The sequence below is a fragment of the Monodelphis domestica genome, chromosome 2, assembly GCF_027887165.1.
Source record: "Monodelphis domestica isolate mMonDom1 chromosome 2, mMonDom1.pri, whole genome shotgun sequence".
Taxonomy (NCBI): Eukaryota; Metazoa; Chordata; class Mammalia; order Didelphimorphia; family Didelphidae; genus Monodelphis; species Monodelphis domestica.
The window spans coordinates 512,373,366-512,578,908 of NC_077228.1; the positions used below are offsets into that span (position 1 = coordinate 512,373,366).

Genomic DNA, 205,543 nt, shown 5'->3' on the forward strand with positions numbered 1-205,543 from the left:
CCTGGTGGTACCGGAGCAACCACACCCACCTCTTGTTCCCATTCTCTCTCTCTCTCTCTCTCTCTCTCTCTGTCTCTCTCTCTCTCTCTCTCTGTCTCTCTCTCTCTCTGTCTCTCTGTCTCTCTCCATCTCTCTCTCTCTCTGTCTCTCTCCCTCTCTCTCTCTCTCTCTCTCTCTCTCTCTCTCTGTCTCTCTGTCTCTCTCCATCTCTCTCTCTCTCTGTCTCTCTCCCTCTCTCTCTCTCTCTCTCTCTCTCTCTCTCTCTCTCTCTCTCTCTCTCTCTCTCTCTCTCTCTCTCTCTCTCTCTCTCTCTCCATCTGTCTCTCTATGTCTGTCTCTGTCTCCCTCCCTCTCTCTCTCTCTTTCTCTCTCTCTCTCTCTCCTATCTCTCTCTCTCTCTCTCTCTCTCTCTCCCTCCATCTGTCTCTCTATGTCTGTCTCTGTCTCCCTCCCTCTCTCTCTCTCTCTCTCTCTCTCTCTCTGTCTCTCTCTCTTTCTCTCTCTCCTCCTCTCTCTGTCTCTGTCTCTGTCTCTCTGTCTGTCTGTCTGTCTCTGTCTCTCTGTCTCTGTCTCTGTCTGTCTGTCTGTCTCTCTCCTTGTTTCTGACTCTCCACTCATTACAGGTCTCAGTCACTGCTCGAGAAGACGTCCCACTCTTCGGTCCACCCCTGCCCAGCCCCCCAGTGTTCCAAAAGGTAATGCATCCTTCCTGCCTGCCTGCCTTCCATCTTTGCCTGTGGGCTCTGGGACCTTCAGGGTCCCTGGCAACAGTTGTCTAGAGCCTCATCCACCACCAAAGCCCAGTTTCGGGTGGCCCTTCCATGTGGGGAGCCTTTCCCTCAACACTCCATGTGTCCTGATTTTTATGAATAAAGCCCAGTAAAAGGTGATTGTTTGTGTGTTTGACCCCCACAATCCTTATGCCAAAAGAACTGGGACTACATAAATGCATGTACACATGTGCATATATACACATCTATGCATGGATCTAGGAGTTCATTATATAAAATATTTATCCTATGTAGCTATACATGGATGTATTTCTATACAGATATATAGGCATGTGTGTAAATAATTAGAACCACATATCATGCCTTCATATATGTGTGTATATAAATATATGTATTGTAGCAATATATAATACACATTTTACATAATAAATGTATATATTATATAAAATAAAGGTGTTCTATTGCATGTATGTATGTGTATATATATATATATATATAACGTATCTACATGTGTTGTCCCAGTTCTTTATACAGAATATTCCAAAAGTCTCGGGGAAGTTGAAGGGTTGGATGGCATGATCCTTGCGACCCCTTCTGGCTCTAGAGCTAGGATCCCCAGAAAGACAGCCTGGCACAGTGACTAACTAGAGAGAGCTGGCCTCAGAATCAGGAAAAACTAAGTTCAGTCCCACCTCTGACACCTTCTGGCTGTGTGACCTTAGACCAGTCCCTTAACGTCTAAAATGCTCTAGGTCAGTGGTGTCAGAGTCAAATGGAAACGGATTCCTGGGAGTCATATTGACTTAGAAAATCACAAGTTAGCATTATCTACGTTATATTGTATTTTTATTTTGTTAAATATTTCCCAATTACATTTGGACCTGGTTCCAGCTGCGATCAGGACTTTTGGGGTCAGGAGTTTGATCCCTTTCCTTCTAAGTAAATCTCTAAAACCAAAAAGTGCAGAGATGATATCAACCTGCCCTGACAGAGGGAGGTTAGTCCTGGAGCACTCTCTAAACTGAAGAATCAAGGGTGCAAATACACAGAGACAGACACATATATGTGACACTCTTACTTGGCCCAGTGGCCCAATTCTGCTTAGAAAATGGAAATATGTGAGTCCCAATTGGGCCAACAAAACCTAAGGATCAGGGCACCCAGATGGTTCCATGGATAGAGGGCCAGACCTAGAAATGGAAGTCCTGGGTTCAAATCTGATCTCAGACACTTCCCAGCTGGGTGACCCTGGGCAAGTCACTTGACCCCCATTGCCTAGCCATGACCACTCTTCTGCCTTGGAGCCAATACACAGTATTGATTCTAAGACAGGAGACAAAAATCTAGGGACCGCGGGTGGGAGACTCTGTGGCCAGCACTACTGGGCTCGGTACTGAGTGATCTTGCCTCTGGACTGAAGAACAGACCTTCGTGGAGTTTTTCAGTAGGTTGTATGGATGCAAGAACCATTGTTTGGGGGAGGACCCCGACCATCCCAGGGGCTTCCAGCGACTCATTCAGCTCATGAAAACGTCAGGCGGGTCCGAGGGTCTGACGAGTTTTTACGTCTCTTCCAGAGCCCCGAGTTCCGGGAATTTTTGCTGACCAAGCTCACCAATGCCGAGAATGCCTGCTGCAAGTCGGACAAGTTCGCCAAGCTGGAGGTAAGCGCTCGCCAATGGCGTGACCCTGGGCGATCCCTTAATGCCTCTGAGCGTTTTTAATGGATAAAAGGAGGATGATAATGCACAAGGTACCTCCTTCACAGGGCCATTTTGAGGCTTAAGGGGAGAATAGAAATTAACGTTTATAGTAATACATTTGTAAATTAATCATAATAAACCATAGCAAATAAAATAATAGACAAGTGTATTAAAAATAATTAATAAAATGAATAACTATAAAAGCACCATACAAATGACTAGAGAGCCAACCTCAGAGTCCAACAGGCCTGAGTTTGAATCTCGCCTCCAATATATTCTGGCCCCGTGATCCCAGGCAGCTCTTTGAACCCATAAAGTGCAGAGCGCTTGCTAACCTGCATTGGTAAAGGGGGTTTCCTCCCTCCAAAGTTCCATATACCAATAAAGCCCCAATTCCAAGCCCTCGTTGGTGGTGTTCCGTTGCATCCAGCTCTTCATGACCCCATTTGGGTTTTTCTTGGCAAAGATACTGGAACAGCTTGCCGTTTCCTTCCCCAGCTCATTTGACAGATGAGGAAACTGAGGCAGAGTTAAGTGACTTGCCCAGGGTCACACGGCTAGTAATGGTCTGAGACCAGATTTGGCCTCAGCAAGATGTTTTCCTGTTCCCTCTAGCTGCCCATCCAGTCCCTCTCCCCACAGAAATGATGGATTGTTATTGTCCTCGCCTGTCCCCTGTGCATCGACCTACCTCTCCAAGAAGCCCAGAAAGTCTGCTCTCTAGGACAATCTAGAGCTTGGCGTTGGTCCCTGCTTCCAGGGCTCCAGCACTGAGCCAGCTTGGCTGGAGGAACTTCTTTCTCTTCCTCTTTGCTCAGCTTTTGACCCGTTGGCACTTCACGTTTTGCCCTCCCCTCCCCTAGACTCATTCATGTTCTCAGTTCCTACCGGAAATCCTGGCCTGAGACGCCTTTTACATTTTCCTTCTTCTTTTGTTTCTGATCTATTGGAGTCAGCACTTGCCTGCAGCCTCTGCGACCCGGGAGGTCCAAGTGCTCACTGGGGCAGGAGTGTGGTCACCGTGAGTCCTAGCATTCCCCCAACCCCTCATTGGAAGAAGACTGGGTCCCCAGTCTGTGGGCTCAGGGGAGGCTCGAGTACTGTTTTCAAGTCTCGTAGAAGAGGGATTCACTTGTTGCCTGACTAGAGGGCAGAACTGGGAACTTTGGGTAGAAAGGACAGAGGCAGATGTAGGCTCGAGGTCAAAGCTAAATTTCTTGACATGGAGTTCTCTGAATTGAATGATGGACAGAGACGTCCAGAAGACCCAAATTCAAATCCTGCCTTAGATACGTACTAGCTCTGTGATTCTGAAATATTTCATCTCTCTCAATCTCAGTTTCTTCATCTGTAAAATAAGAATAATAAATAGTATCTACTTCACAGGGTTGTTTTGAACTAATATGTGTAAAATATCTTATGAGCATTTAAGTATTATAAAATATATCATATTATTTACATAATATTATAATATATTTTATAAATAAATAATTTTATATTTATAGAATGTATTTATATTATATTATATATTCCTTTAAAATAGTAAATAATATTTCTGCATTTATGAATATTTATAAGTATATTTTATGTTGTGTATTTCTATTATAGTATATATTTTATAAATAAATATTAAATAAAATTTTAGTAAATATTAGAATATTAATATTATATAATTATATGGTACATATATAAATAGAATTACATTATATTCTATAATATGTTATATAAGTATATGATATTATATGTAAATATAATATAGACTAGTGTTAGCTATTACTAACCACTAAAAGTGGCCTAATATGGAATGGAGGCGTTTGGCTCCCGCTCACTCGTGGTCCTCCGATAAAGCCTGGATGGCCGGCCCCTGGTCCATTCTAGTGTGTGAGGAGGTGAGGGGGACTCTGACAGATCTTCATTGGACTAGATGATCTTCTAATTCTGGGATTCTGGGATTCTGGGAAAGGGAGCAGTGAGGAAATGAGGACACCGGGGCTTATGTAACTTGTCATTGCTCCTTTAATGAGCCCCAAAGAGAAGAGAAAAGGGATGAGCTCTGGGGAAGAGAAGGCTTAGGTTTGGCCCGATACCTGCCATCAAACTTTGGGAAGCTGTACGGGAATGAGTGTTATTCCGCATGACTCCAAAGAGTAGAAGTAGATGCTGGTAGGGGAAGTCCCAAAGAGGAAGGATTCGGCCTGATGTCCTTGTTAACAGCTGGAGTCGCCTCCAGGTGGAATGGGGGACAGGGGGGAGGTGATGATGAGCCAAACGACCTCTGGTCCAGCCAGTGTTGGCGGGGATCCTGCTCCGGTTTGGGTTGGCTTCGATGACTTCTAAAATCTGAGATTCTGTGATGATGGCATGTAGGTAGCCCAAGACGAGTGGGAGAGATGGATGACCTCATTCTACCCCTTTCTCTTTCAGGACCGGACCCGGGCCGCCCTGCTGGACAACCTCCATGATGATCTCCATATCCACACACAGGCTATGCTGGGGCTAGGACCTGAAGAGGACAAATTTGAGAATGGGGGCCATGGGGGATTCCTGGAGTCTTTCAAGGTAAAAGAACACTCAAGCAGCCTTTTCCAGGGAGGGATGAAGGGAGAGAGAGGAGTGACCAAGCGGCCCCATTGAAGATGGCCAGTCTCCTCCAAACCCAATCCCTGGATCACGGCCAGGGCTTACAATGATCAGCAGGATGGCAAGTATGTTAGTATCAGGCAATAGGCAGGAGATCTGGGATGAGGGGGAATAGGTGGAGCAGAATAATATCCATTGGATGCTTCCTGAATCCGTTCTTCTTTCCCTTACTGACCCCCTGAGCCCTGGAATTAAAATTCAGGAGGCATCTAGCAAGTTCTTTTTGTGTGTAGAGTATTGCATTAGGCACTGGGGACACAAAGATTTAAAATATTTCACACAGAGGGAAGCAAAGAAAGGAGCATAGATTCCAGAAGTATATATAGGTAGAAATGACAGTGCTTGGCAACTCCCTGGATAAGGGAGTGGGGAGAGAGAGAGAGAGAGAGAAGAGTCAAGGATGGCTGGAGTTTTGGACCTGGGTGGCAAAGAGGATGGTGATACTACCTACCATCTCTCTTCCTGGCTCAGGGATCAGGGCTGGCAGACACGAATCCGTATTTAGCCTTAGGAGCAGAGGTCAGAAAGAGGGAGTCAGCAAGACTGAACAACCCAAGATTGCTTTGTTGGTCATCAAGCAAGCTTTTATTAAGAGGCACTGTCTTAAATATTAAGCGACAAGAGAAGAGCACAGTAGTCCTGGCTCTCAAGGAGCTCGCATGCTAATGGATGAGATCACTAGATGCCAGCCTCCCTCTCTGGCTGGAGAAGGACCGTGGAAAGATGAGCTCTGGAAAGTTTATCAACAGCCAGTGCGGTGGGATTTCTATTCTTCTATGGATTCCTCCTTGGAGAGTATGCCAAGCTAGGCAAGGGGAAGAACTGGGATGTCAGCCCTGAATTAGAAGACCCAGAGGGGAAGTTCTCCCACCCCATGGATCCTTGGCTAGCAGAGAGTGTTGTTTCTTTAGTCCCTGGTCAGGGCACGTGGCCCAGATTTACTCCCCCAACGGAAGTGTGAGCAACACATTGCGAAGCCTGGTGGGAGGACCCTCAGGGGTCTTCCTGAATTCTGATGGAAAGCTATTTGGCTGATTGAAAGGATGAATGATGGAGAGAAGGCAGAGTCTGGTTGGAAAGGTCAGAAGAAGAAGAGCAGGAGCTAGGGCAAGACTCAAATCAAGGAGAGATAAGTAAAGTAGTTTAGATGAGAACATGGTCTCTGATTCTAGGAAAGAGAGAGAAATAGAAACTGGAAGCCTAAAGGATGGCTGGCCTCCCAGAGCATGCGATGGTCATCTCCCCCCCCTTTCCTCTTCAGAAGGTGAAGCCCGTGAATTGTGCCTTCAGATGGGACATTTAGTCCATTCCTAAAGAGATCCAGCAAAAGAGCTTTCTTGTTCACCTGCTTTAGTGTCTGGTCCCCAAAAGCCTGGAACGTCTACTCTGCCCTAAATCCCTCCCCTCCAGTCTGAGATCACTTCTTGGCTAGCCGTTCCCTTCCTTGTTTTTTGTGCCCATCTCTATGGTGATGCCAACGACATCTGGCTGGCTGTCGTACTCCGCCAGATCCTCGTCTTCTCCCAGAACCCAGACGCTTTGCTTGCCCCATGGGGTCGGGCCTGGTCCCGGAGCCACCTCTCTGGTCCTGCTCCCATTGCTCTAAGCTACAGGCACAGATCTGGAGACGAGACAAGGCCGGAGGATTAAGAATCAAGATGGGACAAGAAGATTCTCTATTCCGTGCCTGGCAAAGCCAGTTGGAAGGTGGAGAATTGTTGGGAACGCTTGGGGCTGACAAGGGACTTTAGAGCGATGGGTGGTTACAATGAGCGTCTTCCCAGCTGCCTCTGAGCCGTGTGGCTGGCCCAGTTGTTGCTCCCGTTCTTGCCATGAACCTCTTTTAGGGATGTGAGGGGCCCCGGGTATTATAGGACTTAGACCTAGCGGGATTGTACAGACCGTGTAGTCCAGTGCCTTCATTTTACAGAGGAGGAAACTGAGGCCAGAGGGGGGAAGTGGCGTGCCCGAGGATGAATGGAGTCACTGGGGGGGGCAAAAAAGGACCTTAGAGGTAGCTCACTAGAGTAGCCCCCATCATTTCAGGATTTAGGAGAGGGAAAGGGACTGAGCCAAGGTCATGCAGAGCTGGTATCAGGGCTGAGATGAGGACGGGGTCGTTCAAGATTAGTGACACCCCGACACCCGCTGGCTGAAAACAAGAGCCAGTCTGCGTCGGCCCTCTGTGTGGCTCCACCAGCAAGGGCACAAGCAGGACAGGCGCGGCACCGCGCCGGCCCCTCTCCTTGTGCCCTCTTCTTCCCCTCCATCCTCGTGGAAATAGCAAGTGACAAGGTTAGGATGGGGGTCATCGGCCGCCATTTCTGGAGCCACTCCTACAGGGGAGCCACTGTGAAGGGCAGTGGGGGGGGGGGGGGCAAAGACCAGACCCAAAGGAATGGGCCCTGCCTTCGGGGTGATTACATTTTGCCAGGGAAAGGGACGCTTCCGCTAAGAGATTGTAGTAGGCAGAGGTGCGTCCTGGGCAAGGGGACAGTGTGTGCAAAGGCACAGAGATGGGAGATGGGAGAAAGTGATGGGTGAGCCATAGCCAGTATGGCAGCCAGTGTGGCTGGACGGGGTGCGAAGGACGGCAGTGGGCTGTCAGGGAGCCAGGCTTGAGCCAGGCTGCGAAGAGCTTTAAATGCCAAGCAGACGGGTGCTTGCTCTGTCCTACAGGCATGGAATGCGTGGGCCAGGAGGGAGACTTTCATTAGAGTTGTTGTCTTGTGCAGGTGAGAAGCACTCAGGGCCTGACCTAGGGCAGCGGTGTGTGAGTGAGGAGAACGTCGGGCTGAAGAGGTGGCGGCTGCGCGTCCCTGGGTGGGGAGAGGAGCCGGGAAGGAGCCGGAATGGCCAAGGATGGGCCGGAGGGGCCCTTTGAAGGACCGGGAAAAGCAGGGCTGGGTTTGGAGGAAAAGGGAGTGAATTCTGTGGTGGACGTGAGCTTTGGGGTCCAGGACAGGCAGGCGTCATTCATCACGGGGGACGGAGGTCACTAGAGAGATGAGGCTGAGCACCCGGATCCGAAGTGGCGAGTAAATGCTTTTTAAATGTGTTCATCCGCACTGAGAGAATGATCGAATGCGTGAGAATTAGTATTGTCATTGTTCAGTCACTTGTCAGTAGTTTCTGACTCTTCATGACCCCGGTTTTCTTGGCAAACATACTGGAGGGGTTGGCCATCTCCTCCTCCAGCTCATTCGACAGATGAGGAAACTGAGGCAAATTGTGACGTGATTTGCCCAAGGTCACTTAGCTAGTGTCTGAGACCTGAGACAGAGAGAGAGGGAGAGAGATAGAGACAGAGACAGAGAGAGACAGAAAGAGTCAGAGACAGAGAAAGAGACAGACAGACAGAGACAGACAGAGCCAGAGAGACAGAGGGTGACAGAGACAGACAGAGACAGAGGGAGAGAGACAAAGAGACAGACAGACAGAGACAGACAGAGCAAGAGAGACAGAGGGTGACAGAGACAGACAGAGACAGAGGGAGAGAGACAGAAAGACAGAAAGAGTCAGAGACAGAGAAAGAGACAGACAGACAGAGACAGACAGAGCCAGAGAGACAGAGGGTGACAGAGACAGACAGAGACAGAGGGAGAGAGACAGAGAAAGAGACAGACAGAGCAAGAGAGACAGAGACAGAGAAAGACAGAAAGAGTCAGAGACAGAGAAAGAGATAGACAGACAGAGACAGAGAGGGAGAGAGACAGAGAAAGAGACAGATAGACAGAGACAGACAGAGCCAGAGAGACAGAGGGTGACAGAGACAGACAGAGACAGAGGGAGAGAGACAGAGAAAGAGACAGACAGAGCGAGAGAGACAGAGACAGAGAAAGACAGTCAGAGACGGAGAAAGAGACAGAGCAAGAGACAGACAGACAGAGACAGACAGAGCAAGAGAGACAGAGGGTGACAGAGACAGACAGACCCAGAGGGAGAGAGACAGAGAAAGAGACAGACAGACAGACAGATAGAGACAGAGACAGAGCCAGAGAGACAGAGGATGACAGAGACAGAGAGAGAGAGACAGAGAAAGAGAGCGGGGACACGGGGGCCCAGAACAAACTTTAGGATATACTCACAGTTAGGGTACAGGACACGACTGATGATCCAACAAGGGGCCTGAAGGAATGAAAAGACAGGCAGAAGAACCAGGAGAAACAGTATCTAGAAAACCCAGAGAAGAGAGACTATGTAGGATGACTATGTAGACTAGGAAAGGATGCTCACCAACATCAGCTGCTGTAGAGAGACCAAGAAAGCTAAGAGCTGAGAGAAATCCATTGGAATTAAGAGATCGTTGGTGATTTTGGAGAGGGCAACATAGTTAAGTGGTGTTAGAACAACATTTTCTCAAGGAGTTGAAAAAAGAGAAGAGAGGAGAGGAAGGAGAGACCTTGCAAATAGACAGCTTTTTTCCCAGGGGCTTGACTATGAAAGGGAAGAGAAATATGATAGCTTGAGGGTACAGTCAAGTAAAAAATATTTAAGGTTGAGGGAGATCTAGTTCTCTTTCTAGAGAGGAGGGACCGAAGATGAGAGAGATAAAGGGGATTGCAGGGGTGAGCTCCCAGAGGAGACAGGAGAGGATGGGGTCAAAGGGGTAAGTAGAGAGGCTGGCCTTGGCAAAAAGAAGGGTCACTTCGGCCTCAGGGGCTGGTAGAAAGGAGGAAAGAATAGGGGATGGATTTGCTCAGTAGGTTGAATCGTAGGGTCAAGGAGGCTAAAACTGGGTTTGATTCCCAGTTAGTAACATGTACAGAAAAAGTCGCCGGGCTGCTCCTCATCCCCAGCAGATTAGGTTTGCAAATGAATGCTGTGGGTCATAAGGGAGACCAGACAGTCAGGTATTTGTCACCTCCAATATTACGTGAACTTCTTTGCTACAGTGGTGACCCATAACTCTGCAGTGTCCTAGAAACAGGATTCTGACTTTACACTTTTGTTTGGTGGCTCCAGAAACCCTAATAAAAGAAACACAGGCTGACAGTGAGAAGGAAGTATCAGATATCTCTGTCTCCCAGCCTCTTTTTATCCCGTTTCTCCTTTCCTTCCTCTCTTACTTTTTCTGTCCATCGTCCTCAGTTTCCCTTGTGTCTCAGGCTCCCTAGGAAAACTTGGGAGTTATTGGCAGTCTATACTGCATAGAAATATCTTGTTAAGAACAGAAAAATTCAAGCAAAATCACACCATTAGTCAACAAATGTAGGTTAAGTCTACAATTTTTTTTTTTTTTTACAAATGTGCATTATGCGCAAATAGCACTGAGGAGAAAGAACCAACCTTGGAGTCTGGAAGTCCTGGGTTCAAGTTCTGCCTGTCACTGAGCAAATCACTTCATCTCAGTGTTTCCGGCAGATTTCTAAGACTACAATTTTCAAAGCAGATGCAGGTTCCAAACCAGGAATTCCCTTCATGGATGAAATCACAAATGTGGTCCAATGTGCCAAACATTATGCTAGATGCTGGGGACACAAGGTCAAAAATGAAATGGTCAAGAGCAGCTGAGTGGCTCAGTGAATTGAGAGCCAGGCCTAGAGATGATCTGGATCTGGCCTCAGACATTTCCTAGCTGTGTGACCCTGGGCAAGTCACTTAACCCCCATTGCCTAACCCTTACCACAGTACCCAATACACTGTATTGATTCTAAGACAGAAGGTAAGGGTTGCTTTTTTTTTTTAATGAAATTATTCTTGCCCTCAAGGAAATTATATTATATCAGAGGACACAATACAATATAATGCAAGCAAATATAAATATGCATAGTATGCCTCAGCTCTTTATTAATTTTATTGCCTTGGACAAGTCATTTAACCTCTGTGTCTTATTTTTTTCATCTGTAAAACAAAGGAATTGGCTCTGGGGGGGGGGGAGAGAAGAAAAAGGGAGACAACATGAATCATATAACTTTGGAAAACTTATGTGGAAATTTGTTATTAAAATAAAAGAAAGAAAAAAACAAGGGGGTGGACTCAGTGATTTTTCAGATCCCTTCAGCTATAAATCTGATTCTTTGAGGTGACATTAAGGAATGTTGGGGCAACTAGTTGGCGGGCTTGGAATCAGGAAGTCTCATCTTCAGGAGTTCAAATCTGGCCTCAGACACTTCCTAGCTGTGTGACCCTGGGCAAGTCCCTTAATCATGATTGCTTCAGTTTCTTTATCTATGAAATAAGCTGGAGAGGAAATGGCAAACTGCTTCAGGATCTTTGCCATGAAAACCCCCAAATGGGGTCTTGAAAAATGACTGAACACAGGCCCAGAGAAGGTTGCTTCTGGGTTCAAATCTGGCCTCAGACACGACCTTGGGTGAGTCATTTAACTGCCTAGCCCTTATCACTCTTCTGCCTTAGAACCAATACACAATATTGATTGTAAGATAGAAGGTAAGGGTTTTTTTGGGTTTTTTTTAAGACTCAACAACAAAAACAACAAAGGGATATTCAATAGAAGGGCAAGATTAACCTCCCTGGCATCAACAGCCATGCCCCAAAATATTCTAAATTAATTAATTAAATAAAATTTTTGCCATTAAAAAAAAACAGCCATGCCCCCCCCCAAGCACTTTAAATTTCTCCTAATAACCCATCCAGAAATGTTTATAAACTTTGATGACGACTCTTATTGTTTTCAGCCTGGAGCACCTATTTAGGCTATGAACTCTTTCAGTTAAGGCAGCAGTGGGATGGGGTGGAAAGAGTACTGTATTTAGGATCAGAAGTCCTGTGTTCAAGTCTTTTTTTCTGCCACTGACTCCTTTGTGACCTTACACCTCTGTGCCTCAGTTTCCTCATCTGTAAAATGAGAGAGGTAGAATTAAATGATCTAGAAGGCTCGTCCCAGCCGTCACCCTATGATGTCTTTTAGCCTCTTCCCAGCATCAGAAGACATCCACCGGCTTGATTTGGGCATCTCCGTTTCAGCTTCTTCCTCTGCCCTCCCCCCATATCTCTTCTCAGTTTTGCAAAGTGTATGGCTTTTGTCATCCTTTGGTGAGGCGGCCAATAGAACGTGGTCATTTTCATGACATTTCAGGGGACTGTTGCTAGGAGACCTGGTTCTGCTGGCTGGAGGGGGAATATGAGTCTTCTGGTGAATATCCAGTGTGGCATCCCAGAGAAGGCTGGAGGGCCAGGGGAGGATGTCCGTTCTCTCTGTTCCGCCTAGAGGAAAACTTGACTGCAGAGGCTAAGTGCTCCGGGAACCATTAATCTGCTTAATTGGCTGAAGCCAGAAGACTAGACAAGATCCTTCTCTAGGATGGCTTTCTAGAAAGGGGCATTTCTGAGCCCTGAAAGACTCTCAGAGAAGGTGGAGTGGGTCATACCCCTGGTCAAGAAGCTCCTGTGGCTCCCTATTGCCTCCAGAATCAAATATTGGTCTGGTATTGAAGCCTTTAGTGACCTGACTCCATCGATGGGGTAGGAGGCCAGTGGTCAGCACTCTAGGCTGTGAGCTGTGATGCCTGCTCTCCATGTGGCAGACAATCAACATATATGTTCATGTCCAAGGGAACCTAACTCGAGAACTCCCTGGGACACTATCTGGTCCAACCCTCCTATTATATAGATAAAGAAACTGAGGTTAAAGGACTTTCCTAAGGTCACCCAGGTAGTAAGTGGCACACCCATCTCTACCCATATGCATACTCATGTGGACACATGTGAACAAGACAATAATAATAATAATGTTCAGTCATCTCTGACTCATTTTGACCCTATTTGGCATTTTCTTGGTAGATACCAGAATTGTTTGCCATTTCCTTATCCAGCTGATTTTACACTTGGGGAAACTGAGGCAAGCAGGATTCAGTGATTTGCCCAGGGTCACTTGTCTGAGGTCTAATGAGTTGTCTTGATTCCAGGCTTGGTGCTCTACCCACCCAGCTGCCCTCAGTAATAATAGCATGCTTTTATAGAACACATTAAGGGTTGGACAATACCTAAATGAGTTGCCTCTTTTGATTCTCCTAACAACCCTATGATGTAGATACTATTATTATCTCCGTTTTACAGATGAAGAAACTGACACCCATCGAGGTTAAATGGCTTGCCCAGGGTCACACTGCTAGTAAGTCTGAGGTAGGATTTGAACTCAAGTGGAAAACTGAGAGGAAGTTTGTATGAGTCAGTACAGCCACTGTTCAACAATTTAAATACGGTCTTGGAGAATCACCTAGATCATTAAGGGGTTAAGAGACTTCCTCAGGGTCACCCAGCCAGGACTTGAACCCAGATCTTCCTGACTTTAAGTACAGTCTCCATCTACTTCATCAGGCTACATCTTAAGCCAGGATTATTATTATTCCTATATTGTGGATGGAGAAACTCAGGGAAAGTGATTATTTGCCCATGGTCACATTCCTAATGTGCATTTGAGGTTGGGATCCCAACCCAGGTCTCCTGACTCCCTGTCCATCAGTCTATCCATACAGTAGCTTCCTTTTTTTTAGCTTTTACCTTCCATCTTAGAATCTATATCAGCATGTATTGGTTCCAGCAGAAGAGCAGTGAGGGCTAGGCAGTAGGGGCTAAGTGACTTGCCCAGGGTCACACAACTAGGAAATATCTGAGGCAACATTTGAACTCAGGTCTTCCCATCTCTAGGCTTGACGCTCTATCCACTGAGCCACCCAACTGCCCCCATAGTAGATTTAATTGAAGAATTTTAAAGTCAGAGAATCACAAGGGCCCCTCATAAGGCAGTCCCTGTCTATTGTCAGCTCCGATTATTAGAAATTGTTCCTTATATTTGGCTGATCACAGGTGAGGTTCATAAGCTCCTCACTCTACCTCAGGAAGGGACCTTACAGGTCACCTAGGTCAGGCCCCTCATTTTACAGATAAAGAACCAAAGACCTATAAAGGTTCAATGATTTATTCTGAGTAACAGTTTAGGAAATGACCTGGTTGGGATTGGATCTCGGCTCTTCTGGCTTCAAATCTATCTTTATTCTGTGACAGTCTTGCTTCCCTGTAACTTCCACTCTTTGGCTAGAAATTCTCCTTATTTCTCAGGACAAAAATAAAGTAAACCTATTCCTTCTTCCACAAGACAGCCCTTTGGACATTTAGAGACAATTCTCACATTGCCCACCAGATTTCTTCCCTGGTTTCTTCAGGCAGTCTATAACACTGGTCTAAGTCCTTTCAACATCACATAATTATACAGAAGGGACCTTAGAGATCATCATTTTACAGTTAAGGAAACTTAGAGCCTAGAGAGTAGTTTGCCCAAGAACACACAGATAAAAAGCAACAGAGCCAGAATTTGAACTCAAAGCTTGTGACCCCAGATCCAGGGCTCTTACAAATCAACAATTCAGTAGATACCAGGCTACATGCTGAGAATCTAGTGTCATAAATGAAACAATATCATCTTCAAGGAGCTCATAGTCTTGGAGAAAAACAACAGAGAAGCAAACTCTATACAGTCTTCTTCCTTGCTTCCTTCTTTCTTTCCTTCCTTACTTTCTTTTTCTTTTCCTTCCTTCCTTCTTTTATTTTTTCTTTCTTTCTTTTTCTTTCTATCTCTTCCTTCTTTTCTTCCTTTCTTTCTTTCTTCTTTTCTTTCTTTCTCCCTTCCTTCCTTATTTTCTTTCTTCCTTTCATTTCCTTCTTTCTTTCTTTCTCTTTTCTTCCTTCTTCCTTTCTTTTTTCTTCCTTCCTTCCTTCCTCCCTCCCTTCCTTGCTTCCTTCCTTGCTTCCTTCCTTCCTTCCTTGTTTCCTTCCTTCCTTCCTTCCTTCCTTCCTTCCTTCCTTCCTTCCTTCCTTCCTTCCTTCCTTCCTTCCTTCCTTCCTTCCTTTGTTGTTTCTTTCTTTTTCTTTCTGTTTTAGTAGCAACTCCAAGACAGAAGGGCAAGGGATAAACAAATGGGGTTAAGTGATTTGCCCATAGTCACTGTGGTAGAGACTTGAAGAGAGAGAGGTTTTGCAGGACAAGCCAAGATGCAAGAACCAAGGCTGGGGACCTGGCTGTCAATCAAGAAGAAGCTTCCAAACAGAATGTTCCCAGGAGTTGGCAGTTGAGGCTGGCTGAAGGACTCTTGTGGGGCTGCCTTGGTTTTGGGGCTCTCTGACCAAGGGAGAAACCTCTGCTCTCTCTGAGATTTGACTGACCAACAGTTGGAGGAAAGCCAGGCTGAAGGAGAGACTTTTCTTGGTGGCTGGCTGAAGGAGAGAAGCCTTGAACTAATTTGTTAGTTCTGTCCCAGGCTGAAAGACCCTTGGGGGGGGGGGCATCTGAAAATAGGCTGGGAGACCTTGATGACTTTGTGAAGAAGAAAGAAGATTTTCACTGTTGTCCTCCATCTCTGACTGTCCCTCTGTCACAGTTGTGACTTCCCAAGCCCTCATAATCTTCATTTTAGATTAGGGACACCCTCATCCCTCTTACCTCAGTTTCCCATCCTGTTTCCCAATAAACCCCCTGACTTGAAAAGGAAAAGAGTATCTTTATAGTTCACTCAGGGGGGAGGGAAGAAGCCAAAGGCTTCAAGAAGAACTGGGAGGTGAGGGAGACAGGGAGGAGAGGGTGAAGGAGGGAGGGAGAGAGGGTAGGAGGAGATTAGGAGAAATATTGATCCACTAGTCATCAGTAGGGCTCAGTAGGCAAACCCCAGAGCATTCCCCAGTATCTATCTAGAGCATTTCCCTTTAGCAGTATCCCCTGTACCAGCATCTCCGTAGCAAGTGTTCCATACTTAGTAGCAGCTCTCTCTAGTCATAAGTAATTGTGTCACACAGATTTACATTTCTATTTCAACTGGCACCTCTAGTTTGACTCGAACCCCATCCTTTTAAGGCAGGAAAGAAAGAAAGTAACTATGTTCAGACAAGTTGTTTTGGGGATTGTGATTATGGCAGCAATTGCCTGCTTTGGGGTTTACCACATTGTATACAGTAGGATAACCCATATGGTAGTGGAAACTGTGGATTATGTTGGTAACGTCACACTGACTGTTTGCAGTTGCCATTTCAACATGAACTGGTTCTCTGGCAAGTCCTGGAACAAGTATATGTACTCTTTATGGCTGTATTGCAGACTCTAACCCAAGTGAAGAAAGTATTCAGATTCATGGTACCCCTTAAGGCAGAGAAGATTATGGCCATTGACAACAACTTAGACAAGATGATTAAGGCTGTGTTTGAACAACTGATCAAGGAAAAAGGACTAGATCTAGTTATGGGCAAGGACAATGGGCAAACTGAGGATGTACCTCAGGAAAATCAAGATGGCGATGAAAATGAAAACCAGGCTGCTAATGACCCTGAGAAAATCTGTCCTTTGAAGGAAGTCACCAAGCTAACTGCTAATGCTGATGTGATTCACTCAAAAGCCCATAAACAATTCTCCACACAAGAACTTGAGTCAATAAAGTGCCATTTCCCAAAATTTGTGGACGATCCTTTTAAATCCCCAAAGGAGCTTAAGCGAGTGTTCAGGATCTTTGATCTGGACTTCGAAGATGTCGAATTTCTATTATCAGAATTGTTCAGCCCCCATGAAAAAAGGCAATTTTTGGAGAAAACTAGATCTGATGGCAATTTGACTAGCTGGCCAACTGTAGAACAAAGAGGGGATATGGACTTTGCAAATCCAACTAGCATGTCCTACCTTAGAAGGTGCAGGGAGGATTTGCTGCAGGCCATTAAGCTATGCTGTTCTAAACCAAATGCATAGGCCAAGTTTGACAAGATCAGGCAGGATAAAGGGGAACATCCTGCCACATACATAGACTGTCTGTCAGAGACGGCAGAGTCAATCTTAGGTTTAGAAGCCGACGGTGAAGAGACAGCTGGCCATATTCATAGACAATTTCTTAGGGGATTCACACCTAATTTAAGAATATTCTTCAAAAACTATTTCCCTAAATATGACTCAGTTTCCCTAATTGAATTGAGAGAAGCTGCAGGTTACCTATTTGAAAACAATTCAGAATAGAGTAAGGAAGTTCAAGACCTGAAAGATAAGTTAGAGAGGACTGAAAAGGATTTTAAACAAAAGGAAATTGAAGAAATTAAAAAATTTGAACACAGTTAGGACTTTCAAAACATCTAGTCCCCAGAAACCTCATTACCAGGCAAGACCAGTGCAAAAAAGAGACTAGGGAGTGTTTCTTTTGTCACTGGAAAGGGCATTTGATTAGAAATTGCTTTTTGAAGAAGAAACAGGAAAGTACTAACAGAGACAAACATAATACACAAACTAGGTACAAAAAGTCCACTTGTTGTTCACATTGCAAGTTAAAGTCCTCACAACAGCCTCCGGACTTGAATAACATGCAAAAGGCCATAGAAACTGGAGCTAAGCCAAAATATTCTGATGTGATCAGAAGAGAGTTATGATGCCAGGCTCATAAGTTATTTAGTGTGACAAATAGAAGACATAGTGAGGAAGAGGCTGCAGTTGAAAATAATAGAAAAAACTTGGGAAATAGTGTAAAATTGGTGCAAGAAAGTGATTCTGTGAATGATAGCCATTGCAATTCAGTAATAGAAAGGCTGAGATAGATTAAAGAAAATGAGGCAGAAATTAATGAAATAACATCTCAAATTGCAAATGAGATGAGAGACTTTAATAAGACCTGTATAGTAATCACACAGGAAGTCTGTAAAGGAAATCAGAAATAGAAATGTAAATCTGTGTGACACTATTACTTATGACTAGAGAGAGCTGCTACTAAGTATGGGACACTTGCTACAGAGATGCTGTTACAGGGGAATGCTGCCACAGATGCTGGTACAGGGGATACTGCTAAAGGGAAATGCTCTAGATAGATACTGGGGAATGCTCTGGGGTTTGCCTACTGAGCCCTACTGATGACTAGTGGATCAATATTTCTCCTAATCTCCTCCTACCCTCTCTCCCTCCCTCCTTCACCCTCTCCTCCCTGTCTCCCTCACCTCCCAGTTCTTCTTGAAGCCTTTGGCTTCTTCCCTCCCCCCTGAGTGAACTATAAAGATACTCTTTTCTTTTCCTTTTCAAGTCAGGGGGTTTATTGGGAAACAGGATGGGAAACTGAGGTAAGAGGGATGAGGGTGTCCCTAATCTAAAATGAAGATTATGAGGGCTTGGGAAGTCACAACTGTGACAGAGGGACAGTCAGAGATGGAGACAACAGTGAAAATCTTCTTTCTTCTTCACAAAGTCATCAAGGTCTCCCAGCCTATTTTCAGATGCCCCCCCCCCAAGGGTCTTTCAGCCTGGGACAGAACTAACAAATTAGTTCAAGGCTTCTCTCCTTCAGCCAGCCACCAAGAAAAGTCTCTCCTTCAGCCTGGCTTTCCTCCAACTGTTGGTCAGTCAAATCTCAGAGAGAGCAGAGGTTTCTCCCTTGGTCAGAGAGCCCCAAAACCAAGGCAGCCCCTCAAGGGTCCTTCAGCCAGCTTCAACTGCCTCCTCCTCCTGGGAACATTCCATTTGGAACCTTCTTCTTGACTGACAGCCAGGTCCCCAGCCTTGGTTCTTGCATCTTGGCTTGTCCTGCAAAACCTCTCTCTCTTCAAGTCTCTACCACATCACACAGTTAGGAAGTCTGAAGTCAGATTTGAATCCATGTCCTCGTGATCCAGGCCTGGTGCTCTAACCACTGAGTCTTCTAGCTGTGTGGCTTATACAAAGAATAAGGGGTAGGTGCAGATCTAATATGAAAGGCAATTAGTGGGTGATTATGACACAGGCATGAGGATACGATGGAAGAAGGATGGAGCCTGAAGACCCAGCTTCAACTCTTACTGTGTGGCATTGGGCAGCTCACAGTGACTGTGGGCCTCAGTTTTCTCGCCTGTAGAATGAATGACAGTGTTGGACTAGATGGCCTGGAGGGTCCCTCCCAGCCCTGGCTCTGGGACTCTAAGAGAGAGATCAGGACTCGAAAGGGATGCGGATGGCCTGGATGGTTGTGGCCGGGGAAAAGTGGTGGGTAGCTTGAGTTTAGGCAGTGGGTGTCTCACGATCCCAGGAATGTCTGGTGGAGCCATTGGGCAGCCCTTTCTCTTGCCATCATTTTGCTTCACCCTCCGCCCCAAACAATCAATAACCAAAAGCATTTTTTAAGTACTCATTCCTGGCTTCAGGCACTCAGTTCAGGATACAAAGCCAAGAGTTTCCATGAGCAAATATCACCTTTGGTTTATGTGTATGCCTCCAAGGTGCCGGATCATTGCATGTCCAGGCATGTTTTATGTGTGTTTGCATACACACATATGTATGTGCACACGTGTCCAGCATGGATGCGGTGGAATCCAGATGAAGGGTATTCTAGCGCTGTCCCTTGGCTCCCCCTGGTGGTCACACTCTTCTTTACAGAGAGCCATCCGGGTACGGAGCCACTCCATGGAGACCATGGTGGGGAGTCAGAAGAAGCATCACAGCGGAGGGATCCCAGGCAGCCTCAGCGGGGGCATCACACATAACAGTGTGGAAGTGACTAAGACCACCTTCTCGGTGAGTGCAGGACTCTGGGAGGGAGGGAAGGAAGGAGAGAAAGAGGGAGAGAGGGAGGAAGGAAGGAAGGAAGGAAGGAAGGAAGGAAGGAAGGAAGGAAGGAAGGAAGGAAGGAAGGAAGGAAGGAAGGAAGGAAGGAAGGAAGGAAGGAAGGAAGGAAGGAAGGAAGGAAGGAAACAAGGAAACAAGGAAACAAGGAAGGAAGGAAAGAAGGAAGGAAGGGAGGGAGGAAGGGAGGAAGGAAGGAGGAAGGAGGAAGAAAGGGAGGGCGGAACAGAGGAAGGAAGGAGGAAGAAAGGGAGGAAGAAAGGGAGGGAGGAACGAAGGAGGAAGGAAGGAAGAAGGAAGGAAGGAAGGAAGGAAGGAAAGAAGGAAGGAAGGAGGAAGAAAGGGAGGGCGGAACGAAGGAGGAAGGAAGGAGGAAAAAAGGGAGGAAGAAAGGGAGGGAGGAACGAAGGAGGAAGGAAGGAAGGAAGGAAAGAAGGAAGGAAGGAAGGAAGGAAGGAAGGAAGGGAGGAAGGAAGGAAGGAAGGAAGGAAGGGAGGAAGGAAGGGAGGGAGGGAGGAAGGGAGCAAGGGAGGGAGGAAGGAAGGGAGGGAGGGAGGAAGGGAGCAAGGGAGGGAGGAAGGAAGGGAGGGAGGGAGGAAGGGAGCAAGGGAGGGAGGAAGGAAGGAAGGGAGGAAGGAAGGAAGGAAGGAGGAAGAAAGGGAGGGCAGAACGAAGGAGGAAGGAAGGAGGAAGAAAGGGAAGGAGGAAGGAAGAGAGGAAGAGAGGGAGGAGGAAGAAAGGGAGGGAGGAAGGAAGTATAGGAGAGAGGAAGGAAGGAAGGAAGAAAGGAAGGTGGAAGGGAGGGAGGGAGGGAAAGGAAAGGAAAGGAGAGAAGGAGAAGGGTGGAAGCAAGAACCTTTAGCTAATGAATATATATCTGAGGCAGGAAAGTTTTTGGAGGGAGTTGCAAGTTTAGCTGCTGAGGGGAAAGGATTAGTCCTGCTTTGAAGACAGCACCCAGGCCCTCTCCCCAGAGGATGTATGGCATGTAAGGTTTTCACTTTGGTATTTTGGTTGGCAGCCTCCAGTGGCAGCAGCAACAGCAAAGAACCAATCCAGGAGTCCCATCAAGCGGAGGTCAGGATTGTTCCCCCGCCTGCACACAGGCTCTGAAGGCCAGGCTGATAGCCGGACACGATGGTAAATCCTGGGGTTCATTCCTGCTCTTCTTTGGCCATCCCATCCCTGAAAGTGCTTAAGCAGAGGTGGGATGGCTTCCTGCAGGGGATTCTTGATCTGGGTGGAAGTTGTACTGGGAAGGCTGTAAGGCATTTGGGAAATTACCAGATCTGCATTCAAAGAGCTTCAGGTGTTTACAACCTGTATGACCTTGGGCAAGTCACTTAACTCACCTGGGTGTCTCTCTAGTGTCTTCTGAGGTCCCTTCTGTATTGTGATCCAAATCTTGAGTCCCTTAGAACCTCTTCAAGGGCCACAGAGTCCTTTTGATTCCAGAACCCCTTGCAGAGTCTGATGAAGAAGACCGTTTAAATGCATAAAATAAAATATATAGAGGACTGCCAAGAAAGCCAGGTCCAGCGAACTAGAGTTACCAACTATAAAACATACACCCAGCTTTCCAGACTCTGGGTTAAGAACCCCAGGCCCATCCAGTTAAATGGGCTTTTGGAGCCCAGAGATGGAGCAAACTCCCTGTCCAAGCCACATCCCCAGTCATGGTCTCCAGCCCTCCTTACCCAAAAGTGGATTTTTTTTAGTTGTAGAGGGGAAAGCCATGGCAACCTACATACAAAACAATCAGAACAGGCACGTTGTCTCAGTTTAAAAATCAAACACCACCAGACAGGGAACTCAGAAGTCCTGGATTCTAATCCTAGCTCTACCATCAACTGTATAACCTTGACCGAAGGTCTTCACCTGTATAATGGGTATAATATTGTTTGACTTCTCAGTGGTAGGGTTATTAAAAGTAATAATAAGCAATCATGGCTGAGTCACTCCCAAAGATCATGTGCTAATAGTCCGGATCATTCACTTTTCCAAGGTCCTTTAAAGTGGTTCCCATGCCTCCTCCTGCTGGACCAACCTGTCCAGTAAGTTCTGTGGGTACTTATTGTCCACATTTGAAGGTTCAAGAAACTGACTCGGAAGGGTTCAGTGGCACAGAATTGAGCAGAAGCTGGAAATTTTGCAGTGGGGAGCTTTCCTGGGTATGGATTGGCCTAGACATTGGCTGAAATCTTTCCAACTCTAAAATCTGTGATTGATTCTGATCCCAGATCTAGTGCCATGTGGGGCCTTTGAGGCCATCCGGGTCAACCCCCTCATTTTAGAGATGAAGAAACTGAGGCATGACCCAGGGGCAAGAGCACATCTCTGGAGTCAGAGGGTCCAGGGTCAGTCTTGGCTCCTGCTTATTATTCCATTAGATTGTAATCTCCCTGAGGACAAGGGCTGTTTTTGTTTGGGGTTTAGTTTGGTTTTGTATATCTCAGGTTCTTCGAAGAGTGCCTGGCATATAGTAGTGTAGGCACTGAGCAAAGGCTTGTTGACTCTAAATATGACTTTGGGCAAATGATTTAATCTCCCTGGACCTCCGTTTCCTCATCTGTAAAATGGGGGAAGGGGTGGAGGGAAGATTGGACCAGACAGCCTTTGAGATCTCTTCAGCTTTAAATCTAATTCAGGTCTATGAGGTTAAATGGCTTAACCACAGTCATACCATATTATTAGAAGTATTAGGGGTAGAATTTCAACCCAAAGCTTCCTGACTCCAAAGCTCTATCCATTATGCTACATGGTCTCTCAACTACTGACTTCAAATCCCACTGCTGACACACCTTCTAGCCATATGACCCTGGAAAAGAGGGGTAGCAGAGCAGAGAGGCTGAAGTTCTGGACTTATTATAGTCAGGAATGCCTGGGTTCAGAGGCCTCTTTTGACATTTAATTCTGGGCGAGTCACTTGCCCTTTCTTTTTTTTTTCTTTTTTTCATTTTTTGGGAAATTTTTATTTAATTAATTGATTTAGAATATTTTTCCATGGTTACAAGATTCATGTTCTTTCCCTTCCCTCTCCCCACCCTCCTCCTGTAGCTGATGCACAATTCCACTGGGTTTTACATGAGTCATTGATCAAGACCTATTTCCATATTATTGATATTTGCACCAGAGTGATTGTTTAGAGTCTGCATCCCCAATCAGATCCCCATCGAACCATGTGATCAAGCAGCTGTTTTTCTTCTGTGTTTCTGCTCCCACAGTTCTCTCTCTGGGTGTGGATAACATCCCTTCTCTTAAGTCCCTCAGAATTGTCCTGGATCATTGCATTGCTGCTACTAGAGAAGTCTATTACATTTGATTGTGCAACAATGTATCCGTCTCTGTGTACAATATTTTCCTGGTTCTGCTCCTTTCACTCTCCATCACTTCCTGGAGGTTCCAGTTCACATGGAATCCCTCCAGTTCTTTATTCCTTTGAGCACAATATATTCCATCACCAACATATACCACAGTTTGTTCAGCCATTCCCCAATCGAAGGGCATACCCTCATTTTCCAGTTTTTTGCCACCACAAAGAGAGCATCACTTGTCCTTTCTGAACCTCAGATTCCCCATCTTCAAAATAGGAATAATCATCCTGATAGCACCTACTTCACAGAGATGCGGAGAGGCCCAAATGACATGTCTGTAAAGCCCTTTACAAACCCAAATGGCAGTTAATATTACAGTGTACAGTGTAGGGAGCTAGGAACCTGCTATCCTTTCCTCATTAGCACTGGAAGCCTTAAACAACTATAGAGAGTATGGTATGTGTAGAGCTCCCAAAAGGGTGTGAAAGTAGGGGGTAAAGGCAGGTTTCCATGTACTCTACTCTAAAACTTCCTCAGGTCCTTATGAAAGAGGAAGGTGGCTCTGACCCAAGAGTGGGGTCAGAGCCTTATTCTGAAGGCAGAACTTGGTGACTCTTCTTCCTCCTTCCCTTAACCCCCACCATCACAAGTGGAAAAAAAAAACATATTTATGAATCATTAGCCCTTGAGTGCTAAGTCCCTCAGAATTGTGTGCTGTGGGAGCTAAATGGTATGCCTGACTTGGGGTCAGGAAGATCTGAATTCAGATTTACTATAGACATTCCCTCTATGGGTGACCTTGGGCAAGTCACTTAGCCTGCCTTGGTTTCCCCATCTACAAAATGGGGAGAGTGATAATAATAGTGTGAGGATCAAAAACATGTCATTTGCCAACCTTGAAGTCCTATGTAGAAATGTTTTTATTTACTGTTATTTTCTCTTCCGTCCTTCCTGTCTCCTCAGTGACAGTGTGTCTAGCACTCCCAAGACTCCAGACGGTGGACATTCCTCTCAGGAAGTGAAATCAGAAACCTCATCCAACCCCAGCTCTCCAGAAATATGTCCAAATAAAGAGAAGTAAGGGGGGAAGCCCTTCTCTAGAGGAAGTGGGCAGTGGGCGGCCCAAGAGGGGAGAACGAGCGGGGCCAGAGCCACATGCCAGACTGGCGGAGATGCCCCTGGCACTCTGGCCACCCAGTGGCTGCTGGTGGGCCGTGTGTGTCTTAGGGGTCAGTTTTCACTCCATCTGCCCGTCTCCCCTAGGCCTTTTGTGAAGCTGAAGGAAAATGGCCGATCCAGCATCTCCCGGTCCTCATCTAGCACCAGCAGCTTCAGCAGCACCGCCGGGGAGAGTGAGGCCATGGAGGAATATGACATTGGGGTAGGCGCAGCCCCTGCCCAGAGAGAAGCCAGACTCGCACTCCTGGACAGCAGAGCCCCAGAGCTGGGACACTGCCGACTCTAATAGACATACATTTATTAGATACCTACTGTGGGTCAAGCATAGGACTCACTTCTAGAGCACAGTGACAAAAGTCTCTGCCTGCAAGGAACTTGTGTTCTATATAGGGAGATGACCAATCAGCAAGCACTTTTCTTTTAAACCCTCACCTTCAACCTTAGAATCAATCCTGTGTATCAGTTCCAAGGCAGAAGAGCAGTAAGGGCTAGGCGTTGGGGGTTATGTGACTTGCCCAGGGTCACCCAGCTAGGAAGTATCTGAGGACAGATTTGAACCATCTTAAAATCAATAGTGTTTGAATCATGTAGCCGTGGAAAAATTCTAAATTATTGGAAATGGAAATATATTCTAAATTATTTAAATAAATTTTAAATAATATTAAATTAAATTAAAATTTTAATTAAATTAATTAAATAAAATTTTTCAATTAAAAAATGGATAGTGTATAGTTTCAAGACAGAAGAGCAGTAAGGGCTAGGCATTGGGGGTTAAGTGACTTGTCCAGGGTTACCCAGCTAGGAAGTATCTGAGGACAGATCTGAGGATAGCCATAGCTACTTAGCTGCCCCAGCTAGCACATATTAAACACCAACTATGTCCCAGGCATCATACTAGAAAGAATACAAAGACAAGAATGAGACATTTCCTGCCCTCAAGGAACTTTCATTCTAGATAGGGAAATGGTGAATGGACAAGTATTGATTAAGCACCTACTGTGTGCTACCATGACCAAAGTCCCTGTCCCCAAGGAGCTTCTGTTCTCTTAAGTGGATAGAGCATGTTCACAGACAAGTAAGCACAGGATGTAGACCCCCAAAATACAGTGATGGTGCCCCAGAGCACTGACAGTGAGAGGAATCAGGAAAGATGTCTTGAAGGAGGAAGCCCTTGAGCTGCCCCTTGGAGGGGGCTAGAGGTTCTCAGAGGTGGAACTGAGAAAGGAGAGCATTCCAGGCAAAGGAAGAAAGATGGAATTCCCTGTATAAGGAACAATCAGTAGGCTAGTTTAATTGGTATGAAATTGGTCTGTGAAGATAGGCTAGAGGGACCTCTAGGTAGCACAGTGGGTAGAGCACCAGGTCTGGAGTTCAAACTTGACTTCAGCCACTTCCTAGCTGTGTGACCCTGGGCAAGTCACTTAACCCATTGCCCAGCCCTTAGCACTCTTCTTCCTTAGAACCAATACACGGTCTTGATTTGAAGACAGAAGGCAAGGGCCAAATGGAGTAGTCTGACTTGAAGGCAATGGCGGCCCACCAGAGAACAGAGGAACATGGCGAGACCTCTGCTTTCAAAATATCACCAGTGAATTGGGGAAGGGAGAGCCTGACTGCAGGGAGCCCAGTGAGAAGAGACGATGGAGGCAGTTGGGTGTGATGGGAAAGGAGGAGATGGGTGTAGGAGATGCTAAGGAGGTCTAAGCCATAAGAAGCGGCAATCAATCAGGAAAAGGATTAGAGGAAAGAGGAAAGTGGTGAGCCAGGGGGAAGACCCCAGCCAGGCCACGTTAAGGGTCTGCTCCCCTGGGATCTGGCTCTGTTTTGTTGGTGGGTTTCCAGGGAGGGGACTGGCCAGGATAAGCTAGGAAGGCCCACCTGTACAGGAAGCTTCATCAAGACCAAGCTGGGGAGGGACGGGAGGAGGTGGAGAGTTACAGGGCTTGGGAGTGGAATGCAGAAAGCTGCCAAGCTGCCGGGCCTCTTACCCCATCTCCCTCCCCACCAGAGCAGCCAGCCCTCCACAGCTTCGCCCTTCAAGCAGGAAGTCTTTGTCTACAGCCCGTCCCCGAGCAGCGAGAGCCCCAGCCTAGTAGCAGCAGCGACCCCAGTTATCATGAGCCGGAGTCCGACAGGTCAGTGATGTTTTGGCCGGGGGGCCCTTGGGTAGCCACTGGAGAAAGCCTGTGAGGCGGAGCTGATGGCATCTGCTCTTATTCTCCAGATGGTGCTTTGGAAGAATGGGAGGAGAACTGAGCTTGGGTTCGAGCCTCAACTCTGAGACTGTTAGACTCTAGGCAAACCACTTAACCTCTTGAGAGCCCTCTGGCTGTGGGGTGTAGCAGTGGGTACCACTGCTTCCCTGGGTCCTCACTGCCATCCTGATGGGCATTCCTAGGGAATCTCTGGTGGAGAAGAAGGGCCAGGGACCCGGGAGGCATAGGAAAAACCTGGATGCCATAGCCCTAAAGTCAAGTGGAGGTACATGGTACAGTGGGGAGGAGAGGACTTGGCTTGCCTCCCTGAACAACTTTGGTTGAGTCCACTAACTCCTCTGGAGCTTGGTCTTCTCCTCTGTAAAAGGAGGAGGTTGGATGGCTCCCCTGAGGTCACTTCCAGCTCTAGAGCCCACTCAAGGAAGCATGGGGAAATCACTTTCTTCCTCTGGGCCTCAGTTTACATTTCAGTAAAATAAGGGAATTGGCCCAGCATGGTATCGAGACCTGTAATCCCGATACTAGGCAGACTGAAGCTTCTGGGACCACTTGAGCTCAAGAGTCCTGAGCTCTACTAGGGCTAATGCCAATTGGGTGTCTGGGCCAAGACTGGCCATGGGGAGCAAAGGACCACCAAATGACCTAAGAAGGGGCAAACCTGCCCAGATGGAGCAGGGACCGCTTCCATGCCGATGGATGGTGGACCCAAGAGTGATCACGGCACGTCCAGCCTGGGTGAGACAGGAAAAAACCAACCCACCAGCCAAGATGGGGTTAGCCTCAGTGGCCTCTAAGATCGTCCATCTCTAGGTCTACCGACCCAAGTATTGCCTGGCTGCCTTCCTCTCTGACCCTCTCTTCCAACTCAGACGGACCTCTTATGGCCATCTGAGACGGCAAATGTGTGCGAATGTGCCAGGAAGCAGCCCCACGGCTCCTCCTCTGACTCTTTGTGGTCGCCTGCTATCAGGGCTGCTCAGTTTAGTTGGTGGAACCGCAGGACCCGAGTGGTAGAGGTCGCCGGCGGGATTCCCGTGCGGATCACTCATCTTTGTCTTGTTTCCCGGCCACAGCTAGCCTCCTGCTTGACGCAAGCCTCCTATCCCAAAGAGGCAGAGGAATGTCCAGAGCACCAGGCAGCCAGCCTGTTGCTGGGGAAACAGTGAAAACAGACCACTGTCTGATTGGCCGGGGGGTTGAGTCTTTTCAAACAGAGAGCATACCATTCATTGTTCCAGAGGCCAATCAGCAAGTTTAATTGGCTTTAATTCCACGAGGGGTTATGTCCCAGGCACTGAGGATACAAAGACAAAAACGGCAAACTAGGTCCTGCATGGGCCAGCTGGATAGAGAGCCAGGCCTGGAGACAGGAAGTCCTGGGTTCAAATCTAGCCTCAAATACTCCCTGGGCCAGTCACTTAACCCCAACTGCCAAGCCCTTACCCTTCTGGCTTAGAGTTATTACTACAACCAAGAGTAAAGGGTTTTAAAAAATCAGCCCTGCCCTCAAGAACTATCCATTCTAAGGGCTTCTTGCACCGTGGTTCAAGACACGTGGCCCACAGCACGCGTCCTCGGAGGAGTATTCCCCAAGAGATCATAGCTATACTGTGACGATGGCAACGCTCCTAGAGCCGAAAGAGACCTCAGCGCCCTCAGGTCCACCCACGGACTGTGACTATGAATCCTCATGACGCGTGTCTAGCAACAGGGCGTCCATCCTTTGTTGAAAGACCTCCAGTGAGGGGGGACCCCCCTCACAGCAAGCAGTCACGCAGTGTCCGGCGTGTGCCCAGGCTGGTAGTAGGCACTCCATGTAAAAGATGCCCAAAAGACACAGCTTCTGCCATCCGTGAGCTCCCAGGCCAGCCAGGAAAATGTAGGGAACAGTAGACAGTAATAGTATATGATGGGGGACAGCCGGGTGACTCAGTGGATCATCAAGCCTAGAGTCGGGAAGTCCTGGGTTCAAATCTGGCCTCAGACACTTCCTAGCTGGGTGACCCTGGGCAAGTCACTTGACCCCCATTGCCTAACCCTTACCACTCTTCTGCCTTGGAGCCAATACACAGTGGTAAGGGTTTAAAGGTAAGGGTTTAATTTTTAAATATATATATATAAATATATATAGTATATAATGGAGCGAGAGGGGAGAAATGTTGGGTGCTTTGCCCATCAGAGGAGCTTCTGACCGCGGGTGACCAGGAAATTTCAGGCGCCAAAGGGACGCGCCGTTTCCCTTCCTGTCATTCCCTCCTCCCCCACCCCAGACTCTGTTCTGCTTTTTCTGGTCGCCCGCAGAAACCATCTTTAACGCTGGCTTTCTGACACTTTGCGATCCAGATTCTCCCCCTCCTTCCTCTCCCCCAAGGCAGCAAGCAACACGGTAGAGGTCGTGCGTGCGCCATCGTCGCTACATGTTTCCCAACATGCCGTGCTGTGGAAGAAGACTCGCGTCGCCCGTACAGGAGCATCCCGAGCCCCCCTTTGCCAGCCTGCTCGGCCGCTCCCAGGCCGGCGCGTCTTCCCTTCCGTGGTGGACGTGCCGGGCTTTGAGAACAGCTCGCTCAGGCTACCAGTTAGCGGAGACTCAGAAGCAGCCAGAGAGAGGAGCCACAGAGGGGCTCTACTGTCCCGCGACAGCCTCGGCTTCCCTGGCAACTCGCTTGGAGGACCCGGTCCTAAGCCCGCGGGCGGAGGCCTGCTCTGGGTTGGCACTTATCCTTCCTAGGCGCGGGCAAGCCGGAACAAAACCCAAATCACCCAAACGGGCCCTGGATGGATCCAGACGGAGGGACGAAAAGGGAGCATTGAGATAGCCCTGCTGGGCTGGAGCAAAGGGCACAGAGACCTGGGTCAGGAAGACTTGTCGTCCCGAGTTCAAATCTGATTTCAAACTTTCTGGCTGTGTGACTGTGGACAAGTCATTTAACCCTGTTCACCTCCTTACCTGTCACATGAGCTGGAGAAGGAAATGACAAATCGGTCCAGTATCTTTGCCAAGAAAACCCCAAACGGGGTCGCCAAGAGCCAGACACAAATGAACAACAACGTAGTACCAGCAGGGCTAAGCGCTTTGCTATTTTATTTCATCTCTACAACATTGCAACATCGAAGTTAGTATTTTTTTTTACATTTTATAGTTGAGGAAACTGAGGCAAGCAGAGATTAAGTAATTTACCCACGTTTCCACAGCTAGTAAGTACCTGAGGCAGGATTTGAACGCAGGTCTTCCTGCCTCCGTTAATTTTTTATTTTTCATTTTTTCCAGGATTCCAAGATTCCTGTTTTCTCCCTCCCCTCAGCCCTCCCCACTCCCAGAGTTGACAAGCAATTCCTCTGGGTCATATATAGATATATTCTTCCTGACTCCAGATCCAACTCCAAGCCAGTGTCTAATAGGTCACTTAGCTACCTGCATGCAAAAACACAAGAGAAACAAACCAGGATCGAGGCTCCCTGAGAATATGAATGGATATCTTGTTTGGAGACAAAAAACACAGTAAAAATGGATGATGGTCGGCAAGAACAATATGGAAATCTATTTTGGAAGCCCTGGCGTGACTTCTATCAGTCTACACAAGGACGGGAAAGAGGGAGGGAAAGCATCTAATCGTAAAACACTAGAAAATAATTGTCAAAAATTGTTTCTACATGGAGACAGCTGGGTGGCTCAGTGGATTAAGAGCCAGGTCTGGAGCTAGGAAGTCCTGGGTTCAAATCTGACATCAGAAACTTCCTAGCCTGTGTGCCCCTGGGCACTTAGTCACTTAAGCCCTGTTGCCTAGCTCTTGCCACTCTTCTGCCTTGGAACCGATACCCAATATTGATTCTAAGGCAGCAGGGAAGGGGTTTTTGAAAATTGTTTCTGTGTGTCATTTTTTAAGTAAAAAATTAAATTAAAAAATGATGATCACAAAGCAACAGATTCCTTCTGCCCCTCTGCCTCTTGGAACACTAAGTCCTCCAAGAGCGTCAAGGCTCAGCTCAAGGGCCACCTCCTACGAGAAGCCTTCCTCAATTCCCCGACTTGTTATTATCCCACCTGTTAGCCCATCACACTTTATTTTTTTATCTGTATCCCGTATTTACTCATCTCTGAACCCTAGTGGAATGCACACTCCCTAAAGGCAGACATTGTCTCACTTTTCTCGTAGGACCCCCAGAGCCTCGTAGAGCATCCGGCACTTCGTAAGGGCTAATACATGGTGGCCGATTGGTCGATCGAATGCCTTCCCTTCCTAACCTTTCCTGGTTTGTTTGTTTCTAGACTTGAAGAACAGGAACTCGCCGAGGTCCAACCTGAAGTTCCGCTTTGATAAGCTCAGCCATGCCAGTTCCAGCTCGGTAAGGAAGGGGGGCTCTGGAGTGGGGGGGCCTGGGAGGAGGGGGTTCCGAGGGGAGCCTGGGCCATCGAAGGAGTGTTCTCCATCGGATTTGAGGGGACCCAGAATGCCTGGAACTCTACCAGTCAGGGTTCATTCCTGTGGCTTTGAAGGCATCAGGAGCCCCCTCTGAGAGCTCCCTGGGCGATATTGGCCGTCGCTGGACCAGCGATCGATTCTCCGCCATTACTAGGGCCCTGGGAGGCTGAGCACATTCTGTGTGATGGGAGACGGGGAGGATTCATGTCGAGAGATGAGGGAGACGTGGAAAAGAGCAAGAGCGCAAAGGCAAATCTGACCGTTCTCCCCAATTTGGATATCTGTCCCCCGATCCCTGGTGGGGGCAGAAAGGTGCAACGCAGGGGTTTGGGAAACTGGCATCAGAGCAGGCAAGAAGTGGGCTTGGAAGGCTGGGAGAAGGGAGGCCTCTGCTGTCCAACTGTAGGTCCTACAGCCCTGTCTGCTGTGTCAAGGCCTCCTGGTAAGACTTCCTTTTTTTCTTCATCCTTAGCTTCTTTCTTGGTATCATTTCTAAGACGGAAGAGCGGTAAGGGCCAGACAGTTGGGGTTAAGTGACTTTCCCAGGGTCACGAAACGAGGATGGGTCTGAGATCGGATTTGAACCCAGTCCTGGCTCTCTAGCCACTGAACCAGCTAGCTGCCTGGACTACTTATTTGGAGAACTGAGTCCCCAGTGTGTTAGACGGTCTCATATTCACAAATGAAATCCACCAGCCCTTGGGTCGAATACAAGACCCTCTTGCCTCAGCACCTTATTATCTTCTGGGACAAAGGTTCTAACCTCTTCTGTCTCGTTGACTCCCTGGCAGTCTGGTGAAGCCCATGGACATTTTTAATGCAAGATAACATTTTTAAATGCCTAAATAAAAGGCAGAAAAAGTCAATCACCCTGAAATAGCCATCAAAAAATTGTTAATAGGATTCCTAGACTCCAGCTTGAAAACCTAGACGTTGGCTATCCCTTGATCTACTTTGGGCCAAACTTCACTTTCAAGTCATTTGCTTTTGCTAGGTAGCACTTGGGTGGCATAACGGGTAGAGGGATGGACGTGGCATTTTTAAGACCCGAATTCAAGTCCTGCCTCAAATACTTACTACTAAATTGTTTCTTTATATAATTTTTAAGTAAAAAAATTAAAATTAAAAAATGAAAGTTACAAAGCAACAATCTTCTCCACTTCTGCCTCTTGGAACATGAAGTGCCGTGTGAAGCTTGGCAAGTCACTAAGTCTCTCTGTGGCTCCTCATCTGTAAAACGTAAGGTGGCACAGTGAAGAGTGCCGGAGCTGAAGTCAGGCAGACTCATCTTTGTGGATTCAAATCTGGCCTCAGACTGGGCAAGTCACTTAACCCTGTTTGCCTCAGTTTCCTCAACTAGGAAATGAGCTGGAGCAGGAAACGCAAACCACTGTAGTCTTTTTACCAAGAAAACCCCAAATGGGATCACAAAGGGACTGGTATGACTGAACAACAGTAACCAAAAAAAACCCGTAAGGTTGTTGTGACTTATAAAGGCTATTCCCAGAGAGCCGCCCCCCGCTCAGAGCTGTCACCCTGGGAAACTGGAAAGCAGGGAGACACGGGCCAGGGTTCAAATCCTCTCTTCCCTGAGGACTCCGAGGCTGGAGCCAGGAGAGGAAAGTCGACTGACTGCCCGAGAGGAGGGCAGTGACAGCCCACCAGGCGCCCCTCGAAGGCAGGGTCATTTAGCCTCTGGAGGGCACGTAGCAGAGGTTGAATCTATGGGAAGGGAAATGGAAGGGAACAGGCATTTATTAAGCACCTACTGTGTGCCAGGCGGTCTCTGCCCCAAGAGCTTAGACGGGGATCGAGTTCTCTGGGCAGGAGAGGGGGAGGACGACTGTTTTATCTGGGCAGGAGAGGGGGAGGACGACTGTTTTATCTGGGCAGGAGAGGGGGAGGACGACTGTTTTATCTGGGCAGGAGAGGGGAGGACGACTGTTTTATGTGGGCAGGAGAGGGGAGGACGACTGTTTTATCTGGGCAGGAGAGGGGAGGACGACTGTTTTATGTGGGCAGGAGAGGGGAGGACGACTGTTTTATCTGGGCAGGAGAGGGGGAGGACGACTGTTTTATCTGGGCAGGAGAGGGGGAGGACGACTGTTTTATCTGGGCAGGAGAGGGGGAGGACGACTGTTTTATCTGGGCAGGAGAGGGGAGGACGACTGTTTTATCTGGGCAGGAGAGGGGGAGGACGACTGTTTTATCTGGGCAGGAGAGGGAGAGGACAACTGTTTTATCTGGGCAGGAGAGGGGAGGACGACTGTTTTATCTGGGCAGGAGAGGGGAGGACGACTGTTTTATCTGGGCAGGAGAGGGGAGGACGACTGTTTTATCTGGGCAGGAGAGGGGAGGACGGCTGTTTTATCTGGGCAGGAGAGGGGAGGACGACTGTTTTATGTGGGCAGGAGAGGGGAGGACGACTGTTTTATCTGGGCAGGAGAGGGGAGGACGACTGTTTTATCTGGGCAGGAGAGGGGGAGGACGACTGTTTTATCTGGGCAGGAGAGGGGAGGACGGCTGTTTTATCTGGGCAGGAGAGGGGAGGACGACTGTTTTATGTGGGCAGGAGAGGGGAGGACGACTGTTTTATGTGGGCAGGAGAGGGGAGGACGACTGTTTTATGTGGGCAGGAGAGGGGAGGACGACTGTTTTATCTGGGCAGGAGAGGGGAGGACGACTGTTTTATCTGGGCAGGAGAGGGGAGGACGACTGTTTTATCTGGGCAGGAGAGGGGAGGACGACTGTTTTATCTGGGCAGGAGAGGGGGAGGATGACTGTTTTATGTGGGCAGGAGAGGGGAGGACGACTGTTTTATGTGGGCAGGAGAGGGGAGGACGACTGTTTTATGTGGGCAGGAGAGGGGAGGACGACTGTTTTATCTGGGCAGGAGAGGGGGAGGATGACTGTTTTATGTGGGCAGGAGAGGGGAGGACGACTGTTTTATGTGGGCAGGAGAGGGGAGGACGACTGTTTTATGTGGGCAGGAGAGGGGAGGACGACTGTTTTATGTGGGCAGGAGAGGGGAGGACGACTGTTTTATCTGGGCAGGAGAGGGGAGGACGACTGTTTTATCTGGGCAGGAGAGGGGAGGACGACTGTTTTATCTGGGCAGGAGAGGGGAGGACGACTGTTTTATCTGGGCAGGAGAGGGGAGGACGACTGTTTTATCTGGGCAGGAGAGGGGGAGGACGACTGTTTTATCTGGGCAGGAGAGGGGAGGACAACTGTTTTATGTGGGCAGGAGAGGGGAGGACGACTGTTTTATCTGGGCAGGAGAGGGGAGGACGACTGTTTTATCTGGGCAGGAGAGGGGGAGGATGACTGTTTTATCTGGGCAGGAGAGGGGAGGACGACTGTTTTATCTGGGCAGGAGAGGGGAGGACGACTGTTTTATCTGGGCAGGAGAGGGGAGGACGACTGTTTTATGTGGGCAGGAGAGGGGAGGACGACTGTTTTATCTGGGCAGGAGAGGGGAGGACGACTGTTTTAAAAGGCCTGACGAGCCCCTTTTCTGGACGGACTCCATCACGTAGCTGTCCCGCTAACGTCCTCCCTCTTCTGCCCTTGTGCCCCGCAGAGCAGCCCCGCCTCAGCCCAGGGAGACGGCTCCTCTTCGACCAAGACCCTGGGAACCTCCGTCCACTACACTAATCCCTGAAGCTGCTCCCGAGCCGACTTCAAGCGCGCTGCCGCGCCCTCGGCGCCCTCCGTCACCCTAACGTCCCGTCCTTCTGGCGGCCTGCCCGGAGGACGCCCCGGAGGCCTCCTGTACCATGTAGCATCCACTGGACATGCTGCAGCCCTGCCCCCGGGCCATGCCCAGGTCTCTGCCCATCTACCTTGTGAGCTGCCGGCCCCATGCTGGCCCCTGCAGGGGAGCCCGGACAGAGGCTCCCCTGCTCTAAGCTTCCTCCCCTGCCGTCTGGCCCCGCAGGGCCCCGCCACAAAAGTCTCGTCTTGCTTTGGTTCGGTCCCTCCCGCGCAGGGTCCCCAGCCTGGCCGGTCCTGGAGGGAGCTACCCCTTCCGTCCCCAGGCAGGCTCTCCTTCCCCTCCTCTGTCCAGATCCCCAGGCCGGCATGGGCAGAGTCAGGGGGCAGCCTCCGGAGGGCCGAAGGACTGGGCCGGCTGCCCCTTTGGGGATGAGCGAGAGAAAGGGGGAGAGGGAGGCTGAGGCTGGAGGCCAACCTTTTGGCCCCCCGGCAAGCCCGGGGATAGGGATGCGTTGAAGATCGGTGGCGAGTTCGAGGCGCTTGTGAGTGATATCCTTGGGTCTCAAACGAAGCTGCCCCGGACATCCCCTGCGCCCGAGGAGGGTGCCTCTAGCTAGTGGCCGCCGTCTTCACCCCAGAAACCAAGTTCAGGCAAAAGCCATCAGGGCCAGCCAGCCGTTGTTCCCCCATCCCAGGCGGCTCCCCAAGCGCTCATTCGTTAAGCACTGGCCGGGGGGACACCGGCTCCTGCTCCCCTCGGCTGCTTCACCTTCCCGGCAGCCTCCTCAGCAGAAAGCGCTCCTGAGTGTGGGCTGCCCAACGCCCGGTGTCTCTGCAGCCCCCTCTTTCGCTCGCTTCCCTGGATCTGTGGCCAGTTCCCGGGCAGGGCATGAGAGGTGGAGGGCAGGAACGAGGAGGGACTAACGGAGACTGCGGAGGGAGTCCTTAGTGGGCGCTCCCAGGAGGAAGACGGACGGGTGCCAAGGCCGTGCCACCCGGCCCAGCTTCTGCTTCATTTGGAGCCCGCCACGGAGACAAGGTGGCATGCTAGTGCCCTCGCCTCCCCTGCCCAACCCCCGAGACGGAGAGCCGGCAATCGCCAGATGGGACGTAGCGCACGCTGTCGTAGATCCAAAGCCGGAGGGAACCTTGGAGACGAGCTAGTCTAAACCTTTCATGTCACAGATGAGGAAGTGGAGGCCCGTGGAGGCCAAGTGGTTCATTCAAGGTGGTCACAGTAGTGAGCCTTGCAGGTAAGATTTGAACCCGTGTCCTAACTCCAGAATCTGACTTTCCACTATGCCACGGCCAAATAGATGCTTTTGCTTCTTAGATATCTGGACCAAGAGGAACAAACCGAGAAGAATGGCCAGGAGGCAAGCTTAAGGCTCCCCCGTCAACTGCCTCTGACTTTCCAAACTGTCAAGGGCAAAAATCAGCCCCCTGTGCCCGATTCCATAGGAAGTACCCAGGTGTGCCATCAAGCTCACGGCAGACTTGTTCCCCGGGCCTTCGCCCGGGATGCCCCCCTTTTTCTGTCCTATCCTTCCCCCCCAACCCGACCTGCTCTTTGGGGTACCCCTGGATACATCTCTGAGATTTGTCTCCAGGGGCTTTTGCTAACTCCAAGGGAGGGACCGGGCCTGGGCAGAATGGCCACGTCATTTGCCTGGTTTGGTCTCTGTCGTCCCAGGGCTCCCCCTCTGGCCACACTCCATCCCTCCTCTCAATCAGAAAATGGAAGAGATTTGGATCTTGAGCTTTGAAACAGAAGTTGGCTGTAGCACCAGGCAGGCCCTTCGTCTTGTCCCCCAATACCGTCCCACACAGCCTCGGTGCAGAGGGAAGCTGAATGTGTCCCCAGATGTCAGTTCCGACCCCTGTGAAGAAGTGCAGCGTTATTACTCTCAAGGACACCCACTGATCCAAAGTCGGGGCCCCTGTGGCTTTCCAGTGAGTCTCAGGGCCAAAATGCAGACAATTCAATGGGGCAGAGAGGCTCCTGGGGCTGGGGGTCCAGGGCTCTCCCAAGGAGAAGCCTCATCCAAACAGCTTTAATGAATCGATCACTCCAAAAGAGGCACACGCAACCTATGTCCAGCCCTGTTTCCCTCATGCACGTCGGGGTACCTACACGGCTTTCCTTTTTCCTGAGCAACAGTATAATTCCCTGCCGATTAGCAAAGCATTCGAAGCAAGGAGCCCATTGATTAGGAATCGGTAATGATGCAAGAGTAGGCTGGGGTCCTCTTCTATTTTGTTAGAAGGTGAGGACGGGGAGGGAGCGTCCAAGGGACTTCCTGTAAGCCCTTCTTGCTTACAGATGAGGAAACGGAAGGTTTTGCTCAAGACCGTTTGAGCAATTTGCAGAAGTCATTTGCTCAGTCACTTTAGCCGCAGGGCTGGGGCTAGGATCTGGGGCTCCAACCCCCCACGCCCAGCCAGGTCTTCTTTCTCAAGCTGCCCATCTGAAGTCGCCCTTTACACACTACCTATAAAGAGAGGAGTTTGTTTGAATCAATTATTAGTTGAGGTAACATTACTCATACTATAAAGAACTTCTCTCCAAAGTTGGCCTACGTGGGTGCTCTTCAAAATGTCTTCGGCAGCACCCATTTGTACATAAACGGTGTGATTATTACATGTGATTCTTATATTTTCCTTAAAGCAGGTCAGGTAGGACTTGGCCACACTTTTCATTGTGTCTGTACGTCCTTGAAAGTCATAAACGATGATTAGTTACAAAATATTCTGTATTTCTTTTCACTTGTCACTAATTCAGCTTGAACCCTCTTCCCTCAGTCCTTGTCCCTTCTATCTAGGATAGACAAATAAGGAAGTTTTGACTGGAGCTTGGAAGCAGCAGTGCCTTTAATCATGGTTTGAGGGGCAGCTAGGTAGATCAATGGATAGAACTCCAGGAGGTCTTGGGTTCAAATCTGACACCGGATACTTCCTAGCTGTGTGACCCTGGGCAAGTCACTTAACTCTAATTGCCTCTTGCTGCTTTTTTGTCTTAGAACTGATACTAAGACAGAAGGTAAGGGTTGTTTTTTTAAATCATGGTTTGGGGTGATTGTGTCTTTAGGTTGTAATATGTCTCCCCAACTGTGGAACATCAGGATCCACCTCTCATGATACCTTGGCTGGCTCTAACCACCTCACCTCACCTCCAGGCAGGTAGTTGTAGTTGTCCATCCTCTCTGCTGTTCCCAAGAGAAGGAAGTTGGCGGGAGTAGAAGAGCAGCCTTGGATTCCCATTTCCTTATATGTTGACATAAGTGGCTTCTGAAATGAGCCGCCGTTTGGGTTTGGCGCTGAGCCCCAACATCCTGTAAATACTTTCCCAGTTGGCTTAAAAAGTGAACCCTATCAGTCCATCTGTGTCCCTACTGCCCAGGGGAAGGAAGAAAACAAGGCTAGGAATAAGGTTCTTTCTTGTGCCTCTGGATCTCAAATTAATTTAGAGCCAACAATCCAAACTTGGCTTTTGAACCACCTAAAAGATTTGGTGATGCAGAATCTCCTAGTAAGGAAGACCTCGGAGCCAACGTGCCAGGGGCCTCTGAGAGCTGCTCTTCCAATTGCTCTTTAGCATTGTCAGATGCTTCTCTACTGTTGGCCTCCAGAGCGGCTTGTTGGCCTCAAATGTGAAGAGTAACCTGCTGGTTGTCTCTGCTCAGCTTCATTCATCCAGATGGTACTCGTTAGGGATTGAAGAGATCCACCTTTGCATTATCCAAGAAGAAAATGTTTGCCCAAGAGACTTTGAGCCAGTGGGGAGATCACGAAATAGATCATCGAGCTGAGGAAATAAAAGTGTTTTTAGGCATTTAGTGGCACCTGATGGCTTACAGTTGATGCTTCCCAATAATGGCAGCCTGATTCCTCGATGCTCATTAAAGCAGCTCCAGGAGGACCTTTCCTCTAAACATTAGGTCAGCTAGAGATGCTGTGTATGTTTGCAAAGTAAAAAGATCTTCCTCAGTAGCCTCACATTTGTCACTAACCTAGGCAGACTTCCACACCCCAGAACTGGTAGAAGCTTTGGAGACCATCTAATTCAACTCCTTCACCTTACAAAAAGGGTAAACTGAGGCCCAGAGATGTGAATTGATTTGCCCAGGGTCACATTACCATTGAGCTGGGCCTAGACACCAGTTCTCAGCCCCCAGGCACGTGCTCTGCTCTTTCCACAATACTAAGCTCCCCACCACCCTCATCCCATCCCCACCCAATTAGGCTGCCGAATAATATGAACTGAAGCCCCTGGATCCTGCCCAAGTGGCTAGGTTGGTTCGGCTATCAATGTCAGTGCCTGAATCGAGGATGTGGAAGTCTGGCTTTCCTAGGTGGTGTGAGCCTTGGCCTCAGATATGTATAGTGTTAAGTTTAATCAATGTTGAATTGAATGGGATGGAATTGAAGGAAAGAGAATGTTGGATTTCTCTAGCAAAGCCTCCTGGGACTTTGAGCCCATCCAGAAAATGAAAACAAGTCCAGAAGTCGGTTTATCACTGAAGTTTATCACCCACGCCAAGTCTCTCCTAAGTGCTGGGTCTGGGGTCAAACAAAGTAAAGTTTAAACCAATCCCAGGTCCTTCTTAGCAAACAGCAAAGAAGCAGCATTTAAAGATGACTCTTCTAGCCCATGCTCGCTTACCACTCCCTCCCCTCTAATAAGCAGAACGGGAGGCTAGATTTCATGATGGACCAAGGATGATTGCATTCCTACCAGGTGATTTAGAATATGCTGCAGAGACAATGCCAAAGTAAACATCTATTTAATCCATTCCTACATCCAAAAGGGTCAGGCCCAGGAACTGCTAGGCCTGGAGACAGGAGCTCCTGAGTTCAAATCTGGCCTCAGATACTTCCTAGCCGTGTGACCCTGGACAAGTCAATTAATCCCTGTTGCCTAGCCATTACTGCTCTTCTGCCTTGGAACCCAAACTTAGTCCTTAATTCTAAGACAGAAGGTAAGGGTTTTAAAAAAATAAAAGATCAAGCCTGGAGAACGATAGGATTGTTTGGGGTGCAGGAGGGGAAGGGGATATCTGAATAGCAAGGGTCACAGAAGTAGCCTTTTAAAGATGTTGACCAAAGGAATGGCCACCCTCCAATTGCCCGGGGTGGTGGTGAGTTAGCACTTGCCAAGGGCAGGGATTCCCAGGAATTTCTCCAAAGTAAGGAAAGTTTTAAACATTTCTGTGAAAAAGTAAGACTGAGTACTCGGGGCCAATTCTGGAGAGATTTTGTTTGGCCGAGCTTTAGTTCCATTCTCTCCTCCCCCAAATCCTGAGGATGGTGAACCATGCCAGTGAGGCTAGTCTTATAAACTTACGTGTATGTCACTGGCATACCCATCACCTGGGAGGAGAGATGGGCCAGGCTACCCAAGTGAGGACCAACGATATAGCAGATGAGGGCAAAGGGCCAGGAGTGACAAGATGGCCCTAGAAGAAGGGCATTTGACTTCCTGCTTTGTATGTACCCTGGACAGCTCCAGTGGGGTGGTGGTGTGCTGGAGAGAAGATTAATTCTCATCCATCCCTTTCTTTTGTGATGTCCCACTTTCTTGGACTTTGTTTTCTGCTTGAATGAAGAAGTCTGTCCTTTTCCATTCCTCTCGCCGATCTCCTAGCATGGTTGAAGACCCTCCTTTTTCTTTGTCGTGAATGTAGTTGTGTGCCGCCCCCTTGAGAGCAGCAACAATGTTCACCTGTGAAGAGTTCCTAAGTGTGATGAAATCTCAGAGCCTAGCTCAGCTCTGCCAGTGGTGGTGAATATTCATGTTTCTTTCTTCCTTTTTAGAATGGAGAGGTGCTTAGTAGAGTCTGATTGCCTACGCCCTGTAAATAGTGTACATTTAATTTATTGCTACGGTAACACGGTGTATTGGTTAATGTATAAAACAAATTCTAAAAGGTTCACAAATGTATATTTTGTTGCTTAAATGTGTCTTTGCAGAAATTCACAATAAATAACATATTTTGTGTCCATCAGTGTATGAGATTCTCTGGGTGGGGCCACAGTCTGGGATCTCCTAATCCATCCAGTCTGGAATTCTCTCTCCTCTTCCATTTCTTCTTTTTTAAAAATCCTTACTTCCATCCTACAAGAGCAGAAAGGGCTAGGCAGTTGGGGTTAAGTGACTGGCCCAGGGTCACGCAACTAGGACATGTCTAAGGTCAGAATAGAACCGAGGACCTTTGGTGTCCAGGCCCTGCTTTCTACCACTGAGACACCTCACTGCCCTTTCCCCTATTTCTTTGAAAATTCCAGAGACTCACCACACAACAGGCAGCCGTCCTGATTGAAATCCATCCCATTTGCATTCTTTTTCAAGCCACATTTCCTGAGCTCTGCTCTAGGATTTGGATCCAGGCAGACCCTCAGATGCTGGCTAGCTGGTGCTCTCTATCAGTGCTAAACAATCGGCAAAAATCATGTTCCAGGAAGCAGTAACACCTTACGATAATAATAGTAATAATGTCTCCCCAATAGAGCAGAAACTCCTTGAGAGCAGTAACTGTTTCATTTTTTTAAATCCTTACCTTTGATCTTAGAACCAATATTGGTTCCAGGGCAGAAGAGTGGTAAGGGCTAGGCAATGGGAGTCAAGTAACTTGCCCAGGGTCACCCAGCTAAGAAGTGTCTCAGGTCAAATTTGAACTCGGGACCTCCTGCCTATAAGCTTGGCTCTCAATCTGCTGAACCACTTACCTGCCCCTAAACTGTTTCATTTTTGTCTTTGTCTCCCTCCCCTCCCCATCACCTAGCATGGTGCTTGACACATACTAAATCCTTGAGAAATATTTATTGACTAATAATTATAACAACAACAATAATAATAGGTAACACTTCTTAGTAGGCACCAGGCACTGGGCTAGTCATTTTACAATTATCAGCTCATTTGAGCTTCAAAGGAACCCTGGGAAATAAGTGGAATTATTATCCTTATTTTACACATGGGGAAAATAGGCAAACAAAAGTTAAATGACTTGTCCAAGGTCATACAACTAGGATTCACATATGTAGAGTGAAACAGCCAAAGATCAGATTTGAACTCAAGTCATCATGACTAAAGGCTCTGTGTTCTTTCCACAACAAAATATTATCATTCCCATTGTCCTACTAACTACTGGAGTTGTCCCAAAGATACTTTATGGACTATGCTCTCATATCCCAATACTTTTACTCAGTTATAAAAAGCAGCCATTTTATCCAGCTGTACACTGACCCCCCCAAGAACATTAACTATAATAGAATAAGAACAGAATAGTGACGTGTCCCAAGCCTATTTCTATCTGAACTCCATCAAAATATTCATGATCTCATTTGAACCTCCTGACAGCACTGTAAGAGAGAGATTAAAGATATTATACCCATTTCACAGACTACCCATTTTATGGGTAAAATGGCATACCACCAAGTCCAACCTCTTCAATTTATATCTGAGGAAACTGAGGTACAGAGATTTATCATTTATAGACATCTATAGCTGGAAGGGATATTAGAGGCACCCTCGTTCAACCCCTCTTTTTATAGAAAAGGAAACTAAGGAAGTGTGACTCACCCAGGGTCACACAGGGAGCCAATGGGAAAGCTGGGATTTGAACCAGGTCCTAAGAGTCCAAGTTTAGTGCCAATTCCACTAGATATGAAGTATTCATGAGGCACAGTATTGTGGGCTAAGCCTAAATCTGGTATTAATCCAGGTAGAATCGGGCAACTAGGTGGCACCATAGTTCACAGAGAACTGGGCCTGGAGTCAGGAAGACTTGAGTTCAGACACTTAGTGTGACCCTGGGAATGTCACTTAACCCCTTCTGCCTCAGTTTCCTCATCTGTAAAGTGAGCTGGAGAAGGAAATGTCAAACCACTCCAGTATCTTTGCCAAGAAAACTCCAAATGGGGTCATGAAGGAAAATGCCTGAACAATAACCAGATGGGATAACTACAAGAGGCACCATGAACAATGCAATTAAAACTACTTTAATAATTGAAGCTTAAAAGCTTGTGGGGCCAGAATATAAAAGGAAGTAGACTATAGCTTCACTTCCTCAGTCTCTAAATCAGGAACTGAAGAAAGGGTGGGACCTGCGGGAAGCTGGAGCTTAGAACAACTTTGCCTGAAGCCAATTACTCTAAGATCTAGCTTCCAGGCGGGGCTGAACAGGGCTGGGAACTGCCCCTGGCTGATCCCCTTCCTCCTACACAAGTTCCCATCCACCTGATCTCCACTACTCTCCTCTGCACCAATGGCTTCTCTAAATAAATGGTAGATGCCTGGAACTGGACCCAACAACCCAAGACTCAGAGCCTCACTAGACTAGAGAATTAGGAAATCATGCTGTTAGAAGACACTCCCAAGTCCTCGTCATCTCTCTATTAGGGAAGGAAATCGGTAATATCTTTGGGCCTCAGTTTCCCTATCTGTAAAATAAGAGAGTTGGACCCAGACTCTTAGTTTAGACCCCCAACTCTTAGTTTAAAAAAAAGTTAAGTACTCTATGGTTATTGGCCACTAGGAGGGACCGTAGTATGGAGTGCTGGTCCTAGGTTAGGAAAACCTGAGTTCTAATCCTCAGCCACTAACTGGTTGACCAGTTAGCCTCTGTTGGCCTCAGTTTCTTCATCTGTAAAATGAGGCTCATAAAAGCACCTCCCTCCCAAAGTTGTTGTGAGGACCAAATGATATAATCTCTCTGTAAAGTGTTCTGACTATTATTAAAATATGCTCATTGGTGATGATCCTATGATTTAATTCAGCCCACAGGGAATTCCCTCTACAATGGTACCAATAAGGGATCATCCCAGTTTTCCCCTCCCTGTGACCTGACATCAGTTGGGGCTACTCTAAGATGCATGGAACCAGGGCCACTAAAACACATCTACCTAATAATAATAATGACAAAAGTCATCATAATAGTGGGGCATTTCACTATATAGAGTGCCCTGCCTGGAGTCAGGAAGACCTGAGTTCAAATCCAGCCTCAGATACTTTATACCTGTGTGACGTTGGGCAAGCCACTTTACCCTGTCTGCCTCTGTGAGCTAGAGAAGAAAATGGCCAACCACTCCAGTGTCTTTGCCAAGAAACCCCAAAATGGGAGACAGCTAGGTGGCTCAGTGGATTGAGAGCCAGGCCTAGAGACAAGTGGTCCAAGGTTCAAATCTGGCCTCAGACACCTATGTGACCCTGGGCAAGTCACTTAACTCCCATTGCCTAGCCCTTCCCATTCTTCTGCCTTGAAACCAATATACAATACTGATTCTAAGACAGAAGGTAAGAGTTTAAAAGAAGAAAAAGAAAAGAAAACCCAAATGGGGTCATGAAGAGTCAGACATGGTTGAACAACAACAAATTATAAAATAGCATTTATCTAACACCTTCACATCTGCAAAGATCTTTACAAATATTCTCATTTGATCCTCACAACCACCTTGGGAGGCAGATTCAATTATTATCCCCGTTTTACAGATGGGTAAACTGAGGGATTTACCCAGAGTTACTGAGATTTGAGCTCCAATCCCAGCACTTTATCCATTCCCAGAGTCCTAGACTGTCAGGGAAGGACCTCTGAGTTCAAATCCTGCCTCAGACACATATAAGTTGTATAATGCTTCTCCAGGAAGTCTTTCCACCAATCAAGAGTCATATCTCCCTCCAGCTACGTGGGGCACATGGGGCTGTGATGTCAATTCAGGAGGACAGTCCAAGCCCATTTGAGCAGGAATGCCACAGACTCCTTCCTAAATGTTTTCAAATGTAGCAGCTGAGAGATGGAAAAGCAGCCTAGAGCAGGGGCCACCCCTGGAATAACGAAGGAATAGAACCTGATTCAAAATTATCTCCAGCTTCACTCTATCCCCTGAGCCACCCCTTCGTCTCTTTTCTCTGGAACAGGGAGAGGCTGGTCCACTTCCTCCCTAGATGCTACACTGCACGCCCTAGAAGGGGAGAGAGGAGCAGGCATGTATTAGTACCTGCAGTGTGTCAGGGACTGGGCAAAGCATTTGACAAATGTGATCTCATTTCATCCTCACAATGACCCTGGGAAATAGGAACTATCATGATGCCCATTTTACAATTATAGAAACTCGAGAAGCAGGCAGAGGTGAAATGACTTAGCCAGAGTCACAGCTAATAAGAGTCTACACTCCTTTTTAAATTCCTAACTCCAGGCCCCAGGGTCTTTGCTCCTATAGGGGCGAGCCAGAGCAAACCTTTCAGGTTCTGCAGCCTCTGGTTCTTGTAGAAGACCAGGAATGTGGCTAGGTGAGTCAGAAGGATAAAGTCCTTGCCCCCCCCCCCCCCCCCCCCCCCCCCCGGCCTCAGCTTTGTCTTTGTAACCTCCCCCACTCATTTAAACTACCTGGGAGAGGGGGTAGCTTTTGGAGTCCAGAGTCCAGATAGATAACATTTATATAGTGAGAACTGTGAGTAAATGTTTTTCAGTTCTCTCAATTGATTCTCACAACCACTCTAGGAGGTGGGGGCTATTATTATCATCTCCATTTTACAGATGAGGAAATGAAGGCAAATAGAGGTCAAGTGATTTGCCCAGAATCCCACAGCTAGGAATTTGTTTGAGGCTAGATTTGAACTCAGGTCTTCCTGATTCTAGACCCAGTGTCTTTGGCAGTATTGGGTGAGAATCCTGAACCTGAATGATGACCAGGAGTAATCCAGTCTTCAAAGATAAAAGTCAGGAGGCATGAGGGATACTCACCATAAGGAAAAAGGGAAGCTCAGTTCCCAGGAAAAGTTTGAACTTATAATCAATCACAAGAGGTTTTGTTAGAAGCATTTCTGCTCTTTGTTTTTGGTTCCGGGGACAAATCTGCTAGACTGAAAAGCTTTGTAGCTGAGGGAACAAATCAAGGTGGCTTTGGTCTTTATTTCTTGCAAGAGAGGGAGTATTAGGGGCAGCTAGTTAACAGTGGATAGAGCATAAGGCCTAGAGTTGGAAGGATCTGGGTTCAAATGTGACCTGAGACATTTTCTAGCTATGTGACCCTGGATAAGTCACTTAATCTCAATTGCTTAGCCTTGGCCCCTCTTCTGTCTTAGAACTGATACTAAGAGAGAAGATAAAAGTTTTCTTTTTTTAAAAAATCCTATATTGGGGACAGCTTTGTAGCTCAGTGGGTCTAGAGATGAAAAGTCCTGGGTTCAAATCTAGACTTAGCTACTTCTTAGCTATGTGATCCTGGACAAGTTACTTAATGTCCACTGCCTAGCCTTTACTGCTCTTCTACCTTGGAACCAAAACACAATATGGGAGTTAAAGAGTTTTGAGAGAGAAAGAAAGAGAGGGAGGGGAGAGAGAGAGAAAGAGAGAGAGAGAGAGAGAGAGAGAGGAGAGAGAGAGAGAGAGAGAGAGAGAGAGAGAAGAGAAAGAGGAGAGGAGAGGAGAGGAGAGGAGAGGAGAGGAGAGGAGGAGGAGAGGAGAGGAGAGGAGAGGAGAGGAGAGGAGAGGAGAGGAGAGGAGAGGAGAGGAGAGGAGAGGAGAGGAGAGGAGAGGAGAGGGAGGGAATGAATATTATTGTTAAGGCTAAAGAAAAGGCTTGATTTTCTTAGAAGAGTTCACTAAGGTAGCACTAATTCTTTTCATGAGAAAGCTGATCCTCTAGCCAAAGGCTTCAGCAGAAGCTAACAGAAGCTCACCAGCCATGTGCCCAGGGGAGCTGTGCCTAGCAGCCAGGAGGGAGTAGTGGGTAGAAATGATACATTCAGCACCACGCTCCAATCTGTCTCCTTCTGTACTGACGGGGCTCTCCTCTCTCTGACCTCCCCCTGATGTGTAGACACCCATTACAGAGAAATTATATGATCAGCTACATTGCTTTCCATTTTAAGCAAGCTGCAGAAATTCACCTCTTATTGGGATGAATATATAGATAGAAAGACTATTGGGGAGTAGGCCTGTGGGTCAAGAATGCCCTTGTAGCACAGATTTCCCTGCATGTGCATCTGTCATCCATACTCCCTGACTAGACATTACCTATGTATCTATTCACCCTCATAATAATGGGTTTCTGGGAGAATGTGTCCTAGGTTAGTGGGGGAAATCATTAACTATTACTTCTAAAAACATTTTACTATGACTATTTGCTTTTCTTATTATACTATTTCTTTAAATACCTTTGTTCTAAATCAATTGTGTCTTCTGGCTGAGCATTAAAGGCTACCACATCAGTGGAGGCCCATGAGCAAGAATTGACACTCACAGAGTATCTTGACCTTCCTTTGGGCAGCCCCTCCCAGAAGGGCAACATGTAACCTCTGGGATATGTGGGAGGACTTGACTGGGCAGTGATGTATACGTGAGCCTCAGGCCTCTATTCTGACCATCTTCTTCTCTCCCATGACCTAGTTCTGCTCTCAGGAGAGAGGAGAGAAGCCATATAGGTCTTCCATTATCCATGTCTCATTCTTCCAGTACAACATGAGCTTGTCTTTATAGCCTCAGTTCCTAACACCCAGGCTAGAAAGTGAGATAAGTAGGAGGCAATAATTGTCTGTTAAACTGAGATCCTGCCTAGACTGGCCACGACTGGGATGCCCAGGGAGGATACAGACTTCATGCCCTTACCCTCTGTCCACTAAAGGAGCCCCAAATTTGTGAAAGTATCCACAGAAAAGACCACTTTCTCCTAGTTCTAACCCCAGAGGACCTCGCTCTCCCCAGAAGTTGGTCTTATCCACCCATAAAGTAATCCTTGGGCCAGTGATAGGGCTGTGGCTCCTGATAGAGGCTTGGATATCTTACCCCAGCTAGAAGAATTGCAGCTCTCTCTACTACTCCCAGTCAAGCAATAAACATTTATTAAGCATTTACCATGTATCAAACATTGTGCTAAGTGCAGGGGATACAAAAAGATGCCTTTGTTTTTGCCCTGAGCATTCTCCTTCCCCAGGTCCTTCAAATGGGAGTTTGGAAAGGGAGAAGGTGCATCCTGCCTGTAGGCAGATACTAGTATATTTTCCAGCCCAGATGCATACTTGACTGTCCCAAACCTTATCCCCAGGGCAGTGGAACCAATAGGTAACTCTCCTTGATCTATGGGAGCTGCTGGGGTGGGAAAGGAAGCTGGGATAGAACCTGGGTAGTACTGCTATAAGAGACATCTATATAGAGTTTTCAAAGAATTTTATTTGATTTGATTCTCATGATAAACCCTATGAGGTAGGTATTACAATTACCAGTGTTTAATACATTGTTGGTGGAGTTGTGAATTGATCCAACCATTCTGGAAGGCAATTTAGAATTATGCCCAAAGGGCTTTAAAAAAATGTGTGTCCTTTGATCCAGCCATACCACTGCTAGGTTTATACCCCAAAGAGATAATAAGGGAAAAGACTTGTACAAGAATATTCATAGCCGCGCTCTTTGTGGTGGCAAAAAATTAGAAAATGAGGGGATGCCCTTCAATTGGGGAATGGCTGAGCAAATTGTGGTATCTGTTGGTGATGGAATCCTATTGTGCTGAAAGGAATAATGAACTGGAGGAATTCCATGGGAACTGGAAAGACCTCCAGGAGTGGAAGGAGCAGAATCAGGAGAATATTGTACACAGAGACTAATACACTATAGTATGATCAACGTAACTGACTTTGCTGCTAGCAGCAATGCAATGATCCAGGACAACTCTGAGGGATTTATGAGAAAGATGCTATCCACATCCAGAGAAAGAACTGGGGGAGCGGAAATGCAGGAAAACATGACTGATCACATGGGTTGATGGGGATATGATTGAGGGTGTTGACTTTAAATGATCACTTTATTGCAAATATTAATAACATGGAAATAGGTCTTGATCAGTGATACATGTAAAAATCAATGGAATTGCTCGTTGGCTCTGGGAGAGGGAAGGGAAGAGGGGAGAGAAAGAACATAAATCATATAACCATGGGAAATTATTCTAAATTAATTAATTAAATAAAAATGGACAAAATGGGGGGAAAAAACAATTACCAGTGTTATTCCCATTTTACAGGTGAAGAAACCAAGTCTCAGAGAAATCCAGTGACTTGCTCAGGATCAGACAGTAACCAAGGTGGAATTTGAAGCTAAGTCCTCCAACTGCCCCTGCAGGGTTCTCTTCACTGAGGGAAAGTGACAGACCTGTAGGAGGCTCTGGTGGGGAAGGAGGTGGGTTTGGGACGTGAGTGGATTCTCTATGGATTTAGGCCCTTAATACAGCATGCCTTCCTTAATCCTCGGTTACTGAGTTAAAAGGGAGTACCCATAGGAGTACAAGGATTCCCATAGAAGATCTCTAGGAAAACAACCATGTTATGTGATGCAACCTTACAAGGCACACTTGATACCATAGAAACAATGTTTTAAATGGAAGCTTTGATCATTGTTGGCATGGACTGTGGAGTGGGCTGAGAAACTAGAGGATGGAGGAAGGCAGATTCCTGGGCCAAGCTCAGCAAAGTGGGCAGGGAGCACTGACTGAGCTCCAGGTAGGATTCGGAGGTGATGTGCATATCAAGGTTTCAAGAAATGAATACGAAATTCTTTTGGCCATATGTATGGGCTGGAGTGAATTTGTTCACAAGGCCAATCTGTACATTAAGAAGGAATGGAGGGGGCAGCTGGGTAGCTCCGTGGATTGAGAACTAGGCCTAGAGATGGGAGATCCTGGGTTCAAATTTGGTCTCAGACACTTCCTAACTGTGTGACCCTGGACAAGTCACTTGATCCCTATTGCCTAGCCCTTACCACTCTTCCACCTTGGAGCCAATACACAGCATTGACTCCAAGTTGGAAGGTAAGAGTTTAAAAAAAAAAAAAAGAATGAATGGAGTCAACAAGTTGACTCAGTGGATAGAGAGCCAGACCTAGATAGGAGGTTCTGGGTTCAAATCTGGCCTCAGACACTTTTTAACTGGGTGGCCCTAGGTAAGTCACTTAACTCCCATTGCCTAGCCCTTACCACTCTTCTGCCATGGAGCCAATACACAGTATTGATTCTAAGATGGAAGGTAAAGGTTTAAAGAAAAAGAATAAATGAATGAATGAAAAAGAATTTGTTAAACACTTACTATGTGCCCAAGCACCACATCAAGTGCTGAGGATGTAAATAGAAAGACTGAATGGAAAGGCCTGGGATCCTCAGACCACAGGAGGGCAAGGGTCTTTAATGAATAGGCCAGAGGACACTGTTATGGGTCCAGAGGGCAGAGAAGCAGTAGCAGAGCAGATACGGTCTGAAACTGGTCCGAGGGGAGTTCAATTGCAGGATGGAGAAGGGAGTTCTAATAGGCTAATAATGAAAGGTTTGCCAAATGAATGAATGTTAACTTGGATGCCCTTACCAACAGCGATCCTCATTAGTGGTTTGCACTATATGTAATGCTTTACACACCTCATTACCTCATTAGTTCTTCACAACATTCCTGAAAGATAGTTGTACCATTAGTCTTGAGGAAACAAGCTCACAAATTTCCAGTGACTTGCCTATAGTCACGCAATACCAGGGACAGGCCTGGCTGCCACGTATCTTCAGGGCTTTTCTACAGCATTGCTCAAGTTCTAAGACATGTAGTTCTATTGCAGTGGGAGGTTCTCTCCGCCACACTGGCCTCCAAAGGTCTCTCTCCTTTTTTTCTCAACATCTGCTTTAAATTCCTAGTAAGGCTTTGTCTGCAACAGGATAGACAAAAGGTCATGAGAGCCCAGCATCATCCCCCATCCTCTCATTAAGAAGATAAGAATTTAGATGCAGCCCTTACCTTGTTCATACTTTTTACTAGAAGGAAAAGAGAGAGAAAAGAAAAGAGTTAGATTAACTGGATATTCCTTGGAGGCTGGGATTGTTTCTTTCTTGTCTTTGTATTCATGTTCTGCCCCCAATACATAGGTGTTCAGTCTTGAGCCCTTCCCTATTCTTTCTCTACACCTCTTTAACTGAAATCAGCAGTTCCCATGGATTCAACCATCATCTCTGTGCAGCTGGTTTTCAGTTCTAGATATTTAGTCGCCATCTCTCTGCCGAACTCCAGGTCAGGATCTCCACCTGGATGTTCCAAAGGCACCTCACTCTCAACATGTCCAAACAGAATTCATTATCTTTTTCCCTAAACACATCCCTCCCCTGAATGGTGCCATCATCTTTCTAGACACCCAGGTTTTCAGTACATGAATCATTCTTAAAAACAAAACAAAAACAAACAAACCAAAAAAAAAAAACCTTCCCTTCCCTCTTAGAATCAATACTAAGTATTGGTTCCAAAACAGATGAGCAGTAAGGGTTAGGCAATTGGGGTCAAGTGACTTACCCAGAGTCACTCATCTAGGAAGTATCTGAGGCCAGATTTTAACCCAGACCTCCCATTTCCAGGACTGGCTTTCAATCCACTGAGCCACCTAGCTGCCTCCAAAGAATCATTCTTGACTTTTCTTTCTTGGTCACTCATCATATCCAATCAAGTCCCATATCTTTTAGATTCCATTTTCTCAATATCTCTTTCCTGTGTCCCCTTGGTTCTATTATCCCCCAACCATATAAATCCAAGCTCTCATTACCTCCCACCTGGACTACTGTGTTGTTCTCCCAATCTGTATCTCCCCTATCTATTTCATCCTTGGAATGTTCTCCCTCCTCATTCTGCCTCCTGAAACCCTCTACTCTCCTCAAGGCTCAGATCAAGGGCTACTTCTCCCAAAAGACTTTCCCCTATTCCTCAAATTGTTAACATTCCCCTTCCCAATCGTCATTCACTTCTCTTGGATCTATCCTTTCTTTGTACATGTAAACCCCAAGTAGAATGTAACCTCAAGGATGGGCTTTGTTTCCTTTTTGTGTTTGGATCACCAGTGCCTGCCATGGTACTTAGCATAGTGGGGGCAATTAGAAACTATTTGTTGATTGACTGATTGATGGATTGACCAGGGATCAAGGTTTTCTTGGAATCTAGACTACTACTTTGTGACAACTTTTCCCAAAAGTCCCCATGGAAGGCTCTTGGCCCAAGGGTAGGACAAGGGTGGCACATGGGCCCTCCAATAGGTCATGCCATTCTGCATGGAACTGATTTGAAGAGCAACACCCCCCTGCCAGGGAGGGGGCAGTTATTCTGGTGATTCCCCTTCCCCTCCCCAGAGCAGCCCCACAAATGACCTCTGGTCTCTACCTTGGTGCAGGTACCTCAGAAGAACAAAAATCACAACCATCAGGATTATAAGGATGATTAGAAGCCCCCATGAAGATCCAGACTTTTCTGCAAAGAGAAAAAAACAGTCCTATTAAGAGCTGGCCTGGAGACTGAGCAAGAAAAGTACCCCATACCCATGCCACATTCAGGGAGCCCCTCTCATGTTAACAAGGGCTGACTGGAGCAGCTAAGTGGCTCTGTGGATTGAGAGCCAGGCTTAGAGATGAGAGGTCCTAGGTTCAAATCTGGCCTTAGACACTTCCTATCGATGTGACCCTGGGCAAGTCCCTTAACTCCCATTGCCTAGCCCTTACCATTCTTCTGTCTTGGAACCAATACACAATATTGGTTCTAAGATGGAAGTTGAGGGTTAAAAAAAAGAAGAAGAGAAAGAAAGAAAAACCAAAGCAAAGCAAAGCAAAAAAAATCAATAAAAATCAAATGAAAATTTAAAAAAAGATATAAGTAAAAAAATTAAAGACTTAAGAAAACCATTTAACAATGGAAGAGAGAGTCTGTCCTTTTAGGCAATGAGTTCTCTATTACTCGAAGTATTCAAGCAAAGGCTGAATGACCAGCTATAAAGAATATCTCATACAGGAGATTCATGACCTAGATGGAAAGTTAGACTACTAAGAGGCAGCATTGTGTAGTGGATAGGCCATGAAGCTTGAAGTCAGAAAGACAACCCAAGGTGTTAGATTCAAATCCTACCTACTTGCTTGGGCAAGTCAGACCTCTATATGCCTTGGTTTCCTCATCTGCAAAATAGAAGCTTGTACTTGCTAGCCTCTAAGATCCTTTGCAGCTCTAATTTCAGGAACCTTTGGGGTTCATTCTGAGTGGAGAGCAAAGAAAGGGAACCTTCATCATAGAGGGCTCCAGGAATCATTTGAGGAAAACTCATGCTTTGTAAGGCCTCATTCTCTCCATCTGTTCCCCTTTGCCAGCCTTCACAAGACCTGGAACATTTTTGCCTCATCGCTTTATTCTAAGCTTTGCCTAGAATCTAGAATGAAAAGGAACCTATTTCAAAGGCCATCTGCTCCAACCTCTTCATTTTATTAATAAGGAAACTGAGGTCTAGAGAGATTAAGTCCCTTGACTGCCATGGCACAGTTGATGGGAAGGGCTGATGGAGTTGGGGCAGGTAGAAAGGGAATTAGTCAAAGATAGCAGTGATCTTTGAGCCCTTCTCACCTAAGGCTTTCCTTTCTATTTCCTCTTCCTGGGATCCTTCTCTGACTGATTTCCCACTCCTCTCTGATCATTCCTATACCCAACGCATTCAACATCAAGATGAGACTGAACCCAGTCCATCTGATGCCAAATTGGACGGTGGAATACTTTGTGGAAGAGGTGGCTGAAATGAGATTCCCTTCTCTCTCTTCCCAGACAGATATCCCTGGAGAGATGGGAAGGGGGAAATGGGGTTGATGGGGATCTCAGGGCTGGGCTGACGGTACCTGTCACTCTGATGATGATGCTTTTTCTAATGGGGAACCGTAGACCCTCGTGTTCCACTAGGCAGGTATAGCGGAAGCCATCATCCTGGAGTGAGGCCTTCAGTAGATAGTAGCTGGAGAAACTGAAGGTCTCATCCCCATTCTTGCGGTGGCTGCTAAAGAGGACATTCTTTACTCCCTCTGGCATCATCCGGCCTTCCAACCGCTCTCGGAGCCAAAACACGTGGGCCTCCAGTGGGAAGTAGTGGCGGACATCACACACCAGCTTCTCCTCCTCTCCTTCCTCCAAGGTCAGAATTGGAGTCTGGGGACTAAACCTCACTTTGGGAGCCTCTGGAGGAAGAGTAAAAATAGGATTGTGGGTGCTGGGGAATGGGAGCAGGAAACTGGAGAGTGGCACCATGGACAGCGGAAAGGGCTAGAACTGGCCTCAGAGTAAGGGAGATCTGACATTGACCAGCTGTGGGACGCTGGACAAGGCACTTAACAGGGCACAACTCTCTCAAACTAAGCTGGCCATCTCCCTTGGGAGAGGAAGTTCCCAACCAAGACTAAAGCCAACCTTCCTCCCCCCAAAATCCCATATAAAAATAACTATTCCTGGTCCTCGGTTCAAATCTGGCCTCAGACACTTCCCAGCTGTGTGACCCTGGGCAAGTCACTTGACCTCCATTGCCTAGCCCTTACCACTCTTCTGCCTTGGAGCCAATACACAGTATTGACTCCAAGACGGAAGGTAAGGGTTTAAATAAAAAAAAATAACTATTCCTTCCCCTATTCAAATGTAAGCTCCTTGAGGTCCAGCCTGGTTTCACTATTGTTATTATCTTCCTGGGTCCTACTGCTTCCTACTGGGTGCTCCTGGAGGGCAGGTGCTGTTTGTTTTCTAGTACCTGGCACATAATAGGTGTTTAATAAGTGGTAGTGTAATAATTAGCATCTTCAGCAGCAGTACAGAGCTATTTCTGGGCTCTCCTGCCAAATTTTGGAATGATGGCAATAATAGACTGTTCGAAATATCTCAGCTGAGGACTCAAGACACAGCACAAGGCATCTCCAAACTACTAAAGCCATCTCTTACCTACAGGAAGAGATTGATTCTTTAGCAAAAACAGTTCTACAAAATTGGCTGGCCCTGGGGGGCAGCTGGGTAGCTCAGTGGATTAAGAGCCAGTCCTAGAGACGGGAGGTCCTAGGTTCAAATCCGGCCTCAGCCACTTCCTAGCTGTGTGACCCTGGGCAAGTCACTTGACCCCCATGGCCTAGCCCTTACCACTCTTCTGCCTTGGAGCCAATACACAGTATTGACTCCAAGACGGAAGGTAAGGGTTTAAAAAAAATAGAAAAGAGAAGAAAGCATCTGATCACATGGTTTGACAGGGATATGATTAAATGATGACCCCAGTGCAAATATTAATAATATGAAAATAGGTCTTGATCAACGACACATGTAAAATCCAGTGGAATTGCTCATTGGCTATGGGAGGGGGGATGGAAGGAGGGCAGGGAAAAGAACATGATTCATGTCACCATGGAAAAATATTCCAAATTAATTAATTAAATAAAAATACTTTTAAAAAAAGAAAGAAAACAAAGCCTCTAAGAACCGTATAAAACTAGGATGTCAGGTGAGAGCCACACGTCTTCATTATAGGACTTATATGATCTTGGGCAACTCATTTGCTGCTTCTAAAACTCAGTGACGTCATCTGTAAAATGGGGGTAACAATGCCTTGTCTGACAGATTTGTGGGGACGCCACAAGGATATAAACATCATAAAGGTCATAAGGCGGCTCCCTCCATCACCCCCTCCTAGGAATTTGGGAGAGAGAAGAACAGAGAAAAAGTTACCCACAACAGCCACCTCGATGCCGAGCTCCCAGTAGAGCCCCGCAGTGCTCACGGAGCAGAAATAGTCGCCCTGATCGTTGACAGCCACGTTGTTGAGCCGAATGGAGGCGTCCCCGCCAGGGATCTCGCTGGGGAAGGCCTCGACCTGCTCGTGGAGGTGCGTCACCTGGCGCTGCTTCCCATCATACTTCAGTATCTCACGCTGCTTCCCTCCTTTCTGCCGAAGAGCCCAACGCACATCCAAGGCCTCCGGGGCGTGGTCCATGACGAAGCTACAGGCCAGCAGGACGGTCCCATAAAGCTCCACCTGCACTCGAGAGGCCTTGGTGTAGAGGGAGAACACTCCTGGGGGAGAGACAAAGGTGTCCACCCGGGAAGGAAGGATGGGGGCGTTCTTTGCAGTGGGAGAGGGACAGGGAGGGCAGAGTCCTGGGAGAGAGTCACGGATGAGACCAGCATCCCTACCACCACAGGGTGGAGCCTAGGGGTCATCAGGGCAACTTGGAACCAGAATCTCCTCGAGAAGCTGCTACAGTGGCTGAATTGTTGGCCCTGGAGTCAAGAAAACTTGAGTTCAAATCCAGACTCAGAAACTAGCTGTGTGACCCTGGGCAAGGCCCTTAACCCCCATTGCCTAGCCCTTAGCAGGTAAAATTTAATTATTATCTCTAATAATAAAAATATGGTATTTTATGAGGTTTATGAAGGATTATTAGAAATCAAGGATACAAAATTAAAACCACGTGCCCATGGCTGATTAGCCCATTCAAAATCCCCGCGCTTAGCTTATCACTAAACTTACTACATCATTGCAATGGAAAAGAAGAGCACGAGGGAGGCGTTACTGCCAGTTTAATCCCAATTGTGATCTCGCCAACATGGAGTCTCAGGTGAGATTATAGGGAATTCTGGGAAATACCAAGGACTTCTGGGAATTGAAGTCTAAGGTTCAAAGTCTCCCTTTTTACAACCACTCTTCTGCTTTGGAACCAGTACATAGTATTGGTTCCAAGATGGAAGGTAAGGATTTTTTTTAAAAAGAAAAAGGAAAAGAAAGAAAATGAGAGGGAACTTGCAACACCCCCCCCCCTACTTTTGTCTCTATCTAATTGTTGGCATCAATAGTCATTAAGGAGATTGGTCTGTAGTTTTCTTTCTCCGTTTTTGGCCTTCCTGGCTTTAGGTATCAGCACCATATTTGTGTCCTAAAAAGAATTTGGGAAGATTCCTCCTTTGCCTATTTCCCCAAATAGTCTGTATAGTGTTGGGATTTATTGTTCTTTCCATGTTGGATAGAATTCCCTTGTGAATCCATCTGGCCCTGGAGGTTTTTTCTTGGGGAGTTCATTGATGACTTTAAATCTAATTGTTAGGAAATTTTTCCTTGCTCAGAGTCGTCCTCTCTGCTGCTCCTTTCCCCCCACATTGTGGCTGGTTTTACCCTCAGAAGCCAAACAGAAAACCCTTGTTTTGCAGGACAGATAAACTGAAAAAAAAAAAAAAACTAGCTTCTGCCTTAGAATCAATATTAATTATTGGTTCCAAAGAAGAAGAATAAGGTTTAGGCAATTAGGGTTAAGTGACTTGCCCAGGATCACACAGCCAGGAGAAGTGTCTGAGGCCAGACTTGAACCCAGGATCTCTTGCCTCTAAGCCTAGCTCTCAATCCACTGGGCCACCCAGCTATCCCCAGATAGCCTTTTTCTTTCTTTCTTTCTTTCTTTCTTTCTTTCTTTCTTTCTTTCTTTCTTTCTTTCTTTCTAACCCTTACCTTCTGTCTTAGAATTAATACTGTATATTGGTTCCAAGGCAGAAGAGCAAGAAGAGCTAGATAATGGGGCTTAAGTGAGTTGTCCAGGGTCCAACACTCTAGATAGCCTTTTGAACATCCAGTTCTCATGTCTCTTGCAGGCCAAACCTTGCTTCCTCAATTTACCATCATATGGCACTGGAAGCTCCTTGAGGGCAGGAGCTATCTTTTGTCCTTTTTTGTAATCCCAGTACTTAGCACAGTGCCTGGCACATAGTAGGCTCTTGTTGTTGCTGTTCAGTCGTTTCAGTCCTGTCTGAGTTCTCATGACCCTATTTGGGGTTTCCTTGGCAAAGATGCTAAAGTGGTTTGCCATTTCCTCCTCCAGCTCATTTTATAGATGAGGAAACTGAGGCAAACAGGGTTAAGTGACTTGCCCAGGGTCACATAAGCTTATCTGAGGCTGGATTTGAATTCAGGAAAATGTCTTCCTGATTCACAGCCCAGTGTTCTGTGCACTATGGAGGCACCGAGCTACCCTGCAGCTTAACAAATATTAATTGACTGATGGTCTCCTGTTCTCTCATCCTGGCTCCCTCCCCTGGGCTAGCTCTAGCTTGCCTACTTCTTTCCCAAATCACGGCATCCATGACTAAAGGGAATCCTCCAGAGGCAGTTTGACCAGTGTGTGAAGCCCAGAACCCTTGACAGAACAGAACATTATAAAATCAGGAAACGAGATGGGACTCAGAAGTCACCGAATCCAAGCTGCGAAGGTCAGGCATCCCTTCTCCAGTATCAAGGACAAAGTTTGGTCCATCGTAATTTCCCCAGAGCAGTTTTCCCCTAACCTTGTCCTGACCTAAACTGGTCCAGAGAGTGCCCAATTGCAGCTAGGGGTACGTCTAGGGGAGCCCTAAGGCATTCCAGGAAGACAGTATCCCTCCATGGCCCTTGCTGAACTATGAGGTGAGCTCCTTGGGGTAGACAGGGCACTAGGCTTGGAGTCAGGGAGACCTGAATTCGAATCACACTTAACTTGCTAGGCAACCTTGCAGTCCTTCTCGTCCAAATGAGGGAGAAGGACTCCTGCCCTGTCTGCAAACACATGTGAGGGGTCAGAGAAGGGAAGAACCTGGGTGGGTTCTGAGTAGTGAAGGAATCTCAGACATCACCTCAGGGCTCCCTCTCTAATTCCATGTAATTCCATGAGCCTGTCTGGGACTCTGTTTTCTCCCAGGTAAAGTAGATACCCTTGAAGGCACCTTATGGCTGGTGTCCTCGTACCATTTTGGCACCCTCCCCTGGCCAGTTCTTGCCAGTCTACTTCCTTCCCAAAGCGTGGCATCCAAGAATACCCAGAATCCTCCAGGACTACCCAGAATCCTCCAGAGGTGGTTTCTGGGGCTCATGGACAGTGATCAGGATGAGGTTGGGGTTGGGGGGGGCTAACCTGAAAAGATTGCTGGCCCCGTGCCCTGGGCAGACTCTGCAGACTGGAAACAGAAGGTGGAGGCCTTGAACTGGGCGTCTGTGTGGGAGATTGTCACAAGGTGCCAGGTAGGGAGCTGAGCTTGGCGTGGAGGGAGGCCGGGCCATAGGATCTGTGTGTTGGCGGTGAAGTAGCGACTCACTTTGCATTCGAGTTTATCCACATCCTCGTCCATGTGAGGGAGAAGGACCCCTGCCCGGTCTGCAAACACACGTGAGGGGTCAGAGAAGGGAGGAGACTCTCAGCCATGAAGAACACTCAGGTCTCACCTCGACACTCGCTTCCTCTAATTCCATTTCATTCCATTTCAGATATTTATTAATGGCCCGCTATGGGCAGAGGCAGGGTGGCATCCTGAATACAGAGCTGGGCTCAGAGCCAGGATGACCTGAATTCAAATCCTGATTCTGCTATATATAGCCTGGCCTCATTCCCCTGAAAAAATCCCTAATTGCTCCAGACAACGCTCTCAGACTGCTTTTCCAAGGGGTTGTGGGTCTTCACGGGGGTTAGAAATGAGGCCCAGAGAACTCTGTCTGTCTTGACTAAAAAAATGAAGTGTGAATGGAAACTCACACTCAGTCAACAAATACTTATTGGGGGGAAACATTGACAGGCCTGGATGAACCTCCTGGATGAGAACAATGCCCATCTTCCCCCTTCTCTACAACTCAGCAGTGGAGACAGAGAGCTGTCTGGAGCACACAGTCAGGATGGATCAGAGGCAGAACTGGAACCCAGAGCCTCCCTGCTTCCTAGTAGATGCTGCTGCTGCCTCTCTCCCAGTGCAGGGATATAAAGACCAAAATAGTAAACAGAGCCTGCCCTTAAGGAACTTATATTCTTTTTTTAAACTTTCGTTTTTTTTTATTATATGTAGAAATAATTTTTTCTTAAACCCTTACCTTCTGTCTTAGAATCAATACTGTGTATTAGTTCCAAGTCACAAAAATAATAAGGGCTAGGCAATGGAGAGTTAAGTGACTTGCCCAGGAAGTGTCAGAGGACAGATTTGAACCCAGGACCTCCCATCTCTAGGCCTGGCTCTCAATCCACTGAGTCACCTAGCTGCTCCTAGAAGCAATTTTTGACAGTCATTTTCTGGCCTTCTATGATTCAGATTCTCTCTCTCCCTTCCTCCCCAGGTGGTAAATAGTCTCATATAAGTTATACCAGTGCTTTCATGCAATATATATTTCCATATTCCCCATGAGGTGACTGAAAACACATCACACATACAACAAAAAACTCACAAAGGAAATAAAGTGAAAGATGGCTTGCTTTGGTCTGCAATAAGGAACTTGTATTCCAATCTAGACATTAGCATTACTACATTCACTCTCTCACACATTCATACCCACAAAAGTGCCCATACGTGCACATGCACACACACACACACACACACACACACACACACTCACTCACTCACTCTACTCCAGTTCCTACTCTGTCATGGTAGAAAATTTCCATTTGAAGCCTTTCTCCTTTCCTCTCCCCACAGTGGGCAAAGGACTCTTACCCTGCAACAGAAAGGTGGCACTGTTGCCCTGGTGGGACAAAGACTGGCTCTCAGAACCACTCAGCACCAGCTGGATGTGCTGCCACTTGCGCTCTCCATTGAGGGTTTCAGAGGGATCTAGAGCAACCTCCAAGAGGCAGGGCAGCTGGCCTGCCTTGCCCAGCGTCATGCCACTCTCTACCATGTGCCAGCCCAGGATCCATAGCAGCCCTTGGATAATGAGAGAGGAAAGGTTAGAGTGACCATCTGCCCAGGTCTTTCAATCCATTAGGAATTGGAATGAATGGATCCTTCCAACCCAGAGATTCTGTTATAGACCGAAGAAATGCCCAGTTCTACTGCTGCCGAGGTCACCTCCTCCAGTGGGCTCAGGGGCCTAGGGTCAGCCCCATCTCAATCATTCAGTAGTGTCTATTAAGCACTGACTACAAGTCAGACTGGGTTAGGGTTAAGGTTACTAAGATAGAAGAGAATTGGTACCTCCCCTCAAGGAGCTTACATTCTCCTAGGGGAAAGCATAGACCTATGATGGCAAACCTATGGCACACATGCCAAAGACGGCACATTGAGACCTCTCTGTGGGCACACGTTCTGTCACCCACCAGAGTTAGTTAGTTACCAATGGAAGCACCTGAGCCACTCCCTCTCTTTCTCTAACACCCAGTGACTAAAAGGCTTGTCATCACTGGCACAGACCCATTCAAGCATATGCCAGATCTGTCCTTTCATGGGTGTGGTGAACTCCCTTAGGAAGAAATTCCCTCCACTTCAATGCACATCCATGACCTCCAGCCTGTGAATTACTTAGAGCACTGATTCATTTGTGATTGCCCTGGGGCCACACAGTCAGTACTCCTGAAAAAGCAAGCTCATACCTAGCCCTTCCCAATGCTAAAGCCAGATCTCTATCTGCAATATCCCATTGCCTCTCATGTAGAACCCACAGGAAATGATATTTTGTAACCCATGTACAATTTAATTTAAAAAAATAATATGGAGAAGGCACTAGGGACTAGAGGGCGGTCAGGAAAAGTCTGGTCAAGGTAAGTGATTGGGTTTGAGCAGAGCTTTGAAGGATGCTGGGAGATCTAAGAGGCAGCGGTGGGTAGAGAGGGCATCACAGGTGTGGGGAACATCTTGGACAAAGGCATGAGGAGGGGAAATGGAATACTTTGGGGGAGGAACATCAAGAAAGCAGTTTGGCTGGTTTGGAGATGGTGGGAATGGCTCTCAGCTCTCCCTTCTCTCCCTTCTTACTACTGCCTTCTAGAAAAAGGAAGTGAGAGGATATCAAAGTCCTGAGGTCCTTGGGAGTCTGTCTGAAACCAGGTGACCAGGAAGTCCCACCCAGGAGGACCCCCAGCAAAACCCAGCAAAAGTCAAAAGCGCCCAGCTCCTCCCCCTCAGAAGCTTCCCAATCCTCTCGTGAGGGCTGGGGCCAGGACCGGAGAACCCTGGGCATTCCCCTCACCAAGCCCTTTCCCTGTTCCCTGGGGATTGTGGGGCACCAGGGGAATGAGGGAGACACAGGCCAGGAGCCCCGAACGTATCCGCAGGGCAACGTGAGCCTGGCAGGTGACTCGGGTAGGGGGGCGAGAAGGGTCTGAACTCACCTGGGCTGAGCAGGCGCAGAGCCAGCATTCCCCTTCCCAGCATTCCCAGGACGTTCCCAGGACTCCGGGTCCCCTCTAAAGTTATCCACCTCATGGCTGGCTTTCCTTCTCCTTCTCAAATTCACTTTCAGTTTCATTTACTTGTGAGCCAGCCCAGGCAAATCAAGGAAGCTCAGAATGGGCGTTTGTCCCGCTGCCTCTCCCCTCCCCCAAGCTTGCCACCTGCCGCCCCCCCAACCCCAGCTTCAGAAGGCTCCGGGCTTGGGGAGGGGAATGTGGCACCCAGGGCTCCGGAGGAGGAAGGTGCCAAGAGCCAAGTGTCTGTTCAGAACTGGGGCTCCCCTCCAGGGGCCCCCACAGAGATTTTAGGGCATCCGTGACCTAGGATGAGAAAAATCAATTTACATCTTTATTTTTTTATTATAAATTTATATAATTATTTACATAATTTACATATTTATTTTCGCGGATTTCTTTTTTACCACTCTTGTGTCTAAAAACTGATATTAAAAGAGAAAGTAAGGGGTTAAAAGAAATAAATACAAGAAGGGGTCCATAGGTTTACCCAGACAGCCAATGGCCAGGAGGGGTAGCCATGACACAGAAAAGGGCAAATATATAGTAGTTTCTAAAGTAGACCAGAAGGGTTTGTTTGTTTGTTTGTTTGTAACCCTCACCTTCTGTCTTGGAATCAATACTGTGTATTGGTTCCAAGGCAGAAGAGCAGTCAGGGCTAGGCAATGGGGGTTAAGTGACTTGCCCAGGGTCACACAGCTGGGAAGTGTCTGAGGTCAAATTTGAACCCAGGACCTCTTGTCTCTAGGCCTAGCTCTCAATCCACTGAACCACCCAGCTGTTCCTGTAAGGGTTTGTGTGTGTGTGTGTGTGTGTGTGTGTGTGTGTGTTAAAGTAGCCTCCTAGCCTCCTGTGACTAGAGGACCCTGTTTACCCCTGGTGCTGGTGTCCTTTGGGGATATGAGGAGCCTTCATTAGTTTCACCTTTAGGAGCCCCATCATGCCCCTTGTCTGAAATGAGAGCTGCCTCCTGGAAGGATGCTTTTAGGTCCAGATTGGGAGGACCACATGAAGTTGTGAAATGAGCTCAGTGATCTCCCCCTCCTCAACTTTGGGGTCCATCCAGTAATGGGTGTAGTATTGAAGGGCTTCCCTCACTTACAAGGAGGGAGCCAAGAAAATAAAGACCAGTACCTCAGCTCCCTCCTTATTCATCCATTCATCCATCCATCCATCCATCTGTTATTAGGAACAACTAAGTGACCTAGTGGAGAGAAGGCTGAACTTGGTGACTGGAAGACCCAAATTCAAATCCTGCACTAGCTATGTTACCCAGGGCAAGTCAATGAACCTTTCTAACTTAGCTTCCCCACATGTATAGTAAAAGCCCTTGCCTCCTGGGGTTGTTGTGAGGACCACATGGGATGAGGAGGGTGATGGTACCATTTATAAAACACTTTAAGGTTTGCAAAGCACTTTATGTATGTGTAGATAGATAGATAGATAGATAGATAGATAGATAGATAGATAGATAGATAGATAGATAGAGTGGTGGCTAAGCAGTGTGACTGCGAAAATATGGTTTCAAGACTGTTAATTGCCAAAACTGTAAAGATAATTTTAGTGTCTTGAATTAAATAAAAAATAAGTGGTCGCCATGGGAAAATTTCCCAAATATGAATACCCAAGTCAGCTGGGTTTTATGGAGATTTTAATTAATACAAATGAAGGAATTAAGGGAAGGGAGAGAGACAGAGTAAGAGGAAATAGTAGGAAAAGGCCTAGGGCCTAGGCCAAATGGCCTAGGACTTTCTCTTTAAGAGAGAAAACTAAGTCAGTCTTTTATCCACTCACCACAAGATTTTGTCCAAGCAAGCTCTAGTATTAACAGAGACCCTCCAATTCAGCTTCCAAACTCAACTAAGTTCAGAGGCCCCTTTCTAAACTCCTGAACTCCTTTTAAAGAGAAATTTCTCTTATGTCACCTCCCCTAAATTTTCACATCTACCAATCACAGTAGACGCTTTCCACAGGACTGACCATTCTTAATTCACATCTGAGTAGACTAAAACTTCACACCTCTTTGCTAAGCTTGCCCTTTATAAGTTGCTTGACCTTTTAGTGATTAATTTAACCTTTATAGGTACTTAGCACCCTTTTGTATTAGATCTAAAGATAGATCTAGCTTAAGGTTTTGGTCTCACTATAGGTGTGAGTTAGGGACTGTTTCATTGTTCAGTAAGGAGTTTTACAACTTTATCTTACCCTAAAGTATGCCTAAGTATGGGTGGAGTAATGTTAAAATTCCCAATACATTCCTGATCAAGTACCTCCATTATTTAAATGGGGAATAGCCTTAACCAAATGTTTGAAGGTAGAGTCTGAGCAGTTTTAAGATTCACAGCAGTCCAGTAGATAAGAATGCTGGCCTTGGAGTCAGGAGGAAGACCAGAGACTAAATCCCACTTCTGACTCTTTACTAGTTATATAAATCTAGGCAAGCCATTTCACCTGTGGCAGTTAAAATAGTTGATGCCATAAACCGTAAGAGTTAAAATGGTTGAAGGTCATAAACTGTAGTGATTAAATAGTGGAAGATATAAATTGTTGTAGATATAAGAGTGGGTGAGTAAATTTGTGAGCGCAGAAAATGTTTTCACTACAGTGTCCTGTTTTAAATCAAATATAAGGTGGTCGCCAGGGAAATATTCCCAATTATGAATATACCCAAGTCAACTGGGTTTTATAGAGAATTTAATTAATAATACAATGAGGAATCAAAGAAAGAGAGAGAAAGAGAAAAAAAGGAAATAAATGAGAAAAGAATAGGTCAGCCCAGGCAGCCCTGGCCAACCCAGACCTAAGCCCTAAAAGAAAAGATCAGTCAGTCCTTAATCACTCACCATAAGATCTGTTCAATCGAGGATTCAGGGGGACAGAGTCTCCCCAGAGGGAGTTCCAGCCAGAGTCAGCCTCCCTTGAGAGACCTCCTTAGAGATTGTACTTCTCTCAACAGCCTCCTTAGAGACTGTCTTTTGAGAGCTCCAGAGATCTCTTTCAATAGCCTGTCCTTTTCTTATATAGGGGGTTTTCTCCTATGTCACCTCCCCTAAGTTCTTCCATCTACCAATCACAGTAGACGTTTTCCAAAGGACAGCCCATTCTGAATTCACACCTGAGTAGACTAATCCTTTTATTAATTCACACCTGAGTAGGCTAGAATTTCTGAGTAAGTTTCTCACCTCTTTGTCCCTTGTAAGTTTACAAGTTGCCTGACCTTTATAGGTACTTAGCACCCCTTTGTATCAATTCTAAAAATAGGCATGGCTTAAGTATGGGTTTAAGTATTTTTCATTGTTCAGCAAGGAGTTTTCTCCCCTAAAGCAGTCTTAGGTACAGTTGGAGTAGAGGTCTTCACATTTTTTATCTAAGTAGAGTTCTCACTGTCCAAATGGGGAATAATCCCAATAGGGAATTGTCCCAATGGAGAATTCCCCAATGGGGAATTTTTTAAACATTCATAAGTCTGAGAAATTTCAAGATTCACACACCTCTGTTTGTCTTCGTTTTCTCGTCTGTAAAATGGTTTAACAATAACACATACTTTCCAGGGTTGATGTGAAGATCAAATACGGTAATCTATTTAAAGTGCTCCATGGGGACTGGTAGCCGGCTGAGTGGATAGGCCTGGAGATAGGAGTTCCTGGTTCAAATCTGGTCTCAGATATTTTCTAGTGGTATCACCCTGGACAACTCCCTAGTTCTTATGGCTCTTCTGCTTTGAACTAATACTTAGTACTGATTCTGAGAGAAAGGGAAGGGTTTTTTTTTTTAACTAAAGTGCTCCATGAACTTTAACAGCACCATATGAAATATTTTCTATTCCTCTGATAAGTCTATGATTTGGTATGGATCAAATGAATATTTGTAAAGCATTTAGCTCAGTGCCTGTCACAAATAGGCACTTAATAAATGTTATTCCCTGGAGGGATTCCATGTGAATTGGAAAGACCTCCAGGAATTGTTTCAGAGCGAAAGGAGCAAAACCAGGGAACAGAGACCGATACACTGTGGTACAATTGAATGTAATGGACTTCTCCATTAGTGGCAATGCAGTGATCATGAACAATCTGGAGGGATCTATGAAAAAGAACACTATCCACATTCAGACGAAAAAACTGTGGGAGTAAAACACCAAAGAAAAACAACTGCTTGAATACATGGGTCTTGGGGATGTAGACTCTGAATGAATACCTAGTGTAAACAACATGGAAATAGGTTCTGATCAAGGACACAAGTAATACCCAATGAAATTGCACATCAGCTACAGGAAGGGTGGGGGTAGGGGAGGGAGGGAAAGAATATGATTCTTGTAACCAAGGAATAATGTTCTAAATTGACTAAATAAATTAAAATAAAAAATAAATAAATGTTTATTCCCTCCTCCCTATTTATACCTCTATCAAGTAAGAAGTCTAACTCCTGCCCCCATCTAACTCCTAGAATCACAGGTGATAATACAGATGAGCTTTGAAAAGTAAAAACTTCTGGGTATGGTGAAGAATTCTATTATGGTGGGCCTCTGGGTAGGGGAACCACGTGGCTGCTTAGAGGTCAAAAGTGCTGAAATAGGAAGGGGAGGAAAGGAGGAAAGGAAGGAAGGGAGAAAGGAAGGAAGGGAGGGAGGGAGGGAGGGAGGGAGGAAGGAAAGAAGGAAGGAAGGAAGGAAGGAAGGAAGGAAGGAAGGAAGGAAGGAAGGAAGGAAGGAAGGAAGGAAGGAAGGAGGAAGGAAGGAAGGAAGGAAGGAAGGAAGGAAGGAAGGAAGGAAGGAAGGAAGGAAGGAAGGAAGGAAGGAAGGAAGGAAAGAAGGAAGGAAGGAAGGAAGGAAGGAAGGAAGGAAGGAAGGAGGGAAGGAGGGAGGGAAGGAAGGAGGGAGGGAGGGAGAGAGGGAGGGAAGGAGAAAAGTCCAAACTGAAGGTTATAGAATTATAGTGCTGAAGTTTCATCCCAAAGAAGAAAGCAGAAACTGTAACCTCTTCCATCAGAGAAGGGGCTATGGAGCGAGGGAACACGGAGTATAGATAGCATCATATTTGCTTGATATGTTCACATCCCTCTCCTCTTTCTTTTTTACTCTTTGTTACTAAGGGGAGTTCTCTTGGGAAGGGAATGAAACTGATTTGGAAAATGCAGTTGCTATAAAGTTTTTATGAAACAAAAGTCAAAAGCATTATGGAAAAGGTCAGGACAGCTGCTGCCAGTGTCCCAAGGACATCCCTCCCTTGAAGCATCCCATCCAGGAGAGCTGGCTCAAGCCACAGCCATGCTGCTAATTTGACAAGTGACTTTGGGAAGGTCAGTTACTGGGGAGCCATGAGCCCTTCTGCTTTGGAGAAATTAAAAGGTCTTTATTGGGGAAAGACAAGAAAGCAGAATTTTCTTTATAGGGAAAAAAAAAAGGCTACAACTACTCCTAAGATGTTCCCTCCTCTGTTCCATCTTAGGTGGTCACATGGACAGTCACTGAGCAACCTCTTCCAAGTCTCCAGGATGAGGGCCAGAGAACTGATAGAGGAGCCAGACCCTTCCACACTCATCCCTAAGTAAAGGGATATCTGAGTTTCCCATAATCCTTGAAGCCGACATTGTGAATCTGCAAGGGACTGAAGACTGAGAGGTTAGACAGTGCTGTGGGTCAAAAATGAATGTGTTCCCCAAATCAGGATCACAATTTCTCTCCAGTCTACCCCTCCCATGGGGCTCTTGGTCAAGGATGGCCTGGAGGGAGGGAGGCTGTCCTGCTGGGCCTTCCTGGTCCCTTCATCTGGTCATCTCTTTGGCAGGTTGCTCCTGTGTCCTCATCCCACCATTTTCCTCCATTGGCAGATCTCGGCATAGTCGCATGTCCGGCATTTCCATGCCTCCTTCAGTCCACTCCCTGGCTTCCCTGAGTCCTGTCCAGTACCCAATATGTGCTGAAGCTTATCCTTTACCTACAGGGATGAAAACCAAGGAAAGTTAGGACAACCCTAACTCAGCTCATTTCCAATTCTTCATCCATCTGTTCACTCTGTATATCTTAATACAGGCAGGGAAGGTGACAAAAAGGCCATCTTATTCAACTCCCTCATTTTACAGAGGAGAAAACAGTCTTAGAGAGATTAAATAACTTGGTCAAGACCACACGGGCAGTGAGCATCAGAAAGAAACAGGATTGGAAGCCAAGTCCTAGGACTCTAAAGTTAAGGCTCTTTCTGTGGCACATCATTTTGCCACCATTCAGAATGGCTGGTAAAAGAGAAACCTCTTGGGACTCCGTATTCTACTTCTGGAATGAAAAACTCAGAGACAGAAAGAAAGAGAGGGACATAGAAACAGAGAGACAGAGAGAGAAAAGGGGGAGGGAGAAGAGAGAAAGGGAGAGAGAGAGAGAGAGAGAGAGAGAGAGAGAGAGAGAGACAGAGAGACAGAGAGACAGAGAGACAGAGAGACAGAGAGACAGAGAGACAGGGAGAGAGAGAGAGAGAGAGAGAGAGAGAGAGAGAGAGAGAGAGAGAGAGAGAGAGAGAGAGAGAGAGAGAGAGAGACAGGGAGAGAGAGAGGGAGAGAGAGAGAGAGAGAGAGAGAAAGAGAGAGAGAGAGAAAATGGACAACCCACTTAGTTTCTTAGTGCCCTCCACAACTCTCTAAAGTTACATGTTATTGGCAAGTGGAGGGAGTCTCCCGGCACTCACATAATCACAAGTCTGAACCAGCCTGATCAGCTCTTTTGTCCTTTAGGTAGAGAGGTGGGGAATTATAGGTACAGAATGGTGCATTTGCAGTCTATATTGCTTTGTTAAAAGAGAAGGATCATCTTTGGGGCTGAAGGGCTGATTCTTAACCAGAAATAACTAACATAAAAATGAAAGCAGTCAATAAAATTTGTTTTAAAAAAGATGTTGGGGGAGGGGGGGTGTTGAAAGAGAGATATGAGCTAGCACAACCTAGGAGACAACCTCTACCTTTTTTTAATCCCAAAAGAACAGAGAGTCTGGAGTGCAGAATTTGCCACTGAATTTTTTTTGTAAACCCTTCCTGAAGTCTTAGAATCAATTCTATGTACTGGTTTCAAGGCAGAAGAGGAATAAGGACTAGGCTGTGGAGGTTAAGTGACTTGCCCAGGGTCCCACAGCTAGAAAGTAGCTGAGGCCAAATTTGAATCCAGGACCTCCCATCTCCCAGTCTGCCACCTAGCTGCCCCTTTGCCACTGAATTATACGTCACATGCCAGTCTGTGAGCATGGACCTTGTCTCCCCAAATACTGAAGAATGAAATGAGTTCTAACGGATTCAGGAAGACCTCAGTTTGGATCATAAGATGAATTCTAAAACATTTCCTAGTTGTGTAATCCTGGGCCAGTAACTTTGGCTCTCTGAGCCTCAGTTTCCCCATCTGTAAAACAGGGATGGTGACACACTGCCTATACCTCACAGGGCTATTCCATCAGGGGAGGCAACATGTATATCAATCAAAGCACCTACTGGGTGTCAGCGATTGTGCTAAGTGCTGTGAGTTCAAAGAAAAAGCAAAAACATAAGAACGAGGAAAAAATACAGTTAGGAAGTGAGGAAAAATAGAGTTGGGAGAGTCAGGGAAGGCTTCATGTAGAAGGTGGCACTAGAGCTGAGTGTTGGAGGAAGGGAAGAGAAGGAGATTGGGAGGGAGGGTGCTCTAGGTACAGGGCACAGAGCTGGTACAAAGGTGGGAGATGGAGCGTCCTGCGTTCCTAAGGGTGTCGCCCCCTTCCTGACTCCTCAGCCATTCCCGGTCTTTGGGCATCTTTGATCCTCTGCCTCTCTGCCTAACCTCCATGGACGCTGAATTAGCCACCTCAGTCCAAAGGGTGCAGGGCCCTCCGGTGACTGCAGAGGAGGGAGGTTTGGGGAGGAGAAGGGATGGGCTCTGTGCCAGGGGCAACTCTTCCCCCAGGGTTCCATCTCTCCTCACCTGTTTTTCCTCAAAGACCACCATCTCTGTGCCCAGCACGGTGCCAGTCTCCTGGTGGCTGTACTCTATCTTTAGGGCATCAATGACGGGAAGGTCAGACAGAGTCAAGGACAAGAAGGAGATCTCTAGGAGGTCTCCGAAGGACTTCACGGTGAAGCCTCCCTGCCGGGCATGGTTCCGCACCTCAGGCCCCAGCAGCACCTCAGGGGAAAGCTTCATATGGCAAACCAGGCTGGCAGATGTCACCTGGCCTCGCACCATGGCATCAAAGATATATTTGTAGAGGCTGACCTAAGGAAGAGGGGAGATGGTGAGGGCAAACAGAACCAGGACCAACTGGAAAAAAACAGACAGACACCTACTGGGCAGTGGAAACAATGGAAAACCTGTTTGACCCTAGACAATCACATGCCATTTCCATACCTCCTTACGTGTTTGCTAAATTGAATTAAAATTTTTGAGCCTCGGATTCTGGTCTATAAAATGGGTATAATAAACATATGCCCCCTATTCACATCCAGAGAAAGAACCGTGGGAGTAGAAACACAGAAGAAAAACAACCGCTTGATCACATGGGTTGAGGGGGATATGATTGGGGATGCAGACTCTAAGCAATCACTTTAGTGCAAATATCAATAATATGGAAATAGATCTTGATCAATGACACATGAAAAAGCCAGTGGAATTGTGTGTCAGCTACAGGAGGGAAGGGAAAGAACATGAATCATGTAACCATGGAAAAATATTCCTAATTAATTAATTAAATAAAAATTTCTGAATCTAAATAAATAAATAAACATATGCCTACCTCCCATGGTTGTTGAGAAGGGAACTTTGTAAACTCAGTTCAAAGGGAGCATTTATTAAGCACCCACTAGAAACAAAGTACTGTGCTGTTAGAGATACAAAGTCAGAAATAAAACAATCCCTGTCCTCAGGGAGCTTCTATTCTACTGGGATGAGAAAACATGTACACAGAGAAGGAAATACACAATAAATCCCAAGTAAATGTAAAATAATCTCACCAGAAGAAGAAAGATCTTAGAATTTTGAAGTTGGAAGAGAGGCAGGGATAAGAAGACACCTGTAGGGGCCAGAGAGCGACTCTGGATATCTCTGGATATCGGGTGTCTGCACTTCTGGTAATTAAATCTAATCTAAAAATGGGCAGGGGAGAGTTCATCCCATTTTCACCAAGGGAAGTGCTAGATTTAATCCTGATCTCATATACCTCCTAGCTATGTGACCCTGGGCAAGTCACTTACCTCCGAACCCCTAGCCCTTTCCACCCTGGTGCCCGGAAACCAATACTTACTATCAATTCTAGGATAGAAGGTAAAGGGGTTTAAAAGAAATAAAGAAATCATTGGAAGGAGACAGTACCTTCACCACAAGCCGAGCTTGAAGGGAGCTAGAGATTCTAAGAGGCAGAGATGGGGAGGGAGGGTATTCTAGATATGGGGGAGTAAAGTCTATTCAAAGGAATGGGAAGAAAAGATGGAATGTTCTCTATAAGGAGGCTGGTTGTCTGGAACAGAGGGTGGATGAGAGACAGTAATACGAAATGAAGGCAGCTAAGTGGTACAGTGGATAAAATATCAGGCCTGGGGTCAGGAAGATCTGAGTTTAAATCCAGCCTTAGATACTTATGAGCTGTGTGACCCTGGATGAGTCACTTAATCCTGTTTACCTTAGTTCCTACTCTATACAACAGGGAGACATTGAAGAAGAAAATAGCAAATTACTTCAGTATCTGCCAGGAAAACACCACAAACAAAGTCCAGGGGGTCACTTAGAGTTGAACACAATTGAATGACCCAACAACAATGACAGGAAACAAATCTGGGAAGGCAGGCTGAGGGTGTCTAAATATTACGCAGAGGAATTTGGATTTCATACCAGAGACAGATGGAAGATTTTTCAGCAAGAGAGTGAGTGGCCTGTGCTTTAGGAAGATGACTTTGGGAAAGGAGAAGCATTCCCTGAATGCATCATTACCTTGACTCTCTCACCTCCAGGAGACCAAAGAGCACTTGGAAATGTCTTGTGTATCTCCTTTCCTCTGGGCTCCCACCGCTGCCACTCTAGTCTAGGTTACCATGAATTGTGGGGCTGGGACAGTGTCTCAATGATTTGACAAATGGCTGCATCCCTCCTCTCTAGCTTGCTGAGCTAATCCAATGAATGTTTAATGAGCGCCTATATCTTGGCCATACTCTTGCCTGACACTCTTTGGCTGCCCCATTTGTAGGAGAGTCCAAGCCCAGAGATCCTGAACTCTTTCAGCTCTGGAACTCCCACCCAAGTGCCCAAACTGTCTTAATTGCTTCCCTTGGACCACGTCGTCCTTTATTCTACACCCCAGTTACCTTCTTGCCATCAGCCCTGTTGAGATGGAGACCCTACTTCCCCAGCTCTGGAACCAGGACCCAACAATGTTGCCCATTGCTAGTAGAAAGTATGGTTCTACCTATCATCCCTGTGACTTTCTTTTTTTAAAAAATCTTACCTTCCATCTTGGAATCAATACTATGTATTGGTTCCAAGGCAGAAGAGTGGTAAAGGCTAAGTAATTGGCCAGGGTCAAATAGCTAGGAAGTATCTGACCTTAGATTTGAACCCAGAACCTTCTAGCTCTAGGCCTGACTCTCAATCCACTGAGCTACCTAACTGTTCCCCATCACCATTTTTTAAACTCGTACCTTCTGTCTTAAGAATCAATACTATGTCTTGGTTCCAAGGCAGAAGAATGGTACGGGTTAGGCAGGCAATGGGGGTAAAGGGACTTGCCTAGGGTCACGCAGCTAGGAAGTGTCTGAGGCCAGATTTGAACCCGGGACCTCCCAGCTACAGGATAGCTGTCCCTAACACAGTGACTTTCTAAACCAAAACACCATTCCTCCAGAGGAGTGGTTTCCCCCATTAGAATGTAAGCTTCCTGAGGACAGGGACTGCTTTCTTCTTTGTATCTCCAGTAAGCCCTACCAATGAATCGTTGGACTTCTGGGCTTTCCCTACATCTCGTAGCCCATCTTACTTTTTACATATCATCTCCCTCAATTAAAATATGAAATCTCTAACAGCAGAGTAGTCTTTGCTTTTTTCCCTTTGTACCCCCAACATTTACCACAGTGCTCGACACATAGTAAATACCTAACAAATGCTTTTTCTTTCATTCATTCATTCATTCATTCATTCTCTTACAGTAAATTTTGTTCCAACCTGACATTCTCATTACATATATTTCTTCATGACTTAGTTTTCATCTGCAGCAAAATATTGGCTTTTGCTCTCTTACCCATGGCCATTCTCTTGGTCTTGTTGGATTGTTTAATAGATTCATATTCGAAGGGAAGACAGATATTTGTTCTTATCCATTTCCTTTTTTTCTACTATTGGTTTTTACCCCCTTCCTTCTTTTAAGATACTTATTTATTCCCATGGGTTTTATCCTATTCTCCCACAGCCTTCATTCTTGGTGAGAGTTTAAAGAAATAACCCTTCCTCCTCTGCTCCCTCGGGACTGGGTAGGGGCACATTGCCCACCTCAGTCCCCAAACTTATCTCCTACCTTCCCATCCCCAAATTCCTCCAGCTACCTTCCTACTAAATATTGATCTCCACAAGAGAGAACAATAAGGTTAAGGTGAGTTCTTCCTGTTTATCTTCTCCGGATTCTTTCATCCTTCCGAGGTTCCCCTTCGCCCTCTTTGATCCCTCTTTGTTCTTCCTTTTAAGGCATAGCCCAATTAATTTTTAAAATAGTCTATAAAGATAAGACAGCAGACTGAGTAACTTAGCCTTTTCTTGATAATGGTTCTTATCTCTCTTTCTGTTGTCATTGTTGAGTCGCTTCAGTACAACTCCTGACCTCCTTTGGGTTTTTCTTGGCAAAGATTCCAGAGTGGTTTGCCATTTTCTTCTTCACCTTATTTGACAGATGAGGAGACTGAGGCAAACAAAATTAAGCAATTTGCCGAGAGTCATGGGGCTGGTATCTCACACCAGATTTTATTTTTAACATTATTTTATTTGGTCATTTCTGAGCATTATTCATTGGAGACACAGATCATTTTCTCCCCCCCCCAACCCCCCACCTATCCCATAGCCGATGTGCGATTCCACTGGGTATCACAAGTGTTCTTGATTCGAACCCATTTCCATGTTATTGGTATTTGCACCAAAGTGTTCATTTAGAGTCTCTCCTCAGTCATATCCCCTCAACCCCTGTAGTCTAGCAGTTGCTTTTCCTCGGTGTTTTTACTTCCACAATTTGTCCTCTGCTTGTGGATAGTGTTTTTTCTCCTAGATCCCTGTGGAATGTTCAGGGACATTGCATTGCCACTAATGGAGAAGTCCATTACATTTGATTGTGCCACAGTGTGTCAGTCTCTCTGTACTGTGTTCTCCTGGTTCTGCTCTTCTCACTCTGCATCAATTCCTAGAGGTTGTTCCAGTTTACATGGAATCCCTCCAGTTCATTATTCCTTTGAGCACAATAGTATTCCATCACCAACATATACCACAATTTGTTCAGCCATTCCCCAATTGAAGGGCATCCCCTCATTTTCCAAATTTTGGCCACCACAAAGAGTGCAGCTATGAATATTCTTGTACAAGTCTTTTTCCTTATTATCTCTTTGGGGTACAAACCCAGCAGTGCTATGGCTGGATCAAAGGGCAGGCAGTCTTTTATCGTCCTTTGGGCATGGTTCCTCACACCAGATTTTTAACTCATGAAGATGAGTCCTTCTAACTTCAAGCCCAGTGCTCTCTCCACTGAGCTACCTTGCTGCCCATCTGGCTTTCTAGTGTTTGCCTTTTTTTTACAGTGTTTGCAAACCAAGTATTTGGTTCAATTTAGTGGGTGGATTTTGTTGGTTTTGCCTTTTCAGGACTGCCTCGACTGTTTCTTTTTTGTTGAACATCCATTTCTTTGGGCTGACGATTACTTTCAGTTCTGCAAAAGTTAATTGGGTTTGTAGCTTGAGTTCCTTTGCTTTTAGAATTTCTCCATGACTCCAAAATGAATCTGGATGGGCCACATTGGTGCTCCTTCAGAGCTCCAGCTCTTTCTCCCGGCTATTTGCAAGATTTTTGTTTGCCAGTGAATGAGGAAAGTAAAAACATTTCTAAATCCCTTACTTGTTCTTGGCACCCTACTAAGTTAAAGCTACAGATACATGCAAACAGGATTATCCCCGTCCTCAGGGAGCTTACATTCTAATAGCAGAAAACTACACAAGAAGGGCACTAGAGAGGGAGGAAGGGGAGAACATATCCAATTGGATGCCTTGGCAATGGCTGGGTATGGACATGGAAGTCTGGTTCTGGGCAAGCCCAAGGTCCCAGGGTCAGAGTCTAGGTTCCAATGGAAGTGTGAGACATGTAAAACCCAATGAAACTGTGTGTCGACTATGGGAAGAGGTGGGAGGAGGGGAGAGAAAGGACATGATTCTTGTAACCATGGAAAATATTCTAAATTAACTAATTAAAAAGAAATTAAAAAAAGAAAAGAAAATGAAGGATGAATAACAATATTTAATAATCTGTAATATAATAATATACATACATGAGTATATATAACTATGAAATATAGTAGAATCTGTATATATATTCTTGTTCAATATTTATCAATATTGGTCAATTATCTGTATTCAAAAGTTCTGGGCATCTTTCTTATATCATTTCCTGCTAAATGTTATTCAGGTTTTTCGATCAGTCATTTTGAAATCAGTCATGGGAAACTTGTGATCCTAAATGTAGAAACTGAGCTGGCTGAGTCAGCCTCTAAGGTCTAATCTAGCTCTAGACCAGGGCTCCTATAATCTGATATCCCCTGGGGTCCCTTCCTTCTCTGAATCTATAACTCTAACATCTAGGATCCTGCCACACCTACCTGGAAACGGTCCTTCTCCTTCTGGGCCTCCAGTGGCATCATGGGGCGCCTTCGAGTCTTCAACTCAGCCAGTTCCAGCTGTCCCTTCGAAGTGTAGTGCAGCTCATCAATTACCCCAACCAAGAACACTCCCTCTACTTCCCCAAAGACTGGGAATTCCCGAATTGTCCCACCTGTCCAAGAACAGAGGATGATATCACTCACAGGCAATTCATTCATTCTCTCCTTGGCCTTGGCCTTCTCTACCTCTCCACAGTAGTCATGAAGGAAAATCAAACCAAATCCAACACAGGGAGGTCCTCAGAGCCCAAAGCTCATCATATAAATATTGTATCTCCTCTGTTTCTTTTAAATCAGGGCTTGGAAACAATGGGGTGGGGGTGGGGGGTTTCTAGGGGTAAAAAGGTAAGCTGCTATCAATTAGGAAATAGTTAAGTAGATAAGGATGAAATGGAATGGACTAGAACATTACCAAGTCATAAGAAATAACAAATATAAAGAACACAGAAAAGCACAGAGAAGACTTAAATGAACTGCTGCAAACCATCAATTAAAACACACAATTACTACAATAATGAAAATGGAAAGAACAAGCATGAAAAGAACATTGGAATTGAATGGTGTATAATTGGAGTAACATGAGAAAATGCATCTCCTTCCCTTCTTTGCAGAAGAGAGGGGAACTATGGGTATGGAATATGGCACAAACTGTCAGAATGAGTCAAGGTATTGGTTAGTTTTGCTGAACTACCTTTTTGTCCTCCTTTTTGTTATATTTTATTTCATGGGAGAACTTTCAAAGTAGGAAAAGGAAAGATGTATTTTTGAAAATGAAAGTGATGTCACCCCCCTCCCCCACACACACAAACACAAATTGGTACAATTTTAATAAAAATAGCGAAAAGGTAGGCAAGGTCCTTGGTAGGTGCCTTCTGGTAATGAGTAACAACCCAAAAGATTTGGTATCTTTAAGAAAGCTGTTCTTCATTATTGGAGAAAATAATTACTAAATTAATAAAATGAATTATTGACTCCTTTTTGATCTATCTACCCCAGGAATTCTACTCTTGGCTTGATATGCCTGAATAGTACCTGAAGGATTTTATTTAATTTTGCTAGATTGGATGATTCTTGCTCCTCTGCCTCTCAAAATATTACATTCCAAACTTTCCTATACTTTAATGTAAACGTTGTTAAATCTTATATTATCCTACTTGAAGTACTATGATATCTGGATTGTTTCTTTTGGGCTACTTGCAATATTTTCAAGTTCTAGAATTTGGCTCCCTCCTTGGAAGTTTTCATTTTGAGATCTCTTTCAGGAGGTGATTAATGGATTCTCTCAACTTCTATCTTACTTTCTGGGTCTAGGATATCAGGGTAGTTTTCTTTGATAATTTTCTGAAATATGATGTCTAGACTCTTTTTTTGATCATGGATTTCAGGTAGTCTGGAAATTATTTTTCTTTTCTTTTTCTTTTTTTACCCTTATGTACTGTCTTAGATTCAATACTGTGTATTGATTTTAAGGCAGAAAATGATAAGAACTGGGCAATGGGGGGTTAAGTGACTTGCCTGGGATCACACAGCTAAGAAGTATCTGAGGTCAGAGTTGAACCTAGAACTCTCATCTCTAGGCCTTGATCTCAATCCACTGATCCATCTAGCTGCCTGCTAGTGCAATAATTCTTAAACAGTTTTTCCTTGATCTGTTTCCTAGGTCAGTTATTTTTCCAATGAGATTTTTCACATTGTTTATTTTTTCATGCTTTTGATTTGATTTTATTATTTCTTGATATTTGATTAAAGTCATTAGCTTCCACATTCCCAATTACAATTTCTAAGAAATTATTTTCTTCAGTGTTTTTTTTATACCTCTTTTTCCATTTGGCCAATTCTACTTTTTAAAGAGTTCTTTTCTTCAGTGAATTTTTGTATCTATTTCCATGTGGCCTATCTGATTTTTTAAGGTGTTATTTCTTTCAGTATTTTTGTACCTCCTTTTCCAAGCTGATTCTTTTATGTGTGTGCGATTTTCTTGCATACTCTCATTTCTTTTTTCCAATTTTTTCTCTACCTCTCATATTTGATTTTTAAAAATCTCTTTTGAGCTCTTCTAGAAATTCTTTTGGAACCTAAAACTAATTCACATTTTTCTTTGAGACTTTGGATAGCACTACTTTGATTTTGTTGTTTTCTGAGTTTGTGTTTTGATCTTCCCTGTCACCATAGTAATTTTCTATGATTAAGAGTTTTTCTTGTTGTTTGCTCATTTTTTCCAGTCTATTTCTTAATTTTTAACTGTTAAAATTGGGTTTTGCCCCTGGGGTGGGGGAGCACAATCCTAAGCTTCAGGTTTTTGGTGTTATTGTTTCTGCTAATTTTCATTCTTCTATAGTGGTATGATCTAAGGAGAGGTGTGGTCACTATTGTCCCAGCTTGTGTTCTGGTCTGTGAGTGGTCAGAAGCACTCTTTTCCACCCTGGAACTGTGACCAGGGTCCCTACTCCCCTTTGGTCAAATGTTCTGGTATATTAGTTTTCCTCCTTACCCTGGGGCTATGACCCAGAACCAAGTGTGAACAATGCAAAAGAGTCCTGCTTCTAGGGATAGCAAAGAATCATCTATAATCTCCTTCTGACCAATTATCTAGCCCCCTTATTGCTTGTAGGCTGAGAGCTAGAGCTTCAGCCAATACATGCATCCCCAAGGTCTGTTTTTGCCTTTCTGGGCCATTTCCTGTGTTGGATTGCATTCCAACCTCACCCTCTTGAGACAGACCTTTCCTGCCAATTTTCCAAGTTGTTTTGGAATGGAAAATTGTTTCACCTCATCCTTTTGTTCATTCTGCCATCCCAGAATTCATTTTTATCATCTATTTTGAAGTTGTTTGGAGAAGAATTTGGGAGAGCTCAGGCAAGTCCCTACCTTTATTCCACCGTCTTGGCTCCACCCTGCCCCATTCTACATCTTGAGTTCATTAACTCTCTTCTCAAGGTAGCATGTTTCTTCATCGACCCTCTGGAAATGGGCTTGGTCATTGCATTTATCAATGTTCTCAAGTCTTTCAAAATTGTTTATCTTTACAATATTGTTGTTATTGTACAAACTATTCTCTGGGTTCTACTCACTTCATAGTACAACAATTCACATAATAATTGTTTTTTTAAGGTTTCTCTGAAACCACCACTTTCATCACTTCATATGACACAATAGCATTCTATTAGATTCCTATATCATTAGGTGTTCATGCATCCCCTAATTAATGGGTAGCCCCTGAGTTTGCAGATCTTTTCCCTGATAAATGGAGCTACGATAGCTCAGTGGATTGAGAACCAGGCCTAGTTCAAATCTGACCTCAGACATTTCCCAGCTGTGTGACCCTGGGCAAGTCACTTGACCCCCCATTGCCCAGCCCCCTTACTGCTCTTCTGCCTTAGAACAAATTCACAGTATTGATTCTAAGACGGAAGGTAAGGGTTTAAAAAAAAAAAGGAGCTACTATAAACATTTTTGTAGTTATGGGTCCTATTCCTCTTTCTTTAAACTATTTGAGATTCAGACCTAGTTCTGTGATCTTCTTTATCTCTTTTTGGTTATATATTCTTTCCATATCCATAGATGGGAAAGAAAACTCCCATTTCAATGTACACATTGAATTCAATAAGTCCTGAATTTAGGGAGAAAAACCCAAAGCATGAGAAGTTAGCAACATCTCAGGTTTCACATATGATCCTACTGTAAATCAATTCTGTAATCTTTCTTGTTGAGGAAAGCTAGGTAGCTCATTGTATAAAGAACATGAAGTCAGGAAGACCTGAGTTCAAACCCAAACTCAGACACTTACTAGCTGTGTGACCCTGGGCAAGTCACTTAACCTTGACCTGCTTCAATTTCTTCATCTGTAAAATGGGGGTAATAATAGCACCTATCTCTCTTTGGGGGGCAAGTTTAGTAATTAAATTGAGGGGGCAGGGGGAGCTAAGTAGCTCAGCGGATAAAGAGCCAGGACTAGAGTGGAGAGGACCTGGGTACTGGCCAAAGGATCTGACCTCAGACACTTCCTAGCTGTGTAACCCTGGACAAATCACTTAACCACCATTGCTTAGCCCTTACAGTTCTTTTGTCTTGAACCCACAGTATTGATTCTAAGATAGAAGGTAAGGGATTTGGAAAAAAATTGACATGGTGCTCAGTTTCATTTTTTGTTCTTTCCATTTACAATGTTGTGTCATTGCGTAAATTCCTTTCCTGGTTCTACTTACTTTACTCTGCATCCGTTCGTATGTCTTCTTATTCATCTCTGAATTCTTCTCATTTATACTGTCTTTTCTCTAGCCCACAGAGTGTCAGCAGCTGAAACCAATGCAGCCCACTCAAGCTGGCCGGGAAGGCTGCTGCCTTTCCTGGCATTTTAAAGACTAGGCTTGGTCCCCAAGGAGAGCTTTATGATGGCCCCCCTCCTCTCTTTGCAGAGGAGGGATTGTAGCTGTGGAAATGGATGTTCTAGGACCACTCCAGTGGTTCAGACTTGGGAAGGGAATCAAGCTGGATACTTGAAGAAATTGGCATCTAACAGCATCCTTTCTTTCATCTCTGTGATGGTGGGGATGGGGTCAGATTCACTGGCCCCTGATGCCTAAGTCCCCTTACCTGATTGCAGGATGGGCACCATAGATAGAATGTTCAGCAGCTTCACTGCCCAGCTATCTTCTTTACTGGAAGTTTGGATGCTCACAAGGTCATGGAGTTCCAGCTCTGAAAGAAGAAACAGGTTAGTAAATGTTAGGTGCTTTCTGGTCTTCTCTCCTTGTGCTAGGAAAAATACAGAGCTCTAGCTATCCTCCCTATGTCTGTCTGTCTGTCTGCCTCTCTCTCCCTCATCTCTCTCTCTTCTCCCTTCTCTCTCTCTCTCTCTCTCTCTCTCTCTCTCTCTCTCTCTCTCTCTTCCTCGATCTCCTTTGTGTGTCTCTCTCTCAGTCTCTCTCTATCTTCCTCGATCTCCTGTCTCTCTCCCTCCTTCTTTCTCTCTCTCTCTCTCTCTCTCTCTCTCTCTCTCTCTCTCTCTCTCTCTCTCTCTCTCTCTCTCTTCCTCTCCTTCTCTGTCTCCCTCTCCCTCTCTGTTTGTCTGTCTCTCTTCCTCTCCTTCTCTGTCTCCCTCTCTGTCTCTCTCTGTCTCTCTCTTCCTCGATATCTCTCTCCCTCTCCTTCTGTCTCCCACTCCCTCTCTGTCTGTCTGTCTCTCTCCCTCTCCCTCTCTGTCTGTCTGTCTCTCTTCCTCTCCTTCTCTGTCTCCCTCTCTGTCTCTCTCTTCCTCGATCTCTCTCTCTCTCTCTCTCTCTTTCTCTCTCTCTCTCTCTCTCTCTCCCCTTCTCTGTCTCCCACTCCCTCTCTGTCTGTCTGTCTGTCTGTCTGTCTGTCTCTCTCCCTCTCCCTCTCTGTCTGTCTGTGTCTTTTTCTCTCTCACTGAAGGGCACATAGAAGAGATCTTCACCCAGGGTACATGTAGTCCTGGCCACCATTGAGGCAGCCATCTAGTATGCCACAAGGATCCCAATCAGGACCATCTTTAACTCTCTTCTCTTGCCATTTCCTGAGAATCATCACACCACATAGCCCCATACACTGATGATGGCTTAGACCTTTTGTGTCAAGCCTGCCCTTCACTCTTCATACCTTATCATGGCATCCTCACTCAGTTTTGCTGAGAACAGAGAATTCTTCTGCCTGAGATGTATGCTGAATATAGAACACTTCATAATTCAGGAAACATGTGGTTTAGAATTCTGGAAGCTAGGTGGCTCAGTGGAGAGAGTGCTGAACTTGGAGGCATGAAGGTCTGAGTTCAAATCCACCTTCAGACACTTACTAGTTGTGATTGGTCAAGTTACTGATCCTCTATCTGCCTCAGTTTTCTCTTCTGTAAAATGGAGATAATAATAGCACCTATCTCCCAGGGGTATTGTGAAGATCAACTTACATAATATTTCCAAAATGCTCTGCAAATGTTAAAATACTAGATACATGCTAGTTATGTTATATTGTAATTATACAAGATGTCCCAAAAGTCAATACTGTCTAAAGTTTAGCTTAAAATTGTACTAAGACTTTTGGGAGGGACAGCTAGGTGGCTCAGTTGATAGAGAGCCAGGCCTGGAAATGGGAGACTCTGGGTTCAAATTTGACCTCAGACATTTATTTACCAGCTGTGTGACCCTGGGCAAGTCACTTAACCCCAATTGCCTAGCCCTAACTGTTCTTCTCTCAGAATTGAAACTTTGTATCACTTTTTATCAATTATAAGATGCAAGGTAAGGGTTTAAAAAATACTTTTGGGATACTTTATGTCATAAAGCAAAATGTGTTAAAGAATCCCATGACCAGTTCAAAAAAGGGATAAATATTTCCAACCATGTTTTTACCTTCTTAGAAATAAATGGGTTTTGGGGCAGTGAGGTGGCTCAATGGATTGAGAGTCAGGCCTAAAGATAGAAGGTCCTGAGTTCAAATCTGGCCTCAGATGCTTCCTAGCTGTGTGACCCTAGGCAAGTCACATTGCCTACCCCTTATTGTTCTTCTGCCTTGAAACCAATACTTAGTTTTGATTCTAAGGCAGAAGGGAAGGAAAGGAAAAAAAGAATGAAAGATAGGAAGGAAGGAAGGAAGGAAGGAAGGAAGGAAGGAAGGAAGGAAGGAAGGAAGGAAGGAAGGAAGGAAGGAAGGAAGGAAGGAAGGAAGGAAGGAAGGAAGGGAGGAAGGGAGGAAGGGAGGAAGGGAGGGAGGGAGAGAGAGAGGGAGGGAGGGAGGGAGGGAAGGGAAAAAAGAATGAAAGATATGAAGGAAAGAGGGAAGGAAGGGAATTGGCCCTGCTCACCCCCTCTACCAAGGTGACTCAGTTTAAGTCCAGTGCCTTCTTTTTTTAAAACCCTTACCTTCCATCTTAGAATCAGTACTGTGTATTGGCTATGTGTGAAAGGGAATTTTTTTATTCCCTTTGTCTATTTTAAATTAATTAATCAAGAACTTACAGTACCCTTAGTTAACACTTAATAAGTCACTAACAAAGAAAGTTCACCCCTAACAGACCACAAGCACTGCCCTGCCCTGGGCAGTGCCAGGCAAATTGAGAGGCTGTGATTGATTCCTGAGATGTGAAGAGGAGAGCTGATGGATGGAGAAAACTGTATTTAAGTGGGAGCCTGAGAGAGATTCAAGCTGATTCATTGCTTGGCACGTTCTTGGGCTCTTCATTCTTGGAGGCCGTTAGCCTAGGGCGTGTGAGCTCTGGTTGGATTCTTGGTGGTCTTGGCCTTGTGTGTACTCAAGGCTCTTAGTGGTTTTACAACTTTCTGAGGGAGGACTTCTGTGTTGGAGGACTTCTGCTTTGGAGATTGGAACCTGGAGGCTGAGACTCTCCTGCTCTTCTACGTGGAGACTGGAACTTTGTTGGGGATCGAGTTAGATTTCTTTGGAGCAGACTTAGATTGGTAGGCTAGACAATTCCCCTATCACCTCCTCCATTTCCCCCTTTACTATCTCTACCTTGCTGTAATAAAGTTACTAAAGCTATTACAGCCTACTGACTCATAGTTTTAACTCTAACTTTTATAAATGGCGACCACAATTCTTATTTTTTTAACCATTATTATTTATGTCAAACCAAATTTTTAATGCATTTGGTCACCCAATTTTATTTATTAAATAAGACAGAAGAGTGGTAAGGGCTAGGCAATGGGGGAGTCAAGTGACTGGCCCAGGGTCACAACTCTAGACCTGGCTCTCTATCCAGCTGCCCTCACCCAACCCCAGGCAAGTCACTTATAACTTCTTTGGACCTCAACTTCTCATCTGTAGGCATCTGGCAGGGGAGTGAGGTGGATAGAGTGTAATAGAGGAAAAATAACTCTATTGCCCTGGGCAAATAATTTTACCTATCTCTGCCTTGGTTTGCTCATCTGTAAAATGGGCACCATGATAGCCCCAACCCTTGATCCACCCTGAGGCCCCCACTTTGGGGTTTATGCAGGCCCATAGGGACATGTCTCTACTCTTCCTTACCTCTGGCCAGGTGAATGCTGGCTCCAGTATCCAGGACAGCAGCCTTCTCTGATGACTGGAAGCCTGGAAGCTCCTTCCCGTATACCATCTGCTGTTCACACCAACTCTGTGTGGCCAGGTCGGTGACCCACAGGCACTTGAGGTGGAACCTCTCCATCGGCGTTGGGACATCTGCCTCTCGCTTCCGTTTCTTCGGGCCCTCAGAGTTGACCTGCTTCTTGGGGCTCCTCACAGAGGAACCCGGCTGGTTCCCAAGCTCTTCAATATCTCTGAAAAATACAACACTCAGTTTCCAGCCAGAAATCGTCAGGTGGCACAGTGGATACACTGCTAGACTTCCAGTCAAGAAGACCTGAGTTCAAATTTGGCCTTAGAAATGTAGCTGTATCACCTGGGGTAAGTCACTTCACTTTTATGTGCCTCTATTTATTTTATTTTATTTTTTAACCCTTACCTTCCATCTTAGAATCAATACCAAGTATTAGTTCCAAGGCAGAAGAGTGATCAGGGCTAGGCAATGGGGGTTAAGGGACCCAGCTGGGAAGTGTCTGAGGTCAGATCTGGACCCAGGACCTCCCTCAGTTTCTTTATCCATGAAATGGGGCTAAGAATAGCACTTGCCTCTCAGGGTTGCATGAGCATCAAATGAGAGTATTTCTCATGGGCTTAGGGCATGGGAGGTGTTTAATAAATATTTGTTCCTTTCCGTCCCCTCCCTCACTTTTTCCCCAGCCCTGCTTTATAGCATGGCATAATAGAAATAATGCTAGGCTGAGTCTGAAAAGCATGGGTTCCAATCTGGTCTTTCTGAAATTCAAATGTTACTATATCTATTACAGAGATTCTTAACCTTTTCTGTGTCATGGCTACCTCTCCTCACCATAGGCTATCTGGGTCTGCCTATGGACCCTTTCTTTTATTTATTTATTTTAAACCCTTATTTTCTATTTTAATATCAATATTAAGACAGAAGAGTGATGAGGGCTAGACAATGGGAATTAAGTGACTTGCCCAGGGTCACACAGCTAAGAAGTATTTGAGGCTAGATTTGAATGAAATCTCTTTAGAAAAACATACAAATACCTTGAAAAAATTACCATAAATTTTTTTAAATAAGTTTTTTAGGAGGCAGCTAGGTGGCTCTGTGGATTGAGAGGCAAGCCTAGAGGTGGGAAGTCCTGGGTTCAAATTCCACCTCTAAGGCCAGGTATGAACCCAGGACCTCCCAACTCCAGGCCTGGTACTCTCTCCAGTTGACAAACATCTTTAAAAACTTGGGAACTGGCTCACTTTCTAGCTGTGTGACCCTGGGCAAGTCACTTAACCCCCATTGCCTAGCCATCACCCCTCTTCTGTCTTAAATTTGATACTAAAACAGAAGGTTTTCTTCTTCAATCTTTTTGGGGTATAGACTTTATATATTAACTAATTTTTAAAAAGTTTATGGATGATTTTTTGCTTTTGTATCATATTCATTTCTAAAAATATGGTTTTTGCTTTTCCTCCTGACTAAGTCTCATCTAAGAACAAAGATTAAGCACATGCCAATTCACTGGAGCTGGAAAGGACCTCAAAGATTATTTAGTCCACCCTCTCATTTTACAGATGAGGAAACTGAGGTCAAGAGAAATTAAAATATGTCCAAGGTCACACAAGTAGTAGCAAGTAGCAGAATTTAGGGTTGCACCCAGAGTCCTCTGACTCCACATCCAGGAAGCCAGCAAAAATCCACCAAATTATCTCTATGCCTAACAGGGTAGGTAAGACTCCACACCTGTAGTTCCCCACCTCTTAAAGGAAAGGAGCCTCTGCTCTTTTGAGCTAGCGGTTCAGCAACACATTTTCTAATTCTTTCAAGTCTGATGACTTAGAGCCAAGCAAGTCAGGGGTAACCCTTTGGTGTGTGGAGAGAGAGACAGAATGAGAGAAAAGGAGAGACAGAGATGGGCAAAGGGACATATGGGGGAGAAAGAGAAAGAGTGAGAGATGGATAGTCACAAAGAGATATATGGGGGATGAGGAAGGGAGGGAGGGAGGGAGACGAGGGAGGGAGATAGACAGAGACATAGAGGGAAAGAAAGATAAAGAGACATGGAAAGAGAGAGGGAGAGAGAAGGAGGGAGACAGACACAGAGAAAGGGAGGGAGGGAGAGGGAGAAAGAGGGAGGGAGAAATGAAGGGAGAGGGAGGGGGGAGAGATGGAGGGAGGGGAAGGAGAGAGTGGAAGAGAGACATGGGGGAAAGAAAGATAAAGAGACATGAAAAGAGAGAGGGAGAGAGAAGGAGGGAGACAGACAGAGAAAGGGAGGGAGAGGGAGAAAGAGGGAGGGAGAAATGAAGGGAGAGGGAAGGGGGAGAGAGAGATGGAGGGAGGGGAGGGAGAGAGAGGGACAGAGAGAGACATAAAGGGAAAGATAAAGAGACATGAAAAGAGAGAGGGAGAAAGAAGGAGGGAGACAGACAGAGAAAGGGAGGGAGGGAGAGGGAGAAAGAGGGAGGGAGAAATGAAGGGAGAGGGAGGGAGGAGAGAGAGAGATGGAGGGAGGGGAGGGAGAGAGAGGGATAGAGAGAGACATAGAGGGAAAGAAAGATAAGGAGACATGAAAAGAGGGAGAGAGAAGGAGGGAGACAGACAGAGAAAGGGAGGGAGGGAGAGGGAGAAATAGGGAGGGAGGGGAGGGAGAGACAGAGGGAAGAAGGGAGAGAGACATAGAGGGGAAGAAAGATAAGGAGACATGGAAAGATAGAGGGAGACAGACAGAAAGGGAGGGAGGGAGGGAGAGAGAGGGGAAGAGAGAAGGAGGGAAAACCAGGCATCTCTGCCTCGCTCTCTTGGTATGCCTCTCGCCTTTCTCTTCGCCATTTGAAGCATCCCCGGGGGTTTGGAGGTGAATGGCAGTGTGTGCGCTCCCACCAGGTGAGGGTTGCCCTCATCTCCCAGGCCTTCTTGGGGTCTTAGGCCGTGACCCCTGCCTCCCTTCCCTCTCCCAGTCGCGACCAGGCCACGTCTCACCCTAGCTCCAGAAAGTCAAGGAACTCCGAGTCGCTCAGATCCTCGAAACCCGTGGCCTCCGGGGTAGCAGCCTCGGGCTGGGCGCCGGCCATCGTCCTGGCCCAGCCCCCCGAGTTGCGGAAGGGGCTGGCTCTAGAGCACGGACCCCGCCTCCTGGTCCTCCTGCCTCCGCAGCCGAGCCCCGCCTCCTGCATCATCCATCCCTCCCATCACTCCTTAAACCAATTCAGTCCCCAGCGCTATTCTCTGCTTGGCCTTCGCAGAGTCTGCGGAGACCTGGAGTCCTTACGGTTATGGATTAACATCTTTACTTCAAATCAAATCAGTAGTCATTTCTTAAGCACCTGCTCTGGCTCCGGGCTGGGAATATAAAGGGAAGCAAAGACCTACCTTGCCCACAAGGACCTCACTATCCAAAGCTTCCTGGGTGGGTGGCTATGGACAGATCACTTGACTGCCCTGGACCCCATTTTCCTCTTCTGTAAAATGATCCCCACAAAATGGCTGTAGTGCAGCCCCGATCTTCTAGGATTGTGAGGACCAAGTGAAATGATGCTTTTTACACTTCTTCTGGTACTATGGAAATGTCAGCTAGGATTTAACAAGCTTCTACACACCCACCCACCCACCTACTATCCCCGACACATAGAGCTCTGCACCATCTCCCACTTCTTTGGCTAAATTTCCCCAGCACCTCACTGCACCCTCCTCCCGTCTGCCTACCCTCTCATATCCTGCCAGGACTTTCTCCTCCTTGCAGCCCAGTTTCTCTCAGGCCCAGGACCAGATCCCCAACTCCTCTGGAAATTCCCAGGACCTGCCTCCCTTGGTGAACTTAAACCTACTTCATGACTCCTGAGGTTTTGGTCTATCCCAGCTCTGTTTGGAGACTGCCTCAGGGTCCCTTTCCAGTCATCCATAGGCTAGGAGTTGGGCTTCAGGAGAAGGCTGATTGGGGTATTTAGTAGGGCAGAGCAGAAAACAATTTCTCTCCCTACCCCCATTTAAGGAAAACGGAAGGATCTCAGTTCCTGACCCAAACACTCTCCTCTTTTCTCCTGGGCCTGGAGAATTATTTTGGCTTGTGAAAGATTAACCCCGGGAAAATTTGTGATCCTCTGGATGTAGACAAAGAAAACCTCATTTACTTATTATCTATATGATCTTAGGCAACGACACAGAGGATAGAGTACTGTGCTTGGAGATCAAAAGACTCATATTTCTGAGTTCAAGTCTGGCCTCAAACAGTTACTAGCTGTGTGACCCTGACTAAGTCACTGAATGTAGTTTGTCTCAATTTCCCCATCTGTCAAAATGAGCTGGAGAAGGAAATGGCAAACCACTCCAGTATCTTTGCCAAGAAAAACTCAAGTTGGGTCATAAAAAGTCAGACATAATGGAAAAATGACTGAACAACAACATTTTTGGGTAAACCACTTAACTTTTCCCACCCTCAGTTCCTTCATCTATAAAAAGGAGGTGTGTGATTTGATGATCTCTAAGGTCCCTTCCCACTCAAGATCTATGAATCTATAGGTATATAGCACCTAGAAAATATTTACTGTTAATAAACTAATGTGTACCACTTAATACAAACTGTTTGCCACTTAATATAAATTGTCAGTTAATATAAACTGTTTGCCATTTAATATAGACTAATGTTTACCATTTAATGTAATTAATGTTTGCCACTTAATATAAACTATTTGCTACTTAATGTAAACTAATGTTTGCCACTTAATATAGACTATTTGTCACTTAATGTAAACTAATGTTTACTACTTAATGTAAATTAATGTTTGCCACTTAATATAGACTATTTGCCACTTAATGTAAACTAATGTTTGCCACTTAATATAGACTAATGTTTGTCACTTAATGTAAACTAATGTTTACTACTTAATGTAAACTAATGTTTGCCACTTAATATAGACTAATGTTTGCCACTTAATGAACCACTTGATGTAAACTGTTTGCCACTTTATGTAAATTAATGCTTGCCACTTGATATAGACCAATGTTTGCCACTTAATATAGACTATTTGACACTTAATATAAACTAATGTTTACCACTTAATATAGACTATTTGCTACTTAATGTAAACTAATGTTTGCCACTTAATGTAAACTGTTTGCCACTTAATATAGACTAATGTTTGCCACTTAATGAACCACTTGATGTAAACTAATGTTTGCCACTTTATGTAAACTAATGCTTGCCACTTAATATAGACTAATGTTTGCCACTTAATATAAACTAATGTTTACCACTTAATCTAAACTAGTTTGCCACTTTATGTAAACTAATGCTTGCCACGTAATATAAACTTTGCCACTTAATGTAAACTAATGTTTACCACTTTAGACTGTTTGCCACTTAATGTAAATGAATATTTGCCACTTAATGTAACCTGTTTATCACTTAATAGAAATTAATATAATAATTATAATAATATAATAATAATATAAACTGATATGTACTGCTCCTCTAGTATTGTGAAGCGCCATGATAGGTATTGGGGATACAAAAACAAACAGGAAACAGTCCTTGCCCTCATGAGGAGCTCACAATCCATGAAGGAATACTTAGTAGACTTTCTCCTACTTAACTAAATCTGGAATCTAATCAATAATTGGACTTCTCCCTCTGAGATGCATGCCTTCTCGTCTTGTGACATTCTTCCTCTTATCTTCCAAGAACTCTCCACAGGAGACGCATCCGACATACTGTTGGACTCCCCCTGGGAGCATATACTTAGAGATATTATGAAACAAAGGTGTTTGAGAATGGAAGAAACTGGACTGGATACATATGTAAATGTGTGCTTAACTTACCCAAGTATTAACCCAAAAAGTAAAAGACAAAGCCAAGCTACTAGTGTGGAAGCGCCTCTAAGGCCTCCTTGTCTTAAAGGTATGAGGCTATTTCAGTCTGAAGTCCTTTCAGATTCACCTGATTGACACAGCCATATCAGTCCCTAAATTCCAAAGGGTACAAATATCCTGCTCTGAAATTCTCTGGGTTCATCCTTCTCAAAGGCTTGACCAGTTTCTAAAGGAAAGTTAGAGTTCTTTCTCTAGCCCTGCATGATTTAAATGATTTTAGAAAAATTATTCTCTCAACATTTTAAAGATTTCGTGTTCCATTTAAGCAAAATTTAAAAGCAATAAAGTGAACTTTGTATCTTTTATCTTTTTGTGAAATGTTACCTTTATTTCATTATCATAACAAAAATTATTTGGGTAGAGAAATTTTTTTAAACCCCTGCTTTCTATCTTAGAATCAATACTGTGTATTGGTTTCAGGCAGAAAGATGGTAAGGGCTAACAGTGGGGATTAAGTGACTTGTCCAGGGTCACACAGCTGGGAAGCATCTGAGGGCAGATTTGAACCCAGGACCTCCCATCTCTAGGCCTGGCTATCAATTCACTGAGCCACTCAGCTGCCCCCCAATAATGGTAATTTTTTAAAATGCTGATATAAATATTATCCAGTTTCTATACTAAGACTTAATTTTATATAGCTAAATCTTTACCTGTGTCTTTGATCTAATTACTCCATCATGACCCAGGAAACTCAATATTGAGATTACCCAATCAGCAGTCAGATCTCATCAAGCTTACTTAGTCCTTCACCCCAGCACTGATTGGAGAGAGGCTCATGAACTCCAAAACGTTTTTTAATCTTTTTTAAAAATTTCCATATTATCCATTTTTGTAAAAAATGCTTATGAATATATTCTTATAACCCCCCCAAACATATGCAAATAAACAAGTGACCAATCATATATTTTCTTCTGCGTTTCTACTCTATCAGTTCTTTCTCTGGATGTGGACAGCATTCTTCTTCATAAGTCCCTCAGAATTGTCCTGGATCATTGTATTCCACAATACTGTAGTGACTGATGTAGAATGTTCTCCTGATTCTGTTTCTTTCCCTCTGCATCAGTTCATGTTGATCTTTTCAGCTCTTTCTGAAATAATGCAGTTTATCATTCCTTACAGCACAATAATATTCCCTCACCATCACATACCATAATTTGTTTAGCCATTCCCCAATTAGGGGACCTCCCTTTAGTTTCCAATTCTTTGCCACTACAAAAATCTCAGTTGTAAATATTTTTCTACAAACAGGTCCTTTCCCATTTTCCAAGCCTCCTTTGAAAGAGAATGTAGACATCTCCTCATTTCTCACCTGGCTGGACTGCTTTGGGATTTCTCTGCCATCTGGACCTTTTCCTCCCCCCTTGCCTCACTCCTTTTCACTTGGCTATTTTCTTTCTTAATTATTTGGTAAGCTTCTGGAGGGCAGGGACTGGCTTTCTTCGTATTTGATTCCGAAGCACACAACCTGACACAGAGTAGGCATTTAAAATATTTATTACTTGCTTGGGGAATGTTTAGTAGTCGTTTCATTGATCAAAGGGCACCTATAATTCACTGATTTTTTAAAAGTATAATTCCAAATTGATTTAATGCTTGAACCAATAGTAGAATGTCAGAGAGTCCCTGGGACTAGCACCCTTGATCTTCATACTAGCACACTGGCACATTTTACTTGAACAAGGTTGCCCCCTCCAAACCCTTATTAGCTCGTGACTTTTGCTTTTCAGTATTTTTATGAACTATACTGTTAACTATTACTTAACTATTAACTGAAGCTAATTATAGCTTCAGATGCAGAGGTAGGGACAGCAAGTAAATCAGGGTTCCTTGACTTTGTGGGGTATCCTAGATCCCTTGGGGAGCCTGGTGATGCTATGGGGACCCCTTCTTAGAAGAATGTTTTTAAATGATGTGTAGGATTACAAAGGGGAAGAATTATCTTCAAATACAGTTGATTTTTTTTTTTAAGCAAGATGGGGCAGCTGGGTGCTCAGTGGATAGAGCGCCAAGCTTGGAGATGGGAAGTCCTGGGTTCAAATATAGTGGCCTCAAATACTTCCTAGTTGTGTGACCCTGGGTAAGTCACTTCAAGGCCATTGCCTAGCCTTTCCTGCTCTTCTGTCTTGGAACCAAAACTTAGTTTCAATTCTAAGAAGGTAATGTTAAGAAAAAAAGACAAAAACAAACAAACAAAAACCCACAACCAAACAAGGAGAAAAATTTCTGACACCGGAGAAATGCCTCCAAGAAGGGAGAGCCTGGAGGTAGAAGGTCCTGAGTTCAAATTTGACCGCAGACACTTCTGAGCTGTGTGACCTTAGGCAAGTCACTTAACCCCCATTGCCTAGTCATTCCCGCTTTTTTGCCTTGGAACCTATATTTAACATCGATTTTAAGGCAGAAGGTAAGGGTTTAAAATTTTAAAAAAGCAAGGAGAAAAATCGCTGATATGGGAAAAATGCCCCCAACAATGGGGAACCAGGTCAAAGGGAGGGAGCCCCTCCCACGGGGCGGGAAAGGAAAGAGGAGGAGGAAACGCCCATCCCTGAACCCACGGCGCTTGTGGTCTCCCGGTGGATCACGTGTGAGGAGAGGGCTGCGAAGGCCGAGGGGGCGGAGCAGGCGGTGGGTGGGAAGCGGCAGCCTCCCGTGATGCCCCGCGCCGGGAAGGGGCCGGAACTCCGGGGCGGGCGGCTTGTTGACAACATGGCGGCTGCGGTGGCGGCGGTGGCGGCCGCCCGGGCAGCGGGAGGTGGCGGCGGCGCCGGCGGCGCCGGGAGGAAGGAACCTCTCTCGGGTTAGTTGGGCAGGCCACTGCGGGAGCCGCCGGCGCTCGCTCCGGCGGCGGAACCGGTCACTGAATGAGGGGAGCCGGGGCTGCCCCGCGCGAGTCCCCCCGCGCCCTCCGCCCCGACCCGGGCCCCGCCATGGCCTTCTTCCGGCGGAAAGGTAGGCGACGGGGCCGGGGCGGGGAGCGGGCCGGGCTCCGGGCTCTCCGGACTCCCGCGCTCGTCTGCGCCGGACCCGGTCGGGCTCAGGAGCGTGAGAGCGCGGGAGCGCGCGCGACCCCCGGCCGGGCTGACCCCCGGCCTTGCACTTGACCCTCGAAGCCACCGGGGCGCTAGAACTTGGAAGCTCCCAGCAAAGGCGAGCGGCCTCGGCGCCCCCAGCCCCTCTCTTCCTCGGGGAGGAAACCGGAGCCGAGGCTGGACGCCCAAGGTCGCCGCGGGGCGCTCGGCTCCTGGCTGTCCAGCCCGCGGCGTCTACCCATGAGGGCGCGTGGAGAGCTAGCACGAGTGACCTTCGCGCGGGGCCCGCAAGTAGTAGGTGCCTCGGAAGTGCTTCTCCAAACGGCCCGGGGGGAACTCACCCTCCGCTAACGAAGCCCTTTCCAGGTCTCGGGTCGCTTCTGTCCATTGAACTTTGTTCTAAGTCATCTTAGCGCAGGCACAGCTTAGTGGTCAGGGACCCGGAAAGATCTGGGCTTCATGCCCGCCGCCGAAAAGATGCTGCCTTGCTTCGCTATTCCTACCAGGCCCTATCCCTGTCCCTAGAAATGTTTCAGTGGTTTCTCGGCCCCATTCCTGACCCGTGGGCCATCAGCATAGTTCCTTCTCCCAAGCAGCTCAGCTAAAAATGCAAAACTACCGAGGTTGACTGCTAGAGACCCATCATCCACATTGGAAATATTTTTATATCAGTCTTTGTTGTCTTTCCACAGAAATAAAGAATTTCCTCCAAATCTTCCAAAGTCAGTCCAAGTGTTTTAATGATAGTGTTGGTGGGTGCTGGGCTGGTGTGGGTGACAACACTGTGCTTGTACAAGATATGAATAACTCATTTATACCCCTTTTCCCTCCAGTCTTGTAAGAAAGGTAGAGCAAGTATTTTAGTTATGAGAGTACTTGCTGGCAATCGCAGCAGGGAGAGATTTTGATGTTATTGGGAATTGAGGTAACCCATTCAAAAAATTCATGGGGGCAGCTAAGTGGCTGGCTCAGGGCCAGGCCTAGAGAAGGGGGATTCTAGGTTCAAATTTGGCTTCAGACATGTACTAACTGTGTGACCCCTGGTCCATACTGCTCTTCTGCCTCTGAACTAATATGTAGTATTCTAAGATGAAAGGCAAGGGTTTTTTTAAGAGAAAGAAAAGCAGGGGCTACTAGGTGCGTCAGTGGACAGAAAGCCAGGCCTGAATTGGTAATAACCTGGGTTCAAATTTGGCCTCAGACACTTCCTAGGTGGGAAAGTCATTTAACTTCTATTGCCTAGCCCTTCCTGCTCATTCTGCCTTAAAAGCAATACAGAATATTCTAAGACAGAAGGTAGAGAGTTTTTTCTTAATTGTTCATATAATGCAGTTTCTTTGACATCTTCCAAATCTAATAATTTACAGTCTTATCACATCTATCAACTCAGCTAGGTTCACTTCTGTGTCTCTAGTGTCATCACCTTGCTTATTAAGACCCTCTTTATCTCTCACTTGGGCTATTGCAACAGGTCCTAACTGGACTCTGACCACTATTTTCTCTCCTCCAATCCATACTCTACACAACTGCTAAAAGAATCTTCCTAAAAACACAGGCCTGGCCACGCAACTCCCCTGTTTTAAGAACCTCCAGTGGTTTTCTATTACCTCAAGAATAAAACACAAACCCATTAGCTTGTCATTTAGTCTTTCACCATATGACCCCAGCCTACTTGTCCAGGGTTATTTTACACTATTTCCTTCTCACGCTATGTTCTAGACAATGGCTGACTTCTTTAACTTGAATTTAGCTTTCCCTCTACTGCTTTTACACTGATTATCTCCTATTCCTCCAAAGCACTCCCTTCTTAACTTTTGCCTCTTAGAGTCCCCAGCACTCTTTGAGGCACAGGTGAGCAGTGTGCTATAATAGTATAGTATGCTATAGTATCACTTTTTTATCCGTGGAAATAACTTATTACCAAAAGTTTTTGAGAAGTGAAAATTCATACTACTGCCTTTATTAGTAAATGTCTTAATGCCTTATGTTTGTATAGGGTTTAATCCTTTTTCAGAAGGATTCACATATATCCTTGATGCCACCCTGTAAGGGAGGTGACCAAGATTGTATTATTATTCCCTTTTAACACTTAGGAAATCTGAGGCCTCAGACTTTCGACTTCACAAGTTAGAAATTAGAATCCAGATGACTTAATTTAGTGATCTTTCTACTTCAAATATTGTCAAATTTCATTAATTCTTTTTTAAAAGAAAAATCTATATTAAATGCATATTTTGAAAAGAAAGGTCATCAGTATACTTAAAAGTGTTGCCCATAATTGAAGCAAAGACAAAAAAATGTGATTAGAGGGAAGTTCTGTGGAGTAAATTTTTTTCCTCAAGTGTTTCTTATTAAAAAAAAAATAAATCTTATGTTCACAAGTACAAAAGATGCAAATACTGGGATCTATTGTATGGTCTAGTATTATTTCTTAGAACTGAGATGAAACATTTAAGTTGGATTTAAATTTTGTTTAATCAGTCAAAATTAAAATTTTTTTCTTTTTTTACTTATTTTGAAGCTATCTGTATACTTTTTGGACTGAAAGCATTTTTTAAACTATTTGCATTCTTTCTCTTCTATCTGCATACTTTTAACATTTTGTTATTTTTAGTAGGTTTTTTAAAAATGTCAGTGTGGTATAGGTATTCTAATTCTACTGTTATCACTCTACTTGATTTACAAGGCTTTCTATTTCTACATTGTTTATTGCCATTTTTAACTTTGTAGTAGTACTCTTACATACTACTCACATACTACTACAATTTATACTGCCATTTCCAGAAGTTAGGTCATTTTTAGTTTTTCTTTTGGGCTATTATAAAACTGCTATGAATATTTTTGTGCAGAAAGGTCTTCTTTCCCATTTAATAATATACCTAGAATCATAACCCTAATGTTGGTATATATACTTCAAAAGATTGTAAGTCCACAAAATTTTAATTGGAGGTTCTAGTTGTAGTTAAGTGGAGGGAATGGCAATGTGAGCAGCATTTATATTCCTCTTTTAATTAACAACTTCTCCTAGAAAAGAGTAACTCCTTTCTTAGTGGTATTAGGAACTATTGAAAGTCAGAGACCTAACTTCCAAGGGAATTAACACACCACTCTCACTTAAAATATTAAATACCAATGGTTGTAGTACAATTTTATTACTAGTTCTGCAGTAATACCAAAGGAAAGTGAGTGAATACCTAGAAAAAAATGGAATGGTCCCAATTTCTTTATATATTTGTCTTACCCTTCCACTCTCTCCTGGGGTGATATTCTCATCTTATCTTTAGAAGGACAGTTTTGTATCCTAAATGTTTTTTACTTTAGTTTACAAACTAAACTTTCTAGTTTCAAAGAGTATCTGGCTTAGGAAATTATCCTGCCAGACTATTTATAGCTTGATTTCAAACCAAATGTCTTAAGTACAAAAAGAGCTGAGTTGCTAGTTCTGATTGTCTTTTCCATTTTTACTTCTTGTTGGAAATAGCTGACCAACTGATATTGCAGAAGGCAGTTGTATAGATATAGAGGCGAGGATACCTGTTAGGTAGTCTTTAAAAATTTAAAATATGCTTTCTTGCTTTGCAGTGTAAAGACTTCATTCTAAGGACTAGTCTTGTTTTATTGATGGGTTTTGGAAGGTTTCCCAGGCCAGTGGTTTATGAATGACCTGTTTGTAGTATTTTGAATTGAGTCAAAGATGATTGCACAGGATGCATTTTATGTGGAGAAGGCAGAGGAACCAAATAATGGAAAACTTTTTTCTAAAAAAAAAAAATTCTTTAACCTTATCCTACATCTGAGATAATTTAAAAAAAAAAACATTTTTCATAGGGATTATTGAAATCTAGAGCTAATGTAACTTTTGTAAGTAAGAATGAATTGTTTTATGTTCAGTCGCCAGTTAAGATGGAAGAAAGATACTATATAAAGGAAAGAACAGTATCCACCAAGTATTTTCTGTCCTAGCATGTATACAGGAGGCTAGAAAATAATTTGTCTCTATGCACACATTCTTTTGTCCATCTAAATCCAGGAAATGGTTTGAATTGAATATGTGCCAAAACTGAAACAGCAGTTTTGAATTTGTCTGCATCATTACTTATTCAGAAATTGTGCTGGAAGTAGATCTTTGAGTAAATTCCTTCATTTAAATAGATACACTGAAGTTGCTTTCTAAGGTTTGATTGTAATTCTGTTTGTTTAATAGATATATATGAATGTTCACCTCCTGGGAACTTGAGACAGCTTTAACAATTGAAATCTTATTGCAAGCACTCTGGAAATATTTTCTTCAGTTCCAAGTACTATACCAATTGTTTGACAACACATTTGTTCCCAATATGCATTCTTTCAGCCTTTGATCTGACTGCTAAGGAATTTACTTGTGATCACAAATATGGTTTAAATGCCAAAGCAATATGAGAATAAAGTTGTGAAGCATCTGGTATTATCGGAATCTCTTAGGATATTTTAGTCCTTTAGATCAGAGGAGTCAGTTATACTGAGTGCCATGATTCACTTAAATCTGAGGAAGCTTTCATTGTATGATCATGTATATCATATTAGTCCTTTAATTTTTAATGCTTTTAGAGATATACTGGAGCTTACTGTTTATTGACTATATCTATAGGAAATAGCAAAATGCCCACTACCGTTATAATTATATTGATATTTACTTGGCTTTTAATGAGAGAACATAACCTAAATATGGAAATTAGAATTCACTTATGCTAAGGACACTGTGTAACAAATCCTTGAGATAGTGATATCATTCCTCCTGGGCCCTGCTGTGCAGATTCCTGGTGCTATGAGCCTGAGCAGGCAGGAGGAAAAACACACTTTAGGTTTTTTTGTTTCTCTGTCCTTTGGCCTTCTGTTGGTCCATTAGAGATTCTGGGAGCTTTTAACATTTTGGCACAAGAAGGTTCTATCCAGCCAATATGTCTATTTCTTGTGTTGGTAATGATTTGGTAATGCCTTTTTTAAAATTCCATCTTATAAAAGCAATATTCATGAATAAGGACCAGTGAAAGGCTGTACCAACAACTCTGAAAAGCAAACCCAAGCAACATTTACAAAACTCTGAATGCAAATCAAACAGCACAAAAATAGGGGCTGCTAATGATTGTGCATAGAATTGTATCTCTGGGATACAGTTCTGCTACTCTGATGTCTGAGGGTGTGCATATCAGAGCTTCCCAGAAGTACTCTTACTCTTCACCTCTAATTTGTTTTTCTACTACAGTGGTCAAATCCTCATATGTAGGACTTTCAGCATGAGGTGAAGGAAGTTGTCTCTCTCCTCCTTGAGAGGTACAAGGTGGTATTGAAGAGGAGGAGGTGCTCATAGGCTAAGGCTTATTCTTGTTCTGGCTCCACTATTTACTAACCACATAGATTTGAATAGTAATTAATATCTTTGAGCCTGCTTATTATAAAATAGGATTGATAATCCTTGCCTTGGCTTTTTCATATAGTTGTTGTAAGAATAGGAAGATGTATGAAAATTGTAAGGTATGATCTTTGTCCTAAGTGGTACTTAATGTGTCTGCCCTAGAGGAAGTAACATGGATGGACTAATTTTACAGTTTCAGAATTCTTGCTTATCTCTGTGACTTGGCTTTGTTTTTGCTTTTGAAAACTTAAAGACCAAATGCTCCAAGTGGCAGCACTTTTCTACTGGGTTCTGGCCCTTTTGGAATATGTTTAAATGGTTGGTAAGTTTTGGTTGGAGGATGGAAGAGGGGGATTTATTGTGTCCTGTCATGTCTTAGTAGGCTTCCAGTCAAGCTACCATCTTGTAAAATTCCTTTTTAGGATAGTATGCTTTTAGCTTATCTGTAACAGAATGCAGTGACTAAATCAAGATTATAAATAGTCTCTGTCTCTGTAAGTCTCCTAACCAATAAACATTTGAAGGTCTGATATGTTTTGAGCATTGTACTAAATGCTGTGGAAGAGATACAAAGGAATTAAGATAAAGATGGCACACACAAGAAAGAGTGGAAAATTCTAAGGACAAATAATGTAACACCAAATATTCATTGATACTGTGCAATATGCAATGGAATTAGAAAATGCTGAGTGACAAAAGTGTGTTTCAAGTGACAAAAGGCTGATAGAATTAACCAGATGGAATTCACTTTGGGGGATGTGAATTTTGTGGATCTTTGGAGAAAGTGATGTTTGTAAATGGACAAAGTTTAGAAAGGGTTTTCTGAAGAAGTGCGACTTATGCAAAAGCATGGTTATATCTGTTAGCCTGTTCATCATGCCTGGGAGATGAGAAGGAAATTATTTTAGCTGTACCTGGGATAGAAGGTTAGCAGAATTGGAGTTAAACATGATAGGCTATAAGGAAGCCATCAGCTGTCCTTATGTAGAGGAATGGTGTCATGAAAATGGTGCTTAAAATAACTAGTGTTGGTATAGGAGGTATTTCAGAGTAGGGCTGTCAGCTCCATGAAGATAGGAAACATCTTATTTTTTTGTGTTACTTCTGGAGTGTTCTATCTGCCATAGTGTCTTGCACAGATTAGGTATAGTTAGTTTCAGTTAGTTTATAACCCGATGTAGGCATCCCCCAAAGCATAGAGTGATAAAAACACCAAACTTAAGGGAATGACACTGAAAAGCTTCTTTGTTGTTCAGTTGTCTTAGTCATGTCTGACTCTTTTCGACCCCATTTTCTTGGCAAAGATATTGGAATGGCTTGCCATTTCCTTTTCAGCTCATTTTATAGATGAGGAAACTAAGGCAAACAAGGTTAAGTGACTTGCCCAGGGTCATACAGCTAGTAAATGTCTTGGGCTAGATTTGAGTTAATGAAGATGTACTGATTCTAAGCCCAATTTTGTATCTCTAATTAGGAGGGATTTAGAATATTTTTTCGTATGACTACTGATAGCTTTGATTTCTTCATCTGAAAACTGCCTATTCATATCCTTTGACCATTTGTCAATTGGAGAATAACCTGTATTGTAAATTTGTCTTAGTTCTTTATATGTTTGAGAAATGAGACCTTTATCAGAGAAAATTTCCTAGTTTGTTTCCCTTCTAATTTTGATTTCATTGGTTTTGTTTGTGCAAAACTTTTAAAATCTAATATATTCAAATTTAATTAATTTTACATCATGTAATGTTCTCTGTCTCTTGCTTGGTCATAAGTTCTTTTCTTTTCCATGGTCTGACAGGTAAACTGTTTCCCTAACTTACTAATGTCACTCTTTATGTCTAAATCATATACCCATTTTGACCGTATCTTGGTATAGGGTATGAGATACTGATCTAAACCTAATTTTTGCCATACTTACCCAGCTGTAGAAGCCTTTATGAACTATATCAGTTTGGAGAATGACTACTGATGAATCCTGGCCCTTAACCCTCTCAATCATAGCATTGTGGTATTCAGAGAATCTTGCCCCCTGTTGAGGTTGAATCATCAGCTTACTTTGATATCTTCCCCCTTCCCTCCCTCTCATTAAAGTGTTCATAAAGGCATCCTAGCAAAACTGTGATCACAAGATTTATTTTAAGTACTCTTACTATGAATGGAAAGGTTTGAGCTATTTGCTCCCTCAGCCAACTTAACCTATATTTAAATAGTTCATCTTTTGAAACTTAAAAGTAATTAACAGAGTAATTAGAAAAAAATCGGGGGCAGCTGGGTGGCTACTCAGTGGATTGAGAACCAGGCCTAGAGACAGGAGGTCCTGGTCAAATATGACCACAGAAATTTCTGAGCTGTGTGACCCTGGGCAAGTCACTTAAACCCCCATTGCCTAGCCCTTATCATTTTTGTGTCTTGGAACCAATATACAGTATTGATTCTAAGACGGAAGGTGAGAGTTTTTAAAAAAATGTCACCTACACACAATTCATCCTTTTAGTATGTATATCTCATTTACATATGTACATGATAGTGTATGTGGTACTTGAGGGTAGGAAATGTATTTGTATTTCTTAGTGCCTGGCACATTAATAAATGCTTGTTGTTTGATTGATCTGTGAATTTAAGATTTCTGGCACATTTATTTTGCTGCAATCTTTTCCCTCAGACTTCCAGTATTTCCATTTTATTGATTCAGCATTTAAGTTCCTGCTATATTCAACGTATTGGCCAAGGGATTAGGGATATGGGATTTTTTAAAAAATTACACTGCCCTGCTCTCAAGGACCTTACATTCTTTTGGCAGGATGTGCCATATCCACATGGGTAAGAGTAGCAGCAAAGTATGAAGGGAGGCAGATTGAATTTGTCTGATGATCCTGGCTCTTACCATGTATGTAATCTTGGACAGGTCATTTTCTGAGTCTTCATTTCCTTATCCATAAAGTAAGGAGGATGACTTCTCAGGTTCCTTCAAGCCAAAAATACACTATTATTGAGTTACCTTGTAAATTTGTTTTATCTTCATTGGAATGAAAACAAATATAAACTTTTTACTTATTCACAGAGATTCAGCAATTAAGTATTTGCCCTATTTAATTTTATTGTGGTGGATCACATGTACATGGCATGTCTGCCACTCTGGATATTAGGCATTCCTTTTAGTATTTGTTCCAGTTAGTGCCTCAGACAGAAAAATGGAAAGTGATGCTTTTATAACATTGGTTCTCAAAAAATTTGAAACTGAAGATACTAGTTGTGTCTTTGAGGCTGGATGATGCCTTAGTTTCATTTTGGTGTCTGTAGGCTGTTCAGCCCACTTCTACTGGGAAGGTATGATAGCATTGATCTGGCTTTGCAGCTTGGGAAATGAAGATAAAAATGTTTTTATATTTCATTACTTCATGGACATCTAATTTCACTGGCATGAATGGTCTTTATGCATTTGCAGACCAAAGTTCTGTGATTTTGATGGTCTTTGAGAATTGTTGAGGCCAAAAAAAAAATTGTCATTGTACCTAACATGGTTGTGAGCCTTTCCTAATTTAGGCTGATTCCTTGATAGTAAATAGAGGGGCCTTCAAGAAGTATGTACTTTTGATGAATTTTGACAGAATCATAGTTTGGTTTTGTTTTTTTCCTTTTCAGAGATGATATATAAAATTTGTGTGATGCTATGGGTAATTGTCATGTTTGTTTATATGCTCTTCAGCACATGATGGGAACTAGTATCTGTGTATTTTTAATGTCTTTGATATTGATAGTGACCAATCAGTCTCTTGGACTAGATAGCCTTTAAGTTTCTCCTCCTCGGTGTGTAGTATGCTGAAAAGGCTTCAAGTATGGTCCTTAAAATAGATTGTGCTGTTCAACACGAGGGGCTGACTAGTTGATGATAAATAGTTATGGCAGCTCACTAACAAATAAAACTACAAAGTGGTATTGAACCTTGTCACGGTAGGGTTCAATTTCTACAGGGAATGGAAGAGGAATAAAAATAATTTTGGGCATTTTTTAAAGATAGTTTATATATTCTATTGGTATCCTTGTAGTATCAAAGGAACATGAGAGAGATCTCTGCCTAGTTTGTTGGATGAGCTACCTATTTGAAGCAATGGAGGGCCACAGCTAGGCATGGATAGAATATATGACCTGCATTGTTGGAGAAAATAGCCATATTGGTGAGATAAATCTTTTGTAGTATTAGTTTTCAGAAATTGAGTGTTGGTATAAATAATGGATGCTGAATGGTTTTTCAGGGAACTCAGGCTGTGGTCTTCCCTTCTTTCTGTTAGTGTTTTACCTGGAGTCACTCAAACCAGTTTATCTGGCTTTGGGCATTGGACATTCAGTACCCACATAAATGGCCGTATCAGTGCCCATTTCCAGACTCTTTACTTTCCCTTCTCACCATTACTCTTTTCAGCCCAGCTGTCTATTCTAACTTGGATATCTATCATCCAAACCTAGCCCTGCCCAGTTCCTTGCTGTATTGCTGGCCACAATTCTTGCTTCTTCAGCATTACCTGACCCGTATTTATTAGGAAGCTAGAGAAGATTGGGAATAGGAAGTGTGGATGTGAATTCTTATTTTTTAATTAGGTCCACTTCTGGTTTAATACCTTAAGCTTTAACCAGCCTCAGGAGTGGTGTTTTCCTTTCCATAGCTATTTCTATTCATGGGTGTGCCATGAGGTGTGTATTTTTGTATTGTTTTCTAGCCACCATTGGAATATGGGGCTTTATTTTCAGAGAATGCTTGAAACACTGTTCATGTTCTCTGCTCTACTGAACATTGTTGGTAAAGTCATAGAACTGTGCTTTTGGACCATTACAAATTCATACTATCTTGCTTCAGTGACTTGATTGTCAAATACTTGAGTCAGTCAGTGAATTAAACTTGTACTGCTGTTTCCCTGGTTACTATGTGAATGTTTCTTTTCAATCAATAGGAATTAGAGATAGTGATCTTATATAAAGGGAATTTATATTCAGTGATTTTATAGAGGGGGAGTAGAAAGGCCTAACTGGAGTTTATGTGCTTCCTGCTGCTAGACAGAAGTCAAGAATGCTGTGAAGGGAATTCTTGGTTCCTGGATAGATAGGATTGGATTAGATGCCATCTGAGATCTCTGCCAGCTCTTGAGATTCTGTAATTTTATAATTATTATATGAATGAACATCTTCTCCTTTCTAAGAAATTATAAATTAGAAAGTAGTTGTTCCATTAAGAAAAGTGCTATTTTAAGACATCAACCAATCAATAAACATTTAATTGCTAGGGATAAAAATTTGTTTAAAAAAAAAAGAGCAATTCCAGGTGCAATTTGGTGACTCAGTGAATATAGAGCCAGGCCCAGAAACAGGTGGTCCTGGGTTCAAATTTGGCCACTTAGTGACCCTGGGCAAATCACTTAACCCCCATTCCTTAGCCCTTACACTTCTGTCTTGGAACCAATACCAGCGTTGATTCTAAGGGATTAAAAAAAGACAAACCTTTGCCTTCAAGTACAATTAATAAAGGAATACAACACATGAAAGGAAGCTAAAAGAGGGTGTGGAGGAGCCAGCAAGGTGGGATTGTAGGAAATCAAAAGAAGTCCCACAATAGTGGCAGCTAGTTCAGAAATCAGGAGGACTCATGTGATCATAAGTTAAAGAACAAGGAGGGACCTTAGTCTCCTACCTAGTTCAGCATACTCTTTTTATAGATGAGCTTTTATGAAACTAGACATTAGAGGGAGGCCCCTGAACTCCTGAGTTAGTTATGCACATATTTCTGTCGTTGAAAATTAGAGGTTCCATTTGTTTGAAACAGCAGATGGACTATGGTCATCTATTTAATTACAAAAGTGCAATACTTGAATTGTTTTATGTCGGTGTTTGATAATGACTCTTTTATTTTATAGTGAAAGGCAAAGAACAAGACAAGGCCACAGATGTAAAGGCAATTAAAGGTAAGTTCAACGAAATTTCATTGTATTAAATTGTGTGTAATACATTGGCCACATAAGAATATTTTCCACCTTGCTTAATTGCTCCATACAAGTCAATCAATTTCTTAAAAAAAAAAGTTATTGTTATCTTTTGTTTATACATTACTTTTATTTATAAATCCCCACCCCAGAGAGCTATTCTTTGTAACAAAGAATACCAAAGGAAAAAGAAATAAAAGAGTTGAGCAAAACTCAATGGCCAATCATGGCTCAAGTTTGACTGCTTGTGAAATGTCTTCTGGGGCAAGCCTGATCATTATATTTAGAGGCTATTCTGGACTTGCTTTGATTTTCTCTTTATTCTCTCAGAATCACTGTGCTTACTTCACTCTGGCACTTCATCTGAGTCTCCCCATGTCTGAAGTTTTCATATTCATCATTTCATATGGTACTAGAATATTCCTTTACAGTTTGCCACAAGTTTCTTTAACCATTTTCCAATTGACTTGTATTTACTTTGTTGTCAGTTCTTTATTAACACAACAGGTGCTACTATGAATATTTTGGCATAATTGAGATCTTTCTATCAAATCTCTTTTGGGGAGGGGTGGGCAGTAATATTCTTAGCAATGGGATCTCTGATTCAAGGGAATGGAAATTTTAATTACAATTTAAAAATTCCAATTTGATTTCCAGAATGATTGGACCAATTCACAGCTCCAGAAAATATAGTCACATTAATACATTTACATATGTGTGTGTGTGTGTGTGTGTGTGTGTGTGTGTGTGTATACACATACCTTTCATCTTAGAATCAATACCATGTAGTGGTTCCAAGGGAGAAAAGTGGTAAGTGATTTGCCCAGGGTCACACAGCTAAGGAAGTGTCTGAGGCTAGATTTAAACCTTGGATCTCCTGTCTCTAGACCTGGCTCTCAAAGCACTGAGCTACTGAGTTGCATCTCCTGACCAATATTGATTATTTCCATCTTTTGTTACCTTTTCTGATTTGTTGGGTTTGAGGTGAAATTTTAGAGCTATTATAGTTGTCGACTTTGCTTAAATCGATATTCAGAGAGCTAAGACTTTCATTACAGATATCCTTTCCCTGTTGCATTTTTGACATGCAGTGAGTCAACATAAGAAATTAAATGGGAATTTTTGGGGAGTTTTGTGGAAGCCATGGACAACACAGGAAGGCCAGCAGACAAAACAGAAAAAAAAAAGAAACTCTGAAATGTATAGGATATGAGATACATACCTAGTATTGTATATTATCTTTATATTTTGTCTTTTAATAGCATAAATACTCCCAATTTCTTTTTAAAAGTTAAAGTAAGTAAAAAGTTAAAGTTTGTGAAAAGAATGCAGCCAACAGACAACACAGAAAATCTAAAAATATAAAGCTGTCTGAGGATTGACCTACATAGCCCATGACCAAATACTTAACCGACATTTTATATTACGGTACTGTAAATACTCCATAAAAAAGAAACAATGAATCTAGCTGTCTTCTCTGGTACAAAGGGAGGGTCAAAAAAATTCATGAGGATTTTCCAGATCATGGGGGTGTGCCTCTAACTCCCATTATGTGGATACCTGTAGCATGCATACTTACTGATGATGCCACTAGAAACTCTTACAGCTTTAAATAAAGATAGATAATTTTCTGTGGTCAAAAATTCTTAGGTAACCTTTCTTCTGAGAGTAATTTTCACTTGGCTGGTCTTTGGATGACAGAACTGTCTCTTAGAGCCTTTGCATTTGGCTGTGGGGGCCTGTTGGAGCATAGTTATTTACACTGTATACTGCATATACCTAGCCTTTCAGAAAACAAGATTACCTCCCTACTGCCGTAAGGTGTTTTATGGAAGTCTTTTATGAAAGAATATTGTATTTGACCTTGATTATTTTAAATTTAAAGCACTATTGAAAAGTACATTTAATTTAAAACTAATTAGATTCAGCTAACTTAAATTATTTCCAGTTTGTCCTATATAAATTTCATTCACACATCATCATTTGCATGTCGTCTCTCCCATTAGACTGAGCTCCTTGGGACAAGGTGTATTTTTGTCTTTCTTTGTATCAAGCACATGGCAGAGTGCCTGGCACACAGTAGGTACTTACTAAGTGCTTGTTAACTTACAGCCCATTTGTTATATGGAATGATTCTCTGGGAAAGGAAAGGTACTACAATAAATTATGGTTATAATAAAACAAACAAACTTTTTTAAGACAAAAAACTCCAAACGAATATGCAAATGTGCCAAGTATTTGTTAGGGACTAGGCATAAAAGTACAAAGAATGAAACCATTCTCCCTCACAAAGAGTTAACATTCTAATGGGGGAGATAACAAATACCATAAAAATAAATATAGGCATAAATAACATAATAACTGCAAATATATTCAAAATACTTAAATACAAAATAGAGTGAGAGGGAGGGGTGAAGAAAGGCTTCATGCAGAAGTTACTTGAGTTACATCTTAAGGAAAAGAGGAACTTTAAGAGGCAGTAGCTGTGTAAGTGGAGAAAAGGGATTGGATATGAAAGGGGAGGGAGTTGACTGAGGGGAAGATTAGAGTCCAGGTTAATACTAAAACAACAATCCTCAGAGGCAGGAAGGATAAGAGTTCCTTTGGTAGCATTAGGGAATTTTTAAAGAGGGAAGAGGGTTTAGGGTGAAAGTTGGTGGGTAGTTTGTCGTGAGGGATCAAGCATGCATACACCCTTTTGTCGAGATGATGATTGAGCTATTGGGAGCTAATGAAACCAAGTCCAGGTAAAAAGAGAAGAGGAATTGGAACAGAGTTTAGGACCTGATTGAAAAACCAATCCAGAGTGTGAGGAGGAGGAAGAGGGGTTTGATTCCTTTCCCCAAATTCTATATTCTAGCCAAACCTGTCCTCTCTGTTCTTCATACACTTCATCTCTCATCTTGATGCTTTTACACTGACCCTCTCTCATGCCTGGAGTATATTCACTTCACTGTGGTCTCAAAAATCTTCCACCTTTCAAGAGGCAGCTGTATCTTGTACCCAAAACCTTTCTTGAGTTTCCCTCCCTCCTGCAACTTATTTCTTCTCTGCCCCAATTACTTTGTATTTAACTACTATGTATATGATTTTTTTTGTACTTGTACTTGTTATCTCCCTTGATAGAATGTAAACTCCATGAGAGTAGGGATTGTTTAATTTTTTTCTGTCTGTATTCCTAGGGTCAAGCTGTGTGCTTACTGATTGATAACCAAAATTAGCATTATTTGCAATGGAGAAGTACTAGATCTTTCCCAACAAGCACAGGTAAAGAAAGGATTCCCTTCTCCTGTCCTCAACTATCCTCCAAAAACCCAGCTATGCTTAGTTCTGGAAATGGTAGGCTAGAGAAATACAGGCACAAGTTTTGGCAGAGAGAGGAGACAAAAGTATTCCTATTTGCAGGTGACATGATGAAACAGAGAATTAGAATCCAAGTCTTGGAGCTATACAGCGGATAACCTCTTCTTTCTCAGTAAAATAGGAAGCAAAATCCTCAGGTAAGGAGGGGCTTGGATTGATTTTAGGGGCTTGAAAAAGTTTGGAAGAGCTATTGCAGGGGGTGCTAGAGAATCAGTGAAGATAATATAAAATCATGTTGCAGCACTGCAGTCCAGGTTGAGTTTAGGTAAGAAGTTGTGTGAGTTCCTCCAGAGGATTTTTGTAGCTTCAAGATGGAATATGGGGGCAATCCTGGGGAGAGGAATGGGAGGGTATGGCAGGACATTTTAAGGGTATAGATGAGCTAAGAGTCTGTGAAGTGAGCAAAGGCTGTGCACAAGGAGAAGACAGAGGAATTGAGTTATTAGAGGTTTATAGAGAAGGCAAAAGTAGGTTTAGGAGAATTGAGACAAAGAGAGATAGGAGAGGAAATTGTGATCAAAGATGGGATTTTCAGCTTCCTAAATCCTGTATATATTTTGCTGTGGGTGCTCAAAAATACTCGCTGAATGAATAACTTTAACTGTTTCAAATTGTGATAGGAACTGTTAATTACTTCAAGGGAGGAGATTCGTGAAAGATATAGTCAGGCAAGGTTTTCATGGAGAAAATGGGCCTTGACCTGGGCCTTTGAAGGTTTGGTCAGATCTTGAAAGGCAAAGGTACAACCATTCTAGATAAAGAGAGCAATGTTAACAACATGAGAAGCAGGCTAGAACAGGATGTTTTCATGAGATAGGAGAGAATCAGCCTCAATAGAGCAGAAGATATAAATTAGGGAATATTGAAGCCCAAAGTTTGTAATATGTAGGAACTGATTGGGTTAAGCTTTGCAGACTAGCTAGAGAGGTTTATATTTAGTGACTAAAATAAGGGGCCACTGAAAGTTTTTGAGTGGGGAAGATTAATTTTACAAAACAGGATAGATTATAGTGGGAAGTCAGGGAGGCAAACTAGAAGGCTTCTTGGAAAATCCAAGGACAAAGTGATAAAGAGCTGGACTGAAAGTAGTGATTTTGGGAATGGAAAAGAAGAAAGGGAAATGAAGAGAAAATGAGTAGGATTTTGGTGCTGGAGTTGAGGGAGATGAATCAAAGATATCTCTAAATTCTGAAACTTGGGGACCTGCAGGAATGGCAGTACCATCAGGAGACAAGTAAAGATGAGCAATTTGCTTTTGAATACAACATTCAAATGGACATGTCAGGGAACTGGACCGGAAATATAGATTTGAGAAGTCATCCATTCTCAAAGTGATAGTTGAAGCCACAAGAATGGAAACATTCTGCAAGGAAAAGACTGCAGACTGGAGTAAGCATTTAACTGTATCAGGGACCATTCAGGACTGAGAGGAGGAAGAGAAGGAGCAGGATAGGACAGACCATGAAGCCTGGAGTGGGTGCTTCCAGGAGAGAAGGAGAAAGGAGGGCAGAGAAAAGGCTTAAGAACTATTTTTAATCCTTGTTATCAACAATCCTGCAACTGAATAGGAAATGATTTCTCATATCACCAGTTCTGAAATGTGTTCATTCTTTGATTTTTTTTCCCTTGCGTAGACATCTGGCTACTACGGGGATTGAACCTTGGCATTACTAGTATGAAGCTCCAACAACTTAACTAACCTTCAGTCTCAGTAGATAGGTTAAATCAGGTTGAGGGAAATGGACAGACCTCAAATCTGTCAACAACTTGGGGAGATGACTACCCTAAACATGTAAAAACTTCTAGCAAAAGGGGCAGATGACAACAGTTTGTTCCAATGACTATCAAGATAGTGGAAGCAGGAGCTGTGGAAGGCTTAAAGGCTTAGTCAAAGAAGCCAAAGTCATCCAGCCATGACATCATCCTGACTTTTGTCATGACTGGAAGAGAAAGGCTGCCAACTTTGTGTAACTGCCTCACTTAAATCCAATTCACCGGCAAATCAAGACATCATCCCATGATGTCTTTAGTCCTCTGAAAATAAAGGACAAACAACAGCATAAATATCACTGAATCTTAAAAAGATTTTAAAGACTTCTTTAGTTCTCATTTGCTTAGGCTCAAGGGAGAAAAGTGAATTTTGTAACTTAGGCACTTGGAAAATTACCTGTGATCAATGCACAGAATGTCTGGTCACACCTTGTATGAAGAACAACAAGAACTGATGTCCTTAGGACATAGGGATGGATTTTGGTCCTGGGACTCCTCCCACCCCCACCCCTGCTTTTTAAAAAAATTCCTTACCTTCTGTCTTAATATCAATTTGAAGACAGAAGAGTGGTAAAGGCTAGGTAAGTGGGGTTAAGTGACTTGCCCAAGGTCACATAGCTAAGAAATGTCTGAGACCAAATTTGAACCCAGGTTCTCCTGACTCCAGGCCTGGTGATCTATCCAGTATTCCACCTACCTGCCTTTCTGAGACCCTTTAAAGATTCTTTGTTTTTGTGGGTTATATCTATTAATACTTTTTACATTTGAAATAAAAACTTCTTGGCATTATTATGAATATAGTTTTGACTTGGAAGATCCTTTGAAAGAATCCTCTGGGTTCTTTAGACTACACTTTGAGACATGGTAGATAGAGGTCTTCCAGGTGAGAAAACTCCTTCTGCCAGTGCTGATTGATAACTATTTTTTGCACACTAAAAGTTTGAGTTTCCTGAAGCCTGGAGAGGTTAAGGAGAGTCCCTTGCCCAGGGTCATACAACCAGTATGGATCTTAAACTAGTATTCAGCTTAAACCCAGGTCTTTTTAACTCATGCCAACTTTGTGTTGCCTTTCATCCTTAGAACGTGCCACAACTTTAGAAGCCAGTGTTCAAAATGTTATTCCTAATGTAAATGTAGTTTTATCTGGTAAGAAAGTTGTGCACTTTTTTTTTTTTAATTAAATGACAAAATAGCTCTCCTCTCTTAGTAGAAGTGTTAGGTTTCTAGATGACCAAATCCAGGGTTTTCTGGTAAAATCTTTTTTTTAATTACAGCAGCAGCAGTACCAGTACATTCCCCACAGAAGAGCCCTAGAAATCATGCCTTACTGGAGGCTGCTGGACCAAGCCATGTGGCAATCAATGCCATTTCTGCCAACATGGACTCTTTTTCAAGTAGCAGGACAGCTGCTCTTAAGAAACAGCCCAGTCACATGGAAGCTGCTCATTTTGGTGACCTTGGTAAGTAACTTCTTTTGTGAGTTCTGTGATGCTTCAGGCACTTGGGAAAATAATTGGAAATGTATTTCCGAAGTAGCATCTGCAGATGTGATAGGTGAGACAGTGTGCTGATTCTGTGTCAGAGATGACATTAACAGAATGTCAGCTGAGTTAAGGAAAAAATGCAGCTCTTCTAGTCTTTCAGGTACCTAATGAGCAGGCAAGTGTTTGTGACCATCTGTTTTAAATAAGAAGAATGAATCATAGACTTGCTACAGTCAAGTGAGGTCTAGCAGATAGAATTAATTCTCCAAGAGCTTAGTTTGTTAGGATACAACATTCAGTTTTTGAGAGAGTTATTAGGATGAACTTGAGATGTAGTGATCTAATATGATAAGAATAGACACTTTCTGAATGGCTCACTTTTGGCAACTTTGGGAGATGAGAAATGTCCCTATGACAGATTGTTTAATTCTCTTTGCTAATGAAGGCAATGCTGATAACCCCAAAACTATTTGACTTTGGATTGTGGTTTTAAAAATATTTTATATTCCAATCATAGTTGTTTTCTATATACCCCCAATTCCTGATCAAACCTTCCTTGTGACAAAAATATCTGACAAATATGTGCTACTGTCTTTTTTGGTATCCCTACACTTGTTGGTCATGAGGGAGGAGGTCTGTTTTGTTATTTCTTTTTCAGGACCTTCCCTAATTTGACCATTTCTCAAAGGTTACCTTGTAGAAAGGCCTTGTGAACCCTCATTTATTTCTATGTGGCTCCATCTAGCACTTCAAAGTTCACTACTTATTGTTCTGTTCATCTTCATTTGTTTGGAGACCAACTCATGGGGACTGGGAGAGTTCTTCAGTTACTCCCTTATACTCTACATACATTTCATTATAGTACAGGTACACCTAAATAGTGATGATGGCCACAAAGGAGAGAAGTGGGCTGAACATTTCAAAGTTAAAGTTACCTCTGATTCCTGAGTAAATGGAAAGGCCAATAAACCTTTGGTGTTTGAGAATTGACTGAATTGGAAATTTAGATAAAATCTCTTTATCTAATCTTGAGGTTTTTTCTCTTGATTATGTATTTTAAAATCTCAGTTTTGAGTGGAAGAGTAAGGCGGATTACTAGCTAACCAGGAACTACTTGTATAAAAAATATTTAATGCACTTATGGAACAGTTCTTTCCTCTCTGCTGACTAAAAAAATCACACCTGTTTTCTGTGATGCTCCCATCTTTTTTATTTTACAGAAAATTAATACATATATTACTTCTCTAGCTATTTTGAGTTGAGAGTAAATTTATTAGAGATAGCCAGTGCTTCTATTGTTAAAGGTACCTGGCCTCTATATCTGAAATACTGTCTGGGTTGTCCCCTCTTTGGTTACACCACACACACACACACACACACACACACCCCACACACACACACTCTCTCTCTTTCTAATCCCTTTACTGTTCTTTGTCTTTTAGGCAGATCTTGTTTGGACTATCAGACTCAAGAGACCAAATCAAGTCTTTCGAAGACTCTTGAACAAGTCCTGCAGGACAGTATTGCCCTTCCTTATTTTATTCAGTTTATGGAACTTCGGAGAATGGAACATTTGGTTAAATTTTGGTTAGAGGCTGAAAGTTTTCGTTCTACAACCTGGTCCCGCATAAGAGCACACAGTCTGAATACAGTTAAACAGAGCTCATTGGCAGAGCCGCTCTCTCCATCTAAAAGGCATGAAACTACAGTATCTTTTCCATCTGAGTTTCTTGACCAGAGGTTGGAGAGTTCTAGTACAGTCCAGCTCTTCATGACCAAGTCAAAAGGAACAGAAATGAATAACAGAACTAGCAATGCTCAGAATCACTCGCTGCCTTCCCAGGATAGAGATAATGTCCATTCTCTCCATCTTGACATGTCCAAGGAAGGGACTCAAGTTTCTATGGAACATCAAGACTCTTCCAGACTTACAATATCAAATAGAAATAGTCCTTCTTCCACACTAAAGGAATTATCAGGAAAACTAATGAGAAGTAAGTAGGTAATGTGGTGTTGGGTTTTTTTTTCCTTTCTTTTAAAATTTTTTACCCTAAACAAAACTCGGATAGGGGAAGAGGAGAACTGGAATGCTTGATTATCTTTCTCATCTTAAACCATACCTCATACTGGTTCCAATCTTTTTGAAGGGGATGAGGAGAAACAGAATTCAAAGAGCAACCAAAAAATGAAAGCCTGTAGTTAAAGCAATGTAATTTTTTTACTTAGATGATTAAAAAATAATAGCTGCATAAATTTATATATTTGACACATTTTATATACATGGTCTTATTTAACCTTCACAGCAACTTTCTGAGGTTGGCAATGCAAGTGATCATCATCCCTCTTTTGTGGAGGAGGAGACTAAGCCTCAAAGAAGCTGTGGTTTGACCAAGGTCACATGTCAAGTTATGTGCCAAGACTGAGACTTGAACCTGGGTCTTCTGCCTTCACATCCACTGTTCTTTCTACTACACCTCATCTGCCTCCTTTCTTTCCCCCAATTATCTTTTCCCCTTTCAGGATTAAGGATGGGAAGTCTTTGTGCTTTGTCTAGTGTTTTAATAGAATAAGGTACCAGCAGTTTAGGGTTTTATTGAGTAGTTAAAAGCAGTACCAGTTAGGATTTTAAATTAGGAAAAGGTATATGGTTGTCTGGTTGGAAAAGCATGGGAGAGAGAACTCATAGAGATAGGATTCCTTTTCAACAGCTTCCTTCAAGAAAGAATTGTTAACTCCTATTGCTTGAACAGCCAGCTTGAAGCAGGTGGAAATAGTGTAGCAAAGCAAGAATTGCCCAACGTTAATTTTCTTTTAGCTTACTTCATTGATAATTTTGGATATAACTAGGATACAGCATTTAGCTTCAGGAGAGAGTATTGTAGTTGGAAAAAATCAGGAGAGACCCAGACTTAAATTCCCCTCTGACACTCATGGGGCACCTTGGAAAAAGGTGTGGGACTTCTGAACTTCCATCTCTTCGTGTATGAGACAGCTCTCATGATACTATAGGACATAACTTGCTGGGTCTTTTGGAATGCTGTTTAGTAAGTGTTTTGTGAACTTGAAGACACTACACAGTTGTCAGCTATCACTGTCAATTTCATCTCTGAGTGGTGGGTTGCATGGAAGAATAGAAATGATGATATTTCTTCCACTAAAGAGGAGGGCATGCATTCTTCAGCAAGAAAGAAGAGGAGGTTGTTCTGTCCTTTCAGTCTTGCCCAACTCCTCAGAACCCTGATTGGGTGTTCTTGGCAAACATACTGGAGTGGTTAGCCTTTCCTTCTCCAGCTCATTTTACAGAAAAGGAAACTGAGGCAAACAGGACAAAATGACTTGCCCAGGGTCAAACATCTAGGAAGTATCTGAGGCTAGATTTTAACTCATCTCCCTGAGTTTCAGGTCTGTTGCTCTATGCACTGCTCCACCTAGCTGCTCCAAGACAGAGATAAGATATGTCCTCACCATACCTCCAACAAGAAAGGCATCAGCATATTAAGAGTACCAGCACATGTCATTGGGAGGGCAAGGGCAGTTCTAGACACTACAATAAAGTGAATATTACAGTAAACCAATTCATATGAACTTTTTGGTTTCCTAATGCATATAAAAATTATGTTTCTACTGTAGTCTATTAAGTGTAATAATATGATGTCTAATAAAAAATTAATCATGTATATGCCTTAATTTGAAAAATACTTTATTACTAAAAAATCTGAGCCTTCAGTGAGTTGTAATTTTTTTTGCTGGTGGAGCATTTTACTTCAATGTTAATGGCTGCTGACTGATCCAGGTGGTGGTTAATGAAGGTTAAGGTGGCTGGGGCAATTTCTTTAAATAAGACAACAATGAGGTATGCCACATACTTTCACTTGAACATTTAGGACCATTGTAGGATTATTACTTGGCTTAAATTCAATATTAAATTCAATATCAGGGAATAGGGAGACCTTAGAAGAGAGAGACGGACTGCTGGTTGGTAGAGCTCTTGGAATACACACATTAATTTCATAGACTTATATGAGCATGGTTTGTGTGGTGTCCCAAAACAATCACAGTAGTAACATCAAGATCTCTGATCACAGATAACCAGAACAGATATAATAATAATGAAAAAAAATTGAAATATTTTGAGAATTGCCAAAATGTGGCACAGACATAAGACATATACTATTGAAAAAAATGGTGCCCAATAGACTTCTTAACACAGGTTTGGCTCAAACCTTCAATTTGTAACACTCAAAATCTACGAAGTACAATAAAATGGAGTATGCCTGTAGTAAGAAATAACTGGAATAAATAATAATAATAATAGCTCACATTTATATAGCATTTTCTAGCCAACTTCCCTCACAACCACCCTGTGCATTAGTGTAATTATTATTTTACAGCTAAGAAAACTGAGACCCAAGTGATTTGCTCAGTATTATGTAGCTAGTAAGTCTTATAGCCAGCAGTTAAATCCACTTTTTTGACTAGTATATAGCCTCTGCCTGCCATTCTTCTCAGAGAAGCAAACCCAGTTTCTTCTGACCATGTTTTTCCTGAAACAAAATCCAGTCTTTTAGCTACATGTCTCCTGCTACAAACCTTTTTTTAAAAAACATCTTATATATGCTAATAACTGAAGTTTGTTTATTGGGGCTAGGCTTGTGTTTAAGGATCTTTGCATCAACTATCGGTGCTAAAAAGGAATATTTAAATGATATAAAATAAAGATGTTGCTAACTTCAAATAATGAAAGTGTAAGTTATGATATGATAGGGATATAGAAAACTCCCAGTTGAGGAAATTACTTCCACCATTATAGGTCAGAACTTTCTCTTCAACTTAGAGATTCCCTGTTCCACAGAGTTGCCTGGGACAATGATGTGAAACTCCTGTAGGCTGAATATTGACCTAGAAAACCAATAAACATGATCTGTGTTTCTTGTTTTTTAAAAAATATTTTCCAGTCATTTTAATCTGGGTTTGTTCAGTGAGCTTGCAACCTGAAGGCAGTAAATTTGACACCTCTGGCCTAGGGTACTGACTAAAAGGTAAAATGACTTGCCCAGGGTCACATAGCTAGTGGGTATGTCTAAGAGGTGGGATTCCAGTTCTTATTTTGAGGCCAACTATATCCAGTAAGCTGCACTGCTTCTATATAACATGATTCCATTATGTTTCTGCTTTGATATTCCAATTGGAATTCAAGATTCTTTAGTGCTTCTCTGAAACCATCTAAAATATATCTATAATGAAATGTCATCCTTGTTACATGAGACAGCTCAATTTCATAACATTTTGAGGAGTTTTTAATAAGGTGCACATTCTGAAATATATGAAGTATGAAGCCTGGAAAAGAAAGATTTCAGGTTAACATACTGCTTTTTGTGTTCATTTTAATGGAATAATTTTATATTTGAACTAAACCAAATGAAAAATCATCTGAGCAATTCTACAGGATCACACTTTTTTTTTTTGCGTTGGGATTTGTTTTTGAAGCGGAAGGAAGAGGATCTGAAAGTTAAAATGCAAGAGCTCAACCCACTTGATGCTTACAGTGAACTTCTCTTTTCACCAGCTTCCCCAAAAGGCAGTGTTTTAGTTAAAAGTTTTTTTAAAAGTATAAACAATTTCTTCCATATTTCTTCTTTTAGGAATCTGACCAAAGTATCTTTTGACTTGAATCTCTCATTTGTAATATGGTAGTATGTCCCTTTACTAAATTCTTAAATCATCAGATAAAGATTCCTGTGCCACTGAAAAGTGCTACTTAAAAACTATAACCCAGCTCTTCTCAGCCTTTGGCAGCCTCTGTCCCTGAAGACTGCTGTTAACCTCAAGTATCATAATGACTAGCCACACTGGTTCCTATTATTACTTCAGATAGATTTTTCTTTATTGTCAGCATTTAGTTGGTGAAGAATAAGCATAAAAGTGTTTCCTTTGAATTCCTGTGTCCAAGGCTACTTAAAATGACATTTGCCACAAGTTCCCTTTTGTGTCTTTGCAAAGTTATTGGGCAGACCATTTATACTCTTCCCACAGAGCTTTATCACAGAAGTGTTCCTGTGAATGAGAATGGACTTCTCTGCTTTTGTTCCTGGGGGTGAGTTTTTAGTTGCTTTGAGCTCTGGCTGCAGTTTTTGCCAGCACTTGTGGTGGACAAGGATGATTTCCAGAGCTGATTTAGCAGGTGAACCCAAAAGTCAATAGATGTTCTCAAGTGATAGGATACAGACCTTGCTTTCTTCTCCCCCTCAGCAAAGCTTTCTGAACTTTTTTTTTTTTGGTACTTGCTTTTGATATAGCAAGTGCTTAGGTATTGATGAGCCTTAGTACTCTGTGTGTCACATTGGGCTAGGCGCTAAAAAGGAGGACATTTGACAACTGGCATGAGATATGTTGCAAATAGAGTAGACGAGGCTTACATGTAAAAGATGACCTGTTCATCACCTAGAATCTGGAAGGAGCAATGGCATCATGAAAAGGATTATGCAGAAGGTTAGGAGTAATTAAAATCTAGCTAGTGCTTATCCAGAAAGCTTCCTTTTTTTTTTTTAATCTGCCCTTGAATTGATAAAAGTATCAGTTCCCAAGCAGAAGAGCCATAAGGACTGGGCAAGAGGGGTTAACAGTGACTTGCCCGTGGACATACATTTGAACCCTGGACTTCCAGTCTCTAGGACTGGTTCTTTCTTCACTGAGCCATCTAGCTTCCCTAGCTTTTTTGATTTCTAAAGCTGTCCTCCTATTTTTTTTTCCTCAGGCATAGAACGGGATGCAGTGAGTACTTTTACCAAATATATATCTCCAGATGCTGCGAAACCAATACCTATAACAGAGGGAATGAGAAATGACATAGTAGGTAAGCCCTTTTCATTGTTCCAAATCTACATAATACTGATTGTTACTCTCCAAATCCAAAGGAATCATTTATGAATTTAGGAAATGTCATCTCCCTTGGTCTGTTCAGAATGCTCTTATGTGTTAGTTTACCTCATTTGACAAAATATTTGTTGCATGTATCAGAGCCAGTTTTCTTAAACTGCATCAGAAAGATTCTCCCTCCTTGTGTTCTGAGCTGTGATGATCCCAAGTATTGTTACTTTGAGAAGTAAATCTCTAAAGGTTGTGTAGGAGGCATTGTGGTATAATGGGAAAAGCTTTGAACTTATAATCTGGATCCATGTGTTCTCCCTGTAGCTCACAGGGTCGGAGTCATAGTCTTCTCCCAAGCCTTCCCTCAGATTTGGTGGTGTTCTGAGATGTCCACACCACAGTCACTAGGAAAATGGCTCTCTTGGTGAAGCTGTGGATGGGCAGTCTTTAACTCTAGGGGAAGAGTTATGCTCTGAAGAGTTATTCCCAAGTCATTTAGAACCATGAAGGCATTTTTCCATATAAATAATATTACCAGTGAAATACAGGTTTCCAGATTACCCCCACCAAAGCCTTCCTGCTCTAGCATGTGCCCAATTACTAAGAGGAACTCTCTCAAATCCCTTGAACCTTCTGGTCCCTGGGTGGGGCTTGGGAATAGGTGCTAACTGGACATTGCCAGGGCTGGGTATTTCCCATGAGAGCAGGGGAAAGCTTCAGCAATTTGAGGGGAGCAAGGTACTTCCCAGAGTGATCCCACAGTGTGGTGAATCAAGTCAGAATTCTTCCTTGCTACATAGTTCAGACAGAAGGGTGCTAACATCATAAAGAGGCTTTAAAAATGAAGAACTAAGGGACTCTTATCATGTCCATTCATTCCAAGACCACCTCTCCCACATCTCCAAGACTAAACAAATAAGACTTTCCCCCTTTCCTTTTTCACACATATCTCTTCGAGACTCTCCTTCATCTTCATTTTGACCAGATTTTCTCCACACAAAATGTGCAGAAGAATGCCAGGACCATTGAAAAGTATACCCTAAGTGTTCATCTTGGGTGCTACAAAGCACCTGAATAAAACATTGACCTGATAAGTACTATATAATTAGAAATATGCTAATAAAAATCTTTATATTAAACTTATAAGGTGCTTCCATCCACTCCAGCATTGTCTCTCTGTGCTTAGATACTACATTAGGTTTCATGTTTCCTTTGTTGAACAGCTCTCTTTTTTAAAACCTTTAATTTTGGTTATTTTAAACTTTCTTTCTCAAAGAATTTGCTATCTGGAGTTTTTGCTCTCTTTGTTCAAGTCACTTTTGTGCCTAAGTATTTAGAATATTCAGGCCAGCTGCTAAAATAGGAAAAGTTTATGTTTGCTTCAAAAGATGGAAGCCTGAGCCTTTTGTAATTGATGCCTCTTAAAACTAAGTAAAGACAAAAACTGCTGGGAAAATTGGAAGACAGTGTGGGAGAGATTAGGTTTGGATCAACATCTCACACCCTACAGCCAGATAAACTCAGAATGGGTGAGTGACTTGAACATAAAGAAGGAAACTATAAGTAAATTAGGTGAACACAGAATAGTATACTTGTCAGATCTTTGGGAAGGGAAAGATTTTAAAACCAAGCAAGACTTAGAAAAAGTCGCAAAATGTAAAATCAATAATTTTGATTACATCAAATTAAAAAGTTTTTGTACAAACAAAATCAATGTAACCAAAATCAGAAGGGAAATAACAAACTGGGAAACAATCTTCATAACAAAAACCTCTGACAAAGGTTTAATTACTCAAATTTACAAAGAACTAAATCAATTGTACAAAAAATCAAGCCATTCTCCAATTGATAAATGGGCAAGGGACATGAACAGGCAGTTCTCAGTCAAAGAAATCAAAACAACTGAGGTGTCACCTCACACCTCGCAGAATGACTAATATGACAGCAAAGGAAAGTAATGAATGCTGATGGGGACGTGGCAAAGTCGGTACATTAATGCATTGCTGGTGGGGTTGTGAATTGATCCAACCATTCTGGAGGGCAATTTGGAACTATGCCCAAAGGGCGATAAAAGACTGTCTGCCCTTTGATCCAGCCATAGCACTGCTGGGTTTGTACCCCAAAGAGATAATAAGGAAAAAGACTTGTACAAGAATATTCATAGCTGCGCTCTTGGTGGTGGCCAAAATTTGGAAAATGAGGGGATGCCCTTCGATTGGGAAATGGCTGAACAAATTGTGGTATATGTTGGTGATGTAATACTATTGTGCAAAAAGGAATAATAAAGTGGAGACTGGAACGACCTCCAGGAAGTGATGCAGAGTGAGAGGAGCAGAACCAGGAAAACATTGTACACAGAGACTAATACACTGTGGTACAATCGAATGTAATGGACTCCTCCATTAGTGTCAATGCAGTGATCCTGAACAACCTGGAGGAATCTATGAGAAAGAACACTATTCACATTCAGAGGAAAAACTGGGAGTGAGAACACAAAAGAAAAACAACAGCTTAATGGCATGGGTCGAAGGGGATATGGCTGGGGATGTAGATTCTAAATGAACATCCTAGTGCAAATACCAACAACATGGAAATGGGTTCTGATCAAGGACACATGCAATACCCAGTGGAATTGCACGTCAGCTATAGGAGGGGAAGGGTGAGGTTAAGGAGGAATAGAAAATGATATTTGTAACCAAGGAATAATGTTTGAAATTGATCAAATAAAGACCAGTGTTGGCTTATATTGAGAGAGTGTGTATTGGGAAAGGGGTCTATAAATGAAGCCATCTCATTTATCCCTCAGTTTCATGATTTAATTTGAGATGACTAAATGTAATCATTCAATTACTAAAAACTCATTAAATGCCTCCTGAGTGCTTCATGGTAGCTTCCCCAAAGTTCCAACTATTTACTATTTCTTTTACAGCAAAGATTTGTGGAGAGGATGGACAGGTGGATCCCAATTGCTTTATTATGGCCCAGTCCATAGTATTTAACGCAATGGAACAAGAGTAAGTTGACTTTGAGGTTTTCCACTTTTTGGATATTTAGGGCTTTGAAAGTTTTACATTATGAATTGTTGCTCAGTGCTGTGTTGGGCAATAGACAATGCTACAGCAAAGGTCCTAAAAGGAAAACAATTTTATATAATACATAGCTCAAGAATGACTCTTGGTTTTGATTCCTTCCAAAGAGAAACACACATGTTTATTAAATAGCAATTTTTATGTTCATTTTAAAATTTACAGATAGTTTGCTTGATTTTTTTGTCCCGAGTTTAGAATATAATTTTCACTTCTAAAGGCACAAGTGATTGTGTGACAAAAATAATCACTGGCTTCTTCATTAAATAATAAAAGACTTAAGAATGGATTCCCTGGCGCCCCTTTGTTGTGTGACCTGTGCTCATTTAATCTGCTATTTAGTGTGAACACACACAATTTTAAGGAAATTTGTCTTCAGAGTTAAAGTTCTTAGACAAACACAGCCTGTACCTGCAACAACCAGTGATGGGGAGAGTGTGGGCTGTTCCTGATTAAACTGTACTTAGTTGTGGTTTCTTCAGATTTTCCTCATTTTGTCTGTGTACAGGCACTTTAGTGAGTTTTTGCGAAGTCACCATTTCTGTAAATACCAGATTGAAGTGCTGACCAGTGGAACTGTTTACCTGGCTGATATTCTCTTCTGTGAATCAGCCCTGTTTTATTTCTCAGAGGTAAAGTCTGCCTTTCCTTCCACCCTATAATAGTATTTGAGCCCCTAAATCTCTAAATATTAAATCAAATATTAATATAAAGGGTAGAATCATTTAAATGAAAATATTTTCTCTTCCAGATAAATATTCTGCTTAAGGGTACGAATAGTTAAGTGGTTAAATGAGGGAGAAAACCAAAATTAAATGTAAAATAGCATAATTAAAATAGCGATTGTAGCACTGACTATTGGGAGATGCTTTGAACCAAATTTTCAACTTTATATAGAACCCTTATGCTATTTTTTTTTAACCCATACCTTCTTCTTGGAACCAATACTGTGTATTAGCAATGGGGGTTAAGTGACTTGCCCCGGGTCACAAAGATGGGAAGTGTCTGAGGCCATATTTGAACCTGAGACTTTCCATTCTCTAGGCCTGAGCTACCCAACTGCCCCCTCATAGAACCCCTATTGTATAGAAATTTGTTTGGAGGCAGAGTCCCAACTCTGTTTAGGAGTTGGGCAACCCCTGGGCATGGCTGAGGCTCCTTTCCCATCAGTAAAATGAGGAAACCCCTTGGTCTGGTTGTGGTGGGGCTCCTGGTTTTAGAGATGCCTTGTAAACATGCTTTTATCCTAGCTCCGTCTCATAAAACAATAGAGGAGGAGAATTGTTAGGAAATACCTTTCATGCTGCCATTCTTTTCATTTTAGCATATTGCACCATTGTAGTTGCTCTGGGAAGCATTGGCTAGAAGCAGTGAGTATGTGAGCCTTGTTGAGGCATATTTGCTGTACGAGCTCTCAGCTGGCTTCAGCAAAGGACATATTTCAGTCATCCACGTCTAACAAATGTTGCAAACCAAGATAGTGCATTTTTCAAAGCAGCAGCTTTAAAAGCCCAAACTCTGGTTCTGCCTTTGCTTCATTGGCAGAGTGGCAGTCTGTGGCACTGGGCTACTTGGCTGTTTTCTTTATTATTTCACCTGCTGCAAGTTGAAACCATGAATGTTTATTCAGACTGCCATAATAATGAAAATGATGATCGTGTGTAAAGGGTTCTTCCTATTAATGTATTTTCTAACGAAAATTTGGAATGTTTAATTTTGTTCATGGAACTAAAGTAGAACCAGCAGATTTACTCCCACTCCTGGTGTGATGAGCGTAGATCCTTGGTAAATGGGAATATGGTCATTTTCGATCTGAGATGCTGTCTGGCTATAACTGCACTGATTGTATCCTGCTTGTTGACTGCAAATTCGGGTGATATAGTGAATGTCTTTAGGGGGTGGACTAGTAATGGAAAGAGAGGCCTTTTCCCCCCTAATTTTCTTTATTGTGTTTTTCTTTTGTAGTACATGGAAAAGGAAGATGCAGTGAATATCTTACAGTTTTGGTTGGCAGCTGATAACTTCCAGTCCCAGCTGGCTGCCAAAAAAGGCCAATATGATGGTCAGGAAGCACAGAATGATGCCATGATCTTATATGACAAGTGAGTTGGGTTGTTTCACAATTCAGCACTGACTTTATGGAGAGAGAAAAAAGTTCATTCAGAAAAGTTGACTTCTAGCGAATCCTGTTTTTCCACTGGTGTCTGTTCAAAATTTGAAGATTTGTTCCCATAGAAAAAGTCCTGGGGAGTTGAAAGCTTTTAGTAAGAGAGTATTCAGATTGTGCACGAATACTAACAGCAAAATCATGTAGTTTTCTGAGACTTTTTTCCAGCTTGGTAATAAATTGTATGGCTCTAGCACCACCTTGTGGCAACACTCTTTAGAGTACTAGTATGTGATTGAATGGGGCCTTTTGGAAATCTGGAGACCTCAGACAGAAATGCTGCAAATAGTCACTGAATTGATAAATTAGATTATGATTGACGGATTAATTAGGTCAAGATTCATTTGTTCTAGCAGTCTTCAGGCATATAATTTCTCTGAATTATCTGCAGGACTAGGAAGCAGATTTTCCCCCCTTTCATTGCTGCCTCACTAAACTAGACAGTAGCTTTCACAGCACTGGAGACTTTGGGCTCCTGCTGAATCCAAGCATTTTCCTTCCGTGGCAAACATGCAGTAAGATTCCCTATTTTCCCATTGGTGTCACTTTTTAAAAGGTCAGTCAGCAAACAAGTAGTTTGTGCTTCCTATGTGTCAGATACTACTAAACTCTGAGAATACAAGAAAAGGAAAGGCATTTTCCCTGCTCTTCAGATGTTCACATTCTTATGGGGAGATAACATGCCCATAAAAGTTGCTTATTAAAAATGGAAATGGTCTCAGAAGGAAAGTACTACTTCAAGGGAGAACCAAGAAAGGCCTCTTGCTAAAGGGGAGATATGAATTGAGATTTAAAAGAAGCCAGGGAGACGAGGAGCCAGAGAATTCCAGGTATGGGGGATAGCCAGTGAAAAGGCAAGGAGTTGAGAGATCAGGTGCCTTGGGTGAGGTACCACATGGAGGTCAGCCTCCTTGGCTCATAGAGTATATGGAGGGAAAGTCACTTACATGGAGTCAGGAAGGGCCCAGGTTTCAGAACACTTTAAAAGCCAAACAAAAGGGTCAGTGAGGTGGCTCAGTGAATAGAGAACCAAGTGGAGATGGGAAAGCCTGGGTTCAAATCTGGCCTCAGACAGTTCCTATATGACCCTGAGCAAGTTACCCAGCCCCAGTTGTCTAGCCCAATCCTCTTTTGCCTTAGAACTGATACTTAGTGTCAATTATAAGGCAGAAGGTAGGGTTTAAATTTAAGGGGGGGGGTTAAACAAAGGATTTTTTATATTTAAGTTTTAGGGAGCCATTGGAGTTTATTAAATAGTGAGGTGATATGATTAGATCAACACTTTAGGGAAAATCACTTCAGCAGCTTAGTGGAATATGGATTGTAGTAGAGAGAGAGACTTGAGGCTGATGGGAGCACCAGCAGGGTATTGCAGTAGTCTAGGCATGAGGTGATGAGGATCTGCACTTCGGTGATTGCTGTGTCATGGGAGAGAAGGGAATGTAGATAAGAGATACCACAAAGGTAGAAAGGATAAAACTTGACAACAGATTGGTGAGTTTGAATGAGAATCTGAGAATGAAACTCATTGTGAGCCTGAATGACTTGGAAACAGGTGGTAACTTTGGTAATAATAAGCGTTGGGAGGAGGTAGGGTTGAGTTCAGGATGTCTGTGGGACATCCAGTTTGATGTGGCTAAGAAGCAATTGATGATGCAGGCAGCACTGGCATTCAGGAGAGAGGTCAGGGCTGCATCTATACATCTGGGAACAATTTTATAGATATGACGATAGCACCAAACAAGACAGTTCAGAGAGAAAAGAGGCCCCCAATGTGGAGTCTTGGGGAGTAGGCCTGTAAAGGAGATTAGTAGAGCCAGCAGAGAACAATGTTACCAGAATGTGGAAAGGAGAAGAGGGTTATTGTCAGAGGTCAAGACGGATGAGAACTGAGACAAGGCCAGTAGATTGGGTGCCTTTGTAGAAAGTAGTGTCCTTTGAATTATGAGGTTGAAAACCAAACTGCAAAGAATTAATGAGAAGGCAGCCAAGTGGAGGCACCTATTGTAGACAGCTTTCTCAAGGAGGTTAGCCACAAGAAAAAGGAGAGATAGGGACAAATAGAGATGAATGTTTAATTGATCAAGGGTGTAGGTAAGAGTTTGCATTAGTAAGGAGAGTAGCTACCTCTTCCTGTTGGTCAATAAGCCTTTGTAATGCACTTACTATGTACCAGCCACAGTGGGAAGTGCTGGAGATACATAGTAAGGTAAAAACCTGATCCACATGAGACATGAATGTGAAGGAAGAGATAGTGGGAGAAGGGATCTGAGTGAAGTCTTAAGTAGAGCGAACGAGGAGGGGAGATTACCAATAAGGCTTCTGGAGGGATAGAGGGTTAGGTTCAGCTGCTATAGTAAGTGGAGTTACTCAATTAGGGAGGCATAAAAGGATAGCCTTGCTGCAGGGAGGGTCCAGGTGAGATTATATAACATTGGTAGTGAACCCAGCACCATTATGGGATTTTCTCAAGCTCTGTTCAGCAGCAGGTGAATAGGAGCAAAGGTAAAAGATAGCAGGAGTAAAAAGTGTTGGGATTTGTCAAGGCATGATTGGCTACTAAGACAAGGGCAAGAGCTCCTCTTGTAAAGCTCACCCAGTACCCCAAGAGATCCATGATACAGAAGTGTCCCCAGTTTTGAGAAGATGGGCTTGGAAAAATCTGAGGGGCAGAGGAATCCAAGTGAGGATGAGGAACAAAGGAGTCTTCAGGCAGTGGGCAAAATGGAACAAACAAAGCTTATGATTAGGTAAAGAAATCTGGAAATTCATGAATAGCAAAATGGAACATTTGTGGGTGATGGCAGGTTCTAAGGTATAGTCATCTCCTTGGAAATCAAATCAGGTGAGGAACTAGAAGTCACTGTACTGAGAGCAGAAGTCAGTGGAGAGAACCTGTGAGGCAAGCACTGAACTCAATTTAAGGAAGAAGAAGCAAAAAACAACTAATAGAATCTTGTTTGGTAATAAGATTTGGATTGAAATGAACTCAGATAAGGGGAAAGAAGTTCCTGAGTGATGGTAGTAGAAAGAGAGACTAGCAGGGACAATAGGAAGCTTAGACTATTCTATCTTGAGGTATTGTAAAAGTAGTCTGTCTGGAAAGATGTGGCAGGGAGTCTCAGAAAATAGAGGGAGTGAGAAAAGAAAAGTTTTAAGATGAAATCAGAGTGGGGCAGTTAGGGAGCAGTAGATAGAGCATCAGGCTTTGAATTGGGAGATGTAGGATTCAAGTTTGGCCTCAGACATTTCCTAGCTATGTGACCCTGGGAAAGTCATTTAACCCTAATTGTCTAGCCCTTCCTGTTCTTCTGCCTTGGAACCAATACACAGTATTGGTTCTAAGACAAAAGGTAAAGGTAAAAAAAAAAGGTGAAAGCAAAGTTTGTTAATTTTGGAGAAGGCATTCTGGCATGGGGGAAGGAGGGTAGATTTGAGGGGAATATAAATAAAGGAATGGATAATGGCAAATTGAGTTTGTACTGTGGCAGCCAGGGGTTCAGAATCATTGGGATTGGGAGAGGATGAGGGCCAGAGGGAGTAAATAGAAGCAGGAATACGCAGACCATTGAGGAAAGAGTCGGAGCAAAATGCCAGTAGTTGGAGCAAGCTCTCTTCTGGGAGGTGGGTGACTGGATGGTTCAAGTCCTTGCCGTTGTGTCCTATGAGAGGTTCAAGAAGCTCACCTCATAGCCAGCAGGAGGCTGATGCTTTCTAATTCCCTCCTAAAACTAGTCTCTGATTTTTAACAAGGACTAGAGATACTTTCCTATATAGAATTGACAGTTATACATTTAAACATGTATCTAGAAATCTTATATTCATAAATCAATGGCCATTTTGTATTTCTGAACTACACATTAGGGCCCAGCACCTAATGGTCTCCCTTTATTCTCTTCTTTGATATATTCTATATATGGCTGTAGGATTAGTCTTTCTAAGTTACCACTTTGCTTCCTCTGTGCTCCAGAATCTGTGATGATTCCCTAGTGTCCTTTGTATCAGATCCAATGCCTCTTCCTAGCTTCCTTTACTCCTATCTTTGAGAGGGAGTCAGCCCTTCTCCTTGGGAAAGCTTACTCCCTTCTCTTGGTCCTCTTTCCTGTACCTTCTCTTTCATTTATTTATTCATTCATTCATTTATTTGTTTGTTTGTTTGTTTTATTTTAAAGCCCTTATATATTACAATACTTACTTACAATACTGTGTATTGGTTCCAGGGCAGAAGAGTGGTAAGGGCTAGGCAATGGGGGTCAAGTGACTTGCCCAGGATTATACAGCTAGGAAGTATCTGAGGCCAGATTTGAACATAAGACCTCCCATCTCTAGGCCTGACTCAATCCACTGAGCTACCCAGCTGCCCCCTCCTGCACCTTCTCTGATGAGTCGTCAGTCCTGCTTCCTCATCTTCTCTCCTGATTGCTTGCTTTTCCTGCCACTTGACTAACATGCTTAGGACTACTTTCTTCCTTTAAAAACCTCCACTTAACTCTGACCTATTTGTTTCCCTTTTACTGTTGAACACCTAGAAGATGATTGTCTATTATTCATTGTCATTAGTTCACTGCCCAGCCATAACCTGCCCCTCATTCATACCTTCCCATCTGAACACTTGCTGGTACCATACTCTCATCTGACATTTCTGAAGCATTGGATATTGGGGACTTCTTCAGCTTTTGTGATGCTATTCTCTCAGTTCTCCTAAACCTTTTGGCTATCCCTTTTCAAGGTTCTTTGATGTGTCCCATATATTCTGAATACCTCAGGACACTGTCCTGTGCTCTCTTCCCTCTTGGATCTCAACAAGTTCAGTGACACTTTTTTTTTTTAAACTCTTTCTGTCTTAGCAACAATAGCAGAGTAGTAAGGGCTAGGCAGTGGGGGTTTAAGTGACTTGCTCAGGTTCATAAGCTAGCCAATATCTAAGGTCAGATTTGAACCTAGGGCCTCGACTCCAGGCCTGGTTATCTATCCACTGAGCCAACTATCTACCCATCCGTGACCATTTCCATGTAGATGATTTTCTAGGTTTGTAGATCTACTGCTAATCTGTCTCCTGCACTGTGCCTAACTAGTTAACATGTTAGATCTCTTTTCTTGGACATAGCATTGATATTTCTACTCCCCATATTCAAAGTGCAAGTAGTTCTCTTTCTCCTGTAACCTGCCCCCTTACAGCTTCCTGTTTCTGTTACAGTTACTATAGTATTTCTAGTCTCCTCAGTTCTTAGCTTCAAGTTGAGTTTTGACTCTTGGGGCCTTTCCTTCTTGTATCCAGTCATTTGAGGCTTGTTAATTCTATCTCCCTAGTTATCTTCATCATCTTTTCCCCTTTTTAACTCAGCTTCACAACAGTCTTTCCAAAAACACAGATCAGATCAGATCACTTCCTTTTTGATAAACTTTCCATTGTTCTTCATGGATTATTGGGTAAGACATTAGATGGAGAAATTTTGGCCTTCATTAGTGGGGGAAGTGCTGGTACCAGCACAATTGGAATACAGTTGCCATAGAGGATTGATTCTCAGATTAGTCCTTTGGAGTCTCCAGAAGGCCCTAGAACAGTGGCAATGAACCTATGGCATAGATGCCAAAGATGGCACACAGAGCACTCTCTGTGGGCACATGGCTGTGGTCCCCCTCCCCAGTTTATTACTAGAAAGGCAGAGGGACTCAGGTGGAGCTGCACACTTCCCCCTTTCCATCATGGCTGATGACATTTTCTCACATCCTCTGCCCAGCAGCCAATGGAAGCACATGGGGTAAGTTAGGCAACTCACAGATAGAAGACCTGGAGAGGAGTAGCGAGCTCAGGCCACTCCCCTTCCCCTCTCTATACTTGCTGAGGACATTCCTCACTTCACCCACCCCTCCACTCAGCAGCCCAATGGGAGTGCTTCTTCCCCCCTATGTTGGGTGGGGGACTTGGCACATGGTCTCTGGGAGGGGGGCTGGCATGGTACCCGGTCAGGGTGGGATGGGGGTAGGAGCCTGGCACTCCCATCTCTAGAAGGTTTGCCATCATTGCTCTAGGAGGATTCTGTAGAAAGGGTCAAGAGTAGGGACTGAGCATAGTTTGCTTGGGTATTTTGCTGGGACATAGGCCTGGCAGTTTGAAAGTGTTGGTGGCCAGCCACACTGCCTCATCCAGTCCTTTTTTGCCTTCTAGAAGTTTGTGCAGGGAACAAAACTGCAGCAGAATCTTCAGCTGAGAAGCTCAAGGAATGTGTCCTCATTCCCACTTGGGCTGCATGCTTCTCATTGGTACTCATTCATAATTTATGAAAATGATAAAGATATAAAGGACTTATTTATGGGGTGGGTGCTTTATGGTCTACAAAGCGTTTTTCTCACAAAAAACTGAGGATGTTGTTTTTGCAAATATTGTTATCCCAGTTTTACTTAACATTTACATTTCCAGCTAGAAAATTAGGGCATAGAACTGCTAAGTGACTTGTCCTTGGTCTTAAATGTCAGAGCTGGGACTAGTACCCAGGAATTCCAACTCTGGATTGAAGACTCTGGGATGTTTATGTGCCACCATTTGTGGTGGTTGTCATTCAGACATTTCAGTTGTGTCCAACTCTTCATGACCTCATTTGAGGTTTTCTTGGCAGAGATACTGGAGTGGTTGGCCATTTCCTTCTCTAGCTCATTTGACAGATGAGGAAACTGAGGCAAGCAGAGTTAAGTGATTTGCCCTGGGTCATTCAGCCAGTAAATGTCCAAGGCCAGATTTGAACTTGCAGTGATGAATCTTCTTGACCTCAGTCCTAATGCTCTATCCACTGTGCCACCTAGCTGCCCTTCTGTAGTTTCAGTGAAAATTGTGCGAGACATGCTGAACACTTGTTGAAAGCTAAAAGGAATCAGATGGTAATGGATACCTGGGAGAGAGAAGAGCAGCAGTAGCCGCCGGTGTGTTATTGCCATTATCCACACAAATGACCTTGTTGCTCCTCAGTTTTTGACCTATGAGCCAGTTAGCCAGTTTTTAGTTGGAATCAAGTTTACTTGTGTTACCATGACCTGTCTTTCTTTTTCATGCCACAGATACTTCTCCCTTCAAGCTACACATCCTCTTGGATTTGATGACTTTGTAAGATTAGAAATTGAATCCAATATCTGCAGGGAAGGAGGGCCCCTCCCGAACTGTTTCACTACTCCATTACGTCAGGCCTGGACAACTATGGAGAAGGTAACCAAGCAGTCCAGAAGTGGTCTCAGACTTGAGTCTCTTCCATTTCTGTTTCTTCATTAAAAAAGAATGATTGTGCTTTTAAAAAAATGTTATTTTTTTAAAACGATTTTTCCATGGTTGCATGATTCGTGTGTCCCCCTCCCCTTTTTCCTCTTCCCTCCCATAGCTGACAAGCAATTCCACTGTGTTATACATGTATTAGCACTCAAAATTTATTTCTATATTATTCATTTTTGTAATAGAGTAATCTTTTAAAACCTAAACCTCAAATCATATACCCAAATAAACAAGTGATAAATCATATATTTTTCTTCTGCATTTGTATTCCCAAAGTTCTTTCTCTCAATGTGGATGGCATTCTTTCTTTTTTTTTTATTAAGTTTAATTAATTAATTAATTTAGAATATTTTTCATGGTTCCCTGATTCGTGTTCTTTCCCTCCCCTCCTCCACCCCCCTTCCATAGCCAATGAGCAATTCCACTAGGTTTTACATGTGTAAAGATCAAGACCTATTTCCATATTATTGATATTTGCACTAGGGTGATCTCTTAGACTCTAAGGCTTAGAGTCTACATCCCCAATCTCATAAGTCCCTTGGGAGTGTCCTGGATCATTAAATTGCTATTAGCAGAATCTATTACATTTGATTGTTGCACAGTTTTTCAGTTATTGTATACAATGTTCTCCTGGTTCTGTTCATCTCACTCTGCATCAGTTTGTGGAGGTCTTTCCAGTTTGTATAGAAATCAAGCAGTTCATCATCACAATCGTATTCCATCACCATCATATACCATAGTTTGTTCAGCCATTCCCTAATCAAGGGACAACCCCTCATTTTCCAGTTTTTTGCCACCACAAATAACATGGCTATAAATATTTTGTACAAACATTTTTTTTATTTCTTTGGGTATAAACCTAGTGCTGGATGAAAAGGCGTGCTTTCTTTTAAAGCCCTTTGGACATAGTTCCAAATTGCCTTGCAGACTGGTTGGATCAGTTCACAACTCCACCAGCAATGCATTACTGTCCCAATTTTGCCACAACCTCTCCAACATTTATTATTTTCCTTTACTGTCATATTGGCCAATCTGCTAGGTGTGAGGTGATATCTCAGAGTTGTTTTGATTTGCATTTTAATCAGGAGGGATTTAGAACACATTTTCATGTGATTTATTGATAGTTTTGATTTCTTCATCTGACAACTGCCTGTTCATATTCCTTGACCATTTGTCAATTGGAGAATGGCTTGATTTCGTGTGAATCTGACTTGGTTCCTTATATATTTGAGAAATTAGACCTTTGTCAGAGAATTTTGTTATAAAAATTTTTTCCCATTTAGTTGCATCCCTTCTTATTTTGCATTGGTTTTGTTTGTACAAAAAATTTTTTTTTAATTTAGTGTGATCAAAATTATTCATTTTACATATTGTAATGTTTTCTATCTTGTGCTTGGTCTTAAATTCTTCCCTTTCCCATAGACCTTACAGGTATACTAGTCTATTTTTACCTAATTTACTTATAATTTCCCTCTTTATGTTTGTCTTACCCATTTTGAATTTATCTTGGTATAGGGTGTGAGATGGTAATCTAAACCTAATTTTTCCCAGCAGTTTTTGTCAAATAGAGGGTTCTTGTCTCAAAATCTGGGATCTTGGGTTTATCAAACACTAACTTGCTGTGGTCATTTACCCCAGGTCTATTCTAGTGACCCACCCTTCTATCTCTTAGCCAGTATCATATTGTTTTAATGACCATTGCTTTATAGTACACTTTTAAGATCTGGTACTGCTGGGCCTGCATCCTTCACATTTTTAATTACCTTCATATTCTTGATCTTGTTCTTCCAGATGAACTTTGTTATAATTTTTTCTGATTCCAAAAAATAATTTTTTTTTGTAGTTTGATAGGTATGGCATGGAATAAGTAAATTAATTTAGGTAGAATTATCATTTTTATTATATTAGCTTGTTCTACCCATGAGCAATTAATGTTTTTTCAATTGTTTAGATCTAGTTGTAATTATGTGAAGAGTGTTTTGTAGTCATATTCATATAATTCCTATGTTTGTCTTGGCCGATAGATCCCCAAATATTTTATATTGTCTATAATGATTTTAATGGAATTTCTCTTTCTAACTCTTGCTGTGGAGTTTTTTTGAAGATATATAGAAATGCTGACATTTATGTGGTTTAGTTTGTATCCTGCAACTTTGCTAAAGTTATTATCTCCACTAGCTTTTTAGCTGATTTTCTAGGATTCTCTAAGAATGCTTGTGCTTTGTTGTAGGTCTTTTTACCTGGCTTCCTGTCCAGCAATCTTTATTATAAATACTTGAACGACCTTATCCATTCAGTACGAGGAGATGAATTTCCAGGAGGAAATATTGCACTGACTATTGCTGGCTCTGGGGGTCCTCCTGATCATGAGTCTCATTCAAGTAGTTCTGATGGCTCTACTCAGGTACAAACTGATTGTCTTCTGGAACTAAGTTAAATAGTTAAAAAAAACTCAAACCTTTAGATCAAAGACTGCTGATAAATTATTTAGACCCTATATCACTTGATTTAGAGGTCAACAGGGAAATTAAATAGGTCTACCTTATATTGATATACCTTTTGTTTTAGTATCCATTCTAAGATAAAAGAGTAGCAAGGCCTAGGCACTGAGGTTAAATAACTTACCCAGGATCACACAGCTAGGAAGTGAGGCCAGATATGAACCCAGGTCCTCTAGACTCCAGGTCTGACACTATCCAATGAGCCACCTCTAGTCTACTTATATTTTAAACTAAATATTCAATAATATTAACACACTAACACACTATCTACTCCAGAAGAGGTCTATCTTATTTCTTATATTTAGCCTTTCTTTGGATACCATTAAAACCATAAGAAATTCCACATTGAGTCATACCACAGGTCCATCCAGCTCATTATTCTGTGTACTATACTATGTTTTGTGGAAGGCAATGGTAGTTGTGGTCATGGTATCATCTTAAATTTCCTTGAATAACTAGTTATGAACCGGTCTGTTATGATGCAGATAACTTTTTACTCGGGATAAATTATTCTAGAAACTTAAATGACTGTTATTAGGATGCTTTCTTTCTAAAATAAAGGAAAAGAAATTAGTTGTGTTTTTAAATGATAAATCTTTTAATTTTCTATTGCTATATAAGAAACTATTTTTATAGCTTTTCCATAATTTTGACTTACATCTTGCCTAGATAGAATTACTTTCACGTGTGTTATTTATTTAGTCAGAAGACATTTATCAAGTACCTAGTAGGGGTTTTGGGACAAGGTTATGGCATTGAAGAAAAAGCATCCGTCTTCTAGTAGGGGAGATGAGTCACAGACCTCAATAACTTAACCCAAGGCAGAATGTGACAAGGGGCAAGAGAGTAGTTCATTTTGTAATTGGAGGGCAGAGGAAGAGAAGAAGAGATAGCAGAAGACATGATGGGGGTGATGGCATTTAAGCTTGGCTCTGGAGGAAGGGTAGGAGTTGGAATCAGGAGATGGGGGCAATTTTTGGTGGAAGAAAGAGCATGAATGGGGGGAGGGGAGATTGTACAAAGACTGCTTGAGGAACAGTGAACAGTCCATTCTGAACGAGCACTGGCCACATGTAGAGAGTGGTTGGTTATCAGACTGGAAAGGGGAATGAAAGGCTCTTACCAGGACTTTAATGCTCAGAAAAGGAATTTAGACTGTATTTGGTAAGTAATAAGAAATATGAGGTTTTTGAGCCTAGGGTGATTTGATGAGAGTGGTGATGTAGGAAGATTATGCTATATAGTAGGGTAAGGTGAATTAGAAATGGCATAGGGAAAGTAATAGCTATCTGGATTCAGTAGGTGAGAAAGGAGTGATAGAAGATAGATAGTAAGCTCACTTTAAGGCTAAAGAGATAGGATAAATGGCTTCTCTAAGGTTACTAGGGCCCCTAGGTGTCACAATGGATAGAGTAAAGGAGTTGGATAAGTTCAAATCTGGCTTTAAATACTTGCTAGCTGTGTGACCCTGGGCAAGTCACTTAACTCTGTTTGCCTCAGTTTCCTCATTTATCAATCTTCATCTATAAAATGTTCTGGAGAAGGAAATGGACAAACCTGTCCAGTATTTCTGTAAAGAAAACCCCAAATGAGGGCAGAAAGAGTTGGACACGACTGAAACACAAAAGTAAAAAGCCAGTAGATAGCAGAACTGTGACTCTAAGCTTCCCTTGCGCCTTCCTACTTAAGGGTTAGTTTTCCCCAACTCTGCATACTTTTCTTAGGATCTGTATGAGAACAAAATTAAAAAGCTGTTACTGTAGCTGCTGATAAGAGCAAGAACAACAACAACAACAACAATAATAATAATCCTTGACAAAGGAATACCAGCTCTTGGGATTTTATAACCTGGGCAGTTTTTTGGTTTTGGAGTATAAAATAGACCCAGGGAAAATGTGGGGTTTGGGGATTTATTTTGTTTTTATGGTAATGTACCCAACTTCCTCAACTTTAACCTTTTGGACTGGATATTTTCTTCACCTTATTAAGCTGACTGGCATTTGTCAAGTTATGCGCAGATGAGAAGTATTGCCATCAAGGTTAAAAGATGGTTTGGTGTGGCTTGGCAGATTCTTGTAGGTGTCCTCCAAAGGTTTATGGGCTATAAAATACTACCAACTGGTATCTTGCCTTGTCTTTGAGATTAACCAATAAAAATGAATTTGTACTTTCATGAGTACTTTCCAGCTATTATCATTTATTTGTTTATTCTTTTTTAGAAAAATTTTCCCAATTACATATGAAAACAATTTTTAACATTCATGCACTTTGATAAAGGTTTGATGTTACAAATAATATAATAAGTAATAACGTAAATATATAAATAAAATAAAAAATTTTTCATGTAATTGGTAAAAAAAATTTTTTTAATTAAAAAAAAAACAAGAAAGCAGGCACAACCACATGTAGCCAACTCCCTTCTTGCCTTCTTTGCCGAGTCCTAAGAGCCAGATCTAGGTTTACCTGTACCTTTTCCCTCTGTATTTCCAGGAAAAAAGCTCCCAATTCCTTACATAATCCATTTTATGCTATTCATGATGTTCCTTTCCAAAGCCCCTCCAATTGGAAGACCCCATTCTCAGTCTGAGCAATTTAAGTTCTTTTCTGTATATTAAATATATACAATCGTGTAAATAATTTCCATAGTAGTTATTTTGTGAAAGAAAACCCAACCCCTACCCCAACAAAAACACTAAAAAAATAAGAAAGGAAAAACAGTATGCTTTGTTCTTCCAGCTGTTATCTTGAAAGAATTAGAGAAGCCAGCATATCACATTTGACTCTTAATTTTCTTTTGGCTATATAAGGTCATAGAAGACAGTGTTTCCATTTCAGTCAGGAGACAGTCTCCAGAACCAACCCTAGTATGAGTTTCCTCTTTTAATTGCTGGCTTCTCTTCCATCTCCTAAGTAATGTAAAGCATATTGTCCTTTTGTTTCCAGGTCTATTTCCTGGGCATTTCATCTCCATAGGCTGTTTCCAGCTTGAGAGATACCTACTAGCCAGCTAGACTGTGTGCCTGGTGGAATCTTTTTGAAGCAAAAGCCTATTTTTAAAAGTCACTATAGTCTCTGTTAGAAAATAGCTCTAATCTTAGAGGTTTAGTGCTTTTGAAATTTAGTAGAGATGGGATTCCAACTAGTCTAGTGCTTAAAGGGCTTAGTGGGGAAGGCTTGAAGCCTTGGCTTGTTTCAAGACTGGATATTAATTGAGCTGAGGTAGCAGCAGCATGAGCTCTGAAACTGGTGTTCACATATAAAACTGAAATTTCCTGAAATGGGATTGGGCTTCATTTCTTTTCTGCCGAAGCCTTCTACTGGCTTTTCACTTCCGAAACATCTCAGCATTGTGTTTGGGGTCTTAGTGAATTACTTTGGGGGGGGGGATCTAATACATTACCCTCACTAATTGTTTGGGGGAAAGGCTGTGCAGATAGTGACAAAACTGCCTGGGGAGCATGTAGCATTTTTTTTTTCCCTGTAGGAATTTTTCAACATTTGTTAGCCTAAAAACCCCCAATATTGGGAGGAAATAATTGTTCTGCATTAATATCAGGGAGACTGTAAGTATAAAGCTAAAGAATATTTTAAAATAGATTCAGAGAAAATTAGAACTGTGTACTCTTGTTTTGGCTAATAGAGCATGACAACAATTGAAACACTACTTTAATATGCTAGTATTACATATTACCCATAATTGTATGTTTTAAGATATATTTTTTTAAATTTAAATTTCATGACCATAAGCACAAAATAATTATATATCAAACCATATACTCCATTATTTAGGTTTAGTAAATGTATTTTAGCTTTAAAAAAAAATAAGGCATGTCTTATTTGCTTTTGCTTCCTCTTTCTGGTCTTGAATTGCTATTTTATTTTCTTACAATTATATTTTTACACAGTGTTTATATTATTCATGTTCTTCACACTACATTTCACATAAGTCTTTCCATGTTTCTCTGTGTTCTTTATAGTTGTCATTTTGTATATTTCATGTATTTGTCATGCTCATACACAGGGGTTAGTTCCAAGTTTTATTTTTGTTTTTTGTTATTACAAGTAGTGTTAAATTTGTACAAGTAGGTGTCCTCCCCTTCCCTTGTTCCCCCCGCCCCCATGGTATTCTTAAACTGTAGTCCTAGTAGCTTGGAACCATTGAATCAAGAGATGTAAAAACTTTTATGGTTTTTATTCTATGTTGCCATATTTCCAGAAAGATTGTTCCATTTTATAGCTAACTCTATGAGTAGAATGGACCTGTTTTTCAGGTCACTGTAATTGTTTAACTCTCTTTGCCAGCATAATAGATACAATGTGTTTGACTTTTTAAACAAATTTTCATTTCTGTCTATATCAAATTGCTTGCCTTCTCAATGAAGGGGGAAGAGGAGAAAAGGAAGGAAGAGTTTGAATTGCAACATTTTAAAAAACTAATGTTAAAAAGGTTTTACATGTAATTGGGAAAAATAGAACATGCTTTTTAAAACACATTTTCATTTCCTAGATTCCTAGATAGTGTGAATAATTTTTTAAATAATTATTGATAATTGCTATTGACCATATAATCATTGGGAATGGATCTTGGTCTTTCAAATTTGGATTAGCTTGTAGATTTTTAATATCCAATTTTTATCAGAATGTTTGTAGCAAAAAAACAAATGGCCCTGCTGTTTTTCTTAGCTTTTTATTTTTTATATGTTGTATTGCTTTGTACTGTTTTACAAACATTAAATTGTCTTTGGAGAGGAGTGAATCATTTCTTGCATGGTTGGGTAAATTTGACCAATTTAATATCAATTTAATAGGCCTGACACTAGAAACAGTAACTCATAGTACTATATGTGATACTAAAAACTCCAGGTACATTTATTTCCCATGTTTGGCACTAATATGTTGAATTTCTGTTGTAGTTCAGTGTGAAGAAGGCCAATGTTAAAATCCTGAAAAATTTTGATGAAGCAATAATTGTGGATGCTGCAAGTCTGGATCCTGAATCTTTATATCAGCGGACGTATGCAGGGTAAAGTGAACTAGTGGTAGATTTTTACTACTGGCTTGGGTTTACATATATTTTATACTTGTTCAGTTTCTTATAATGAGGAATCCAAAATGTAGATGTGGTGCTTGGCAGATTTTACTTTCTAATAAAAATCATATGTTAAGAGCAGTTCTTTGATCAAAATATATATAAAAATAATTTAGAGGATAAAGCCAATATCAGCATTACAAATTGGAGAACTAAAACTTGCCACAATGTTCTTCTCTGTTTAGGAACTTGGTTGCATAATTTTATCTTTAAAGAAGAGGTAATCATTAGGACACTAGAATCCCCTTGTCACATGGCCCCATATTAGACTTACTAAGTATTTTTTTCACCCAAGCACTCGTAGTAGATTTATTTTGTTTTTTTTTTCACCCTTTAACAACCTACCTCCATTTAAAAATTAATTAATTTTTATTTAGAATATTTTTCCATGGTTACATGATTCATAACCACCCACCCTTCCCCGCTCTCTCCTTTCCTCTCCCAAAGCCAACAAGCAGTTCCACGGGGTTATACATGTATCATTGTTCAAAATATATTTCTGTTATTTATATTTGCAATAGTTTCTCAGTATTTTTTGTGAAATGATATTCACAGGTCCATCATGTCCCACCCAAAATATGAGTTCAGTGTGCCCTGCAACTTCTAAGGATGAGGCTATCCTCCCTCCTTACTATTGCCATCATTTTATACATCATTAAAAAGAGATTCCTTTATGGTTAGTTTCAGTTATGTCAGAGGAGAGGAATTATTTGGAAGAATGAAAGTCCTTTAAAATTACACAGAATGAAACAAAACCTTTTATTAATTTAGTTGATGGGAGATTTCCCTATCTAGCCCAGGCTGGGAAGTTCAGAGACCACTGTTGCTCATCAGCATGGATATTTGACCTGCTCCATCTCTGACCTGGGCTGGTTTACTCCTCTTGAGAGGTAACCTATTGACTGACTGCCTGCTCTTGGACTTAGTGTTGACACTCAATCAACTTAGCCCATTGCAATTTCAAGTGATTCACCATTGAGAGTTACCTGTGTGTGCCACCACACCCAGCCTTTCCCTGATTTTAAGTGGACAAAACTTGGGCAATAAAAGATGGTGGATTGAGTCAAATTTGGGAACTTTGAATATGTCCACTTTTTATGAGCACAGAGGTATTATTTATTTCTTTGTAACAATCATTTAGATGCTGTGGGGTGGGCCAGCCTCCCACAGGGGATGGGGTCTTGGAAGTGGGACGGTGTCAGCGAAATGATGGATGGGACACAGCTTTCACATTCAACCCGCAGCACAGGTCTCACAGGATATACTGTTCTGCCTTGGCTTAGGCCTGGCTTTATTTATACCCTCATGATCACACATCTACTTGCCATACAGTTTCATTCTCAACATACATGTTTCCATGGAACCTAACAACAGACTAGAAGCCTAGGGAGATTGTCAATGAAACATTGTTGCTAAGGGCAGGATCGGTGGGTAGAAGGAACATGACCCAGATATAGGTTAGGGAATTCAGAGTACAGATTTGGCATAAGTTTTTATGCCTAGAAAAGAGGGTCTAAGTGGATCTATAAGAATCCTTAGGTTTAATTTTGTAAGTTGGCTCTCCTGGTAATATCCTAGGGGGACAGTGGTACATCTGTATTAACCCTGCAAGCATGTTGCTCTCATCTATTTTTCCTGGGACTATGTAAGAATAATAATCATAGCAATTCCAATAATAAGGGGATGTTAATAATGAAAGTCACTTAGGGGGGTTTCAGTGGGTTTTTCCATCCTTCCTGGGGCTGCTTTGCAGTCCCCGGTTTCCACGTGGACCATGTCAAACAGTGTGGTCTTTGATGGCTCCCAGCATCTAGTAAATAGTGTCCCTGGTGTCCAAAAGAATTACTGCTTTATCAGAGATATAGCAGGCTCTTTAGGAATAAATTCACTTGCCTGTAGTTTCATTTCTACGTGTTTTGTTGTATAAAAAGTAAGATTAGACAAAGAGAGGTTTTGATATGCCTTCTCTGTAAAATAATGGTGTCAAAATCTATAAGATGCTTACTCTAATACTTTTCCTGAATGTCTGCAAAAAGGTCATTTCGATTATTTGAAATTTTTTTCCCATGCAGATTAAAGCTAACTTTTGTAGTTTGTCATTTCTTTTTTCTCATCCCTTTAGGAAGATGACCTTTGGGAGAGTCAGTGACCTAGGGCAATTCATCCGAGAATCTGAGCCTGAGCCTGATGTAAAGAAATCCAGAGGTTTGTAGTATTCTTGACACTTTAGACTAAATCTTCCTTTGTACAATAAGGTGACTTTTGGTGCAAAAACGAAAGTCAACTTTATGGAGTAAATTCTGTTTCCTCATTCAACTCGGATGGTAGTGATTGACATATGCATTTCACAAAACTGGCTATTATGCCATTAAATTATGTACTTAAAAGTAAAATGGTTAATCCTCAACTTTTCTTAGAAAATGGCAAAATAAAGAATGTGAATGTTGAGACTTTGAGCCTGTAGGAAATAGGGAGTTAGGTTCCTTCAACCACCAAAAACTGTACTCTTGCTAGAGACTGCTGAAAATCTGCTTTCCTGGATACAATTCTTTATAACAAAACATTACTTCTGATAATAAGTACTTTTCCTAACAATAATGATGAAATAATCCATAAAATATAGTATACAAAATAAAATTGGTAACATACAAAACAATTTTCCTCACTAGTAATTCCCTCGAATTTTGAGACCTTTTGTACTAATCTATCTTAATCAAATCTTAATTTTTCTAAAATTTTATTTAATTAGATGATTTAGAATATTTTTCCATGGTTACAAGACTCATGTTCTTTCCCTCCCCTCCCCCTACCCCCTTCCCATATCTGACACATAATTCCACTAGGTTTAACATGTGTCATTGATCAAAACCTATTTCCATATTATTAATGTTTGCACTAGGGTGATCGTTTAGAGTCTACTTTCCCAGTCATATCCCCATCGACCCATGTCATCAAGCAGTTGTTTTTCTTCTGTGTTTCTGCTCCCACATTTCTTCCTCTGGATGTGGTTAGTGTTCTTTCTCATATGTCCCTCCGAATAGTTCTGGATCATTGCATTGCTACTAGAAGAGAAGTCCATTACGTTCTATTGTACCACTGTGTATCAGTCTCTGTGTACAATGTTATCCTGTTTCTGCTCCTCTCACTCTGCATCGATTCTTGGAGGTCGTTCCAGTTCACATGGAATCCCTCCAATTCATTATTCCTTTGAGCACAATAGTATTCCATCACCAACAGATAACCACAATTTGTTCAGCCATTCCCCAATCAAAGGGCATCCCCTCATTTTCCAATTTTTTTGCCACCACAAAGAGCACAGCTATGGATATTTTTGTACACTTCTTTTTCCTTATTATCTCTTTGAGGTACAAACCTAGATTAAAGGGCAGTCAGTCTTTTAGTGCCCTTTGGGCATAGTTCCAAATTGCCCTCCAGAATGGTTGGGTCAGTTCACAATTCCACCAACAGTGCATTAATATCCCAACTTTGCCACATCCCCTCCAGCATTCATTACTGTCATGTTAGCCAATCTGCTAGGTATGAGGTGATATCTCAGAGTTGTTTTGATTTGCATCTCTCCAATAAGAGATTTAGAACACTTTTTCATGTGCTTATTAATAGTTTTGATTTCTTTAACTGAAAATTGCCTGTTCATGTCCCTTACCCATTTATCAATTGGGGAATGGCTTGTTTTTTTGTACAATTGATTTAGCTCTTTATAAATTTGAGTAATGAGGCCTTTGTCAGAGGTTTTTGTTACAAAGATTGTTTCCCAATTTGTTGCTTCCCTTCTAATTTTGATTACATTGGTTTTGTTTGTACAAAAACTTTTAAATTTAATGTAATCAAAATTAATCAGATCTTAATTTTAACCAAAATCTTACTTTAAAAAACCTGAAACATTAACTTCAGACAGTATTCACATTCCATAACACATGAAACCTATAGAATCATAAATGCTTACCTCTTTTTCTGCAAATATGACATTGTCAATTCATTAACATCAAACTTGCAGCCAATAGCTACTGCAGACATTCCTGCACAAGTTTATCTAACACCTTTATTTTCTCACTAAGCTGCATTACTTGCTTTCCATGCTTTGGCTTGAAGCCCAAAGGTCTTGCACTGTGCTTTGGGGGTATAATTGCAATACAAATCTTGAATTTTAAAGGCAAACAACAAAAATATACAGCAAATACACAGGAAGCTCTCTAACTATAGTGGTAAGATGAACAAGATTGGTAAAATGCCTAGTAGGATGTCTGGTATTCCACAAGCTTGTATATGTAATGCCTCTCATTTTTTTCTCTACTGCTCATAGCTGTGAATGTGCACAGTTGCCAGTCTGAAAGTGAAAATGAAGCATAAAGTCATGTGAGTGCTTGAAGTTACAAAAATTAGATGCACCAGTGTTGAGGATTGACTATAGTTGTAGGAAATTCAGACTTTATTCAGTGCAATCATGCTTATAACTCCTGCCCACAAACCAAATTTAATTGAAATCTCCTTTTAAAAATATGCTCGAGATACAATAATATGGAAGCTTGGTTCAGCTACCATTTTGTTTCAGGGTGGCACTCTAAACTAAAGTTGGGCTTAAGAGGTATCTTGAGATACTACAGTGTACCACAATCACATAAAAACACTCAATGATCAAAGAACAAATGGGAAATGTCAGAGTTGAAACAGTCTTCATTTTGTTCAGTCAATAAAAGCTAAGTTGGGTAAACATCGCTCTGATTTTATTCAAGTATTGAACACAGAGTGCTTTTTGCTTCCTACACAGCTTAGAAACTGACTTGAGTTTCACAGTATTTTGTTTCTGCTGATAAATGAAGATTTCAGAAGCCAATGTGCAGCTATTAAAAGGATAATTAGAAACTCTGATTGACTGAATTGCTTTAGATTAAAAAAAAATTTATGTGGATTCAAAAATGGAGCAGAGTAGTTCCTTTTTGCAAAGGTTAAAGATTTAATATAGCAGTTTACCTATTAAAATTAATAATCCCTCCATGAAGTATTTTTTAAGCACCTGCCATGTGCTTTGACACTACTAGGCACTGGGAAAACAGAATGTATTGTATCCAGAAGTGCACAGAGTGAAATAAGCCTTGCTTACAGGGACCTCATTTTAATGAGGAAAATAACAGGTGGGTTTTAAAATGTGTCTTTATGTGGCTCAGTGGATTGAGAGCCAGGCCTGAGATGGTAGGTTCTGGGTTCAAATATGACTTCAGATACTCCCTAGCTGTGTGACCCTGGGCAGGTCATTTAACCCTGATTACCTAGCCCTTGCCCCTCTTTTGCCTTGGAACCAAAACTTAGTATTAATTCTAAGACAGAAGGTAAGAGTTGTTTTTCTTTTTTGAGTGTATACAGGATAACTGTAGTGCATAAACAAATGGCTATACCTACAAAACTATATCAAAGTTTAAAAGGGAGAGCACTAGCTAGACACTTGGGATCAGATACCAAGAATGAAACAATTCCCATTCACAAGATTATATTCTGTTGGGGGAAACAAGTCTGTGTCAGAGAACAGACAGAACTAATGCAGTCATTAGCTACAGCATGGTTTGCTAGGAAGAGTAAGGGAAGCCTTCTTGTCAAAGATGGGGCTTGAGCTGGGTCGTGAAGGAAAAGGAGGATTCTGTGAGAGAAAGTATGCCTTCTCAACATGGCAAGCAGCCAGGACTGAGGCACAGATTCAGGAGATGGTGGATCATATGTGAAGAGCCAAGGAAAGGCCAGTTGGACTAGATTACAGAATTTTAGAAGATGAAGAACACAATGCCCAGTGAGACTCCAAAGGTTGGGGTAGGGCCAGATTGTACAGTGCTTTAGCAGCTAAACCATATCCTTTATGCTTGGTTCAAGAGGCACTGGGGAGCCCATGATGTTCAATTGAGTAGGAGAGTTGCATGGTTAGATCTGTGCCTAAAGAAAATCTCATTGTCAGCAGCAGTGTGTAAACTAGACTAGTGTGGAGAGACTTGAAGCAAAGGGACTAGTTAAGCAGCTTTTGCTTAGGCAGGTTCCTAAAGGGGTGGAGATAGAGTTTAGTGGAGAGAAGGATCAGATGGGAAATTAGGCAAGACTGGGCAACTGATAGGTATGTGGGGTGAGGAGGAGACAGTAGTGCCAAGCTATGAACCTGGGAACCTGCAAGGCTGATTTATGCCTTTGAACATAAGGGATTTCGGGAGAAAGATGAGTTCCATTTTTGTATGGAATGTCCAGGACTTCTGCTTCCAAATGTCCAACATTAGGCAATTGGTGAGGTAGGACTGGAGTTCAGGGGAAATGTAGCTCTCTCTTTCTGTACCTAGAGATTAGTAAGCACAATAGATTATGTACAAATATGTCATCTGCATAGAGATGATAGTTAAACCTGTGGGAGCTGATGAGGTTACTATCTTTGGCTTAGGACTTGTTCAGTATGAGAGAGAGGCATCCAACTGGTACCGCACATTTTTTTAGTCATTATAGCTTTTTCCCAAGGACAGCTTAGTGGGAAACTTGGAGTATATGATAAGCAAAATGGGATATGGGAAGGAGGGTCTTTACTTGTCACAGGTAGGTAGCAGAGAGGGGAGGATTCTCTGGAGGATATGGATGGTTGGTTGATCTCTTAAGGAGCTGGCCAGGCAGGGGGCTAGGTTCAGGGTCGTACAGAATTCCAGGGAGCCCTTATTTTATACTAGTCAAGAGGGCAAGATTCATGGATCGCTCCTGGCACAAACTAAAGGAAGCCCACAAATCTGAGGAGCAAGTACTTTTCTTGCCTAGTTAAGACTGGATAGACTTGGAATAATAATTTTCTGTTCATATACTTATAAAGGAGGCTGTCCCAGGGGCAAAGTGGCCCCAGCTGCTGGGGCCACTTTGTAGGGGCTCCTGTGTTTCTCATAAAACAGTTACCAAGAAAAAGTATATATAGAGAAACCTAAAGCATTTTTGTGTAACCAACAAGATCTAGCCATATGCTAAATGAATTCTATGTTTTGTATTCTCTTTGTGTGATATGGATTCTCCAGAAGAAAAATATTTTATTGGCTTATTTTCTAGGCTTAGGAAAAAGTAAAAAAATAAAACCATCTTGTTATTTCTAATCCTGGATGTGGGGTTCATTTAAGGAGAAGTTCAGGCACTTCATATATATGTGTAATAGGACCTGGAAAGCTATAATCAATTTTGGTTTTTGTTTTTCTTTTTAAAAATAGGATCCATGTTCTCACAAGCCATGAAGAAATGGGTGCAGGGAAACACTGATGAGGTAATTTTTTTTTTTCTAAATAAGAATGGATACGAGATTGTAACTATCATTCAGCTCAGTGGATTGAGAGCCAGGCTTAGAGATGGGAGGTCCCAAGTTCAGATCTGGCCTCAGAAACTTCCTAGCTGTGTGACCCTGGGCAAATCACTTGACCCCCATTGCCTAGCCCTTACCACTCTTCTGCCTTGGAACCATAAATAGTATTGATTCTAAGGCAGAAGGTGATTGAGGGCTCAAAAAATAAATAAACAAATAAATAAATAAATAAATGAGACTATATCAGAGTTTCATTAGTATTGTGAAATCAAAGGGCTTTCCTTGCCCAGGATGCAGTTATGGCCCCCATTCTCTTTTCTAATTGTTGTATTCAGTCTAGCTGAAGACAGTGTGGTGACCATAAGGTAGTTCTTAGTGCTTTGTCACTTATCAATTCTCTCATTCTATAACTATAAGAAATAGTCTTGCCTCCCTGGAGAATAAAAGCACTAAAGCTAAGCTCATTGCCTTGGGGGAATTTAGGGCTTTGGTTTCTTTGACACCCTAGGTCAGAATCTTTGTGGTAACTCACATCTGCTTTTAGTCCTTTAATAAGCAGATTCTGAGGAGCCTTTTTTGGTCTTCACCAAGCACCACAGAATTGTCCCTAATGCGCAATGCTGATGAGGCATTTCTCAGAAGGTGGCACCTCAACCACTAGAGCCAGAGAAGCAGCCTAAGCCTTTTTCCTAACTATGATTAATGGAAAATGTGCCAGCTAGGGGATTTGAGAACTCAGGCTCGGAAACCAATTGACTGGGTAAGCCCGGACCAGTAACAGAATCTTGGGGCTTCAGGCTTCTCATATAAGCTGACAGCTAAAACCTTTGTCCCACTGGGCAGCTGGGAGAACTGATGAAATAAGTGGAGAGCTCACTCTGGCTGGGAGGCTGTCAAGGACACACATAAAGCTGGCCTAGTGTAAAATCCCAAATGCACTGTTTAGAGAGCAGTAAATGTGTGACATTATTGCCATATTCAGTAAATGCCTTTTAGCTAGTTGCTGAATGTTTTGTTGTAGGCCCAAGAAGAAATGGCATGGAAGATAGCCAAGATGATCGTAAATGATGTGATGCAACAGGCACAGTGGGACTCTTCCATAGAGAAGTCGACCAAGGTAAGGACTCGTATAAAACTGGCCCCTTTCAGCTTGTCACAACAGCATGGCCTTGTTCTGTCTGTTAATCAGCTGTAAGAAGAGGTTTTTTCTTACAGTTTTTGACAACCGCAAGCATTTATTAAGTATCAACTGTGTATAAGGTTCTTAGTAGGTTCTGGGAACCCAAAGGCAAACAAAATTGTCCACCTGGGAGAGAAGTGAGCAGATAATCAAATCACAAAATAAGTCAAACTAAATACAGTGATTTCTGGGGTGAGCACACTGACAACTAAGAAAGGATCAGGAAATCTGTTGTGTAGGAGATGACTTTTGAGCTGAACTTCAGCTCAGGATTCCAGGAGGCAGAGGCAGAGACAGGAGGAGGAGGAGAACAGAAGTGCATGAAAGACCTCCTGCCTGAGCAGAAACACAGATGGAGAGAGAGTGGTCTGAACTGAGCACAGTAAATAGGCCATTTTGGCTAGCAGAAAAGCAGTTTGGAGAGGTAACACAGGAGGCAAGATTTTAAAGGGCTTTTAACTGCAAACAGGAGTGGCCTAGGTCTGAATTTTGGCTGCTATGTAGAGGATGAAATAGGGCAGATGCTGGAGGATCAGGGACCAGTTAGGGGGTTACTGAAACAGATCAGAGAAGAGACAGTGAGGGCCTGAACCAGGGTGATGGGAGTAAAACTGAGAGAAAGGGGATGGAGGGGAGAGGTGTGGAGCCAGAATTTCTGAAACTTAGCAATTGATTAGCTTTGGGGTGGAGTTGGGAATGAAGGAGAGGTAAAACTCCAAGAAAGAATCTAGGATTATAAACCTGGGCAAATGGAAGGATGGTGCTGGAGGCATTTTAGGGAATTTTGGAAGAGTTTGAGTGAAAAATAAGTTCCACTAAATATCCCCCAAAAAAGAAGAGATAATATAAAAGTAAAAAGAACTAAAAATGTTAAATACTGCAGTTATTGAAGCCACACTACCCAGCAAATATTGAAGCTTTTTGCTGAGCAAAGAGGCATCCATTAGTAAATAGATTTGTTTGCAAAACATTAAGGAGGAAGAGGATGAAAGTTGTACATTCTGTTGCCTCACAAAATATCAGGGAATTTCCACCATTCCAAGAAAACTGTAAATGAAACTAGAAGGAACACAAATAGTTGTGAAACGAAGCACTTGCAATTGATCTATAGTGATCTGATCTCTTCAGTTTTATGATAGCAGGGCTGCCATAGATGCTGGGTATATATATTCGTTACCTCTCTAACCTCCCTTCTCCCCTAAAAAAAGTCCATGTTTAAAGGGAAATGAAAAGGTGCATGGGGGCATAACCCACCATAGACTATTCTCAGCAACACCTTGGAGTTCAAAAGTGGCCTCAAACAGGTGGGTCTGTTGTATAGGGAGGATGAGGGTAACAGATTGGCAGCTGGTGCCCTCCATTGGCTCCCACCACCACCACCAGCTTCTCTCTGCCCAGGACATTAAAAGGACAGAGGAGTCCGCCAACCTGATGGGGCTCTTTGTTGAGCATTATTGAAAGACAAGGGCAAAAATAACACAAACCAGAAGGCAATAAAGAGGAGGGAAAGGAGTGCAGGAAAATCACAGATATAGCTAAGGGAAGTTAGCTATAGTGGTTTAGGTAATGGTGGCCATCAACACCACTTTTACAGTCACCACCCAGTTAACCACATAGTGTTCTTTCATTGTTCCTTAGTCATTTCACGTGTCTGAACAGAATCTGCTTTCTGTTGAAATTGATTTCTAAATAAAGTCCCGTGAGAACATTTGAAGAAAGTTCAAGCCCAGTTTCAACCTCAGACCTCCATTTGAGCAAACAGATCATAAGTAAGGACTCTGAAAGGAGGTTAGTGTGCCTACCCTGAAATGAAGCATCCCCAAGACCCAAGAGCCTCATTTTGGCCAGAGCAGTGAATATGTCAGACATCCCAAAGAAGTCAAAATATCAGAGTTAGCTATGACAAGGTCAGCTCTGCTTAGATGCTTTGAAAGAACACAAACTAGTTCCTTCATATGTTTCACGAGAGCAGGAGCTGGAAAAACTGTAAGAAGAGGATCTCTCCAGAGGAGTTTGGGGATTTGGAATTTAGATTTGGTCCCTACCCTGTCTTCCTTCATCACTTCCTGAAACTCTAGGATAGTACCTTTTCTGTACTAAGCCTTCATTTGGATCTGTTTCTGAGTATGAGTACTCTTAAATGATAGTAAGGATGCATTTCCACTGGAAATGTCATCTCAGTATGTGCTGCTCTACTAGGGAGCGTAGCCTTTGTTGAATTGGGGCTTTTTTATTATTTATTTTTTATTTATTTTAACATTTTTCCATAGTTAGATGATTCTTCTTGTCTCCCTCCCTCCTCCTGGAGTTGACAAGCAATTTCATTGGGTTATACATTTATTATATGTTGAGTTGGTTTTTATCTACACTACTCTAGTATTTGTACTGTGGCATGAAAGTGAGATAAATATAGTCATAGGATAAAAATAGAGGCCTAGTTTTTGTGGCAACTGCCTTATATTATATTGACAGTAATATATTTAATTGGGAGAAATGTAAAGGTCCTACAGAAAAGATAAATTTGGAGATGAGGCTTTTAATAAAAAATTTGCATACTGTATGTCCAAATGGTCTTATATTCACATTTATATTTTAGGATGTATCCATCTATTTTGCCACCTTTTATCTCAGAGCCCAAAATCTTCTGTTTTGGTTTGCTTGTCAAGGTGTTTAGTTATCATTCATGGCCCATCATTGTTGCAGTGCAAGAGGCCAGCAGGCCAGGAAACTGCTGCTTCTGAGCTTAGTCCTACTACCAGTCCCTGGCTCTATGATCTTGAACAAATTTCTCCCTTGTTGGATGAGCAGTTTGGATTGTTTGATTTTGTGAAGTCCAGCCTCTTTAATGAAATCTTGGCTGGCCACTGCTGGGAAGTTCTAGACTCTTCTTGCATTCTCCTTCCTCTTTAGCCCAACTTCGAGTGCTATCTCAGAGATTGCAAGGACTGCCTAATTTGGTATTTCTCTCAGGACCTAACCACACGATTAATAAATACTTAATGAATGAGCATCATCCAGATTAAGTTTAACTCTCTCTGGCTGTTTTTTGTTTTTGTTTTTTTCAGCTATGATTTTAGACATGAGATCAAGGAAATCTGCTTTTGAAGACAAGTGAACTTTTGTCCTTTGGTTGGATTCTTCTTTAACACAGCCAGTGAAAACAAGCACTGTACTTTTATCACTGATCTCGCCATCATTTCCTAAGGAAGAATTGGGAGCTATTCAAGGCCTCCCGCACAAGGTGCAGAGTCACATACAGAAATCTGCCTATCACTGCACATGGAGCACACATAGGGAATGTTTGTAGAGAGACAGAGGGTGGACTGTATGTTGTTGCCAGAAGAATGTGATTGTTGGACTTCAACAGCGAGAAGCCATTTTTGAGAGATTGTTAAACTCTTGGGGCTAATTGTGGGCCACTCATTCTAGTAGGTGCAGGGGAAGGCTTAGCTCTTGTTCTATTGCTAATGTTACTTATAGTAATAATCACACATTCTGAAGCCTTCAGAGCAAGTGGCTCAAAAGCTTCTGCCCTCTCCTTAAAATGTTCCTTGGGAAGGCATGCTGGCCAGGAGCTCTGTTGGTTTGCTTTCCTTACCAAAACTAGGTGAGTATTAATTACAAACTAAATGCATTTCCTTCCTTTGCAGAAGCATTCATTGTGAAGGAAAGTAACAGGCCATGAGTGAAGTCCTAACTACACTCTCCTTGCCTTTGGTAGAGGTATATAATGTTTGCATTTTTACTAGCTTCTGAGATGCAAAATATTTAAACCCAGGGTTTCACTGGTGTAACTCTGTGTTGCTAACACAAGGCCGAAGGTGCAATTAAGAATGCCATGTGTGAGCATCAAAGTCTCCTTGTTCTCCAGTTACTACTCCCTGTCCAAAAATATATGTAGAGGCAGCAGCATATTTAAGAAATATCAATTGATTTATTGATTAGATCTCGTAAATATTCACTCCAGTTTTTCCTCTTGTACTGTCCTCAAACTAGAATGTCTGTTCCCAGATAGGACTGTTTTATTTTGTTTTGTTTTGTTTTTAAGAAGAAATTTTTTGAAAAACCAATCAATTCTGTTTGGCAGTTAACCCCACCTCCTGCTTCTGCTGGTAGTTTGGAATTTTGCCACTTGTGACCTTTGTTCCTTTCATTGTCATTAAGACAATAAGCAGACTCTGTGTCTGCCATGTTTGTGCTCAGAACCATGCAGCAATTCAGCAGGGCAACACAGCATTTGGTATCACTCCATTATGTTTTTGCCCATGTTTCCTTGTGAGATGTTTCTGTTTTGATTGGGTGGGGAGGGTTTTTTTTCTCCTGTTACCGCTTTTTTTTTTTCAAAGGACTTGGAAAAAAAAAATCACTTTATAAAAATTATCAATCATCTCCGTTCTTGAGAGTCTTTGAATGAATACAGAATGTTATTCCATTGCAATATTTGATTGTCTAGAGGCACACTGTATTATCAACAAGAAGAAACAGAAAGGCTGTGTATAGGTTTTTGGTACTATGTACCACCACTATTACTCCTCCGATGCCCAAGTATTCATGTACCTAAACCATATTCTATTTAATTGTGTTTGATTTAAAATATATATAAATATCTATAAAATATATTAAAAGATGTGTCCATTTTCTGCTTGGAGGGACTTTTATTGCCATTTCAGTATATGTGTTGAAATTCTCATTGTTTTAATTTGCCTTATTAAAAATAACAACAATGAAACTAAAAGTAGGATATATATATATATATATATATGAAGATGAGTCATTTTTGACCATGACCTTTGTATAAATTCATGGCCACTCTGATTATCAATAGGTGCAAGTACTGTTTAAACTGGTTTGGTTTGACAGAGGTTGATTTTTTTTTTAAGCTCATTTCAGATTTCTTTAGTCTTGAGAAACTATATAAAGAACATAGAAGGGGCAGCTGGGTGGCTCAACAGATTGAAAGCCAAGCCTAGAGACAGGAGGTCCTAGGTTCAAATGTGGCCTCAGGCACTTCCTAGCTGTGTGACCTTGGGCAGTTAACTCACTTAACCCCTTACTGCTCTTCTGCCTTAGAACCAATACCTAGTATCTAAGATGGAAAGTAAGAGTTTTGAAGGAAAAAAAAAAGAACATAGAACATAGAAAGGTGGGTTGGGGTGACTCATGCCTTGCTTATTTTGGAATGATCACTCACATAAGAAGATTCTGGCTGTTAAGTTGAGTCCATTTTTCTTCATGTTTATCAGGACTCCCATGCTCTGCATGGCAGAATTCTGTGAGTACCAGAGTGAGATCTCAGAAGTTAGGGTTAGGATATTGGTTTTGCCTTAACTAGCTATGGGACCTTGCACAAACCCTGTCACTGCCACCCCATCTGCAAAGGGAGCAATGAAGACTGGCTAGTTCTGGAAATGAAGATCAAGTCATTGAAGAACATTTTGAAAGTTTGTGGAAGGAGCTTGTTTAACTTTCTTAATAGATACTAATGATTTTAAACTTGTTGGATTAACTACTGAAAAATATCCACCTGTGATTACTGAGAAATTTGACTAGGCCATTTTAAAGAAATACATTTTTTAATTTTCATTTTGTTTCCAGTTACTCCAACCAGTGGTAAACAGTGATTTATCTGGAGTCCTCTCAGATCTTCTTTAAGTAATAAAGATAATTTATAATTAATATGTTTCTATGTAAATTTTCCTACTGAGTGACTCACAAAATTCTAGCCCAGTAGACCTTGAAGCATGATATAGTAGAAAAAAATGGAAGCCCAGAGATGATCATTAACTTGCCTGAAGCCATACAACTAGTTTATACACTAACCAAGATTAAAACACTTGTCTTCTGGTTTAATCTAGAGCTCTTCCCACTTCATCTCTTGTGATTTTGAATATTTTATTCTATTAATAATTTATTCTCTTAAGCAAATGTTCCCTAAAGAGAAGTTCTTTTCATTCACACTTTTTTTTTTTAATATTTAATTTGTTTTTAACAGTCAAGGCTGCCTTCTCATCCTCTCACCCCACCCCCAATTTAGAACCAAGTCCTTCACTACTCTGTCAGGTAGCAAGTAGCATATTGCATCATTGGTCCTTACCTTCATAAACGTTCAGCAAAATGATATTCATTCACCATTATATACCATAAGTTAGTTGTTCATCCATTTTCTAACTTGTCATCATTCCCTTAGGTTCCCATCCTTTACCACCTCAAAAAGAGCCATCAATATTTTTGCACATAATTTGTTTTGCTTAGGACTTGTTTAATCTTTCCATCTTGTCCAACTCATAACCTGCCAGTACTATCCATGGGGTTTTCTTGGCAATGCTTCTGGAGCAACTTGCCATTTCCTTCTCCAGGCTTAGGACTTATCTCTGTTTACCCTCCCTATAGTTCCCCTTTCCCCTTCTTTTTTTTCCTCCTATTTATTTTTAGTGAAATGGATTTTTTACCCCCACTGTGGGCACATGTTCCTCTTCCTTCTAATGAGCTCAAATGAGAGTCAAGTTTCAAGAGTTATCTGCTTTTCCCCATCCATCCCCCTTTATTTTTATTAGAATAAATGTTTGCTTGTACACCCTTATTCTGTGAGATGATTTTCCTTGTCCTTCTAAGGGTTTTCCCTTTCTATTCTTAAGATCAGTACCTAACAGAATGCTCCCAGACCCTATCTTCCCATCTCCATAACTGATGATAATGGATTCAGCCAAGACACACTTCATTTCCCCACATTTGAATGCAAGCAATTTATCTTTGCTTAGTTCTTTATCATTATTCACATTTTAATGCTTCTCTTCTTTCTGTGTGGGAACCTTCAACAGAACAAGTTACTTGGAGAGCTCCACCCTTTTCTTCTAACTCAAACTGTCAGAAACTTATGAATTCTGTTAAGCCATTCACACCCTCCAAAGGTGCAAACTAGTTCCCACAACCACTGCCCCCTGGGCAAGACTAGACAATTTGGAAGCTGTGATTAGACCCTGTGAAGAGGGGAAAAGACAAGAAGCCACTATAAAAGGCCCTGAATTTCTGAGGCTAGAGAGAGTGGACTCTAAAAGAGAGTCCCTTCAAGAAGGAAGTGGCTTTGGGATTCATCTTCAGCTCAAGTTATTGTCTTGACCTGCCTCTTAAAGGGAACTTGGGTGAATGGATAGCTGGTTTTCCTTTCCTGTCTTCTGGAGATAGTTTAATTCTGGTTGAAGGTTAACAAGTCCTGGCTGAGCCAAGCACTAGAACAATATTTAGTTAAATAGGTCTTCTCTACCCTTTTGTATTCCTCTGCTCTCACTCTTTTATAAATAAAAGATTGATAATTTTTATATATTTAGCCAAACCATTAATTTTAACACACTAATCAAAGGGAATGCACAGATCTATAGCCCTTTGGGCATAGTTCCAAATTGCTCTCCAAAATGGTTGGATCAGTTCACAACTCCACCAGCAGTGCTTACAGTATTTTTTATTTGACCTGGAAGTTCTGGAATATGGCTACAATGTTCCTCAGAGTTTTCATTTTGGAATTTCTTCCAGAAGAGATTATTAGTTCCTTTTTGTTTCTACTTTGCCCTCATCTAAAAAATCTGGACTGTTTCCTTTTAAGATTTCTTGAAATAGAGGCCGCTGGGTAGCTCAGTGGATTGAGAGCCAGACCTGAGATGGCAGGTCCTAGGTTTAAATGTGACCTCAGACACTTACTAGCTGTGTGACCCTGGGCAAGTCACTTAACCCCCATTTCCTAGCCCTTATTGCCCTTCTGCCTTAGAACCAAAACAGTATTGATTTTAAGATGGAAGGTAAGGGTTTAAAAAAAAAAGTTTTCTAGAAATAGAATATCTAGGCCATTTTTCTTTTTGATTATGGCTTTGAGGCAGTCCAGTAATTCTTGAATTATCTTTCCTTGATCTGTTTCCCAGGACACTTTTTTTTGCCATAAGAGACTTAGCATTTTCTTCCCTTTTTTTTTTTTTAATCTCAGGCTTTGGGCTTCATTTTAAGATTTCTTATTGCCCCTTGAAGTCATTGTCTTGTTTAGATCCATTTGAAATTTTCAGCAGGTGGTTGCTAGGACAAAGTTGTTTTTTTGTTTTTTTGTTTGTTTTTTTGGGTTCTTTTGTCTTTTGTTTTTAACCCCTTACCTTCTGTTTTGAAATCAATCCTTTGTATTGGTTTTAAGGAAAAAGAGCAGTAAGGGCTAGGCAGTGGGGTTAAGTGACTTGTCCAGAGCCACACAACTAGGAAGTATCTGGGCTACATTTGAGGTATAGGACAAGGTTTTAAAATTTTCATGCCAAGCTATTAATTCTCTTTGATATTGTCTGCATAATGCTTTGTAAATGTGCTTTGAGGATCAGTTACTGTTACTTATAAAAGAATTCACAAAACATCACTTAAGTTTCAAGCTCTTTTAGTGAGGTGATTTGTAAAATCTAGGGTAGACTCCAGTTTTAAAGAATGTATTTTTCAAGGCAGCTAGGTAGATCAGTAAATTGAGAATCAGGCCTAGAGATGGAAGGTTCAAATCTGGTCTCAGATACTTCCTAGCTGTGTGACCCTGAGCAAGTCACTTAGCCCCAGTTGCCTAGCCCTTATCATTTTTCTACCTGGGAATCAATACTTGGTTTCCATTCTAAGAAGGTATAAGTTTTTTAAAAAAAAAAGATATGATGGCCAGAAACAGAACGCTACATAAAAGAAACCAGCTAGTCAATCATTTTCATTTTTTGTACCTGAAAGATTCATCAATAGATTTTTTTTTTCTTTAACTTACTATGATAAGGAGATGCACAGTTATTTCATATAAACTCAACGATTTTTGTACATTGTTTTATGCAGAAAAGCAACAAAAAATATCTTTCTGATTTGTTGTACCAACAAGGTACAGGAAGACATGAGAGTAGGGGGGAAAACAGTTAATAAACAAATACATTGTAGTAAAATATTTTTTGTTTGTCATTAAGAAACATGTTTTAATAAAAATGAATAAAGTACCTACTATGTGCCAGACACAGTGCTTAAGTGCTGGGGATACTGAAAAGCAAAAGCCCCCTGTGAACTTAAATTACTCCACCCAACTTAGATAAAGTTGTAATCTCCTGATTGAACAATGAAGGTACTTAGTTCTCACCTTATAGTGTATAGTGAAGCTAGAACTTTAAGCTAAGTATTTTTAGATCTTAATACAAAAAGATGTTAAGTAACTATAGAGGTTAAATTAATCACAAAAAGGTCAAATAACTAACAAAAAGGTGAACTTAACAAAGAAGTGTTAAGTAACACAAAAGATATAATCTAATCAAAGAAGATGAGAACTAAAAGTATGGGCAGTCCTGGAGAAAAAGCCTTTAATGTGATTGGTAGATGTGGAAATTTAGAGGAGACACAAGGGAGAAAGGTCTATATAGTTGGAATTTTTCATCTCTCAGCTAACACTTTTTCCCTGACTGGCGGTGGAGAATTAGCTGAGAGCAGCGTGCTGAGCTTTTGGCATCTTAGTGTGGCTACAAGCTATTGCCCATTTTGGTAGTGAGTTTCTGGCTGAGTTTCCTCCTTTACTTTCCAACTTTATCCTCTTAGAAGCCTCTAATTTTCTTCAGAGACCTAGAGGTGGGGATTTTAAACTCCCCTTGGTGTGGGCCAGGCAGGAGAAATCCAAAGTTCACCTCCCCCCAAAAAAGCTGCTCTCAAGGAATTTATAATCTAATGGGGGGAAGACAACTTGCAAACAAATATACACAAAGCAATCTATATACAGGGTAAGTAGGAAATAATTAACAGGTGAAGGCGCTAGGTTTAAGAGGGGATGAGATAGACTTCTGGTAGAGGGTGAGATTTTAGTTGGGACTTAAGCCAGGTAGTTCAGTAATTGGGGGTAGAGGTCAGAGAGAGAGGAAATGGCCAGAGCTGAAAGGTAGAGAATCTTGTTCATAGATTAACCAGGAGACCAGGGTCACTGGATCCAAGAGTACCCAGTGGGGAGCAGCATGTGAGAAGAAAGGAAAGGAGGTGGGTAGGCTTTGAATGCCAAACAGCATTTTGTATTTGTTCCTGAAGGCAACGGTTTGCCCCTGGAGTTGATTAAAGATATAAATTATATGAGCAATTACCTCTAGTTAAAGAAACCTGTTTGAACAGGATAACAGGGCACAGGGAATTTTTCACAGGCATTGTTTTTTGGCTTTCTCAGCAAAGTACAGCCCTGTTGTTAAAAGCAAGATGGAGTTATTTGGGTTAGGTAAACTATTTCCTAGTGGAATGGAGAGTGTTGGAAGAACCATGGGAAACAAGGACAGAAAGGTGATGGAGGACCACATTGAAGCATTTGTATTTGATCCTAGAGAAAACAGGAAAACAGTGGAGGTATTTTAACAAGCATGATGAAACCTGTGCAGTACATCTGACTTTGGCAGCGTTGTAGAAGACAAAAAAGAAGAGCGGGGAGAATGCAGGAGGTAATGAAGGCCTGGGCTACAGGAGTGGCTGTCTAGACAGAGAGAAGTCCCTGCCCTCTGGGGGCTTATTCCAAGACTTTTTCCTTTACCAAAGCCCAGGGGCCTCATTGGAGTCAGCCTGGCAAGATCCTGGTATACTGGAGTGTATCGTTTGTATGGAGTGGAGGGGCAGTGATGAACTGCCTGGTGGGAGGAGCTACTGGGCCCAGTTCTTGGTTTCATGGAAGGCCCTGCATGGTTGCCCTAGTCCTGATGGCCTTCGTCTCCTGCTGCTGGCTGTCCCTTAGCCTTCTGCAATAGACCAAATAACAAGAGGTCCTCCTCCTCTTCCAGTGTGTGTTACACTTTGCAGCTTACTCACCTAGGGAAGTAGTGGACGTTTAGTAACGTGCCAGCACTTCACAGAAGGCTCATTTAATTCTCACCACCCTGACAGGGGGGTGCTATGAGTAGCCCTCATTTTACATTAAGGAAACTGAGCCAGGCAAGGATTAATAATAACTATTTTTAGAGCACCCAGCCAGATGGGGTGCTGGGTACTTGACAGTTATCTCATTCGATCTTACAGCCACTCTATTATTATTCTTACTTTATAGATGAAGAAACTGAGGCAAACGGGTTCAGTGATTTGCCTGAGGTTCATGTGACTAGTGTCTGAAGCTGGATTTGAACTCGGTTCTCCCTGACCCTAAGCTCCTGCTGCTTTGAATGTGTGAGAAAGGAGAGGATCCTGGCCTTGGCTAGGGCCCTCTGCTAATTCAGTGGCCCAGGCTGAGGATGGCTGCTTATGGTGTATCAGTAACCTATGCCAGACCGTGCAGCTTGATAGTCAGTCATCGTTTTTTTAGATTTCCCTTACAGTTCCTGGCTTTGTCCTCTGGCCTCGAATCCTACAGTCGTCGCCATGACTCGATTTTGAGAAGAGAGCCCTCGGCTGGGTCCGGGGTCCTAAGAGAATTTGGTCCTTGTGGGAGCCCCGCTAAGTGAATTCAGCTGCCTCCAGATGGGACTGGACCACCAGCTCCAGCATTCTGGGTCTCCAATGCCAGATCAACCTTGTTCTCAATTCTTATCCATATTGAGAGAAAAGGGGGAGAGATGGCTACGGCCTGATGTGGTCAGGAAGGCTTTGAGGAGGATGAGGTGGGGGGGGGGATGTTGTGTCGCCCATCTCGAGCCAAGAAGTTCATCCTCTGGCGACCACGGATTTAATTGTTGATAATTGCTCCAGTGTAATGGATTTCCTTGAAATTCTAGGTGCTTTTTTACAATCATGATCCTGAGCAGAGGCTTCCTTAGCCTGCCAAAGAGGTTCATAGCACCAAAAAAAAAAAGGCGAAGAACACCTAGTCTAATGCATGGTCTCATCAGCCAAAAACGGGGTCCCTCCTGAGCCTCCTGTAGGCCGACTCTGCTTCCCCTTCTTCTGGCCAAGCTGTGGTGGAGACGTCCCACCCTGGAGGCGTGTCCAATGTAGGATGTATTTTGCAGAAAGTGTTTAAGTTCAGGCCACTTTGAGTTCAAATAATACTATAGGAAATACTTAGAACCTTCCAGACGAGGCATCGCTCGGCTTCCCTCTTGAGCGACTCAAAATAAGCAAAGCCAGCGTTGCGGCCCCTCCGAGCCCTTCTGTATTATACGAGGAGTTGGGCTGGTTTCTGTTAAGTGTTGTTTGTAGCTCCCTGGTCACTTGTGGCTCCCTGCCCTGTTGGAAACTCCCTTCCTCCCCTCGAGAAAGGTTGGTCTTCACCTTGCCTGGGGTTGCCAGGACTTGGGTGTCCAGCCCAAGGTTCCCCAAGCTCCCATGCGCTCCCCCCTCTCCCCTCGAGGGCTCCCATGTGCTCCTCCCTCTCCCCTCCAGGGCTCCCATGTGCTCCCCCCTCTCCCCTCGTGGGCTCCCATCTGGGCACCCCATTTTAGGAAAAGCCGTGACAAGGCCTGCATGTGGGTCCAAAGGAGGGCGATAAGGATGCTCAGGGGTTTGGAGGTGATGCTATACAGGAACTGGTTGAAGGACCAGAGACTTCAGCTTGGGGAAGCTTCCTGGAACATCATAACTCCTGGGTTTCTCAAGGACTCTGCTTGGCCTTTGAGCAGAGTCTTAACCTGAGTGGGAGGTCAGTAAGTTTATTTTAAAAAATACTTTGATGTTGTGTTGCAGAGAATTGATTTCCTTTGTAATCCTGTATATTTGCTTGGGGCAATTAAAAGCCTTATTCATACCACAAAAAAGGGAGAGAACCCCTGCCCTGCCGCAATGCATGCAGGCATTTTTGGCCTACATTTAAGGAAGGACTTTGGGGCAGCCAGGTCGATAGCTCAGTGGATAGAGTACGGAGCCTGGAGTCGGGAAGACTCATCTTCCTGAATTCAAATCTGGCTTCAGACACGTGCCAGGTGTGTGACCCTGGGCAGGTCACATAATCCTGTTGGCCTCAGTTTCCTCATCTGTAAAAATGAGCTAGAGAAGGAATGGCAAATCACTCCAGTACCTTTTTTTTTTTAAACCCTCATCTTCAATCATAGAATCAATTTTAAAATTAGTCTCAAGGCAGAAGATGGTCAGGGCTAGGCAATGGGGGTGAAGTGACTTGCCTAGGGTCACACAGCTGGGAAGTGTCTGAGGCCAGATTTGAGCCCAGGACCTCCCGTCTTCAAGCCTGGCTCTCAGTTGCCCCCCCTCCCCCCCACACACACACACTCTAGTATCTGCCATGGAAACCCCAATCGAGGTCATGAAGACTCAGACAGGACTGAACCACAACAAGAAGAACCTCCCAACCATTAAGCTAGAAGTAGCATGGGCTACCTTAGAAAGTCATGGGCTCCTGGCTTCATTTGTGTCCCCACAGGGAGGCTGTGTGACCCTCTGGTCAGGTGTGTTGGAGACAGAAGATGGTCCCTGAGTCTGAGCGTCTCCACTGGGCTGGGTCCCTGGTGTCGTTCTAGCTCTTGGCCAGCAGAGGTTGCCGTGGTGACAGCAGCTGAAAGGACCTCAGAGACATCATGTTAGTCTAACACCCCCCCATATAACAGATGGGGAAACTGAGGCCGGCAGAGATCCATCCCTTTGCCCAAGGTGGTAAAGTGGGGATTCGAACCAAGCTCTCATCTCCACATCAAGCTCTCTTTCTTCCGTGACTTTTTAATGATCTTGTTCAATCTAGTGAAAGGAGAAGCAAGACCTGCCCCGAAAGACTCCTTGTGGCACGAGTGTATTGTTACGAAGGCTGTCGGTCTGTATAGACCACTTGCTGCGGGCCAGGTGCCAGGCCAAGCATTTCACAAGTACTATCTCATGGCCCTCATCAGAACCCTGGGAAGTCTATGCTGATGACCCCCAGCAGGTCAGGAAACGGAGGTGAATGGCGTCCCGCCATTAGTCAGTGTCTGAGCCTGCATTTGGCCCTCTCCACGTGGCAGTGCTGCCCTGCCCCCCCCCCCCACCCCCGGGTCTGTCACCTCGTGTCAATGGAACGATCAGAGATCAAGAGCAGACTCGAGGGACAATGACCAGCCAGCGACACAAAAGCGAGGTTTCCTGATGAACGCTTGTCAAATCGCAAAGCTTCATTGCCAGGAACAGTGAGGTAGCCAGTGAAGAGCTGCTACTGGTCTAAGACAAGGTAAGGATTAAAAAATTCAATTCCGTGTCATGTAAAATGAGCGATCGTGGCAAAAGGAAACTGAGGGCATTGCAGGTTTTTAAAAAATTAAAACTCTTACCTTCCAGCTTGGAGTCAATACTGTATATTGGTGTATTGGGCAGATTTGAACCCAGGACCTCCCATCTCTAAGGTCTGGTTCTCCATCCACTGAGCTACTCCAAGAATAATGTTTTGTTTTGTTTTTAAACTCTTATTTTCCGTCTTGGAATCAATATTTTGTATGGATTCCAAGGCAGAAGAGTGGTAAGGGCCAGGCAATGGTGGTCAAGTGACTTGCCCAGGGTCACACAGTTAGGAAGTGTCTGAGGGCAAATTTGAACCCAGGACCTCCCATCTCTAGGCCTGGCTCTCCATCCACTGAGCTACCCAGCTGCCCCCTAAGAATTTTTTTGATGCAAAAATTGATGAGATTTATCATAAGTCAATCAGGTTTGTTGTTTTGCTTTCTACCAGTAATTCACCCATCACTGTGTCGTGCCCTTCAGAATGTCAGTCTGACAGTGGCAGTAAACATTTCTTAAAGCCCTCTCTGTTTGCAGAGCTCTGATAATCCCAGTCCATCAGCCCTCACTTAGGGGAGCTTCTCTTCTTTTTTTTTTTTAAGTATCTTTTATTTTTTTTAATTTTTGAATTAATTTAGTCAATTTAGAACATTATTCCTTGGTTACAATAATCAGGAACATTCTCTTTTTTTTGGGGGGGGGGCTTCTCTTCTTGAGAGCATCCTTCACTGGATCCTGTTTCTGCACGCTGTTAAATGGACATGGATTGAGTTTTTGCTCGGCGCCAGGCCCTGGGCTAAGCTGTGGTCGACCGGCGGCCACTGGCGGAGGGACCTCAGATGGGTCGCTTTGGGCCTTGTTTCCCGTCCATAGAGGGTGAAAGACCAGATCCCTCTCCAGCCTGTAAAAATGGAGATTTTGAACCCTAGACTTCAATCCCCAGAAGTCCTTGGTATTTCCCAGAATTCCCTATAATCTCACCTGAGTCTCCACCTGGGCGAGATCACAGTTAGTACTTAAACTGGCAGTAGCGCCTACCTCGTCCTCTTCCTCTACTGGGCCATTGCAAGATGCAGTAACTAAGCTGTGAATGGGCTCATCAGCCCTAGACACGTGGTTTTCTTATTTTGTATTTTTCTTTATTCCTTGATTTCTAATCATCTTTAATAAGCCTCGTAAAATGTAATACTTTATTACTAGAGACTAATTTAATTTTTACAAGCCTCAGTGCTGCGGACCTGCGCTTGGGGAACTGGGGAGAGAGAAGAGGAGGGAGGGGCGGCCTCTCCTCCGGCCTTCTGCCTCGTGTCCCCGTCTGAGGATGGGTGGGAAAGAAGAGCCTGAGCAGAGGCAGAGAAGCGGGCCGTGGGCAGGGCGTTGGGACAGTCCGCCCCATTCGCTGGAACTGAAGGGAGAGAAGCGCTTGCTCTCCTGGTGGGAGCTCTTGAAGGCTTACAGAAGGGGTTGTGAGACTCGGGCTCCTAAGCATCCACGGTAGGCTTTGAACACGGGTCTTTTGTGTCTTTCAGTCTTGGTGGACGACGTGACTTCCATAGACTTCCATAGTTTGCCCCAGTGAGGGGCATCTAGGAGATTCGCCCCCTACATAGAGTCATGGCGGGTTCAAATTCTGCCTCAGTCATGTTCTAGCTGTGTGACCCTGGGCAAGTCACTTCACCCTGTCTGCCTCAGTTTCCCCATCTGTACATTGAGGCGGAGAAGGACATGGTAAACCACAAAGCCTAGACTGGTGAAGAGCCCTCCATGACTGAAGGCACCTCCGTCCTCAGACTCTTCCGCCCTGGCTGGTGAGGGCAGCAAGAGGGACGGCTTTGGTTTTCTCCTTCCCGTGGATAAGCGGGCTGATGCGCCCAGCTGTTGGAAGAGCTTTTTCCTCCTTACTGTCCTCATCTGTCTCCGCCAGCTCAGTCTACTGTTTCTCTGTCCCTTCAGGGCTGGATGAGTCCCTGGAGAACCCCATCCCTCTTGGGCCTCCTTTGGGCCTCCTTTGGCCTCACTTTCTCTCTGGCTATTCACCGCCCCCCCCCAGCCTGGGCATAGACCAAGTACCCCAAAGGCCTTCTTTAAAAAATGTATTCTTAAAATGCAAATGACATTAATTACTAAAAAAAAATCACATTAAAAATACCTTCAGAATGAACACATGCCAAGAAGAACGTGTCCCGGGCCAGGATCCCCCACCTCGATGGAACTTCTCCATCAACAGAGGGACCTCTGCGGGGCTCCTCCTGGGGGGAGACGGAGGGGAGCTGAGACCCCCGTCCCGGGGCAGCGAGAGGGCTCGGGAATGCTGGCCACAGACAGAACGGCGTCTCCTTGTGCAGGGTGGCCCCTCCAACCTCCGGCTTCTCCCAGCCGGCTTGGGCCAGGGAACACGTCTGAAGAAAGTGCTGGGATGGCCAACGCCGTCCTGGGGACCAATTTCCAGACAGGGCCCTGCTCAGACTGGCTGAAGGGCCAGATAAACCTCGCTGGCCCTCTCCCAGGGGAGGATCCTTCTTGGCCATCCATTCTGCCTCTCCGTTCGTAGAGCAAACTGGCTTGTAGCCTTATTGAGACGGCGAACTCCTTGAGAGGAGCAGAAGCGACTCCAGTCTTGGCTTTGGACCCCCAGGCCTGGCGCACAGTAGGAGCTTAATAAACGGGTGCTGGCCCGGCTTTTTGGCTTCCTTTGTAACCTCTCTGTTTATCCTGTGCTTAGGAGGTGATTAATACATGTTTGTTGATTGATAGGATTTTTTTGCCTGGCCCATTTTGTTGTTGTTGTTGTTCAGCCCTTTTCAATTGTGTCCAGCTCATCATGACCCTTTTTGGAGTTTTCTTGGCAAAGATCCTGGAATGATTTCCCATTTCCTTCTCCAGCTCATTTGACAAATGAGGAAACTGAGGCAAACAGGGTTAAAGGACTTGCCCAGGGTCACACAACTGGTTTGCCATTTCTGTCTCCAGCTCATTTGACAGAGGAGGAAACAGAGGCAAACAGGGTTAAAGGATTGCCCAGGGTCACACAGCTAGTAAGTATCTGAAGGCAGATTTGAACTCAGGAAAATGGGTCTTCCTGTCTTAAGGCCAGCACCCTGGGCACGATGGCATCACCCTCAGTAGGGGCTTAATAAATGCTTGTTGACTTTATTTGCATTATTCATATATCATGAACTGGAAAGTCATAAACAAACATGACTATTTCTAGACACAGACAGTTAGACTAGCTTGGTGGAGAGAGCCCTGGACTCAGAGCCAGGAGGACCAGAGTTCAAATCCTGCCTCAGATACTTAGTAATTCTACTTAGCCACAGGCTAGATGGCTTTGTGTAGGGACCCCAGCTAGAGGAGCTGTCCAGCCTGGAAGGGGCTGCAGAGGAGCACAAGTACAAGTCTGAGGAGGGATGAAAAGATTTGGAAAAGCTGATGTGGCAAGTGGGATAATGAGGCAGTCCATGACCCAGGGCCAATCCCTTAAGCTGCCTCACCCTCCTTTTCTGCCAAATGGAGCCCCCAAAGCGTCTGCCTCCAAGGGAGGCTTCGAGGATCACACCTCTCCACCAGCCCTAAAGTGTTAGAGAAATACTCGCTGTTGAGGCTGCATGGCTAGAAAATAGAAGATGAGAGAGGAACCCTGCAGATTGTTTTTAAACATGTATTACATTGAACATGGCAGACGTTGCCCCACTAGTCTGTCTCTCTGCACTTGGAAAATATTTCAGGGATGTGCTTTTCTTTTTTCCCTTTTTTACTCTCATCACACCCCCCCCCCCCAAGTAAGTGTCTTTCTTTATGCTGAGTATAATCAAGTAAAACAAGTTGATTTGGGGGGCAGCTGGATAGCTCAGTGGATGGAGAGTCAGGCCCCAAGATGGGAGGTCCTGGGTTCAAATCAGACACTTCCCAGCTGTGTGTCCCTGGGCAAGTCACTTGACCCCCCCATTGCCCAGCCCTTACGGCTCTTCTGCCTTAGAGCCAATACACAGTATTGATTCTAAGATGGAATATAAAGGTTTAAAAAAAAAGTTGATTTTGATGGGTCCTGTTTTAAGGGTATCTTTTTTTTTTTAATTTTTAATTAATTAATTTAGAATATTTTTCCATGGTTACATGATTCCTGTTCTTTCCCTCCCCTCCTCCCCTGCCCCGTAGCCAATGAGAGTTCCACTGGGTTTTACATATGTCATTGATCAAGACCTATTTCCATAGTATTGATATTTGCACTGGGGTGACTATTTAGAGTCTATATCTTAAGGGTATCTTTAAAAAGCTTTTTATTTGGGGGCAGCTGGATTGAGAGCCAGACCTGAAAATGGGAGGTCCTGGGTTCAAATATGATGTCTTACACATCCTGACTGTGTGACCCTGGGCAAGTCACTTCACCCCCATGGACTAGCCCTTGCCACTCTTCCGACTCGGAATTGATAAATCCTAAGAGATAACAGCAAGGACTTGGGGGTTTTGACCAAGAAACATAAATTCCTCTTTAGTAGAGCCTGTATCTGACTGCCCACACTCAGAAATTGGTGTTCCTCTTTCCGCTGTCTCCTGCTGCTGAGAGGAACTCATCTGACATCTTCCCCAAAGTCAGCAGGAAGCGAATGTCCTGCCGCTTCCTCCTCTCTCTGGTGGGGCCGGGCGGGTGGGCGATCCCGAAGGAGGTGGGTGGGTCGGCCCCGCACAGATATCCCGGAGGGGGCATTAGCAGGAAATCCGGACTTGGGCTGGGCACAACTAGACTGCCAACCCCTCCTGCGAGGGAGAAGAAAAACAGCAAGCGGCAATCCTCTTCCTTTCTCTCTCTACACTCTGAAGGCCTCAGGTTTGGCGTTGGAAGGGTCCTCAGAAGGCAGCCCGTCGAACCCCCTCATTTTATTGTTCAGTCGTGTCCAACCCTCCGTGACCCCCATTCGGGGTTTCCTTGGCGGAGGTCCCAGAGTGGGCTGCCATTTACTTTTCCAGCTCGTTTGATAGATGGGGAAACTGAGGCAGGCAGAGTTGAGTGACTTGGTCGAGTCCAGATTTGAATCCAGTTTTTCCGATGCCAGGCCCTGGGCTACGGCCCCTTATTTTACAGAGAAAAGAAACGGAGACTTATGGATGTTGTGACTTGTCCAAGAACACGCAGGTAGCAAGATACAGAACCAGAAATCAAATGGAGATCATAAAAGCGCTAACCTCCCATGTTGCCAGAATCAAATGCGTAAATATAAAGCACTTTGCAAACTGGCTATTATTATTGACTCTGATCAATGCAATGACTCCTCCAAGACCACAAGACCAGGGAGGGATGCGCTGCTATTTGCCCCAGAAGTGATGGACCAGAACTTAAGAATAAGACCATCTTTTCAGATGTGGTCAAAGGGTCGATTTGTTTTGCAGAGCTAAAGCATGTTACAAGAGAGAGTGCTCCAGATTTCAGAGTGATGGGAAGGTTTGGGGAGAAGGAGGGTAAGGATAAGCCTGCTAAAAAGAAAGAAAAAATGCAAGAATGTCAGTGAAGCAGTTTTTAAAAATATGCTCAAAAGAGACTAGAGGAAAGGCTAGAGGGAAGCAGATGAGTGAGTAGCTGTGGAATGAATGTGCTGAGTTCAGTGTCTATCTTAAAAAAACCCAACCCAAATGTATATAACGGAGACTCATGATTTCACGTAGTTCTCTTTCTCATCGTTTTATACAGAAATGTTTTTGTTTGTTGAATTCAGAATAAGAAAAAGGTTGATTATTAAGAATGATAGTAGTAGTTAACATTTATTAAAACTTCCCCATGTCTTACGTGGGGGGCCTGAGGAAAGGATTCTGCAAACTGGAGGGACTAGGCAGCTCAGTGGATTGAGAGCCAGACTTAGAGATGGAAGGATCTGGGTTCAAATGTGAGCTCAGATACTTTCTAACTGGTTGACCCTGAGCAAGTCACTTAACCTCCATTGCTTAGTCCTTATGGCTCTTCTGCCTTGGAGCCAATACATAGTGTTGATTCTTTTTTTAAATTTCATTCTATTTAATTGATTAATTTAAAATATTTTTTCATGGTTACAAGATTCCTGTTCTTTCCCTCCCTCCTCCCATAGCCAACATGCAATTCCACTGGGTTTTACATGTATCATTGATCAAGACCTATTTCCATATTATTGAGAATTGTACTAGGGTGATCGTTTAGAGTCTACCTCCCCAGTCACATCCCCATCGACCCGTGTGATCAAGCAGTTGTTTTTCTTCTGTGTTTCCGCTCCCACAGTTCTTCCTCTGGATGTGGAGAGCGTTTTCTCATAAGTCATAGTACTGATTCTAAGGTGGAAGGTGAGGGGTTTTTAAAAAGGAAGATGCTGTAACCCATCTGCAAACAGGATTCTTACCTTCTTCACCCCTTCAGCTCTCAGCCTCATGGGCCCAGGCTTACCTGTGCCACACTTCTTGCCTTGAGAATGAGCCCATCATCCCCAGCACCAGACTAGAGTTTCTGCCATCTTCTGCTTGCCAATGTTTGACTTACGTGGAGGGCATGGCTTGGGCCTTTCATCTATAGAATCCTCCAGGTGGCTTCTCCAGGAGGTTCTCTCCCCAAGGAAGCACCTTCCACTGGGCAACCAGTATTGACTTAGGAAGCAGGGAGCTTGGGAGCTTGGAGAAATCTTTCTTAGGCTCTCTGTTCTGTGGCCTGGACTAAGGGAGAGAAACCTATAGCTGAAGGGGCAGCATTTCAAGAGCCTAAGGCTCCTCTGGGCCATCAGTCAACTGATCAGTTGATTGATCAATTCAAAAGCATTTATTACACATTTACTAGGTGCCACCCACTGCCTTTGGTGCTGAGAAAAGATAGTGTCCCAATGGGCAAACCCAGACTTCTCACTGTCCCTGGCTCATAAATGCTGTGGCTTCTGGAGATTGAAGGAGGTGTGAGAGAGAAAGCCCCTTCCCTCCCCAGCCCCCTTCTGCTGCTGGCAAGAGAACAGAGAAAAAGGGCAAACTTCTTTGCTTTTCCTCCTAAAGTCTGCCAGGATCTGGCTCCTTCTGGCTCTGAAGCCAAGTCTCTGACAGACAGCAGGTACAGAGGCCAAGGGAAGGGACTAATTTCTGGATTATTTATGTCTTTTACTAAGGAACCCCAAAGCACCCGTCCCATCCCCTGCAGAGCCAAGTGTGCCCACCTCTGTCTTTCTCTTTCTTTGTGTTTCTTACCTCCCTATCCTCACTGTTTAAACATTGGAGGGCATTGGATTTCCAGCTCATTTCTTGAATTTTGAACCCTGGGAATCTCTGCTCTTTTTCTGCCTCTATTGGTCTCTGGTGATCTTTCCAGGTGCTCCCTAATTCTAGTGCCTTCTCTTTATTGATCATCTCCCATTTATCCTGCAGGACTCTCATTTGTGCACAGTCGTTGGCATGCTCTTCCCCTGTGAGACTGGGAGCTCCTGGCTTTTGCCTCTCTTTGAATCCTCAGGGAGAAGCACAGTGCCTGACACATAGTGAGCATTTACATGTTTCTTGACTGACTGGGTCTATTGGTTGAACAGAGAGCAGCTCTCTCCTTCCATCTTCCTTGGCTGTCTCAGGTTACCAGCTCCACCTTCTTCCCAGGTCATCTTCAGTTCCTGTAAATGCCTCCCCTTTACCTCACCCCCTTTATACCTAATGACTTTCCCAGAAGTCTTGTCACTGGAGAAAGGTCTACAAAAGAAAACTGTGTACAGTAAGATTAACAGATTCCCCGGAGGTCAGGTATCCTCAAAACATACTCTTAATGAACAGGAATATTTGGCTAGTGGCTTAAGATTCACCAAGTGCTTCCTCATCCATCCTCCCCTAATGACTGAGGTAGGTAAAGGAAATATTATTATTGTGCCCACATTATAGATGCCCAAACTGAGGCTCAGAAAAGAACAGACCTTGCTTGAGTTCATGCAGTTGGTGTGTATGAGATTTGAATCTGGGGCTTCCAACTCCAAATCTATCTCTTGGAATTCCTAGCTACCTTCAGGACTTATGTGTTACCTTCTCCATGGAACCCTTCCAGATTCCCTGCCCTTCCCAGTACTTTGTGCTTCTCTTCCTCATCCCTGCAATTAATTGGCATTGACTATGTTGATTATTTCAAACTTAGCCTCTGTAGTTTTTTTAATTAAAAAAAGTACTTAATGAAAAAAAAAAGAAATGGAAGAGAATCACTATGGAAGCCATGTTTGTTTGTTGTCTCTAGACTGGGAGCTCCTTGAGGGCAGGGTCTATCTTTTACCTTTCTTTTGCATCCCTAGCATTTAGCACAGTGCCTAACACATTGGAGGTTTTTAATAAATGTTTATTTTTTTGAATTAATTTATTTAGTCAATTTAGATTATTCCTTGGTTACAAGAATCACATTATTTGGGGGCAGCTGGGTAGCTCAGTGGATTGAGAACCAGGCCTAGAGACGGGAGGTCCTAGGTTCAAATCTGGCCTCAGACACTTCCCAGCTGTGTGACCCTAGGCAAGTCACTTGACCCCCATTGCCTAGCCCTTACCACTCTTCTGCCTTGGAGCCAATACACAGTATTAACTCCAAGACGGAAGGTAAGGGTTTAAAAAAAAAAGAATCACATTATTTCCCTCCCACCCTTCCAGCAGCCAATGCGCAATTTCACTGGGTATTACATGTATCCTTGATCAGAACCCATTTCCATGTTGTTGGTATTTGCACTAGGATGTTCATTTAGAGTCTGCATCCCCAGCCATATCTCCTCAACCCATGTACTCAAGCAGTTGTTTTTCTTCTGTGTTTCTACTCCCACAGTTCTTCCTCTGGATGTATATAGTGTTCTTTCTCATAAATCCCTCTGGGTTGTTCAGGATCACTGCATTGCCACTAATGGAGAAGTCCATTACATTCGATTGTGCCACAGTGTATCAGTCTCTGTGTACAATGTTCTTCTGGTTCTGCTCCTCTCCCTCTGCATCAATTCCTGGAGGTCTTTCCAGTTCCCATGGAATTCCTCCACTTTTTAAATAAATGTTTATTGATTGAAGGTAGCTAGTAGGCTCAGCAGAGAATCGGGCTGAGAAAAGGGAAGTCCCAGGTTCAAATCTGGCCTGACACTCTGGGAAAGTCATTTAATCCCCATTGTCTAGTCCTTACCACTCTTCTGCCTTGGAACCAATACACAGTATTGATTCTAAGATGGAAGGTAAGGATTAAAAAAATATTTATTGATTGACTATTTAGTATTTGCCTGTGTGTGCCTGTTTCCTCCCCATTAAAATATTAGTTGTTTTTTTAAAATAATTTTTATTTTATTTTATTTTATTTTCTATTTTAAACCCTTAACTTCCATCTTAGAATCAATACTTGGTATTGGTTCCAAGGCAGAAGAGCAGTAAGGGCTAGACAATGAGGGTTAAGTGACTTGCCCAGGGTCACCCAGCTAGGAAGTGTCTGAGGCCAGATTTTAACCCAAGACCTCCTGCCTTTGGGCCTAGCTCTCAATCCACTGAGCCACCCAGCTGATCCCTTATTTTATTTTTTTAAAAATATTTTTCCATGGTTACATGATTCATGCTCTCTCCCACCCCTCTTCCCTCCCCCATCATGGAGCTGACAAGCAATTCCACTGGGTTATATATGTATTATCCCTCAAAACCTATTTCCATATTAGAATATTAGTTTTTGAGGACAGGAAGTATTTGGCTTTTCCCTTTGTATCCTTAATGCTGAGCAAAATGCCTGGTACATAATTGATGCTTAATAAATGCTCAGTTAACTATTAAATAAAAGTGTTTGGACCCTGTTTGTTTGTTCCCATTGTATCGGGTGGCTCCTACCCCTTCTGTATCCCAGTGTGACAAGGAAATCACTTTAAAAGACTGATATATATTAATTTAAGGTCGCCAAGGAATTCAGCTATGTAATTCCTTAATGAAAACTCAAGTCAGCAGTCAACCTTTTATGGAGTTTAATTACAAACAGGAGGAAGAAAGGTATTAGAGAGAGAGAGAGAGAGAGAGAGAGAGAGAGAGAGAGAGAGAGAGAGAGAGAGACAGAAGAGAAGGGCTTAAATACCCCCTCTGTTTAGGCTGGGCCAAAAGGCCCAAACCCTTAGATAGCTGGGGCAAAGAAAAGAGATCAGTCCCTATCACTCACGTGATCAAAATGGAGAAACAGTCTCAGGGGCCTCCACCTCCAGCTTCCTTCAGAGCCAGCTTCTCAGAGCACAACCTCTCAGAGCAAAACCTCTCCCACCACCTAGTCCTCAGACCCCGCTATCTTTAAGGAAACCATCCAAGTTCCCTCCCCTCAGTTCTCACATCTACCAATCACTGTCCATGTCTTCCCTGTGCCAATGGTGGCTCTAGCTTAACCCAGGACCGCCCAGAGGTCTGTGGCTTTGCACATGTCTGTTGAAGGTCATATTCTCAAATAATTAAATCTTGATCCTTTGCTGCAGCCCTTCCTAAATCCTGTTACCCTGAGCAGGGTAGAGATTGACCTGGTTCTGTCATTCCAAGTATCTCTATTGTATCAATTCTAAAATCAATCATGACTCAAAGAACTTCCTGTTCTATGCTTAAGCATAGGTCAAAGTCCTTTCCATTGTTCAGCAAAAGGTTTCTGTCCTAAAGTAATCTTAAGTAGGGAGGAGAAGGACCCTCCCATGCCAAGGAGGGGTTCACATTCCAATAGACTATCAGTAGGAAATTTTTCAAGTATGAAATTTCCCAATGGTGAAATTTCCAACATTTATAAGTCTAAGAAATTTTAAGGTTTACACCAGAGCCATTGGGCCCATCCCCTCCCGCAACCCCACTCTGGCCCCATGGCTCCTCGGTACTAACCTGGGCATACACTCAAGGGAACAGAAGCCTGAGGCCATGTGGGAGGCTCCAGTCTGGCTGCTTCCAGGCTGCCTGATCACCATAGTTAAAGGTAAAGTTGGTAGAGGGTATGTGGGGAGAGGATAATAATGGTAATGATGATGATGACAATAGACATTTCTGGAGCATTCCACTGTTCAGACATTATTTCATTGGATCCTTAGAACAGCCTGAAGAAGTAGGTGCCGTAGTTCAACCTAAATCAAATCAACACATATTTATTTAAGCACCTCCTCTAAGCCATCGAGGTGGTACCATAGTGCATAGTCAGGAAGTCTCATCTTCAAATCTGGCTTCAGACACCTACTAGCTGTGTGGTCTTGGGCAAGTCCCTTAACCATCCCAATCTTCAGTTCCCTCATCTCTCCAAAATGAGAGTTTTGGAGCACCTGGGTTTACCTTGTTCACTGTGTGACCTTGAGTAAGTCACTTGATTCCTTTGGCCCTCAGTTTCCTCTTTTGTAAAAGGGACTCAATGATTTCCAAGGTCCCTTCTATTGCTAGATATAGGATCCCATGATTCTGGGATTCGTGGTTAGGGTTAAGCAAAAGGTCTGATTCAGTCATCCTTCTATATTTTCTTGAGCCCCATCTCCCCCAACACACTAAAATAAATGAAGGAATCTTTCCTTGGAACTAGCTGCTGAGAGGAGGCTTCACAGGCCACATCGATTTCTGTCCCCTCTCTCTCTCTCCCCCTCCACCCTTCTGCTTGCTGGTGCCAGGAATTCCAGGAGGAGTGAAAACATTGGGATCATGGATCCCCATCCAACTGGGAGTCTGTACTCTTGTTCTTTTGTGGGGTGAGGGTGGAGAAGGAAGGGGTGGGGGCCTGGAGCAGTGGGAAGGACAGACAGCACTTTATGGGCTCACAGACTTGGGGCTGGAAGAACCCCCTCATTTTGTGAGAGGACAGTCAGCTTAGCCAACCCTTGGATAGTGCAAGAGACAGAGTGACCAGCCTGGAGTCTGGAAGACCTGCATTAAATATTACTTCTGACACTTTCTCGCTGTGTGACCCCAGACAAGTTGTTCTACCCTGTTTGCCTCAATTTCCTCACCTTTCAAATGAGCTGGAGAAGAAAATGGCAACCCACTCCAGTATCCTAACTGTGTGACCCTGGACAAGTCACTTCACCCAGTTTGTCTCAGTTTCCTCATACATCAAATGAGTGGAGGAAGAAAATGACAAACCACTCCATTGTCTCTGTCAAGTGTGTGAATTTAATACAAATTCCATCTCTTATTCCTTTTGAAATTTGGTGGGTATCAGCCCCACACTTTGGGGGAACATTCATATTATGAGAGAACCCCAAAAGCCTCCTGGCTCCCTGGCCCCTCCAAAGAGGCTGACCTAGCTTTGGAAAGCTCGGGCTCTGACCTGGGCTGAGGTCAGGTCTGTCCAGCCAGAGACACCCACAAGGAGCAATATCTTCATTTCTGAGAGAAGGGATTGAGGAAGCGGGAAGCTCTTCTTTGGATTTTCCACTCCTGGCTCTCTTGCTGGTGCAGCCATTTTTGGCTGGCAAACCAAGACAAGTGTGGCAAACTCAGATAACTAGGCTCTGCCAGGTGATCATGTGATTGTCTCTTTCTCTAATTTTTACTCATAATTACAAAAATTAACTTAAGTCTCTGGAGAATTTTAATCATAACACAAGAAAACCCCAAATGGAGTCAGTACAAACAAACAGACACAACTAAGAAACAACGGAGCAAGGACGACAAAATGAACTTACCCAAAGCCCAGAAGGTAATAAACAGATCCAGGATTCTAAGCCAAGTCCTCTGCCTCCAAACCCAGCCCTGCTCCAAGCTGCTTCCGCTTTGTCTCTCGCTGGGTCCTGTTTATCTTCATTTGTCTTGAGAGCAGTAGAAGCTGTGGGAAAAAACTTCTGAGTCGTGTTTGGCTGCATAGCATCAACCCCTATTGGGGGACCCTGTGTTCTTGGTGACCCCAATTCACGTGCGCCTCTCTGGAGACCTTCCACCTGGAGGGCCCCAATGAAAGCAGGATGCTGGGTCTGGAGCTAAAAGGGACCCAAAGATCATCTCTTTAGGGGCAGGCTTAACCCCAGTACCCTGTTTGGGTTCTATTTTGGGACCTGCAAGTCACTGAACAGTTAATAAAAGAAGACGCATTTCTCCTTGCTAGGACAAAAAGATACAACTTGGATGTGGCTTTGAAAGCTTTGCATAACCTGAGTTTTTCCAAGGTCCTTTGCTATTGTTTAGCTGGGTCTGATTCTTCATGGCCCCATGATGTGAGGATAATTTTAGGGTCGTGACCTAATCTAAATTAATTTGGTCACCAGAGAAAATCCCAAATAAAATACCCAAGTCAGTTTGGAAATTTATGATGATTTTAATTAATATAGAGGGAAAGAATTAAGGAGGGGAGAGAGAGAGAGAGAGAGAGAGAGAGAGAGAGAGAGAGAGAGAGAGAGAGAGAGAGAGAGAGAGAGAGTGAGTATAGGATTTCTCCTGCCTGGCCTGTGCCAGGGGGAGTTCAGAGACCTCCACCAAGAGGTCTTTGAAGAAGATTAGAGGCTTTTTTAAGAGGATAGTGTTTGGAAGGTAAAGGAGAAAAGAATCAGCCTAAACTCCGAGAGAGCTCAGTGAAGATGCCTCATCTGACTAAGCTATTAAGCTTCTCCCAGTATAGTATCAAGGAGAACTCACCGCCAACCCTGGACAATAGCTGCCACCACGCCAAGATGCTGAAATGCTCATCAAGCTGCCGCCAGAGCCACCTCTCCGTGGAAAGAGACCAGAGAGAGGAAGTGACACAAAATATAGATGGGTTTTACATCACTTTCCTGCGTCTCACATTTACCAATGGTAGCTTAAAGTTGATTTAGGACAGACCAGAGGTCTGTCAGTTGTTTCTGATTTGTCATTTGCTAGCACCTGTCTGTCATAGGCCATCCTCCTAAATATTTAATCCTTAAGTAGGAGTGTAGACATTCTTGTTTTTGTTAGACTAACTAGGGTGGAGTAATCTAAAGTTCACAATGGACAAGAGCCTACCAATACTGGCCATTACTTTGACAAAGGCATTGAAGTGTTTTGCTGTTTCCTTCTCCAGGAGATAAAGCAAACAGGAGTTAGGTGACTTGCTCAGGGTTGTCTTCCTGACTCCAAGCCTAGAGCTCTATCCCCTGAGTCACCTTATACTCAAGACCCAGTGACACCGGCCTCCTAGCTATTCCTCAAACAAGACGCAGTCTGTCTCCGGATCACTTTTTGGAATTCTCTCCCTCCTCATCTCTATCTCTTGATTCTCCTGGATTCCTTCAAGCCTCAGCTAATGTCCTACTTTCTGCAAGAAGCTTTTCTCAGTCTTTCATGGTCTTAGTGCCTTCCCTTTGGGGACCCCCCTCAATTTATCCTGTATGTTCCCCCAATTTATCCTGTATGTATTTTGTTCATCTGTAGTTCTTCACATGTTGTCTCCCCCATTAGACTATGAACTTGAGAATGTTTTTGGTTTCTTCTTGCTTAGGATAGTGCCTGACACATAGTAGGTGCTTAATAAACTTATGAACTGGTCAAGATATGGTGAAGAATATGGAGAGTCTTCAGAAATCCCCCAAACTTTACTACTAGTAGCAATGCAATAATCCAGGACACTCCTGAAGGACTTATGAGAAAAAATGTTATCCACATTGAAAGAAAGAATTATGGGAAATTCTGTATATCACCTGTATGTATGGGTATATGATTTGGGGTTTGGGCTTTAAAAGGTTGCTCTATAACAGAAATCCCCCAATGCCCAACTGCACATGAGTGGGACTTCTGGTGCCCTTAGGTGACCAGGAAGCTGCATCCAGGGGAACAGGGAACAATCAAGTCCCAGGAACAGCTCTGTTGCCTTTTCTGGAAAACTAATCTCTATTGTGGTAAAAAAAGGAATCCAATGGTCTTACCACACCATCTCGACTCCTCCAACCCTCCTTAAGAACAGGTAAGTCTGTTGTCTGAAACTTGGAAGGCCTTTTCTTGTTTTAAAAAACAATGTTATAAAAGGGAGTCAGGTTTCTGGGTCAGCCCACAAATCCTATTTAATCCATATTTACTCCAGTAATTCAGGGATCTGAATTGGTGCTCCTCCTGCCAGGGAAACAGATGGTGACCTCTCCACACCTTCAGAGAAGATCTTCATGGGTTGTTGTGGCGGAAAGAATCCTCACTGTTGGCCTCCCTCAGATCGCATATATGTAGTCTGTGGTCAGCCCTTTTCAGTTTGTCAGGATCTGCCAGAGCTGGTGGTCTGGATTGTGAAGATAGGATTAACTCTCCCCTTGTCTATTTTTAGCTAAACAAATAAAGGACTTAAAGTACCCCTACTTGCACTAAGTAAGAGAGTTGCAAGTCAGTTACTAGAGTAAGCTCACACCTACAAAGGTCACTGCCCTCCCCACCCCGCCTTGGGCAGTGCCAGGCAAATTGAAAGGCTATGATTGGTTCCCGTAAAGTGGGGGAGTGACAGGAAGTGACCTCGAGAAATCTGCTTTAAAAAAGGCCAGCCTGAGGACTGATTCACTGAGCCCCATGGGAGGAGAAGGTTCTTTCCCTGGATCCTGTGTTTGCTTTGTGGTGGTGAATGGAGGGATTCCTTCCTTGGTTCTTTGGTGAGGGAGACCCTCTCTGCTCCTCGTTGGCACTTTGGTGGGGCCCTCCCTTCAGTGTGAGTTCTGTTGAGATTCTTGGTGGTCTTAGCCTCGTGTACACTGAAGGTTCTTGGGGGATTCTTCAGATTTCAGCTTCCTAATTAGGATTTTGGATTCTGGAGAGATTCGCTCTCAGATTTGCATTTGCTGCCTGGAGAGATTAGGATTAAGTTTAGGATATTTGTAGCTAGGCAGAACTTTCTGTCTCTTTATCTACATTTTCCCACTTTCACTCTTTCTTTTCCTCATAAATAAAGCTGCTAAAAGTCATTTTGACTTAAGCTATAATATTTTTAAATCGAGGATCACAATATTACCTTATAATTTTCATATTAACACTAATTCTTACAGATGGAAGGGAAAGGTTTAAATAAAAATAAATATACAATAAATATAAATTAACTCTTCATATGAAATGAATAAATGATTAAGTAAAATAAAATTTAAAAATAAAAACAATGGGAAAGATGGGGTTTAAATAAAAACGAACAATAAGTAAAAAATAAATATAAATTAATACTTTATATGAAATGAATAAATGAATAAGTAAAATAAATTTTAAAATAAAAACAATGGGAAAGATGGGGTTTAAATAAAAATAAATTAAAAATAAGTATAAAATAAATATAAATTAACACTTCTTATTAAATGAATAAGTAAAATAAATTTTAAAATAAAAACAATGGGAAAGATGGGGTTTAAATAAAAGTAAATTAAAAATAAGTATAAAATAAATATAAATTAACACTTCTTATTAAATGAATAAGTAAAATAAATTTTAAAATAAAAACAATGGGAAAGATCAGGGTTAAATAAAAATAAAAAAGTATAAAATAAATATAAATGGATACTTTATTTTAAATGAATAAGTAAAATAAATCTTAAAATAAAAACAATGAGAAAGATGGGGTTTAAATAAAAATACATTAAAAGCAAATATAAAATAAATATAAATTGATACTTTATTTTAAATGAACAAGCAAAATAAAATTTTAAATAAAAACAATAGGAAAGATGGTGTTTAAACAAAAATAAAAATAAGTATAAAATAAATATAAATTGATACTTTATTTTAAATGAACAAGTAAAATAAAATTTAAAATAAAAACAATGGGAAAGATGGTGTTTAAGTAAAAATAAAAATAAGTATAAATATAAAATTGATACTTTATTTTAAATGAACAAGTAAAATAAAATTTAAAATAAAAACAATGGGAAAGATGGGGTTAAGTAAAAATAAAAATAAGTATAAAATAAATATAAATTGATACTTTATTTTAAATGAACAAGTAAAATAAAATTTAAAATAAAAACAATGGGAAAGATGGGGTTAAGTAAAAATAAAAATAAGTATAAATAAATATAAAATTGATACTTTATTTTAAATGAACAAGTAAAATAAAACTTAAAATAAAAACAATGGGAAAGATGGTGTTTAAGTAAAAATAAAAATAAGTATAAATAAATATAAAATTGATACTTTATTTTAAATGAACAAGTAAAATAAAATTTAAAATAAAAACAATGGGAAAGATGGGGTTAAGTAAAAATAAAAATAAGTATAAAATAAATATAAATTGATACTTTATATTAAATGAATAAGTAAAATAAATTTTAAAAATTAAAATAATGGGAGAGATGCAACAGTTAGATGAAATAGCCTGGCCTCCTGTGGGGCTAAAGCCTGACCAGACGTGCCCTTGTGAATAGGAGCAGTGGCAGTGAGAATCCTCCAGCTGAAGGCACTTGAAAAAAAGCTGGCAGCCAGGGCTTGGCCCCACATGACATCCAAACAAACACTCCCTCAGACTGGGCCTAGCACTGCAAATTCAGATCATTCTTTGGTCGAGCCGGGCTCCTTGTGCGTTGCCCAACACCAAAGGGCTGCAACCCAAACACGGGGAGCCTCACCCCTGGGCGGCCTCCTCCCAGGCCTTGTTGTCATTCCCGGTTGGACCCAGCTTCCACTTGAGACAGACCGTTGCCCTCCTCTGGCCTTTCCCTTCCCCAGTTGTTGATCCTGGCTTGTTGGCCACCAACCCTGTCACCCGTCTGCTGGGAATTCTTCCAACCCCTCCCCCAGCAATCCCCAAGCCCGGGAGGCTCCCTCTTATTTTTCTTTTTAAATACTTTTTGTGGATTCCTTCTATTTTCCAATCCCTATCATTTTCCCTTGTATCCCTGGCCCTACTGAAGCGCCCCTTGTAATAGAGCCAAACCAGCCAATGAAAACAATGGAGGAAGTCCCAGCCCCGCCATCTTTGCCTGGAGGTGGAATCCATCGAAGAGGTTGCCAAGTCCATCCTCTCATTTTACAGAGAAGGAAACTGAGGTCCTGGAGAAATGAATGCCCTGCCCTAAATGGGCAGTCAAATGGGCTGTGGCCATTGACTTTTGCTTTGTTTTGTTTTAAAACTCTTACCTTCCATCTTGGAATCGACATTATGGATTGGTTCCAAGACAGAAGAGCAACAAGGGTTGGGTAATGGGAAGTGGAGGCTTCCTGGAATCACCTAATTAGATCATATCTGAGATCAGATTTGGATCCAGAACTTCCCATCTCCAGGACTTCCTCCCAATCCACTGAACCACCTCACTTGCCCTCGAATCTGATTCTTTGTGACCCCATTTGGCGTGGGTTGCCGTGTCCTCCTCTAGTTCATTTTACAGGTGAGGAAACAGAGGCAGGCAGGGTTAAGTGACTTGCCCAGGGTCACGCAGTTAGGTAGTGCCTGAGGCTGGATTTGATCTCAGGTATTTCTAACTCTATCCACAGAGTCACTTACCTGCCAAGTAATAAGCTGCAGAAGTAAAATTCAAACTCAGGACCTTGGACTCCAAATCAATACTCTTTCCACTGTTCCACATTCTTGCCTCTGCTGGGAAGAGGGAAACAGGCTTCATTCATGACAAAGACTACAATATTCTGTCTGGTTGTTCCCCACTATCTGTTCTCCAAGATCTTCATTCATCTTCGCCACCACCCCTTACCCTTCGTTTTTTGTTTTTATTTATTAAGCAGGTGAGGAGCTGATGCTTAGAGAAGAGAAGTCCCTGAGAAGTAGCTGGGCAGGGAGGCTGTGAGGTTGCCCAGGGGATGGAGTGCAACACTTAGAGTGGGGAGGTCCTGGGTTCAAATCTGACCTCAGATACTTCCTGGGCAAGTCACTTAACCTCCCCTGCCTACCTTGGAAGCAATCCACAGGATTGAGTCTAGGATGGAGGGGAAGAGTTGTGTTTTGTTTTGTTTAGAGAAGCAGCTGGGTAGGATTTGAACCCAAGCCCCTTGGTTCCGGCACCCCTTTCTCAGTATCATTCTGCCTTGCAGAGGAGGGCAGGACCAAAGGACTGAGTCTGGCAGCAGCACCACGGAGGGCTTTGCGAGGAGGAGGGAGACCGGGCGCAGTTCCCATCCAGATGGGGCTCTAGGAGAAGGGGGGGTCTGATGGGAGATGCCCTGGGGGGGAGGACTTGGTCTGGGATCAGAGCCAAAAGGGGAAGGCAGCTCTGGAGCCCAGGGCAGCCCGTGCCTGCTCCTGCGCCTGCCGCCTCTCCGTCTATCCCCCAGCCTCCACTGAGGCTATTCTAGGGCAGCCTCTGATTTTCCATTTGGCAATTAGGGATGTGGCTTGTGCACTGAGGGCTGCCTGGCAGCTGCTGACCTGTTCCCCAAAGCGGCAGCTCAAGGCCTCTGGCCTGGGAGAATGTTCCTGTTTATGAAAGAGCCTCCAGCATGGTGGCAAGGCAGCCCGGAGCCCTGGGCGCACCACCACCCTGCCAGTCGCTGCAGGAAATCGGGGTGAGGCGCGCTGCTCACTGGGCTCTCCTACCCCACTCTGCGCGGCTGGGAGCTTCTGCAGGCTGTCCGGGGGCGCTGCCTTCCTTCAGAGGCAAAGTCCAAATGAGCTCAGGAAGAGTCTGATAGAACTAAACAATGGAGACCGGGATCTAGGTTCAAATCCTGCCTTTGGACAAATCACTTAAACACTTGGGTCTCCTTTTAGTTGTGTGGATTGAACTGTCCCATCCAACCCTCAGTCTCTAATCCTGTGAACTCAGTCTCCCTGAATTCCAGTCAAACTGGTCTCCTGGAGGCGTCTTCCTCTGTGGCCTGGGTTCAGAAAGCCTCTGTGCCAGGGCAGTGACCTTGGGCCTCCGTTCCTCATCTGTAAAAGGGTCCAGAGGTCCCTCCCGGTTCGGCTCCGATGCTGTAAGATACTCCATTCTTACCCCTCTGGGTTTGTGAGTCTCAGAGCCCTGCCTCCACCCCCTGCCTCTGGGGATCACCAGCATCCCTCAAAGCCCAGCTCAGCTCTGCCTTCCACGTGAAGCCACTTGGCACCTCTTGGCATTACTTGGCATTCGTGGCACTCGGTCTCTCCTCTCTATTTACTCCTAGAACACACGCCACATACGCTATTTTCTCCTCTCCCACCCTCACCCCAGAGGACGGAATCTCCCTGAGGCAGGGGACTGCCCTCTTTGTCTTTGACTCCCCAAAACCTCGCCCAGGGCCTTAAGTGTTAGTCAGCTTGAGACGAGGAGCCCCTCTGGGCTCCTGAACAGTGTCTCAGAAGCCTGGGTGAGGGTAAAACTGGGAGCAGGGGACGGGCAACAGTGTAGATAGTGCAGCAAGGTCAGGAGGCACGAGGACCAAGAAAGGGTCATGAGAGGCGGCCAGGAGGACTTGAGAGATTGCTGGGGACTTTGGACCCCTCTGTCTTCAGGCCAAGGCTAGGTGAGGGGACTAATTGTTGGGGAGAGGAGAGAGAGAAAGAGACGGAGGCAGAGAGATACAGACAGAGAGAAAGAGATAGAGACAAGCTGCGGCAAGGAGAAAGAGATTAGAAAGAGGGGGGGAGAGAGAGAAAGAAATAGAGGCAGAGAGACAGAGAAAGAGATGGAAAGAGGGAGGAGACAGAGAGAAAGGAAGAGACAGACAGAGAAAAAGACAGAAAGAAATAGAGACAGAGAGAGACAGAGAAAGAGATAGAAAGAGGGGGAGACAGAGAGAAAGAGGAAGAGACAGACAAAGAGAGAGAGACAGAAAGAGATAGAAAGGGGGAGGCAGAGAGAAAGAGATAGAAAGAGGGAGGAGACAGAGAGAAAGGAAGAGACAGACAGAGAAAAGACAGAAAGAAATAGAGACAGAGAGAGACAGAGAAAGAGATAGAAAGAGGAGGAGACAGAGAGAAAGAGGAAGAGACAGGCAAAGAGAGAGACAGAGAAAGAGATAGAAAGGGGGGAGGCAGAGAGAAAGAAACAGACAGAGAAAGAGATAGAAAGGGGGGAGACAGAGAGAAAGAAACAGAGACAGAGAGACAGAAAGAGATAGAAAGAGGGAGAGACAGAAAGGAAGAAACAGGCAGAGAGACAGAGAAAGAGATAGGAAGAGGGGAGAGACAGAAAGAAAGAAAGAAAGAAAGAAAGAAAGAAAGAAAGAAAGAAAGAAAGAAAGAAAGAAAGAAAGAAAGAAAGAAAGAAAGAAAGAAAGAAAGAAAGAAAGAAAGAAAGAAAGAAAGAAAGAGAGAAAGAGAGAAAGAAAGAAAGAAAGAAAGAGAGAAAGAAAGAAAGAAAGAAAGAGGAAGAGACAGGCAAAGAGACAGAGAAAGAGATAGAAAGGGGGGAAGACAGAGAGAAAAAAACAGAGATAGACAGAGAGAAAGAGATAGAAAGGGGGGGAGACAGAAAGGAAGAGACAGGCAGAGAGACAGAGAAAGAGATGGGAAGAGGGGGGAGACAAAGAAACAGAGACAGACAGAGAGAAAGAGGGAGAGACAAAGGCAGAGAGAGACAGAAAGAAAGACAGAAAGATAGAGGGGGAGACAGAGAAAGAAACAGAGACAGAAAGAAAGAGGGGGGAGACAGAGAGAAAGGAGAGACAGAGAGAGAGGGAGGAGTGGGGAGAAGAAGAGAGAATGACCTTCCTAGTCCTGAAGGGACTTGTAGGAGGACCAAGGGCAGACAGCAGACACAAAGGGGGAAATGAGATTGGCACTCCCTTCCTTCTTCTCCATTAACAATGTTTCTCCCATAGCTGAATAGCCCAGCTGCCTCCGCTTGGGCAATCCTCACATCCCCCTGGGGTCAGTTCCTTGCCTGTGACCCTTTCTTCATGCCACAGCTTGCTTACTCGAGCACGTTGGCTCCCTCCCTGGCCTTGAAGGCTTGGGAGAGCAGCCAGTTTTTCCAGGATTGCTCCTGTTTTGGGGCTTCTGCCTTCCTGGTCTCCTCCCCACACTGGCTCTGTCCAGCCGAGCTCAGCCCCACGCAGAGGTCTATTCCAATTACAGGGCTGTCACTGATTCCTCTGGGCTTGAGAAGGTCAGCCTGAATTGCTTCCCTAGAACACGGCCCCCTTAAAGCTATGCCTGATTTGTCTTCTCTTCAGTATCCCTCACGTTTAACCAAGTGCCTGGCCTGTAGTAAATACTTAATAAATGCTTGTTCATTGGCTGACTGATTATAAACAATGATAAAAATGGTGGTGATCAGGATGGTAACAGGGCAGGTAGGTGGTACAGTGGAAAAAGTACTGGAGACAGGGAGAATTGAGTTCAAATCTGGTTTCAGTCTCTTAGGAGCTGTGTGACCCTGGGCAAGTCACTTTACTGTGTTTGCCTCAGTTTCCTCATCTGTCAAATGAGCTGGAGAAAGAAATGGCAAACTAGCTATGTGACCCTGGGCAAGTCATTTCACCCTGTTTGCCCAGTTTCCTCATCCATCAAATGAGCTAGAGAAGGAAATGGCCAGTCACTCCAAGATCTTTGTCAAGAAAACCCCAAATGGGGTCATGAAGAGTTGAACAGGACAGAACAACAAGAATGATTACAGCATTCCTATGGATCTGGGACTCTCCCCTCCAAGGACTGCCTATTGAAGAGGAGTCTAATCGCCTTTCACTGGACAACCCTTCAAGTATTTAAGACCTCCCCCTTCCCCCAACATATACACACACACATATACTCACAGACATGTGAGCACATGCACATTCCTTCTCCAGGTCACAGGTTCTGACTTCATTCAACCAGTCATCATGCACCCAGTTTCTAGGTCCTCCCACTTCCCATTGCCATTCTCTTCTGGACCTATCTCAGCCTACCTTTGTCTACACTCTTGTATTTTTGCTCTTGTAACCTGTTTTTAGACCTGCTCTCATAGACTGAATCTCCTAGAGGGTGGCTACCTTTGGATAAAAAATAAAACAAATGAAAAAAAAACTCTATGGGTTCCACTCTCCTAAAACGATAGCTTTTGAGGGTAGCTAGATGACTCAGTGGACTGATAGCCAGGCCTAGAGACAGGAGGTCCTGGGTTCAAATGTGGCCCCAGGCACTTCCTACCTGAGTAAGTCATTTAACCTCCACTGCCTAGCCTTTACTGCTCTTTTGCCTTGGACCCAATACACAGTATGGATTCCAAGACCAGAAGGTAAGGGTTAAAAGAAACTCCAAACACCAAAATGAACCCCCAGTGGTATGCTGCCTTTTAATAGTCAGACATGAGACACAATGAACTCAAAACAAAAACCATTTCTTTATTGGGATGGCATCTTTAGAAAAACAGTAAGCAGATATTCTCCTCATAAACCCAGGGCAAACTCTTTCTCCCCAAATAAGTAAGTGGTTCTGTGGCCTCAAAAACTTCCAGGAAAAAGAAATTCACTTTTAGATTGAAGTGAGGCAGTCTATGGAGAAAGCAGAATTTGGTGGAAAGCAGATCCATTCTCAAGTCCCAACAAGAGGGTTTCTTGTTAGAGATTCCTCAAAGATAGTCTATAAAATCATTTGACCTATATAACCAGGGCTCCTGAGGACACTTTCTTAGCAGGGCTTCCCTGTGGTGCTGGTCTTTTACTTAAGAGATTCCTGGAATGGTTACCTAAGAGGAGGATCAGGTGACAAAGGGCAGATAAAATCCTGCATTCTATTCCTGCTTCTGACTCATCAGGTGACCTTGGCTAAGTCACAAACCTTCTGGGCATCACATTTTCTCTAGTTGGCATAGGGCAGCCCAGCTGAAAGAGTTCCCAAAAGGGAAATGTAGGAGCTAAGCCTCCAAACTCAATATACTTCCCCATTCCCATTTGTCCTTTAATTGGAGAGGTGATACTCATAACCACCTACATTCAGATTATAATTTTTTTTTTACCTTTATCTTGGAGTCAATACTATATATTTTGGTTCCTTGAAAATAGAAAGAGAAGGGCTAGGCAATAGGGGTTAAGTGACATAAGGACCTAGAGCTAGGAAGTATCTGAGGTCAGATTTAAACCCAGGACTTCCCTTCTCTAGGCTTGAGTTTCAATCTACTCAGGCACCTAGCTACTCCCCAGATTATAATTTAATTAGCCCTCTTAATCACATTATGGATATCATTTTATAGATAAGGAAACCTTGGCTTAGAGAGATTAAGTGACTAGACAGTAGCCACAAAATTAGTGAATGTCAGAGATAGGTTTTGAACCCACAGGATGTGATAATCATTAACAAATACCAACATCCCCATTGTACAGATAAGGAACCCAAGTTAAAGGATCTTACTCAGGATCTCAATGCTAGTCAGTTGTAGAGGCAGGACTTCTTGGCTCCAAGGCCACCACTCTCTCCTCTTTGCCATGTCATAAAATCTTCTTTGCCTACCTTAAAAAAGCAAAAGTTCGGGGGCATCTGGGTAGCTCAGTGGATTGAAAACCAGGCCTAGAGACTGGAGGTCCTAGGTTCAAATCTGGCCTCAGACACTTCCCAGCTGTGTGACCCTGGGCAAGTCACTTGACCCCCATTGCGTAGCCCTTACCACTCTTCTGCCTTGGAGCCAATACACAGTATTGACTCCAAGACGGAAGGTAAGGGTTTAAAAAAAAAAAAAAGCAAAAGTTGGGGGGCAGCTGGGTGGCTCAGTGGATTGAGAGTCAGGCCTAGAGATGGGAAGTCCTGGGTTCAAATCTAGCTTCAGACCCTTCCCAGCCATGTGACCCTGGTCAAGTCACTCTGCCTCAGTTTTGTTATCTGTAAAATGGGGGTGATTACAGTGCCCATCTTCCAGGGTGTTGTGAGGAGCAAAGGAGATGTTTTTAAAGCACTCAGCCTAGTGCCTGGTACATAGAAGCACTACAGAGCTATAAGTACTGTATTGCTGAGAGTGATGATGTCATAAATCCTTTTGATTTCTCTTTACTTGAGTTTATTTTATGAAAAGATGGGGTTAGACTAGAATCATAGAAATCATCAGTTTTGAGCTGGAAGGGGACACCCAGGTGACCTTTCCATCCCTTCTGGGTCTAAATCTATGATCCCAAATAGACCTCGAAGGTTAGGGATTTGCCCCAGTCATCCCCCCTGACCCCCTGAACCTATCGAAGCCCTCCTTGGTCCTTTACTTTATTTTTTATTTATTTTATTATTATTATACGTTATTAATATAATAAATATTTAATGAATCAGAAGTTCCAAATGGATTCAGCTCTACCCAATAAACATTTCCTTAGTGGCTCCTGAGTATAAGATGGGGACTGGCCTGGGGACGCCATGAAAAAATAAAACAAAATATGCCCTCGAAGAATTTACCGTCTATTGGGGTGTGGGTGGTGGGAGTGAGGGATGGATCCACTATCAGATACAGGAAAAATCTGAGAAGAATCAGAGACTGACAACTGGGGCCCGCCCAGGGGATGAGCGCTGTGGGATCTCAAGGGAGGAAATCATTGTTTCAGCCAGCCAGACCTCCATGGAAATCCTAAACAGGAAGATCTTTCTAGCTCTAGAGCTACAGAAAGAAATTCAGTTCCGAAATGGTCCCAACGATGCCCATCCACTCCTCGCTTCTTGTTCCGCCTTCTGTAGCCAAAGAGAATAAGACTGAGCCTTCTTCCAGGTGACCGACAGCCCTTCAAGGCGCCCCTTTCTCTGGGTTCAACGCCCCCCCCCCCCCAGCTCCTTCAGCCCTTTCTCTTCCCCCAGGAAGCTCCTTGAGGGTCTGTGACAGGGAAGAGTGTCTCCTCTAGAGAGACCATCAGGGGCCCTTTGGGCAGATATCCGGGCAGATTTCTAGGCATCATCCGGGTTCTTGAGGCAGACCAAAGAGAGCTGATCCGAAGCAGGATTTGAGAGCTTGATGCCATCAGGTGGTTGGGCACACATGCCCAAGCTTGTGTGTGAGCTGTCTTTGAGGGCATGGCGGCAGGGACGATGGAGGGGGAGGAGGCAGGCACTGTTGGCAACACCAACTTTGCCATCCTGCATCTCTCTTATTAAGTTGTTCGCCCCACCTCCCAAGAGCTTTTCCACCCTCTTAGGAAGCGGGAGAGAGGTGTCCTAGGTTTTTCACAGCAGAAAGAGCCACCAGAAATAGGAATGTCTACAACTGGGTCAAAACCGAACTCGGATCCAAGGGCCAGGGGCCGTGCCGGAAGAGGGAAGATCTCAGAAGCCAGGATGGCAGACTTGGAAGGGACCAAGGAAGGCATTCAGGTTCACCCATCCTTGAACAACAAATGGTTCTAAAGCTTTGATTTCTAAATTTCTCAAGCTTGGAAAAGGGGCAGCTGGGTGGCTCTGCGGAAAGAGAACCAAGTCTAGAGATGGGAGGTCTTGGGTTCAAGACCTGCATGACCCTGGGCAGGTGACATAACCCCCATTGCTTAGCCTTTACTGCTCTTCTGCCTTAGTACCAATAAATAGTATTAATTCTAAGATGAAAGAGAAGTGTTTTTATTTTTTAATTGAAATTTTTTATTTAATTAATGAATTTAGAGTATTTTCCCATGGCTACTTCCCCTACCACCACCACCACCACGCAATTCCACTGGGTTTTACATGTGTCATTGAGCAAGACCTATTTCCATATTAAGAGAAGTTTTTAAAAAATTACCTCCTGAGGTGGCCCATCCATCCTACTTTCGCCCAGCTCTAATTATGGGAAGACGTTTCCTTTTGTAGAACTGGGTTCAAATCCTACCTTTGTGATTGGGAGCAAATCTTCTTCTGTGGAATGATGGTCTCTGAGGTCTGATTCTAAATTCAAATCCCAATTCGTCTCTGCAGCTTCCACCCTTTATCCCCCTGCTCCGTCCCCTGGGACCACGAGGAATCAGGAGGATCCCTGTTCCAGATAACAGCCCTCCAAGCCATCCCTTTCTCTGGGCTGAACATCCCTCTTTCCTTCAACTGGCCTCATGTGACACGGTCTCAAGGACCCAGCCCAGCCCAGCGGACCTCTTTGGACTCATTCCAGCTTGTAAATAGTCGTCCTACAACCTGGTTCCCAGAAACGAGGGCCACATTGTGGCCAGGGCAGAGTCCAAGGAACCGTTATCTCCCGCGCTCTAAACAGCGGTGGTGTTCCCCTAAAGTAACCAAAGATAGCCCTGGCTTTCTGGGCTGCCAAAAACAGTCCAGTGTCCATGGAACTGGTCAGAGATCAGCCCTCCCTGAACAAAGCTGCTCTCTTACACCTACCCTCTGATGAGGGAAGAGGGAGAACCCAACCCAGCCCATACCATGCTCCCATTCTCCTGTTGTTCAGTCATTTTTCAGTTGTGTCTGACTCTTCCTAACCCCCTTTGGAGTTCTTTTAGCATGGATCCTGGAGCGGTCTGCCATTTCCTCCTCCAGCTCATTTGACAGATGAGGAAACTGAGGCCAACAGGATTAAATGACTCACCCAAGGCGACACAGTTAGTAAGTGTCTGAGGCTGGATTTGAACTCTGATCTTGCTGACTTCAGGCCAGACACTCTATTCACTGAGCCACCTAGCTTCCTTTACCTTCAGGTTATAGCTACACAAAATACACTTTTCTGTTTAGCTTAAAAAAAAAATATATATATATATATATATATATATTTAACCCTTATCCTCTGTCTTAGATTCATTTAAAGTATCAATTCCAACACAGAAGAGTAGTCAAGGCTAGGCAATTAAAGTTAAATGACTTGCCTAAGGTCACACAACTAGGAAGTATCTGAGTTCAAATTTGAACCTGAGTCCTTCTGAGTCCAGACCTGGTGCTCTCTCCACTGTGCTGCCTAGCTGTCCCTCTGCTGAGCTTTTAGTCTGTCACCAACACCCACAACCTCTCTTTCCAGCCTCATGGAGCATAATTACTCCCCCATTTGAACTCTGCAGTCCAGACAAACTGGTCTTTTCTTGGTTCTTTCTACATGCTGTTCATCTCCCATCACCATGCCTTTGTACTGTGGCCCCTTGCCCCCTCCCCCAATTCCCTCTCACCTCTCCCCAGGCACCTAGCATCTCTCTCTCTTCAAGACCTTCCTGATCTCCCTGGCTGCAAGTGCCTCCCTCCCAGGCTACCTGGTGTTGGTAATTCTGTTTTATTTTTTATTATTTTATATTTATTTATATATTTCTATAGATTTATAAAAATATTATTTATTTTATATTTTATACATAGGGAATGGATATATATATATATATATATATACATATATATATATATATGTGCCCAATGCATATCTAACACATATGTGCATGGCTATCGATATGGGCACATCCACTATATGACTACACACATATAGGCACACAGTACATGGTCATATGGGAATCTAGCACTGTGATGACACACATATGACTGTAAGTGCAAGTGCATGGCAGGAAGTCCTGGGTTCAAATTTGACCTCAGACACTTCCCAGCTGTGTGACCCTAGGCAAGTCACTTAACCCCCATTGCCTAGCCCTTACCTCTCTTCTGCCTTGGAACCAATGCACAGAAGTGAGTCTAAGAGAGAAGAAGAGGGTTTTATTTTTAATGAAATTTTAATGAATTTTAATGAAAATGTGCTCTTCTCACTGCCTCTTCCAGCATAGCCTTGAGCACATGGTTGGCCCCTCATTTATACTCCTTCCCTTCAGCTTGGGAAAAAGTATCCTGTAATCCTGTAATCCTGAGTCTTGGAGCAGAAAAGGACCCCAAGAGATCGTCTTGTCCAGCCTCAGGACTTCAGTCCGCTAAGATATTGGTCCCATTTTACAGATGAGATGACTGAGGTTCTGAGAGCTTGGGACTCCGGGGCTCCCATAGTTTCAGAGATTAGATTTGAACCCAGGTCTCTTGCTCCAGTTCAAGACTCCTTCCTGACACTGTGCTGGGAGCTGGTGGAATTTAAGTCCAGATTGCTTTGGAAGCTGCACTGACTCCATTAGGCATGGCTCAGCTCTCTCTGCACTCCCATTATCAGAGACGCCCATCTCAGATGTAATGATTGGGTATTTGAGCCACCAGCCCTAGCAAGCGCCCTCTAATCACCCTCAGCTTAGGCTGAGTCTACTTAATAATGGCTCCAAGATACCAGCTGAGAAGGAGCAGAGCCATTAACAGCCCATTTCTGTGCCTGGATTGGGAGTGGAGCTCCTCCTGCCCAGGAACACTCGAGGATGTCTTTGAAAGCGTGGGGGAGGGAAAGGGGAGCAGAAGCTGGGGCTGGGGGAGACTGTGCCCTGGGATGAGACAGCCGCTAGCAGGAGGGCACGGGATGCGGCCCCCTTATTTGGCTGAAGGAAGTGCAAATCTCTCTCTGTTTGGTCCCCAGGAGAAGAGCCCTCCTCCTGTCATCCTAGGCTTTCTCCTTTTTCCTTTTTGGCTTTAGGGAGATGGGGAGGATTATGTTGAGCACAAGAACCATTTTTCTGTAAACTATCTTCTTAGGGAGTTGCCTGGATGTCCTGATGGATGGGCAGAATTTGAGAACTCTGATAGAGCTCAGTGGCCCTCTAGTTCAACCCTGTAGGAGAAAGCCTCTGACTGATGCCCTCCAAGGAGGGGGAGACCCACCCACTCTCAAGGCAGTCCTTTCCACTTAGGGATGGCTCTGGTGGCAAGTTTTTCTCCCTAAATGTTCCTGTTTACAATTTTCACCCAACGATCTTGCCCACTGGGACGGCCCAGGACAAATGTGATCTCTTTGTCACATTCAAATATCTGAAAACAAACATGAGTATTTCTTGGAGGCTTCTTTTGCTCAGACTAAACATCCCCAATTCCTTCCCCTAAACCTCATGTGATGTTGACTCAAAGCCCTTCATCGTCCTGCTAGGATCAGTGCCCTGAAATTGTGTTACCATCAGGAGGGAGAATGCTGCTCCAGATGTGGAGAATACACCTCTGTAACTTGTGACTTAGAATCAATATCCTGAAATTGTATTACCACCAGGAGGGAGAACGCTGCTCCAGATGTGGAGAATACACCTCTGTAACTTGTGAGTTAGGATCAATATCCTGAAATTGGGTTGCCACCAGGAGGGAGAATGCTGCTCCAGATGTGTCAGAATATACCTCTGTAACTTGTGAGTTAGGATCAGTGCCCTGAAATTGTGTTACCACCAGGAGGGAGAATGCTGCTCCAGATGTGTCAGAATATACCTCTGTAACTTGTGAGTTAGGATCAATATCCTGAAATTGGGTTGCCACCAGGAGGGAGAACGATGCTCCAGATGTGGCAGAATATACCTCTGTAACTTGTGAGTTAGGATCAGTGCCCTGAAATTGGGTTGCCACCAGGAGGGAGAATGCTGCTCCAGATGTGGCAGAATACACCTCTGTAACTTGTGAGTTAGGATCAATATCCTGAAATTGGGTTGCCACCAGGAGGGAGAATGCTGCTCCAGATGTGGAGAATACACCTCTGTAACTTGTGAGTTAGGATCAGTGCCCTGAAATTGTGTTACCACCAGGAGGGAGAACGCTGCTCCAGATGTGGAGAATACACCTCTGTAACTTGTGACTTAGAATCAATATCCTGAAATTGGGTTACCACCAGGAGGGAGAACGCTGCTCCAGATGTGGAGAATACACCTCTGTAACTTGTGAGTTAGAATCAATATTCTGAAATTGGGTTGCCACCAGGAGGGAGAACGCTGCTCCAGATGTGGAGAATACACCTCTGTAACTTGTGACTTAGAATCAATATCCTGAAATTGTGTTACCACCAGGAGGGAAAATGCTGCTCCAGATGTGTCAGAATATACCTCTGTAACTTGTGAGTTAGGATCAATATCCTGAAATTGTGTTACCACCAGGAGGGAGAATGCTACTCCAGATGTGGCAGAATACACCTCTGTAATTTGTGAGTTAGGATCAGTGCCCTGAAATTGTGTTACCACCAGGAGGGAGAACGCTGCTCCAGATGTGGAGAATACACCTCTGTAACTTGTGACTTAGAATCAATATCCTGAAATTGTATTACCACCAGGAGGGAGAACGCTGCTCCAGATGTGGAGAATACACCTCTGTAACTTGTGAGTTAGGATCAGTGCCCTGAAATTGTGTTACCACCAGGAGGGAGAACGCTGCTCCAGATGTGTCAGAATATACCTCTGTAACTTGTGAGTTAGAATCAATATTCTGAAATTGGGTTGCCACCAGGAGGGAGAACGCTGCTCCAGATGTGGAGAATACACCTCTGTAACTTGTGACTTAGAATCAATATCCTGAAATTGTATTACCACCAGGAGGGAGAACGCTGCTCCAGATGTGGAGAATACACCTCTGTAACTTGTGAGTTAGGATCAGTGCCCTGAAATTGTGTTACCACCAGGAGGGAGAACGCTGCTCCAGATGTGGAGAATACACCTCTGTAACTTGTGACTTAGAATCAATATCCTGAAATTGTATTACCACCAGGAGGGAGAACGCTGCTCCAGATGTGGAGAATACACCTCTGTAACTTGTGAGTTAGGATCAGTGCCCTGAAATTGTGTTACCACCAGGAGGGAGAACGCTGCTCCAGATGTGGAGAATACACCTCTGTAACTTGTGACTTAGAATCAATATCCTGAAATTGTATTACCACCAGGAGGGAGAACGCTGCTCCAGATGTGTCAGAATATACCTCTGTAACTTGTGAGTTAGAATCAATATTCTGAAATTGGGTTGCCACCAGGAGGGAGAACGCTGCTCCAGATGTGGAGAATACACCTCTGTAACTTGTGACTTAGAATCAATATCCTGAAATTGTGTTACCACCAGGAGGGAAAATGCTGCTCCAGATGTGTCAGAATATACCTCTGTAACTTGTGAGTTAGGATCAATATCCTGAAATTGTGTTACCACCAGGAGGGAGAATGCTACTCCAGATGTGGCAGAATACACCTCTGTAATTTGTGAGTTAGGATCAGTGCCCTGAAATTGTGTTACCACCAGGAGGGAGAATGCTGCTCCAGATGTGGCAGAACACACCTCTGTAATTTGTGAATTAGGATCAATATCCTGAAATTGTGTTACCACCAGGAGGGAGAACGCTGCTCCAGATGTGGCAGAATACACCTCTGTAATTTGTGAATTAGGATCAATATCCTGAAATTGTGTTACCACCAGGAGGGAGAACGCTGCTCCAGATGTGGCAGAATACACCTCTGTAATTTGTGAGTTAGGATCAGTGCCCTGAAATTGTGTTACCACCAGGAGGTAGAATGCTGCTCCAGATGTGGCAGAATACACCTCTGTAATTTGTGAATTAGGATCAATATCCTGAAATTGTGTTACCATCAGGAGGGAGAATGCTGCTCCAGATGTGGCAGAATACACCTCTGTAACTTGTGAGTTAGGATCAATATCCTGAAATTGGGGTACCACCAGGAGGGAGAACGCTGCTCCAGATGTGGCAGAACACACCTCTGTAATTTGTGAATTAGGATCAATATCCTGAAATTGTGTTACCACCAGGAGGGAGAACGCTGCTCCAGATGTGGCAGAACACACCTCTGTAATTTGTGAATTAGGATCAATATCCTGAAATTGTGTTACCACCAGGAGGGAGAACGCTGCTCCAGATGTGGCAGAATACACCTCTGTAATTTGTGAATTAGGATCAATATCCTGAAATTGTGTTACCACCAGGAGGGAGAATGCTGCTCCAGATGTGGCAGAATACACCTCTGTAATTTGTGAGTTAGGATCAATATCCTGAAATTGTGTTACCACCAGGAGGGAGAACGCTGCTCCAGATGTGGCAGAATACACCTCTGTAATTTGTGAGTTAGGATCAGTGCCCTGAAATTGTGTTACCACCAGGAGGTAGAATGCTGCTCCAGATGTGGCAGAATACACCTCTGTAATTTGTGAATTAGGATCAATATCCTGAAATTGTGTTACCATCAGGAGGGAGAATGCTGCTCCAGATGTGTCAGAATACACCTCTGTAACTTGTGAGTTAGGATCAATATCCTGAAATTGGGGTACCACCAGGAGGGAGAACGCTGCTCCAGATGTGGCAGAACACACCTCTGTAACTTGTGAGTTAGGATCAATATCCTGAAATTGTGTTACCACCAGGAGGGAGAACGCTGCTCCAGATGTGGCAGAACACACCTCTGTAATTTGTGAATTAGGATCAATATCCTGAAATTGTGTTACCACCAGGAGGGAGAACGCTGCTCCAGATGTGGCAGAATACACCTCTGTAATTTGTGAATTAGGATCAATATCCTGAAATTGTGTTACCACCAGGAGGGAGAACGCTGCTCCAGATGTGGCAGAATACACCTCTGTAATTTGTGAATTAGGATCAATATCCTGAAATTGTGTTACCACCAGGAGGGAGAACGCTGCTCCAGATGTGGCAGAATACACCTCTGTAATTTGTGAGTTAGGATCAGTGCCCTGAAATTGTGTTACCACCAGGAGGGAGAATGCTGCTCCAGATGTGGCAGAATACACCTCTGTAACTTGTGAGTTAGGATCAATATCCTGAAATTGGGGTACCACCAGGAGGGAGAACGCTGCTCCAGATGTGGAGAATACACCTCTGTAACTTGTGAGTTAGGATCAATATCCTGAAATTGGGTTGCCACCAGGAGGGAGAACGCTGCTCCAGATGTGGAGAATACACCTCTGTAACTTGTGAGTTAGGATCAATATCCTGAAATTGTGTTACCACCAGGAGGGAGAATGTTGCTCCAGATGTGGAGAATATACTATTGTGGGCCAGAATATTGCAGTCACTTTCAACACATAGTCACCATTCCATGGTCTTGATATTTGAAAGCAATTATAAACATCACAAAAACCATTAGAAACTCTTTAACCTGAAACAATATCTAGCCAGGCCTTCCCCATCTCATACCTATGAAGTTGATTTTTTGTGCCAGTTCGAGGCTTTACATTTATCCTTACTGAATTTCACCTTTTGAAATTCAACTCAGTGCTCTAGCCTGGCAAGATTCCTTTTTTCTTTTTTGTTTGTTTGTTTGTTTTATTGCTCTTGGTTTTTATTTTATTTTAAAATGTATCTATTTATTACCAATTACATATAATAAATTTCCACATAAGTTTTCTGAAGTTATATGATCCAAATTGTCTCCCTCCTCTATCCCTTCCAGAGCTGGCAAGCAATTCAAACAATTATACATGTATTATTACACAACACATATTTCTATATTATTCCTCTTTGTAAGTGAATATCTTATAAAACCCAAACCCCAAATCATATACCCAAATAAACAAGTGAATAATCATATGCCTCCATCTGCCTTCTTACTCCAAAAGTTCTTTCTCTGGAGGTGGATAGCCTTCTTTTTCATAAGTCCTTCAGAATTGTCCTGGATCATTGAATTGCTGTTAGTAGCAAAGTCTATCACAGTTAATTATTCCACTATATTGCAGTTACTATGTACAATGTTCTCCTGGTTCTGCTTATTTCACTCTGCATCAGTTCATGGAAGTCTTTCCAGCTCTCTCTGAAAGCATTCTGCTCATCATTCTTTATAGCATACAGTATAGAATACAGTAGTATTCCATCACCATGATGTACCATAATTTGTTCCCCAATTGTCCCTATCTCTTCAATTTCCAATTCTTTGACACCACAAAAAGAGCAGCTAGAAATATTTTTTATACAAGCAGATCCTTGCAAGATCCCTTTGGATCCTGACTCTGTCACCCAGTGGGTTAACCAACAATCCTACTCATGTACCTGAATTCAAGGCCATAATGAGAACATTGAACTATTAACTACTGCTCTTGGGGTTCCAATGAGTTCTAAACCCATCGAATTATATATTATCTTCCAGTCCGCATCTCTCTATCTTCTCCATGAGCAAAGTAGGAGATACTTCCCAAAAGCTTTGCTAAAATCTAGAGGTAAGCTATGTGCTCATTTTCAGGTGAAGACGTAAGGATAGCTCATCTGGGCTCCAGGGTCTCCAAGGTCTGGAAAATCAGGGGGCCCTAGAAAGAGTCTGGTTACCTGCTGCTTACACAGGCCCCCTTTTTTTTAAGCTTTTATTTTATTTGGTCATTTTCCAACATTATTCATTAGAAACAAAGATCACCTTTTTTTTTCCTCCCCTCTCCCTCCACCCCTCCCATTGGCAATGCGCAAAGCGCAATGCCTCTGGGTACCACATGCTTCCTCAACCCAAGCCCATTTCCATGCTATTGGTTTCCATAGTAGAGTGTTCATTCAGAGTCTCTCCTCCTTCATATCCCCTCCACCCCTTACACAGGCCCTTTTAGCCTTAGTTTCCTCATCTGTAAAATGGAGAGAATAATAATACTTACTTTCCAGGGTCAATGTGAGAATCAAACGAAATATTTGTTAAAGTGTTCTGCAAACCTTAAAGCACTATATAAATGGATTTTGTTTTTTTAGGCATTGTAAGTCTTTGTGACCTCATTTGGGGTTTTCTCAGCAAAGGCACTGGGGTGGTTTGTCATTTCCTTCTCCAGTGAGGAAACTGAGGCCATTTCCTTGTCTAGCTTATATGACAGATGAGGAAACTGAGGCAGAGGGGGTTTAGTGACTTGTCAAAGGTAACTCTTATTGTTATTACTTTATATACTTTATAATACTGGGGTAAGGCTTAGCCTTAACAGGTTTTCCCTTGATGTTCGTGACAAGTTATCCGATCATAGATTCGAGCTGGCAGGGGCATTCTAGGTCATCTGATCCAACTTTAGGTACTGCCAGCAGAGAAGGCATGATGTTTACTGTTCCCTTCTGGAACAGCCCAGGCATTATTGATTAGAATGATAATCAATATTCCTGGTTCACAAAGGGAGAGAGGAGGAGGTGGGGTCCTTTACTCTGTAGAGATGGAAATTGAGGCAGATAAAAGAAGGAGTGATTTACCTTGGAGGAGATTATACAAATAGAGCAGTACCATTCAGAAGCCTCTACCAACTCTGGCTAGGCAAATGGGTTCAAGCTCAGTATTGATTCTAAGACAGAAGATAAGGTGCTAAAAACTGGGGATATAAGGAAAAGTCTGCTAGGGCTGAACCTTGAAGGAAATTGAGGATTTTAAGAGTCAGAGGTCTTAGGGTAGAAATGTGAGGGGTTTTATAAAAGGTTGGACTGGATTATTTAAGAATAGGGTCGCCAGAAATTTAATTAATTCCAAAGAGATTTATTTTAACAATTTGTTTATAAAATATAGAAAGAGTGAAAGTAAGAAAATCAGAGAGAGAATAGGGCAAGATATATAGGCTACACACTAAGTATTTTGCTCCAACCCTGGCTCAACCCAGTCAGGGCTAGTTAGTCCTTAGCCGGAGACGCCTCTTCACCTTTGAGGACCTGGGGATGCAGGAAGCCTCTCTCAAGAGGTAGGTCTCTCCTGAGGCTAGACCCTTCAGAAAATCCAGGAAAGGAGTCAGCCTTTTTCACTCACCACATGTCAGTCCAAAGGGAGAGATTTAAGAACAGTCTCACCAAAATACAGATCTCAGGTTCAGTAAGCAGATTCTTCACCAGCCTCCAACTCGAACTCTAGAAGAACCCCCACAGGAAGTTGTAAGTCCTTTTTAAAGACACTTTTGTGCCACTTCCTGTGACTTCCTCTACTTTTTACATGGACAAATTATAGTCTATAGTTTTGCTTAGGACTGCCCAAGGGGCAGTCAGTCAATTCTGCTTTGTCTCCCACTATCACATACATGGGTCACAGAGCTCCCCCACTTAAAGATTAAGTGGGATGTGTACACTTTTGGTGATTAAATCTAAAAGCAGGCAGGGGAGTGAATTTAATCTTCACTATCAGGGGAGAGTTAATTTAATCTTCACAGAGGTGATGGGATTATGGATTCCAGGTACAAAACCAGTCCAGGCAATGGTACCCAGAGAGGAGGTAGAAGAATAGGGAGCAAATAATCCAGTTTGGCTGGAAGGAAGAATGTATTAATGGAGATGATGTGCAATAAGTCAGGAAAGAGAGATTCATGTTCCAAAGGGTGTGAATAATCTCTGGGTTCCTAACAGTCCAAGGAGGGCAGAGACAATTTCATTTTTTAATCCTCAGATTTTATCATCTAATACTGTCCCTTGTATACAGTAGTTGTCTAATGCCTATTTGTCTGGAAATGAATTCTTCTCTTGGTTTGGGAGCAATAGCATGGTTGTAGAAAGGATGCTGCATATGTATTCTGAGGATTTAGATTTGAATTTCCAGCTTAGCTGCGTGATCTTGGGCAGGTCACTTTCTTTAAACCTCAGTTTCTTCACCTATAAAATGAGAGGGTTAGACTAGGTGGCCTCTAAGGCTCTTTCCAGACATAAACCAATGATCTTGATTGAAACGGAGACAGAGATGTTAGGATCAAACCAGCCTCCTACTTCCTGGACCAGTGTCTAAAGCATCTGATTCTTGGGCTGCCATTCACTTTGTGAGTGTCTCTTTCTAGTAAAAAAAGACATTTGGGGGCAGCTGGGTAGCTCAGTGGATTGAGAGCCAGGCCTAGAGATGGGAAGTCCTAGGTTCAAATCTGGCCACAGACACTTCCCAGCTGTGTGGCCCTGGGCAAGTCACTTGACCCCCATTGCCTAGCCCTTACCACGCTTCTGTCTTGGAGCCAATACACAGTATTGACTCCAAGACAGAAGGTAAGGGTTTAAAAAAAAAAAAGACATTTAACTGAGGGACTTCTTATTTGTGAGAATGATGGTGTGTGTGTGTGTGTGTGTGTGTGTGTGTGTGTGTGTGTGTGTGTGTATGGGATGCTTTCTCCTGTATTTTCCTGTGTCTTGCAAATTGTTTTTCTGCTCCAGAGGCAGAATTAGGAAGAAGAAAGTCATTATTTCAGGTGTAACTGGGAAGGGATGGTGGCAGAGGATCTATGTTAGAGGGCATGAAGAATTCCTCACAAATTTTTCCCAACTGCCACATTTCTCAACCCTATATCCTAACTGAAATAAAAGTGAAGGAGTTTGAATATTAGAAATGAAAGCATTTTTAAAGTTATATATATATATATATGAAATTATGCCACATATATTTCCATGTAACATGAAGTAATTTTAAAAAATGGAATATACTTAATTCAGTACTTTAGAAGGACCTGGGTTCAAATCCAAGATCTCCTGCTATGACCTTGGACAAATCCCTGAATCATTTTGGGATTCAGATTCCTCAGGACTGGTGAAAGAAGAGTCTATAGTAACACTGCTATCAGGACTTCCATTCACCCATTCTCCCTCCTTCCCTTCCTTCCTCCCTCCCTTCCTTCCTCCCTTCCTTCCTTCCTCCCTTCCTTCCTCCCTTCCTTTCTTCCTCCCTTCCTCCCTTCCTCCCTTCCTTCCTTCCTTCCTTCCTTCCTTCCTTCCTTCCTTCCTTCCTTCCTCCCTTCCTTCCTCCCTTCCTTCCTTCTTTCCTTCCTTCCTTCCTTCCTTCCTTCCTTCCTTCCTTCCTTCCTTCCTTCCTTCCTTCCTTCCTTCCTTCCTTCCTTCCTCCCTTCCTTCCTCCCTTCCTCCCTTCCTTCCTTCCTCCCTCCCTCCCTCCCTCCCTTCCTTCCTTCCTTCCTTCCTTCCTTCCTTCCTTCCTTCCTTCCTTCCTTCCTTCCTTCCTTCCTTCCTTCCTTCCTTCCTTCCTTCCTTCCTTCCTTCCTTCCTTCTCTCCTCTCTCTTCTAGCCTTTTCCTTTCATTCATGATATGCTTCTATTTATGATAATGCATGGGATAAGGGTAAAGAAAGCTCTCACTATGGAGTCAGAGGATTTGGGTTCAAATCAAAAGCTGATTCTAGTAGTAACTACCTGATGACAATGTGTACGTCTTTCCTGATCTGGTCTTCAGTTTCCTCATCTATAAGAGGAAGAGATTGGCTTAAATTATCTAGAAGGTCTATACAAACTCTTAATCTCATTATAACTGACAAGGAGCTAAGATAAAAGGCTTTTTAGACATTTTTAGACCACAAAACCCAAGGCTTACCTATAAGGTGGTTTGTAGCCTTCATATTAAAGGATCTGCTTCCTGTTCTCTTCCATTCTCTGTCTCTCTCTCTTCTTCTTTCTGTCTTTTTCTTTCTCTGTCCCTTTGTCTGTCTCTCCCTCCCACCCCGCTTCTCGCTTCTCTTTCTGTCTTTGTTTCTATATCTCTGCCTGTCTCTGTCTCTACACTGCTGCAATGGGTGCTTCTGAGTCAGAGGCCCAGAGTGGGGGGAGTTAATTCCTATTCCTTTCCCTGGCTTTATCCTTCTCTTTCTGCTGCCTTCAATGGTCCCCAGAGCCTGGAGAGCCCTAGCTATGAGCATGGCTCCTTTGTGTACATCTCTGCTGATCCCAGGAGGCTTTGTGCCCTGAATTCATTTTGGCTTCATCTAGAAATGGTCCTTCCAGAGGGCAGGGGATGGCTTCTTTTCTGTAGGACTTCCTTTTGTTTTTTTCTTGCAGCTTTATAATAGTCCAGCTTGCACCACCCTTTGCCTTCACTCTTGCCTAGTGGGAAACTGAATCCACGTCTCCTCTGGGGTTAAGCCTGAGGGGTTAGTGTGTCTCAGGTAAACTGAAGCAGGTTCCCTGTAACCCCTCCTGTAAATCTGCTTGGGCATGCCTAGTTGGCTTGGCATGAGGCTTTGTTTCTGCCTCTAATCAACGCAGGGGATGAGGTGCCCATGCTCAAAGTATACACAAAGGGTAACTCATCGATTTTCTCTTCTTAAGCCTCCACCCAGGAGGCTTCCTTCCAGGGGGCATCACCCATGATGAGATGCTTTTCTCTCGCAGGTCAAGGGCAGCCTGGTTGGTGCCCTCTTGGTCTGGCAGAGGCAGGCTGGGTTTCTCCAGGCTCAGCCGTTGGGGCTCCTGGCTCCTGGGGTCTCTGCTATCCCCCTGGCTGCTGGCCGGGACCTCTGATGGCTCTGCTGACTCTTGGAAGCCCAACGACTGTAGCCTGGTCCCTCCTGTCTCTCCAGGCTTTTTTCTAACACAACCACTCACGGAACAGGCGCTACGTGGTCAGAGACACACAGACCCTTCTCCTTCCTTCTCTTGCCCAGAGACTCAGAGCAATCCTCCTCCCAAGGCTCTAGGAATGAGAGGGAAACAGGGTCTAGTGCCAGTGTGGGGAGCACCGAGAGCACGTCTGAGCCTCCATGCTGACTGGCAATGAGGTTGGGCTCAGGAGTGGCCATAAGTGGTCCTTGTACTTCCAGCCTATTGAGATAGGGAAAGACTCCCCTATCTCCCCCCCCCCCCCAAAGATCTTATTGGCACAATGCTAGTTTTTGAAGCAAGAAGGAAATGTACCCAGCAGAAGGGGCAGACTGAGGCACTGTTCTTTTTCTTTTTTTAAACCCTCACCTTCCATCTTGGAGTCACAATACTGTGTATTGGTTCCAAGGCAGAAGAGTGGTAAAGACTAGGCAATGGGGGTCAAGTGACTTGCCCAGGGTCACACAGCTGGCAAGTGTCTGAGGTCAGATTTGAACCCAGGACTTCCTGGCTCTCAAGCCACTGAGCTACCCAGCTGCCCCCTGAGGCACTGTTCTAAGGCTTGGGCCCCTATCCTGTTTGTATAAGTCTAGAAAAAAGTCTAAACTCTCTACCTGCCATTTTTTTTTTAATAAACCCTTACCTTCCATCTTGGAGTCAATACTGTGTATTGGCTCCAAGGCAGAAGAGTGGTAAGGGCTAGGCAATGGGGGTCAAGTGACTTGCCCAGGGTCACCCAGCTGGGAAGTGTCTGAGGCCAGATTTGAACCTAGGACCTCCCATCTCTAGGTCTGGCTCTCAATCCACTGAGCCACCCAGCTGCCCCCTCTCTACCTGCCATTAAGAGTTTCCCAGTTATCTAGTCGCCTTTCCCCATGGAGTGCCAGGATGTCCAGTGCCCTCTATGGATGGGCTGCTCCCAACCTACTCTTTCTGCCCATCAGTGACTCAGAACCTCCTCCTCCAGCCAGGCTAATCTCCTTCTCCATCCTGCAGGGCACGGTCCCCAGGGCTCCAGCTTGGATTGTTTGCCCAGCCTAGAGGGTCCTTCCTCCCCCTGCAGTGTCAAGCCTGGCCCAGGGTGAGGGCTTTCCTGATCTTTCCAGTCCGCTCTGGTCTCTCCCTTCTCTGAAAGACAGGACCGGCCAGTGGAAGGACTTTGAGGATCACCCAGCGGACTTCTACAGAAGAGCCCGACTTACCTAGCATTTACAGACGCTTTTTTACGTACCCCTAGCACATAGCATGGTGCCTGGCACATAGTAGGTACACAATAAATGCTTCCTGATTGATAGTAAGGTTTGCAAATTCTATCTTATCTTACAAATTCCATCATCTCTTATCTATCTTATCTTACACATTCTATCTTGTCTGATCCTTGTGACCTCATTATTCCCATTTTACAGAGGAGGAAACTGAGGCTGAGACCCGCCCGGGGTCACACAACTAGTAAGTGTCTGAGGTAGGATTGGAACTCAGGGCCACTCTCTGCCACCTGGCTGTCTCTAGTCCCCAATTCTCTGATTCAAAAGCCAGAGTGGGTAGAACACTCGAGTCAGGGGTACAATCACTTCAGTTTTAATGGTTTATGTTGACGTATAAGGGCAGAAGACCTCATGTCGTGGGTGGCGTGCCTAAGGACTACCCCAGGCACCCACAGGAGTCACATCTGCCACTTTGGGACTGGTCAGTCGTGGTCAGCTCCCCTCCATCCCCTTTGCTTGCCTTCGCTTCTGGCCATGTTTCAGGCTGAGGCTGAACCTGGTGCTGCTTCCTCACTGGCTCTCCCACAAGTGCTAGACTTGGCCGCCTTGCTGAGGGCCTGGACAGATTTACCTTTGCCTTTTTTCATGTCAATTGGCCTCAGTTTTCTTCTCTGTAAAATGGGGGCATGGCCCATGGGGGAAGGTGGGACTAGTTGCCTTTGAGGGCTAAGGTCTGAGTTCTTGGAGTATTTGTGCTTCCTGACCTTCTGATTGAATTCTATAATGATATAAAAATACTTATTCTGGGTCCAGCCCTACGCTAGGCACGGGGGAAGTCTAGCCATAGTTCCTGCTTGCAATGAGTTCATAATAGAGTGGAAAATCTATGACACGCACACATACACTATTCAATCATGGAATCCTATAAATGTATGACTCAGACTTGGCGCAGATAGTTGAATAGAGCGAGGGGCCTGGAGTCCAGAAACCCCGAGTCCAAATAGACCCTAGCGGTGTGACCCTGGACAAGTCACTTAACCTTGTTTGCCTCCGTTTCCTCATCTGTCCAACAAGCTGGAGAAGGACGTGGCAAACAGTGTCTTTGCCAAGAAAATCTCAAATGGGGTCACGGAGACTCAGACACTCCTGAAAAAATAACTGAACAATAATGACTCGGACTTAAAAGCCCTCCAAGTGATAGAGAGAGACTGAGCAGGACCTAAAACATAGGAAGCCACCTTGCATGGGGGAAGTGTTTAAAAAATGCTGGGTTATGTGAAAGCATATAAAACCCAGGACCTCCTGTGTCTCCACTGAGAACCAGTTGCCCCCTTTTATAGGATACTTAAAAGAATATGTATATATATATATATATATATATGTATATATATATATATATATATATATATATATATATCCTATTTTTCGAGAAGTTTTTCGTTTTGTTGTTCAATTGGGTCCAACTTCTTGACCTCACTTGGGGTCTTCTTGGCAAAGATTCTGGGGGTGGTTTGCTATTTCCTTGTCCAGCTCGTATGAGAGATGAAGAAAATGAGGCAAACAGGATTAAGTGACTTGCCCAGGGTCACGCAGGTCAGATTTGAACTCAGGTCTCCTCTGACTCCAGGCCTGGCATTTTATCCACTTTGCCAGTTAGCTGCCCAATCATAGAGTTATCGTGTGGAAAAAACAAACTGGAACTCCAGCCCTTTCCTCGTTCCAAGTGCCTAGCTATTTTCCAACTGACCGCTCAGAGCCTCAGTTTCTTCCCTTGTAAAGTGGGTACAAGAATACTCAGCACAGGCTGCCTCTGGAAACCTTTAGCGTTCAGTCCATTTGCTTACAAACAGCCTTCTTGGAAGCAGCAGCCTCTGTGAAGGAGAGATGTCTGGAGCCGTGATGTCAGTGCGAGCAGCAGCAGCAGCATCCCCATGGAAGGGAATTCCTAGGGGATCTGATCATTGTTCTGTGTTTATTATTGAACTGAGCAAACACATTTCAATAACGGGAAAGTCTGTGTGTCATTAGATACAGGCTCCGAGCCCTTGTGTACCCAGCTGGGTGCGAATCATCTGTAAAATGGGGCCAGCACCCGGAATATCCCCCTCCCAGGGTTATTAGGATCCTTAGTCAGATCTGCTGGAGGAGGAGGAGGGTTCATTCCTCCTTCTTCCTGTGCCTCCTAGAACAGGTTACCTTTCTCGTCCAGCTTTCCTGCCTCCTGGCTAGACAGTGACCCCTCGCCACTGCGTCTGTAGGGGGAGACCCAAGATGCTCCACGCCTCCGGTCCCCAGACCCACTTCTCTCTTCCCAAGGGGAGTGGGCACAGCCCCTCTGGGTGTCCCACCTAGCAAAGCAGAGATGACGGTCTGCACCACGTGGGGGACCTGCCTTGGCTTTAAAGACCATCTAGGTCTTTCTCTCTGACCTGCTGATGTACTTCAAGGACTTAAAAAAAAATTAAAACCCCTCCTTCCTGTCTTATTAACAGCTCTAAGGCAAAGTGAAGTGACTTGTCCAAGGTCACCCAGCTAGGAAGTGTCTCAGGTCAGATTTGAACCCAGGTTTTCCCAACTCCTGGCTTGTTACTCTATCCACTGCGCCACCCAGTTGCTCCCCCTTCAAGGACTCTTGGGCTTTGTTATCCACTCCATTACTGCATAGACTCCTAAGTCTTTCCATCTGCCTTACAGCAGAGCCTTCCTAAATGAGAGTGTGAGTTCCTTGGGAGTCTTGCTTCTCTGTACCCTAAATGCTTAGCACATAACAAATACTTAATATTTCTTATTTTATGAATTTCTTTTACGTATTCCCAGACAGTGCTTTGTAACCTTTAAAGGGATGTGAAAATCCCTTATCATCTTTTGCTTTGGATTTCTGATTTCAGGGGTTCAGGAATTAATGGGGTAGAAATTGGTGTGGGTCAGAGGCAGAACCTGAACCCAAGTCTTGCTGCCTCCAAGGCTGGCTCTCTCTACTCTGAGGAATGACTTTTCTCCTTTTTCTCTTCCTCCTTTCTCTCCTCCTCTGCCTCCTTCTTCATGTGGGTGGTGGGTGTTCCCAGTCATGTTGCTACATGTGTGGGGGGGACAAGTTGGGAGCCATTTGGGAGTGCCATGGCTGATTTTAATGAATTAAATAAAAAAAGTTGAAAAAAAAAGGAGGCATTCATCTATTCACCTGGAGACTTAGCTCTGAGGTATATTCTCTGTGCCCTGACTAAGCTGCCTTATCTTGACCCCAAAGGGGGCCAGGGAATTGCTGCTGAATCCCAGAATACTAAAGCTGGTATAGACATTAGACACAACCATTAATGTCAACTAGAAAAAACACAGAACTATTAAATAGTCAAAAATCACTCTTTAATCAAGGGAAAAGGGGTTAGCGCTACTAATAGGACAACAGAGCTGCTTTCCAAGACTGCAAGGGTGGGTAGAACCCCACAGTGCCAGCAGGGGAGCCCCAGATTCAGATCCTGCCTCAGACACTTAACTGCTGTGTCAGGGCAGGGGCACCACTTCTTGAAAGCTAGAAGGGGTCTCAGAGGCCATCTAGTTCAACCTTGCCATTTCACAGACCAAGAAAAGAGGCAGGGGAAGGTTCGACACTTTGTCTCATGTCACACAGGTAGTAAGTACATAACAAATACTTACTAGTTCTTATTTTATGAATTTCTTTCACTTATTCCCAGAGAGTGCTTTGTAACCAAGCTGGTATTAGAGCTCTGGTCCATTGACCACAGAAGCCCAAGGAGGATGGAGTGAGGGGACGTGTTATGTCCAGGCACACCCCTGCCCTCCGTCCTCCTTATTTAATGTCATACTGGCTAGAAGACAAGGATGTCCTTTGCTTCTTCCTCCCCTTTCCATCCCCCGGAACGTATAATCCAGGGATCTCCACAAGTTGTTCCTTGGAAATGTGGTCCTTTTTGGACAAGGTGGGAAAAGCCCATCTCTCAAGTGATGGAGTTGTACCAGGTCCATAACCAGCCCCAATTGGGCCCCAGTGAAATCTGGGTAGGGGCCAGAGAGTGACTTTAGGGAAGCAAAGCAAAAGCTAGTCTCACCGCAAATGAGAGACTTTCCCTCCGGGGATGGAGAGGAGATGAGTCCGGAGGGAGGAGAGACATCCCTTCAGCGTCTCCCCAATAGAGTGAGGCAAGATCCAGGACCAGGGACTGCGGTCATGGGACCTAAGGGCAGGGGATCACCTGATCCAAGTTCCTTCCTTTTACAGGTAAGGAAACTGGACCTCAGGGAAGTTCAGCGACTGCCCAAGGTCACACAGATATTAAATGACAGAGTCTTTGTGGGTCTAATTCAGGTCTCATCAGTCAGTCAGTCAACAAGGATTTATTAAGTCCTGGACTAAGCACTGAGGATATAAAAAAAGATATACACATAAATAATATGAGGAGCCAAATTCTAAAAGGGAGGCTGTGTAAATCCCGAGGTATATACAAGATCCAGTCAGAGGATAGAAGGGGATCTGAAAGAGGAAGGCATTAGCAGCTGGCCGGAGGAGGGAAGGGCCAGGAAAGACCTCCCACCGTGGACCCAAGTTCAAGGCTTTCCATTCCTCCATTCAGTTTTGGCTCTGGGTTGGATTTCCGAAGACCCCCTTCTGGCTCGGAATCCTATGATTCTGTCAGTCACCTAAATGAGAAATGGGACAGTCTCTGAGGCTGGAGGACCTGGGTTCAAATGCTGCCTCTGCTGCTACCTGGGCGCCTTTGGTTTCTTCTACTGCTAAAATGAGAGGGTTGGATTAGACAGCCTCTGAGGTCCTGTCCGGCGCTCCGCCTCGGGTGCGGTGATCCGGCCAGCTGCGGGTCAGAGAAGGTGCGGGCCACGCCTTTCCCGAGCTGGGATTCTCTTCACTGAAGCCAGTTCTTGGAACTCCCGGAGGCCACAGAA

The 205,543-nt window shown here is 43.5% G+C and overlaps 4 protein-coding genes across 13 annotated transcripts; 2 read left to right on the plus strand and 2 right to left on the minus strand.

Moving 5' to 3' along the window:
• The first annotated feature begins 2,188 nt into the window (after window positions 1-2,188).
• LOC100019644 (rap1 GTPase-activating protein 2) lies at window positions 2,189-40,427 on the plus strand. The gene is made up of 10 exons (XM_056814769.1): window positions 2,189-2,395; window positions 4,859-4,993; window positions 19,392-19,529; window positions 20,599-20,717; window positions 23,855-23,968; window positions 24,155-24,272; window positions 26,079-26,205; window positions 30,557-30,633; window positions 34,294-35,680; window positions 35,761-40,427. Exons 1-9 carry the CDS (start codon window positions 2,189-2,191, stop codon window positions 34,372-34,374), a joined length of 1,116 nt encoding a protein of 371 aa, XP_056670747.1. The 3' UTR covers window positions 34,375-35,680; window positions 35,761-40,427.
• A 9,402-nt stretch (window positions 40,428-49,829) lies between these two features.
• LOC103103481 (tapasin-related protein-like) lies at window positions 49,830-61,463 on the minus strand. The gene is made up of 8 exons (XM_007485784.3): window positions 61,299-61,463; window positions 59,686-59,895; window positions 58,128-58,367; window positions 54,925-55,269; window positions 53,073-53,405; window positions 51,586-51,672; window positions 50,185-50,201; window positions 49,830-50,095 (listed from the first exon to the last, which is right to left on the minus strand). Exons 1-8 carry the CDS (start codon window positions 61,390-61,392, stop codon window positions 50,081-50,083), a joined length of 1,341 nt encoding a protein of 446 aa, XP_007485846.2. The 5' UTR covers window positions 61,393-61,463; the 3' UTR covers window positions 49,830-50,080.
• A 5,237-nt stretch (window positions 61,464-66,700) lies between these two features.
• Window positions 66,701-86,428, minus strand: EXO5 (exonuclease 5). Its single transcript, XM_056819648.1, has 6 exons — window positions 86,274-86,428; window positions 83,261-83,529; window positions 79,856-79,960; window positions 75,203-75,375; window positions 69,304-69,594; window positions 66,701-67,306 (listed from the first exon to the last, which is right to left on the minus strand). The coding sequence occupies exons 1-6, from the start codon at window positions 86,363-86,365 to the stop codon at window positions 67,172-67,174; spliced, it is 1,065 nt and encodes a 354-aa protein (XP_056675626.1). The 5' UTR covers window positions 86,366-86,428; the 3' UTR covers window positions 66,701-67,171.
• Window positions 86,429-91,829: 5,401 nt separating this feature from the next.
• AKAP10 (A-kinase anchoring protein 10) lies at window positions 91,830-150,266 on the plus strand. 10 transcript variants are annotated; one of them, XM_056819655.1, is made up of 16 exons: window positions 91,837-91,956; window positions 103,484-103,531; window positions 106,732-106,816; window positions 109,957-110,142; window positions 111,609-112,160; window positions 116,921-117,019; window positions 119,963-120,047; window positions 120,628-120,751; window positions 122,085-122,221; window positions 129,340-129,484; window positions 131,775-131,948; window positions 136,959-137,068; window positions 139,257-139,339; window positions 144,358-144,410; window positions 145,468-145,563; window positions 147,265-148,660. In XM_056819655.1, exons 4-16 carry the CDS (start codon window positions 110,061-110,063, stop codon window positions 147,313-147,315), a joined length of 1,791 nt encoding a protein of 596 aa, XP_056675633.1. In that variant the 5' UTR covers window positions 91,837-91,956; window positions 103,484-103,531; window positions 106,732-106,816; window positions 109,957-110,060; the 3' UTR covers window positions 147,316-148,660. The 10 variants fall into 10 exon arrangements, with proteins under 10 accessions (XP_056675628.1, XP_056675627.1, XP_056675629.1 ...); XM_056819650.1 differs by lacking the exon at window positions 106,732-106,816 and having other exon boundaries at window positions 91,830-91,956; window positions 109,960-110,142; window positions 147,265-148,658; XM_056819649.1 differs by lacking the exon at window positions 106,732-106,816 and having other exon boundaries at window positions 91,831-91,956; window positions 147,265-148,657.
• The last annotated feature ends 55,277 nt before the right edge of the window (window positions 150,267-205,543 follow it).

Bases quoted from the DNA above. Each gene is read 5' to 3' on its own strand.
- LOC100019644 (XM_056814769.1), top strand. From the start codon at position 2,189: ATGCAAGAACCATTGTTTGGGGGAGGACCCCGACCATCCCAGGGGCTT. The intron at 4,994-19,391 runs GTAAAAGAACAC...TCTTCTTTACAG, and splicing joins GATTCCTGGAGTCTTTCAAG to AGAGCCATCCGGGTACGGAG. The intron at 24,273-26,078 runs GTAGGCGCAGCC...CCTCCCCACCAG, and splicing joins TGGAGGAATATGACATTGGG to AGCAGCCAGCCCTCCACAGC.
- LOC103103481 (XM_007485784.3), bottom strand. From the start codon at position 61,392: ATGAGGTGGATAACTTTAGAGGGGACCCGGAGTCCTGGGAACGTCCTG. The intron at 59,896-61,298 runs GTGAGTTCAGAC...TCATTATCCAAG, and splicing joins TCTGCGCCTGCTCAGCCCAG to GGCTGCTATGGATCCTGGGC. The intron at 55,270-58,127 runs GTTAGCCCCCCC...TCTCTCCCCCAG, and splicing joins GGGGCCAGCAATCTTTTCAG to GAGTGTTCTCCCTCTACACC.
- EXO5 (XM_056819648.1), bottom strand. From the start codon at position 86,365: ATGGCCGGCGCCCAGCCCGAGGCTGCTACCCCGGAGGCCACGGGTTTC. The intron at 83,530-86,273 runs GTGAGACGTGGC...TGTATTTTTCAG, and splicing joins CTTGACTTTCTGGAGCTAGG to AGATATTGAAGAGCTTGGGA. The intron at 69,595-75,202 runs GTAGGTGTGGCA...CCTCTTCCTTAG, and splicing joins AGGAGAAGGACCGTTTCCAG to GTCAGCCTCTACAAATATAT.
- AKAP10 (XM_056819649.1), top strand. From the start codon at position 91,866: ATGGCGGCTGCGGTGGCGGCGGTGGCGGCCGCCCGGGCAGCGGGAGGT. The intron at 110,143-111,608 runs GTAAGTAACTTC...TTTGTCTTTTAG, and splicing joins TGCTCATTTTGGTGACCTTG to GCAGATCTTGTTTGGACTAT. The intron at 120,752-122,084 runs GTAAAGTCTGCC...TTTCTTTTGTAG, and splicing joins CCCTGTTTTATTTCTCAGAG to TACATGGAAAAGGAAGATGC.